This window comes from Somniosus microcephalus, chromosome 5 (assembly GCF_052327205.1).
Source record: "Somniosus microcephalus isolate GS21.2 chromosome 5, FLI_Smic_1.0, whole genome shotgun sequence".
Lineage (NCBI taxonomy): Eukaryota > Metazoa > Chordata > Chondrichthyes > Squaliformes > Somniosidae > Somniosus > Somniosus microcephalus.
In genome coordinates, this window is record NC_140991.1 from 89,931,861 (window position 1) to 90,145,964 (window position 214,104).

The window sequence follows — 214,104 nt, forward strand, 5'->3', positions numbered from 1 at the left end:
CCTGCGCCAGACTTCTGTGGCAGACCTTTTCCAGGCACCGCATCACCCAGGAGGTTGGCTTCTCGGGGACAAGGGATATCCTCTGTGCACCTGGCTGATGACACCACTCCATACGCCCAACACCCCTGCTGAGCTGCGATACAACGAGAGCCATCAAACTACCAGGAACATCGTTGAGCACACAATCGGCGTGCTCAAGCAATGGTTCCACTGTCTGGACCATTCTGGAGGAGCCCTTCAGTACTCGCCTGAGCGAGTCTCCCACTTCGTCGTTGTGTGCTGCATGCTGCATAACCTGGCAATCCTCAGGACCCAGCCAATGCCACCAGGCATTGGAGCACCAGCAGAGGAGGAGGAGGAAGATGAGGAGGATGATCATCAGCAGCACCAAGGTGGGAGGGAGGCACACAATGTACAAAGTGGAAGGACCGTCCGTTAAAGGCGCATAACAAGTCGCTTCTAGGCCCCTTCTGAGGAAATGGCTTCTGCCATTCAAACAACCTGAATGAAACCATCCCGCAACTCCTAAGCCAGTCAAGGCAACAATGATTGCAAAGACCAAACATGTACATTTTGAATACAGAAACTTCTTTATTTGACAAACTCTGTGCGTCTCATTTCTGCATGACAAACTAATAGAAAGAAACACAAAAAAAAAGTCATTAACATAACTAGCTCTCGCAACCTGGAGATAATGTCCAAAACAGTTACAAAAATTTGACCACGAACCTCGGCCTTTAATAAAACAATGAAAAACATTTTGTCACACCTCCTACTTTTTGCCCTTCGAGGGTGATCTCCTTCTCTTGCGAAATTCCCCCCTTCCCACCCTGCAGCTCCTCCATAATGGGACCCCAGTGGCTGGAGGAAGGCTGCTGATTGTCACAACCTGAGACTGCAGATGCCCTTGAAGGATGGCCTGGACCAGCTCTGGGCCTGGAGGGCCCGGCTGCAGACTGCGCCAATTCTGCATGGGCGGCAGCAGTCTGTCCTACAGGCGGTGGCAACTGCAGTGGAGAAGTGCCAGTGGTGGCAGCAGGAATGCTGTCATCTTGAGAGAGGACAGCACCTCCCTGCTCCACCGACACACTGGCATTCCCATGGGGCAGCACTTCAGCATCCGGAGCAATCTATTGCTGGCCTGCTGCGGCGCGGTGAGAGCCCCAGGGAAATGTGCCCGATCCAGCGAGGGTGGCAGCAGTCAGTGCTCGCGTGGCCTCAATCTGCGTCTGCATGAGACCAGCCAGTGACTGCATTGCAGCATTAAGCATTTGCGTGGCAGCCGTCTGTGCTACACCGAAGTGCTCCACACTCCTTGCCAGTGATTCAATAGGTTTGGGCACCCTTGCCACTGCAGCCATGAGCTCAGTGTGCCTGTGCACCACCTGGGCATTCATTTCAGCGAGGACCTGCTCCTCCTCTGCGTCCAGTGCAGCAGGACTTGATGGCATACTCTCCCTCCGGGGAGAAGGCCCCCGAGCTTCCCTACCCCCATCACGTTGCTGCAGCCCACTGGGTCCTGGAGCTTCACCCTCATCAGACCATTCCCCCCTACTCCCATCCAGGGAAGGCATGTTCCCAGTGTGGGCATGGGCTTCCTCAGGAGAGGGTGGCACTGATGCTCCGGCTTCCTCTTCCTCCTCGCCTTCAGCTTCACTCCCACTGGCAGCTTGAGGGCCCGTCTCCTCAGCTGGTGAATCATCATCTGAAAGCAGGGAGGTACAAGAGTGGCTTTAGCGTGAGGACAGGGTGGCAGCAAGGGAGGCATGAGTGCAGCGATTTAGTAATTTGGATTGAAAGTGTCAAAGGCTGGTGTTGTGAGGAACAAGTGGAAGGAGAGAGGACAAAAAGGTGATGACCTTACCATTGCTGTCCAGAACGGGGTCGGCGTCTCCAGTGGCGACGGGACCAATCACCCGGCTTGCCACAATCCTCTGGACGCGAACCTCAAGATCGCTGAGGGGTTGCAGCTGAGGCTGCCCTCCACCAGTCCATTGCTGCTGTCTCCTATTATGAGACAGCTTGGCCTGCAAGATAAAGGACGGCGTCTGAGTAACTATGCAGCCATGGTCTTGCCTGAAATGCCTGCCATAGTTGAATAGTCCTTACTGTATGCAGCCATGGTCTTGCCTGAAATGCCTCCCATAGTTAAATAGCCTTTACTGTATGCAGCCATGTTCTTGCCTGATGTGCCTCCCAAAGTTGAATAGCCCTTACTGTATGCAGCCATGGTCTTGCCTGAAATGCCTGCCATAGTTGAATAGCCCTTACTGTATGCAGCCATGGTCTTGCCTGAAATGCCTGCCATAGTTGAATAGCCCTTACTGTCTGCCAAGTGTGGAATGTGCGTGTGTGTTTGATGAAAGGGCCATAGGTGTTGGATGAATGTTGGGCATTGGGGCTTTTAAGACCCTCTGCCCATAAAGTGAGATTGAGATGGAGGGATGGCGAGGTTTTGAAAAAAAGGCTCTCACCCTGAGGACCCAAGTGAGGTCGTTGAACTTTTTCCTATATTGGAGATGGGTCCTAGGCACCATGCTGCTTGAGGAGACTCTCTGAGCCACCTCCCTCCACACTCTTCTGTACTTGCGTGGCAAAGGCCTCCTGCCACTCTCTGGGTACAGAATAGATCTTCTGCACTCCACCGCATCAACCAGAGCCTCCAAGGCCCGCTCGCTGAAGCACTGTGCTCGCTCCCTGGCCCTCTCCATAGTCCTTGGCTGCAAGATTTAGCCACAGGTCTGCCCAGGCCGAGATTCAAGCCAGGGTGTTGCTGCAGAGCAAGATCGACCCTCCCCTTTAAGAACTGACCAGCGCCAGTGTGTCTGTGTTCCATCGCTAACTGTCAGCACCTGCGCTGCGCCCACCCTCTGAGGTAGCGCCTCGCTCTTCAGCCTTAGCACCTTAAGAGAGGTGTGTAGCGCCTGATTTAGCGTTCCAATCACCTCCAGGGGCGATAAAAGCCAAGTTTACTGTCGGAGGCGATAATTAGCGCCAGGCGCTAAACTTTGCGCACCGCCAATAATGGCACCCCAAATGGGGCGATACCGAATTTTTCCCCCTTAATGCCAAATAGTTGCAGCTTTAAATAGACTTTGGCAACAAGCTCTTCCAGAAATTGAGAGTGTCTGAAAACTCTCTTATATTTGTGATGATGCATCTATTAAGAATAATTGCAATATGTTAATTAGAGACTGGCTCTCCTTATTGAATGTGGCCCCAGAGATGCTGCTGATTTTTTTAACTGTGGCTATATAATAATGAGTTTCTGTCAAACATTCTGATCGTTTATTTTATTCTTCAAGTGAAGATTAGTGTTTTGTTTAAAGGGCATTATAGCTTATACACCCAACAATTAAAGGCTAAAGGAATGAGACTCCACGCTTGTAAAAGTTAATTTTCAGTGCCAGAGAGGTTGTTCGGCAGTAATTAAGATTTACCATACTGTTAAAAGGGGACTTAGTCTGGCATGGACAAGCCCTAACTTTTTTTGGCAAGTTTGGTCCGTATCTATGAGGTAAATACAGCAACGTCACGCTGTTCAATGTATTCGATTGTGGAGCCAGATGGCAAGATGCCATTTTTGGGAAGTTTAAGGAGGAACGTCGCATCTCAGACAGCAACTTCTGGATCTTTGCGTTTAACTGTGCAAGTGCATTTGCTGGAAGTTGCGGTCCAATTTATGCATAAATAACGGTGAGCACGGTTAGCCTCACCGTTACCTTCACTGCAAAATCCAGCCCAATTATTATGTTTCACAACCTAGTGGAATTTTTAAATACCCCGCCTCTTGGAGGAGGAGGAGGAGGAGGAGGAGGAGGAGGAGGAGGAGGAGGAGGAGGAGGAGGAGGAGGAGGAGGAGGAGGAGGAGGAGGAGGAGGAGGAGGAGGAGGAGGAGGAGGAGGAGGAGGAGGAGGAGGAGGAGGAGGAGGAGGAGGAGGAGGAGGAGGAGGAGGAGCCACACACTGGAACCTTCCACACAACACATGCAGAGTGCCGTATATAGTGCAGGAGGAGTGCCCTATTTGCGCTCCCCAGGTTGTGTTGCGTTCCATTTTACAAACGCTCTGGACGCCAGCCGCACAATGGGGCGGTCCGACTGAAGTTTGGATTCGGGGCGGCCAAAGGGCGTTGCACGAGGATGTGACGTCATTTTCTGCGCGCGCATCCAGGCGGCCGCTAAACTTTGCGCCGGCGCTAACGGGCAACTTAATTTGGGGCGGGGCGCAAACTGCGCTGCGCCCAGGCGCTACACGCATAGCGCCCGAAAATCACTTCTCTTAAGGCGCTAACTGCTGGCGCAAGCAACTGAAAATCTAGCCCCACGTGTTTTAACATTGAATGTAAGTTTAATGTTCTTTTGTAACACTGGGTCTGAGGTGAAACAATAATGACTACAATAATAACTACAATAATGAAGAACAATTGGATTGACGCTCGGGACCCTGAGCAGAAATTACAATGTTTCTGAATGGTTCTTCAGTGTCCTGGGCTGGTAAAGAACCTACATTTCAACATTCACTGCTTCTGTAAAATGTTATGATTTCAGGTTACCACTTTGGAACGCAAGTAAGAAAGCAAAATAAAGCAGCACAGATGCTGGGTATAATTACACAATCACTTTCAGTAGATTTTTTTGGGGGGGCGGAATGATGGATAACGCAATATTGTTGATGTAGAAAAAAACAAGTCACTCATGTTGGATAGGACTTAAACGGGAACACCTCTGAAACTTTAGTGGGTAACTAAAAATGTGGCCTTAAAACAAGAAGGCCCTAGGCTTGAACTTTGGTCGGTGCTGAGTTAGAAAATCTCAGCCAGCATGACAGTGGGGGCACTACAATATCTTCAGTGCTCTTGGGCTAAGAATGAGAGAAAAATGTTAGGGCAAATTGTTCCTGATTGCTTTCCAGTGACATGTCGTATCAAACTCTAATGGCACATCACCACATGGACCAAGATTTAGCGCCATACTATAGTTACATTTATTAAAATATCATTATTTTAAAGAAAAATCTATTCAGGTAGGGTTACATTATGTATTGTTTTCTGGTATATTGTATTTGTTTACATATCTGCTTGCTTAACCCCTTACAGCATGTTTCAAAGACCTGTGGAGCCAAGATCTGAATTCCAAGGACTTGTTCAAATCCTTGTGTTCAAATCCCTCCATGACCTCTCCCCTCCCTATCTCTGTAACCGCCTCCAGACCTGTAACCCATTGAGAACTCTGCATTCCTCCAACTCTGGCCTTTTGTGCATCCCTCACTCCCTTCACCCTGCCATTGGCGGCGATGCCTTCAGCCGTCTAGGCCCTAAACTCTGGAATTTCCTTCCTAAACCTCTCCATTCTCCATCTCACTCCTCCTTTAAGATCCTTCTAAAAACTTTTCCTTGACAAAGCTGTTAGTCATCTGTCCTAATGATGACTCCTTTAGCTCTGTGTCAATTTTTGTCTGATTATGCTCCTGTGACGTGTCCTCAGATGTTTTTCTATGTTAAGGGTATTATAGAAGCAATCAAAAAGACAAATGGAATATTGTTTATTTTTAATCTTAAGAGGGTTGGAATACAAAAGTGAGGATGTCATGCTCCAGTTGCACAGAGCTTTGCCCAGATCCTAACTGGAACAGTTTTCAGCACCTCAGGAAATATGCATTGGCCTTGGAGGGGGTACAGCAAATGCAACAAAGGTGGGATTGAGAGATAAAGTTTGTCTTTGTTGGCAAATGAAAGCTTTTATTTTTTTTTTCAATATCTGAAGTTCATAAATATTTTAGCAGTATAAAATGGAAGTCAACAACAACTTGCATTTATATAGGAACAGGCGTAGGCCATTCAGCCCCTCAACCCTATTACACCATTCGGTTAGAATGGCTGATCTGTATCTCAACTCCATTTAACTGCTTTTTCTCCATATCCCTTGACATAACAAATATCTACCAATCTCAGTCTTGAAAATTTCAATTGACCCAGCATCCGCAGCCTAGGGTACTTAAGGAAGTGGCCCTAGAAATAGTAGATGCATTGCTGGTCATCTTCCAAAATTCTATAGACTCTGGAATAGTTCCCATGGATTGGAGGGTAGCGAATGTAACCCCACTATTTTAAAAAGGTGGTAGAGAAAAAGCGGGGAATTATAGACCGGTAAGCCTGACATTGGTAGTGGGGAAAATGCTAGAGTCCATTATAAAAGATGTAATAGCAGCGCACTTGGAAAACAGTGACAGGATCAGACAAAGTCAACATGGATTTACAAAGGTAAATCATGCTTGACTAATCTACTGGAATTTTTTGAGGATGTAACTGGTAGAATAGATAAGGGAGAATCAGTGGATGTGGTGTATTTGAACTTTCAGAAGGCTTTCGATAAGGTCCCGCATAAGAGACTAGCGTGCAAAGTTAAAGCACATGGGATTGGGGGTAAGGTACTGTCTTGGATAGAGAACTGGTTGGCAGACAGGAAGCAAAGAGTTGGAATAAACGAGTCTTTTTCCGAGTGGCAGGCAGTGATTAGTGGGGTACCGCAGGGATCGGTGCTAGGACCTCAGCTATTCACAATATATATTAATGATCTAGACGAGGGAACTAGATGTAATATCTCCAAGTTTGCAGATGACACAAAGCTGGGTGGGTGTGTGTGCTGTGAGGAGGATGCCGAGAAACTCCAGTACAATTTGGGCAGGTTGGGCGATTGGCAGATGCAGTATAATGTGGATAAATGCGAGGTTATCCACTTTGGTGGCAAAAACAGGAAGGCAGATTATTATCTGAACGGCAATAGATTGGGAAAAGGGGAAGTGCAACGAGACCTGGATGTCCTTGTGCACCAGTTGCTGAAGGTAAGCATGCAGGTGCAGCAGGCGGTTAAGAAGGCAAATGGTATGTTGGCCTTCATAGCGAGAGGATTTGAGTACAGGAGCAAGGATGTCTTGCTGCAGATGTACAGGGCCTTGGTGAGACCACACCTTGAATATTGTGTGCAGTTTTGGTCACCTTATCTGAGGAAGGATGATCTTGCCATGGAGGGAGTGCAGCGAAGGTTCACCAGACTAATAGCTGGGATGGCAGGAATGACGTATGAAGAGAGATTGGGTCGATTAGGCTTATATTCGCTAGAGTTTAGAAGAATCAGAGGGGATCTCATTGAAACTTATAAAATTCTAACAGGACTAGACAGACTAGATGCAGGAAAGCTGTTCCCGATGGCGGGGGAGTCCAGAACCAGGGGTCACAGTCTAAGGATAAGGGGTAAGCCATTTAGGACAGAGATGAGGAGGAATTTCTTCACCCAGAGATTGGTGAACCTGTGGAATTCTCTACCACAGAAGACAGTTGAGGCCAATTCATTAAATATATTCAAGAAGGAGTTAGATATATTTCTTAAGGCTAAGTGGATCAAGGGATATAGGGAGAAAGCAGGGACAGGGTGTTGTGTCCGTGTATAATAAGACACAGACTGCAGGAGAACGGTACAACAGGTGTTTACTCAACGTGGCTCACATTGGAACTGATCTGTACAGATTACTACTCAGTGCTATATACAGGTGTGGTCACTGCCGGTACTGCAGTATACATGAGCTGTAAAAGATAGTTCCCCCCTTAAAGGTATATACATTACAATTCCTCCCCTTTTAGATTAACAGTACCATAACACTCATTTAACAATTAAATATCAAACTAATTACAATTAACACTTTTAACATGCAACATTAGCTGAAAATAGTCTATTTATATATTCAGTCTTTGGGGAGGCTTCCTGATCCTTTCTGGATAGCGCCTTTCCCGAGTGTCTTGCTCTTGGTGCGGAGGCGATTCTGGCCCCCTGTCGTCGGTTGGTTCATCAGCTTCCGATGCTACTGTTTCTGGGGTAGATGCGACCTGTACGTCGGGTTCATCACCAGGTACGTATGGGCGAGACATGGGGTTGACTTGTTCCTGTAACTCTAGGACCTGGTCAGCATGGCATCTCACGATGCTCTCCCCAACATCCACTGTGTACATTAGTGGGCCCTGCCGTGTGCATATCGTTCCTGGCTGCCATTTTTCTGTTCGGTATTCGCGGGCCAAGACTGGTTGCCCTACATTGTGTGGAGCCGGAAGATGTAGGAGGGGTTCTAAATGAATTTTTTGCATCTGTTTTCACTATGGAGAAGGACGATGTAGACATAGAAATAGGGCGGGGGGACTGTGATATGCTCGAACATATTAACATCGAGAGGGAGGAGGTATTGGCGGTTTTAGCTGGCCTAAAAATGGATAAATCCCCAGGCCCGGATGAAATGTATCCCAGGCTGCTGTGTGAGGCAAAGGAGGAGATTGCGGGGGCTCTAACACATATATTCAGGACCTCTCTGGCCACAGGGGATGTGCCAGAGGACTGGAGAACCGCTAATGTAGTACCATTATTCAAGAAGGGAAGTAGGGAAAAACCGGGGAACTACAGGCCAGTGAGCCTAACATCAGTGGTAGGAAAATTATTGGAAAAAATCCTGAGGGACAAAATTTGTCTCCACTTGGAGAGGCAAGGATTAATCAGGGATAGTCAACATGGCTTTGTCAAGGGAAGATCATGTCTGACTAATTTGATTGAATTTTTTGAGGGGGTGACTAGGTGTGTGGATGAGGGTAACGCAGTGGATGTGGTATACATGGATTTCAGTAAGGCCTTCGATAAAGTCCCACACAGGAGACTGGTCAAGAAGGTAAGAGCCCATGGAATCCAGGGTGCCTTGGCACATTGGATACAAAACTGGCTTAGTGGCAGAAGGCAGAGGGTGATGGTCGAAGGTTGTTTTTGTGACTGGAAGCCTGTGGCCAGTGGGGTACCACAGGGATCGGTGCTGGGTCCCTTGCTGTTTGTGGTCTACATTAATGACTTGGATATGAATGTAAAGGGTATGATCAGTAAGTTCGCGGATGATACAAAAATTGGTAGGGTGGTAAATAGCGAGGAGGGTAGCCTCAGTCTGCAGGACGATATAGATGGGTTGGTCAGATGGGCGGAACAGTGGCAAATGGAATTTAACCCGGAAAAGTGCGAGGTGATGCACTTTGGGGGGACTAACAAGGCAAAGGAATACACAATGAATGGAAAGACCCTAGGCAAGACGGAGGGTCAGAGGGATCTGGGTGTGCAAGTACACAGATCCCTGAAGGCGGCGGAACAGGTGGATAAGGTGGTAAAAAAGGCATATGGGATACTTGCCTTCATTAGCCGAGGCATTGAATATAAGAGCAAGGAGGTTATGATGGAGCTGTATAAAACACTGGTTAGGCCACAGCTGGAATACTGTGTGCAGTTCTGGTCGCCACACTACAGGAAGGATGTGATCGCGTTAGAGAGGGTGCAGAGGAGGTTCACCAGGATGTTACCAGGGCTGGAGCGCTTCAGCTATGAAGAGAGACTGGGCAGATTGGGTTTGTTTTCCTTGGAGCTGAGGAGGCTGAGGGGGGACATGATTGAGGTGTACAAAATTATGAGGGGCATAGATAGGATGGATGCTGAGGAGCTTTTTCCCTTAGTAGAGGGGTCAATAACTAGGGGGCATAGATTCAAGGTAAAGGGCGGGAGGTTTAGAGGGGATTTGAGAAAGAACTTTTTCACCCAGAGGGTGGTTGGAGTCTGGAACTCACTGCCTGAAAGGGTTGTGGAGGCAGAAACCCTCACAACATTTAAGAAGCATTTGGATGTGCACTTGAAATGCCATAGCATACAAGGCTACGGGCCAAATGCTGGAATATGGGATTAGATTAGACAGGGCTTGATGGCCGGCGCGGACACGATGGGCCGAAGGGCCTCTATCCGTGCTGTATTACTCTATGACTCTATGACTCTATTGAAGCTCCTTGTTGGCTTCTCATGGATGTGCTGGAATTGTTTACTCTCAACATCTCTTCGTACGTTTGGTCTGAGCAAATCCAGGCGAGATCTTAAACTTCGGTTAAAGAACATCATGGCTGGGGCCTGGTTGGTGACTGCATGTGTCGCATTCCGGTAGGCGAACAGGAAATTGTCCACCTTGTGCTGCAGCGGAATGTTGTCATTGTACATAGCCTTTATTGCCTTCTTAAAGGTTTGTACGAACCTCTCAGCCAATCCATTTGTGGCTGGATGATACGGGACGGATGTGTAATGCCTTACCCCATTCTTTTTCAAGAACATCCGGAACTCTTCGGACACAAACTGTGGTCCGTTGTCGGAGCAAATCTGTTCTGGCAAGTCATTCCTGGCAAAAATGGTCCGTAGGACTGCAATAGTTTTCTCCGTGGTGGTGGAGGACATTTTGATGACCTCAGGCCATTTCGAGTGCGCATCCACGGCTATTAAAAACATTGAGTCCATGAATGGACCAGCAAAATCAATATGCACCCGTTGCCATGGAGATGAGGGCCACTCCCATGGGTGTAGAGGGGCCTGTGGTGGTGCATTTTGGACTTTCTGGCATCCTGAGCAGCTCTTGGTCAGGTCCTCGAATTGTTTATCGATTCCCAGCCACCACACATAAGCCCTGGCTAGGCTTTTCATTTTTACCCCTCCCAGATGACCCTCATGAAGCTCATTGAGCACTCTATCCCTTAACTTGGGTGGAATTACCACTCGGGATCCACACATCAAGGTCCCCTGGCACACTGACAGCTGTTCTCTCCTTGTCAAGAATGCTGGCAACAGTGAGTCGGCATGTGCTGGCCATCCCTTCACCGTCAAATCATATACCCGAGACAGTGTCGGGTCATTTCGGGTTTCCTTTTCGATGCAAGCGTTAGTTACCGGTAGGTATTCAATTATAGTCGAATGAAATATTTCGACAGGATCCACTGCTGGTGCTTCCTCCGCAGTAGGCAGTGGCAGGCGTGATAGCCCATCAGCATTCCCATGCTGTTTCATGCCCTTATATTCAATCTCATAGTGGTGCGCCCCTAGAAAAAGTGACCATCTTTGTAGTCGTTGCGCAGTCATCACCGGAACGCCCTTCTTCGGATTAAAAATGGAGACAAGAGGCTGGTGATCAGTCAGCAAGGTGAATTTCTGCCCGTGCAGATAGTGATTGAACTTTTTCACTCCCCACACTAGGCTGAGGGCCTCCCTGTCAATCTGGGCGTAGTTACGCTCGGCTGAGGTTACTGATCGTGACGCAAAGGCTATTGGCCTCTCTGAGCCGTCTGAGAATTTGTGCAACAGCACCGCTCCAATGCCGTAGGGTGACGCATCACATGCCAACCGAATTGGTAATGCTGGGTTGTAATGGGCCAATACCTCTTTTGATGTGATTAGTGTTTTGCTCTTCTGGAAAGCTCGTCTACATTCGTCACTCCACTTCCATGGCACCCCAGTTTGCAGTAGGGTGTTCAGTGGGTGTAGTATTGTAGACAAATTTGGCAAGAACTTATGGTAGTAGTTTACCAGCCCGAGGAACGACCTCAGTTGTGACACATTTTCCGGTGCTGGAGCCTTGACTACTGCCTCAATCTTCTCTGGGGACTTATGTAACCCCTCTTTATCGATAATGTGGCCACAATACGAGATCTGTGTTCTAAAAAACTCGCATTTGGGGCGGTTAGCTCAGAGCCCATATTCCTGCAATCTAGTGAGCACCTGCTCCAGGTTGGCAAGGTGATCACTGTCATTGTCGCCCGTGACCAGGATGTCGTCCAAATAACACTGGGTCCCTGGGATCCCTTGCAGGACTTGTTCCATTGCCCTCTGCCAAATAGCCGGAGCTGATGCTACCCCGAATACCAGCCGATTGTATTGGTAGAGACCTTTATGGGTGTTGATTGTGAGGTATGTTTTTGATGCTTCTTCTACCTCCATTTGCAGATACGCCTGGGCCAGATCAATCTTAGTGAAGCGTTTCCCTCCAGATAGTGAGGCGAAAATATCTTCAATCCGCGGAAGTGGATATTGTACGGTGTGAAGGATCGGGTTCACTGTTACCTTAAAGTCCCCACAAATGTGAACCTTCCTTGGTTCTCCAGGCGTGCTGCTCAACAACTTTTTCATCACAGGGACGATGGGTGTAGCCCACTCGCTCCAGTCTACCTTGGACGGTACACCTGAACGTTCCAGACTCTCCAGCTCTGCTTCGACGGCTGGGCGGATCGCATAAGGTACCAGTCTGGCCTTAAAAAATTTTGGGCTTGCATTTTCTTCAATTTTAATCATCGCCGTCATGCCTTTTAGTGTTCCGAGTCCTTGCTGGAACACTTCTTTCGCGTCAGTTAGGATTTTTGACAGTCGCCCAGGTGTGACGTCGTCATCCTTTTTGTCAGCCACAGTCAGTGCCTGTATGGAATGCCAATCCAGTTGTATTTTCCGGATCCATTCATGTCCCAGTAATGGTGGTCCTCCATCTTGCAATACATACAGGTCTAGTTTTGGTGTTTCCTTACCGTTATATATAACAGTCACCCTTATTTTTCCTTTGGGGCAGACTTTTTGCCCCATGTACGTCTTCAAAATAATTTTTGTGCCTCTCAAGGGTATGTGTGAGAATAACCGCTCATAGTCCCGTCGGTTTATGACTGTTAGGGCTGATCCTGTGTCCAATTCCATCTTTACCTGGACTCCTGCTATCTTGAGAGTGACCCAAATGGTTCGGTGATCCTCCATTGTGATCACATTATGTAGTTTCAGACAACTCAGTTCCCTGCTTTCAGAGCCGTTATCATTCTTTTGTTCGTCTGAACTATTCTCCGTCATCTTATGTACCTTCTTGTACTTTCCTTTGGTAGGTTTCTTATTGCTGGTTTTCTTTCCCGACCTGCAGACTCGTGCTATGTGTCCTACTTTTCCACACTGTCTGCACACTTTGTCTTTGAACCAGCAATCATTCTGGTCGTGTGTTGTTCTGCTGCAGCGATAGCACTTCTCTGTTCCATATGACATTTCGTTTGTGCCATATTCTTGCGGTCTCTGTTGTATCTCTGCAGCGCCCCGTGCTGCTGCTTCATATGATACCGCAATGCTGAAAGCCTTTTCCAGCGTAAGGTCCTTTTCAGATAAAAGCCGTTTCTGGGTTCCTTCACTTTGAAGCCCACAAACAAACTTGTCCCTTAAGGTATCTGCCAGTCCCGCTCCAAACTGGCAGTGTTTCGATAGTTTGCGCAGTTCTGTTAAATAATCAGCATTGCTTTCATCCTTATGCTGGTTCCGTTTGTGAAACTTGAATCTTTCTGCTATCAGCAGTGGTGTGGGGTTTAAATGTTCCTGTAGTATCGTTACTATGTCTTCAAAACTCTTTTCCATTGGCTTCGTTGGGGTTACTAGATTTCGTAATAAACCATATGTCTTTGCACCCATTAAATTTAACAATACCGACGCTTTCTTGTCATCTGACACCTCATTTGCCTTGCAGTATACCTCTATTCGTTCGACATATGTAGTCCAATCTTCGACTTCATTGTCAAATGCGGCGATACTGCCACTCTTCGGCATTTTTGGTGTGGTTTAAAATGGCGTCTCCCAATGGCTTAAAATTGCGTCTCCCGCGCTTTCCTTCCTCCCCCGCTGTTGCCAACGCCGCTCCCGGCGGTTCTCGTGGCAATGGCGGCGCCCTGTAGGTTTTGCGCGCTTTTCCTGCGCTGCTGCCAATGCCGCTCTCGGTGGTCCTCGTGGCAATGGCAGCGCCTCGCGGGTTTCTGTGCGTCTCTCTCTCCCTCTCTTCGACGCTGCTCGGCCCCTGAACACCGGCTGCGCCCTGTGCGCTCTGCCCTCTCTCTCTCTCCCCCGTCGATGCTGCTCAGCCCTTTGCTGTGCCGCTCGGTCGGGCTCTAGCCCGCCGCTGTCCGGGAATGATCTGCGCACTACCTGTTGCCAGCCCGTTTCGCTGGACCACCTCGACTGGAAAGCCAAGCCTGGCTCTCGACAGCCTCCCCCGCAATTCTCGAGCCTCTGCTGGATGACTGGGCGGTTGCCCGTGGTCGACGCCCGAGTCTCTGGCCTTGACCTCCAATCCACTGATCTCCAGGAACGAATCCCTGGGAGGTGATGCAGAGTTGCAGGTAGGTTCGAACTTGCCTTGTCGCCAATGTTGTGTCCGTGTATAATAAGACACAGACTGCAGGAGAACGGTACAACGGTACAACGTGGCTCACATTGGAACTGATCTGTACAGATTACTACTCAATGCTATATACAGGTGTGGTCACTGCCGGTACTGCAGTATACATGAGCTGTAAAACATAGTTCCCCCCTTAAAGGTATATACATTACACATGGTACTGAAGATGGATGATCAGCCATGATCGCATTGAATGGCGGAGCAGGCTCGAGAGGCCGAATGGCCTACTCCTGCTCCTATCTTCTATGTAACTCTTACTTGCCAGAGGCAACAGAGAGTGAGATGGACACAGAGGTGCATTACCAATGTTCTAATTTTTATTGGGTGCGTGGCCCCTTTAAGGGGTTGCATTCTCCATTCAGTTTCATGCGTGTGCAAAATTTAACATTGGGAAAGCTGGTCCCGGGCTATGCAGGACCAGCAGAAAGCTGTGTGGCTGTGCAGCTTAGAGGGCATGTTGTGCATTGCTAACACCACATTAATGTAACAATATTTATGATACAGGTAGACTACCCTTTATCCAAACTTCTGAAAACCGAAACCCTCTAAAAACCGAAGGTTTTTTCGTTCAGCGTAAGTCGTGCGCACGACATGACCAGAGTGGCGCACGACTTACGCTGAGCAGGGCAGAGGGTCACTGAGTTCCCTCCTGGGTAGGAGATTGCAGGCCGAGCCAACCCAACAATACAGCGGCCCGTCCGATAGCTGCAGCAGCCTGTCCGATATTCTTTTCTCGACCCCCGACCCCCCGCCGACCCCCACCCTTTCGGATAAGGGATAATGTATCCTTTATCCGCACTTCCGAAAACCGAAATCCTCTGAAAACCGAAAGTGTTTTCGTTCAGCGTAAGTCGTGCGCACGACCCCGACCCCCACCCCCCGCCGACCCCCCCGTCGACCCCCCCGCCGACCCCCACCCCCGACCCCCCGGCCGACCCCCCCGACCCCGACCCCCGCCGACCCCCCGCTGACCCCGACCCCCCCACCGACCCCGACCCTGACCCCCCGCCGACCCCCCGCGCCGACCCCCACCCCCCGCTGACCCCCACCCCTGACAAATTTCCCAGTCTTATAAAATACCTTCCGAAATTTTCCGAAAACCGAAACACGGCTGGTCCTCAGGTTTTCGGATAAAGGATAGTCTACCTGTAATACTATTAGTACCATCATTGGGTTAAGTATTGGTGATCACAGTAAAAGTAAATATACTTTCTATCAATCAACAGAATCTAAAATCATATGTGCAACAGTATATTAATTGTATCACAATATTTCAGACACAGCTGCGTTTTGTTTAGTAATTGTACAACAGTTAAGTTACATGTCCAAGAGTGCACCGTGTATATTTGCCAAATCACTGGTAGTCTTCCAGTGTTAATGCTGCTCCTTGGGTGACATGAGCATAAAATCATACAACCCATTTCCTTGGATAATAGGCTGGCTCTGCCATTAGCAATTCGACCTTCCACTGGGCTGATTTGACCTCACCGCTGGGGTTGTCTCCAGTGAATCATAGTCTGTGGTCATCACTTTTCTTTGCCTTCTAATTCCAGCTTTAGCTAAACTTGTACATAATACACTTTCACTCTTGGTTGCTATACTGTTCTTTCTCTCTGTATATTGAGCTTAGGCTATTAAATTAACTATTGCAATATACTTATAGTCTCTACTTCTATGTTGATGTAAAACAATTTATAACAACATATCATTTTTCTTAAACCTTCTTTTATATCATGCAAAAAAATTAAGGACAACATCTTGACTGTTATAGGCTGCAGATCTTCAAGGAACAGATGACAGACAAATACAATGGCCCTAATTAGCTGCCGACCCTTCAAACACGTTTTCTTGAACATGTTTGAGGTATTTCATACATTGGCAGTTTGCCCACTGAATGGAGCAGTTTTGAGTGCTGGTGGATAAAGGGTAATAATCTCTGGATTATTACCTGAGCCACGAGCGAATTTGGCTAGGACAAATAAAATTAGAGAGTTAAATGCGTGGCTCAAAGACTGGTGTGGGAGAAATGGGTTTTGCTTCCTGGGACACTGGCACCAGTACTGGGGCAGGAGGGAGCTGTTCCGTTGGGACGGGCTTCACTTGGCCAGTGCTGGGACTAGAGTCCTGGCGGATCATATAACTAAGGCTGTAGAGAGGGCTTTAAACTAACTAGTGGGGGGGGGAGGTTCCTAGAGAGCAAATAATAAAAATGACAACAGAGAAGGTCATAGACTTAGGTAGCAGTGGGGAAATTAAAAACCAGAGCGTGTCAGGAAGGGGCAGAAGGTATGGAGTAAAAGGTAAAGTAATAAAAAGGGCAAAAGCAGGAACTAAGCGTCACAAAACATCTTTGAAATGCACGTAGCATTCGTAACAAAATAGACGGGTTAATGGCACAAATAACTACATATGGGTATGATCTTGTGGCCATTACAGAAACATGGCTGCAGGGTGACAATGCCTGGGAATTAAACATACCAGGTTATTTAACAATCAGGAAGGCCAGGCAGGAAGGAAGAGGAGGTGGGGTGGCTATGTTAATAAAGGAAGGAATCACTGTAATACAGAGAAATGATATTGGGTCAAAAGATCAGGATAATGAAACAGTTTGGGTGGAGATAAGGAATAATAAGGGGAAAAAAACACTAGTGGGCGTAGTCTATAGGCCTCCGAACAGTTGCAACTCTGTTGGACGGAGTATAAATCAGGAACTAGTTGAGGCTTGTAATAAGGGAACATCTATAATTATGGGGGATTTTAATTATCATATTAATTGGACAAATCAAATTGGGCAGGGCTGCCTTGAGGATGAGTTCATTGAGTGTATTAGGGATGGGTTTCTTGAGCAGTATGTAACTGAACCGACCAGGGGGCAAGCAACCTTAGATCTGGTCCTGTGTAACGAGACAGGATTAATTAAAAATGTCCTAGTAAAGGATCCCTTTGGAATGAGTGACCATAACATGGTTGAATTCCATATTCAATTAGAGGGTGAGAAGGTTGGATCTCAAACAAGCATGCTAAGCTTGAATAAAGGAGACTATGAAGGTATGAGAGCAGAATTGAGTAGAGTGGATTGGGGAAAATAGATTAAAGGGTAAGACGATACATGATCAGTGGTGTACATTTAAGGAGTTATTTTACAACTTCCAAAAAAAATATATTCCACTGAGAAGAAAAGGGTGTAAAAGAAAAGACAGCCATCCATGGCTAAGTAAAGAAATTAAGGATAGTATTCGACTAAAAACAAGGGCATATAAGGTAGCCAAATCTAGTGGGAGGATAGAGGATTGGGAAAACTTTAAAAGAGAGCAAAAAATAACAAAAAGATTGATTAAGAAAGGGAAGATAGATTATGAAAGTAAATTAGCAAAAAATATAAAAACAGATAGTAAGAGTTTTTATAGTTATATAAAAAGAAAAAGGGTGGCTAAAGTAAATGTTGGTCCCTTAGAGGATGAGACCAGGAAATTAATGGTGGGAAATATGGAGATGGCAAAAACACTGAATGAATATTTTGTATCAGTTTTTACAGTAGAAGACACTAAGAATATCCCAACACTGGACAAACAGGGGGCTACAGGGGGGGAGGAGCTAAACACGATCAAAATCACTAAGGAAGTGGTACTCGGTAAAATAATGGGACTCAAGGCGGATAAATCACCTGGACCTGATGGCTTACATCCTAGGGTCTTGAGGGAAGTGACGGTAGGGATTGTGGATGCATTAGTAATAATTTTCCAAAACTCCCTGGACTCAGCAAAGGTCCCGGCAGACTGGAAAACTGCTAATGTGACACCCTTATTTAAAAAGGGCAGTAGACAGAAGGCTGGAAACTATAGACCGGTTAGCCTAACATCTGTGGTAGGTAAAATTTTGGAGTCCATTATTAAGGAGACAGTAACAGGACATTTGGATAATCATAATTTAATAGGACAAAGTCAGCATGGTTTTATGAAGGGGAAATCATGTTTGACAAATTTGCTGGAGTTCTTTGAGAAAGTAACATATAGGGTGGATAAAGGGGAACCAGTGGACGTAGTGTATTTAGACTTCCAAAAGGCATTTGACAAGGTGCCACACAAAAGATTATTGCTTAAGATAAAAAATCACGGGATTGGGGGTAATATTCTGGCATGGATAGAGGATTGGCTATCTAACAGAAGGCAGAGAGTTGGGATAAATGGTTCATTCTCAGACTGGCAATCAGTAACTAGTGGTGTTCCGCAGGGGTCAGTGCTGGGTCCCCAACTCTTTACAATCTATATTAACGATTTGGAGGAGGGGACCGAGTGTAACATATCAAAGTTTGCAGATGATACTAAGATGGGAGGGAAAGTAGTGAGTGAGGAGGACATAAAAAACCTGCAAGGGGACATAGACAGGCTAAGTAAGTGGGCAGAGATTTGGCAGATGGAATACAATACTGGAAAGTGTGAGGTTATGCACTTTGGCAGGAAAAATCGTAGAGCAAGTTATTATCTTAATGGCAAGAAACTGGAAAGTACTGAAGTAAAAAGGGATCTGGGGGCCCTGGTGCACGAAACTCAAAAGGTTAGTATGCAGGTGCAGCAAGTGATTAAGAAGGCCAATGGAATGTTGGCTTTCATTGCTAGGGGGATAGAATATAAAAATAGGGAGGTATTGCTTCAGTTGTACAAGGTATTGGTGAGACCGCACCTGGAATACTGCATACAGTTTTGGTGTCCATACTTAAGAAAAGACATACTTGCTCTCGAGTCAGTACAAAGAAGGTTCACTCGGTTAATCCCGGGGATGAGGGGATGGACATATGAGGAGAGGTTGAGTAGATTGGGACTCTACTCATTGGAGTTCAGAAGAATGAGAGGCGATCTTACTGAAACATATAAGATTTTGAAGGGGTTGGATCGGGTGGATGCGGGGAGGATGTTCCCGATGATGAGTGAAACTAGAACTAGGGGGCATAGTCTTAGAATAAGGGGCTGCTCTTTCAAAACTGAGATGAGGAGGAACTACTTCACTCAGAGGGTGGTAGGTCCATGGAATATGTTGCCCCAAAAAGCTGTAGAAGCTACATCATTACATAAATTTAAAACAGAAATAGACAGTTTCCTAGAAGTAAAGGGAATTAAGGGTTACGGGGAGCGGGCAGGAATTTGGACATGAGTCTAGGTTCGGATCGGACATGGCCCTGTGGGTAGCGGAGCGGGCCCAGGGGCCGTGTAGCCTGATCCTGCTCCTATTTCGTGTGTCTAATTCTGTTAGATTCAGGAGATGGTTCTGTGATAGTAGATTGGCGGTTAGAATCAGATCAGCCATGATCTTATTAAATGGCGGAGCAGGCTCGAGGGGCCGATTGGCCTACTCCTGCTCCTATTTCTTATGTTCTTAACGGTGGCTTTGGATTTCTCTAGCCAGCAGCTGCTGCTGCCTCTTGCCTTTCCCCTCCCCCTCCATATGGTTGATAGCACCATTACTCCTAAGTACTCAGTGAAATGTATGCTCGCTTTGTTCAGTTGGTAACATTCTTACCTCTAGGTCAGAAGGTTCCAAGTTAAGTGGATAATCTGTGTTCATACTTGAGTACAGTACTGAAAAAGTGCTACATTGTTGGATGTGCAATCCTTTGCATAAGATGTTAAGTTTCATCTGCTTGCTTTAGTGGTTTGGAAGAATTTTAAAGATCCTGTGGTACTAGAACATGGAGTCCTTCTAATGCCCTACCCAACAAGCCTCCTTAATCCAATACCATGAAAGTGGCCAATCATCCCATGGGTGTTTGAAGGTATTGATGGTGCTGCACTGGAATATCAACCTAGATTATTTGCTCAAATCCTGGAGTAATCCTGGAACCCATTGGCTTCTGACTTAAAAGCAAGTGTGCTGACACAAGTTGACACAATATTGGCCATTGCTATTGCTCTTGTGACAGGCCTTTACTCTACAGTGCAACAATTAACTTACAGGAAAAAAATTATTACAGGCCTTACTGGGAAAGAGCAGGTAAGTAGAATTAGATAGCTCCACTTGAAAAACTAGCATTGGAATATGTGTAATGGACTGACTGGCCTCCTTCTGTGCAGTTATTTCTACCAGAGAAACATGAGCTAATTATGGCCAGTCTGCAAAGATTTCTAAAAGGCTTCAACAATCTTCTATAGATTTTTTTGAGGATAGATAATGGAAATAAAGTGGATGTAGTTTATATGGATTTTCAAAAAGCATTTAATAAGGTATCACATAATGACAGGATTTTTACTAGTCCTAGCCCCTTTAGGGCTACCCCGGATCAGGCATATTTCTCAAACGTTCACTTTCAGCTAAAGTTTGAGGTAGCCAAATCCTAAAGATGCTTAATTGGGTCTAAAGGTCCGGGCTATCTCTCCCTAAAGGAAAGGAAGAACTCAAGAATGTCACCATCCTCCAGATAGCACTTTTAATAAGTTTAGCTAGACTGTAACATCCCGGATATTATGCGAGTTGGGAAAACTCCCCCAGAAATGTAACTCTCCACCAAAGAGTGTACAGAGATTGAGTTTGCGAGTTTTTGATACAGAAGACTTATGCGAGACAGTTCTAAAAATAGAGATTTATTAAAGAACCGACATGCAATTTACAGTTGGTGAATCAGTCAATCGCAACCTTAACAGTTCTAAAAAGAGAAAACATATGATCTTTTTAACAGAGAATCTTACTTTTAAATCTTAACTTCGCTACAGTTCTTAAAAGGTTTCTTACACAGGATATCCATCAATATCAAATACCTTTGATCCCCGAGGTACAAAGAGTGGTAGACTACAGAGCCGCCTCTGTAGCCGAGAATCGTTTTGCCTGATTAAAGCGAGTCTGATATTCCATTTGAGAGTTCAATATTTATACCCTTTTCCAGTGGTATTTCCTTTAAGGTTTTCTGCTGATGCAAGTTAATTATCTCTATTCATCTTTCTGCCGACCTCTGCAACTCTTACTGCCACATCAGCCAGAATCTTGTCTCAACTCCAGGTGTTCTGGGTTGACCATATAAAAACGGTGTGATGGCAGGTGTTCCATATTTTATATCATCTTTACGAGGGCAGATGTTCCTTATCTTATGTGCCATCTTTATGAAGTTAAAATTAGAACTCCTTATCCAGAGTGAACCATTGTTTTCTCAAAAGGTCAGCTTATCGGTGCCATGCACCTTCTGTTTCAATAAGGTTATTTATTCAGGGTCAACAACGGTCTTATCTCAATAGCCAGAATGCTTTCATAGCTATTTCATAGTTAGGTTTCTAAATTTCCAAACCCAGTTTGTCATGTTTTAATAAGGCCAGAACTCCTTCATAAGATGGTGTATTTTTCTGAATAGGTTATATGACTTATTACTTCACAATAAGAGACCCATTACAAAGTTAATGGGAAAAGGAATTCAAGGAAATGTAGCCAGATAGATAGAGAGATGTTAGGAGGGCAAAAAGTAAAAGGTAGGGGTAAAAGAAAGTGTCTCTTAAACTTGGCTTGTATTCCTTTGAGTTTGGAAGGTTTTGGGGCGATCTAATCGAGGTGCTAAAATGATAAAGGGATTTGATAGGGTAAGTACAGAGAAAGTATTTCCTCTGGTGGGGGAATGCAGAACAAGGGGGATCAATCTTAAAATTAGAGCTAGGCCATTGAGGAGTGAAATCAGGAAGCACTGGAGTTGAGGTACAGATCAGCCATGATCTAATTGAATGACGGAATAGGCTCAAGGGGCTGAATGGTCTACTCCTGTTCCTATGGAAAAGTATGTTAGATGGTGTCGGGCCATGAGGCAGGGGCTTGGGGCTACGCTTACTTACTATATATATATATAAATAAATGATCTGGACTTAGGAATTGAAGGAACACTGGCCTGAATTTTCCTGTAACGGAGAGATCTGTGATGTGCACCATAAATTTAGCTGTCAAATGTGCCATGATTGCCTACCGCCAGTCTCAACTCGGTATTGTAGGGCTAAAGAGTTTTGCTTTGATCCATTGGTTGCCTATAGTCTGCTGTGTTGGATGTTTATCATGCAGATAGTTTTGTGTTGTAGCTTCATGAGGTGGTTACCCCATTCTAAAATATGCCTGGTGCTGCTCCTGGTACAATATTCTACACTCCTCATAGAACGAGGGTTTATGTCCCAGCTTGATGGTGATTAATGAGTGAGGATTCTGTCGGGCCATGAGGTTACAGATTGCGCTGGTATACAATGTTGTTGTTTTTATTCATTCCTGGGACATGGGCATCGCTGGCAAGGCCAGCATTTATTGCCCATCCCTAATTGCCCTTGAGAAGGTGGTGGTGAGCCACCATCTTGAACGACTGCAGTCCGTGTGGTGAAGGTACTCCCACAGTGCTGTTAGGGAGGGAGTTACAGGATTTGATCCAGTGATGATGAAGGAACGGCGATATGTTTCCAAGTCAGGATGGTGTGTAACTTGGATGGGAACTTGCAGGTGATGTTGTTCCCATACGTCTGCTGCCCTTGTCCTTCTAGGTGGTAGAGGTTGCGGGTTTGGGAGGTGCTGCCGAAGAAGCCTTGGTGCATCTTGTACACACTGCATGTACCTGTGCACCGGTGGTGGAGTGAGTGAATGTTTAAGGTGGTGGATGGGGTGCCAATCAAGCGGTCTGCTTCGTCCTGGATGGTGTCGAACTTCTTGAGTGTTGTTGGAGCTGCACTCATCCAGGCAAGTGGAGAGTATTCCATCACACTCCTGACTTGTGCCTTGTAGATGGTGGAAAGGCTTTGGGGAGCCAAGAGTTGAAACACTCGCCACAGAATACCTAGCCTCTGACCTGCTCTTGTTGCCACAGTATTTATGTGGCTGGTCCAGTTAAGTTTCTGGTCAATGGTGACCCCCAGGATGTTGATGGTGGGGGATTCGGTGATGGTAATGCTGTTGAATGTCAAGGGGCAGTGGTTAGACTCTCGCTTGTTGGTGATAGTCATTGCCTGGCACTTGTGTGGCATGAATGTTACTTGCCAGTTAACAGCCCAAGCCTGAATGTTGTCAAGGTCTTGCTGCATGCAGGCATGGACTGCTTCATTAGCTGAGGAGTTGTGAATGGAACTGAACACTGTGCAATCATCAGCAAACATCCCCAGTTCTGACCTTATAATGGAGAGAAGTTCATTGATGAAGCAGCTGAAGATGGTTGGGCCTAGGACATTGCTCTGAGGAACTCCTGCAGCGATGTCCTGGGGCTGAGATGATTGACCTCCAACAACTGCAACCATCTTCCTTGTTGCTAGGTGTGACTCCAGTTAGTGAAGAGTTTTCCCCCCGATTCCCATTGACATCAATTTTACTAGGGCTCCTTGGTCAAATGCTGCCTTGATGTCAAGGACAGTCACTCTCACCTCACCTCTGGAATTCAGCGCTTTTGTTCATGTTTGGACCAAGGCTGTAATGAGGTCTGGCGGAACCCAAACTGAGCATTAGTGAGCAGGTTATTGGTGAGTAAGTGCCGCTTGATAACACTGTCAATGACACCTTCCATCACTTTGCTGATAATTGAAAGTAGACTGATGGGGCGGTAATTGGCCAGATTGGATTTGTCCTACTTTTTGTGGACAGGACATACCTGGGCAGTTTTCCACATTGTCGGGTAGATGCCAGTGTTGTAGCTGTACTGGAACACCTTGGCTAGAAGCGCAGCTAGTTCTGTGACACAAGTCTTCAGCATGACAGCCAGGATGTTGTCTGGCTTTGCTGTATCCAGTGCACACAGCCGTTTCTTGATATCATCTGGAGTGAATCGAATTGGCTGAATATTGGCTTCTGTGATGGTAGGGACCTCAGGAGGAGGCCGATATGGATCATCTACTCAGCACTTCTGGCTGAAGATGGTTGCAAATGTGTCACCATGTCTTTTGCACTCACATGCTGGGTTCTGCCATCATTGAGGATGTGGATACTCATGGAGCCTCCTCCTCCTGTTAGTTGTTTAATTGTCCACCACCATTCACGACTGGATGTGGTAGGACTGCAGAGCTTTGATCTAATCCGTTGATTGTGGCATAACTTAACTCTATCTATAGCATGCTGCTTCTGCTGTTTAACATGCATGTAGTCCTGTGTTGCAGCTTCCCCAGAATGGCACCTCATTTTTAGGTACGCCTAGTGCAGCTCCTAGCATGCTCTTCTACACTCCTCATTGAATCACGGTTGGTCCCCTGACTTGATGGTAATCGTAGAGTGAGGGATATGCTGGGCCATGAGGTTACAGATTGTGGTGGAATACAATTCTGCTGCTGCTGATGGCCCACAGCGCCTCATGGATGCCCAGTTTTGAGTTGCTAGATCTGTTCTGAATCTATCCCTTTTAGCACAGTGGTTCTGCCACACAACATGATGGAGGGTGTCCTCAGTGTGAAGACGGGACTTCATCTCCACAAGGACTGTGCAGTGGTCACTGCTACCAATGCTGTCATGGACAGATGCATCTGCAACAGGTAGATTGGTGAGGACGAGGTCAAGTAGGTTTTTCCCTCACATTGATACTCTCACCACAGCTATATCCTTCAGGGTTTGGCCAGCTCAGTCAGTAGTGGTGCTACCGAGCCACTCTTGGTGATGGTCATTGATGTCCCCCACCCAGAGTACATTCTGTACTGATTCAGCAGCTGAGGGAAGGCGGTAGGTGGTAATCAGCAGGAGGGTTCCTTGCCCATGATTGACCTGAAGCCATGAGACTTCATGGGGTCCGGAGTCAATGTTGAAGATTCCCAGGGCCACTCCCTCCTGACTGTATACCACTGTGCTGCCACCTCTGGTGGGTCTGCCCTGCCGGTGGGAGAGGACATACCCAGGGATGGTGATGGAGGTGTCTGGGACATTGGCGAAAGGTATGATTCTGTGAGTATGACTATATCAGGCTGTTGCTTAACTAGTCTGTGGAACAGCTCTCCCAATTTTGGCACAAGTCTCCAGATGTTAGTGAGGAGGACTTTGCAGGTTTGGCTGGGCTGGGTGTGCCATTGTTGTGTCCAAAGCTGGTGCCGAGGTCAATGCCGAGTGGTCTGTCCAGTTTTATTCTCATTATTGCTTTTTGTAGCAGTTAGTTAGAACTAAGTGGCTTGCTAGGCCATTTCAGAGGGCAGTTAAGAGTCAACCACATTGCTGGTGGTCTGGAGCCACATATAGGCCAGACCAGGGAAGGATGGCAGATTTCCTTCCTTAAAGCAGACATTAGTGAACTAGATTTATTTAATTAACTGAATTTAAATTTCTCAGCTGTCATGGTCACATCTCTGAATCTTTAGTCCAGGCCTCTGGATTACTAATCCAGTAACATAACCACTATGCTACCATTCCAGCTGATTGTGAGGGCAATGGGGCATCTGGGACCTTGGTGAACAATGGGACAAACAGTGTATCTCCTTAACCAATGATATTAAAGGATTGAGAAATAAAGAGAGGAAGGACTGAAAAAGAGGGTGAATCTGAGTGGGTGAATTCAATGTCAAACCAGTACAGAAAAGAGAAAGACTGGATTAAGAGAGAGAGAAAAGATATAGAAAGAAAAATAAAGAAAAAAATTAAAATTTTAAATGACATTTTTTAAATTTCCAACAACAACTCACAACCTGAAGGCATGAGACTCCACACTTATAATTGTCACTTTCTGGGCAAGAGAGGTTGATTGGCAGTCATTAACAATTATCATGTCATTCTCATGGTAAGTTTAATAACCAATTAATATGCAAATGCAGCAACTTCATAAAAATCACGGGAAGGTTAACAACCAGATGCTGTTTGACCGGTGGGCGCCGCGGGGACTGGAGTGCATAATCGGTCCAAATGACCAAATTTTAATTTGATTTCTGAATTGGTTTATTTAAAAAGTTACTAGATTTTTAGTTGCACTTGTTTGTTTTTGATTTAACACAAGAGAAACCAGATGCTGTTTGACCAGTGGGCGCCGCGGGGACTGGAGTGCATAATCGGTCCAAATGACCAAATTTTAATTTGATTTCTGAATTGGTTTATTTAAAAAGTTACTAGACTTTTAGTTGCACTTGTTTGTTTTTGATTTAACACAAGAGAAACCAGATGCTGTTTTCGTGAAGCTAACAGCAGAGGCGCAAATCGTCCAGCAACTGGTGGCGATTCAAAATTCACGGGGTATCTCTTCCTCGCCACAAGTTGTTAACCGATTTGTGTACACACGTTATTTTTTTTAAACCAAAATCTGGGCCATTTTATACCCTTCCTTACCTCAATGCTTCCTCCAAGTTGTATTCTATATGAAGTAGTGATTTGTCAGTTTGGGGGGTGTTTGGTATGTAGTAATCAGCAGTACGTTTTGGCTTTCTTGGCTTTGTTTGACCTGAAGCCATGAGACGGCTATGATTCTATGAGTTACTGCTGAGGACTCACAGCCCAATCCGACTGTCTACCTCGCACACTGTGTTGGCTGACAGCTGTGACTCTTGGGGTGTGACTATTTAAGGCTGAATAATGTGCACAGTGTAATTGAAAGATACAAAAAAGTCAGTTGGCGTTGCAGCTGGTGCGCTGAAACACACACACAGATACCGCGGAGGCGCTGCCAGAGGCAGTTACAGAAGATAATTTTACATGGAATGGAAAAATATGCGTACTTTTAAATAAGTTTTTTTTTTAGCCTATTGGCTGTGTGACGGCTCCGACAGATGTCGGGGGCTGCCCGTCACCAGCTTTGCCCGCCCTGGAGCCAATCGCCAGCTGGGTGGCTCGGTGCCCCCGGACAGCGAGCTGCCAATCAAGCCCCGGGCGCCTGCGCTCACTGCAGCGGGCGGGGACAGCGCGGCATCTGTGCAGCCAGCGGGCGCCTCTTACTGAACGAGCATGGCGGAGACGACAACTACCAGCACCATCACCAGGACCACGGGCAGCGGCTTCATCGACCGAAATTATGCGGGGTCCTTTTCTGGCATTTTGAAGCTTGCACAAGCGGTAGGATCCGGTCCGCCCCTGCGTGTTGCGTTCGCGCCCTCTTCCTAAATGTCCTTAATTTCAATAAAAACAGGCGACATTTCTGCTTAAAAAAGTTAGTTTGTGTGTGTGTGTGTGCTGCGCTGAGGCGGAATATTTCGGTGTTATTTATTCCTCTGTTATTTTAAAGTCTTGTCACAGAAACAAAACTTTTTACAAGTTTATCCTGTCATCAACGAGGAGTCAATAACATTGTTTTAGGTTGACAAAGTGTGTTTTAGAGACAGGGATTCTAGTAAAACGCTCTAATTTATACAAGTAGTATTTTTTCGATCGAAGTCAAACGTTATTTTGTCTTTAAAGGAAGCTTTGGTTTGTCGCAGTAACTGGTGGGTCTTGGACTCTCTCTCGACCGGTTGGTGTAATCTGGTCCTATTGAGTGATGTTTCCGGGGACAAGTCGAGATAAAACCACCCGCCACTTTTCATTATTCAAATGTATTTTAATTTAAAGATTTGAAATCCCCCCGTTTTGCTGTTTCATTTAACTTTGTTGTGAGTAACGGAGCTGGCGTGGTCATCGCCACACCTCCGTCTGCTTTTGTAAAACCACTTCGCGTTTTTCACGTGGAACTCGGGGAATGTTTTCCCTCATTTGAATCGTCGCCCTAGTTAACAACAACCCGGCGGGACTCGGATCTTGAGTGCGCTCTGTCTGATGGTGCGGGTGATGTGCAAACTTCACTCCGAGAGCAGGCTTCACAATCTCTGCTATCCGCACTGATCCCCGCCATCAAGTTTACTACCTCTGATTCCAATGAACTTTAAAATAAGTTTTAACTCTCAGCGCTAAATCTACACTCGGATATGACGTAAAAGGTTTGACAGTTTATATTTATATATAGTTGAGACAAGGTGTAAAGTCGGAAATCACTAGGTCTGATGATTCACTCAGGCGTGGTTTCCGTGATCCACTGCTTGTACCCCTCTGCATTTTGAAAGCTGACAATGAGATGAGCTTTTCTCCCAATCAGTCTAGAAGTAGTTCAACAACAACTTGTAGCGCCTTTAACATAGTAAAACGTCCCAAGGCGCTTCACAGGAGTACTCATGAGTGTTGTTGACTGCCAATGTGTGGTACTCCTGCCGTGAATGGTACTCTTAAAGTTAAACAATCTGGCCTCCATAGACACCAGAGCACAGAGAGAGGCAATTAACATCTCTCACCTGTGCTAGCTCATCAGCTGAAGCTATCTGCTACAACAACAACTTGTATTTATATAGCGCCTTTAACGCAGTAAAATGTCCCAAGGCGCTGCGCAGGAGTATTTTAAGACAAAAATTTTGACATGAGCCACATAAGGATAAATTAGGGCAGGTGCCCAAAAGCTTGGTCAAAGAGGTAGGTTTTAAGGAGCATCTTAAAGGAGGAAAGAGAGGTAGTGAGGCGGAGCGGTTTAGGCAGGGAATTCCAGAGCTTAGGGCCTAGGCAACAGAAGGCACGGTCACCAATGATTGAACGATTTTAATCAGGGATGCTCAAGAGGGCAGAATTAAAGGAGCACAGATCTCTGGTGGGGGGGTTGTTGGGCTGAAGGAGATTAGAGATAGGAAGGGGCGAGGCCATGGAGGGTTTTGAAAACAAGGATGAGAATTTTGAAATCGAAGCGCTGCTTAACTGGAAACCAATGATGGTCCGCGAGCACAGGCGAATGGGACTTGGTGCGAGTTAGGACATGGGCAGCCGAGTTTTGAATGACCTTATGTTTACATAGGGTAGAATGTGGGAGGCCAGCCAGGAGTGCATTGGAATAGTCAAGTCTAGAGGTAACAAAGGCATGGATAAGGGTTTCAGCAGCAGATGAGGTGAGGCAAGGGCGGAGACGGGCGATGTTACGGAGGTGGAAGTAGGCAGTCTTTGTTATGCGGGTATGTGGTCAGCAGCTCATTTCAGGGTCACATATGACACCAAGGTTGCGAACAGTGTGATTCAGCCTCAGACAGATGTTAGGGAGAGGGTTGGAGTCAGTGGCTAGGGAACGGAGTTTGTGGCGGGGACTGAAAACAATGGCTTCTGTCCTCCCAATATTTAATTGGAGAAAATTTTTGCTCATCCAGAACTGTATGTTGGACAAGCAATCTGACAATTTAGACACTGGAGGGGTCGAGAGAAGAGGTAGTGAGGTAGAGCTGGGTGTCGTCAGCGTACATGTGGAAACTGATGATGTGCTTTCGGATGATGTCGCCCCAACATGTAGATGAGAAATAGGGGGGCAAGGATAGATCCCTGGGGGACACCAGAGGTAACGATGCAGGAGTGGGAAGAGGAGCCGTTGCAGGTGATTCTCTGGTTACGATTAGACAGATAAGAATGGAACCAGGCGAGTGCAGTCTTACCCGGCTAGACGACAGTGGCGAGGTGTTGAAGGATAGTGGTCAACCATGTCAAAGGCTGCAGACAAGTCAAGGAGGACGAGGAGGGATAGTTTACCTTTGTCACAGTCACAAAGGATGTCATTTGTGACTTTGAGAGCTGTTTTGGTACTGTGACAGGTGGAAACCTGATTGGATCTACTCCCATTTTGCTGCTGTTCCTCCATAGCCTTTCATATATTCTGTATATAGTCCATTTTTAATAATATAGTCTCTGCCTTACTAGACATTTGCGGTAAAACACTGCATTTTTTAATAATCTATCATGGAAAAAAACTTTCTAACTTCCCCTTTTGTTCTTCTATTGATGAAACTTGGTCTATTTCCCCTTATTAACCATTCATCAACCATTATAAAAAAAACTTTTACTATTTACTGTTTCAGAACCTTTCATAATTTTGAAAGCCTATATTAGATTCCTTCTTTACCATCTGTTCCAGTGGAAAAGCTATTTTTTTATGCCTTTCTTCATAAATATAGCCTCTTATGCCTGGTATAATTTTAATGAATCTTTGCACCCTTTCCATGGCTATAATATCCTTATAATGGGGTGCCCAGAACTATACACCGTACTCAACTGGCTTAACCAATGTCTACTAAAATTTCAACATCACTTTTTTGCTTTTATATTCAATTCCCCAGAATATCTCTTCCTGCACTCCCACCTTTTAAAGATGATTCGATCTACACCCCTCAATCTCCTTGTTCATTCACTCTTACCATTTAAGGTATACTGACTTCTTATTATTTTCCTAGTATGTAGTGCTTCACATTTCTCTGCATTGACTTACATCTGACATCTATATGCCCATTCCACAAAGTCCATGTCAGCCTACAATCTCTTGAAATCTTCCTCACATTGCTGTGCCCTCTAATTTGATATCATGGACAAATTTCAATATCATTCCTGTGTTATATAACTCATTTACAAATCATTTATATAACTGGAATATGGGTATTAGCACAGATCTGTGTCCTGCCAATCCAAAAACATGAATTTGCCCCTACTCTTCACTTTCTCTCTCTCCAAGCCATTCTTCTATCCATGTGACTACATTCCTTTTAATACCATGTGCCTTAATTTTCATAAGTCTTTTGTGTGACACTTTATCAAATCCTTCAGAAAACCAATATACACAGCACCCACTGCATTCACTTTATCTATTGCTGATGATTTACACATCCAGGATATTTCAACAACATGCAATTATATTGTTCCTTTTTAATGCAGAAAACTGTCCTGAGGTGCTTCACACAGGCGCAAAGAAAAATGGACATTGAATCATAGATGGAGAGGTGACTAAAAGCTTGGTCATAAGTAGGCTTGAAGGAAGAGACTGAGCTGGAGGCTCAATAGTATAGGGAGGGAATTCCAGATTGGATTAGAAACTTGATGGAAATTGGTCAAAGTTGCAGATGATGCCAAACTGAAAGGGGCAGTGAAATCGGATGAGACGGCTCTGTTACAGAATCATTTGAACAAAATATGTTTTAAGGCAGAACAATGGCTGATAAAATTTAATGCAGACAAATGTGAAGTACTGTACATTGAAGGAATAAGGAAACCACAACACTTGCATTTATATAGTGCCTTTAACTTTGAACTGCCTTGGGGCATTTGTTTTTTTTTTAGAGGTGTAATCAGATTACAATGAAGCATGGTCAAAGAGCTGGGTTTTAAGGAGGACCATCCAAGCGGAGAGGTAGATGGGTTTAGGGAGGAAATTCCAGAGTGTAAGGACTAAATGGCGAGGTGAAGGAAGAGATGCACAAAAGGCCAGAATCAGGAAGAGTTCTGGGAGGGTTGTAACAGTGGAGGAGGTTACAGCGTAGGAAGGGGCTAGATCCTGAAGGGATTTAAACATGAGAATGAGAATTTTAATTTGGAAATGTTGGACCGGAAGCTAATTTTGTCAGTAAGGACAGGGTGGTAAGCCAATGGAATCTTCAGTTTGTGTTTAAATTCCTTCATGGCATTGATCCTCTCTATCTCCGTCACCTCTTCCAACCCTCCAGCTCTTGTGCATACTTTCCTCTTTTTGCCCCACTGTTGGTGGTCATCTCTTCAGCCATAATTATCAATTATTATAATGAATCAAACTAATCACCTATTAAAGACTGGTTGGGGAACAGAATCCAATTAGGTTAGGTTGCTCAAGCAGGATAGCGTTCAAAAAAATCATCTTGAGGAAATAACCCAATCAGTAGCTCATGAGTTATAAAGTCCTGCAGAGGGCCTCATCCAATGTAGCACAGCGACACAGACCTGGATGTCCCAGTTTTGATTCCTGGTCTGTGCTCAATTAGCTGATCAGGGCAGCAATTGGACATTACAGTTGGCCTCAGCAGCGGAAAATCAGCCAGGCTCCCACTCCTGATTGCTATCCAGTGCCTGCTGTTGAAAGATATGCATGTCTGGGCATCAGATGAAAATAGGACCAGGACCAGGTTCAGCTGTGATGCCCACCATGTTGGTATAGCAAGTTAATATTCTCCATCTAGGCTCACAGATAAAGAATGGACACTTGGGTGAGTTACTGGAGGGCTGCTGATGCTGGAGAAAGTTGGGTGGGACGAAAAAGGATGAAAGATCTAGGCTTTGTGTAGTACTGAGCCATAAGGCCAAGAATGACACTAGTCTATGCTAGGTAAGCTGATTTAAGGCACTGTCAATGTGGAATCACTGAAGCCCTCACCAATCAGGGATAAAATGGCCTATGTTTCCCAACAAAGGCCATTTGGCCCATTCAAATTTATCTCTTTAGGAGATTAATTCTGCCATCTATTGTATTTTTAACACCACCATTTTTGACCTTGCTCTCCAAAGATTAATCACTGTGTGAAGAAGTTATTCCTTGCTATTTGTTCTAAATGTATTTTTCTTACTAATTTTTATTAAAAGCCCTATTTCCTTAATTTACTTCGAAGTAATTATCCATATCCTATTTTAGATATTTTGAGCCGTAGCCCCTTTAATTGTCTTTTTTTACATTAAACTCAAGATTCTCTAATCTTTCTTCATAGTTCATTTCCTTTACACCTTCTGTCTTCTGAACACTAAATGTTGAAGAGTGTGTGCATGTGTGTGCCTTTAAGAAGTGCTTTATTTTTTTTAAAAATTGGCTTCTTTGTACACAACTTTTGTTGCCCTTATTTTTGCAGTTTACATAAAGCTGAATCTGTAGAAAAACTGTTCTGTTGATTTACTTTAACGTAATTGTTTAAGAACCTAAGCAGTTTGTGTGTTACGTGAACTACTGTACTGTATTTAGCTCTTTCTGTTTGGAATGCGTTGCCACATAGTTTGCTCTGTAGTGCTAATAAGCAGGGGCCTGGAAAACCGAGCAATCTGTCGTCTTGCACCCAGTTCAAGCAGCCTTCTGGAAACATTTTACTTACTGGCTTCTAAATGCAGTATTCTGTTTAGATATGGTTTTGGCTGCATTCATTGTGACAGATGGTTCCTGGGTAATTCTAGTTGGGAGTTATTTTTTAAGAGGCATTAAATTAATTATACCAAATGGATAATAGATTTATTTATTGGAGTAAAAAGTTAAGAGATGAAAAAGAGCAAAATGAAACTTGACGTTTCACTGCTTGTAAGTGGTGTCTTCAGTAGTAGCACAAACTACTGAGGTCAGTTTTGATAACCGCAAAAGCCAGGATTGCAACAGCAACAATAAATGTAAGATGTTGCCATTTTCAAAAAAGATTTGTTCTCTAGGTGTGGGTGATGTTAGCAAGGCCTTTCCCTGGTTATCTTTGAAGGTGATAGGCCTTCCCATTTGTTCTGGCTTGCTAGGCCAGAACAGGTAGGAGTGGCAGATTTGCTTCCCTGAAGGACGTTATTGGATTTTTACAACAAATCCAGCAGCTTTCATGGCAATTTTTTCGAATGCTAGTTCACAAATGACCAGATTTATTGGATTCAATTTCACAATTTGCAATGGTGGTGTTCCGAACTCATGGGGCAGGATTTTCATTGGGCCGTGGAGGCGGGATTGGAGGCGTGTGGGGGTTAAAATCGTGAAATCGGGGGGCACAAACCCATCCCGCCCCCAACCCACCTCCATGTCAATTTCAAAGGAGGCGGATACCCGACCTGTTCTGGGAGCCACCTCCATGAAGCGGGAAGGGGATTAGTGCCAATTAACTGCCTGTTAACAGGTAGTTAACGGGCAGTTTTTAGCCTAATCCCTATTTTTATCCCTGAAGTGTGGGATTCCCGACGGCTCCAAACCACGCCAAGTTAGCGAGGCGGACCGTCTGGCTGAAGGGCTTGGAGGGTTCGAGATGTCCGGTGTTCAGGTGAGTGATGGGTGCATGAGTGCAGAGGTAAGTGTGTTTGGTGTGTGTAAAGTGTTTAAAGAAGTTTTACTTGCCTTTACAGCCTTCCTTCCTTCAGGTCTCTGGAGTCCCTCATCTCACCGGCATAGAAAGCAGAATGGCTGCGAGCTGTCAAAATCTGCAGCATTCTGCTTTCTGTTCTGGAGAGATCTCTAAATCAGCCCGAGAGGAGGGAATGAACTTGGAGTACAGATTGTCAGTGTTTGACAGCTTCAAAGAGCTGTCAAATGCTGATATTTCATCTGTCAAAAGCTCTTGACAGATGAAATGTCAATCTGTGACGTCACCTGTTGCCGGGTGGCCCTTAATTGGCCTGCTGAGTCTGCTGGACGGGCTCAACAAGGTCAGTCAAGTGAAAATCGAGTGGGTTGGCCACAACTCGATGGAGGCAGGACTACAACTCCAAAAGTTGTCGTCCCGCCTCCTATACGCCTCCAGTATCAAAATCCAGCCCATGACCTCTGTTGCTCGTCAAGCACCATAACCACTGTACCTGTGTGCATGTTAAGAGCAACAAGATAATCCCAATGTCTATAACTGAAATAAGTGTAAATTACTTTATGATCACCACTATCATCTACAGTAAGTGAATTCTGATTATTAATTTACATTTAGTAACTATATTTTATGGATCAGCTATTATTCAATTCAGTTCTTTATAATTTCAGCAACAGAACAACAACAACTACTTGTATTTATATACTGTAGTGCCTTTAATGTAGTAAAACATCCCAAGGCGCTGCACAGGAGTATTTTAAGACAAAAAATTTGACACCGATCCACATAAGGATAAATTAGGGCAGGTCAAAGAGGTAGGTTTTAAGGAGCGTCTTAAAGGAGGAAAGAGAGGTAGCAAGGCAGACCGGTTTAGGCAGTGAATTCCAGATCTTGGGGTCTAGGCAATAGAAGGCACGGCCACCAAAGGTTGAGCGATTTATAATCAGGGATCCTCGAGGGCAGAATTAGAGGAGCGCAGATATCTCTGGGGTGGCTGAAGGCGATTACAGAGATAGGAAGGGGTGAGGCCATGGAGGGATTTGAAAACGAGGATGAGAATTTTGAAATCGAGGCGTTGCTTACCCGGGAGCCAATGTAGGTCAGTGAGCACGGGTGATGGGTGAACGGGATTTGGTGCGAGTTAGGACACAGGCAGCTGAGTTTTGGATGACCTCAAGTTTACGTAGGGTGGAATGTGGGAGGCCAGCCAGGAGTGTGTTGGAATAGTCAAGTCTAGAGGTAACAAAGTCATGGATGAGAGTTTCAGCAGCAGATGAGCTGAGGCAAGGGCGGAGGTGGAAGTTGGCGGTCTTTGTAATGCTGTGGATATGTGGTTGGAAGCTCATTTCAGGGTCAAATATGACACCAAGGTTGCGAACAGTGTAGTTCAGCCTCAGACAGATGTTAGGGAGAGGGATGGAGTCGGTGGCTAGGGAACGGAGTTTGTGGCGGGGACCGAAAACAATGACTTTGGTTTTCCCAATATTTAATTGGAGAACATTTTTGCACATCCAGAACTGTGTTCGGACAAGCAGTGTGACAATTTAGACACTGCCGAGGGGTCGAAAGAGGTAGTGAGGTAGAGCTGGGTGTCATCAGCGTACGTGTGGAAACTGACGCTGTTTTTCCGGATGATGCCGCCAAGGGACAACATGTAGATGAGAAATAGGAGGGGGCCAAGGATAGATCCTTGGGGGACACCAGAAGTAACGATGCGGGAGCGGGAAGAGAAGCCATTGCAGGTGATTCTTTGGCTACGATTAGATAAATAAGAATGGAACCAGGCGAGTGCAGTCCCACCCAGCTGGACGATGGTGGAGCGGTGTTGGAGAAGGATGGCGTGGTCAACCGTGACAAAGGCTGCAGACCAGTCAAGAAGGATGAGGAAGGATAGTTTACCTTTGTCACAGTCACAAAGGATGTCATTTGTCACTTTGAGAGCCGTTTCGGTACTGTGGCAAGGGCGGAAACCTGATTGGGGGTATTCAAACATGGAATTGCGGAATTTGGGAGGCAACAACACGTTCAAGGACTTTGGTGAGGAAAGGGAGGTTGAGGATGGGGTGGTTATCAAGGACTGAGGGATCAAGGTTTTTTTAAAAATCAAATCTAATTTTGTAATTGTTATATGGGAATGGGAGAGCATGTTCAATTATAGCCTAGTTGCCAGAACAGTGTTTGTCTTTTTTTAAGCATGGCATTTGCATGATGTCATGATACACTCTTACTCTGAACTGTGGTCTTCTCTTCTACCCCTCCCCTCCCTCTGCAGAGTCTTAATTCTAAATTTTCATTAGCAGTCTCTTCCTTTTATGATTTAGCTGTGACTGTCAATTTTCTTGGCCTGTCTTTTATCAAACTTTTGTCCTTTTATATGCTGTAATGACTGGTGTTGAACAGCTGATTGCTTTGCAGATTATTTCCATGATGTAGAAAATAGATAACATTGGGCAGTGTGAGAAATTGGCATCAGTTAGTGATTTCTTTTTTAAGAAATTGACATCTGAAAATTCCAGTTAGGAACATTGTAATAGAGCTAGCAGTGCCTCTTTATGGTTTAGATACTAGAACTTTTTTCTTGAATCTCTCTCACTATCTGAATATAACTTAAAATATCATCCAAATGTAACTTAAAATGTCAGACAATTACGGATATTTGTAAGCTAATTTTTTACTGAATAAATAAAACTTGTCATAGAATCATACAGCACAGAAGGAGGCCATTCGGCCCATCGAGTCTGCGCCAGCTCTTTCAAAGATCAATCCAGTTAGTCCCACTCTCCGGCTCTTTCCCCAAATCCCTGCAATTTTTTCTCCTTCAAATATTTCACCAATTCCCTTTTGAAAGCCTCTCTTGACTCTGTATCCACCGCCCTGTCAGGCAGTGCATTCCAAATCCTAGCCACTCGTTGCATTAAAAAAAAGTTTTTCCTCATGTCGCTTCTGGTTCTTTTGCTAGTCACTTTAAATCTGTGCCCTCTGGTTATCGATCTTTCAGCCATTGGAAGCAGTTTCTCTTTATTCACTCTACCTAAACCCTTCATGATATTAAACACCTCTATCAAATCTCCTCCTGGCCTTCTCTGCTCTAAGGAGAACAACCCCAGCTTCTCTAGTCTATCCACGTAACTGTAACCCCTCATCCCTGGAACTATTTTAGTAAATCTCTTCTGTACCCTCTCCAAAGCCTTCATTCACGTCCTTCCTAAAAGGTGGTCCAGAATTGGACACAATACTCCAGCTGGGGCTGAACCAGTGTTTTATATAGGTTTAGCACAACTTCCTGGCTTTTGTACTCTGTGCCTCTATTTATAAAGCCCAGGATCACATATGCTTTATTAGCTGCTTTGTTAACTTGTCCTGCCACCGTCAAAGATTTGTGCACAAACACCCCCAAGTATCTCTCCTCTTGCACCCAATTTAAAATTGTACCATTTAGCTTACATTGTCTCTCCTCATTCTTCCTACCAAAATGTATCACTTCACACTTTACTGTGTTCAATTTCATCTGCCCATGTTACATTTTCTATGTCCCCTTGATGTCTATTACTATCTTCATCTCTGTTTACTACACTTCCAAGTTTCACGTCATTTGCAGATTTCAAAATTGTGCCCTGTATCCCCAAGTCCAAGTCATTACTGTATATCAAAAACAGCAATGGTGCTAGTACTGAACCTTGGGGAACTCCACTGTATACCTCCCTCCAGTCAGGAGTAAAAGATCCTAGTGGGAGGGAGATTAAGGCTGCATTTTCCCCCCCCCCCCCATGGCGAGGTTCCTGTCAGGAATGCGTTGGGGCAGGGTTCCCACCAGTTGATTTGACCTCACTTTCTCCTGGGGTCAAGCTGATAATATATTCATGGCGGGCTCCTAGCAGTATTAACTTGCTGTCTTCCAAACTCACCTTGGGGATTTGACGGGAAGAGAGGAGAGGACAATAGCTGTATCTCCTGCCACCGTATAATGTAACTGGCAGTGTAGGCTGAAGGGAAAGAAAATTAAATCTCCTGCAGGCAATGAGAGAAGTAATGTGAAGAAATTGATTAGGAGAGCCAAGATGAAGAGCTAATCTTCAAAAGGGATGAGCTTGGATTGGCCAAATGGCTGTTGGTGGGAATATGGACATATGGGCTCTAGAGACTATCTGTGAAAGTTAGCTTCTCTATTTTATAAACATTTGAGATTCCTTGGCATGGGGGGAGGTCCTATGTCATGATATCAGAGTCATGCAACTGATTCAGGGGTGGAAACACCTGCTCCCATTGTTGCTGTAATCCTGCTAGTTCTGGATCACATTGTTACACTCTCTGCAACATTTTACTAGGGTAGATAACATAGCAGCACTTGCTTTCAATTGTGTCACAATTCATAAGATCTATCCAGAGGTAGTTGAGGACATCAGGAGAAAGACTTGCCTCCCTAACTGGACCAGTCCCAATGTTTCTGCTCAACAACAGAGATAGTGTCAACATGGAGGCCCGAGATCTATCCTTTATCTGGGCACAGAGCTTTCTATAGTAATTTATTCCGTTACCCCTGATCCCACAAGTAGATAGACTGTGTGAAATTTATACTCTTGATCCCTTATTGACTTCACAAACCACAGTTCTGTGACATAAGCAGGTTTAAGATCCCATTGCCTCACAGTTGGTTGGTTAAACATGGCCTCCAGACGTAGACACGTTCCAGTTAATGGCCCGGTTATTAAAAGACAATGATTAAATTTAAATTCTTGCATCTGTGATGGTAGTTTTATTAGTTCCAACAGGTTGTCATGACCTGCAAACCCTGAGGTGCAACCTGTTTACTAGTTAGCGCCTTTTAAGTCTGGTAAGAACAATGCCCTTTTTTTAAAAACAGTAGTCTGAAATATTGGCCCGGAATTTGCCGTCATTTCGCCTCTGAAACTGTCGGCAACTTCAACATTTAACGCATGCGCAGCCTAATGCGGAAATCCTGAAGTTGCAGTCCTTCATTCACTGTTCCTCCACAGGCTGTGCTGTGCCCCCCCCCCCCCTGCCAACAGAGCCGGCAATCAGTGTAATCTCTCAAATCCTGGAAACTGATAAACTTCAGCTCTTCCACAGTAATTACGCTGTTAAATACCGCATTAAAAGTTAGACCCAAAGAGATTAGGTGTAACTGGGGTTTTAACAGCGTAATGACTGTTAAACAAAGGTTATGGCCCTGAAAAACTAATTTTAATTTTGTGCAGTGTCAAATTTAAAAGAACCTTTAAAAATTAATTTTTATGTTAAAGTTTGTTCATATTTATTTCAGACTTGCCTTTCCCCCATGTGAGAACCCAAATCTTTGTTTTACTCTAACATTTTTTAAAAGTTAGAATTTTAGGAGCTTACCCACTTCATTGTTCGCTGTCTGAGAATTCTGTGTTTTGATTGGCTGCTTAGACAGCTTGTTGGCGTCACAGCAGCTCTTCGCTAGGAATCCCCATGAACTTGCATTGATTTTAACTACTCATCGGAAAACCCCAAATTCTCAACACAGATCGCGGGATCTTTGTGCAAAGCTTACTTCGGGACCTCAAATTCCGGGCCAGTGTGAACTTCAATAATTTAGTTTGGTACTAAATGTACTATGCATTTGTTATCAAGAGTGCTCAGAGTTTTAATGCATTGAACATTATCCCCTCTTTTTCAGATTGTGGTGTTTATAGCATTCCTGTGTATAAGGTGTTCGGACTGGACACACTACTCAACTTACCGCTACTTTGAAGTTGTCACCATCTGGTTTCTTGTTATGGTTTTGGTATTTTACATCATTTACCTCACAAGACTTCATCTGAAAATCACTTGCATGCACTGGCCATTAACAGTAAGTGTTTTAAGTTCAAATAATTTAAAAATCAATTTAGTATTTAGATTTTTTTGTGTTGTGTACATTTTCACATTCCTATTTTGAGTTTCCACGATCTACTTCATTAACATTGATCAGTTCCTCAGGAAACCTCGGCTTGAAAATGAGTCCGAGAAGCTATCCATAAAATCTATTGTATAAATTGCACCCAAGTTTTACAATTAAAATCCCACTCCTATGCTTGAAAGCAAAGAAATAATTTGCATTTATATAATGCCTTTCGGATAAACGTTAGCCAGGACTCCCCTGTCCTTTCTTTGAATAATGCCATAGGTTTTGTACGTCCACTTGAGAGGGCAGCCAGGGCCCCAGTTTAATGTCTCATGCAAAAGACAGCACCTCCTGACCGTGCAGCACTCCCTCAGTACTGCCCTTTAGGGACCATAATGTAACACGATGGGACTTGTATGTCAGATTTTACTGCAATAATTTTCTCCCTGTCTGTCAACCCTATTCTCCCTGATTTTGTGAAATACTCCTAAACTACTTCTCAATATTTGGCTATAAATCACTGGCATTAAAGTAAAATGGTTGTTTCCTTCTCCTGCAATAGTTTTTGAAAGTATGCTTTACTTATATCATTATATAATCCTGTGTGTATTTTACATTTCTGGCATTGGAGAGTTTGAGTCATTTCCTACTCCACAAGTGCGCTTGAGCCTTATGACTCAAATTGTTGAATTGTAACATTGTATCTGTTAAAGTATTAGCAGATTCTCTCTTTTTCATCCTAGAATAGGACATAAGGAGACCATTCGGCCCGTCAGGCCGAAACTTGTTCTCTGCAAGAGCACTTCAGCTAATCCCACTCCCCTGCCCTTTCCCTGTAGCCCTGCAAATTTTTTTCCTTCAGGTACTTATCCAATTCCCCTTTGAAAGCCACGATTGAGTTTGCCTCCACCAACCTTTCCACTTGCTGCATAAAGAAAGTTTTCCTCATGTTGCCTTTGGTTCTTCTGCCAATCACCTTAAATCTGTGTCTTCTGGTTCGCGACTCTTCCGCCAATGGGAACAGTTTCTCTCCATCTACTCTGTCTAGATCCATCCTGATTTTGAACACCTCTATCAAATCTGCTCTCAACCTTCTCTGCTTCAAGGAGTACAACCCCAGCACTCTAGTCTATTCACGTAACTGAAGACCCTCATCCCTGGAACCATTCTTGTAAATCTTTTCTGTACCCTCTCCAAGGTCTTCACATCCTTCCTAAAGTGCGGTGTTCAGAATTGGGACACCCTCCGGTTGAGGCCAAACCAGTATTTTATAAAGGTTCATCATCATAACTTCCTTGCTTTTGTACTCTATGCCTCTATTTATGAAGCCCAGGATCCTGTGTGGCTTTTTAACCGCTTTCTCAATCTGCCATGCCACCTTCAACAATTTGTGCACATATACCCTCGGGTGTCTCTGTTCATGCACCCGCTTTAGAATTGTACCCTTTAGTTTATATTGCCTCTCCTCATTCTTCCTACTAAAATGTATCACTTCATACTTTTCTGCATTAAAACCCATCTGCCACGTGTCTGCCCATTCCACCAGCCTGTTTGTGTTCTTGAAGTCTATTACTATCCTTCTCACTGTTCACTATACTTCCAAATTTTGTGTCATCTGCATATTTTGAAATTGTGCCCTGTACATCCAAGTCATTAATATATATCAAGAAAAGCAGTGGTCCTAGTACCGACCCCTGGGGAACACCACTGTGTACCTTCCTCCAGTCTGAAAAACAATCATTCATCACTATTCTGTTTCCTGTCACTTAGCCAATTTCGTATCCATGCTGCCATTGTCGCTTTTATTCCATGGGCTTCAACTTTGCTGCAAGCCTATTATGTGGCACTTTATCAAACGCCTTTTGGAAGTCCATGTACACCACATCAACCCTCTCTGTTACCTCATCCTCCCTTCCATTGAATTAGTATTTTTGTTTAATGGGCAATTATACTGCGCATTTTGCATTGGTGTAAAGTAGTTGACATGCCATAATAATGCAGGATCAGCAGTATAACTTCAACATTTTAGATCAGTGTTGTGTGCTTTTAATACAGGAGTTCCTTCACTATGTTGTCGCTACCATTCTGCTGTTGATTGCTTCAATTGTTGGAGCAACTAAGACTGCTGGCTATGCGGGATTGGCAGCCGGGGTGGTAAGAACTATTTTTGTTTTAAAAGACATGCAAATCAAATTTTGGAACATAATGCAAATGTCTTCTTTTGCAAGAAATTCGTGTACCCCCATGTAGTGTAAAGTTGGATACTGCTTTCCAAAACTAGGTGCTGGCCTACAACAATCAGCAACCCAAAAAAGGGAAAGCTTTTGATGTTTTTTAATGCAAACTAAACTTAGTTATGAGCCACTGTTGGAGATTACCCTGGTTGAGTTAGTTATTGGTTTATGAGGAGTTCTATCAAATGAAATGAAAGTTGAAGAGTTGTGCTATAAACTCTTTGCACTGAAACGTGATTTACCCACCCAATACTGCAGGAATAGAGTCACCAGAGTGAAGTTCAACATTTTATACAAATAGCATGCTAGGCTCGAATATCTGTAAAGCTTCTCGAGTTTCAAAATTGTTTTTTTTTAAAACTGCACTTGTGTTATTACATCCTCCTAACAATGGCATATATTTATCTCCACAGCAACCCCCTCTGGGTCTACTTTGTCCTCTTAAAGAGGAGTAATTTCCTAGCTGAGATATGATTCTGCTTGTGCTAGGCACTACCTTGCACAAGTAACCATTGCTCCTGTGTGAAACTTGACAGTGGGTATTTGATGACGGGGAATCATAGCTAAGCCTGATACTGTCCATACAGATTTCATTCTAGAAGTGTTGTTGGATAGTAATTGGGAGCAGGAACCTGCCAGTTTCTTTCTCCTCCTCCAAAACTCAAGACTGTTAAGACCAGTGGCTGTACCTCTACAGATATACCGTTTGAGTTCAGTTAGTCAGCACAGATTTAGTAACTGGGAGGAAGGAGGATAAGTGATTGATTAAGAATAATTGCCCTACTTTTGTTTCTGCAGAAAACTCCTAACCTCACTTCTGTTTTGTAGTTCTTTGGCTTTTTATCAACAATTCTGTATGGTATTGGTGCCTGGCTGTCCTACAAGATGTGGTGTGTCCCTCAACCAGCAAGTAAGGAACCTTTCAGATTTAGAAAACAGAAAGCTACTCTTTCCCTTTTTTCTCCCCTGACCCTCACTGCCCTTCTACTCAGTTCCCCCCCTCCCCCGGTGCTGACTTGCCCTATGATGTAGTACTTCACTCAAGTGGTCATTCACATGTGAGCCTGGACAGCAAGTATTGGCCAGTTGGTTCAACGTGAAGGCTATCACAGCCCCGCCTAATCCTATCCTGATCTCGCATTCACACAAGGTCTCTTCGCCGTAGGCACTGGATAGCATTCCATAGATGAAATCCTTGACTGAACTTCTGATGGGCCTTAGCCCAGTGGCACTGATACCATTTGTAGTGCCCTCAGAACTTCCCACATACCACGTATGGCATTTGAGACCTCTGGTATGTATAGCTCAGTACTACAATGGGGATTCTTAGAAAAATCGTTTTAAGTTCTATTGACAAAGTGCTCAAAATTGCATCTCATTAAAAAAAAAAATTAGTCATGGAGTCAATTGGGTGAATGAGATCGTGTGCCTGATTTTACAATCCTTGCTGGCTGCATACATGGCCCCGCCAGTAGTGCAGGGTCTCACAAATTGGTGCTTAAATGTTTTCTTTAAAATAGATTTCAATTTGATTAGTTTAAAACTGCAGTTTAAAAAAACTAATGAATGAATAATTTAGATTAAAAAAATTAGGTAAAGTGAGGTCTCTTTGCACTTCCCCTTCTCCCAATCTATTGCCATTCAAATAATAATCTGCCTTCCTTTTTTTGCCACCAAAGTGGATAACCTCACATTTATCCACATTATAGTGCATTTGCCATGTTTCTGCCCAATCACCCAACCTGTCCAAATCGTACTGGAGTTTCACGACATCCTCCTCACAGCTTACCCTCCCACCCAGCTTTGTGTCATCTGCAAATTTGGAGATATTACATCCAATTCCCTCGTCCAGATCATTAATATATATTGTGAACAGCTGGGGTCCTAGGACCGATCCTTGCGGTACCCCACTAGTCACTGCCTGCCACTCGGAAAACGACCCGTTTATTCCAACTCTTTGCTTTCTGTCCGCCAACCAGTTCTCTATCCAAGTCAATACCTTGCCCCCAATCCCATGTGCCTTAAATTTCCACGCTAATCTCTTATGTGGGACCTTAACGAAAGCCTTCTGAAAGTCCACTGGTTCTCCCTTATCAATTTTACCAGTTACATCCAAAAGATGCACCAGTTGCTGAAGGTAAGCATGCAGGTGCAGCAGGCGGTTAAGAAGGCAAATGGTATGTTGGCCTTCGTAGCAAGAGGGTTCGAGTACAGGAACAAGGATGTCTTGCTACAGTTGTACAGGGCCTTGGTGAGACCGCACCTTGAGTATTGTGTGCAGTTTTGGTCACCTTACCTGAGGAAGGACGTTCTTGCCATGGAAGGAGTGCAGCGAAGATTCACCAGGCTGATACCTGGGATGGCAGGAATGACGTATGAGGAGAGATTGTGTCGATTGGGCTTATACTCACTGGAGTTTAGAAGATTGAGAGGGGATCTCATCGAAACCTATAAAATTCTGTCAGGTCTGGACAGACTAGATGCAGGAAGGATGTTTATGATGGCCGGGGAGTCCAGAACCAGGGGTCATAGTCTAAGGATAAGGGGTAAGCCATTTAGGACTGAAATGAGGAGGAACTTCTTCACCCAGAGAGTGGTGAACCTGTGGAATTCTCTACCACAGAGGGCGGTGGAGGCCAGTTCAGTAAATATATTCAAGAAAGAGTTGGATATATTTCTTGAGGCTAAAGGGATCAAGGGATATGGGGAGAAGGCAGGGACAGGGTACTGAATTTGGATGATCAGCCATGATCTCATTGAATGGCGGAGCAGGCTCGAAGGGCCGAATGGCCTACTCCTCCTATCTTCTATGTTTCTATGAGGGATGTTAGTGCTGGAGAATGGAATACCTTTTCCACTTTGGTCATTAAATGTAGAGCAATTCAATTTTAGGCAATTGCAGGCCTGATCCAAAGCTCCCTTTACTGTGCCACAACACAATTTGCCTTAACTGAATTATTCCACTTCCCAAATTAGTCATCCTTTATGGTCTAAATTGAATTGTTAATTTGTGCCCACTCGGACTTGATTTTAGACAGGTCAAACTCCATTCATATGCAGCGAGTTGAGGAGGCTTGCAACAACCTGAATTTTAGATCCCAAAGGACAGTGTGGTTACCTTCTTTGAATATTTGTTTTTGAGGGGAGTGGGGGAGGGAGGAAGAGAGTGCTCAATTAAGAGTGGAGGAAGCAAAGTCACTAGGCCATGTCTGCACCTCAAAGCAGCCCGTTCAGGAGCAGCAGGTGGCAGTCTGAAAATAGGTTGCCTGCCTGTTATCTCGGCTGTATTGATTTACAAATACTCATAGAAACATAGAAGCAGGAGTAGGCCATTCGGCCCCTCGAGCCTGCTCCGCCATTCAATGAGATCATGGCTGATCATCCAAATTCAGTACCCTGTCCCTGCTTTCTCCCCATATCCCTTGATCCCCTTAGCCTTAAGAAATATATCTAACTCCTTCTTGAATATATTTAATGAATTGGCCTCAACTGTCTTCTGTGGTAGAGAATTCCACAGGTTCACCACTCTCTGGGTGAAGAAATTCCTCCTCATCTCAGTCCTAAATGGCTTACCCCTTATCCTTAGACTGTGACCCCTGGTTCTGGATTCCCCTGCCATCGGGACCAGTCTTCCTGCATCTAGTCTGTCTAGTCCTGTTAGAATTTTATAACTTTCAATGAGATCCCCTCATTCTTCTAAACTCTAGCAAATATAAGCCTAATCGACCCACTCTCTCTTCATACGTCATTCCTGCCATCCCAGGTATCAGTCTGGTGAATCTTCGCTGCACTCTCTCCATGGCAAGAACATCCTTCCTCTGATAAGGCGACCAAAACTGCACACAATACTCAAGGTGTGGTCTCACCAAGGCCCTATACAACTGCAGCAAGATATCCTTGCTCCTGTACTCGAATCCTCTCGCTATGAAGGCCAGCATACCATTTGCCTTCTTAACCGCCTGCTGCACCTGCATGCTTACCTTCAGCGACTGGTGCACAAGGACACCCAGGTCTCGTTGCACTTCCCCTTTTCCCAATCTATTGCCGTTCAGATAATGTGCCTTCCTGTTTTTGCCACCAAAGTAGATAACCTCATATTTATCTGCATCTGCCAAATCACCCAACCTGTCCAAATTGTACTGGAGTTTCTTGGCATCCTCCTCACAGCACACACGCCCACCCAGCTTTGTGTCATCTGCAAACTTGGAGATATTACATCTAGTTCCCTCGTCTAGATCATTAATATATATTGTGAATAACTGGGGTCCTAGCACCGATCCCTGCGGCACCCCACTAGTCACTACCTTCCACTCGGAAAAAGACCCGTTTATTCCAACTCTTTGCTTCCTGTCTGCCAACCAGTTCTCTATCCAAGTCAGTATCTTGCCCCCAATCCCATGTGCCTTAACTTTACACGCTAATCTCTTATGCGGGACCTTATCGAAAGCCTTCTGAAAGTCCAAATACACCACATCCACTGGTTCTCCCGTATCTATTTTACCAGTTACATCCTCAAAAAATTCCAGTAGATTAGTCGAGCATGATTTACCTTTTGTAAATCCATGTTGACTTTGTCCGATCCTGCCACTGTTTTCCAAGTGCTCTGCTATTACATCTTTTATAATGGACTCTAGCATTTTCCCCACTACCAATGTCTGGCTTGTACCGGTCTAGAATTCCCCGTTTTCTCTTTACCACCTTTTTTGAATAGTGGGGTAACATTAGCTACTCTCCAATCCATGGGAACTGTTCCAGAGTCTATAGAATTTTGGAAGATGACCAGCAATGCATCTACTATTTCTAGGGCCACTTCCTTGAGTACCCTAGGATGTAGATTATCAGGCCCTGGGGATTTATCGGCCTTCAATCCCGTCAATTTCCCTACAAATACTGATTTCTTTCAGTTCCTCCCTCTCATTAGACCCTATGTTCCCTGACATCTCTGGGAGGTTATTTGTGTCCTCCTTTGTGAAGACAGAACCAAAGTATGTATTTAATTGGTCTGCCATTTCTTTGTTCCCCATTATAAATTCCCCTGATTCTGACTGCAAGGGACCTACGCTTGACTTCACCAATCATTTTCTCTTCACATATCTATAGAAGCTTCTACAGTCAGTTTTTATGTTCCCTGCAAGCTTACTCTCGTATTCTATTTTCCCCCTCTTAATTAATCCCTTTGTCCTCCTTTGTTGAACCCTAAACTGCTCCTAATCCTCAAGTTTGCTGCTTTTTCTGGCCAATTTATATGTCCTCTCCTTGGATCTTATGCTATCCCTAATTTCCCTTGTTAGCCATGGTTGATTCACCTTTTTTGTTTTATTTTTATGCCAAATAGGGATGAACAAATTCTGTAGTTCATCCATGCGATCTTTAAATGTTTGCCATTGCCTATCCACCGTCAACCCTTTGAGTAACATTCCCCAATTAATCCTACCCAACTCGCACCTCATACCATCGTAGTCTCCTTTATTTAAATTCAGAACCCTAGTCTCTGAGTCAACTACTTCACTCTCCATCTTAATGAAGAATTCGATCATATTATGATCGCTACGCCCCAAGGGACCTCTCACAACAAGATTGTTAATTATTGGTTTCACATTACATAATACCCAGTCTAAGATGGCCTGATCTCTAGTTGGTTCCTCGACATATTGGTCCAGGAAACCATCCCGTATACACTCCAGGAATTCCTCCTCCACAGTATTGTTACTAATTTGGTTAGCCCAATCTATATGTAGATTAAAGTCACCCATGATAACTGCTGTGCCCTTATTGCACGCGTCTCTAATTGCCCGTTTAATGCCATCCCCAACCTCCGCATTACTGTTTGGGGGTCTGTATACAACTCCCACTAACGTTTTCTGTCCCTTGGTATTTCTCAGCTTTACCCATACAGATTCTACATCAGAGCTAATATCCTTCCTTACAATTGTGTTAATCTCCTCTTTAACCAGCAATGCTACCCCAATCCTTTTTCCCTTTCGTTCCTGAATATTGAATACCCCTGGATGTTGAGTTCCCAGCCCTGGTCAGCCTGGAGCCATGTTTCCGTAATCCCAATCATATCATATCTGTTTACATCTATTTGCGCAGCTAATTCATCCACCTTATTACGACTGCTCCTCGCATTAAGACACACAGCCTTCAGGCTTGTTTTTTTAACTCTTAGAGCTTTTAGAATTATTATTTACTATGGCCATGTTTGATTTAAACCCTTGATTACTCTGACTGCCACTTTTGCTTTTCTCCTTCCCGTCTTTTGCTTCTATCCTTGTTTCCCTTTCCTCTGTCTCCCTGCCCAGGTTCCCAACCCCCTGCCATTTTAGTTTAAAATCAGGGATAAGGGCTTTGTATATATTCCTTTACGAATAGTGCAACTTCTGGGCTATCTTAATGAAGACACATTTTAGAGCTACCATTATTCTGTAAATAGATTTAAATGAATTCCTTTTTGTTTCTTTACAGCAGTTGCTGTATAACTGATCAGAGTCTGAAGTTGAGACAACAAGCGATTTCATTGGATTCATACAATACCCAGAGTCTCATCTGCCTGACTTGTAGGATCTGGAGATTGTGTAATAATTTTATGCAAGGGCATACTTGATACTTTACATACTGTCTTTTGTCTAAGAATTTAAATATTTTTTATATATTGTATAAACTAGCTTTTATTGTACCAAAGATGTTGACAAATCAAGTGAATGAAATGTTTTGTATAAAAGCTTAGATGGGACATTCTTCCCTTTCAGATTACCACAGAGTATTCACATCACATGTTCCATAAAATATGTGGCACTCAACCAATCCTTATAGCCATTTACAGTGTTTACACTTTGGCACTTTTTTATTTCAATAAAATCCTAGTTTTGCCATGGTGATCCTAAGTTTTTGATATTTTGTGCTGAGCAAGAAACCTGCCTAAGTGACCCTAATAGTGTGTGTGTGTGTGTGCGCTTTTTGTGCAAGATTACATTTTGTATGAAAATACCAGTATTGGAGTGCCTTTTAATATATGTAACCGGTGCATATTGTTCTACACTTTCCCATCATTCCCGTCTGACCATTTGTTCATTTGATGCAGTGAATCAAGAGATGCTGAAATGTTTGATCTAAACAATGACCCAGGATAATATACCTACTATTCTGACACTGTTTTCACTGCTCATTATCATTCATCAGGATGACATGGATTTTTGTAATGGGTATTATATTCACAATTTGAATCTGTTGCTAATATTTATAAATGTGGACGGTGACCAAATCGAAATGCCTTGACCAAATGTATAAGTACTAAACTTTTCCTCTTTTTTTCTGCTGGCTAAAGAAAATCAGCTGCTATTGTTATAGTTGATTGGGAAAAATAAAGACTTTTTGAAAGACAATTTTGTTCAACAGTTTGTTGGTATTCAGTAGCCAAAGCAACTGCAAGAAGCCTTTTCTGAGGTCATAGAATCATACAGCACAGGAGGAGATCATTGGCCCATCGTACCTGTGCCAGCTTTTTTGGTAGAGCTCTTTCCCCATACTCCTGTAATTTTTTTCCCTTCAAGTATTTATCCAATTCTCTTTTGAATGTTACTATTGAATTTGCTTCCACCACCCTTTCAGGCAGTACATTCCAGATCACGACAGCTCGCTGTGTGTTTTTTAAAATAAAAGTTCTCATCGCCTCTGGTTCTCTTGCCAGTCACCTTAAATCTGTGTCCTCTGGTTGCTGACCCTTCTGCCACTGGAAGCAGTTTCTCCTTATTTACTCTGATCAAACCTTCTCTTAACCTTCCCCGCTCTAAGGAGAACACCACCAGCTTCTCTACATAACTGAAGTCCCTCATCCCTGGTACCACTCTAAAATCTCTTCTGCACCCTCTCCAAGGTCTTGACATCCTTTTATAAAGTGGTGCCTAGAATTGAAGACAATACTCCAGCTGAGGCCTAACCAATGTTTTATAGAGATTTAGCATAACCTCCTTGCTTTTTGCACTCTATTCCTCTTAATAAAGCCAAGGATCCCATGTTTTTTTAACCGCTTTATTAACTTGTCCCGCCACTTTGAAATATTTGTGTAGATACACCACCAGCTCTGTTACTGGACCACCTATAAAATTGTACCATTTTGTTCATATTGCCTCTCATTCTTCCTGCCAAAATGTATTTCTTCACACTTGTGTTAAATTAAATCTGCCATGTGTCTGCCCATTTTTACCAGTCTATGTCCTCCTGAAATCTGTTACTATCCTCATTGTTTTACATTTCAGAGTTTCATATCATCTGCAAACTTTGTATACCCATCAGGTTATTAATATGTCTGAAAGAGCAGTGGTCCCAATACTGACCCCTGGGGAATACCACTGTACACTTAGTCTGAAAAACAATGGTTCACCATTATGCTCTGTCTTTTAGCCAGTTTTGTATTACAGGAAACTTTGATATCCGGCACCGACGGGACCGAGCTGTTGCCGTCCCATCAAAACCGCCGGACAAACCAGCGCTAATGTTAAAACATACGGAAGCTTTTGAGCTCCGTATCTAGCAACAACTTCTAAACAAACAGTCAGCCGTAGCTTGCAAGCATCTCTGTAGCTAAGCAACAGCTTTAGCTAGACCTTGCAGAGCCTGACTGGTGGAAAAAAAAAAGCAACGAAAAGAAAAAAAACTTACCTGAACCGACTCCTGAATTTTGCCGGTGGCTCGAGCATTCCGGACAGTTAACCTCTGGATAAACCAAAGTTTCCTGTATGTTGCCACTGTCCCTGAATATATTTGAGATAGATTTCTAGATGCAAAAGACATCAGGGGATATGAGGAGGATCAGCCATGATCATATTGAAAGGCAGGCCGAATGGCCTACTCCTATTTTTCTATGTCCCTTTAATCCCATGGGCTTTAATTTTGCTAACAAGTCTATTGTGTTGGTTTCTTTGCATTGTGGTCTTATTTCTATTGCCCTCCACTTCCCAATGTTTAGGAACTGCAACTCAAGTTACTTACAGGTGACAGTTTCTCGCTCCTTAGCTGCTGCTGTACCTTAATGGCTCCTTCTGCCTATGTTTTGCCCATTTAGCTCTTGTACCACCACAAATCACCTGGAATCTCGGGTCTGTTGTGGTGCCGGTTCCTGATTTTGGGCTTCTGAGTGTCCTCGGCTCCACTGAGCCTTTACTGCTGTTGAAATTCCGATTGATGCTGGCTGCCAGCCGCTGACAATCGTTACTGTGGCTGCTCTGCCGACCTCCGGCTCCTGCGGATTGTCGTTTCTGCTCGGGGTGCTGCCCTGGCCTTGCTTGCTCCGCTGCCTTTAAACTGCACAGCAGTTGGCAACTGCGTGGCAGAAAACACAAGCCAAAACCTCCTCTGGAAGTAGTTTTCTGGGCAACACAGAAACAAATGGGTAACTCTTGCCATCTGTAATCCCTGGGCTAAATTGCACTGGTCTGCTGGCTTCTAGTCTTTTCTGTACTGAGCTAGAATCATAGAGCACAGAAGGAGGCCATTCAGCCCATCGTATCTGTGCTGGCTCTTTGTAAAAGCTATCTAATTAGTCCCACTCCCCTGCTCCTTCCCTGTAGCCCTACAAACAGCATACAGAGGCAGTGGTGATTTTAAGCAGTTTTATTAATTTGAATTCAGAAGTACAAAGATACGTGATGAAATAAAAATATTATACATATGTTGATATTTCAAACATACAATAAACTGGATTAGAGGTCGGAAGGTCCCAATAACCTTTTGCATCTCAGTCAATACATTTGAATGATGTTGCTTCATATGCCCCAACACCACTGTAGTTCAGTTCACTTTGCAGGTGTTTTGACTCCCAGTGGTGGCTGAAGTACATTTTTGAATGAATTAGGATGCCCATGGAATCAAAAGGTTTCACTATTGTAATTTTCTTCCTATATTGTTAGAATTAATCTGGAAAAGCCTATTATTCATACACATTTTTCTCATATCTGATACATGAGCTGCTGCTTTTAGTGAATATAAATTGGTTGAAATAGAAAATTTTAAAGAGCAAATTGTCTTTTAGCAATTGGTCATATAGCATCATTACTACCTCAATGGATGCTCTTCATTATTCAATCCAAAAATCCAATTATCTACACATCACAGGGTCAAATGTCCAGATGTGGAATTAAACACAAGTGGAATTAAACACAATTGCCATTTACCACTAAAGATTTCTAATGACATGGTTTCAATAACACACATTCATCTAATACTGCTTAAAGCAAATTCCAGTGTTTGTCTCTGTACTTTGAATTGGAGCAAACTTAAGCCTGTCAAAATGTCACATTTTATCAGCTTGCATTTCGATCATAAAATTGGGTGCAATTAAAAAAAAAAAAATGGAATTCAACAAGTTTTTCTCGAAGGAGAAACAGAAAAAACAACATTGAATCTGACTGTGAACAGACTGGAGAATGTCCTATTCCTTTCACAAACCCTTGCTGGTATTCTCTAGCAACTCAGTTCTGCTGAAGTGACAATAGTTTCACATCCACGCTGTCTGCTATTTTCAGTTAGGGAAAGGCACAGCTGAATTGCTGTTCTTCAGTGAAAACAGTTCTACACAGAATCAACGAAAGGCAATACCCCCTAGGAACACAAACTGCTGAAAGATGTTATGGTAGATGGCAATTTAGGGAACTTTTCTGGCAATTAAAATTCTGTAACAATACAGTACTCAGCACAAGGAACTTAATGGGAAAATGAGTGGAGTACAACTGTTTTAACTATCAAATGTCATTTCATGTTTGAGTCAAGGTAATAGGCAGGCCTAGCTTATGGATTTATTTGACTCTAGAAACAGCATTAATTGGGTCACCTACTTAGTATTTCTTACCTCTAGTACAGAGTGCATTCTCAATACAAACATGAAAATTCCACAAGTTTCAAAAGACAAATCTCATCACCCCTCAAATCTGAAAAGCACAAAAAGACTCAGAAGAAAATACCCAAAATCACAGAATTTGAGACATCTTTGAAGAATTTTCATCGAATCTAGTTTAAATATCAGTTCCTTAAAAAAAGTCATTATTTCAAATGTTGTCGATTATTGCCAAATGAATCAAGTCTCACATGGAATGTCTGATGAATCCAGAATAATGAATTCCCAACATGAGTTTGTATTATTGTTAAATAATAAATAGGTTACTGCCTTGTAAGTAAAATCTTCCACATCATGCCTCAGAATATCCATAGACTCTCAAGAGTTCACACAAATCGCATTATATCAGGACATAATTATACTGGACCTGGCTTCCAACCATTCTCCACTGACATCTAATTAATTATTCCTTGTTTCTGACAAATTCTGATTACATTCAAAATAATAGAACCCTTTTAAAACTTTCACACAGTGAGGGTGATTTAACCCTACGGGCAGGTGGGCAGTTTAAATGCCCCGGGGTGATTTATCTACCAATTTCCCACCTGCTTTGCGCCAATCCTGATTTTAATCTGCACTTTTGAGCAGGTGGCAAAGGCACACACCTGAAGCCGGCGGGGTTCTTTAAATATGCCGATCAGGGATTGATGATGACATCAGGCACTGACTGCTGCAGCGGAAAATTTAAAGCGTGAAGATCTCCCAGGCTGCTAACGGCAGTGCCCAGGAGAACCAGGCCCCATTCCGAGGGGCTCGCAGGCAATCTGGGAGGGTTGGCAACTCCACAGCCAACTGCTGTTTTCCACCTCTTTTGGGCGGGCAGCTGAAAAGCAGCATGCAACTAAGGCTTTGGAGTTAAAATCATTCATGTCGGGCACACAATCCCGCCCCCAGTTAAAATTCCTCCTAGTGCGACTGATCCTCTGAAGACATGCCGGAGCTGTACAGAGGTTTAGATTTTGGAGTCTGTTATTCTTCATTATTGTAAGGAAAAGTATTGTCATATCCCAAATGAGTATGATCTACAAGCTACATACATTACTTGTTACTCTTTATATTGCCAGAAATTCAGTTCAGTTTCCTTTCTCAGCTTGACCGGCATGATTTACAACATATCTTTGAGTGATCAGGGATGCTCACACACAATGTGGTTTGTTTGAAGAGGGCACTAGATATCATTCACAGAAACAACTTGCCCCTTCAGCATTTGTAAAGAGAATTTTTTATTTTCCTGCAGAAACAAAAATTAGCTTCTGCAAGATTGATGAAAATTAAAATATATAAAGTTGCTTTAACTGAACATGCAGTACGTAGTGTTGTTTTCAGACTAAGGTTCTTTCAAGGCATGTAACTATATATGAAGGATATATATATATATATGCATCAACAATATAATTATTTTTACAGAGCAAGGCTACTGCAGTACTCTGGAATCTCAGATTTGTAAAATTATTAAATCATTTAATTAAAAAAGCAGATTTTTATCCTTCCCCCAGATTAAAGATCCTTACTCAGTAACAACCAGACTTACAAGATGTCAAGGAGACATCTGCACTGCTTTTCTTTACACCCCACCCCACACCCCAGCTGACACAGGTAGGTAACCTCAATATAGAGGACAACATTTTTAAAAACATTATAAATTAAAAACAAAGAATGCAATTTTGACAGTGAAATAATTATTGATAATTCTGCTACAGTGAGTTGTATTACACTGCAAGTCTGTGATAATTACACACCAATAGATCTTATACTGTAGAGGTTGTGGTTTTCCAGACAGTACTGTGCATCATTCAGACATAAATCTGGTGAAAGATACTGAAAGGGACAGAACTTATTTTATAAAATATCAGAAATAGCAAGTTTTAAAAATGTCCCTTCAAGTACTTCGTCCAAATCAGGTTACTATACAGAAAAACATCCTATTCCCCCAACTCTTGGTAGATCCTATATAATTACAAATTAGAATCAGAGAAATCTACCGAATCACCAATATCTGAGAACGCAGGAATCTGTTTGGATTTATTCCCCAGTGCAAAACTACTATGGTGGTCCTCAAAGCGAGAAGTTGTTTGATTTAAGATTAAAAACAAAGCACTTGGTGACTATTTATTTCTTACGTCAGCCAGTCAGATTAAAAATAAATCGTTTTGTACATAATCCATGAATTGTGAAATCCTGAAGTCTATCTGCAAGTTAACACACACCACTAAAAGTGCTGCTCATTTCATTTCTGCTTTTGTACAGCAACATTTTCTAACCAATAGTCTGATACAGTACTGATCTGGTGAAGCACAGACTGATACACATAGACTTATTGCTCTTAAACATACTACAAAGCATATCCTTACAAATAATTTTTTTAATTTCTACTGAGATTGTATTAATTTTGCCAGTCACCTTACCCACATGGGCTGGTACGAAATTCTCTCTTCACCCACCACAAACACTCAATGACAAATGGGCAAACATTTTAGTTTTGAAAAGTAAAATATTAGCTATCGAGAACAAATGGGTGAAGAGCCACAGGTGACTAACACATCCAGGTTGGTTGTTCAATTAGAATTCCACGAGTATTGTGTCAGTCTATAGGAGGACATCATAGCAAAAAATATATTCATAATACAACTAAGACAACACATACACTTCAATGTATCTCATGGAGGTGGTTCTTTAGTAAATACAACTTAGTAATATTGTCCCAGTTTACTGGATAAAAATATACGTTCAACCACCACTGATCGGTCTCCCTCAGGTATTTTCATATACTTTCTTCTACAGGGAATGAGAGTGCACAGCAGATAGTGACAAGAGTAGTAATTACAGCCTGTAAATAGCTGAATTTAAACCTACACAAAAGTTAAACCAGACTGGACTAGCACGCTCAATAAAATTATGCTAACAAACCCAGTTCAGATACAGGGTCAGCATTAGGATAATACTGCACCCACTCTAGTTAGTCGATTGGAACAAAAGGTTTGACTATGTATTAGAATAGCCTTGCACTGTGGAAATTGAATAGGACCACAAAGTTCCTTCCATCAACAGTAATGTTGCAGGGGTGAAAATATATTGAAATATTAAAGTCACTTTTAAAACTTGGGTCAGGAAATGCATTGCGCTGACCTGAGTTCACCCTGGGATTAAATTCACCTTGAACACAACTGATCGATTTGGCTATTAACCAGGATAGCTGTATGCTTTAAGTACATAGGCTTCAGTTCAGCAAATCTCAGCAAAGCTGTAAGAATCTTATAAATTATCAGGAAGCTTTCGGGTCTCTTCTCAAGTTCATGCATACACCTCAGCCCAATTATAACTGTTCTGGGTTTATGATCAGGAAGGGGCTAAAAGTGAGGCTGTGTATGTTTAAATGCTATCTCTAAGCAAGTTAAATAAAGTGGGGAAGGAATAAAATGCAAATGAATGTACTTGTGCTGTCATTTTGCTTTAAAACTGTATAAAAGTAAAATGAACATCAACACCAAGTACAGTCATTTTTTTAAGTTACCAAATTAGAAAGTAAAAGTTTGATCCAAGCATCTAAAAAGGCACAATTATGAAATGCTTAGAGATGCAACTTAAAAGTTGCTTCAGCTTCCTAATAATTTTTAAATGCTCAGAAAAAGAGAAGAGCTAGGCTCCAAGAGACACCAAAACATCACATGTAGCTGCAACATTAGCACAGTTAACAGAAGGTAATCAAAGTTCATTCATTTTATCTGATTTACATACTGCACAGCTGATTAGAGGATTGCACTATGATAACCAGGTAAATGAGAGAAAGCACTTTGTATTGAGATATAGACTCCCAAAGCTCGAAAGAAACACCTTCTAGTCAGAACAATGAGTGTAAGAAAGCTTTGAACAGATTTTTGCTAACGCTGTCTGATCAACTCTGGGAACTCAAAATTCGATATGTGCAGAGAACAGGTATGTTGTAACAAACAGAGCAACCACCTCTGTGGCTCAGACAGGTATATTTCCTGGCTCATTCAGTGGTTCGGTCTCCCCTTTCACATTTTCCGAGCCTTTTTTGGATTCAGCAGGCTTAGCCTCCTTTTTGATAAAGGGCATTCCCTCTTCTTTCAAATACAGCCCAGCATCCACCACGAAGGCAAAAGAAGCCAGGAATCCAAATACCTAGAAAAAAGTGAGAACAAACAAAATGGGAACATGACCACAAACCTGTTCCTGTTAAGCAATACAGCAGACAGCAACTACTCCCTTGAAATATAATGCAGATTACAGGCAATGCAGGAAAATGGCACAAAACTGCAGTAGGGCTGACATTCCCGTGAGTTGCACCCAAAGAATGTTTATTCCCCAGGCAAAAAGCACGAGAAAAAGTGGTGGAGACTCATGATGCTGGGCTTCCCCTCCCTTTACACTGCTCCAATACTTCCAGGGATTTCCTGGAGGGGAGGGGTAGCACAGTGCCTGTGCCAGCAATATCACCAGTGGGGTGCACATACTAAGGGGTACCCAGAAGAAGTGCACCTTAAACTCTGTGCCCAGATCCTCTCTGACTGCAGGATCAGAGAACGGCAGGCAGCAAAGACCATAGAACCCAAGGTTATGTCCTTTTTGCTGCTACAGGGACATCAGCCAAGGGTCAGTGCTGGAAGCCTTTTAGAATTCAATTTGCCTTTTTCTCCCTGCACTCCCATCTTAAATGTCTATGTTTTTATTACGTTAAAGGTGCTATATAAATCAATTTGTTGTTGTATGTGTCTGCACCCCTAGATTGTCAGCCTTTTGAGAAACTTACAATTTAGGTAAACTTTTCATTATCGTTTTTCCAAAATCTAATACTTCATATTTCTGCACTGAACCTATCTGCCACTTTGCTAGCCTGTCTGTGACCTCCTGAAATCTTGCGCATTCTTTCTTAGTTTGCCATGCCCCAAATTTGGAATCAGCAAACTTCATTTTATATCATTTCTATTGAGCCAACATTCAAATCATTGATTATAAATGGAAAATAAGAGAGTTCCCCATTCTGGAAAACATCTACAGTATTTAGCCCTACTCATTTCTTTCCGTTCTTTAGTCACATCTCTATCCATGTGACTACATTTTCTTTAATACCATATGCCTTAATTTGTGTGTAACAATTCTCTTATGTGGCACCTTATCAAAAACCTTCTGATAAGCTATATGTAAAAAATAGCCCACCATTCCCTTTACTCAAACACTGCAATTTCTAAAAAGAATTCAATCAAATTTGTCAGCCATGACTTGCTACACACAAATCCATGCTGTCACTGATTAGTCCTCACCTTTCTAAATGATCACTAATTTCATCCCATATTAGCGACTCTAGTGGGTAGAAATTAGTATGCATTATGCCCATTTTCTGGGCGCAAAGCATACAAGTTTATCAGAGGGACGGCCTGCGCCCAGGCTGCACAGATCCCATTGGTAATTTCATGGGGCCCATTTTTTAAGGGTTTGTTGGCGATTAAGATTGAGAAATAATAAGAGAATCCTTTTATATTCTTATATTGTATTCCATTTTAGATTATTTCTGTAGTTAAAAATCCTAAAATTGAAAGACTACAAAATGGCCGACAATGCATCTGTACAAAAGCATTCTATAAGGCCAGCTGGTGCATGTATACATTTAGATTCGCTTTATCATCCCGACTGGAGACTCAGTTTTCTTTTGATGCTTTTCCAACCCAAACACCTGTGCTTTCTGTGCAACTTTGGGAACATAATATTTAGCAGGCCTTGATAGGGATTGGTACCGAAAGTGGGTGAAGGGTTATGAAATGCAGATGCCTATGGAGTAGTGCAGCTAGAAGCAGCATAAATGGGCTAAAATCGTAGCCATAGGTTGGGAAATGAAGAAGGGAGGCATCTGGAGGGTTGAACTCAACTGGCTGTAATGTGTGTATCTTCTGCGACCGCATTTATGTAATCTCGATGTTGGCCTCGAGTATATTGGTTCATTTAACTTTTAATAAACATTCAAGTGTTTGACTGTGTGCTGAATTCATTCTTGACATACGGTGCATGACTGCAGCCTTTGTCTAGATACTAAAACAAAAATACATTCCTAACAATTGGGCCCTCATCAGAAAATGGGTTCTTATGTATTGCAGGTTTATTAATACTCTCTGCGTTACAGTTTTGTTTTGTTTTATTTTGTTTTGAGATAGTGTAAAACGACTGGCCCAAAATGAAAACTCCTCACAGGACTTAGCGAAATTGTTCCTTCCCCCTCCCTATTAGGCGAGCTGCCTGTGGAGGTGCAATCAGTGTGCAATCAGCAGCTCACCCCAATTATCAGATGAGACCAGAGGACCAATTTAAATTGATCCTTAGGCCTCTTGGTTTGGGCGCGCTCTGCCTCTGCAGCATTTAAGAAAGGGAAAATGGAATATGAGCACAAACTAACGAAAAATATAAAAACGGATTGTAAAAGCTTCTATAGGTATGTGTAAAGGAAAAGACTGGCGAAGGTAAATGTAGGTCCTTTAGAGTCAGAGACTGGAGAATTTATAATGGGGAATGAGGAAATGGCAGAGAAATTAAATAAATACTTTGTTTCTGTCTTCACGGAGGAAGATACAAAAAACCTCCCAGAAATACAAGAAAACCAAGGGTGTGGCGAGAATGAGGAACTTAAAGAAATTACTATTAGTAAAAAAACAGTACAGGTAGACTACCCTTTATCTGAACTTCCGAAAACCAAAACCCTCTAAAAACCGAAGGTTTTTTCGTTCAGCGCAAGTCGTGCGCACGACTTACGCTGAACGAAAAAACCTTCGGTTTTTAGAGGGTTCCGGTTTCGGAAGTTCGGATAAAGGGTAAGTCGTGCGCACGACCCCCCGCGGACCCCCCACCGACCCCGACCCCTGCTGACCCCCCCGCGGACCCCTGCCGACCCCGGCCCCCACCGACTTACGCTGAGCGTCAGCGTAAGTCGTGCGCACGACCCCCTGCCGACCCCGACCCCCCCGCGGACCACCGCCGACTTACGTGCGCACGACCCCCCGCCGACCCCGCCGACCCCCCCGCGGACCCCCCCGGCCCCGACCCCCGCCGACCCCACCGCGGACACCCGCCGGCCCCACCTTCCGAAATCCGAAATTCTCCGAAAACCGAAACACGGCTGGTCCCGAGGTTTTCGGATAAAGGATAGTCTACCTGTACTAGCAAAATTAATGGGACTAAAAGTCGATAAATCCCAAGGATCGGATGACCTACATCCTAGGGTTTTGAAAGAGGTGGCCATTGGGATAGTGGACGCATTGGTTGTCATCTTCCAAAATTCTATAGATTCTGGAACGGTTCCTGCAGATTGGAGGATAGCAAATGTAACCCCGCTATTTAAGAAAGGAGGGAGCGAGAAAACGGGGAACTACAGACCTGTTAGCCTCACATCAGTAGTTGGGAAAATGCTGGAATCTATTATAAAGGATGCAATAACTGGGCACTTAGAAACTAATAGTAAGATTGGGCAGCGTCAACATGGATTTATGAAAGGGAAATCCTGTTTGACAAACCTATTGGAGTTCTTTGAGGATGTAACTAGTGGAGTAGACAAAGGGGAACTGGTAGATATGGTGTATTTGGATTTTCAGAAGGCCTTCGATAAGGTCCCACACAAGAGGTTGGTGAACAAAGTTAGGGCACATTGAATTGGGGGTAATATACTAGCATGGATTGAGAATTGGTTAACAGACAGAAAACAAAGAGTAGGGATAAACGGGTCTTTTTCAGGATGGCAGGCTGTGACTAGTGGGGTACCGCAAGGATCGGTGCTTGGGCCCCAGCTATTCACAATCTATATCAATGATTTGGATGAGGGGATTAAATGTAACATTTCCAAATTTGCTGATGATACAAAGCTAGGCGGCAGTGTCAGTTGCGAAGAGGATGTGAAGAGGCTTCAAGGGGATCTCAACAGGCTTAGTGAGTGAGCGAGAACATGGCAGATGGAATATAATGTGGATAAATGTGAAGTTATCCACTTTGGTAGGAAAAACAGAAAGGCAGAGTATTTCCTAAATGGTGAAAGATTGGGGAATGCAGATGCTCAAAGGGACCTGGGTGTCCTTGTACATGAGTCACTGAAAGTGAATGTGCAGGTGCAGCAAGCCATTAGGAAGGCAAATGGTATGCTGGCCTTCATTACAAGAGGATTTGAGCACAGGAGTACTGTATACAATTTTGGTCTCCTTACCTAAGGAAGGATATACTTGCCATAGAGGGAGTGCAACGAAGGTTCACAAGATTGATTCCTGGGATGGCGGGACTGTCGTATGAGAAGAGATTGAGTAAACTAGACCTGTATTCTCTTGAATTCAGAAGAATGAGAGGGGATCTTATTGAAGCATACAAAATTATTACATGGCTTGATAGGGTGGATGCTGGGAGAATGTTTCCCTTGGCTGAGGAGTCTAGAACCAGGGGCCACAACCTCAGGATAAAGGGTAGGCCATTCAGGACTGAGATGAGAAGAAATTTCTTCACATAGAGGGTGGTGAATCTTTAGAATTCTCTACCCCAGAGGGCGGTGGAGGCTCAGTCATTGGGTATATTCAAAACAGAAGTCGATAGATTTCTGACTAGTAAGGGCATCAAGGGATATGGCGATAGGGCTGGTGAATGGAGTTGAGGCAGAAGATCAGCCATGATCTCATTGAATGGCGGAGCAGGCTCGAAGGGCCGAATGGCCTACTCCTGCTCCTATTTCTTATGTTCTTGAAATCAGCTCAGCTGTAATAACCTGCAAAATCAAACAGCCTGCCAACACTCCTGTCTAGGCTGACACATGAAGAATAACCACTTGGAGGGCTACTAATGCTCATGGGATTGTGTCCCAAGCACAATTCAATGCCCTTCTGGAGAGCATGGGATAAGGGGGATTGAAAATAATGGTGATTTAAAAAAAACTTACCACAGAAGCTTTTTCCACAGGAGACCCATCATTCTTGGCTGCAAACACAATGGAGGCGATCAGGAAAAGGATCGCTATCGCAGCAGTATACCAAAAGTCCTGTAGAAAAATAATGAAAGAGTGAATTTCAATTTCCCAGTCAGCGCTTTATCATTGAGATGCTGCATAAAAACAACAGAAAAATCAGGAATGAGGAAAGGCCATTTGACCCATCAAAGCTTATGCATCGAGTAATTCTGCTCTCCCATCATAGCATCTCCCAACATTAGTTATATCCCTTTTTTTCACTTCTATTACATTGCTTGGTAGATTATTGCAAATATTTACAAGTAAGTAAAGAAGTTTTTCCTACTAACTCTTCTAGATTTACTCTTCACTAATGTCCACTTTTATCATCTGGTCCTACTCTCTATGTATTTTCAAGTAATATACTGGGTTTAACTTATCTATACCATTTTACATAACGTAAGTACATAAGAAATAGGAGCAGGAGTAGGCCATTCGGCCCTTTGAGCCTTCTCCGCCATTCAATAAGATCATGGCTGATCTTCCACCTCCCCGCACAGAAGTGGGGATGTTCGCTGATGATTACAGTGTTCAGTTCCATTCGCAACTCCTCAGATAATGAAGTAGTCCATGCCCGAATGCAGCAAGACCTGGATGACATTTCAGGCTTGGGCTGATAAGTGGCAACTAACGTTCATGCCACACAAGTGCCAGGTAATGACTATCTCCAACAAGCGAGAGTCTAACCATCGCCTCTTGACATTCAACGGCATTACCATCGCCGAATCCCCCACGATCACCATTGATCAGAAACTTAACTGTACCAGCCACATAAATACTGTGGCAACAATAGCAGGTCAGAGGCTGGGTATTCTGCAGTGAGTGTCTCCCCTCCCGACTCCCCAAAGCCTTTTCACCATCTACAAGGCACAAGTCAGGAGTGTGATGGAATACTCTCCATTTGCCTGGATGAGTGCAGCTCCAACAACACTCAAGAAGCTCGACACCATCCAAGACAAAGCAGCCCGCTTGATTGGCAACTGATCCACCACCTTAAACATTCTCTCCCTCCACCATCGGCGTACTGTGGTTGCAGTGTGTACCATCTACAAGATGCACTGCAGCAACTCGCCAGGGCTTCTTCGGCAGCACCTCCCAAACCCGTGACCTCGATCACCGAGAAGGACGAGGGCAGCAGGCACATGGGGATACCATCACCTGCAAGCTGCCCTCCAAGTTACACACCATCCTGACTTGGAAATACATCACCGTTCCCTCATTGTCACTGGGTCAAAATCCTGTAACTCCCTCCCTAACAGCACTGTGGGAGTACCTTCACCACACAGACTGCAGCGGTTTAAGGTGGTAGCTCACCACCACCTTCTCGAGGGCAATTATGGATGGGCAATAAATGCTGGTCTTGCTAGCGACGCCCACATCCCAGGAAAGAATTTTTTTTAAATCCCCATATCCCTTGGTTCCCTTAATATCCAAAAATCTATCGATCTCGGTCTTGAATATACTCAATGACTCCACAGCCCTCTGGGGTAGAGAATTCCAAAGATTCACCACCCTCTGAGTGAAGACATTTCTCCTCATCTCAGTCCTAAATGTCCGACCCCTTATTCTGAGACTGTGACTCCTGGTTCTAGACTCCCCAGCCAGGGGAAACATCCTCCCTGCATCTACCCTGTCAAGCCCCATAAGAATTTTATAGGTTTCAACGAGATAACCTCTCATTCTTCTAAACTCTCAAGAATATCTCAATCTCTCCTCATAGGACAATCCCCCCATCCCAGGAATAAAGCTAGTGAACCTTTGTTGCACTCCCTCTAAGGCAAGTATATCCTTCCTGAGCCAGGACACTGGAGAACTCGCCTGTTCTTCAAATAGTGTCATAGGGTAATTTTTCTACCTGAACGGAGCCTTAGTTTAATGTCTCAACAGAAAGATGGGATCTCCAACAATGCAACACTTTCTCAGTATTGCATTGAAGTGTTAGCCTAGATTATGCGCTCAAGTCCCGAAGTGGGGCTTGAGCCCACAACCTTCTGACTCAGAGATGAGTGCAACTACTGAGCTTAGCTGAGAGTTAAAGCCAGTATAGTATCATAGAATCTTACAATATATGAGGCCAATCAGTCCATTGTGCCTGTGCCAGCTCTCTGAAAGAGCTGCCCACTGAGTCTCATTCTCCTGCATATTCCTTGTACCCTTTTATTTTTTAAATATTTATCCACTCCCCTTTTAAAAGCTTCATGCATTCTTCTTCCACCAGTATTTCTGGTAAGGCATTCCACAGCCTAACAATCATCTGTGGAAAAAGAAATCCTAACTTCTCCCTTCACTTTTTTCACAATGATTTATGGCAACTAGCTACTAACCAATGGAAATATGTTTTCCCTGTTTGCCCTAAAAAAACTTTTGATTTTGAACACTTCCATCATATCTTCTTTTAACATGCGTTGTTCTAATGAAATGAGCCCTGGTTTCTCTGGTCTCCTCTCTCCTCATAACAAATATGGGAGAGAAAAAAAACACAGCTGCCAGTTTTCAGTGCACACAGGAGTCTTTATCATGAAATGGCAGACCGCACAAAGCTGCTCTGTTTAACCAGTTCAATATGTACATTAACCTAGGGAGCAGGGAAAAACAGGAGGTGGCAGCAATCGCTTTGCATCTCAGAACATGTTGGCGACTGAAAGAAAATCTTCCAAACTTGGCTTTCACAACTGCGAGCACCTCAAAACTTAGAAGAGATTGTCCAGCAGACCAAAGCATTGCAACATAATAGCAGCTACTTCCACAACTTACTGGGCTGATTTGACTCTGTGCTTTTCTATCAAAATCAATAGAGACAACCAAAAGGAGCTGGACTCCTGCAACATCAATATGTACAAAAGACAACAGGGAAATCAATACAAATCCAACACCCCAGATGCATTAAAAAGACTTGTGGGTGTCACATGTTGCAGTCAGTGTGAAACACAACTGTGCCAGTCATAACAGATGAATATATTGAAAGGTTCGGGACTGTCATATATTCCTGGTTTATAAGCAGCAGACTGCTATGCAACAAAGAGTAATGAGTTTCGAAATATCAAAAATGGTGGTGGAAATGCAAGTTCAATAAAATTGGTTACTGCTTATGTAATTCGTGGCATGCAGACGCTCAGAAAAAGAGGAAGGAAAACCCCGGTGGGGGTGGGAGAATAAAGATACAGGGCACACTCCCCCAGGAACTTTTTTTTTTAAATGACTATTTCAAAACACAGATCTTATCAGGGATATCAGACTGTGTGCACAGTTCCTCTTTACTCACGCTGCATGCAACACGAGGTCACTTGAACAGTTGCTCATTCTGACAGCTTATAAGACACAGAACCCATATCACAAACTACAGTCATACAAGTTTTAAACACTTCAGCTGTTCCTATTTCATGCAGGTCCCCTGCCAGTACCACAGATGGCAGTAACCCCAAAGTAAATAACCAATGTGCCAAGGCTACTGGGCGGGTTAACGAAAACGGCACAAACCAATACAACAACAATAAGAACTTGCATTTATATAGCACCTTTAACATAGTAAAACACTCCACTGCATTTCACAGGAGTGTTATCAAACAAAATTTGACACCAAGCCACAAAAGGAGATATTAGGACAGGTGACCAAAAGCTTGGTCAAAGAGGTAGGTTTTAAGGAGTATCTTAAAGGAGGAGAGAGAGGCAGAGATGTTTAGGGAGGGAATTCCATAGCTTAGGGCCTAGGCAGCTGAAGTTATGGCTGCCAATGGTGGAGCGATTAAAAGCAGGGATGCGCAAGAGGCCAGAATTGAAGGAGTGCAGGGAGCTTCGAGGGTTGGAGTGCTGGAGGAGGTTACAGAGACAGGGAGAGGCGAGGCCATGGAGGGATTTAAAAACAAGGTGAGAATTTTTAAATCGAGGCATTGCCAGACCGAGATCCAATGTAGGTCAGCAAGCACAAGGGTGATAGGTGAACGGATTTTGAGAGTTAGGATACAGGCAGCCGAGCTCTGGATGAGCTCAAGTTTAGGTAGGGTGGAAGATGGGAGGCCGGCCAGGAGAGTGTTGGAATAATCAAGTCTAGAGGTAACAGAGGCTTGGGTAAGAGTTTCAGCAGCAGATGAGCTGAGGTATGGATGGAGTCGGGTGATGTTACGGAGGTAGAAGTCGGCGGTCTAGGTGATGGAGCAGATGTGTGGTCGGAAGCTCATTTCGGAGTCAAATACGACACCAAGGTTGCGTACAATGTGGTTTAGCCTCAGACAGTTGCCAGGGAGAGGGATGGAGTCGGTGGCTAGGAAATGGAGTCGGTGGCGGAGACTGAAGACAATGGCTTCGGTCTTCCTAATATTTAGTTGGAGGAAATTTCTGCTCATCCACCACTGGATGCCGGATAAGCAGTGTGACAAATCAGAGATAATGGAGGTTTTGAGAGGGGGTGGGGAGGTAGAGCTGGGTGTCGCCATCAAAACATAGGCCTAGAATTTCGATTAAGCCCAATAACGGGCGGTGCCACTGCAGGCCAAGGTTAACGGCTGCCTGTAAAAAGAGCGCAGGCAGCACCCTTATTTTGGTGCTGCCTGCTGATTTAAATGAGCGCAGCACAGAACCTCCCATGCAATGCAATCATTCAGGCGGGAAGATCAGCAGGAAGCCGAAGGTCGGGTCTAATCTACCTGTGCAGCATTCTCAGGAAATCGCGATTAAGTGCAATGTTTCCGGTTATGTTTCTCATGTTTTGTAGGTTGACAGAGATGGTATGCAAGATAAATCAAATCCTAAAAATACACTAATGCAATATTTTAAAGAATGCAACCAATATTTCTGATTCTACTCCCTAGAATACAAATAAATGCAATCTATTCTTTTACCACACATACATAGTGAATAAGCTTTGTTATTGCAGAGGCTATTCATTAAGGGGAAATAATTCAGTTGTTTGCGCCTCCCATTAGTGCCTTAAGAGGGCGCCAATTGGGGCGCAAAGCAACTAGAGGCCGGGCGCGGTGATGTTTGTGCCGCTCGCGAAATTAACTAGACATTTTGCGGTGGCGCTAAACACTACCGCCACGATCTCCTGCGCCGGCAGATTCTGACGCCAGTTGAGTGCGCAACGCCCCGTTAGCGCCCCGGACCGGATATTGAGTGGCGCCCCCTGCCTTACTGCCTACCGCTAGCAACGACAGGTTGAGGGGAGCGTTATGCTGTCAGAAAGGGACTAGGGGAGTGCTATTTAAAGGCGACCGCTTCCTGCCTTTTTTTGTCGGTGACATTTTTGCACCACGCAGTCAGAGAGAGAGAGAGAGAGACTTCTGGAGAGATTCAACGCGGTGTGAAGGAGTTTTGAGTACTGAGCAGCACTTTGCAGGTTTATTTTGATTTGCCCTTCCTTGCCCTCCAATCACCTCCAGAGGCGATAAAAGCCAAGTTTGCTGTCGGAGGCGATAATTAGCGTCAGGCGCTGAACTTTGCGCCGCGCCCCCCCCCCACCCCCCCCCACCCCCAGTCTTTTTTGGACTATATCTCTCTAGAAAGTACCCAGATAAGCATTTTGAAAGGTGTACTGGAATTGGGAGATTTGTTTGCAATACTGGAAGTCAGAGCCAGCATAGGTGATCCATGATTCCTCCCTGAATAGACCAAGAGATGTGAAAATTTTACTGGATACATTGAACACCTGAATAGCGATATGAGTAAATGCAGATGTACAAATTTCTTCAGAAACAGGAAAAAGTCGTTAGGTCTCCTTTAATTGAAAATCTAATAAGCACACCTGTTACTTCAGAGGAGCAGGATGCATATTCAATACAGACGTTTGTAACAATAATAGTAAACATTTACCAAGCCCAAATATCATTTCATTTCCAGTTTACTGACACAACTGTAAGCGCTTATTAGTAAGATTTGAAAATCTGATGTACAAGTGTACATCTTGCGTTACACAACTGACTGACAGTAATGGATCAGACCTTTAGATGCAGTACAAGTCCCCCAGACTATTTGTAACCATATGCTGTTCTGTACACATTACGTGCCAGAACTTATTGACCTTCTCCAATTGAGTGCTGGCCTGGAACGTGTATAGAATAAGCATTCAATCTGCTGATGTGTTTCTGCAGCAATGACCATGAGCCATCTCACTGGATTGGACATACTCTGCATAGTTATTGAAGACTCCTCAAAGATCTATAGATCTCCACCGCTTTCTCCCGGGTCTACGGGATGACAATGGCTGCGCGCATGGGCGTGCTTTGGAGAGGGCGGTAAAAGGAGCGGCGACGTCCAAAATCGCTCAGTTGCACGCCGATTGATGTCACGCTCTTGATCATTAAAATATTTGAAGCGAACGCCGGCAACGGCAGCGCTGCCTACCTGCCCAATATGGCGGCCACCGCGTTCTGCACCAGAAGTGGGTAAAAGAGAGGCGCCCGTCATTTTTTCCTCAAAACCGGCTTTAACAGCCGGCATTAAAGGTTCCAAATTCTAGGCCATAATTACTTTTCTTAAAATGGTCACATTACTGATTTTTTTGGTATTAGCAGGCTCAGCTTCAGTAAGCGAGTGTCCGTCTATCCCTAGTTATAAGCTTTACTTCAGTAGAGAGCACAAGGATTAATCAGCGAAGTGCAACATGAAGTCAGTGTTTCTCGACTACATATTTATTTACTGGACTTCAATTCTGCAGCATTTCCCAAAAAACAATACTAATGAACTGACTTGCTTCACACCACACTCTTAATCCGACAGAACTGTTTTCGGTGAATTAAAATATTAACACAGGCACAACCTTTTTCTAATCAATTCAATTTTAACTAGGCGCCAACACGGGAGACCATTAAACAGCAGAAATACCACAGGATACAGTAAATTACAGTGCTACAACCCTCTGAGAGCATTGCACTTCTCCAATTCTGGCCTCTTGCGCGGTGCCGATTTTAATCGTTCCAACATTGGCGGCCATCCCTTCAGCTGCCTAGGACCTAAGATCTGGATTCCCTCCCTAAACCTCTCCGCCTCTCGCTCCTCCTTTAAGACACCCCTTAAAACCTACCTCTTTGGCTAAGCTTTTGGTCATCTGTCCTAATATCTGGAATGCGCTTGGGGGTTCAAAAGGGTACTTTTGTAAACAGAACTCTATCAGCAATATCAAGCATATCTCTGTTGTTCTGTACAGGAGGGATGAGAACAGCACTGCTTTGAATCGAATAGCTGCCAGTAATTCACAGCTGTAGGGACAGAAGGTAACAGCAAGGGCACCTTCCCTGATCACAATGAAGAGGAACAGATGGTCAGCACAAGTTAGTAGCAGTTGTCTGACTTAAAGCTGGAGATTCTTGAACAATCCTCTGTGATTGGAGGATGCCACCATCAATCCTCTTGCAAATTCCAGTTTCGGCTGTTCGATCTAGAATGCACAAGCTGGAATCTCCAGCCTAGATTTTCTGTTAAAAGGTGTGGCAGTGTAGTGGTTATGTTACTGGACTAGTAATCCAGAGGCCTGGACTAATAATTCGGAGGCGTGAGCTCAAATCCCACCACGGCAGTCTGTGAATTTGAATTTGGTGATTCAATTGGTGCTTTAATGTCTTCTGCTTTCTCTAATCAACAGAGCCTGACATGTATGAAATAAATATGCCAACTGGTGCTTCACTGCCTTTTGGACACAACTAGGTAACAGTTTGTGAAGCCTAGAAAAGACATCAAGTGGCTGTAATTCAGAAAGGATTACGGTAACAAATCGGCAATATTTCTCTGGACGTTGGTTAGTTGGTCAATCTCTGAGTTTGGCAGAAGAGAACATAACCATGTAGCACAAAGACAACAATTCCAAACTACAAGGGTTTCAGTCCAATTAAAAGGAGCTGACTTGGGATTGCTAGAAGGGAAAAGCACCAACCGGTCGGTCATGCTGCAAATCTATCTGGCTGAGTAATATTTAAAAAAAATTGTTCAAGTGCATCTATAGGTAGAACGTTAAATTCTCAACCAAGCAGGTCAGGGGTTCAAGTCCCAGAGTGGACTGACAGGAGGTTCTCCTGACCAGGCCCAACTGATAGATCACTGATCAGCCCAGCACACGGAAGTAGAGTTGCGTCCACTGCAGAGGAGAAAAGTCGATATGATCAGTCCCGCCAAAATGAGGCATGCCTCCTACCGACTAACCGAAGCGGAATGGAAGTAGCCGTGGAAAAGACCACAGGAAACTCATGCTACTGGCTAAAGGGAAAATCCTGGGAGTGGGATTATGGGGAAAATGATAAACAATTAAGAAGCCCCATGATATACCTATCAATTCATTCCATGAAAAGCGACGAGTTAAGATAGTAACTATAGGTTTTTATTGGCTAAATAACAAAGCCCACCCTCGTGGGTGATCGGTTCCAGCAAGGAAGAATACTGGCCAAGCAATCACCTTTATACCTGGGCAAGCAGGCGGAGCCATGGGCGGAGTCAGCTGAGGTATGCCTAGGTATAACAACGTGCGTGGCAAGAGGTAACCTTGTGTAGTGATAACAACAGTGTAAACAGTGATAACAACAGTGTAACAATAGTGAACGGTTGTGAACGATAACAGTGGTTTACCACATTCACCCCTTGTTTAAAATTGAGTCCGGCGGGGTGAAGTGTACTACTAGTTCGTGTATGTCAGTCTATCAGGAGGCCTCGTAAGCCTTTCTGATCGGCGCAGCAGCGGCGGCGGCGGCGCAGTATCCGATGTTAATGCTGGTGTCTGCGTGGCCGACGGAGGCTCCTGGGGTTCCGGCATGCCGCCTACAGGAGCTGGATTTGGGGGAGTGGTGGGGGGTAACGGTGGTATCTCCGGGGTGCCCGAGGGTGCGAGGTCTCGCAAGGAGACTGTGTCCTCCCGCCCGTCTTGGTATGCCACGTAGGCGTACTGGGGGTTGGCGTGCAGGAGGTTCACCCTCTCGACCAGGGGGTCCGTTTTATGGGTCCTTACATGCTTCCGCAGCAGGACGGGCCCCGGAGAAGTCAGCCATGTTGGTAGCGAGGTTCCCGTAGTCGACTTCCTGGGGAAAACGAACATTTGCTCAAGAGGGGTGGCGTTAATGGCAGTACAAAGCAGTGACCGGATGGAATGGAGCGCTGCCGGGAGGACTTCCTGCCAGCGAGAGGTTGGGAGGCCCTTAGACTTTAGGGCTAAGAGGACGGCCTTCCAAACTGTCGCGTTCTCTCTTTCCACCTGGCCGTTCCCCCAGGGGTTGTAGCTGGTGGTCCTGCTCGCCGCAATACCTCTCGCCAGCAGGAACTGGCGAAGTTCCTCACTCATGAAGGATGAGCCCCGGTCGCTATGTATATAGTTCGGGAACCCGAACAAGGCGAAGAGGTCGTTCAGGCATTTTGAGGAAGTACACATTACGGTCAGAGGACGGGAGGGGCCCCTTAAAATCGATGCTCAAGCGCTCAAAGGGGCGGGTGGCCTTGATCAGGCTTACTCTGTCCGGCCTATAGAAATGCGGTTTGCATTCGGCACAGACTTGGCAGTTCCTGGTCATGGTCCTGACCTCCTCGATGGAGTAGGGCAGGTTGCGGGCCTTAATGAAGTGGTAAAGTCTAGTGACCCCGGGGTGGCAGAGGTCGTTGTGGAGGGTCCGCAGTCTATCAACTTGCGCGTTGGCGCATGTACCTCGTGATAGAGCATCTGGGGGCTCGTTGAGTTTACCCGGCCGGTACAAGATATCGTACTCGTAGGTGGAGAGCTCGATTCTCCACCTCAAGATCTTGTCGTTCTTGATTTTGCCCCTCAGCTTGTTATTAAACATAAAAGCAACCGAACGCTGGTCGGTGAGGAGGGTAAATCGTTTGCCTGCCAGGTAATGCCTCCAGCGTCGTACCGCTTCCACAATCGCCTGGGCCTCCTTCTCGACAGAAGAGTGTCGGATCTCAGGGCCCTGGAGGGTCCTTGAGAAGAAGGCCACAGGTCTCCCCGCCTGGTTAAGGGTTGCAGCTAGGGCGAAGTCGGATGCATCGCTCTCCACTTGGAAAGGGATGGACTCATCCACTGCGAGCATTGTGGCCTTCGCAATGTCTCCTTTTATGAGGGAGACGGCTGCGCATGCTTCTTCTGTCAGGGGGAAGGAGGTGGACTTCATGAGGGGTCTGGCTTTGTCCGCATAACTGGGCACCCATTGGGCATAGTAAGCGAAGAGCCCCAGGGTTCTCTTCAGTGCCTTTGGACAGTGGGGGAGGGGAAGCTCCATGAGGGGGCGCATTCTTTCGGGGTCGGGGCCGATGACTCCGTTCTCTACTACGCAGCCGAGGATGGCAAGGCGCGAGGTGTTAAAATATACATTTCTCCTTATTGTAAGTGAGATTCAGCCGTTGGGCCATACGGAGGAATTTCTCCAGATTAACATCGTGGTCCTGCTGGTCGCGGCCGCAGATGGTGACGTTATTTAGATAAGGAAACGTGGCCTGCAGCGCGTTCTGGTCAACCATCCGGTCCATCTCCCTTTGGAAGACCGAAACCCCGTTGGTGACGCCGAAGGGAACCCTAAGGAAGTGGTAGAGGCGGCCATTCGCCTCGAAGGCGGTATACTGGCGGTCCTCAGGGCGGATAGGGAGTTGATGATAGGCCGACTTAAGGTCGATGGTGGAGAATACCCGGTAATGTGCAATCTGGTTTACCATATCAGATATGCGGGGAAGGGGGTATGCGTCCAGCTGGGTGTACCGGTTTATGGTTTGACTGTAGTCGATGACCAGGCGGTGTTTATTGGAAATCCAGCCCTAGTAGGACGGCAGCGCAGAGCTGGGACAGGACGAGAAGTTTAAAGTTTTTATATTCCGTGCCCCTAACCGACAGGGTCACCACACAGTAGCCGCTGACGTCAGTTGAATGTGACTTCGACGCCATCGAGATCCGATGGCGCGTTGGCCGGACAGTGAGGAAGTAGTAGCTCACCGTGTCTGGGTGAATAAAACTCTCCGTGCTTCCGCTGTCGAACAGGCAGGTCGTGGCGTGGCCGTTTACTCCTGTGTCCATCATGGACTTGGACAGATGATGCGGGAGGGCTTGGTCAAGCGTGACGGAGGCCAGTGTATGGTTGAGTGAGCTGCTGTAGTCTGCAGGTGAGGCGGTGGTTGGGTCTGGAGACAAAATGGCGGCCGAGTGCGGCGAACAAAATGGCGGCGCCCATGACGCGGATCCCCACGAAGTTGGACAAAATGGCGAAGAAGATGGCCGCCCCCACAACTCACATGAGGCACTGCTGGCGTCTGTGGCCTTGATCAAAGATGGCTGCCCCATGACTCACATGAGGCAATGCTGGCGTCTGTGGCCATGATCAAAGATGGCCGCCCCCACAACTCACATGAGGCACTGCTGGCGTCTGTGGCTTTCCCCCTGCAGGCGTTTGCGAAGTGGCCTTTCTTTTTGCAGCCGGAGCAGGTCGCGTTCCTTGCAGGGCAGCGCGCCCTTTGATGTCTCGCCTGGCCACAGAAAAAACAGCTGGCGGCCCGATCGCGGGGCTCCGCTGCCGCAGCAGGTCCCGGGGGTGGCGGTCCCGATCGATTCCGGGACACCGACGCCGTAGTAGGCCCCAGGGGCGGCGGTGCGAGGGGTATTGCGGCCGGGGTCGGGCCCGAGTCCCAGGGTCGCGCAGCACTGTACCTGGAGTACGCCTCGCGGTCCCGATGGGCCACTTCTTCAAATCGAGGTCCTTTGATTCTAGCAGTCTTTGCCGTGAGTAGTCGGACTGAAGGCCTTTCACGAAGGCATCGCGGATATTTCCTTCAGCATGTTGTGCAGCCGTTACAGCTTTAAAGTCACAGTCCCTGCCGAGCGTTTGTAGCGCCCGTAAAAATTCATCTACAGACTCTCCTGGCTGTTGCGAGCGGGATCTTAGGAGGTGTCTGGCATACATTGTATTTACTGGGCTCCGGTACTGCTCTTTTAGCAGGTCGAGGGCCTCCTCGTATGTAGCAAGGTCCCGGATGAGTGCAAATACTTTAGGGCTCACCTGGGCGGTCAGAACTCGTAGTTTAGATTCCGAAGGCACGCCGGAGGCTACCAGGTAGGATTCAAAACAGCTCAGCCAGTGATCGAAGTCGAGGGCTGAATTCGCTGCCTGTGGGTTTAGATCCAGGTACGGCGGTCAGAGGGCTCGCAGCCAGGTCGGTTGCTGGGGCTGTTGTAGCTGGCCGTTTGGCTGTGGCTGTTGTAGCTGGCCGTCTGGCTGGTCGTTTGGCTGGGGCTGTCCATCCATTTCAAAATTTAGCCAATAAAATTGATATACCTATCAATTCATTCCATGAAAAGCGACGAGTTAAGATAGTAACTATAGGTTTTTATTGGCTAAATAACAAAGCCCACCCTCGTGGGTGATCGGTTCCAGCAAGGAAGAATACTGGCCAAGCAATCACCTTTATACCTGGGCAAGCAGGCGGAGCCATGGGTGGAGTCAGCTGAGGTATGCCTAGGTATAACAACGTGCGTGGCAAGAGGTAACCTTGTGTAGTGATAACAACAGTGTAAACAGTGATAACAACAGTGTAACAATAGTGAACGGTTGTGAACGATAACAGTGGTTTACCACACCCCATAAGAAGTAAAATACAAGTCCATGATGCCCTATTCAAAATTCTAGTCAGGACTAGTTAAAACCGGTTGATCACCTGCACTTGTATTGGTGAAAATTTAAAGCAGGAGGAGTTAGATTTACTTTCAATTTCCTTTTTCAGCAGAACAGTCAGTAACTGGTGATTATCAGCAGATGTTTCTAAGAATTACAAGGAAAGTGCACAACTTCAAATGACTCCAGGCCGTAGACCTCAGACAGTGAATCCTCTGAGTAAATTGTGACGGTCTGAGCATTACATTTGTCACGAGGCTGGAACTTACATCAGGATTTGTAGGAATTTCAGACCACGAAGTAGAGAATGTCTAGATTTATAAACTTCCACAGAATAATCATAAAATGTATTGCCTTTTAAAGAAATGACCAAAGTAGCTACTTTGTATTGTTCAGGACTCTAATGAAGGTTGAAACTGCTTATTTTTTTACGTTTTTTAAAAATTACCACATCTGTCGACAGGCCCTTGTCTTAATGTGTGACACTTATTAGGCCTATAAATAAGGCGTGTTGCGAGAGCTGATCACAATTTACTTAAGATGGATACCAAGACCGGAATTAAATGTAAACTTGACTTGAGAATTGTAAGAAGTCACACAACACCAGGATATAGTCCAACAGCTTTATTTGAAATCACAAGCTTTCGGAGAGCAGCGCTCCGAAAGCTTGTGATTTCAAATAAAGCTGTTGGACTATAACCTGGTGTTGTGTGACATCTTACATTTGTCCACCCCAGTCCAACTCCGGCATCTCCACACCATGACTTGAGAATGTCAGAGGATAAATATTGCACAACGCAACTGAGAGTGGAAAGTCCAGAAAATATTTATTATTTTTGTATGTACAGGTAGACTATCCTTTATCTGAACTTCCGAAAACCTCTAAAAACCGAAAGTTTTTTCGTTCAGCGTAAGTCGTGCGCACGACATGACCAGAGTGGCGCACGACTTACGCTGAGCAGGGCAGAGGGTCACAGAGTTCCCTCCTGGGTAGGAGATTGCAGGCCGAGCCGGGCAGTGTGAAGGAGGTACCGGGAGAGTGAACCCGACAATACAGCGGCCCGTCCGATAGCTGCAGCGGCCCGTCCGATATTCTTTTCTCCCCCCCCCCGACCCGACCCCCGACCCGTCCGATATTCTTTTCTCCCCCCTGACCCGACCCGACCCCCGACCCGTCCGATATTCTTTTCTCCCCCCGACCCCCTGCCGACCCCCACCCGACCCCCCGGCGACCCCGACAACCCCCACCCCCGACCCCCACCCCCGACAAATTTCCCAATACCTTCTGGAATCCGAAAAATTCCGAAAACCGAAACTCAGCTGGTCCCAAGGTTTTCGGATAAAGGATAGTCTACCTGTAATTAATTTTGCCTTTTTAGAAAATGTGCAAATATATGTACTGTCCCGTTTATTTTGTCGACATAAGTGGGTACGACTAAACTTTCAAAGCAAACACCTAGCATGATAAATTTGAAAAAATGGTCTGATGCTTCCCACGAAAGTTGCATATTGGCAAGTAAATTCCACAGAAATATTTTCTGCTACACTATGCTCTGAGCTGCACTCCCATTATACTTTTGAATTTCTCTGTTTCAGTGATTCAGACAATTAATATTTTTCTAATTATTCACACTAATTCCAGTGAGACATGAGCTAACAGTAGGCCAAGAATTGAGGCCCAATAAACATTCAAAATGGCTCCTTGAGACAGCATCATTAAATCTTTAGTGAAACACGGTCACCAAGATGCCGTCTGGCATGGCCCGCATCAGAAGTGTGCGCGCGCTGCTCGAACACAATTTTGGACCCAATTCAGCACCTCTAGTGCCCAAACAACGGACGCTATGCAACCGAATTTTTAGCCCATAGGCTTTTAAAACACAGGTTTTTGATCACAGCAGGGGCAGTGTAAGGAAGGAGATTGCTCCAATATAAAAATGCAATGTGGCTATAGAGCATACATCAAAGGTTTTGTGCAACTAAGTTATGGCTTGGGAAAAGCAGTGATAGGAAGTAACAGTATGGTATGAAGAGATACCAGGCCCCTCATCCCTATCTGGCAATCTGTTCAAACAACTGGGGGTCATAAAACATCAAATAGTGCTGCATCCAGCAGGAAGTAGACCATAAAGAAAATGATATAAGAATGTTTTTACTCTGTAGGAAGAAATCTTTGCCGATCTTCAAGACCAGGTAGCATGAACAGGCTTGACGAAGCCATTTTCATGATTTGCAACCAAATTCTATGCACATGAGTTTTAGACGCAAGGCTGATATGTATTGCTCTGTATGATGTTTTGTAACAATAAGAAGTTAATTATCAGACAAATTACTGCCTCTAGTTTTTTGAATCTGTTAAAAGGATAAGGAAGGAATTATCCAACAATTTAGGATGATATATTTATATTAATTGATCTCCTGGGTGTTCAGGGGATTCATGACCAAGTGTAGTCTTCACGTGAAGTGGGGCTAGAGGGCGGGCAATAATAAGAACATAAGAAATAGGAGCAGGAGTAGGCCATACAGCCCCTCGAGCCTGCTCCGCCATACAGCCCCTCGAGCCTGCTCCACCATTCATTAAGATCATGGCTGATCATCGACCTTAACTCCAGTTTCCAGCCCGACCTCCATATCTCTTGATTCCCCTAGAGTCCAAAAATCTATCTATCTCAGCCTTGAATATACTCAAAGACTCAGCATTCACAGCCCTCTGGGGCAGAGAATTCCAAAGATTCACAACCCTGAGATGAGTGAAGAAATTCCTCCTCATCTCAGTTTTAAATGGCCTACACCTTATCCTGAGACTATGCCCCCTAGTTCTAGACACTCCAGCCAGGGGAAACAACCTCTCAGCATCTACCATGTCAATCCCCTTCAGAATCTTGTATGTTTCAATGAGATCTCCTCTCATTCTTCTAAACTGCAGAGAGTACAGGCCCATTCTACACAATCTCTCATCATAGGACAGCCCGCTCATCCAAGAATCAATCTAGTGAACCTTCATTGCACCGCCTCCAAGGCAAGTATGTCCCCAGTGTCCTGGCCAATATTTATCCCTCAACCAACATAACAAAAACAGATTATCTGGTCATTATCTCATTGCTGTTTGTGGGACCTTGCTGTGTGCAAATTGGCTGCCGCGTTTCCCACATTACAACAGTGACTTCACTTCAAAAGTACTTAATTGGCTGTAAAGCGCTTTGAGACGTCCGGTGGTCGTGAAAGGCGCTATATAAATGCAAGTCTTTCTTTTTTTCTTTTCCTTAGATAAGGAGACTAAAACTGTGCACAGTACTCCAGGTGTGGTCTCACCAAGGCCCTGTACAATTGTAGCAAGACTTCCTTACTCTTATACAGTCCCCATTTTAAAACCATGTATATTGTCCTTATTTTTATAAAGTATTTGGATTTGATATCATTATTTAGTTATATAGCAAAACTTGCAGCCACTTGGGAGGCAGGGAAGTAGAATTGGTTGGAGCAGAGGAGTTTCTCTACAGTACATGCTGAGGAGCGGAGAGACACAAAACTGGGATGTTACAGCAATCGATTAATATAAACATATCACAAACAGATTAGTAACAAGACCTAGGAGCAAAAGGGGTTGATGAAAGAGAAAACAGTGCAGTTACTGGAAAAGTCCTAAAGTGGCAGCAGTTCTGTCCAGGAGTTTGACACTGCTCCCATCTGGGTTCAGTTTGCAGGACTTATTTTACACTCTGCACTGCAAAATTAATTGGTGGTATTTTGAGGCAGGTGGGTGGAAGTACAGTGTGAACAGCTTGCACAGACAGTTCCCATTATAGCTGTGGATATAGGTATTTATAATGGGAAAAAGTTGATGCACGTGACAAAAATGTATACAGAGAGTAAGATTTTGTAGAGTCCACACAAACATAAAATTGCTTTCTAATTCATTTATGATAGCATTTTAACTTTTACATTTGTACACCAGTAGCATCTCATTCAGCAACAGAATTTCACAGGCACCTCACCCTGCTGACCATTCTTCATGGGTGAGCCTACACAGTGAGTACCAGCAGGCCATTCAGCTATGGAGCCAACTGTAGCCGAGCCAGATCCTATCATTACCTGACAGCGATGTGAGCCCACGCTCTCTATCAGGACTCACTGAATGGCGACCAGAAATGATAATCATCCGCTAATTATTTTTTCTCCTTATCTGATGGATACCGAGACCGACGGAGCATTTTAACTGAGATCAACTAACTTTGCACAGACAGTATAAAAGTTTTTAACCCATGTTTAAGGGAGCTTCCTCTTTTTTTTTTAAATGGTGAGTTTCTCGACCTGTTCACTCACAGTAGAGGTGTGAGGGAATCTTAAGACGACATTCTCACTTGTGTGCTAGTGGCTACAGTCTCTCCTCTCTACCAGCTGCTATGGTCCTATGTAAGCCTGCGTAGATTTTGTTAAACAGGAAATAAATACCTTCCTGTATATACAGGATGGTGCATATCCTGTTAAAACCCAACATTTTTTTAAAAACTGAAATTGTCCCTTTCTGTCACAGTTTCATGGCAAAACTGGGTGGTCACAGTTGTTTCTGAAGCATTAACTTGCTCACTTAGCGTTTAGTGCATAATAGGCTGAGGCAGGAGCTCAAAAATTCACAGAAAAGGTAAAGGAAAACACAAAAACTGCTTTGTTGTCAAACGGATTACTGTGGTGAATATCTATTTTTAACACACACATTACATAGGCTTACATAGGATATACAGCACAGAAACAGGCCATTCAGCCCAACCAGTCTATGCCAGTGTTTATGCTTCACTCGAGCCGCCTCCTGTCTTTCCTCATCTAATTCTACCAGCATAACCCTCTATCCCTTTCTCCCTCATATGCTTGTCTAGCCTCCCCTTAAATGCATCTATACTATTTGCCTCCACTGCTCCCTGTGGTAACGAGTTCCACATTCTCACCACTCTCTGGGTAAAGAATTCCAGATTTGATTTATTGGTGACTATCTTATATTGATGGCCTCTAGTTATGCTCTTCCACACAAGTGGAAACACTCTCTCTGTACCTATTCTATCAAAACTTTTCATAATTTTAAAGACTTCAATTAGGTCACCCCTCAGCCTTCTTTTTTCAAGTGAGAAGAGACCCAGCTTGTTCATCCTTGCATTTCTGGTATCATCCTTGTAAATCTTCACTGCACCTTCTCCAGTGCCTTTTTTATAATATGGCGACCAGAACTGTATGCCGTACTCCAAGTGTGGTCTAACCAAGGTTCGATACAAGTATAACTTCTCTGCTTTTCAATTCTATTCCTCTAGAAATAAATCCTAGTGCCTGGTTTGCTTTTTTTATGGTCTTGTTAACCTTTTAGCGATTTGTGTATTTGTACTCCGAGGTCCCTTTGCTCCTCTACCCCACCCAGACTCGTACCCTCAAAGTAATAAGTGACCTCCCTATTCTTCCTACCAAAATATAACACCTCACATTTATCTGTGTTGAATTTCATTTGCCAAATATATCCCCATTCTGTTTATTAATATCTTCCTGTAATTTGTTGCAGTCCTCCTCAGTATTGACTATCCCCCCCCAATTTGGTATCATCTGTAAATTTAGAAATTGTGCTTTTGATTCCAAAGTCTAAATCAAAATGGCAATAGATTGGGAGAAGGGAAAGTGCAACGAGACCTGGGTGTCCTTGTGCACCAGTCGCTGAAGTTAAGCATGCAGGTGCAGCAGGCGGTTAAGGCGGCAAATGGTATGTTGGCCTTCATAGCGAAAGGATTCCAGTACAGGAGAAAGAATGTCTTGCTGCAGTTGTACAGGGCCTTGGTGAGACCACACCGTGAGTACTGTGTGCAGTTTTGGTCGCCTTGTCTGAGGAAGGATGTTCTTACCATGGAGGGAGTGCAGCGAAGATTCACCAGACTGATACCTGGGATGGCAGGAATGACGTATGAAGAGAGATTGGGTTGATTGGGCTTATATTTGCTGGAGTTTAGAAGAATGAGAGGGGATCTCATTGAAACATATAAAATTCTAACAGGACTAGACAGACTAGATGCAGGAAGGATGTTCCCGATGGCGGGGAGTCCAGAACCAGGGGTCACAGTCTAAAGATAAGGGGTAAGCCATTTAGGACAGAGATGAGGAGGAATTTCTTCACCCAGAGAGTGGTGAACCTGTGGGATTCTCTACCACAAAAGGCAGTTAAGGCCAATTCATTAAATATATTCCAGAAGGAGTTAGATATATTTCCTAGGGCTAAAGGGATCAAGTGATATGGGGAGGAAGCAGGGAAAGGGTACTGAATTTGGATGATCAGCCATGATCTCATTAAATGGCGGAGCAGGCTCGAGGGGCCGAATGGCCTACCCCTGCTCCTATCTGCTATGTTTCTATCATTAATATAAATTGTGGACAAGTGGTCCCGTGGTCCCAGCACTGACGCTTGTGGAACACCACTACCCAACTTCTGCCACTGTGAATAGCTACCCTTTACCCCGCCCTGAAGCTAGCTAGCTATCCCTTCTGCTACTTTGTCCCCTGACTCCGCATTCTCTGACCTTATTTATTAGTCTATTATGTGGTACCTTATCGAAGGCTTTTTGAAAATCTAGATAAATTACATCTACTGCATTACCCGTGTCTATTTTCTCTGTTACCTCTTCAAAAGATTCAATGAGACTTGTCAAGCAAGACTTTCCTTTTTGAAATCCATGCTGACTATTCATTATTATAGTTCTGGTCGCCCTATTATAAAAAGGCACTAGAGAGGGTGCAGTGAAGATTTACAAGGATGATACCAGAAATGCAAGGGTATACATATCCGGAATGGATGAACAGGCTGGGTCTCTTCTCGCTTGAAAAAAGGCTGAGGGGTGACCTAACTGAAGACTTTAATTGAAGTCCAACACCGCCTTCAGTGTGCCAGTGCAGCCTTCAGTCGCCTGAGGAAGAGAGTGTTTGAAGACCAGGACCTCAAACCCGGCACTAAGCTCATGGTCTACAGAGCAGCAGTGATACCTGCCCTGCTGTATGCCTCAGAGACATAGGCCATGTACAGCAGGCACCTCAAAGCACTGGAGAGGTACCACCAATGCTGCCTCCGCAAGATCCTGCAAATTCATTGGCAGGATAGGCGCACCGACGTCAGTGTTCTTGCCAGGGTTGCAAAATTCTGTGAATTTTTAAAAGAGGAAACTTTCCATGGGAATTTTCGGGAATTTATAGTTTTTTTGCACACTGATGGTTTTTGTCTCTGACCCTTATATTATCTTTGTCGTCAAAATAGACATACTGTTCCATACAAATAAAAATAGGCTTTCAAAACTTTATTTAGGTTATAATTTTGAACTTTATTGAACCCCCACAAAAAAGACCCATCTAAAATAAAATAAAAAGAGCGTCAGCTTATTTAGCCTGTAATTTGTCCTTATTTTGTCCCTTTGAGTCTTCTACTCCTCATTGCTCCTCCTGATTCTCTGACTCTGGCTCTGACGTGTCCATTTCCTCCTCTGTGTCAGTGTCTAGCTGTGTGGTGGACACTTCTGTATCTGGCTCAATAAGTTGTAGGTTCGACGGATAGCCACCAGTTTCTCCACTCTCTTGTTAGTCAGCCTGTTGCGCACCTTTGTCTGCGTATTCCCAAAAAGTGACCAGTTTCGTTCAGAGGCCGCTGATGAAGGTGGGATTTGGAGTATCACCGATGCAATAGGTGACAGGGCCTCAGATGCACAAAGTCCCTTCCACCAGGTATGTGCACTGATACGCTTGCATGATTCCCATATCCCATCCCCATTCCAAAGACCTTGCTTGGTAGAGAACTTTGCCAGACTTCCCAGAACTTTGCCCACATCCAGATTGAGATGGTGTGAGAGGGTAGAAATCACACTGTAAGCGCTGTTGATCTGTTCTCCAGAAAGTATTGGTCTCCCAACATGCTTTGGGTCCAGCATGTATGCTGCAGCATGAATCGGCTTGACACAAAATTCTTGACGCGTCTGTATGAATTGAACAATTGCCTTCTCCTCTGCTTTGAGCAGCAGGGATGTGGGTAGGGCAATGCTGATTTGTTCTTTTAAATCAGTAAAAAGCCTGAGAACATCTGACAAGACAGCGTCATCTCCTTCAATCTGAGCAATTGCAGATGCTACTGGTGAGAGTAGTTTAAGGCTGCTAACCACTCTCTCCCAAAACACATCATCCAGCAGTATTTTCTTGATGGTGGTTTCCATATCCCCAGACTGGGATATTGCCATTTCTTGCAGCGACTCCTTACCCTCCAGAAGGCTGTTGTACATTATGACAACACCACCCCATCTAGTGTTGTTGGGCAGCTTCAGTGTGGTGTTCTTGTTCTTTGTCATTTGCTTGGAGTTGTAGGTTGCTGCAACTACCTGTTTTCCCCTGACATACTTAACAACTTGCTTGGCTCTCTTGTACAGTGCTTCCATGGTTCTCAAAACCATGATGTCCTTGAGGAGCAAGTTAAGCCCATGAGCTGCGCACCCAATAGACGTAATATGAGGGTAGGCCTCCTCCACTTGAGCCCAAGCAGCCTTCATATTCGCAGCATTGTCAGTAACTACTGCAAAGACCTTTTGTGATCCAAGATCGTTGGATAAATGCTGCTGCATCTTTGTGGCATTCTTTACATATGGCTTTCTACAGTGTTTGCACATGTACACAGTCTTTCCATCTTTAATGCCTGGGGTAAAATGCTTCCACACATCCGACGGTAAACGTGGCATTGTTCTATGCAGAGAAATAAAGGGCATTCATCTCTGTGTCGAACTGCGGTCGATCAGCACGATTGCAACAGGGTGAGTACATTTTTGCTGATGCTCCATGTGATGGAAGCATGACCTGTACACACACGACTCTACATCACCAATAGTGTATTATTTTGTATATTTTAAATTGAAGGACAACAGAGTTCAACAAGTAACTGGTTTATTTGGTATAAAGTCTGATTTACTTACTGCATCATCACAACATCAGCAGAAAACAAAATGACTTCTCTCAGGACTCCTAACCTGGATCTTAAAAAAACTATAGCAGTCTTACAGATGACTGCAGGCCAATCACAATTCGATATGCAAATATTACAAATAGAGGGAGCTAATTGCTCATCCACTCATCCAACCAATCAGGACACATTTATTCACAGTCACACACAAAACTTGTAATTATTAAAACAAGCCAAGTAAGAAGATAAACATATATTGATTAAGAAATTCCTTAATAATTAAGATTCCATCTCTGTTAGTAATTTTAAGAGAGGACCTGTGGAAAAAAAAGAAATACAAAAAAAACAATATTATGCTAGCATGTGCTTTTTTGGGCAAAATTCCCAAGCTAAACTTCCTGTGGAAAATTTCCGGAAATTTCCCGGAAACTTTCCACCCCTTTGCAACCCTAGTTCTCGCTCAGGCCAACATCCCCAGCATCGAAGCTTTGACCATGTTCGATCAGCTCCGATGGCCAGGTCACATTGTCCGCATGCCCGATACAAGACTCCCAAAACAAGCGCTCTACTCGGAGCTCCGGCATGGCAAGAGAGCCCCAGGTGGGCAGAGGAAACGCTTTAAGGACACCCTCAAAACCCCTTGAAAAAGTGTAACATCCCCACCGACACCTGGGAATCCCTGGCCCAAGACCGCACAAAGTGGAGGAGAAAGTGGGAAGGCGCCAAACACCTCGAGACTCTTCGCCGGGAGCAAGCGGAAGCCAAGCGCAGACAGTGCAAGGAGCGCACGTCAACCCAAGCACCCCACCCACCAGCCCCTTCAATCACCGTCTGCCCCACCTGTGACAGAGACTGTAGGTCCCGCATTGGACTCATCAGTCACCTGCAAACTCATTTTTAATGTGAAAGCAAGTCATCCTTGGTTCCGAGGGACTGCCTGGAAGAAGATGATATTTTTAGCTTCTAGATGTCCTTCTATGTTCTCCTTTAGTAGGGATTCCATTACTTTTCCTACCACCGATGTTAAGCTGACTGGTCTATAGTTCCCTGGATATGTTCTATCTCCCTTCTTAAGTATAGGTATTATGTTAGCTATCCGCCAGTCCTCTGGCACTACACCTTTTTCTAATGAATTATTAAATATGTGTAGTAATGCCTCTGCTATCTCTTGCCTAGATTCTTTTAAAATGCGCGGATGTAATCCATCTGGACCAGGGTTTTTTTCCTCTTTTGAGTTTGTTTAGTTTATTTAATATATCTCTTTTTATTTTAAATGCAGTTATTTCATTACTAATCTCATGATCCAATGTCATGTCCACCTGTTCTATCTCCCTGGTAAATACTAAGGCAAAATAATTATTTAATATTTCTGTCATCTCTCGATCACTGCCTGTGGTATTATCCTGTCCATCCCTTAATGGCCCTATTCCCATCCTGCCCTTCCTTTTTTTTTATTGATGTGCCTGTAAAATATTTTACTATTTTGTTTGATGTTCCTTGATAATTTAATTTCATAATTCCTCTTTGCCTTCCGAATTGTTTGTTGACTTCTCTCTTAATCTTTTCGTATTTTCCCTCATCATGCTCTCCCCTGCCATCCATGTGCTTTAGCGTATGCCACTTTCCTTACCCTCAATTTTTCCCTTATGGCTTTATTCATCCATGGTGTCTTATTAGTGTTTCGCTTGTTCTTGTTTTTTAGCAGATTATATTTTTCCTGGACTCTGCTGAAACACTGTTTTAAATGTTTCCCATTGCTGTTCTACGTCATTGCCAATATTGTTGTCCATTTTATTTTCCCAAGTTCTATTCTCAGCCCCTGAAAATCAACTTTTCTCCAATCTATTACCCTGGTCTTCGTCATACTTATGTCCTTCTCAATTATTATTTTAAAGCATATCATATTATGATCACCATTGCTTAGACGTTCCCCTACTTTTACTTCTCTTATCTGCTCTGGTTCATTCCCCATTACTAGATCCAATAGCGAATCCTCCCTTGTTGGGCTTTTTACACACTGGGTTAGAAAGGAGTCCCGTACACATTGTAGGAACTCAATTCCCTTATCCCCTTTACCTACCTCTTCTTCTTCTTCTACATCACAGGTAGGACAGATGACTAATGGCATCTTGAAATAAATATGTCTAATGGGGGAAGAGGTGCCTTACATGAAAGGATTTCTGAATAATGTTCCCCTTTAAGAGCCAACATTTTCCTGGATTCATTTCTATGAAATCTGGTAGTAGTTAATAATGACTGTTCCTTTTAACTATGCCATTTATTTTCAAGGCAAATAAATCCAAAGTCTAGATTACAGAGGACTTTGCTCTCGTTGTTCATAGCTCGAAGCAAATGTTGAAAAAAAAAGCAGAGAGCGAGAAGAGAAAGGTTGCTTTACGAATGCTGCTTTATGTAGATCTGTCAGCCATTTGGCCTAGTCTCAACAGCTGTTACATACTTATCACCGTCATTCCCAACACATTACTGTGAAATTCCATGGATCGTATTTAACGGTGCTTAATACTTCGCCTACTAACTGGCACTCTACTAACCTAAATCTGCAACAAGATACTTGTATAGCTTTTAATGCTGAATATAAACCACCAGAGAAATTAACTGCAGACCAGAACTGAACATTCATTTTTGAGTTACAATCATGTCTGAATAAATTGAAATGCTATTTCCCTACAGTTTTATTTTGGTTGCAAGTTCCTGCCATATTCCTTAAGGGACTGCTGAATGTTTTCTTTGCTTCATTGTTAGTGTGCAAGCTGAAATTATTTTTTGAGTAAGTAAACAAAATTGCTCCAAAGGCCTCCGCTGTATTTGGAGATGGCATTGTAACATAAACAAGATAGTGCAGAATTCTCCAGTGCACCAAGTCTCACTTCACCAAGTGGGTTTCTGAGATATCTCCAGAAGCAAACCTATATTGGTGCTTCCAGTGGTGCCGGATATTGCTGCCCACCATTTTTCCTGGCTGTGGTCTTAGCCCAACAGTACAAGTCAGCAGTGTGTGTTTTTTTGTATCACTGCTCTGTTCAGACATTCCTCCTTTACTGGGAAAGGTCTACTGCCAGACGTCACAAATCTAACTGGTTGCCGTCAGTGTTCTGACATTCTGAAAGTAAACGGAGAGAATTTCAAAACCAGCTGCCTCACTATATTACAGAACCGCTTCCAGTGGAAGCGGACCCACAACATAAAGGTGCTGTAAAATTAACAAACTTTGAATGAGAACAGAGATTAGAAGATTTCCCTTCCCGTTTCCCATCGACTTGTGGATATGTGGAAAGGACTTCCAGTTAAAGTAGTTAACGCCATGTTAATCCAAACACTGCTTAAAAAGGGTTGAATGAATAAAGAAAGACTTGCATTTATACAGTGCCTTTCACAACCACTGGACGTCCCAAAGCGTTTTACAGCCAATGAAGTACTTTTTATTTGAAGTGTAGTCACTGTTGTAATGTAGGAAACGCGGCAGCTAATTTGCGCTCAGCAAGCTCCCACAAACAGCAATGTGATAATGATCATCTGTTTTTCTTATGTTGACTGAGGGATATAACTCCTCTGCTCTTCTTCGAAATAGTGCCATGAGATCGTTTACGTCCACTGAAAGACGGCACCTCCGACAGTGCAGTGCTCCCTCAGCACTGCACTGGAGAGTCAGCCTAGATTTTTGTGGAGTGGGACTTGAACCCACAACCTTCTGACTCGAAGGCAAGGGTGCTACCCACTGAGCCACTAGCTGACTAGGTTGTTAAATGGAATTGAAGGCTACATGGATAAATACAAATAGAGATGATGCAATGGTCAGTGGATTGTTCCTGAGTTGATGGCACCATAGATATGTTACTGTAAGAAAGGCAACTGATCAAGAATTAACAATGTTTAAATGTAAGATTAGATAGATATCCTGCAGGTTTGCTTAATTTCCCTTTTGGGGGCAAGAAGAAACTTTGCAGAACATTTCCTCAGGAGAGTAAATGGATTCAGTCCATGACAGAGCAGACTAACCTTTTCTGCTTCAAACTTTACGTTCCTATGAATGTGGAACAGGCTTACCACTTTTTGACAAATCCAAACATAAACGGTGGGTGGGGGGTGGAACCAGTGACGTGCCTTCCAACAAATTTGTATTAAGATAAATTAATTTGACTATTCTGTGCCTTTGACAATCTACTAATCAGGGAGTACATTTATTTAAATACAGCCTCTCTCTCTATTTCAGGGTTTCTTGTTTCCATCAGATTCCCTCCTTACTGATAGCACTGAATTTCATTTCAGGGTTCTATTGATTTTGCAGCTACTGGAATAGCGTGAATTGCTCCAGTTTTGATATCTTACTGCAAATTGTGCACTACTAGGTGAAAACAAATCTGTCAAAAAATGAATAAAACCCAAACAAAAACTCAGAAAGTAAGCCTTTAGCTGCCAGATTACATTAAAAGCAAAAGAGATAGCCTGCTCAAAAGCAAACTGTCCAGTCAAAGACCAGAGCAATGACAGCACTTATCAGGGACAAAACTTGATGTCAGTGATTTCCTCAGAGCTATTCCCGCTCCACCAATGTAACTTTTTGTTTTATTCATTCATGGGATGTGGGCGTCACTGCCAAAACCAGCATTTATTGCCCATGCCAAATTGCCCTTGAGAAGGTGGTGGTGACCCTCCTTCTTGAACCGCTGCAGTCCGTGTGGTGAAGGTACTCCCACAGTGCTGTTAGGGAGGGAATTCCAGGATTTTGACCCATCAATGATGAAAGAATGGCGATATATTTCCAAGTCAGGATGGTGTGTGACTTGGAGGGGAACTTCGAGGTGATGGTGTTCCCAGGCTCCTGCTGCCCTTGTCCTTCTAGGTGGAAGAGGTCACGGGTTTGGGAGGTGCTGCCGAAGAAGGCTTGGAGAGTTTCTGTAGTGCATCTTGTAGATAGTACACACTGCAGCAAAGTTGTGCCGGTGGTGGAGGGAGTGAATGTTTAAGGTGGTGGATGGGGTGCCAATCAAGCGGGCTGCTTTGTCCTAGATGGCGTCAAGCTTCTTGAGTGTTGGAGCTGCACTCATCCTTCTCTTCTTAGGCAAGAAGAGAGTATTCCATCACACTCCTGACTTGTGCCTTGTAGATGGTGGAAAAAGTTCCCAGGCAAGTGGAGAGTATTCCATCACACTCCTGACTTGTAGATGGTGGAAAAGCTTTGGGGAATTAGGAAGTGAGACACTCACCACAGAATACCCAGTCTTTGACCTGCTCATTGCCACAGTATTTATGTGGCTGGTCCAGTTAAGTTTCTAGCCGTGACTATTCCAACACACTCCTGGCCAGCCTCCAACATTCTACCCTACGTAAACTTGAGGTCATCCAAAACTCGGCTGCCAGTATCCTAACTCACACCAAGTCCCATTCACCCATCACCCCTGTGCTCGCTGACCTACATTGTTCCCAATTAAGCAACAGAATACCCAGCCTCTGACCTGCTCTAGTAGCCACAGCATTTATCTGGCTGGTCCAGTTAAGATTCTGGTCAACGGTGATCCCCAGGATGTTGACAGTGGGGGATTCAGCGATGGCAATGCCATTTGAATGTCAAAGGGAGGAGGTTAGACTCTCTCTTGTTGGAGATAGTCAATGCCTGGCACTTATGCGACACAAATGCTACTTGCCACTTTTCAACCCAAGCCTGAATGTTGTCCAGGTCTTCCTGCATGTGGGCACAGACTGCTTCATTATCTGAGGAATTGCAAATGGAACTGAACATCAGCGAATATCTCCACTTCTGACCCTATGATGGAGGGAAGATCATTGATGAAGCAGCTGAAGATGGTTGGGCCTAGGACACTGCCCTGAGGAACTCCTGCAGCGATGCCCTGGGGCTGTGAAGATTGACCTCCGAGAACCACAACCAACTTCCTTTATGCCAAGTATGACTCCAGCCAGTGGACAGTTTTCCCACTGATCCCCATTGACTTCAGTTCTACTAGGGCTCCTTGATGCCACACTTGGTCAAATGTTGCCTTGATGTCAAGGGCAGTCACTCTCACCTCACCTCTGGAATTCAGCTCCTTTGTCTATGTTTGGACCAAGGCTGTAATGAGGTCTGGAGCTGAGTGAACCCGAGGGAACCCAAACTGGGCATCAGTTAGCAGGTTATTGGTGAGTAAATGCCGCTTGACAGCACTGTCGACGGCACCTTCCATCACTTTACTGATGATTGAGAGTAGGCTGATGGGGCGGTTTATTGACCAGATTGGATTTGTCCTGCCTTTTGTGGACAGGACACACCTGGACAGTTTTCCACATTGTCGGGTAGATGCCAGTGTTGTAGCTGTACTGGAACAGCTTGGCTAGAGGCGCGGCTAGTTCTGGAGCACAAGTCTTCAGCACTACAGCCAGAATGTTATCGAGGCCCATAGCCTGTGCCGTATCCAGTGTGTTCAGACGGTTCTTGATATCACGTGGAGAGAATCGAATTTGCTGGAAGTATGGACGAAACCCCATTTATGCAAGTATTGTGGTCAGCTTGAATTTGACCAACTCTGGGAAAGCACATTAAAACAGAATCAAAGATGGAAAGAGTAAAGGAATCGATACTCATCACCGTGGAGTGTAATGCTAAACATAAGCCAAAGCGTTATTAATAATTCAAATGATTGTACTCACCACTTGTGTCCAGCTGACCATGTCAAATTTATTTTTCATACAAGTAGCCAGTATGACCAGCAGGATCAAAGTCAGGAATAAGGCACTGCAGCTGACAAACTCGAAGAAGTAAAGTGCAAGACAGTTCATGCAGTTCTCCACGAGCTCCTCCAGAAGAAAGGCCATAAATGACAAGACCTGTTCAGGAGAAAAGGCAAAAGATAAATTCAGACAAACATACATCCTGCAAATTGAGCTGTAATGTAGATATAAAGACCAATCTAATTTAGTTGTTCTTGGCCATTGTTAACATTATACTCATCAGTTAAAGATAGTATAGGCCATATACAGCTTAAATCACCCTCTTCACTGCGCCAACAACGCACCTTAATCTCAGTCTCAGAAGAGTACCCTTTATTGTGAATTTTTCCATTTCCATACTAACCAGCCTTGATGCCTCAGTTTGATGCCAAATTATGGGAAGCTTTTTGATGTGAACTTGTGCCCATTAAGAACGAAGTTGAGACTGTCTGAAACTGATTTCATTTAGGGCCCTGGCAACCACAGGTGCGCAGGGCCACGCACTGATCTGTAATCTCCCGCACACTTAAATTCAAAGGCCACACCCAATACACCATGACCCGGGAGTCCTCACAGAGAGTCATTTGTGACCTCACAGCCTATCCGAATTGGAACGGCATTTGCTAAGATACGGAGCCCCGGAACCTGGAAAGCATTTTGCGAGATTCTGTCAGTACTTTTGTCCGTGGAGACGCGTGTAGTCTGTTCCCAGGGAGTTAGCAGTGGCCACACTTTGAAACAATAGAAGCTGTTGCGAGAGATGTTCTTTGTGGTGGCAACACAAAACCTAGAGATTCCTCTCCGTAAGAAATTACTGACTCGGGGGCGGGGGGGGTGAAGAGAGGGGTAGGCGGGTTACATGGCTTTTGTTTTGCTGGCTGTCTGAGGAGATTCATTAGATGGTACATCCCGACACCTGCAAGCAGTTGGGACTGTATCATCCGTCATCTGAAGTACATATCCTTCTCTCTTCCCCCCCCCCCCGCCCCCGTGCCAAACACCTCGCCAGAGCAGCCTTGCCTGCCAGGCATGGAAGCAGCGTGCTGTGAGGACGTGACCTCAGAAATTGCTCCGTAAAGCGCTGAGTCCAGACATCGTTCACTGATCCTGTCGTATCTTTTTTTTTTTAAAACAAGCGCAGAGTGATGGGAGAGCGGAGTAAGGATAGTGGCAACATAATCTAGCAATCCATCTGCGATCGTGTTTCAAAGAAAAATTTTGAATCTTTTCCAGGGAGTTTCACTTCATTTCAGTGGCGCGAGTTCACAGCTCTGTACCCGGCAGCTTAAAAGTAAAACCAACCGGACCCACTGGATTGATTTCTCTGATAGATCGATTTGAACAGAAGCTTAATCCTTCCTTAATAACAACAGAAAATGCTGGAAAAACTCAGCAGGCCAGGCAGCATCCATGGAGAGAAAATAGAGTCAACGTTTCAGGTCAAACCCTTTGTCTTGACAAAGGGTTTTGACTGGAAACGTTGACTCTATTTTCTCTCCACAGATGTTGCCTGGCCTGCTGAGTTTTTCCAGCATTTTCTGTTGTTATTTCTTAATCCTTCCTTTCTCCTTCTCTTCATTCCTTAATTTTCTCCCTCTTTGTTCCTTCATTTTCTTCTCTCCTCTTTCCTTCCTTTCTCCTCTCATCACTCCTTCCTTTCTCTCTCCCTCTTGCCTCGTTTTTTCCTTCCCCTGCTCCTGACCGTCGGGAGATGTCTCCTCATGGGCCATGTTCTGGGTCTGGCTGTGCTGTTAGAGTTTGGTTCAACACTTTTGTTTTGAAAAGAAGTGTTTGTGTTGAACGGCATTTCCCAGTAAAAGGGGATTTCAGGTTTGCAGCTGGCAGGTGAGGCACTAGTTACACATGCCTTTCGTTGACTGCCCGTTGTCTTCTGTGTACCTCAGCGCACTGGGGCCAGAGTCACTTGTACCCCCTGCTGCTTGATGTGTTATGCCAGCCACAGCATAGTTTCTGTGGCAGCCCCTTCATCTGGGGGTTATCTGGCTTCAGCTTAGCTCAAATGGGAGTTGGCAGCAGATGTTGCGAGTGGGACTAGCGTTTATTGTGCCTGCCGAGAGTCGATGAGCATTATGGTCTTTCCAGGGTCGAATAGGACACCGAGATTGTGAACAATCTGGTTCAGCCTGAGACAATGGCTGGGGTGAGGTACGGGTTTATGGTGGGGACCTATGTTTTTAACTGTAACAAACTGGATGTTGGAGAAGCAGTTTGACAACACAGAGGAGGGGCAGAGAGAGGTGGAGAGGGACAGCTGGGTGTTGTCAGCGTACATGTGGAAGCTGACTCCATGTCTGCAAATGATCTAAGTAAGAAAGAAGAGGGGGCCAAGGATAGATCCTTGGGAAATATCCGAGGTAACAATGTGGGGGTGGAAAGAGATGCTTTGGCTACGATCGGACAGGTAAAAGTGGGACCAAAGTGAGGGCAGTCCCACGGAGTTGGACAATGGAGGAAAGAAAGGCTTTGGAGGACGATGTGATTGACCATGTTAAAGACTGCAGAGAGGCCAAGGAGGATGAGGAAAGATAATGCACCACAATCACAGAGGATGTCATTTGTGACTTTGGTTAGTGCCGTTTCAGTGCTGTGGCAGGGCCGGAAACCTGACTGGAGAGATTGAAACATGGAGGAACCCAGCAAAAGCTGACCAACAGCCTCAAAAAAGCTGATAACTGCAAAACAACTTACAGATTGTAGGGACCTGCAAAAAAGGATCGTTCTCATATAGTACCCTATAATATAGAAAATGCTTGCAGCTTTGTACATGATGCAGTACTTAAAAAGCAATGATAGCACATAAAGGTATACAGCACCACCTAGTGCATATACACGGAATTGTCAGTTCATTGTGGCGAATTCTATTGGATATTATTTAAAACATCCTGTTCAGCTTTACGGTTTCCTGCAGTGGTGAACAAAAGGCATGCTTTTCTCTTTGGTACTTCCTGGAGTTTATGATTTACATCTTGATGTGAAGCTAGAAAGATTTAATTGGCTAGAACTACTGCAAAATGTGTTTCTTTTAACTTCAAAAGATGTCTCTGCATAATTAAGCGTAATCACACAATCACAAGGCTTTACATTGAAAGATTCGTGACCATTGCAGTTTATAAATCAAGAAATGTCTTGTGTGACACCATCCTGATAGCAGAAACTATGATAATGTATTTGTTTTATTCCTAAATTTCATTACTTATTATACTTTTAAAGGAACACTTTCCTTTACATTATCTCTGCCATATGACTGTTAAGACAGTGCTGGCTCTAAATGTTCCCTCATGGTAACCAGTAAGTGCAGTGCCAACTGGTATAGGTTAGCACAAGAATGATCTTTGTACTAATTTAATATCTTACATTTACTACAGTCAAGTCCTGATCAGGCTAATGACCTGGTCACATAAAAAGAGGTCTTTGTTATGGAATCAATCCACAGCTTGAGCTGTTGGATGTAAAATCTGTGGAAGAAATGGATTGCCTGATGTGCTGCTAGCCACAAAAGAGAAGACTAAAGCTGGTGATGGTTCTGGATTAAAAGCAGCAGCAGGTGATGATGGTGGTGGTTCTGGCATGTTGACCATTACCCCACTGTCAAAGATCAATCCATGTCTCAGGTCTTTGGCAAAGTACCTCAATTCATTGACACTTGTGGTTTTGTTCTTTGTACAGGTATATTGTACACATCCAAACCATCACAATGAAATGGATTAATGTCTTTGATGCCCTTGTTCGCCCAAATTAGTCACCAACTGCCACCCTGTGCCTCCCCCAGTACTGTCCCCATCATCAATCCCTCAAGTCAGAGGGGAACAAATGCAAGTACATCTGGTGCACAATTGGCTTAGTCATCAAATGCCAGTTCTGGCTTGACCTTGTCTGTGCTTTGCTCTCCTCAGCCAAAACTGCCTATTACTACCGGGTCATCCTGGAGGGCAAGGACAACCCCAAACTCCTCTTTTCAGGACCAACCATCTCCTTAAAACATTCTCTCCCCCCCCCCCCCCACCCCTCGCCTTGTCACATTCATCGCAAATGCAAGAATGTCATGGATTTCTTTGTCGCGCACATCGAGAACATCAGTATAGAGTATTTGCGTGTACAAATAGCAGGCAGAATAATTCAGTCACCCATGGTAAGAAAAGACCCAAGAATGTGTGCGGATTATTAGACTGCTATTATGTGGTGCTGAAATTGGATTTGGAATCAGTGGCATGTATTGTCAAAAAGTTGATGAGATCTTGACCAAGTCGAACAATAACAAGTCAAGAAGAGGATAAGGATGGGACTGGGCACAATAAAATGGTTTATTAAGTGAGCATGATATCATACCCATTCCTGTAACTGTTTATATCAGTTTTGTGAACTTTTTTTCTTTCGTGTTGTTTGACTGTCACACTTTGAACGGAAGGGCGTTAATTTTGAACAGCTTCAGAGTAGGTGAATCACATGGAGTCGATATAGAATTTATTTCAACTTTGGATTCTTTTTTAATTTTGAGGGTATGGACCCTTCTGGTAGGGCAAGCAATTTTCTTTTTCCTTCATCTTTTTCTTTTGCAGGTCCTACCAGGCCAAGTATCTAATCTCAGGCTGCCACAAATGTTACTCTTGGTTGGCCACCAGGAGGTTCAGTGGAGCCTCCTCATTTGACTTTCATTAGTTGCTCCCACTTTCAGCTTGGTAGCCAAGATTGGGAACTCAGTTCAGCCGTGTGTTTGTGCTCCGAGGTGCTGCATTTTACTCTCTGCCTCCTTGTGGTAAAATTCTAGTGCTGGATGTATCACTATCGGTCTACATAAGAAATAAGAGTAGGCCATATGGCCCTTCGAGCCTGCTCCGCCATTCAATAAGATCATGGCTGATCTTTGACCTCAGCTCCACCTTCCCGCATTATCCCCATATCCTTGATTCCCTTAGCGTCCAAAAATCTATAGATCTCAGCCTTGAATATACTCAGTGACTGAGCATTCACAGTCCTCTGGGGTAGAGAATTCCAAAGATTCACAGCCCTCTGAGTGAAGAAGTATCTCCTCATCTCAGTCCTAAATGGCCAACCCCTTATCCTGAGACGATGCCCCCTAGTTCTAGACTCTCCAGCCAGGGGAAACAGCCTCTCAGAATCTTATAAGTAGCAAAGTATTTTCAGGTAACACTCACATTCAGTCCACACATGCATAAAGTTTCAACATAAATGGAGTGGTGGAAAGTGCAAATGAGAGCACTCAGTTGTGCGAGTGTTTGCTTGCCCCACTTGGCCCTACTCTCTGGAACACCCACCCTAAACGCCTGCAATTTTCTACTTTCCGCTCCACTTTTAAAACCCCTTCAAAGCCATCTTTTTGGCAAAGCTTTGAGTCACCTCTCCCAACTCTCCCACCATGACTCGGCAGCTACGCCTTTACCTAGTTTATACCCTCCCAACACTGAAAAGAATCATGGGACTTGTTCTATATTAAGGGGCTATATAAATGCACATTGTTGCTGCGAGTACGAGCTATTAGTTCGTTATTAGAGCAGTATGCCTGTGAACTCAGAGCGACGTCATTGTTTCACATGCTGTGGAGAGACTGATCGTTGGGATCAGCTGTGGCAAGGAGTTTCGCTGGTGTGGATGTCTGAACAAACCAGAGACTGCTGGGTAATGAGTGCATTCAATGGCCTGTGTCATTACGGTGGTAGTATAAATTATAAACTGTTTCTCTGCAAAACAAACAATGAGGCTGCACCATTGCCACAGAACCTGCCTATAAAATAGGCTAAACGTGATTTATCAGCAATTTCTGCAACTCCACATTTGAAGATTTTGATCCACAGTGTAATGGAAGGACTAGTGCCTCTGTACAAAGCCTCCAAGTACAGAACAAGGCCAGTTATTTATTATAAACAGTGCCCCCGCTAGCAACCATTCTGAATGAATTAGCTTTGAGCTCCTATTACTCAGGTGACGTCAGAATATAAAAAGAATGAACGCTCCCTCCTCAAGGTCTTATTTTAAATTATGTAAATTCTTAAAAGTAAGGCCATGAGAAGCGAGTGTTCCTCCTTTATCCTCCCATTTCTCTTTTCCCCTCCTCGCCTGAAAGCACTGATTCTTTGTTTGGGTTCAGTTCCACAGGCACCCTCACTCAGGTGAACATTCTGCATGTGTGAGCCAAGGCGGCTCGTGTTGATAGGCTATTAAACTGTGGGTAACAGAAGGCCACTAAAGCCAACTGTACCACTGCCCCAGGGACCTTTCTGGTCTGTATGATCACTCCAGCGCCTCGCCCCAGGGGATTTTTCCCAATCTCCTTCAGCCCTATATTCCCCGCCCCAAACATCTCCTTCCTATGACTGACCTTTTGTGCATCTTCCCCTCGCTTCATCCCACCACTGGTGCCAGGGCCTTCAGCCACCTGGGTCCTACTCTCTGGAATTCCCTCCCGAATCAACATTGCTATTCTCTTCTCTCCTTTAAAAACCTTCTAAAAACCCGTATCTTTGGCCAATCCTTTGCTGCCACTCCCAATCTCTCTCCCTTGGCTCAGTGCCCGTTTTCCTTGCATCTATCTGTGAAGTGCTATGGGATGTCCTTTACATTAAAGGAGCTACATAAATGAAAGTTGTTTTTGTTGAATTTCCTAATACGGAGTGATATGGCATTTACGAGATGTACAAAAAGAGAAAGCAAATAGTTACAGCCCATCCAAAAGCTGGCATTATCTAGATTTCCACATGGTAATTTGTCGCTAATGGTAAATTAAGCAATTAGATGATATGAATGTTAGGTGAAATAATACTAATTTACTACCTTAACCAAAAATGAGTCATGACCTCTTTTAATGAGCGTGGCTTACAGTGAACAGATGGTAAATACCATGTATAACACCACTGTCACACCCAGGAAGCTCTTTCTACCAGAATAAAGTGATTACATTTTGGATCCACTCCAAAGACTTTGGGCTGAAAATTCAGTAGGGTTAGCGCCCCATTTGAGGCGCTAGAGGGCCTAGCGCCGGAGTTATGGCCGGTTTGTAAATTCAGTGGGGCCCTGCCATCGGCGTTAGACCGGTTGCGCTGCGCCGGCACCGATGACGTCATCGGTGTGCGCAGCGTCCCGGTTGCCGTGGTGACGGGCCCCAACGCCGAAATTGAGTTGCGGCCGCCTCGCCCGTGGCAGCCGCAACTAACGATGTTTCAGCAGAGTCCTACGCGAGTTAGCGCCGGCGCATTAAGGTCGCGCGGCGGCCGGCCGCTTTCCCGCCGGCCGCCTGCCCGCACCTCCCTCCCCGGACTCCTCCACCCCCCCCCCCCCCGCGGAACAGATGCGTCTGGCCTGCGAGCCCGGCACTTCTCCGAGGTGCCGGGCTCATTTTTTTCAAGATTTCAACGGCCAGCGGGCGGGTGCAGGCAGCTCCTCCTTAGCTGAAGGAGGAGGCCTGCACTTCCCCAGCCTGCCACACTGCATCGGGTGCCGCAGCGCCGGAATTGCGCCGCAATGCGGCAGTCAGCGCCCATTTCGAGGCGCTGACACCCTCCTGTAGCGCCGGCAGCCGTTTGGGCGCGGCGCTACTGAATTTTTGGCGCGCGCAGGGGGACTTAGCGCCGGCGCTAAATTTCCGGCGCTAAAGCCCTGGCACGGCGCCAACTGAATTTCTAGGCCTTTATCTTGTGCTTAACACACTGGTCTGCTTCCACAGGCAAGCCCACACTCCTGATAAACAGGAGTATAACCGTATGCATGAGGTAGTGTGGTATAGGGGCCTCAGGGTGGACAATGAACTCTTTTACTGATGAGATACACACTGGAAGTAATATGAATTAATTTTCCAATCGCTCTGACTGCCAGGCAAGTAACACCTTGGCACACTGAAAATTGTAGCTACAAACTCTAAATCAGATTTATCAAAGTGTAAAATTAAACTAGCAAGAGGACACTCAACAGATCTCACTAGATTACAAAACTTCACTTAACTCACAGCCGTTGCATCAAAAAAATAAAATGTCTCCATTCTCCAGATGCTTTGTGAAGTATTATATTTCTACTGTGGACCAATATCTGTATTTTACATAAGACTGAACTGTCATGGAATCTTTCATTAACCTTGTTCCATATAGTGATACAGTCAGCAGGGAAGTGGGGAAGGCTCCAGTATTTACTTCTAATACAAAAGCCAAAATACTGACGATACTGGAAATCTGAAATAAAAACAGAAAATGCTGGAAATACTCAGCAGGTCAGGCAGCATCTGTGGAGAGAGAAACAGAGTTGACCTTTCATTAGAACATCGACCTGAAACGTTAACTTTGTTTCTCTCTCCACAGATGCTGCCTGACCTGCTGAGTATTTCCAGCATTTTCTGTTTTTATTCCAGTATTTACTTGTCTGTCATGAGGGCTTGACGCATGGAGCTGTCAATCAACAATACCATCAGACATCCTGACTGAAATACTCGCTAACCCTTGATGGGTCAGCAATCCCAAACAATTAGCTACGTCTCCTTCTCACAGCATGAGCAGGTTTTAAAACAATTATATCTTTTTGGGCAGAGAGCATGTGCACAGATACTTGTTAGTCCTCTATCCTATAAATGATTAAATGTCAGGTCTAAACAACCAGGCTTTTCAATGCAGGTTGCCTTGTCTAAATAATGTGAGAAAGCTTCTATCTCCCATAGCTTGTCTGCAGCCAAGCATATCTTCCTCAAATGTAATTAAAATCAGTGAATGAAAGGAAGCTCAATGCACACTAAAGCCATAGATGATGGAGCCCTGAACCAGATATTTCATCTGAAGTGACTGGGCAAGTCATGCAGTAACAATCACAAGTGATCACAACAATGATCAGACACAAACTCCCATAAAGAAATAATAAAAATATAGGAACTGAGTTCTCCCGATCATCTGCCAAAGTTACAGCAGGTGATCAGGAGAATGTCTGTTGAAATTCAACCCCGTACGTCTTTAATGATTTGTAACAAAATAGATTACTGCTCCATCGCAGTAATCACCTCAAGTTTTTTTCTCTAAAAGGTGGCTCATCTGCTGAATGCTCTAGGAGTTGGGAGTTCAATGGCCGGAATTTCCTTGGAGCTGCTCCTGTGTAAATTCACCGGAAGTACAGCAGAAACCCCATTTACACACATAATCAAGATTTCCGCCACACTTTCGATGAACTTACAACATGGAGTGGGTGCTCAGAGAAAATTCCCAGCTGACTTGTTTTCCAACACCTTGGAATGCCAGGCATTTTTACAAGGAATCTAAGAAATGTTTCATATTTTACCCTTTAAATAACAATAATTAGAATATATAGCTCAGTTAGAGCTTTGGGTTCATAATATTGGTCATAACCTTCCCTGCTCCACACCTGCCAGTAGGATAAGGGGGCTAGTGTGTAATGAGGTCATGTTCCAAAAAATAAACAGAACAAGATGGCCCCATGATGCAACACACTAGAACAACACTCTGCTGCCAACAGTGTGGTAACCACCAGCAAGCACATAGGAAAGGTTGCAGTAAGCAGGGCCTCAGAACCTTCTCGCAACAAGGGAAAGAAAAAGTAAATATACTCGTGGGTCTTCTGGTGCTATTACATACGTGCCTACAAATGTGTCCGTGTAACAAATTCCTCCATGGCCTTGCGCCATCCTACCTATTCAACCGTCTCCCGCCTAAGACCCCACCCACATCTTCTACACGAGCCTCCTGTGTATCCCCCTCCCTCCACTCCACCTTTGGTGGCACAGCCATCTGCTGCATCAACCGTACTATTTGGAACTTCCTGCCCTAAACTCCTCCTACTCTCTATCAATGTTCCCTCTAATTTGTGGTCTAAGTGCACAGTCCCTTTAAATTTGCTGCGTGGCTGTGCAGCAGCTGGAGAGCGGCCTGCGCGGGATCCCGCGACTGGTGTGTGGCCGCACGCCTTAGGGGGAACATTGCTCTCTATGCCCCCTTAAAAGCCTCAAAACACATCTTTTTGACCAAGCTTTCAGTCATTTCTCCTAACCTGTAAAGGCTCATCACCCATTCCCTACCCCATGACAAGCAAGGGGAGGAAGCAGAGAGGAAGTAAAAAAAAGATTTTTTTTTTTTTTTAATGTTCTTCTAATTTTAGTCCTACCTCATTCCAGCCCTTAAATTCGGCCTGAAATTCCCCACAAAATAGTGGACACAATAAAGAATGGAAAGCAAAATTCAGTAAAAGCTTTAATCCAGATGAGTAGTCTGGCAGTTTGGGTGACAGTCTCATTGGAAGGTTTTGTCCTCCACATGTTTATTTCTTCTTCCACATGTTTTGCTTTCAAATGAAGAAGAACAGAGGATGATGAAATCCTGAAATTGTTTTTACAGGGGCATTCAAAGGCCCTGGATTTTTGACCCGTTCAGCTTGTGGGGCAATGTATATAAAGGAATTGGCTGGAACTTTTGGGTCAGAACTCTTTCTGAACCTTCATCCAGATTGTGGTTTGGGCATTTTAAGGATAGTCTGTAGTCTGTAAGTATATTCTGTCTATGGCCATTACCATATTTTTCTATGGCATGCTGCTAGATCCCAATAAATCCCATTCCTGAATCCACCTACACAGTTACTGCAGTGTAACAAGGTCCCAAGTCACACATAGGTAGATAACTCAACTGGGCCTCAGACTGGGTAAAACAGAATCAATAATTAATGCAATGGGACCTGGACACAACTCGTCATTTCCTTCACTGCAATACATTACCTCCTCCATTCGTTCTCCAGCTAGTTAGCTCTTAATGTTAAAAGACATGTGAATTCCCCCAAAACACAATTTCCTCCCAAGCAGGGTATAACATTCAATAATCATTGCCTGAGTGCTTTCAAGCCTGACTGAATTCATTGTACTTTTTGAAATTCTCATGTTCAATCAGTTTGTGTGGTAGTCAACTTACATTGGTTATATATCCGATTTCTGATCATTCAAATTGTTGTTTGCCCCCCACCCCAAATTTGAATAAAGCAATTGCATTAAAATGGAACAACAGCCCCTTTAAATGCAATTAAAATGATCCAGTAATTTGCATTAAGAAATTTTAAATTAACAGGAATAGACTACAGTCATCACTTGAGTAACAAGGTCATACTTTGAGATGGAGGAAAAACAGTGACACAAGAATCATAGGATTACATGGGGTATACGGCACTGAAACAGGCCATTCGGCCCAACCAGTCCATCTGGCATTTATGCTCCACTCGAGCCTCCTCCCGTCTTTCCTCATCTAACTCTATCAGCATAACCCGCTATTCCCTTCTCCTTTATATGCTTACTAACCGCCCCTTAAATGCATCTATTCACTTCAACCACTCCCTGTGGTAGCGAGTTCCACATTCTCACCACCCTCTGGGAAAAGAAGTTTCTTCTGAATTCCCGATTTGATTTCTTGGTGGCTATCTTATATTGATGGCCTCTAGTTATGCTCTTCCCCACAAGTCATAGAGTCGTAACGGCACAGAAGGAGGCCATTCGGCTCATCGCGTCCGTGCCAGCTCTGTAGAGCAATCCAGTCAGTCCCATTCCCCCGCTCTATCCCCGTAGCCCTGCAAGTTTATTTCCCTCAAGTGCCTATCCAGTCTCCCCTTGAAAACATTGAGTGTGTCCGCTTCCACCACTTCCGTTGGCAGCGAGTTCCAGGTCCTCACCACTCGCTGTGTAAAAAAGATTTTCCTCACATCCCCCTGTATCTCTTGCCCAAAACCTTAAATCTGTGTCCCCTAGTCTTTGTACCATCAACTAGTGGGAACAGCCTTTCCCCATCTAGCCTATCCAAACCCGTCATAATCTGTACACCTCCATCAAATCACCCCTCAACCTCCTTTGCTCTAATGAAAACAAATCAAGCTTCTCCAACCTGTCCTTGTAGCTAAGATCCCCCATCCCTGGAACCATTCTGGTAAATCTCCTCTGCATCCTCTCAAGGGCTTTCACATCCTTCCTAAAGTGTGGTGACCAGAACTGGACACAATACTCCAGTTGTGGCCTAACCAGCACTTTATAAAGGTTCAGCATAACTTCTCTACTTTTGTACTCAATACCTCTATTTATGAAGCCCAAGATCCCATATGCTTTGCTAACCACTCTCTCAATATGTCCTGCCACCTTCAGGGATCTATGCACATTAACTCCCACGTCCCTCTGTCCCTGCACACTCTTTAAAACGGTGCCATTAAGTGTATATTGCCTCTCCCTGTTCCTTCTGCCAAAATGCAACAGCTCACACTTCTCTGTATTAAATTCCATCTGCCACTTGTCTGCCCATTCTGCCAGCCATTCTATGTCCTGCTGCAGTCGATTGGTATCATCCTCACTGTTTGCCACACCCCCAAGTTTGGTGTCATCGGCAAATTTAGAAATTCTACTATGTATTCCAATATCCAGGTAATTTATATATATCAAAAAAAGCAGTGGCCCCAGCACTGACCCTTGGGGAACACCACTGTCTACCATCCTCCAGTCTGAAAAACAACCATTAACCACAACTCGCTGTTTTCTGTCCTTAAGCCAATTCCATATCCAAGCTGCCACTGACCCACCTATTCCATGAGCTTCAATTTTGTTAACCAGCCTTCTATTTGGTACTCTGGCAAACGCCTTCCGAAAATCCACGTAGGCAATATCTATTGCATTCCCTTCATCAATCCTCTCTGTTTCTTCATCAAAAAATTCAATTAAATTAGTCAAACATGATCTGCTTTTTACAAATCCGTGTTGGCTCTCCTTAATTAGCTTAAACCTCTCCAAGTGCCTCATAGAATCACAAAAAGTTACAGCATGGAAGGAGGCCATTTCAGCCCATTGTGTCCACACCAGCCAACAAAGAGCTATCCAGCCTAATCCCACTTCCCAGCTCTTGGTCCGTAGCCCTGCAGGCTAGAGCATCCCAAGTGCACATCCAAGTACTTTTTAAATGTGGTTAGGGTTCCTGCCTCTACCACCCTTTCAGGCAGTGAGTTCCAGACCCCCACAACCCTCTGGGTGAAGAAACTTCCCCTCTAAACCTTCCACCAATTACTTTAAATCTGTGCCTCCTGGTTTTTGACCCCTCTGCTAAGGGAAATAGGTCCTTTCTATCCACTTTATCTATGCCCCTCATAATTTTATACACCTCAATAAGGTCTCCCCTCAGCCTCTTCTGTTCCAAGGAAAACAGACCCAGCCTATCCAGTCCTTCCTCATAGCCAAGACTCTCTACTCCCGGCAACATCCTTGTAAATCTCCTCTGTACCCTCTCTAGTGCAATCACATCTTTCCTGTAATGTGCTGACCAGAACTGCACACAGTACTCTAGCTGAGGCCTAACTAGTGTTTTATACAGTTGAAACATAACCCCCCCTGCTCTTGTATTCTATGCCACGGCTAATAAAGGCAAGCATTCCGTATGCCTTCTTAACCACCTTATCTACCTGGCCTGCTACCTTCAGGGATCTGTGGACATGCACTCCAAGGTCCCTTTGTTCCTCTACACTACTCAGTGTCCTACCATTTAATGTGTATTCCCTTTCCTTGTTAGCCCTCCCCAAATGCATTATCTCACACTTCTCCGGATTGAATTCCATTTGCCACTGTTCTGCCCAATTTATTGATATCTTCCTGCAGTCTACATCTTCCTTCTTCAGTATCAACCACACAGCCGATTTTAGTATCATCTGGAAACTTCTTAATCATACCCCCTATATTCAAGTCTAGATCATTGATATATACCACAAAAAGCAAGGGACCTAGTACTGAGCCCTGCGGAACCCCACTGGAAACAGTCTTCCAGTCACAAAAACACCCATCAACCATTACCCTCTGCTTCCTGCCCCCGAGCCAGTTTTAAATCCAACTTGACACTTTGCCCTGGATCCCATGGGCTTTTAACTTCGTGACCAGTCTGCCATATGGAACCTTAAGAAAAGCCTTGCTAAACTACATCAAATGCACTACCCTCATCTACCCTCCATGTTACCTCCTCAAAAAATTCAATCAAGTTTGTCAGACACGACCTTCCCTTAACAAATCAGTGCTGACTATCCTAGATTAATCCGTGTCTTTCTAAATGAAGATTTATCCTGTCCTTCAGAATTCTTTCCAATAATTTTCCCACCACTGAGGTTAGGCTGACTGGCCTGTAATTACTCGGTCTATCCTTTTCTCCCTTTTTAAACGAGGGTACCACATTAGCAGTCCTCCGGCACCACACCTGAAGCCAGAGAGGATTGAAAAATGGTCAGGGCCTCTGCTATTTCCTCTTTTGCTTCGCTTAACAGCCTGGGATACATTTCATCCGGGCCAGGGGATTTATCCACTTTTAAAGCTGCTAACCCCCCTCAATACTTCCTCTCTCACTATGTTTATTTCATCTAATATTTCACACTCCTCCCCCCGACAGCAATGTCTGCTTCGCCCCTCTCCTTTGTGAAAACAGACGCAAAGTATTCATTAAGAACCCTACTGATGTCTCCCGCCTCCACATACAGATTACCCTCATGATCTCTAATAGGCCCTACCCTTTCTTTAGTTATCCTCTTACTCTTAATATATTTATAAAACATCATTGGGTTTTCTTTGATTTTACTTGCCAAGAATTTTTCATGCTCTCTCTTTGCTTTCCTAATATCCTTTTTAATTGCACCCTTGCACTTTCTGTACTCCTCTAAAGATGCCTGTTAATTTTTTCCTTGATTATTGTTTCTAAAACTTTACCCACCACTGATGTTAAACTGACCGGCTGTAGTTATTAGGATTGTCCTTACACCCTTTCTTGAACAATGGGGTCACATTTGCCACTTTCCAATCCTCAGGCACCTCCCCTGCATCTAGGGAAGATTGGAAAATTATGGCAAGCCCTTCGCTATCTCCTCCCCCAATTCCCTTAGCAACCTGGGATGCAAGCCATCTGGACCAGGGACTTGCCCACTCTAAGTATACCCAGCCTTTCTAGTACATCCTGTCTATTAATTTTCACCCCTTCCATTGCTACTACCTTTTCCACTTCTACTGATATTTTGTCAGCATCCACCTCCTTAGTAAGCACCAATACAAAGTACTCACTCATTGAGTATTCTAGCTTTGCCCTGCGCCTTTTAAGCATATATCACCTTCTTTGTCTCTAATAGGCCCCACCCTGCCTCTTACTCACTGCTTACTCTTTACATGCCGGTAGAATATTTTTAGGTTCCATTTTATGTTAACCGCCATTCTACTCTCATATTCTCTCTTTGTCAATCTTATTTTCATCTTCACATCCCCTCTCAACTTATGGTTCTCCCTTGAAGAATTCACCTGACATTCATCATCTTCTCTATCTCCCTCGTCATCCAAGGAGCCCTTACTTTGGTTCCCTTACCCTTCCCTCTTGTTGGAATGTACCTAGCCTGTACTTGGAACATCTCCTTAAAGATCACCCGTTGTTCCGTTACAGTTTTTCCTGTCAGTCTTTGGTTCCATTTTACCCTGGCTAGATCCTTTTTCATCCCATTGAAGTTAGCCCTATTCCAGTTTAGAAGTTCCACTCTAGATTGTTCCTTGCTCCTCTTCATTGCTAATCTAAATCTTATGATATGATGATCACTCATACCCAAGTGTTCTCCCACAGATACTTGGTCGAACTGACCCACCTCATTTCCCAGCACCAGATCCATCAATGCCTCCTTCCTAGTTGGGCGAAGAACATATTGGTCAAGGAAATTCTCCTGAACACATTTCAGAAATTCCTCCCCCTCCTTTCCCTTTACCCTAGCATTATCCCAATCGATATTTGGGTAATTAAAGTCCCCCAATATCACCACTCTATAGCTCTTGCATATCTCTGCGATTTCCCTGCAGATTTGCTCCTCTACCTCCCTCTCACTATTTGGAGGCCTATAGAATATCCCCAATAGCGTGATCATACCCTTTTTGCTCCTCAACTCTAACCAAATGGATTCTGTCCTTATCCCCTCAAGAACATCCTCCCTTTCCAACACTACAATGTCTTCCTTAATCAGCACTGCCACCCCACCTCCCTTTTTTCCTTCCCTATCTTTTCTGAACACCTTGTACCCTTGAATATTAAGTGCCCAGTCCTCACTGTTTTTAAGCCACAACATCAAATTGCCACACGGCTAATTGTGCTTGTAGCTCAGCAACCTTATTCATCACACTTTGTGTTTACGTACAAGCTTTTTTGAATTTTTTGTAGTCTTTCTTAGTCTGCTCCTATCTAATATGGTACTACTACCGCCACTAGTACTATCTTCTCTAGAACTATCTGATGCGCTATCAATTACTCATAAAAGACTGAGAGTTAAGAGAGTAACTAAAGGCTTTTATTAACAAAAGAATGAAGGTCTGCCTCGAGTGGTCGACCGGTCCAGAATACAAAGGGGCTGGGGAGCAGTCACCTTTATACTAGGACTTGTGGGAGGAGTCAGCCGAGGCATGTCCAGGCATGTACACAGTGGAATACAAACAGTGGTTTACCACACTATCCAACACACTCACTCTTTTATTCACCTTATTCCTCTTTTCTACTCTTATATGCTGGTGCTCATCCCCCTGCCAAGCTAGTTTAAACCCTCCCCTACAGCACTAACTGCGAGAATATTGGAATAGTGGAAACATTCTCTCTGTATCCACTCTATCAAAACCTTTCATAATTTTAAAAAGACCTCTATTAGGTCACCCCTCAGCCTTTGCTATTCAAGAGAAAAAAGGCCCAGCCTGTTCATCCTTTCCTGATATGTATACCCTCGCATTTCTGGTATCATCCTTGTAAATCTTCTCTGCACCCTCTCCAGTGCCTCTAAATCCTTTTTATAATATGGAGACCAGAACTGTACACAGTACTCCAAGTGTGGTCTAACCAAGATTCTATGCAAGTTTGGCATAACTTCACTACTTTTCATTTCTAACCTCTAGAAATAAACCCTAGTGCCTGGTTTGCTTTTTTATGGCCTTGTTAACATAAGAACATAAGAAATAGGAGCAGGAGTAGGCCAATCGGCCCCTCGAGCCTGCTCCGCCATTCAATAAGATCATGGCTGATCTGATCCTAACTGCCAATCCACTATCACAGAACCATCTCCTGCATCTAACAGAATTAGACACACGAAATAGGAGCAGGATCAGGCTACACGGCCCCTGGGCCCGCTCCGCTACCCACAGGGCCATGACCGATCCGAACCTAGACTCATGTCCAAATTCCTGCCCGCTCCCCATAACCCTTTATTCCCTTTATTTCTAGGAAACTGTCTATTTCTGTTTTAAATTTATGTAATGATGTAGCTTCTACAGTTTTTTGGGGCAGCATATTCCATGGACCTACCACCCTCTGAGTGAAGTAGTTCCTCCTCATCTCAGTTTTGAAAGAGCAGCCCCTTATTCTAAGACTATGCCTCCTAGTTCTAGTTTCACCCATCATCGGGAACATCCTCCCCGCATCCACCCGATCCAACCCCTTCACAATCTTATATGTTTCAATAAGATCGCCTCTCATTCTTCTGAACTCCAATGAGTAGAGTCCCAATCTACTCAACCTCTCCTCATATGTCCATCCCCTCATCCCCGGGATTAACCAAGTGAACCTTCTTTGTACTGACTCGAGAGCAAGTATGTCCTTTCTTAAGTATGGACACCAAAACTGTACGCAGTATTCCAGGTGCAGTCTCACCAATACCTTGTACAACTGAAGCAATACCTCCCTATTTTTATATTCTATCCCCCTAGCAATGAAAGCCAACATTCCATTGGCCTTCTTAATCACTTGCTGCACCTGCATACTAACCTTTTGAGTTTCGTGCACCAGGACCCCCAGATCCCTTTGTACTTCAGTACTTTCCAGTTTCTTGCCATTAAGATAATAACTTGCTCTACGATTTTTCCTGCCAAAGTGCATAACCTCACACTTTCCAGTATTGTATTCCATCTGCCAAATCTCTGCCCACTTACTTAGCCTGTCTATGTCCCCTTGAAGGTTTTTTATGTCCTCCTCACTCACTACTTTCCCCCCCCCATCTTAGTATCATCTGCAAACTTTGATATGTTACACTCAGTCCCCTCCTCCAAATCGTTAATATAGATTGTAAAGAGTTGGGGACCCAGCACTGACCCCTGCGGAACACCACTAGTTCTGATTGCCAGTCTGAGAATGAACCATTTATCCCAACTCTCTGCCTTCTGTTAGATAGCCAATCCTCTATCCATGCCAGAATATTACCCCCAATCCTGTGATTTTTATCTTAAGCAATAATCTTTTGTGTGGCACCTTGTCAAATGCCTTTTGGAAGTCTAAATACACTACGTCCACTGGTTCCCCTTTATCCACCCTATATGTTACTTCCTCAAAGAACTCCAGCAAATTTGTCAAACATGACTTCCCCTTCATAAAACCATGCTGACTTTGTCCTATTAAATTATGATTATCCAAATGTCCTGTTACTGTCTCCTTAATAATGGACTCCAAAATTTTACCTACCACAGATGTTAGGCTAACCGGTCTATAGTTTCCAGCCTTCTGTCTACTGCCCTTTTTAAATAAGGGTGTTACATTAGCAGTTTTCCAGTCTGCCGGGACCATTGCCGAGTCCAGGGAGTTTTGGAAAATTACCAATGCATCCACAATCCCTACCGCCACTTCCCTCAAGACCCTAGGATGTAAGCCATCAGGTCCAGGTGATTTATCCGCCTTGAGTCCCATTATTTTACCGAGTACCACTTCCTTAGTGATTTTGATCGTGTTTAGCTCCTCCCCCCCTTTAGCCCCCTGTTTGTCCAGTGTTGGGATATTCTTAGTGTCTTCTACTGTAAAGACTGATGTAAAATATTCAGTGTTTTTGCCATCTCCATATTTCCCACCATTAATTTCCCGGTCTCATCCTCTAAGGGACCAACATTTACTTTAGCCACCCTTTTGCTTTTTATATAACTATAAAAACTCTTACTATCTGTTTTTATATTTTTTGCTAATTTACTTTCATAATCTATCTTCCCTTTCTTAATCAATCTTTTTGTTATTTTTTGCTGTCTTTTAAAGTTTTCCCAATCCTCTATCCTCCCACTAGATTTGGCTACCTTATATGCCCTTGTTTTTAGTCGAATACTATCCTTAATTTCTTTACTTAGCCACGGATGGCTGTCTTTTCTTTTACACCCTTTTCTTCTCAGTGGAATATATATTTTTTGGAAGTTGTAAAATAACTCCTTCAATGTACACCACTGATCATGTATCGTCTTACCCTTTAATCTATTTTCCCAATCCACTCTACTCAATTCCGCTCTCATACCTTCATAGTCTCCTTTATTCAAGCTTAGCACGCTTGTTTGAGATCCAACCTTCTCACCCTCTAATTGAATATGGAATTCAACCATGTTATGGTCACTCATTCCAAGGGGATCCTTTACTAGGACATTTTTAATTAATCCTGTCTCGTTACGCAGGACCAGATCTAAGGTTGCTTGCCCCCTGGTCGGTTCAGTTACATACTGCTCAAGAAACCCATCCCTAATACACTCAATGAACTCATCCTCAAGGCAGCCCTGCCCAATTTGATTTGTCCAATTAATATGATAGGTAAAATCCCCCATAATTATAGATGTTCCCTTATTACAAGCCTCAACTATTTCCTGATTGATACTCCGTCCAACAGAGTTGCCACAGTTCGGAGGCCTATAGACTACGCCCACTAGTGTTTTTTTCCCCTTATTATTCCTTATCTCCACCCAAACTGTTTCATTGTCCTGATCTTTTGACCCAATATCATTTCTCTGTATTACAGTGATTCCTTCCTTTATTAACATAGCCACCCCACCTCCCCTTCCTTCCTGCCTGTCCTTCCTGATCGTTAAATAACCTGGTATGTTTAATTCCCAGGCATTGTCACCCTGCAGCCATGTTTCTGTAATGGCCACAAGATCATACCCATATGTAGTTATTTGTGCCATTAACTCATCTATTTTGTTACGAATGCTACGTGCATTCAGATAGAGAATGGGCATATAATTGGCAAATTAATTTCAACACAGATAAATGTGAGGTATTACATTTTGGTAGGAAGAATAGGGAGGTCACTACCTGTGTTGCTACTTTTAGCGATTTATGTATTTGTACTCCGAGATCCCTTTACTCCTCTACCCCACCCAGACTCGCACCCTCCAAGTAGTAAGTGACCTCCCTATTCTTCCTACCAAAATGTAATACCTCACATTTATCTGTGTTGAAATTAATTTGCCAATTATATGCCCATTCTGCAAGTTTATTAATGCCCTCCTGTAATTTGTTGCAGTCCTCCTCAGTATTGACTACCCCCACCAAACCCCCTCCCCCCCCCCCCAATTTGGTGTCATCTGCAAATTTTGAAATTGTGTTTTTGATTCCAAAGTCTAAATTGTTAATATAAATTTTGAACAACAGTGGTCCCAGCATTGATCCTTGTGGAACACCACTTCCTACCTTCTGCCGCTGTGACCAGCTACCCTTTACCCCAGATCCGACTAAGTTGGAATCACCTGACCTATAATACGGCATAAGATCTCTGACAAATAACAGTTTTACAGACCAGATTCTCAACAGTTACCTGGTTTTCAAATCTCCCCCAAAATAATCAAACTGGACCACTACATGAGTGAAAAGAAGGTACTCCTCGTTTGTAGGAAAAAGAATGAAAACTTTGAAAGAACAAGTCCATTCCAAATCACTCTCTTGCTAATATACATGAAGTGTGTTCATAAACAAAAAGATGATTCGATATATATAGCGGAGTAAAATCCAACATCTGAGCAACTGGCCAGCAAAAGCTTTGAGTAAATTCTCAATACAAAAATAAAAACAGCACACTAACATACTAAAAAACTCTCAACATCAATGAGTAACAGGGAGAAAATATAATTACAGTAAGTTACACAGTGGGTTTCATTTTGTGCTTTAATTAGCTCTCTGACAAGAACAGGGTAGGTTGCTCAGTACAGTCGCAGCAAAAGGTTTACAAAGTGAATACATTGGGCCTAATTAACAATCAAGCTGGACACACAATGGGCTGGGCTTGGAATTTCCTGTAATCATATTCTAGAATTCTGAAAAAAATTCCAGGAACACAGTGAAAAGATACAACACCATGTGTGAATGACACGCTGGACTATTTCTCAAAAAGGCATAAAAAAAAACCTAAAACTTTCCCCGAAACAGTTTGAGTCTGAGCTGTAACCGTTCTACTCCCCCTGCTGCACACATAATATAATAAACTACAGATGGTGTTAAAAGCTGGAATTGAACAATGGGTTTCTGCAGTGATTGAGCTTTGCTCTGGGGTGGTTATTAACTCTTTGATTAGGTTAACTCACTGCCAGGTCTCCATTGCTGTTAAACAACTGACTGAACTAAACGCTTTACTGCTACTCAAATCATACACTACTCAACTCAGTGTTGGACAACAGCAAGAGCTCCCCCTACGTATCAAATAAAACTCTACCAATTTAAACATTTAGCTAACATCAAATGAAGAACATCTGACCGAGGCCCGACCAGTTTGGGGGCGGCAGCAGAGAGGTGAGGCTTACCAACTCAGCAGCGGGGAGAGAGGTAAAAAGTAATCAGAGTGTGACGTCACCAGGGAGCAGGTAAGTGATTGGTTGGTGAGTATTTCTCTTTTTTAAACTTTAACTCTGTAGTTTATAGTTACTAGGGTCTTTTCTGGTGTAGCAGGGACTGTTGGTAGACTATACAAGCACCTTAGAGATATCTTTAATTGGTGATAGTGAATTAATTTAAATTAATTAAAGGGTAAGTCATGCCAGGAGAGCCCAGCCCCATGTTATGCTCCTCTTGCTCTATGTGGGAATTCAGGGACACTGCCGGTGCCCCTGATGACCACGTGTGCCGGAAATGCATCCAGCTGCAGCTACTAGCAGACCGCATTGAGGCGCTGGAGCTGCGGGTGGATGGGTTGTTGAGCATTCACGATGCTGAGAGGGTCGTGGATAGCACGTTTAGTGAGTTGGTCACACCGCAGGTAAGGGCTGCACAGGAAGAAAGGAAATGGGTGACCACCAGGTGGAGAAATAGAAGCAGGCAGGTAGTGCAGGAGACCCCTGTGACGATTCCCCTCTCAAACAGGTATACCGATTTGGATACTGTTGAGGGGGATGACTCACCAGGGGAAGGCAGCAGCAGCCAACTTCCTGGCACTGGGGGTGCTCCTGCTGCCCAGGAAGGGAGGAAAAAGAGTGGGAGAGCAATAGTGGTAGGGGATTCTATAGTAAGGGGAACAGATAGGCGTTTCTGTGGCCGTAGACGTGAATCCAGGATGGTTTGTTGCCTCCCTGGTGCCAGGGTCAAGGATGTCACTGAGCGGCTGCAGGGCATTCTGGAGGGGGAGGGTGAACAGCCAGAGGTCGTGGTCCACATTGGTACCAACGACATAGGTAAAAAGAGGGATGAGGTCCTGCAGCAAGAATTTAGGGAGCTAGGTGGAAGATTAAAGAGCAGGACCTCAAAGGTTGTAATCTCTGGATTACTCCCGGTGCCACGTGCTAGTGAGTATAAGAATAGGAAGATAGAACAGATGAATGCGTGGCTAAAGGGATGGTGCAGGAGGGAGGGCTTTAGTTTCCTGGATCACTGGGTCTGCTTCTGGGAAAGGTGGGACTTGTACAAGTCGGACGGTTTACACCTGAACCAGAGGGGGACCAATATCCTTGCGGGGAGGTTTGCTAGCACTGCTGGGGGCGGATTTAAACTAACTTGGCAGGGGGATGGGATACAGAGTGGAACTATAGTAGGGGGTGATTTGCAGCCAAATACGGAGGAAAAAACAAGTCAGCTGGGAAGGCAGAGCAAATTATGTGAAGGCAAAAGGGAATATGGCAAGGCTGGAAGGCATTTATTTTAATGCAAGGAGTCTTGCAAATAAGGTGGATGAACTGAAGTTGTTGTTGAACACATGGGAGTACGATATTGTTGCTATCACGGAGACATGGTTGAGGGAGGGTCAGGACTGGCAGCTCAATATTCCGGGGTATAGAATCTTCAGGCGAGACAGAGGGGGGTGTAAAAGGGGAGGGGGTGTTGCAATATTAATTAAGGAATCAATTACTGCTGTAAGGAGGGATGATATATTAGCAGGTTCCTCAAATGAGGCCATATGGGTAGAACTTAAAAACAAAAAGGGGGCAAGCACTTTGCTGGGAGTGTACTATAGGCCACCAAACAGTCAGGGGGAGATAGAGGAACAGATATGTAGGCAAATCGCAGAGAAGTGCGAAAATAATAGGGTAATAATAGTGGGGGATTTCAACTTCCCCAATATTAATTGGGATAGTCAGAGTGTGAAAGGCTTAGAAGGTGCAGAATTCTTAAAGTGCATCCAGGAGAGCTTTTTGAGCCAACATGTAGAAAGTCCTACAAGAGAGGGGGCGGTACTGGACCTAATTCTGGGGAATGTAGCCGGGCAAGTGGTGGAAGTGTCAGTAGGAGAGCATTTTGGAGACAGTGACCATAATTCGGTGAGATTTAAGGTGGTCATGGAAAAAGACAAAGACGGCCTGGAAATAAGGGTTCTAAATTGGGGGAAGGCCGATTTTAATATGATAAGGCAGGATCTGGCCAAAGTGGACTGGGAGCAGCTACTTATAGGAAAATCCACATCAAAGCAGTGGGAGACTTTCAGAAGGGAAATAGAGAGAGTACAACGCCAACATGTTCCTGTAAAGGTCAAGGGTGGGACCAACAAGCAAAGGGAACCTTGGATGACAAGGGATATACAAAAATGCATTAGGAAAAAAAGGGGGGCTTTTGGCAGTTACAAAAGACTAAAGACGGAGGAAGCCCTAGAGGAGTATAAAAAGTGCAGGGGCATACTTAAAGAAATTAGGAGGGCGAGGAGGGGCCATGAAATAACACTGGCGAGCAAAATAAAGGAAAATCCTAAGATGTTTTATAAGTATATTAAGGGCAAGAGGATAACCAGGGAAAGGGTAGGGCCCATTAGGGACCAAAGTGGCAATCTGTGTGTAGAGCCAGATGATGTAGGCGGGGTTCTGAATGAATTTTTTGCATCTGTGTTCACTATGGAGAAAGACGATGTAGACATAGAAATCGGGCAAGGGGACTGTGACATACTTGAACATATGCATCGAGAGGGAGGAGGTACTAGCGGTTTTAGCAGGCCAAAAAGTGGATAAATCCCCAGGCCCGGACGAGATGTATCCCAGGCTGTTGTGTGAGGCAAAGGAGGAGATTGCAGGGGCTCTGACACAAATTTTCAGAACCTCTCTGGTCACAGGGGATGTACCAGAGGACTGGAGAACAGCTAACGTAGTACAGGTAGACTACCCTTTATCCGAACTTCCGAAAACCGAAACCCTCTAAAGACCGAAGGTTTTTTCGTTCAGCTTAAGTCTAGCGTAAGTCGTGCGCACGACCCCCCGCCGGCCCCGACCCCCGCCGACCCCCCCCGCGGACCCCCGCCGGCCCCGACCCCCGCCGACCCCCCCCCCCGCCGACCGCCCCGTGTACCCCCGCCGACCCCGACCCCCGCCGACTTACGCTGAGCGTCAGCGTAAGTCGTGCGCACGACCCCCCACCGACCCTCCAGCTGGCCCCGACCCCCGCCGACCCCGACCGTAAGTCGGCGGGGGTCGGGGCCGGCGGGGGTCCGTGGGGGGGTCGGCGGGGGGTCGCGCGCACGACTTACGCTGCGCGTCAGCGTAAGTCGTGCACACGACCCCCCCGCCGACCCACCTTCCGAAATCCGAAATTCTCCGAAAACCGAAACACGGCTGGTCCCGAGGTTTTCGGATAAAGGATAGTCTACCTGTACCATTATTCAAGAAGGGTAGCAGGGATAAACCAGGGAATTACAGGCCAGTGAGCCTAACATCTGTGGTAGGGAAATTATTGGAAAAAATTCTGAGGGACAAAATTAGTCTCCACTTGGAGAGGCAAGGATTAATCGGGGATAGTCAGCATGGCTTTGTCAAGGGTAAATCATGTCTGACCAATCTGATTGAATTTTTCGAGGGGGTGACTAGGTGTGTGGATGAGGGAAATGCTGTGGATGTGGTTTACATGGATTTCAGTAAAGCTTTTGACAAAGTCCCGCATAGGAGGCTGGTCAAGAAGGTAAGAGTCCATGGGATCCAGGGTGCCTTGGCGCGTTGGATCCTAAACTGGCTGAGTGGCAGGAGGCAGAGGGTGATGGTCGAAGGTTGCTTTTGTGACTGGAAGCCTGTGTCCAGTGGGGTACCTCAGGGATCGGTGCTGGGTCCCTTGCTGTTTGCGATCTACATAAATGATTTGGATGAGAATGTAAAAAGGTATGATCAGTAAGTTCGCAGATGACACGAAAATTGGTGGGGTGGTAAATTGCGAGGAGGAAAGCCTCAGGCTACAGGACGATATAAACGGGTTGGTCAGATGGGCGGAAAAGTGGCAAATGGAATTTAACCCTGAAAAGTGCGAGGTGATGCATTTTGGACGGACAAATAAGGCAAGGGAATACACAATGAGTGGTAGGACCCTAGGAAGTACAGAGGGTCAGAGGGACCTTGGTGTACATGTACATAGATCCCTGAAAGCAGCGGAACAGGTAGACAAGGTGGTTAAAAAGGCATATGGGATACTTGCCTTCATTAGCCGAGGCATAGAATATAAGAGCAGGGAGGTTATGATGGAGCTGTACAAAACGCTGGTGAGGCCACAGCTGGAGTACTGTGTGCAGTTCTGGTCGCCTCACTATAGGAAGGATGTGATTGCTTTGGAGAGGGTGCAGAGAAGATTCACCAGGATGTTACCTGGGATGGAGCGCCTCAGCTGTGAAGAAAGACTAAACAGGCTGGGGTTGTTTTCCTTGGAGCAAAGAAGGCTGAGGGGGGACCTGATAGAGGTGTACAAAATGATGAGGGGCATAGATAGGGTAAAGAGGAACTATTCCCCTTAGTAAGGGGGTCAATAACAAGGGGGCATAGATTCAAGGTAAGGGGCAGGAGATTTAGAGGGGATTTGAGGAGGAACTTTTTCACCCAGAGGGTGGTTGGAATCTGGAACTCACTGCCTGAAAGGGTGGTAGAGGCAGGAACCCTCACAACATTCAAGAAGCATTTGGATGAGCACTTGAAATGCCATTGCATACAAGGCTATGGACCAAATGCTGGAAAATGGGATTAGACTGGACAGGGATTGATGGACGGCGCAGACACGATGGGCCGAAGGGCCTCTTTCTGTGCTGTATAACTCTATGACTCTATGTAACAGTAAGATATTTCACCACTTCCTCATGTGAGCTGCTTGGATTGTATTGCTGAAAACGGAATCAGAGATAAGCACTATGTGAAGTACTAACACTGCAAGACATAAACTATATGCCAACATTTTAAAAAGCACCGCATCTACATATTCAATAATGTTATCTAGCCATCTTAAACACTGATAAACTCCCAATCTCTCAAAACAGACATTTGGTGGAGTTTCCTCACAGAATCAGTTTGATCTCTTTAGCCAGTTATTTTAGGGAGTTATTTTTACTCGTTCTTTTCCTTTCTCAGGTTGGGGGATGGTTCAATGGGTGTCCACGGCCCTCTAATCCCTGCCTCATGGCATTTCTTCAAGTTTTAGCCTAGACAGTGATTGTTAGCAACAATAATTTGCATTATAGCGCCTTTAACCCCGACACCCCAAGGCACTTCACAGAGGCATCATCAGGCAAAAATAGGATCCTTTTAAACCACTGGGAGGGGAGAAGGGGGAGGGAAAACATACTGCTGAAATCCTGACCCTGTCTGCCCCCAAAGGGTGGACAGATTGTTTCCCTCCCTAGAAATGCTGGCCTCAAAATGTTAATAATTATTTGCACCAGTGTTGTGTCCCAGAGGAGGGACTTCCACCCATTGATTGCCAGGACCACTGACTCTGCCAAAAAACATGGGGTCAACTCATTTAAATACCCATCTGACATTTCATAGGAGTAATGCGCGGGGGGAGGGGTGAAAACTGCTGGTGCAGTCTTTCCATAAGAAGAATTGACTGAAGATTGTAGCACAATGCTAGGGAAGCCAGCAGGCAAATAGTGAACCTTAGGCAACATTTGAATGACTCATGTAAGGTTTTGTGGTACTTTTGAAGATCCTACTGGAGGAGTAGGCAGCGTCATCGAAAGAAAGGAGCAGGGAATTGGAAGGCGGCAGGAAAGAGCACAAGTTTTTAATGAGGCCGACCTTCAGGCACTCCTGGTTGAAATGCAGCAAAGGGAGAGAAAGACCTCGAAGCAGTGTCCCACGTGCCTTGCGGACGGAAGTGGCAGCGGCATCTCCAGAACTAGAGACCAGTGCCGGAGAAGGTTCAATGACCCGACAAGAATGGGCACGATTTTCTTCCTTGGACACCATGGGCATTAACACACTGTTCAGCCTATAAAATGACTGACTGCACAAGTCACCTGCCTCAGGGTTTCACTAACTCTCTCTTACAAGAGCCATTTACACCTCATCTAGACCCATCTTTTGTTTCTTAACTTGTCCCATTACCATCTCCTTGCACCATCATCCCTTTTGTCTTTTAATCTCTCCTGTCGTCCACCCTATCACAGACGTTCCCTTTTGTTCTTTCCTCCCCTCCTCCCTCTCCCTGCCCCTACACTTGCTTAAATATCTGTTACATCTCTAACTTTTTCCAGTTCTGACAAAGGGTCATCGACCTGAAACATTAACTCTGTTTCTCTCTCTACAGATGCTGCCTGACCTGCCGAGTATTTCCTGCATTTTCTGTTTTTATCTCTTACAAGAGCTGTTTGCCAACTGCCCGAACAGGAATTACTTCCATGCACAGACTTGAAATCCCTCCCTCCACTGTAACGTTACACTAGCACTTGGGAGATACCCCTCACATGCTAGCTTTCACCTAATGTCTTGCTGCAGGAGAAACTTGCACACAATTCATGTGAAAAGCAGGGGATTTTGATCAAATAGCCTGCTAATAGTAGCTAGGCCAATGGTTTTCAATTTATTTCTGAGATTGAGGGATCCCCTGCAAAAGGCAGTGTTACCCAAAGAAAAACAGTGCCACCACTGCATTTTATTAGTGTACAGCAACAGAAATAATGGGCTAATGTCAACAAATTCATTTTAAAAAGCATAAATCTGATGAGAGATGGACAGGAATCTGATGACTTCTTGGGATCCCCTCTCAACATTACAACAGTGACTCCACTTCAAAAGGTACTTCATTGACTGTACAGCGCTTTGAGACATCCGGTGGTCGTGAAAGGCGCTATATAAATGCAAGTCTTTCGTTCTTTCTCAAACCCTCTAGGGCCCAGGAACTTCAGTTTGAAAACCTATGATTGTCCATGAAGAATAGCAACTTGGGGGAGATACTAGAGTGATTAATGCACACGGAACTGTAACCCAGCAAGAAATCAACACCTAGTAGAGAGGAGATGGGAGAAAGTGGGCAAAAACCAAGACAAGAATGTGATGCAAATTGGGATAGTCAGAGAGATTTTGTTGACACTCTAAATATGGCTGGTTAACCTTACAAAGGTATATAGACCTGATGATGTTGCTAGAGTCTGTACAACGGTAACATGATTCCATGTACAAACCCATTCTAGTGACTCGCAGATCACATTCACACAGAATCACAGAAACCCCACAGTGCAGATAGAGGCCATTTCGGCCCATCGAGCCTGCACCGACACATATCCCACCCGATCCCCGTAACCTCATTCCATCCCAATGTGGTGGTATTACGTCCGTGAATGATTGAGACACGGACAGCAGGAGTTGAACAAAACAAGTCTTTACTGATGGAAGTCAATAGTGAAACTGAAAACAAGAGGCTCACTAGCGCCTTTTATACAGGGGTGGTCACTGCCGGTACTGCAGTCTGAGACCAGTTATTCTCTTAAAAAGGTACATACACAACAATTCCTCCCCTTTTAGATGAACAGTACATAACATTCATTTAACAACTAAATGATAACTAATTACAATCACAATTGCGGTTGCTAGGTACATTGGTTAAGTTTAAGCAATTATAAGTTCAGTCTTTGAGGAGGCTTCCTGATTCTGTCTGGATAACGCCTCTTTGGGGTATCAGGTTCTTCTGGCAATGTTGAGTCGGGATCAATGTCGTTGTTTGGTTCATCTGCTTCCAATATTACCGGTTCTGCGATAGCTGCAATTGGAACGTCGATTTCATTACCAGGTGTATCAGATCGTGGTGTGGAGTTGACGTTTTCCAGTGACTCTAGAATCTGGTCAGCATGGAGTCTTACAATGCACTCCCCAACGTCCACGGTATATATGAGAGGTCCTTGTCGTGTACAAATCGTTCCTGGCTGCCATTTCTCAGTGCGGTAGTCCCGGGCCAAAACTGGTTGACCTATCTTAAAACTCCTGGTCGGCCTTTCATTCATATTCTGAAACTGCCTGTTCTCCACATCTCTTCGGACGTTTGGCTTAACCAAATCCAAGCGGCATCGTAGTCTTCGATTGAAGAACATCATGGCTGGAGTTTGGTTGGTAACCGCATGTGTCGCATTCCGGTAGGCAAACAAGAAGTTGTCCACCTTGTGTTGTAGGGGTATATCTTCATTACACATTGCCTTGATAGCCTTCTTGAATGTTTGGACAAACCTCTCGGCCAATCCATTAGTGGCTGGATGATATGGGGCAGATGTGTAATGCTTAACACCATTGTTCTTTAAGAACCTCCGGAACTCTTCAGACACAAACTGTGGTCCATTGTCAGAGCAAATCTGTTCAGGCAGCCCATTCCTGGCGAATATGGTTCGTAAAACTGTGATAGTTTTTTCCGTGGTGGTTGAGGACATTTTTATTACCTCTGGCCACTTTGAATGTGCATCCACCGCAATTAAAAACATCGAGTCCATGAAGGGACCAGCAAAATCAATGTGCACCCTTTGCCATGGAGATGAGGGCCACTCCCATGGATGCAGAGGAGCTTGTGGTGGGGCGTTTTGGACCTTCTGGCATCCTGCACAGCTCTTGGTCATCTCTTCGATTTCTCTATCGATTCCCGGCCACCACACAAATGCTCTGGCTAAATTCTTCATTTTTACCCCACCCAGATGACCCTCATGAAGCTCATTGAGCACTCTATCCGTCAACTTAGGTGGAATTACTACTCTGGATCCACACATCAAGGTTCCTCTGCACACTGACAGCTGTTCTCTTCTCGGCGAGAATGCTGGCAGCAGTGGTTCGCCATGTGCTGGCCATCCCTTCACCGTTAAATCATAGACCCGTGATAGCGTTGGGTCATTCCGTGTTTCCTTTTCTGTGTTTGCATTCGTCACAGGGAGACATTCGACTATGGTCGAGTGGAATAACTCCATTGGATCCACTGCAAGGTCTTCTTCTTCCACCGTTGGCAACGGTAGGCGTGACACTCCATCAGCATTTCCATGCTGTTTAGTTCCTTTGTACTCGATGTCATATTGGTGTGCCCCTAGGAAAAGGGACCACCTCTGCAGCCTTTGTGCTGTCATTATCGGTACGCCCTTCTGAGGGTTGAAAATGGAGACAAGAGGTTGATGATCAGTTGGTAGAGTAAATTTTTGACCGTGCAGGTAGTGATTGAACTTCTTCACCCCCCACACTAGGCTGAGGGCCTCTCTGTCAATCTGGGCGTAGTTACGCTCGGCAGAAGTTAACGAGCGTGACGCAAAAAGCTATCGGCCTCTCTAAACCATCAAGGAATTTATGTGACAGTACCGCCCCAATGCCGTAGGGAGACGCATCACACGCCAGTCTGATCGGCAGTGCTGGGTTGTAGTGAGCCAATACTTCCCTTGACGTGATTAAGTCCTTACTCTTCTGAAAGGCCCGCTTACAATCATCGCTCCATTTCCATGCTACCCCCGTTTGTAGCAGGGCGTTCAGTGGGTGCAGAATTGTCGACAAATTCGGCAAAAACTTATGGTAGTAATTCACCAATCCGAGGAATGACCTTAGTTGCGACACATTTTCAGGCGCTGGGGCCTTAACAACCGCTTCAATTTTGTCAGGGGACTTATGTAACCCCTCTTCATCAATCACGTGGCCACAATACGATATCGGTTTTTTTTTAAATTCGCACTTGGGGCGGTTGGCTCGCAGCCCATGTTCCCGTAGTCTAGTGAGCACCTGTTCTAGGTTGTTAAGGTGTTCACTGTCATCTTCACCTGTCACAAGGATGTCGTCCAAGTAACACTGAGTCCCCGGAATCCCTTGCAGGACTTGTTCCATCGCTCTTTGCCATATCGCCGGAGCCGATGCTACTCCGAATACCAATCGATGATACTGGTAAAGACCTTTGTGAGTGTTTATCGTGAGATACTTCCTAGAGGACTCTTCAACCTCCATCTGCAAATATGCTTGTGCTAGGTCAATTTTTGTAAAACGCTTCCCTCCAGACAGTGAGGCGAAGATGTCTTCTATCCTTGGAAGAGGATATTGTACTGTGTGAAGGACTGGGTTCACCGTCACCTTGAAATCCCCACAGATGCGAATCTTCCTTGGCTCCCCGGACTTATTGCTTAACGTTTTCTTCATGACAGGAACGATGGGTGTCGCCCACTCGCTCCAGTCGACCTTAGACAACATGCCCGCCTTCTCCAGATCTGCCTCGACGGCTGGGCGAATTGCATATGGTACCGGTCTTGCTTTGAAAAACTTGGGAACTGCATTCTCTTCAATTTTTATCAAGGCAGTTACGCCTTTAAGCGTGCCCAGTTCTTGTTGAAATACCTCCTTGGCGTTAGCTAAGATTGTTGACAATCGTCCAGGAGTGACGTCTTCATCTTTTTTACCGTCCACCGTCATTGCATGAATGGAGTGCCAATCTAAGTTTATCTTCCTGATCCATTCCCGTCCCAATAACGGTGGTCCACCATTTGGCAGTGTGTAGAGATACAATTTCCGTATTTTCTTGCTGTTGTATTCGACAGGCACCCTTATTTTTCCTCTGGGGTATACTTTTTGCCCCGTATACGTCGTCAAGACGATGGATGTCTCTCTCAAGGGTATGTGTGAAAATAGCCGCTCATCGCCATGAATCGACGAGACTGTTAGCGCTGATCCTGTATCCAATTCCATTTTAACTTGGGACCCTGCTATCGTGAGGGTGACCCAAATGGTTCGGTGATCCTCTTTTGCGATTACATTGTGAAGTTTGAGACAGCTTAGTCTCTTGTTCCTGGATTCACTATCGCTCATCTGGTCTTTGGAACTACTGTCCGTCATCTTTTGTACTTTCTTGTACGGTTCCTTAGTAGCCTTTTTGTTGTCGCTGGTCTTCTTCCCAGACCTGCAAACTCGTGCAATGTGTCCCATCTTCCCGCATTGCCTGCATATTTTGTCTTTGGACCAGCAGTCCTTCTGGTCATGGTTAGTTCTGCCGCAGCGATAACATTTTGCAAATCCCCGTGTCATTTCGTGGGTGCCGTATTCCTGTGGTTTTTGTTGAATTTCTGCAGCTCCCCTGGCTGCTGCTTCATACGATACTGCCACGCTGAAAGCCTTATCTAGCGTCAGCTCTTTCTCGGAGAGTAACTTCTTCTGTGTCCCTTCACTCAGGAGTCCACAGACAAATTTGTCCCGTAGGGTATCTGCCAGTCCTGCTCCGAACTGGCAGTGCTTTGATAGCTTGCGTAGTTCCGTAAGGTACTCAGCATTGCTCTCATCTTTATGCTGAGTTCTCCTGTGGAATTTAAATCTTTCTGCTATCAACAGCGGTGCAGGGTTTAGGTGTTCCTGTAGGACAGCAACAATTTCATTAAAACTCTTCGCCTTCGGTTTGGCTGGAGTAATCAGGTCCCGCAATAGGCCGTACGTTCTAGCGCCCATTAAGTTTAGCAATATCGATGCCTTTTTCTCCTCCGCTATTTCGTTTGCCTCGAAATATACCTCGACTCTTTCCACATACGTGGTCCAGTCCTCTACTGTATTATCAAAAGCAGTGATACAGCCAGTCTTCGGCATCTTGCAAATCTAAAATGGCGCCTCCCGCGCTTTGCCTTCTTCCCCGCTGTTGCTAGCGCTGCTTTCCGCGGTTCCCGTTGCAACCTGCAGCTCCTCGCGGTTTCTTGCGCGTTTAATATTTCTTTTTTTATTATTTTCCTGTCGTGGAACAACCCTGTGGGACTCTTGCCTCCCTCTTCGCGGGTCTATACGCAGCCCGGCTTCGTAGCACCGGCCGCGCCCTGTGTGCTCCACCCTCTCTCTCTCTTCTTCCCGACAACGCTGCTCGGCCCCGTTGCAAACCACCCGCTCGAGTTCGCGACCGCCGCAGCCCAGGAAGGATCAGTGCACTACCTGCCACCAGCCCGATTAGCTGAAGCACCGTCGACAGGAACCAGGCCCCGCTTCCGACAGCTTCTCCAGCAATCTTCAACTCCGCAACACAGGGCGGATGCCCACGGTCGACGCCCGTTTCTACTGCCTCTTACTTTCTTTTCTTTCTGGCCTCGACCTCTGCTCACTTCGCTGTAGGAATGGATCCCAGGAGGTGGTGCAGACTGTAGGTAGGTTCGTATCTGCTCGTCGCCAGTATTACGTCCGTGAATGATTGAGACACGGACAGCAGGAGTTGAACAAAACACGTCTTTACTGATGGAAGTCAATAGTGAAACTGAAAACAACAGAGGCTCACTAGCGCCTTTTATACAGGAGTGGTCACTGCCGGTACTGCAGTCTGAGACCAGTTATTCTCTTAAAGGTACATACACAACAGGTGGTGCATGATATTTGTCATACTAAGGAGAGGGCAATAGACAGCATTAATGTGGGACGGTCACTTTTACTATCAATGTTCATTCTCCTACGCTATCATTCGAAACATACCAGTTTAATTTTGGATCATTTAAAAATTGTACAGTAATACTTTTAAAATGTTGCTCATCGTGAGTCGGAGGTTATGTTGTCACAAGAGGGATGCTGGGGTGCGTGAATGGGGTAAGGGTGCATAGGGCTGTTGAAATGTTTAGAGACAGGTGAAGTGTTTTTTGATTGGTTCTTGGAAAACGTGCTATTTTATTTGTGGAATGGACAGTTGCTAGACATTGCACTTTTTTAATATACTAGTGGATCTCCTGTTACGTTACTTGTGGTGAGTCAGATGATATACTGTAGGAGCGGCATATGATGCCTCCCCTGCACCTTTCCCCCTTCGCCCTGCTTCTGTGCTAGTGCCTCACTTCTATCTTTTTACACAAGTTATAATCTGGAGGGCCCTGCCTGAAAGGGTGGTTGAAGCAGATTGAATAGTAACTTTCTAAAGGGCATTGGATAAATGCTTAAATTGCAGGGCTCTGGGGAAAGAGCAGGGGAGCGGGGCTAATTGGATAGCTCTTTCAAAGAGCCGGCACAGGCACGATGGACCAAATGGCCTCCTTCAGTGCTGTATAATTCTATGACTATGGCCTCGAAATTCACTGGCGCCCCGTTTCGCCAGGGCGCCGAAAGTACCGCCCTGGAAGGAGTCGCGGCCGCCCGCCGCAAATTCACTTTCAGCGCCCCAGACGGAAGCACAGCGCTACTCGAGGCGCCCCGCATCCCTCTTGGGGCGCTGCGACTGAAAATCGCAGCGCAACGTGCCGCAGCGCGTGGCGCTGCGGCACGGCACGCTGCAGGCCTTCCTCCCCTTCTTAAAGGGGAGGGGCCTGCTGCAGCGCGCTCGAAGAGCGCGAGTGCCGGCACCGAGGAGAAGTGCCGGGCTCTTGGGACACAGCCGGCACTCCGCGGGGGGCGGGGGCTCAGGAGGCCGGGGACGGTGGCCCGGGGAGGTGCTGGCAGGCGGCCAGCAAAAAAAAATGGCCGCGCCGCACCTCAGCGCCTCTACCGCCGCAGGTAGGCCCCCCTGAACCGGTCGCAAACTGCGACCGGCGTTAAAGCAGGGGGCGCTACTAAATTTCGCGTTCGGGGTGGTAGCGGGGCGCTGCGCACACCGATGACGTCATCGGTAGCGGCGCAGAGCTAACGGCTAGCGCCGCCATTTGCATCCTGCTAAATTTAGCGGGAGGCGTGGCCAGTGGCGCAAAACCCACTAAGTGCCCTCTTAGGGCGCTAACGGGTGGCGCAGCCCACTGAATTTCTAGGCCTATGAGCCTTGTTGCCTCTTTCTGTTCGCAGCATGGTGTTGCTCGCAGTGCCTCTCGTTTGTGGTACTCCCTGACCCGTTACATTACGCACTGCACCTCACCTTTTCCCCAACACCCCATCATCCTGATGTGCCCTGCCATGTATGGTGTGGGATTTTCAATTCTTTGTAAAGAAATATGGCTGGTACTTCCCTTTTTTTTGACGGGGGAGGGAGTCAAATGAATGAATTTTTATACAATTAGATAGACCGATAGATAAACAAAAGGTGGAACAATCCAGATGGAAAACAAGCGTCAGGTCTGATGAACCTGGGGAGAATGCAATTTCTTTCCAACTTACTGATATTTAAATCAGGTATACTTCATAAAACATTTGTATGGTCAAAAATGTGACATCTGAGAAAACTGGAAGTATGCTGGAATACACAATTGGAATTATTTCCCCATCAGTTGTCACCATTGAGAAGTATTAGGAGTGACAGCTATGATCAATAACAGTGACACATACAGAGCACTGAATTACCCAAAAAGTAGTCACATTGTAAATCAACAGGAGTCATTTTCACTCCCAATGAGTGATACCTGACAGATCTGTTCCTTATTCATAGTCAGCTGAAATAAGGTCCTGATATTTACGCGAAGGCGAGGAAGGCCAAAAGCGGCTGAAGAACTGAACGGCTGGACCTCATTAACAATTTTTGGATCCATTTCCCACCCCGCAGTGGCCAAATTGACAGGCTGACCGGCTGCTAGGACAGAAAACCAGCAGCAGGAGGCCACAGTCAGGGACACTTGGCGACGTTCCCTGGCAATTGGTGGTTTGGGGGGGGGGGGGTGGGACGGTCGGACATCATGACAGGGCGCGGGGGTTGGTGGGTAAGATCAGACATCGGGGCTGGAGGGAGAGGCCATCTCACAACTGGAGGGGGAGGTTGATGATCGTGGTGGGGGTAGGGGGGAAGAGAGGCCACAATTGGCAGTAGGAGTGGTGGGGTGGGGTGGAGGGGGAAGGCTGAAGGCTTCCTTGAGGGACCAGGGGTAGCACTCCTGCTCCTGCTGGCCCACAGAGACTGCTGGAAAAGGCACTTCCCTTTCATTGCCAGGTTTCCCGACGCCTGGGAGACCCGCGCAGCTGCAGTGAATTTTAAATCAGCCTCTGAATTGCATTGTGGAGCCCAATTAAAATGTTAATGAAGTGCCCCGCCTCTCCATGGCGGGACACCCCGATATCCGTTAACGGCGCGCGTGCGGCAGGTATGGCTCATGTTTTGCACTTTTGACGGTTTAACCTCCCCCTCCCCCCCCCCCCCCCAACCCTCTCCTACCCATCGTAGGAAGGGTTCATAGAGGCCAAGCTATTCAATAAACCCCATTTTCCAGGCTTCAGGTATCGTTTTCAATTATTAACCAACAGCCAAAAAAAAATCAGAAGTTCAGAAAGGTCATTCACTAGGAAAGTCCAGAGGAGATAGCAGCTAGGCCTGAGCCGATCCTTCAACGTTAGGCTCTAATGAAATGGCCTGCAGTAGAAAGGGTTCATTCCACTGTCCAAATAATCTAACCTCGTGTTATTGACAATGCTTGATGTCCTTGTACAGATCATACAACTATCTGTTTAATAATTAATTCCTGCCAACATTTCTTTAATATAGTGCTACAAATTTAGCGCAAGCAGAAAGATAAAAAAAATGCCTTATTTTTGTTTCTTATCCACAGTATTAATACATCAGTTATACATGAGCATAGAAAATCAATATTAAAAAGTTAGCCAAACACAGTAATGTTCATGAATATTAAATAAACTTTATATCCAAAATCGTCGGGGACACGGTGGCGCAGTAAGTCACCTCATCGTCCTTTCACCTTTAAGACCCTGATTCAAATCCAGCCCATACTGATGGGTAAAAATCTCCTGTCAGCTAGCTGTAAGGGTCCTAAATAAGTCTGATGATCTCTACCCATTAGAAAGAAAGAGGTTTGTTGTGCCCCTAACAAAAAACTGTGATTGGAGTTGAACATTCTTCCACCTGAATTTTTTTTGACCCTGCCAATCATTCTCTTCTTCTGCCTGGTGCTGGGATCCTGTAAACCTCTCGATTTCAGCTCAAGGTGTAAGTGGTGGGACAAGGCTCCAGTCACAAAGTACAGCTCTTTCTTATGGCACAATAAAATCTCCTCTGTGATATTTAAGCGTTTAACATTAAGTAAAGGAAACAGGGCTGAATTTTAATGGTGAAGGTGGGTTGGGGGCTGGGATGGGGGGGGGGGGGAGGCGCTCCAAGGCAGTCGGGAAACTCGGGAGAACGGGTTTCCTGCAGGCCCTGCTGAATTTAACGGCAGTGCCTGATTTGAATGGAAAGCTTCTGTTTCCCATCCAGATTGAAAGGCTGGCTGGCTCCGGGTGGTTGGGCCTGCGGAATTGGAGGAGGCAGCGAGGGATCATGTGGGAGCTGGGATCGAGCCGAGGAGCATGGGGGGTGGGGGGGGGAAAAGACGGTGAAAGATTGGGGGCCGGGAGGAGCACGGGGTGGGGTCTCAACAAGATCGCAGGATGGCTGGAGGGAGGGGGAGGTCTCAAGATCGTGGGCCAGCTGAAGGAGCAGAGGTGGGGTGTCTCCAGAAGATCACGATCGCGGGCTGGTAGAGGAGCGGGGGGGTGTCTGAAGGGATTGGGTGCTGGGAGCAGCACGGGGAGGGCCAGAGGAGCAATGGAGGGGAGGTCTTGTGGGAGGATCGGAGGCCTGGGGTCAGGCCTGAGAGTGGGGTGGGGGGGGGAAGAAAATACCCGTAGGGGCCGTGTAAGTTCCAGGTTTTCGCACGTGAATCTTCTTGACAGATCATCTGCATCCCCGGGAAAAGGGCATCCGTGGGAGGAGAGTTCTGCCCGTTGAATACCCGTGAAATTCTTTACGCCTGGTAAAAGCAAGCGCAAGGCCTGTTTTTACCGCGCAAGAGTTTAAAAAAAACACATTAAAATACATTTTTTTCAATCATTTAAACATTAAGGGGGAAAAAATTTGGTTGCTTTGCGCCTCCTGTTAGCACCCGGGCGCAGCGATGTTTGCACCGCTCGCAAAATTGACCAGACATTTTGCGGCGGCACTAAACATTACCACCACAATCTCCTGCGTCTGCAGATCGTGACATCAGTCGAGTGTGCAACACCCCGGACCGGATATTGAGTGGCACCCCGTGCCTTACCACCTGCAGCTAGCAACGACAGGTTAAGGGGAACGTTTTGCAGTCGGAAAGGGACAGGGGGAGCGCTATTTTTTTTGTCGCCGACATTTTTGCACCACGCATTCTGAGAGAGAGACAGAGAGACACTTCTGGAGATATTCAACGCTGTGTGAAGAACTTTTGGGTACTGAGCTGCACTTTGCAGATTCATTTTGATTTGTCCTTCCTTGCATCGATTTAGAAGAGGCTATGGGGGCTGCACTCTGTGCTCTTTCCCTGGGCCTCTCCATTGTTCTTTCCAGCAGAATTGATGTATAGGTCTCTCCAGGCTGAGATTCAAGACTGCAATGAGCAGGGTGTGGATGGAGAGCAAGATTGACTCTCCCCTTTAAGAACTGGCCGGCGCCAGTGTGTCTGTGTTCCGTTGCTGACTGACATCACAAGAGCTTCGCCAGCGCTCTGAGGTAGCGCCTCGCTCCTCGGGCGTTTGTGCCTTAAGAGAGGTGTGTAGCGCCTGATTTAGAGCTCCAATCACCTCCAGGGGCGATAGAAGCCAAGTTTGCAGTCGGAGGCGATAATTAGCGCCAGGCGCTAAACTTTGCGCCCGGCCGATAATTGCGCCCCAAACGGGGCGATACCGAATTTCTCCCCCATAAAAAACCATGTACAATAAGGTATGGTTATTTTTAGCCCCTTTAAAACATTTTAATTTATTTTTCAATATTTAATTAAATGGCATTTTAATTCATTTTAAATATGTAATTATTTATTTATTTGATGTCTAGGTGTATTTTTTGGGGTATTTCCATTCATACTTATGGGGTTTCCGTACATATGGAATCCCCATAAGCATGAATGGGGATTCCCCTTCTTTCATTCGTTGTGCCGGCCCACATGATCCATGGGGTGCTTGCGAATCGCCTGCGCCCCTGGGCTACGTGGGCCTTTACCCACGGGTATCCGTACCTCACGGACCACCAGGTACGCAGGTATTTTATTTGGGGCTCGGAGGCAAATTCAGGGCCAATATTTAAATAGACGACCCGTCTCCTAGCAGCGGATTGTCTGCCCGCCCCGCCTCCGTTAAAACCGGAAGCGCGCGAGTTGGTAGCGGGTTCAGGTCGGAATTTTTAACACTTTAACTACCCCCACGCCCCCAACCCACCCATTTTTTAAGGTTAAAATCCACCCCCCACACAGTGATTGGAAAGTTTTTTTGTGGTCTGACAGCCTTTTGAATTGTGCAGAAACCCACCATGGCCACAGTCTACACAAGTAATACTGCAGTGTATTAATGTGCAGTAAATACTGTAAAAGAAAATACCTCACCAGTTATAGGCCAGAAAATGTAGGTATAAGTTGGCAAACTTACAACACTGTGGCAGTACAGTCACCACACAGACTGCAGCGGTTCAAGGCGGCAGCTCCTCGCCACCTTCTCAAGGGCAATTAGGGATGGGCAATAAATGCTGGCCTTGCCAGCGATGCCCACATCCCATGAATGAATAAAAAAAATACAATTTAAAAAAAGCAAAGCTTAGGTAACCCGCTCCCCTCCAGTGTGTGTTTGGGTACTGCTGAAACTTAACTAGCGAAAAACCACACAAACCTATCAGCAGAGAACACCTGGTACGCTTCCTTCTGATTGTCCATTAGGGCAGAGGTTCCCAAACTGAGATTGGGGCGCAGTGCGTTGAGGGTTCTGGGGAGCACGAGGACACACGGGTTTTCTCCCTCAAATACCAAGATTACTGGTGCATAGTAGCAAACCATCATTGACCAATATATTCATGCTACCTCAGCACCCCTAGTTCCTGCGCACTTTATCATTGTGAAAGAATGTATTGTTTTTTGAAGACAAAGTTGAGGATGTTGATCCTCGGGAAGAATGTGCAGCACTCCTTCAGTACTGCACTGAAGTGTCAGCCTAGATTTATGTGCTCAAGTCCTTGGAGTGAAAATTGAACCCATGACCTTCTGACTCAGAGACGAGAGTGCTATCACTGAGCCACTGCTGACACCATGTATAAGGAATATAAGTAGAGCTGGACAAGAGAAAATAGGAAATACAATCCTTCCTCCTTAAACTTGGGATTAACATTTACTGATTCGCGACCACAATGTGTTGTTTCCTAGAAAGAGCAGGGACGCACATGAATCTCTTGAGGGGGGGGGGGGGGGGGGGGGGGGCTCAGGAAAAAAAGTTTGGGAACCTCTGCATTAGGGTACTGCAGCCTCCAGCGATGCATCAACTTTTCCGGATCCCGTCAATTAGACAGGCTGGTTAGACGATTGTTAACAGTGCCCTGGAGTTCTGTAGGCCTGCCTGGTTCAGTCCACACAGACATAAAAAGCAGGTCACATTATGTGACACAATGCATTGTGGGAATAGTTACTGGAAATGTTGCTCCCCAGCCTCTGCTGGCAGAGTATCTCAAATTTCTTGTTAATCTGAAACTATATTTACCCAGTGCTTGATTGCATGCTCCCGGCTGATACGTTGGCTGCTCTAATTAGTTATTTGCTCAATGCATAGTCCAAAGGGTTAGATGAAGAGGGGTGGGAGGAGGCTCGTATGGAGCATAAAGGCCGCCATAGACCAGTTGGGCCGCATGACCGGTTTCTGTGCTGTAGACTCTAACTCTAAAGAGTGAAAAAATGCTTAATTTCTTCTTCTTGACTTTTCTTAGCAGCTGTTTTGAATTTAACGGTAGATTTAAGAAAACTGGTGATTTGTTAACTAGCTTTTGGGACTGTGCAGTCTTGCTTTTATCAACAGTAAAGAAGGGGTGTGAGATAAGTGGACATGTTAATAATACCCTACAGCGTGATTCACTGGCACGTAGTTACTGTGCAACAGAAACATTTATGGCCATTTATGATCTACTGGCAGCAGAGAGATATATACTGTGCGCTGAACAAACTGGTTCCTGTTCTACTGCCAACCACACCGACAGCAACAAGCACTAAACTGGCTAATCACCAATGCAGGAAATGAAAAGCACAGGCTAAAGCCAGGCACAAACCCAACACTGTGAAATTTTGACAAGGAAAATGTAATATCCCTTTTTGGTAGACGACAAGCTGTATTCGCGGCCATCTGAGAAATGACCAATAATTATAGAGTGTGACAGAGAGAAGGAGAGATGGCTGAACATGCATTACCAGACTAAGCTGGAACATACCCCACCGATTTGAATGACAACATAAATCGAAACAGCAAAGCTTGGGCAGTTTAATAGATGTGTTTTAAAATACACATTAATAAACTGATGTACCAATAACAGTACCCACACAATTGCTGTTTTCCCCTGTAGTGTACTCTAACTACCATTCAAGTTTCACCGTTAAAGTTTCAACTGCTTGTCGCAGCTGCATCCTGCCAAACTGTTGCAGCTGTCAAGCTTACTAACTCAGTACTCAGCTTGTGACAAAAAGAGGTGCATTTTGTAATCATCACACTGTCTTCTACTCTAACACATTCTTATCCAAGACCCAAAACGCTTTCAGTCTTTCCTTCCTCCCATAATTCTAGGCTTTTATAACCCAAGCTTAACCTCACCTAATCTTGACTTTCTGATTTACTTCATCTCTCTTACTCTTTTATTCTTCGTAATTGCCCGCACTGTGGACTTTGGCCCTTCACTTTGGTGTCTCAATATTATAAAAGAAAATCAAAGAATAACACTGTTTTACTCACTTATATACATCTGGCTTACAATAGAGGTTAAATATTGTCTCATTTTATCAATCAATTCCAATTGCTCAGGTGTTCTATTTTTCTACTGATGCCAAGGACCAAGATGAGAATTCAAAGCTATACTTGAAAGAAAACAAGCTTTAATAAAATGGAAGAAAAATGAGAGTTGGGGTGGGGTAAATTGATAATTATTTTTAAAAAATAGATAATTGGGAAACTTGAGTCTAGGTTCCATCAAACAATATATTATCCATACTGAGTTCAAGCTGTGTTAATCTATTCAATGTTATAGGTCCAGAAAGGGAGTTACTGTATTTCTAATGCACTTCCTTATTTGTTTAAGATTCCTACTTTCCAGGCATTTCCCCACAAATTGCCCTAGGAGTGATTCTATTTTTCTATCTCTCCATCAGGCAGTTGAGACTGGGATTTCCCTTTGGGGAATGACTGGTAAGTAATTGGGAAACATATTACACAGCACATTAACACACCATGCACAGTCACCGTCACTCCAACTCTTATGAAATCTGTAAGAGTGTGATGATATTTCTCCACACAAAGTACACATTTGGCTTTTGTTAGGCCCACACTCCACTGAAGAGAAAGCTGCTGCCAAAAGAATGCTTCTCAAAGTCTAGTGTCTTGCACGTGGCATACACGTGGTTGCTTGGCAACACCGGCAGGAATTCCAACAGCCAGAGGAGCCTCATCTCACCTAGTATCCAAAACAGACCAATAGCGGTCAATCCACCTGATCAGATTTCGGCTCACAGAGCAGACTTTTTCCACTTTAGCTTTGGTTATATTACACCAACAGCCCAAAACTCCACAGCTCAAAGTCGCTGCCTCAGGAATATCTCAGTGTCTGCACAATTTTGGAAATCACTAACCATGTGGATAAATAAGCAAAATAAATTAAAGAATAATTCTGACCTTTTCTTATCTGAAGACTATTTGTTGCTGATATCTTTGAGCATTTCTATTTAAATGGAAATATTAATGCAGTCACTAGGTGTTGGCTGCGGTGGTCAAGGTGACGCATTTAACATCTGATAAAGTTGTTAACCCTGGATGCTTCAGGAATTAAATTGCTTTTTATGTGCTCATTATTAAAGGATCAAAAATTATTTTTAAGTTAACGGATGTTGTGTCCCCTTTCACCTCTGGAACCTGGGATTATCCCCAGTCCAGACTGATGGGGAAAGTCTCATCTCGTCTCTGACTACAAATGGGCAGTTTTATGAATTCATGCTGGTGGCTTGGAGCTTCGCTCGCGCACCAGAACCGAACACCGTGGCACATTCGAATTCCTTGTGGGCAACAATCCATGCTGGGAGTGCAAATTTGTAAAAATTACCCCTCAGGAGAAATGAGTTCTGGCAGTTCCGAGTGCAGTGCAGGTCTCCAAGGCTGCCCATAATTAGTTACAAATCAGATTTCAACAGACCACAAGGGTGACAAAGTGTAAGAAACAGAAAGGGAACGCTGCACAGTAGGTGCAGCTAATCTGTGGTTGAGGTTAAGGCACATCATTAGGACAAAGTACAGGTATGTGGGAATTTCACTCCTATCCACCACCCACACTTTACCAGACCTTGATGCTGAAACATTTCCCAATATCCCTCACAATGGCGGCACAAACATCTACCAAAATATTTTCCTGCTTTCTTAGCAACTAATTTAGATACTGAAATATTGGGCTTTTTTAATGTTGCTGTTTTAAGGCATTTCCATTTTCTTTTTTTGTTTTTTAATTAATTTGTACATTTTTTTATTGAGGGGGGTTGTCCCCTTGCATTCCCAGCTTTGATTTTGTTTTCTATCTTTTGTACTTCTACTCATTAGTTGATCACAACCACAAATGAAATTTAAAACATTAATCTTTTCTTTTCCATTGTGAATTAGACTCTATGGGGGAGAAATTCGGTATCGCCCCGTTTGGGGCGTAAGTATCGGGCGGGTGCGAAATTTTGCACCCGGCACAAATTATCGCCACCTACTGGTAAATTGGCCTGCTTCGCCCCAGGAGGTGCTTGGAGCGCGGCCAGTTAGCGATTGCACACAGACACGCTGGCGCCGGTCAGCTCTTAAAGGGGAGGTTCGATCTTGGATTGCAGCCACACCCTGCGCATCGGAGCCCTGATTCTCGGCCTGGACAGACCTGCTACCACATTCTTAAGCCTAGGACCATGGAGGGGGCCAGGGAGCGAGCGCAGCGGTTCAGCGAGGGGGCCTTGCATGTTCTGGTTGGCGCGGTGGAATGCAGGCGATCTATCCTGTTCCCGGACAGTGGCAGGAGGCCGCTGCCCAACGACTATCGCAAAGCTTGGAGGGAGGTGGCTCACAGAGTGACCTCCAGCAGCATGGTGCCTAGGACCCCTGTGCAATGCAGGATGAAGTTCAACGACCTCACTCGGGTCGTCAGGGGGAGTGCCCTTTTCAGAATCCTCTTCATCCCTGCATGTCGACCTCACTTTATGGCCAAAGGGTCCTGAAAGCCCCAATGCCCAGCCCTCATCCAACACCTATGGCCCTTTCAGGAAACTCACATGCACAGTCAGCACTTTACACACTGTAAGGGCTAATCGACCATGGGAAGCAGTGCAGCCAAGATCAGGGCTTCACACTGTACTCAGAGCCCGTCCTTTCTCTTGCAAGGCAAGCTGGCGCATAACAGGAGGCAGCAGCAACGGACCGGGGGAGGCCAGCCTCACCTTCAAGCCCTCACCGATCTGGAGCAGCGAGTCCAGCGGATTATGGCAGGCCGGACGATTGACCCCGTCGCCACTGGAGATGCCGACCCCGTTATGGACAGCAATGGTAAGGTCATCACCTTTTTGACCTCTCTCCTTCCACTTGTGCCTCACACCAGCATCCTTTGCCACTATCGAACCAATACAGTACATTGCAGCACTCATGCCTCCCTCGCTGCCACCCTGTCCTCATGCTAAAGCCACTCTTGTACCTCCCTGCTTTCAGATGCTGATTCGCCAGGTGAGGAGGTGGGCCCTCAAGCTGCCACTGTGAGTGATTCTGAAGGCGACGACGAGGAGGAAGCCGGACCATCAGTGCCACCCTCAGCCGAGGCAGCTCATGGCCATAACGGGGACATGTCTTCCCTGGAGGGGAGCAGGGGGGCAGGGGGGAATGGTCGGAGGAGGGTGAAGCTCCGGGGCCCAGCAGGCTGCAGCAACGTGGGGGGGGGGGGGGGCGGGGGGGGGGGGAGGGGAAGCTCGGCGGCCTTCTCCCCGGAGGGAGAGTCTGGCCTCGAGTCCTGCTACAGTGAGCGCAGAAGAGGTGCGGCTCCTCGCTGAAATGAGCGCCCAAGCGGAGCACAGGCACACTGAGCTCATGGCTGCAGTGGCAAGGATGCCAGAATCCATTGAGTCACTGGCAAGGATTGTCCAGGACATCAGCGCAGCACAGGCAAGGAGTCTCCAGGACGTCGGCGCAGCACAGGCGACTGCCACACAAGTGCTTAGTGCTGCAACGCAGTCAGTGGCTGGTCTCATGCAGACGCAGATTGAGGCCACACGAGCACTGACTGCTGCCACCCTCGCTGGATCGGGCACGAATCGCCGGGGCCCTTGCTGCGCCACGCCGCAGCAGGCCAGCAGTCTGTGCTTCAGCAGATTGCTCCGCATGCTGCAGTGCTGCCCCGTGGGAGTGCCAGTGTGTCGTCCGAACAGGGAGTTGCTGTCCTCTCAGGATGACAGCTTTCCTGCTGCCAACACTGTCACTTCTCCACTGCAGCTGCCACCACCTGTAGGACAGACTGCTGCCGCTCATGCAGAGTTGGAGCAGTCAGCAGCCAGGCCTCCAGGCCCAGAGCTGGTCCAGGCCGTCCCTCAAGGGCATCTGCAGTCTCAGTTTCTGACACTCAGCAGCCTTCCCCCAGCCTTGCTGCAGCCGCTGGGGTCCCATTGCGGAGGAGCTGCAGGGTGGGAAGGGGTGAATCTCTCAAGCGAAGCAGATCACCCTCGAAGGGCAAAAAGTAGGAGATGTGGCAAAATGCTGTTAAATGTTTTATTGAAGGCCGAGGACCGTGGTCATTTTTTGGTTACTGTTCTGTTCATTGTCTCCAGGTTTTAAGAGCCAGTTATGTGACTGACTGCTTTTTTGGGGGTTTCTCTCTATTACTTTGTCACGCGGGAAGGGCACACAGTTTGTTAAATAAAGAAGTGTCTTTATTCAGAATGTGCATGTTTGCTCTTTGAACTATTTGTTGCCTTGACCGGCTTAGGGGTTGCGGCACGGTTCCATTCGTGTTCTTTGAATGGCAGAAGCCATTCCCTCAGAGGGGGCCTAGAACTGACTTGCTATAAGCCGCTGACAGCCCTTGCATTTTGTGCCTCCCTCCCGTCTTGGTGCTGCTGCTCCTCCTCCTCCTCTTCTGCTGGTGCTCCAATGTCTGGTGGCAGTGGCTGAGTTCTGAGGATTGCCAGGTTATGCAGCATGCAGCACACAACAACGAAGTGGGAGACTCACTCAGGCGAGTACTGAAGGGCTCCTCCGGAATGGTCCAGACAGCGGAACCGTTGCTGGAGCATGCCGATTGTGTGCTCAATGATGTTCCTGGTCGCTTGATGGCTCTCATTGTATTGTTCTTCAGCAGGGGTGCTGGGCGCACGGAGCAGGGCCATCAGCCAGGTTCACAGAGGATAGCCCTTGTCCCCGAGAAGCCAGCCTCCTGGGTGAGCTGGGGCCTCGAAAAGGTCTGCCACAGAAGTCTGGCGCAGGATGAAGGCATCGTGGCTGCTGCCTGGAAAGCGGGCATTGACAGCGACCATCAGCTGTCTGTGGTCACAGACCAACTGGACGTTCAACGAATGGAACCCCTTCCGGTTGCGGTAATCCTTGGCATTCTCTTGCGGCGCCCGCAAAGCCACATGCATGCAGTCAATGGCGCCCTGGACCATGGGGAAGCCCGCTATTCTTGCAAATCCCATTGCGCGCTCTTGCTGCTTGTCCGGGGTCATGGGGAAGGAGATGTACTGACGTCTCCTTTTAAAGAGGGCATTCGTGACTTGACAGATGCAGCAATGCACCGCGAACTGGAAGATATTGGCAATGTCCCCAGTAGCGGATTGAAAGGAGCCGGTGGCATAGAAGTTGAGAGCCACTGCCACCGACAGAGACGTCCTGCTCCTCAGTTGAGGCTGCAGATCTAGCTGAAGCAGGTGGCAGAGCTCAGTGATCACCTCCTTGCTGAATCGCAGCCTCCAAAAACACTGCTCCTCAGACATATTGAGGTATGAGAACTGTTGGTGGAAAACCCTGGGACGGTAATGTCTCGTGTGCCGACGCCTGTTGTCCCTCCTCCGTCTGGCCATGATTGGCACTCTCTCTCTGCGTCTCTGTGACCTCTCAATGTAATGGAGAAGCCCAACGTTCCCACCCATTGCAGCCCCCATAGTATGTGGCCACTCAAGGTTATGCCAGTGAAAAAGCAAACCAACTACAAAGTTCTGGTCAGAAGCCAAAAGTACCTCAGCGAGCGCTGACTCAATGCAGAAAGCTCTCTCCCTTTGTCTCTCTGCAAATCTCTCTCTCTCTCAGGAGGAGTGGTCCAAAAATGGCTACCACAAAGAAGCCAGGAAGAGCCCCCTTTAAATAGCGCCCCCCCCCCAGCCCCACAACGGCTGGGAACCGTTCCAGTCAACCAGTCGCTGGGAGCGACAGGCGGAAAGGAGGGGGGCGCCACTGAATTTCCGGTTCGGGGCGCCCCAAGGGCGTTGTACCATGAAATGATGTCAGGATCTGCGTGCGCAGCTGAGCGGGCGTTGCGGTTTAGCGCCGCCGCTAAATGTCCACTCAATTTCGAGAGAGGCGCAGGTCTCGCCGTGCCCGGGCGCTAGCTGGCTCGCGCCCCACTTATCGCCCTCTTAAGGCGCTAACGGGTGGCGCAACCAACTGAATTTCTCTCCCTATCTGTATTATCACTCACCAGCAAAAAAAACCTTCTGTTGGTTTGATCTAACACTAGCAGGCCCCAACCCTGGGATAAGAATAATTTTTGTGTTAGTTTATTGGGGTCCTTCACACTGTCGCTGCTCAATAAGTCATTGAATCCAGTAATGATGAGTGTATTTTTGGGTTGTCATACCAGGTTGCTGTAGTTGTGTGGCCACAACAGTTATAGTAGCTTGCTGCTCCTGGGTGGACCTTAGAGTAAAGCTGTGGTTAAGGGCTACGCCACTCCTTATTTTCTGATGTTAACAAAGGAGTGCTGTTAATGGAAGTTTTGAGTTGCCCTTAACATTGCTCTGACAATTTAATATTAAATAACCACACCCACTCCCAGTAAATAGCTGGAGTCTTGTCACGTATTATAAACCACTGGGTCATCGGATAGTCTACAATCAGGCACAAGATTGAACTTTTGCCCCCATATAAAGAGATACCCAGCCTATACTTACCTACCATGCTGGTTGCCCCTAACCCTACTTACTGGTAGTGAACAGATTTTCACATCTTACTGCCCAGACCCTGGCTTATTCAACAGGCAACAAAAGGCCTCACGTCTACCAATCTCTAGATAGTTTCACAATTTGTACAGAATTATTCAGAAGTGCTCACAGAACTTGACTGTGGAATTCCTGCTTATTCACCAGGGGACATCGCTTCCTCTCATTTTTATTACAATTAACAAATGTTACTCGCAAACATTAAACTGTATCTGGCTTTGATTTTCCCCTCTCCTGCTTATGATGCTAATACAATTGGTATTAATTATAGACCAGGGCGTGATCCCCCACAATGTACGAGGAAAGCAGTTGATCTTCTGCCAGTAGAAGCCTTTGCCTGATGTGAGGGAATACATCATAGGAATGTTGTCCAGTACTTCCTACAAAATGCTGTCGCTATTCACTCTAGCAGTGTCCTGATCTTAAATAAAAGGCAATTACAAAGGTATGAAGGCAGAGGTGGCTAAAGTGGACTGGGAAAATAGATTAAAAAGTGTAAGACGGTTGATAAGCAATGGCAGACATTTAAGGAGATATTTCATAACTCTCAACAAAAATATATTCCAGTGAGAAGGAAAGACTTTAAGAGAAGGGAGAACCATCCGTGGCTAACTAATGAAGTAAATGATGGTATTAAATTGAAAACAAAGGCATACAATGTTGCCAAGATTAGTGGAAGGCCAGAGGATTTGGAAATTTTTAAAAACCAGCAAAGGACGACTAAAAAAATAAAGAGAGAGAAGATGGATTATGAGAGTAAACTAGCAAGAAATATAAAAACAGATAGTAAGAGCTTCTACAGGTATATAAAAAGGAAGAGAGTAGCTAAGTAAACGTTGGTCCCTTAGAGGATGAGACTGGGGAATTAATAATGGGGAACAGGGAAATGGCAGAAATTTGAACAAATATTTTGTATCAGTCTTCACAGTAGAAGACACTAAAACCATCCCAATAATACATAATCAAGGGGCTGTAGGGAGGGGGGGGGGAACTTAAAACAATTACGATCACTAAAGAAAAAGTACTCGATAAAATAATGGGACTAAAGGTGGACAAGTCCCCTGGACCTGATGGCCTGCATCCTAGGGTCTTAAAAGAAGTGGCTGCAAAGATAGTGGATACATTGGTTGCAATCTACCAAAATTCCCTGGATTCTGGAGAGGTCCCAGCGGATTGGAAAACCACAAATGTAACACCCCTATTTAAGAAGGGAGGGAGAATGAAAGCAGGAAACTATAGACCAGTTAGCCTAACATCTGTCTTTGGGAAAATGCTGGAGTCCATTATTAAGGAAGCAGTAGCAGGACATTTAGAAAATCATGATAAAACCATGCTGACTCTGCTTGATTGTATGAAAGGGAAATCATGTTTGACAAATTTGCTGGAGTTCTTTGAGGATGTAACGAGCAGGGTGGATAAAGGGGACCCAGTGGATGTGGTGTATTTGGATTTCCAGAAGGCATTTGATAAGGTGCCACATAATAGATTACTGCACAAGATAAGAGCTCACGGGGTTGGGGGTAATATATTAGCATGGATAGAGGATTGGCTAACTAACAGGAAACAGAGAGTTGGGAAAAATGGGTAATTTTCCGGTTGGCAAACGGTAACCAGGGGTCAGTGCTGGGGCCTCAGCTGTTTACAATCCATATTAATGACTTGGATGAAGGGACCGTGTAGTGTAGCCAAATTTGCTGATGATACAAAGATAGGTGGGAAAGCAAGTTGTGAAGAGGACACAAAGAATCTGCAAAGGGATATAGACATACAAACAGTCTATCTATGGAACTCTGGGAAAGTGTCCAGCCCAGTGTTTAGCCCAGTGTTTTTATGGGTTTAATTGGCAGCAGCTAGAGAAATTACTTTCAATTCACACCAAATTTCAGATTACCCCAAAACATCAGCCGGAATTTTAATCCTGAGGTGGGTTGGAAGCATGGGGGCTAGAATGTGGTCCGGAAATCCGGGAGAACGGGTTTCCTGCCGGCCCTGCCGAATTTAATGGCAGGGCCCGATTAACATTTCAAAGCTGTTTCCTGTCCGCAGCCAGCCAGATGGAGAGGCTGGCTGGCGGCTAGGCCTGGGCATTAGGCCGCAGAAAGGAGGGAAGTGATTGGGGTGGGTGTGGTGGCAGGGTGGAGGGGGTGCACGGGAGCCAGAAAGGCATCAGGGGTAGGTGGTCGTGACTCTGGAGCCGTAGGAGCATCGGGGACCAGAGGAGCAGCAAAGGCACTTACCTCCTGGATACAACAGTCCTCGCCTTACTTTAGCTGGCGAGTTAAATTTGTAATGGTGGATCACCATGAGGCACGCCAGCCTCATTATATTTAAATGGTAAACCCGCCTCCTGGGAGCGGGTTGGCTGCCCGCCTCCTTTAAAACCAGAAGTGGGCGGGCTGGGGTCGGGATTCCGTTTTTTTAAGCACTTTAACCTCCCTCCTGACCCCAACCCACCCAGTTTTTGGGGTTAAAATTCCCTTTCACTAAAGTATCTACTTTTCTGTTCACATTATAACCCAAGGTGGCTGGATAGGGGCCAGCCTCATCAATGTCAAACATGATGGTGGTGAAGATTGTTCACAGTATACAATAAATATAATCGCAATAGACTTTAATATCAGTACATTAAAAGGAAGAGGTGTAAATAAGAATATTTAAAATGCCACGTTATTTTTTTCCTCTCCAACAAATTGTTTACACCTTGCTACACTGGACAGCATTGCTCATGCTATCTAGTTTTAACTTACTAAGCTGTGGCTAGACTGACCTCTTCATTGGTGCACCAAGCTGGAAGCTCTCATTGTACCTGGCTGCTGGGAGTCTTGAGATCAAAGATTGTGTTGATTTAACAGTTTATTTTTTGTTCAAAAATTATTTTCTGACCAATATTGTCCAACCCCCACAAAAGGCATGACTGAGGGTATAGTTCCACAGGAGCCCAGCGCTTTTCAGTATCTTGTCCAAGAGTGTGCTGTGACAACAAGTGGCAGTTTATTCAATCGTGAGGGTTTCACAGACAAGCCAACTTCCACATACATACAATTCCAACATGAGTCAGCAAATTCCACACAAATTCTAGCTTTCCTTAGATTCTGGTCTGGAAGTATTCCAGAGCTGGGTTTACTGCCCTTGGCTCCAATCAATTGATGATCCAGGTCGTCTGCTCTATCATCTACTTGCCCTGAACCTACTTCCACTGCAGATGGGAGCTCCACCTTACTAAATATGCATCTAGTACCACCATTGATTGAGGGGGCTGCGAAAGCTACCGTTGGGGTACTTCCCTGTGACACACTCTCCTCCTGTTACCCTCCTGTAAAGGTCAAGGACCAAGGTTATTGGTTGTGAAAAAAATGGCTCTGCAGGAGCACCACTGGTTGAACAGGTCAAGCTATAATGTATGCATAAAAATGTCAGGGGTTGGGAACTACAAAGATGCTGCCATCAGAACCAAAATTCGCAAAACAACTTTACCATGAATTCCACAACTCTCTCTGTAAAAGGGATATCAGATCCCCGAATACTGTAAACTATTGTGAATGCAGAAACCCCTTTCATTGGGTTATCTGGAACAAGATCTCGAAGATCATCCAGGAACAGATAATCACGGAGCTGAAGCATTCTGAGACGTAGGGGGCAATTTTAACACCCCAAAAAAACATGGGTGGGTTGGTGTCGTGTGGGAAGTTAAAGTGTTAAAAGTCTGAATCCCGACCAGAACCCACCTCCAACCTGCCCACTTCTGGTTTTAACGGAGGCGCGACGGGGGGGGGGGGGGGGGGGGGGTCACGAGTGGCCCGCTCCCAGGAAGCGGGTCTTCTATTTAAATATTACAATGAGGCAGCTATGCCTCAGATTTAACCATCATTTTAATATTTAACAGTGGCTGGTCGGGTTTTGCAGGCCTCGTGAAACCCGCCAGCTAAAGTAAGGCGAGGACTGCTGGATCCAGGAGGTAAATGCCTTTACACTTACTTCCTGTATCCAACGTCCATGCCTAACCACCTCCCCCACCCCACCCCCGTGATCGGCGACACCCCCACGAGGCCACTGATAACCCCGTGCTCCTCCGGCCCCCCTGATCCTGTACTGCTCCTGGCCCTCTGTCCGCCCCCCCCCCCTCCCCTGCCACGCGATCCCTCCCTCCCTCCGTGGCCTAGTGCAGCAGGCCTACCAGCCCGCAGCCAGCCAGCCTCTCAATCTAGCTGGCTGCAGGTGGGAAACAAAGGTTTCCCATTCAAATCAGGCCCTGTCGTTAAATCCCAACCCGCCTCCCGATTAAAATTCAGGCTGTGCCGTCTGTGACTACTGAAAAGTACTTTGTGAAAACGGTGGGTGTTGAGGAGAGATGAAAGGGCAATGCTCTGTACTGATCACTTTTCCCCTTGAAACAGAACTGGAAAAAAAGTTAGGTGGTGTTGCCGTTAAGCTATATGGAAGTATTCATCCTCTCGGTCTATCGCAGCTGACCGGTCCCATGGGCACACTCCCTAAACTACGAACTATCTGGAGTAGAAACCAGTTCTCTTCTGGTTTGGGTGAATGAGTTCTATTGAGGAATCTCAAGAGTGGTGCTTGTGAAATGGAGAAAGTAACCTATCCAATAAGTCTACAGTAATGCTTCCCATAAAAATATGGATTCCTGCAGGCAGCCCCTTACTCAGGTCCCAGGTGGGTGGGGAATATTCAGCAAGTCCTTTTGTGCAAGGCCTAAGGTGACCTGGATCCTTGGGAACATGCATAGTATGAGCCTCTAGCAGAAATCATTCAATGCTGAAGTGACATTCTAGGATATGACTCTTGGAATCCCAAGTGGAGCCAGGTTTTCACAAAACAACAAAAGCTTGCATTAACATAGCACCTTTAATGTAATATAAAATGTCCCAAGGCACTTCACAGGAGCGTTATCAAACAAAATTTGACACAGAGCCATGTAAGGAGGTATTCGGACAGATGACCAAAAGCTTGGTCAAAGAGGTAGGTTTTAAGGAGCGTATTAAAAGGAGGAAAGAAAGGTAGAGAGATGGAGAGGTTTTGGGAGGGTTAGGGCCCAGCCAGCTGAAGGCACGGCCGTCAATGGTGGTGCAATTAGAATCGGGGATGTGGAAGAGGCCAGAATTGAAGGAGCACAGAGATCTCGGAGGGTTTAGGGCTGGAGGAGGTTACAGATATAGGGAAGAGCGAGGCCATGGAGGGATTTGAAAAAACAAGGATGAGAATTTTTTTTAATCAAGGCCAATGTTTGTCAGCAAGCACAGGGGTGATGGGTGAATGGGACTTGGTGCAAGTTAGAATATGGGCAGCAGCGTTCTGGATGAGCTCAAGTTTAGGTAGGGTGGAAGATGGGAGGCCGGCCAGGAGAGTGTTGGAATAGTCAACTCTAGAGGTAACAAAGGCACAGCCTGTCAGGTTAAGCAAAGGGGGCTCATAAGAACAATCCTGTTCATCATGGCCATCCCTGTCTACTAACTTTTCTTAAAAGGTTCTTTTACTTGTTCCCCCAAAATACATTTCCCATCAAAGAGTAGTTGTATTAACTCCTGCAATTGCCATTAGGAGTGACACTAAATGCAACCATGTCAATCTGCGGACCAGCACACCAAAAGTAATGGATCTCACTTCCAAGTCCAGGGCATGAACTGCTGCTTTCTGCCGCAGTGTGGCAGTCTGCATTCAGTCTTTGGTTCAACTATCCTCGAGTGCGTATAGTCTAATGGTACCCAATGCCAGTCAGCACCAGGATTGCTTCAGTGGCACTGCCCCAACAACAGTTACTTCCTTGGAGGCATTGGCTGAATTATATATAATTCACTACTGATGACATTTCACTGTTGGTTGGTGCCAATAAACCAAATATCATAAACGGGATCTGAGTCAGGTCTTGCTGGTCTAATTCGATGCTAGTGGGTCCCTGCATTGACTGAAGCGTTAAGTCCTTGACACCAGTATTTCCTCAGCACCAATATATTGGGCAATGCATATGCCTAGTATGCAATACTGAACTTAGAAGTCTAGAACATCGAGGTATCTGACACCTCACAAGCAGTCCTGCATAGGCACTTTCACCATGCTGAAGGCAGGTGTTCATTGTACAGGAAACTCTCTTTTTACCAGCACCTAAATAACCGGAAATCTCTCTTAACCAGCAAAATTCAGGAGTAGGTTCAGGTAAGTTTTACTTCATATTAGTGGCCATGTAACCGGGGTTCCTGGATCTGTGGCCGTGTAACCAGGGTTCCTGCACCTGTTGCCATGCAACAGGGATGCCTGGATCTGTGGCCGTGTACGGGGCTCTCGTACTTTAGTAAGTATACCTCTCTGTAATCCGGACTTTGATCAACCGGCACCACGCTGGTGCCGGATAAAAAAGAGTTTCCTGTATAGTAGATGAGGAAATTTGAACTTGGGACAAAGGCTGTTGGAAGGCATCACCTGAAGGCCAGGTACGATGACATGAGCACATATTCACAAATTTCAATGCCTACCATGATTAGGCTGGCGTAAGGCAGAAAAGATATGAAAGCCAGAGAGAGCATACAGCATAGATTCACCAGGATGATGTTAGGGGTGGGAAACTATAGTTATAAGGAGAAACTTCAGATACTGGAACAATTTCCACTGGAGCATGGAGAGCTCAGAGGATAGTTAATAACGATTTTTAAAATTATGATGGGTTTTGATACAATGGATGATTATTTCTTCTGGTTGGGAGGCCTGTGACAATGAATCATCAATTTAAAATTGTCACTAAGATAGCGAGGAGAGAGGTTAAGAGATATTTCTTTATGCAGCAGGTTGTTGAAGCATAAAATGCTTTACTACAGGGATTGGTTGAGACAGAGACCACTGCATCTTTTAAGGGAAAATTTGATAAATATTTTACGCAGAGGAAGACAAAGGGCTATGGGGAGGGCACGGGACAACAGGATTCATTTTGGATTGCTATAGCAAAGAACTGGCACAGACACTAGCTATAGACCATGTGCAGTTCAGATACAATAAACAACTTTGAATTATAGTGACTGCTGTTATATGAGCTGCTACGTTTGCCTCCAAACAGCGAGATGAATTACCAGTTAATTTGTTTTTTGGTGGTGCTGCTTGAGGAAGGAAAGTTGGCAAGACACCAGGACATCTCCCTGCTCTTCTTCAAATAGTGGCATTGAATTTTTAGCGTCTAACTAAATCACTGGAAAAGGCAGATTGTTCCTCGTTTTATCATCTCATCCGAAAGACAGTGCAGTTTCCTTGGGTGGGGGGGGGGGGGGGGGGGGAGGAAGACAGTTCATCTCACAGTCTGTGGGGCGGTCGGTTCTAAGTTCCAGTCACACATTCAGTTACTGGAGCCTCCTGGTAACGGTTTCAGGGGATTACCAAGCTGGGGCCTGGGGCCCAGACTCGGTAACCAGCACCCAGCCCAATAAAGCCAGTTAGCTGCCCCGGGGCAGTCAGGCACCCTCGCAGCCAAGCCTGCACTGTGTGCCCCCACCCCCGTGAATCCAAACTGCATCTACCTGACGCCGTCCCACAGACTGCTGAGCTGCTCCCTCCCGATCCGACAGCAACCTCTCCTGCGATAGGTCCCTCAGCCCGGCCAAGGGTCTGTCCCCCGCTCCGGACTTCTCCAGATAGGCCCCGCCCCGAGAAAACAACCATTCTCTGGCTGACCCCTTGAAATCTTCTTACGGACCCCTGGTTGAGAAGCCCCAGCCTAGATTATGTACTCAAGTCCTGAAGTGAACCCACAACCTGCTGAATGGAGCCAATTCTATATTTAAAGCCTTTGGCAGATGTTAGTGTGGAGAGGCTGATCCTGCTATGGAGGCGTTTAGTTTGTTTTTGTTGCAGGCAATCAATTGCATGGGTCAGGGCTCAAGGGGACAGACACCATGCAACACTAATCCAGTCCAGGCACATTTTGTGCGGAGTGTAAAGTTCCCGCTGTATGATCATTTGTTTCACCTACTTTGTGTGTTAATTATATGGTTGTCTTGAGAGCACATTATTGGTCACTGGTGCCACCATACAACCTAAAAAGCATAGCTTTTCTCTTTTACATGCCTGTAGGATATTTTCTGGAGAATGGTTGCCTTAGTCTTAGAAAGTTGAAAACGAAATGCAAAATCCAATTAACAGGATATCCGATTCCTGGAGACACAGGCCTCGATATTAACCTCCCCCACCCCGCATCCCCACCCAACAACGGACGGGAGGTCGGGGGGCTGGGGGTTAAACACCGAAAAACATGAAACGCGACCCCAACCCAACGCATAAGCAGCGACCGTCATTTGTAAGGCGGTGGGTAACGTGCCATGCAAGTGTTCCATCTTGGAGAGGTGAGACACTTCATTAACACATTTAAATTGGGCTCCCACAGTGCAATTGCGGCCTCTCTCTAGCCCCAGCCGCAATTAGAGACAGAGGGGGAGAAATTGGGTATAACCCCGTTTGGGGCGTTAGAACTGGCGCTGCGCAAATTTTATCGCCAGGCGCAACTTATCACCACCTTGAGCGATATTGGGTTGCTGCGCCCTTAAAGGTGATTGCGGCGTTGATTCAGGCACTGCACGGGAGTCTTAAGGCGCTAACCCGGCGGCGCTACTCAATATGTCGGCAGCCGGGCGCAGCGCAGGTGCTGTCAATAATCGATTACCCCGAGACATGCTGGCGCCGGCCAGCTCTTAAAGGGGCGGGTCAATTAGGAGCAGCAGCCACACTCTGCGCCTTGTAGGCCTCAAAATCGGCGCTGTGCTTTGTGGCGTTCCAAACTTTGAAAATATGGAGAGGGTGAGGCAGAGAGCGGAGCGCTTTACCGATGGGGCATTGGATGCTTTGGTTGGCGAAGTGGAGCGCCGGCGAGCTGTTGTGTACCCAGACAATGGCAGGAGGCCTCATCAGAACGAGTAGCGCAGGGCTTGGAGGGAAGTTTGTCAAAGAGTCACCTCAACCAGCGTGGTGGCCAGGACTCCTGTGCAATGCAGGAAGAAGTTCAACGACCTCACTCGGGTCGTTAGGGTGAGTGCCTTTTTCGCCATCTTCTTCATCCCTGACATTATGGCCAGAGGGTGCGCGAAGCCCCAATGGCCATCTGTCAGCCAGCATCCATGGCCCTTTCTGGAAACACACACGCACATTCAGCTCAATGCATAATGGAAGGGCTATTCTACCATGGGGGGCATGTGATGTCAGCTCAATGCATAATGGAAGGGCTATTCTACCATGGGGTCATGTGATGTCAGCTCAGGCCAGCATGTTTCATCACTTCCCATCCTTTCTCCTGCAGGCCAAGCTGGCCAGGAACCGGAGGGAGCAGCTTCGCACCGGAGGAGGCCCTCCTCAGCTGCAGACACTGACGGACCTGGAGGAACGAGTCCACCAGATTGTTGGAGGCCGGATGACTGGTCCTGTCACCACTGGAGCTGCCGACCCCATTGTGCACAGCAATGGTAAGGTCATCGCCTTTTTGAACTCTCTCCTTCCACTTCTTCCCCCCACCAGCATGCTTTTTCACTCTGGACCCATGTCAAAGCATTGCAGCACTCATGCATCCCTTGCTGCCACCCTGTCCTTTCGCTAAAGCCACTCTTCAACCTCCCTGCTTTCAGATGCTGCATCACCAGCTCGGGAGCCGGGCCCTCAAGCTGCCACTGCCACTGACTCCGGAGGCGATAAGCAGGAGGAAGCTGGACCATCCCTGCCACCCTCAGGCGAGCCAGCCCCTCTGCAGACTGGGGAGACTACTTCCCTGGAGGGGAGCAGGGGGGGAATGCTCTGCGGAGGAAGCAGTTCCAGGAACCAGCGGGCTGCAGCAACGCAAGGGGGGGTAGGGAAGCTCGGGGGCCGTCTCCCCGGAGGGCGAGTCAGGCCGCGAGTACTGCTGCACAGAGCGCAGAAGAGGTGCATTCCCTCGCAGAAATGAGCGCCCAGGCTCGGCTCAGGCACACTGAGCTCATGGCTGCAGTGGCATGGATGCCTGAATCCATCGAGACACTGGCAAGGAGTGTCCAAGACTTCGGGGCAGCACAGGCAAGGAGTGCGCAGGACTTTGGGACAGCACTGGAAAGGACTGTCCACGGCTTCGGGGCAGCACATGGAAAGGACTGTCCAGGGCTTGACCGAAGCAGTGGAAAGGACTGTCCTGGCCTTCAGTGAAGCACTGGAAAGGACTGTCCAGGGCTTCACCGAAGCACTGGCACCTGCCACGCAAGTGCTGAGTGCTGCCACGCAGTCACTCGCTGGTCTCATGCAGACGCATATTGAGGCCACGCGACCAATGACTGCTGCCACCCTCGCTGGATCAGGTGGGATTACCCGGGGCCCTTGCAGCACCACAGCAGGGCATCAATCTGTGGACCAGCCGATTGGTGCGCATGCTGCGGTGCTGCCCCGTCAGAGTGCCAGTGTGTCGGTCGATCAGGGAGCTGCTGTCCGCTCTCAGGATGTCAGCATTCCTGATGCCACCGCTGGCACGTCTCCACTGCAGCTGCCACCACCTGCAGGACAGACTGCTTCCACCCATGCACAGTTGGAGCAGTCAGCAGCCGGGCCCTCCAGGCCCAGAGCTCGTCCAGGCCGTCCCTCAGGGGCATCTGCGCTTTCGGACAGCCAGCAGGCCTCCCCCAGCCTTGATGCAGCCACTGGGGTCCCATTACGGAGGAGCTGCAGGGAGGGAAGGGGCCGATCTCGCAAGAGAAGTAGATCACCATCAAGGGGGAAAGAGTAGAAGATGCAGCCGAGACATCTTATTTGTAGAAATCAAGGCCGTGGATGTTGGTCTGAATGTTAGTAATGTTTTGGATAGTCTCCCGGGTGTGCGAGTCACTTATGTGTTAGTTTTGCTTTCTGTTGCCATTGCTTTGTCATGTTGGAAGGAAGCACATTTAGCAAAATAAACAACTTTTTAAATTTACATTGGCCATGTCTGATATTTACATTCACTGCCCTTCATAGGCTTTGGGTTATCCGGACGGTTCCATTCCTCCTCATCGAATGGCACCAAGCATTCCATCAGAGGGGCCTAGAAGCGGCTTGTTATCAGCCTCTGACGGACAGCCCTTCCAGTTTGTACCTCCCTCCCGTCTTGGTCCTCTTGGTCCTCCTCCTCCTCCGCTGGTGCTTCAGTGGCTGGTGGCATTGGCTGGGTGCGTAGGATGGCGAGGTTATGCAACACGCAACAGACTACGACGAAGTGGGAGACTCGCTCTGGTGAGTACTGCAAGGCGCCTCTGGCATGGTCCAGACAGCGGAACCGCTGCTTCAGCACACCGATGTGTGCTCCACAATGTTCCTCGTCACCTGATGGCTCGCATTGAAGTGCTCTTCAGCAGGAGTGCTGGGCAAACGGAGCAGCGTCCTCAGCCATGGGCACAGAGGATAGCCCTGGTCACCGAGAAGCCAGCCTCCTGGGTGAGCCGGGGCCTCGAATAGGTCTGCAACTGAAGTCTGGAGCAGAATGAAGGCGTCGTGGCTGCTGCCAGGGAACTGCGCATTGACTGCGAGGATCAGCTGTTGGTGGTCACAGACCAACTGAACATTCAAGGAATGGAACCCCTTGCGGTTGCGCAACTCCTCCGGATTCAAAACAGGCGCTCGCAAAGCCACGTGCGTGCAGTCAATGGCGCCCTGCACCATGGGGAAGTCCGCTATTGCTGCGAAGCCCTCTGCGCGCTCCCGCTGCTTCTCCAGTGTCACAGGGAAGGAGATGTACTGCCGCCTCCTTTTAAATAGGGCATCTGTTACTTGACGGATGCCGCAATGCACCGCAAACTGCGATATGTTAGCAATGTTCCCAGTTGCGGCCTGGAAGGAGCCGCTCGCATAGAAATTCAGGACAACAGTCATCTTAGAAACATAGAAGATAGGAGCAGGAGTAGGCCATTCAGCCCTTCGAGCCTGCTCCGCCATTCAATGAGATCATGGCTGATCATCCAAATTCAGTACCCTGTCCCTGCCTTCTCCCCATATCCCTTGATCCCTTTAGCCTTAAGAAATATATCCAACTCTTTTTTGAATATATTTAATGAACTGGCCTCCACCGCCCTCTGTGGCAGAGAATTCCACAGGTTCACCACTCTCTGGGTGAAGAAATTCCTCCTCATTTCAGTCCTAAATGGCTTACCCCTTATCCTTAGACTATGACCCCTGGTTCTGGACTCCCCGGCCATCAGAAACATCCTTCCTGCATCTAGTCTGTCCAGGCCTGACAGAATTTTATAAGTTTCGATGAGATCCCCTCTCAATCTTCTAAACTCCAGTGAGTATAAGCCCAATCGACACAATCTCTCCTCATAAGTCATTCCTGCCATCCCAGGTATCAGCCTGGTGAATCTTCGCTGCACTCCTTCCATGGCAAGAACGTCCTTCCTCAGGTAAGGTGACCAAAACTGCACACAATACTCAAGGTGCGGTCTGACCAAGGCCCTGTACAACTGTAGCAAGACATCCTTGTTCCTGTACTCGAACCCTCTTGCTACGAAGGCCAACATACCATTTGCCTTCTTAACCGCCTGCTGCACCTGCATGCTTACCTTCAGCGACTGGTGCACAAGAACACCCAGGTCTCTTTGCACTTCCCCTTCTCCCAATCTTGACAGCCACCGACAGAGGTCCTGCACCTTATCTGAGGCTGCAGATCTGGCTGAAGCAGGTGGCACAGCTCAGTCACCACCTCCTTTCTGAAGCGCAGCCTTCTAAGACACTGCTCCTCTGACATGTTCAAGTAACAGAACTGCTGTCGGAAAACCCTGGCAGCGTAAGGTCTGGTGTGGCGAAACTGTTGGCCCTTCTCCGTCTGGCCATTCCTGCCCCTCTCTCCCTGCGTCTGTGCCCTTTCCAGATGGTTCAGCAGCAGGATGTTCCCCTCCAATGCAGCCCCCATAATAATAGCGCACAAGAAATTGTAAACATTGTAAATGCTCACCAGCTGGAAGGCGATGGTCAGAAGGCTGAAGTTACTCTGGCCAGCGATGGCTCACTGGTGCAATGGCTCTCAGAGTGCAGCTCAGCAACTCTGTGAAAGTCTCGAGGAAGTTGTGCTCCCAAAATGGCTGCCGCTTTTATACCAGTGCAGTCCCCTTTAAAGAGCGCCCCCCTAGCCCGAGAGCGACTGGGGAACGTTCCAGGTAAGCAGTCCTTATTAGCGCCAGGCGGAACGGAGGGGTGCAACACTGAATTTCCGCTCCGGGGCGCCCAAAAGGCGTTGCACACTGAAATGATGTCATGGTCTGCCTGCGCCTGCGAGGGGGCGCTAAGGTTTAGCGCTGGTGCAAAATGCCCACTCAATATGGGAGGAGGCACTGGGTTCACTGTGCCCGGCCAAAAATTGGCTAACGCCCCACTTCTCGGCCTCTTTAGGCGCTAATTGGAGGCGCTGCCAACCGAATTTCTCCCCCAGAGTATTCTGGGACTATTAGCTCGCTGGTTCACCTCCTGAGCGAGGAGACAATATATTGACAAAAGAGCAGTTTCTGACAGGAAGTAAAAGTAGTTAATCTCATCTGTTTTTGCAATCATAGCAGAGAGACTGAGGAAATGCCTGGCTGCTGGCCTCCTTTTGAATTGTGATCCCCAAACAGAATGGGTCTCCCTGCTCGTGCCCAGGTTGCAGCCTTTAGAAACATAGAAGATAGGAGCAGGAGTAGGCTATTCGGCCCCTCAAGCCTGCTCCGCCATTCAATGCGATCATGGCTGATCATCCAAATTCAGTACCCGATAGAAACATAGAAGATAGGAGCAGGAGTAGGCCTTTCTGATCACAGTCCCCACACTTCTACTTGGTGAATACAATGGATGGTACTCAAACTCACTCTGTGAGAGTGATGGTATAATCCCAGTCTCCTTTCTGTCCCAGACCCTGCAGCACATGTTTCCCACTCTTCCTTCTCTGGCTCTGAGCTGACTGATTTAATGTGATGCTGCCCTTGTTCACAAACACAATCAGTGATGTGAGACTAGAAACTGGAGCGAGAGGGTGGGAGACTTCAGCTGGGATAAGAGAAGCTACAGTGCGGTCAAATTCAAGAGAGAATTGCAGTCAGGCAGCTGTTTTTCTGTGGGATGGTGTGGAAAGGGGTTCTGGTGAATATATGTTGGGGAGAGTTAGCTAAATAACACTTGTACTTACTGCTGAAAGAGGTTTCTCATATACTTGTAAAGCAGGAAATTTAAATTTGTCTGAGTCTGGTACTGGTTAAATGTAGGGTTGACAATAAAAATGTTCTATATTGTATTTTCATAGTACAGTGTGAAGAAATACACAAGAGGTATGAAGTGAAATGAGACTTAACTGGAAACTGGTGCTGAGAAGCTGGCAGTTCTGAGGTGTTCCCGAGTTTATACAACTGGAAAATTGTGCACCTGGTTGCGAGAAAGGTGAAGAGGTGAATTGCTTTAGCTGCAAGTGTTTTTGACAGACGATGGAAATGACTATGGAGAAAGAGAGATGCGTCATGGGATGTGAAAAGGAACACGTATGAGGCTCGTGTCCAGTTGACACTTGGGTATGGTGCGGCGAGCTGGATGCTGATTAAGGTACAGAACCAGGGACTGGATGCGGTGAAAGATGAATGTGGGGTATTCGCTGGAAGGAAAGAGCGCGCTGAATCTTGAGAAGTGCAATGTGCAAGCATGCTACAACGAGCAGTATGCAATGGCAGGGCATCTGTTGCTGAAGACTGGTATCCTTGGACGATGATAGAATGGGTGCCAACTGGAAAAAGATTGTGTGGAGGACCAAACCAGAGATGATGGGACTGTGTTGTTCCGGCCAATTAAAACAGTGAGGAAACTAGTCATTAAACAAAATAATTATATATTTTTTGTCAACTACATTAAAATTAGCACTAAATTTCTCACCAAAAGTAAAATTACAATTTGAGATAAAGAGACAATATTAATACTAAAATCTAAATTTCTAAAGCGTTGGTCAGGCATCGACAACTTTGGGAACAAATGTTGAAAATTGAAACAGACAAATAAAGTTTTAGCCGTCAAACAGCATTTCCTGTGGCATTGCATAAGAAGGGAAACAACTGTAATTTTTTTTTAAAAACATAAATTAGATACTTTTTCTTTTAAATCCTGAAAAGACTAGAACAAAAATAAAGCAAAAAATAGTATTTTGACCAAAGATTTTTCATAATTAAAATTTGGGAACAAAAGACAACCAAAACTAGAGCTGAATACAAGACTAAAACTTCAGAAATTAAACTAAAACTAAATTATTTTCAGGACTAAAACAACATGAGAAGACATTGTATGGGAAGATTTTAGAGCTGACACATGGGAGAATGCAATGTAAAGGCCTTGTGGCATCTACAGCCAGTCTCATCAAGACAATTCACTCAGTAAACGTACACTCAATCCTCTTGATTTGCAGAAAGAGATATTTGTTGATAATTTGTATAGTGCACCCCTAACCTTCTATCCAGATCAACACAATCTGAAGACTAAACCTGAAATCTTCCTGATCTGTGTAGCTTAGTACCACATCAGCCAATGTACTTAACCAAGAGCATTTGGAGGAGCTTATCTTTTGAAACTTTTAGAGTAAGCTTACTGCAGTCATCTTAATTTTCTATGGTTCTAATGCTACAAGCTTGTCAGTCACTAAGATTTCACAAAAAAGTGTAACGGGTGAGATTATCCAGGATATGTCAATATTTGCGTTGTTTCCATTTACTTTTTACTGCTTTTTCCTTGCCTTTATTTCCCACCTTTATAGTTTGATACAGTTTTATACCAATGGATTTATTCATCGTGTGAAACTACTCTATTATCCGTAGTGATTAGACAGGAGCTGAACAGTACGGGTAGGCTCTGTCTCATCAGTACAAAACTAACATCCTTAACGTGAAACAATAAGAAAGAACTTGCATTTCTATAGAACATCCCATAGAACTTTACAACCAATTAATTACTTTTTGAATTGCAGTCACTGTTGTTATGTAAGCAAATATGGCAGCCAATTTCTGCACATCAAATTCCCACAGATAGGAAATTAATAAATGTCCAGATAATCTGCTTTTGGTGGTGTTGCTCGAGGGAGGAATGTTGAATAGGACACGAGGAGAACTCTTTGCTCTTCAAATAATGCCACAGGATCTTTTCAATGTCCTTTAGAGCAGGAAGCCAGGGCCTTGGTTTAAGGTCTCAAGCAAAAGACAGCACCTCCAACAAGGCAGCCCTCCACGGAAGCAATAGCCTAGATTATGTGCTAGAATCCACAGTGGGACTTGAACTCAGGCTTGCAACTCAGAGGGTACTACGCATTGAGCTAAATAGCCACTGTTAATGCATGCTGGATTACGTATGATGTTAACTATTGTATGCAAGGCCCAATAGACCAAAGAAGCAGAGTGACAACTATTCCACACATATCTAATAATTCTTTGGGATATTCTGGTTCCTTTAATTTAATAAACTCTCACATATAAAGAAAGACTTGCATTTATATAGCGCCTTTCACGACCACTGGATGTCTCAAAGCACTTTACAGCCAATGAAGTACTTCTGGAGTTGTACTGCGGGAAATGCAGCAGCCAATTTGCGCACAGCAAGCTCCCACAAACAGCAATGTGAAAATGACCAGATACCTGTAATCTGTTTTTGTTATGTTGATTGAGGGATAAATATTGGCCAGGACACCGGGGATAACTCCCCTGCTCTTCTTCGAAATAGTGCCATGGGACCTTTGACGTCCACCTGAGAGCGCAGACGGGGGTCTCAGTTTAACGTCTCATCCAAAAGACGGCATCTCCGACAGTGCAGCACCCCCTCAGTACTGCACTGGAGTGTCACCTTAGATTTTTGTGCTCAAGTCCCTGGAGTGGGACTTGAACCCACAACCTTCTGACTCAAAAGGTGAATGTGCTACGCACTGAGCCACAGCTGACACTAGCACTATCTGGTACAGCTTAGGTCAAATATTGCTGCCTCCATAGACCCTGACAAAAAGCCCCTGTCCCATGCATGCCAACTATTCACGTTTTATGGAGACAGTTAAAGTCTGAAGTCAAAAATCACAGAAACATAGGAACAGAAGTAGGTCATTCAGCTCCTTGAACGTGTTCCACCACTGTATTAGATCATGGATGGATAACCTGTACCTCACGGTGCGCTGGAAAACTGACAGGGAAAGTGTTGTTTCCCAGTCACATTTTTCCAGCACAACTATGTCATGTGGCTCTTGCACTCAGTGGAGCAGAATCTGAATGATGGAGAGGGAAAGGAATTGATGACTTGGCTGCAGCGTGAAGCTTCTGGCTGAATTTTCTTTCATTTAGTGGAAGGGGTGAGCTTGTTTTCTTATCTAATCCTAATTTTATCCTCCGAGAAGCTGGAGCTGGTTTTGTCATGTCTTGGAGGTTGCTCTTTTTGGCGCCAGTGTGGTCCGTTTGACGCAGGCCGCTGGCACGAGTGTAGTCGGTGGAACTGCAGCTCAAGGGAATGTTGAGAAATTTAAAATGGCATATAAAAAAATGCACACATGACAGCTGTAGTGTGCAGCAGTAGGAGCACACTGATCAGCCAAATCAGGGGAAACAGAGGAGCCTCTTATAAAGAGCATACCACTGTGAACTCTTTAGGATTTATAAACACAAATTCAGAGATCCTGAGGTAGCATTATAGAAACATTACACACCAGTTGACACACGTAAAACGCATTTGTTTTCACTTCACAATCCTGCACTAACAAGTCAAGTAAGCTACATTACTTTGGTGCCGAGATGGAAATGTTCATATTTATTTTGGTCTCAGGTTGAAGTGAACACTTTTGAGGTTTGGCTTCATGTCAGTGATAAAACAGCTCCACAGGGACTACAGACTTCCTTTCCCCGAGTTGCATTTGATGAAGTAATCAACAGGAATTTTTTTTTTGACCCGGAAAATCAGTCATCTGAACTGCAGCAAAATAACAAAGACCTCAGAATACACCAATGGCTTGTAGTGGTAATAGGAAAGTACAACTATGTGTCATACTACAATGGAAGCAAATACTTGTTTTGGGGATTTCCCCAAAAGAATTGTGTAAATATCATTTAATGAACTGCACTAATTTCAAAACAAATGAACCAAGGGAAACTTTACAATTTAAAAATTTAAAGTGATTTATGTCCCTTTGACAGTTCTCTCCCATCCCCCTCTCTGAGGAACTACTTCACTCAGAGGGTGGTAGGTCCATGGAATATGCTGCCCCAAAAAGCTGTCGAAGCTACATCATTACATAAATTTAAAACAGAAATAGACAGTTTCCTAGTAGAAAAGGGAATTAAGGGTTACGGGGAGCGGGCAGGAATTTGGACATGAGTCTAGGTTCGGATAGGTCATGGCCCTGTGGGTAGCGGAGCGGGCCCAGGGGCCGTGTAGCCTGATCCTGCTCCTGTTTTCGTGTGTCTAATGCTGTTAGATTCAGGAGATAGTCCTGTCATAGTGGATTGGCGGTTAGGATCAGATCAGCCATGATCTTATTGAATGGCGGAGCAGGCTCGAGGGGCCAATTGGCCTACTCCTGCTCCTATTTCTTATGTTCTTATGTTCTTTATGATCAGTTGTCACTTTACAGTAGTTTGTCCAAGTGACCATTATGCATATGCAAGTGTAGCATCATTGGTTGCATGGGCATCACTGCCAAGCTTAATCCCACCCTCACCTGAGATCCACGTGTGTATACTTCCAACAGGGATCACAGGATAGTGATCTAGAATGGCAATCCTAACCAGTTCCCCATCTCTAAGCTGAGGCCAATATTAGCACCACAACCATCTTCAGTTGAGATCAGACATTGACCTTCCTGCTCTGTATGACTCGTCTAAAAAAGGACTAAAATCAGGATCTTGAATGTCTGTACAGCCTGAACATTCCAAAACAACATGGTGCAGTATTGGCATGTGCCAGGAATCTTCTGATCCAATTAAAGAAAGAACTTGCATTTATATAGCGCCTTTCATGACCTCAGGATGTCCCAAAGGGCTATACAGCCAAGTAGGCTGTTTTTGAAGTGTAGTCACTGCTGTAATGTAAGAACCGTGGCAGCCAATTTGCACTCAAGTCTCTGACCAAGTCCACAACCTTCTGACTCAGAGGTAAGAGTGCTACCACTGAGCCGTGGCTGACACCTCCATTTGCTGCTCTAACTTCTTATGCCCTACATCAATAATGACAAAGCAATACTTTCAATAAATACTGAATAACATTAAACACAACAGTGTCTTACTCAACACACATCTGTTAATTCTATATATAGATATGTAAAATAAGAATGAGCTATTTATGGCAATTTCCCAATTTAATGCTAACATTATTCTTAAGCAATTGAATCCCATTAAACACACAGCTAGATTTGTCAAAGGAATTTATACTTGTATCAGAATTATACCTAGATCAGGATTTTCATTTTACTAAAGTTCTGATTAAAATAGCCAAATTGTAAAGCCTGATTTTCAAATATGAATAAGAACAGAAAATACTTAAGGAACATTCCAGGATGAGAATAAGTCCGTGTCTTATTCTCAGTTATTAATGTAAAAGATACAGCTCCAGATCTCCTGTTGCATTGCTAACAAAGAGTGGAAGCAGTGAGATATACTTGAGCAATATGGGTCAGCACAGTGAGCATACACATACCACAGAGGGATCAAAGTTTGCGTGGCCACAGAGACTGAAGAGCGCAGTGAAAGAACCATGAATTACTGTTCGTGGCTTCCCTCTCCTGCCACTTGCAAGTCTTGGTCCTAGCATGAGTTGCTCAGGCTAGTTCTCTCCTGCCACATACTTTGCCCTCTTTCGCGCTACCTTCTCCCGTTCTTTCCTGCTATCCAGACCATGCTTGGCTTCTCTCTCCCTTTGCCCACAAGGCTTGGTCCTGCAAGCTCTCTCCTAATTACTAATTAACTAGTTTAAAATTTTATTCGGTGGCACTTCCTTTTAAATTGCATCGGTTCCCACTCCTGAACGGAAAAGTCATCTGCTCCAGATGAACGTATCCAGAGGCACCAGATAGCCATTTTTGCTTCTTGGTCCCCAAGCCAACCTAATAATCTTTTCATTAATTTTCCATTAATTGAGCCTAGGCAACAGCAGTAGTTAAATTTTTTAGTGCTTATATTTATTGGTCCCGCTTCCCACTCTCAATCCATGGATAAGCCACTCCTGACACCATTTTAGTTCATTATGGAGAAGCCGGTAGCATTTTATTGGGACCTATTTCTTTTAAGCGTCACAATGACTTCCTGTAACACTTCCTCGAACACATTTTGTTGATAAGACTTGTATTGTTATCCTCTAACACACCATGAGCATAGTCATGGAAAATTATATATTAAAAGTCTTCCATATAGTGTGAATTTCATGTAAGTGTCACACTTACTTTATGTAACACTTTCCCCATCCCACTTTTCCACTATACCTTGAGCAACAATACCAGATATCCAATTGTCTGTTACATATTGATGTTATTTATGGGAGAACATAGTAGGGTGAATAAGGAAGCAATATGGTCAATGATAGCTTTTCCTACCCATCCATATATGAATCAGATGGTTATTTGAGCCAATCATAAAAGCATGACTTTTTTTGTGCTACAATGACATACACTTTTAAAAGACTCTTAATCATATACCTGTATTGATCCATTTTGAGTGAGAAAAGTAGAACAAACAGCTGGAGATAATATCAGCCAAGGGACTGTTGCTCCAGCAAGTTGCTTCAGCGTTAATGTCAGTGCGATCACCATCTTTACAGAATGATTGTACGTCGCCCTGAATGTGTTTTTCTTGGTCGCTGTTAAGTATTTGCTGTTTTCACAGATCCTCAGCAAAGGTGGAATAAGTGAAGCATACAGATAGTTCATAATCAGTCACTAAAACTGCCAGTGACATGAAGCAGACATTTTACTGGGATTCTATTCAACTATCATCATCCCAGCTCTATCTGTATCAGCTGTGGCTCAGTCAGTAGCTCTCTTGCCTCGAGTCAGAAGGTTCAAGTCCAACTCCAGAGACTTGAGCACAAAATTTAGGCTGACACTCGAGTCCAGTACTGAGGGAGAGCTGCACTGCCGGAGGTGCCGCCTTTCGGATGAGATATTAAACCAAGGCCTCGTCTGGCCTCTCAGGCGGACATAAAAGATTCCATGGCACTGTTTTGAAGAGCAGGGAAGTTCTCCCCAGTGTGCTGGCTAATATTTAACCGGGCTAATATTTATATCTCAATCAACATCACTAAAATACATTATCTGGTCATTATCGCATTGCTGTTTGTAGAACCTTGTAAAGTGCAAATTGGCTGCCATGCTTCCTACATTACAACAGTGACTACACCTAAAAAGTACTTCACTGGCTGTAAGGCGCTTTGGGGCGTCCTGAGGTTGTGAATGGCGCTATATAAATGCAAGTCTTTCTTTTGTTCTTTCTTTATCTATTCCACAAAACAGAATACTGGGTTAAACAACAAGCACTCCATAAATATGATTCATTCTGAAAAGGTTGATATTGAAAAAAAAACTGACAGATCGGTAATTATTGATTAAGCGTACCCATCCAGTTATAACCTCCTGCAATAAATGTACGTATCACAGAATCACAGAAACCCCACAGTGCAGATAGAGGCCGTTTCGGCCCATCGAGCCTGCACCGACACATATCCCACCCGATCCCCGTAACCCCTACACCAACACATATCCCACCCTATCCCCGTAACCCCACGTATTTAATCCCCCTAACACTAAGGGTCAATTTATCATAGCAAATCAACCTAACCCGCACATCTCCCTAGATATAAAAACATCAGCCCAGATTTTCACGTGGAGTTATGCTGAGGAGCCGGCATAACTCCAGTGGAAGGTGGAGAAAGGTGCAGCAGAAGCCAAGCTTCTGGCACCATGCCACTTGCGGGGATTTCCACTGGAAATGATGGGGATGGGCATTCAACGTCTGCCCATATGTAAATGACAGATGCACATTATTCAATATATTTTCCATCATTTTCATCATAGCAACGTTGGAAGGGATACCCATTCATCCCTGGTGTCCAGCAATGTGGGTGTTGCTGGAGAACCCGTTTAAAATGTAAAGGGCTAAGAAAAGACTACGCTGTAGAGCAATCGATTGCATTGGCCTATGTGCTGTTTTCAAAATCCACCCCCTGCCCCAATTCACCCAACAGATCAGCAATCACCAGCCATGCTGGTAAATTAGTCGAGGTTGGGGTGCATCTTCCGGCCATGCCACACTTTGACTTTCACCAGTGTAATGGTTAAATGGAAGAATCAGACTGTTGCATCTAGCATGCATTGCTGGTGAAAGGATTCTGGAATGGATTTTGAGAGAGATGCGTTCAGAGACAATTAAGTGTTTTTTTTATTGGTTTCTGGAAAATTAAGTGTTTACCTTACAGGTAGATAGCTAAATTTCTTCCCCTGATGCACAAGTTACATAAATAAATAAATCTGTGCACTTCCCCAACCCACCTCAAGCGTGTAGTCCTGCCCGTGATCTGTTCCCAACCGGTTTTTACAACTATGCACACTTTGGATTTGTGCGTATAGAAACCGTTTTTTTAAGCACAAGGCCCGAGAGCCTGGAAATGGATTAGCAATGGGGCTTATGGGCTACAAGTGGGCCCGAGAGGCAAATAATTCACCAGAGTCAAGTTGGGGCTGATCTGGGGACTTGGGGGGAGGGGTGGGGAAGGGAATGGGGTACAGTGGGCAAGAACATGGAGCAGGGCCAGATTTGGAAGGACTCAGGCAGGTGGGTGGAGGTGCAGCATCAGCAGGTAGGACTGATGGTAACAGAGCATTAAAAATAAAATATAGCAGATCTCTCGTGGCATTGCGCAGGACTGCACAGGGAACACAGATAGCTCTCGGAGCCGAACTTAACAACAACTGCTTGCGTATCTATAGCGCCTTTAACGTAGGATTACATCCGCAGATGACGAAAAGCTCTAGACCCAACAGAGTTTAGGCCTTGGGAGCAATACTTAGTAGATTCATTACAAGCTGGAATTGGGCAATTTTATGGGTAGGCTGAAACACTTCTTTGCAAAATTTTTTGAATACATGTTTATTGTATTAAATTGTATTTTTTACCAGTGTGTTAGCTAGCTGAGGAAAAAAGCATGGCACTTATTTAATATTTAGAGCGATGTGATTGGTTCGACTTCTTGCTAGCAGCCTGCATATAAGTGAATCAAAATTTTAAAATTTGCAGTCAATCAGCTGCAAAAAAAATGTGGTTCTGAGAAAGTTTGATGCCTGAAGTCTAATGGGCAAATAGGACATGTATACAATTCTACAGTTTTAGTTATGCTAACATTGAATCAGAGTGCTGCAGTAAAGAAACAAACCATTTGACCCACCAAGTCTGAGCCAGTACTTTTCTCCATAAGAATCACCTAGTCTAATCCCACTCTCCTGCCCGCTCCCCAAGCACTTTAATACTCTTAGCCAAGCAACTCTCCAATCCTTTTTTAAACGTTCTCATGGACTTTGCTTCAACAACAGGTTATAGCAGAGAATTCTACATTCTCTGACCTCTAATTCTTTTTATAATTATCTTAAATTTGCTCTGTCTTGTCCACCAGTGGAAACAATCTATCATTATTTACCGTCACACAATCCTTCATAATCTTCACTCTTCAACCTTCTCAGTTCAAGTGAAAACGCCAGAACTTCTCAACACTCACGATAACCGTTGCCCCTTATCCCTGGTAACATCCTCGTAAATCTACGCTGTGTCTTTTCCATTACTTATATTTCCTTCCTATAACAAGGTGTCCAAAACTGCACACAAAAATGTTATATATTACATAAGATATTTAGATAGGTGAGAAAAATCTTCATAACTTATGAATTATTTATTTTTGATCTATTAGATAATCTTCACAAGAGTGGAGCTGACTAGGCATTACACTGCGTACTGCTATTATACAACAGGTGCGGGGTTGAATTTGTTTAAACTGAAAATTCTCTATTTTTATTACAAGTACAGCATGTTAACACTCCCCAGTATAAGCTCTCACTCATCTCTCTGGAGAAATAAATTGCCTGTTTCGACAAATCCTCGCAGTGGTTGTGAAATCGCTCTACTCCTCCGATTTACTTTCTGTCTGGAAGATAGGGACTCATGCTGGGGTATCGAATCATGCGTGTCAGCAGCCCTGAATGACCTCATCCAAGCTACAATGTTTTGGCAGGCTGTTCACATGTGTAAGGGAAGGGGTGGGGAAATCATAACCGAGCGCTCACCTGACATTCACATGGGAACTGCAGGATGATTAGTCCCATCCTTAGCCTCTGTACACTGAAGCCAATTAGTTTCCACTGCTCCCCCAGATTAAATCAGTTAACTCTATAATGACCAGGGATCACACATGGAAGCTTCCCAACCTGCACAACTCAGTACCACAACACACAGTCACTTACAAAGAGCATTACATTCAGAAAGCCATTTCAATTTCTTGCAATGCTATTTTTATATATAAGTCATAGGAACGGGAGTAGGCCATTGAGCCCCTCGAGCCTATTCCATCATTCAATGAGACCATGGCTGATCTGCGACCTAACTCCATATACCCGCCTTCAGCCCATATCCCTTAATACCTTTGGTTAACAAAAAGCTATCAATCTTTGATTTAAAATCAACAATTGCTCTTAGTAACAATTGCCGTTTGCGGAAGAAAGTTCCAAACTTCTACCATCCTTTGTGTGTAGAAGTGTTTCCTAATTTCACTCCTGAAAGGTCTGGCTCTAATTTTTAAACTATGTCCCCATGTCCTAGGATCTCCAACCAGCAGAAATCGTTTCTCTCTAGCTACCTTATCTGTTCCCCTTAATATCTTGAAAACTTCGATCAGATCACCCCTTAACCTTTTAAATTCTAGGGAATACAACCCTAATGTGTGTAAATTAACCCTTGAAGTCCAGGTATCATTCTGGTAAACCTATGTTGCACTCCCTCCAAGGCCAATATATCCTTCCTAAAGTGTGGTGCCAGAACTGCTCACAGTACTCCAGGTGTGGTCTAACCAGGGCTTTGTATAGCTGCAGCATAATTTCTACCCCCTTGTATTCTAGTCCTCTAGATATAAAGGCCAGCATTCCATTAGCCTTTTTGATTATTTTCTGTACCTGTTCATGACATTTTAATGATCTATGTACCTGGACCCCCCCCCCCCCCCAAGTCTCTTTGGACCTCCATTGTTTTTAGCTTTTCACCATTTAGAAAGTACCCTGTTCTATCCTTTTTCAGTCCAAAGTGGATGACCTCACATTTGCTTACATTGAAATCCATTTGCCACAGTTTTGCCCATTCACTTAATCTGTTGATATACCTTTGTAATTTTATGCTTTCATCTACACTGCCTACAATGCCGCATATTTTTGTGTCATTGGCCAATTTAGATATATGACATTTTATGCCATCATCTAAGTCGTTAATAAATACTGTGAATAGTTGAGGCTCCAACAAAGATCCCTGTGCGACAGCACTAGTCACATCCTGCCAAGTTGAGTGCCTACCCATTATCCCTACTGCCTGTCTCCTGCCTCTCAGTCAATTTCCTAACCAGGTCAATAATTTGCCCTCAATTCTGTGGGCTTCTACCGTAGTCAACAATCTCTTATGTGAGACTTTATCAAATGCCTTCTGGAAGTCCATATAAATAACATCCATGGACATTCTCTTGTCCACTACTTTAGTCACCTCCTCAAAATATTAAAATCAGGTTTGTCAGGCATGACCTACCTTTCACAAAGTCTTGGTATTACTTTACATATTTAGTTTACTGACTCTATGCAAAGAGAAATATTTGAATACAATATTAAATTTGCCTTTAGGTAACTTACTAAGTAACTATCATGTTCATGGCGGTCTAGTTTTCACAGACTGCACTGTCTGTGCCATAGTTAATAGTTCATCTTCTGACTTTCTCTCCTCCCTCTTCCCCCCCCCCCTCAAATAGTGGGTCCCATGGGGTCCATTCTCTGTTCCATTCCAACATCAATAACTTCCCTACTCACCATCCAATCCTACCCACTTTGCTGTCAGGTTAGCTGTACTCTGTGCTGCCAAATGCAAGGAGCCAGTTCAGCTTGTCATTGTGCACTTGGAGGTTTCTGCACCACCTCCAATGGGCCAAAGGATGAAGAATATGTCAGGGAAAGCAGTGCAGGGTGGTCATTATATTGATACTCTTCGGAGACCAATACCAACAGTAAAAGAACTATAATTCATTTATTCTTTCACAGGGCCTTAAAGCTGTGGGCCTCCTCATCTTAACTTCACCAGTCTACAGCCCAATTTAGTGGTGTCCAGCTAGAGTTGCCAACCCTCCGGGATTGCCCTGGAGTCTCCAAGAATTTAAGTTTATTTTCGGGACATTGTTGTGAGCAATCCAGGAGAAAAATCATAGCAGCATTAAAAAAATGTTTTTTTCCATTTTCTTTGAACGCTTTCGTTTATTCGTCATAGAAAAATTGGAAATGGGGGAGGAGGGCTGTTTGACTATGTAGGGCCGTCGGATGCGAGAGGTCTTGAGATGAAGCCTCCAGGAATAGTTCCAAGCAGAGTTGGCAACCCTATGTCCAGCACTTACATGTCATCGCATACATGTTTCGCCAATTTTTAAAAAAAACCCAGTATTATTGTTCCACTTGGGTGAAATCTAAACCTGTGAATTCGCTCAAGGCCCCTGACGCGCGAATTTATTTTCAAACGTTGAATCTTGCCATTCTTGCGAAACAAGCCCAATCCACGTGGGACGGACAACCAAGCAAGCAGTCACTGCCCAATAGTGAAAACTCACCACTTCCACCACCTTCATGCTGCCTCTGTGAGAGCACAGGTACTGTCGACTGCAGAAGCTGTTGGTGGCCTGGATGGGTTCAGTGGTTGTCTGGTAAACCTCCTCCGAGTCCATGGCTCCGTTGCCGTGTCCCTCTGGATGTGGCATCGTATCGCTGACCATTTAATACTTTCTCTGCAAATAAAACCCCCCGCAAAACGATCACCTCACCGTCGGACTTTTTTTTTTAAAAGAAACTCGAAAGCGAAACTATACCGAGTCCCCGGGAATTGGTTCCTTTGTGAACTGATGGGGGTTTTTTTTTTCAAAAGGAAAAATATTTGTGGACGATCACACCCTCAAAAAATATTCCGTCAATAAACATCCATCCGAAGATTTTACGCCGCCGTTTCTTCTCAACTCCGGGGGCGCAAAGTTCCGCCGATCGCCTCTCGAGAGAAAACAAAAGAACAAATCTGCGAACAGAAAGAGGGATGTTGATCAGGAGAGGCGGTGAATCCGGATCCAACCCGCCCGCCCGCCGTGTAACCAGATCCCCGGCACAGCCCAAGCCCAGCAAACCCGCCACCTTTCCCCACAGCCCCAGCGTGCTGCCCCCGCCCCGCTTACCGGGTGGCCGCAGGCCTGGCCGGCTCGCTGCCGGAGCCCGATCTTTAGCGCTTTGTCCCCTTCCCCTGCAGCTGTCTCTCTCTCTCTCTCTCTCTCCCCGCCACTTCACTTCCTTGTTGCAGTTTCGTCTGACGAAAGAGACGGTTAGAGAAGCCCGGCCTCCTCTGGGACTTTCCACTCCCTGCCACTCCTTCATCATCTGACCTCGCAAACTCTTCTAGGCTTAGGTTGGTCCTCTTTTTGTTGAACCAAATTAACTGTAACTTAATAAAACTTTAACTAAAACTTAACAAATTAAACTAAAATTTGGTTTGCCGGGGTGGTGGGACTTAGGCTGGTGTGGCCGCAGCCAGACTCCGTGGCCAGGTCAATGATTTGTGTGGCATTCTCTCTAGTTTAGCAAGCTGGAGAATTTCAGGGAACAGCTCTGGCACTTTGTGATGATGCGAAAGTGGTATCATTGCTCTGGAGTTAGATTAATGATCTGACTAGCGGATTTTACAGTAAGAATTAAAATCCTGGGAGGAGGGTGGGATTTTAACCCTGCCTGCCCAGTGGAAACGAGGAAGGTGGGCAGTTAAAATACCCCGGATTACTGACGAAAGGTCATCGACCTGAAACGTTAACTCTATCTCTCTCTTCACAGATGCTGCCTGACCTGCTGAGCATCTCCAGCATTTTCTGTTTTTATTACCCCGGATTACTTACCGACCGGAAAGCCGCCTGCATCTCGCCGTGTCCGATTTTAACCTGCTTTTCTGAATAAATGTTCTAAAATAACGTCAATGAGACCCCGACGGCATTTTAACTCTGCTCTGGGCGGGGAAGCTGCTGTGGCTTTGCCGCCAGGCTGAAGCTGATCTGAATAGAGGTGAAGAGGCCGTGAAAGGTAAGTTTCTTCTTCCTTTGTGGAGCTAGGAGGAGCAGATGTGTTCCTCTGGGCCCCACAGGAAAGGTTTAGGCATCCCCTGTGCTGGATTCCCCCTCACCCCCTTCTCTCCTGCAAGATCCTCCCAGAACCCCTTTCCACACACCTACCTGCATGCCAGAGGGTGACCATGAGATGCCAAATTTTTACAAGACCGGCAGCCGAGTGGGAACTGGACTGGTATAAAATCGGTTACTTTGTGGCGACACGCCACCACTGGACATAATCCGCTCACGGCGGCACGGACAGTTTAAGCAGACGCCCCCAGCCGGGGGTCCTTTCCTCCAGCAACTTGTTTCCCGCAGGGACAGGCTGCCGGGAGCACTTCCTGTCTGGGGAGTATTTAAGTGGATGCGCGGGCTTTTCCAGTTCTCTTTGCCATGAAGTTGAATAAAGCAGTTGTGTTTTACTAGCTCTGGTCTCGACTCCCACGTTTTCCACGGTATCTCAACACTGGTGACCCCGACGCTCAGGACGAATCCTAAGCTAGCATGGCGGATACAAACGCAGTCACGGTTAAACTGCCGGACTTTTGGGAGAACCTGGCCAAAGCCTGGTTTGTTCAAGCTGAGACCAGATTCCGGCTGAAGCACATTACAGTCGACGCCACAAAGTACGACTACCTCGTCTCCTCTCTCACCTACGCCACAGTCCCCAAGGTTTGGGCAGCGCTGCAGGATCCACCAGTGGAAGGCAAGTACGAACATCTGAAGGCTGCGCTCCTTAAAAAATTTCAAACGTCCTCTTACCAGCGCAACTGCCAACTCCTTGACCTCCCCGGCCTTGGTGACGCTTCACCCTTGAATCTGCTTTCCCACATGCTGTCCCTCTCGGACGACAAAAACACCGGCGCCCTCTTTCGCATGCTTTTCATTCGGCAGCTCCCCGCCAGCATCCGCCCGCTCATTGTGGAGTCTGGCTCCACGGACCTGAATGACATAGCCGAAAAGGCCGACCGGCTGCTCTCTGCGCAGTCCGCTCGCGACGTCACGCCCAACCTCACGGCAACAACCACGCGGTCTTCCCAGCCCACTAGGCCCGACCGCCCTACCACTCCGGGTCACTGCTACTACCACACCCGTTTTGGCACTAGGGCCCAACGCTGCATGCCACCGTGCACTTTCAAACCCCCCCCCCCCCCCCCCGCACCGGCCCCCGCGATGGCCGCGGGGCAAAAGGGGCCTCTACTGTACGTCACCGACGACAGAACCAACCGCCGATTTCTGTGCGACACAGGGGCCCAGCACAGCATCACCCCCGCCTCCGCCCTCGAAATCCAACGCGGCACACGGGGTATCACGCTGGCTGCAGGCAATGGCTCTGACATCCGCACATATGGCACCCGCATGGTCACGCTCTACCTCGCAGGCCGCCGCTACCGCTGGGAGTTCCTCACAGCCAAGGTCCTCTGCCCACTCATCGGCGCCGACTTCCTACGCGCCCATGGCCTCCTTGTCGACATTCCGAGGCACCGCCTCGTCGACATCAACACTATGGCCCCCATCCCCGGCGCATTCACCCCGGCCCGTTCGGCCGGCCTGACGACCTACTGCCTCGCCAGAGCCACGGACGACTACTCGGCACTCCTAGCCGAGTTTCCCGCCCTCACTAGCCCGACCTTTTCGGCCAAAGCCACCAAACACGGTGTGGAGCACTATATCCCCACCACCGGCCCCCCAGTTTCTGCCCACGCCCGCAGACTCAACCCGGCCAAGCTGGAAATCACGCGGGCCGAGTTCACCAGCATGGAACAACTCGGCATCATCCGCCGCTCCAGCAGCCCTTGGGCCTCGCCCCTCCACATCGCCCCCAAGCCCGGCGGAGGCTGGCGCCCTTGCGGGGACTACCGCCGCCTCAACGACGCCACCACCCCCGACCGATACCCGGTGCCACACATCCAGGACTTCTCGGCCCGACTGGCCGGACGAACCGTCTTTTGCAAGGTCGACCTGGTGCACGGTTACTACCAAGTCCCCGTACACCCCGCGGACATCCCCAAAACGGCCGTCATCACCCCATTCGGCCTGTTCGAGTTCCTGAGGATGCCCTTCGGCCTCAAGAATGCAGCCCAGGCTTTCCAGCGCCTTATGGACTCAGTCCTCCAGGACCTGAACTTCCTATTCGTCTATCTAGACGACATTCTCGTGGCCAGCTCCTCCAAACAGGAACACCTCAAACACCTTTGCATCCTGTTCGGGCGCCTAGCCCAACACGGGCTCATCCTCAGCCCGGCGAAGTGCCAATTCGGCCTAACCGAGATCGATTTTCTCGGTCACCACATCACCCCTGCTGGGGCCGTCCCCCTGCCCAACAAGGTGCAGGCCGTCCAGCAATTCCCCCGCCCCAAAACCATCAAGGGCCTCCAGGAGTTCCTCGGGATGGTGAACTTCTACAACAGGTTCATCCCCAGAGCTGCAGCCCTCATGAAGCCCCTATACGACTCCCTCCGAGGTAAATCCGGCAAGATGGACGTAGCCTGGACCACTGACACGTCAGCCGCCTTCGGCGCCACCAAAAACGCGCTCGCCGACGCCACCCTGCTCGCGCACCCGAGGGCCGATGCCCGGGTCGCGCTCACCACCGATGCCTCCGACCACGTGGTCGGAGCCGTGTTCGAGCAGTGGGTCAATGGCGCGTGGCAGCCACTTGCCTTCTACAGCCGCCAACTGCGCCCCCCGGAGGTCAAACACTCCACTTTCGACCGCGAGCTTCTCGCGCTCCACCTGTCGGTCCGCCATTTCAGGTTCCTCCTGGAAGGCCGCCCCTTCACCGCATACGTGGACCACAAGCCGCTCACATACGCGATGGCCAAGCACACCGAACCCTGGTCCGCTAGGCAGCAACGCCAGCTCACAGCCGTGTCCGAGTTTACTACGGACATCCAGCACGTCTCCGGTAGAGACAACGTTGTCGCCGACTGCCTTTCCCGTCCCGCCATCTGCGCGAATCACCTCGCGGTCGACTACACGCAACTAGCAGCGGCCCAGCTCATGGACCCAGACCTCCTCTCGGCGGCTACCAGCCTGCCAGGGCTACGCCTAGCCAAGGTCGCGCACGGGCCCGAAGTCACGGCAGTCACTTGCGACGTCTCACTCGGCCAACCCAGGCCGGTCGTCCCTGCAACCTGGCGCCGCCGCATCTTCGACGCGCTACACGCGCTCTCCCATCCGGGTGCCCGCGCATCCGTCAAACTCCTCTCCCAGCGTTTCGTCTGGCGCGGCCTCAGCAAAGATGTTCGGACTTGGGCCACCTCCTGCCTCGCCTGCCAATGGGCTAAGGTACAGCTACACACTAAAGCACCCCTGGGAGACTTCGAGGTACCCAGCCACCGCTTCGACCACGTACACGTCGACATCGTCGGTCCTCTGCCGCCATCGCAAGGCCAAACTTATCTCCTCACGATGGTCGACCGCTACACACGCTGGCCTGAGGCAGTGCCGCTGCCCTCCACCACTACAGCCGACATCACCAGGGCGTTCGTTAACACCTGGGTCGCAAGGTTCGGCGTACCAGCCGACATAACCTCCGACAGAGGCGCCCAGTTCACCTCCGAACTCTGGACGGCCACAGCACGCAACCTCGGGGTGACGCTCCACCGAACCACAGCGTACCACCCGCAGGCCAATGGGCTGTGTGAACGCTTCCACAGGTCACTCAAGGCCTCACTCCGCACCGGCCTGCAGGACAGTACCTGGACTGACCGCCTACCATGGGTGCTACTAGGCCTACGCACCGCGGTCAAGGGAGACCTCCAGTCCTTGGCAGCGGAGTTAGTCTATGGACAACCGCTGCGCGTCCCAGGCGAATTCCTTCCGGAGGCTACCACGCCTTGGTCGGCCGAACAGCAGCGGCTCAACTCTTTCTCCTCCGCTCAGCAGTTCGCCCCATTTCCGGTCAACCGACACGGTGAACTCGCACCTCACGTCCCGCCAAATTTACAGCAGGCGCGCTTCGTCTTCGTGCGACATGACGCGCACCGTGGGCCCCTGCGACCCCTATACGACGGACCATACGAGGTACTACAAACCGGGGACAAGGTCTTCAAGCTGCGACTCGGCGACAGGGTCGACACAGTCTCCATCGACCGGCTCAACCCAGCACACACAGAACCAGGGGAACAGGTCCCCGTGGCCCGGCCTCCAACTAGAGGCCGTCCCACCAGCAAGCCAGCACAGCCGGCGGCGAACCGCCCGGCCCCACCAACTAGACCGGCGACCACTCAGAGCCGCTGCGGCAGAACCATTAGACCACCGTCACGACTCGTCCACTCCTCCTAAGCGGATTCTGGGGGGAGCTCTGTGGCGACACGCCACCACTGGACATAATCCGCTCACGGCGGCACGGACAGTTTAAGCAGACGCCCCCAGCCGGGGGCCCTTTCCTCCAGCAACTTGTTTCCCGCAGGGACAGGCTGCCGGGAGCACTTCCTGTCTGGGGAGTATTTAAGTGGATGCGCGGGCTTTTCCAGTTCTCTTTGCCATGAGGTTGAATAAAGCAGTTGTGTTTTACTAGCTCTGGTCTCGACTCCCACGTTTGCCGCGGTATCTCAACAACTTTGTCATTTATTAGTTTGGATTCTCTGACCCAAAGTTGCCAACTCCTGAGAATCAATTTTAACTCCACGCTCGGTGTTCAGTGGTGTAGCAGCGATTTTAGAAGTGGATATACTGTATATCACGCACAAGATTTATTTTTCTAGGAGGTCTGGGGAATGCAACACAGAACATTTAAATTTTGTATTTGATGTATTTATCAGTGTTTTATATATATATACATATATATCTGTAAAAACACACCAAATGATTAAAACACACAAACGTACTCCCCTTATAGCTCAGTGAGTTTACCCAGTGAATAGTTGAGCTATGCAGAATAGGAAGACCAGCCAATCCATCAGCCGCAGCCAACCACCACCGCCAGTAGCCAGCCAGCCATGAATGACGACCATAAGAGGCTACCTGCAGCCAGATGAAGGTCACCACCAACAATGAGCCACCAGAAGTCAGCTTGAAATCACTAGCAGCCAGCTACTATAATGCATCCTTCGGCAACCAGGAGCCAGTCGCTGGATGCCACCCACCCATAACAAGTAATTTGCTACTAAAAACCACCTTTAGCATCCCGTCCATAGCCTGCTGCTAGTTCTCAGTTAGCCAACAGCAACCAGTCATTAGAAACTAGCTTATAGCCAGCCACCAGCAGCTAACTGCTAATCTGTAGCCAGTAGTGAGTTGAGAGCTGCTAGAAGCAGTAGTGGGGAAGTGAGAGCTGCCTAAACTGGGAACGGAAGTGCAGCAGAGCTGGTACAGTCAGCTTTTATTAATGTTTGAGTTAACTGTCACAGATGTAGGAGAAAATGCACAATATTTCCATATTAACTCAGAAACTGTACCATGCTCTTGCCCCCACCATGCCCAATTGTGGCAGTACATGTTACATAGAATTTTACAGCACAGAAACAGGCCATTCTGCCCAACTGGTCTATGCGAGTGTTTATGCTCCACATGAGCCTCCTCCCACCCTACTTCATCTAACCCTGTCAGCATATCTTTCTATTACTTTCTCCCTCATATATTTATTTAGCTTCCCCTTAAATGCATCTATGCTATTTGTCTCAACTACTCCACGAGGTAGCAAGTTTCACATTCTAACCATTCTCTGGGTAAAGAAGTTTCTCTTGAATTCCTTATTGGATTTATTAGTGACAATCTTTTATTTGTGTTGCCAGTCTCATTGAAAACAGTGACTGGGGCAAGCATTTGTCGCTGTTCACAACAGCCTAAAAGTGAACATGTGCTTGCCTCCAAAATCTTTCTGTGTGTATATATTGTTACAGCTGTGTACACTGTAGACCACACCCTTGATGTGTTGAATTTGCTGTTATGTGCGCAAGTGTGCATGAATGGAAATGTATCATAATGCCAATACCAGAAATGTGTATGTGTTCAGGGTCTTTGAACTGGTTTTGCAATTGCAAGGAAAATCAAATTTGTGAGAGAGAGTCTATGCAACCTCCGTACACTCCAAGATGAACTGGTTTGACATTGTATTGAGCAGTTTAACTGCACCCTTAAGCATGGTGGTGGGTTTTCTCATATGTCAGACACTCACGTGATCAAAAAAGACCTAGCCTTGCTTATATTGATAACACAGCTATAAAAAGTCAGCAAATAAATGAACTGTAATTTATCAGACTGGACCATGCTATATGAGTGGTCTTGGAATATCAAGCATTGATTGGTAAGTTTAAAAACATTTAAAAAACGAATTTCAAAAATACAGTAATGTTGAATAAACTAAGGTTATTTCCCTCTCCCACACAGAATACTTAAGTTTGTTTCTTTTTGCTGTGTTTACTATAGGAAATACAAAGTTGTATATCCAAGCATTAAAAAGCCTAATTTATTTTAAAGTGAAATTTTGGATAGTCTTCAGTAAAGTTGCAGAAACAATCCCAAATCAGATTCAGCAAAGCCTGTAGTATCTGGAGAATATATTTCTGCAATATACATAGTGGCTAAACTCTGCAGTTGATGGACAAGTCTCTAGTAAGTCATAAAAACCTAATTGGGTATAACATAAGTACAACTCCATAGTCACCTTCATTATCTGATCTTACAATATTTCCCCCCAGGATTTAGAGCTGTAGTGTGGGTGTGAGGATGTTATCTCATGTATGAAACTCCTGCCAAATGTGGAAGAGTTGTATACCTGCCGTAGGTGGAATTAGATGGCCGTGGTATGAGAAATTACAGTGTAAGCCAGCAGCTTAGATAACCATGTGTGTCACAAAGAAAGCTACAGGATAATGACCAGTTTTTCTGGGGCTAGAGTGGTACACATTGAGAAGAGGTTAGAAGGTTTCTTGAAGGTGGCAGGAAGAGAGCCAGTTGTGATATTACATGTAGTGGCCCGTGACATAGGGAAAAGCCATAGCAGGTCTTTGAAAGATGCACATGTGAGGATCACCTCAAAACTCAAAAAAAGGAGATGCAAGGTAATATTCTTTGGTATATTTCCGTTTGTGAAGAGTCACACAAGCACCAGATAATAATCTCTTCAACTTATTCCAGACAAAGCTCCTAACACAGTTATGCATACAGAACAGAGTGTATTTCATAATAACTGGTAACAATGATACGTATCAGAAACAGCAATAGAACTTTGCCCTTTGCCCCTCTCACTCAATTCAATTCAATTCAATTCAATTCAAATGCTTTATTGGCATGAAAATTTACAGAGAACCATATTGCCAAAGCTTACATTGCAAAAAGGTACAGTTTTCTAACATTCTGTAGGTGTCAATCGATTTGACATTTGTTGGGTACATACAATATTACTTTTAAACAATATTAATTTTAAACAGTCTTTGTACTTCATTTGGTACGTTCAATATTAATTTTAAACAGTCTTAATTTTAAACAGTCCTCAGGTTGTGACATGTTGTTACATATTTGGCCCCAAGGTATGGTCTGTCTCCTTCTCCTAGGACTAATCTCAATTTTGACAGATCATCCAATTCCTTGAAATCTGGGGTTGTTTGGCTTAGCTTGTTGAATAATATGTTTCTTGATGTGTTGAATTTTTCGCATTTTAGGAGGAAATGCATTTCTGTTTCAACCTCGCCAGCCAGACATTGATCGCATATTCTATTCTCTCTAGGCTGCCAGGATTTCTTGTATCTGCCTTTTTCAATTTCCAGTTGGTGGTCGCTTAGTCTGTACCTGGTGAGGGTCTGTCTCTGTTTTGTGTCTCTGATGGTCGTGAGGTAGTCTGCCAGTTTATATTCTCTTTTTAGGGCCTGGTAACATTCTAATCTGCTTTGGCTTTCGGTTATTTTGTTCCAATGTTCCAGGTAGGTTTCTTTGCATTTTTTAATGATTTGGTTCACTCGGATTGGTGTTTGGACGGCTGTGTTGGTCTGGGGCTGGTCAGGGTCCGGCTGAGTACTTAGTTTCAGTAGCAGCTGACTCAGGGGACTCTTTTCTGGGTTTAGCTCTTGGGTCTGGAAGGCTTTGAAATGAAGGGTGTCTGGGGAGCTAGATTTGAGGTGATTTAGGAAGTTTAGTGCTCGTTTTTGGATGTTTATTATCAGTGGGTATCTGCCTAGTTCGGCTCTGCATGCATTTGTTGGCGTTTTTCTTTGGGTGCGAAGGATGCTTCGGCAGAATTCTGCATGTAGGGCTTCTATTGTGTGTTTTTCCCATTTAGTGTAGCTTTGGTGATTTAGCGGGCCCCATACTTCACTACCGTACAGTGCAATGGGCAGGATTATGCTGTCAAATATTTTGAGCCAGATTTTGATTGGGATTTGGATGTTGTAGAATTTTCTTTTTATTGCATATAGGGCTCTTCGGGCTTTTTCTTTTAGTGCATTCACTGCTATGCTGAAGCTCCCTGATGCTGTAATAGTTAGACCAAGGTAGGTGTAGCTCATAGTGTGTCCTATAGTGGTATCACTGAGGGTAAACTGGTATTTGTTTTCCTGACATCTGGGCCTTTTTTGAAAAATCATGATGTTGGTTTTCTTTAGATTTACTGTTAGAGCCCAATTTTGGCAGTATTTGTCGAGTAGGTCTAGTTGTTGCTGTAATCCCTGTTCTGTGGGAGACAGCAGAACCAGGTCGTCCGCATAGAACAGGGATTTCACTTCTCCATCCAGGAGACGGAGACCTGGTGACTCGCTTTGCTCCAGCATGTCTGCTAATTCATTTATGTATATGTTGAACAGGGTCGGGCTCAAATTGCAGCCCTGCCGGACGCCTCTTCTCTGGGTGAAGAAATCGGTGCGTTTGTCTCCAATTTTGACCCCGCATTTGTTTTTCAGATACATTGATTTAATAAGGTCATAGACTTTGCCCCCTATTCCACACTGAAGAAGTTTATAATAGAGCCCTTCGTGCCATATAGAGTCAAAGGCTTTCTTGAAGTCGATGAAACAGGCGAATATTTTCCCATTTTTTGTTTGGTGTATATGTTTTCCAATGAGGGTGTGAAGGGTATAGATATGGTCGGCTGTGCGGTGTTTTGGAAGAAAGCCTATTTGTTTTTTTCTGAGGATATTATGTTTGTTAAGAAAATCAAGTAATCTACTATTTAGAATACTGCAGAATAACTTCCCTAGACAACTGTTGACACAGATGCCGCGGTAGTTATTTGGGTCTGATTTGTTTCCACTTTTATATATGGGGGAGATTAGTCCTTGGCACCAGATATCGGGAAAACAGCCTGAGCGTAATATGATGTTGAATAGTTTGAGTATCGCACCCTGCATCTCCATATTGCTGAACTTGAGCATTTCATTTTTGATGTTGTCTGGGCCACAGGCTTTCTTTAGGTGGAGAGATTTTGTTTTTGTGGCCAGTTCTTTCCATGTGATTGGGGAGTCTAGAGGGTTTTGGTTGTCTTTAATTGTTGCTTCTAATGTGTGGAGTTTTTCTGTGACCTGATGTTGACTTGGGTTTGTTTCGTTTATTGGGATGTCTTTGTAGAGGTTTTCAAAATGTGTTCTCCAGATGTCGCCATCTTGGATTGGTAATGCTTGCAATTGTGTTGTACTCAGGTTATTCCACATTTCCCAGAATTGTTTTGGATTGGTGGAGTTTTCAATTTCTTCGAGTATTTTGTGGGTATAGTTTTGTGTTTTGTTCCTAATGGTGTGTTTATATCTTTTGAGGGTTTCATTGTATCTAGTACGTAGGTCCGGATTGTTTGGTTGGTGATGCTTTTGGTTTGATATTTTTCTCAGGTCTTTTCTGGTATTTTTGCATTCGTGGTCAAACCATTTCTTATTTTTATTTTGTCTTTTGTGACGCTTCCTCTTCTGTTTCACAAGGTCGGCTTTTACAGCTGCCTCATGGAAGATCATATTTATATCCTCTATGGCCATGTTTACACCATCTCTGGTGATCTCGTATGGGTTTTCTTTAAATTTTGATATTTTACTTGTGAGATCAGGTGACTTTAGTGCTGTGATGAATTTTTCTCCACTGTCTGGGGCCCATCTGTATGTCTGGTTTATTTTATGGAGCTTACTGGGTTCCTTTTTTGTGTCTGTAGTTTGGGCAGAAAGTTTAAGGTACATATTTATTTGGTTATGGTTATGGTCTGAGAGGGGGGATTGCTGCCTGACAAAACCTATCTTTCAACAACGTCTTCAGGTTGGCCTTGTAGGTGCCAACATACACTCCACGGGATGACCTATGATTTGCAACCAGGTCAAGAAAGGTTGTCAAATCCCCTGCATGAAGGATAAATGCTGGTTTATTACTTGTGCTGTTGTGAGGTGCAGTTCTAGTAGCAAAAGTCAGTGATGCCACATATTTGTTCCAATTGCTGTGGTTCTGGCTGATATTGGGTCTTGTGGCTGTCTTGATTGTTCAGTTCACTGTCTCAGTTTGGGTTGACTAAGGTGACTTCATCTTTATCAGAGTCTGGCTTGCAAATGCCTCCACCAGCTCTTCACACATGTGTTGTCACTCAACAAGACTGCTCCTTAGCCCAAATCTAATGCTTAAGTGGTTATTTCAAACTATAGAGCATAATCAAAAAGGCTTACTATAGATGTTGAATGCAGGTATTTTTTCAATACTCAAAAGGCTTTTGACACTCCATAGACACATGGAGCATCCCCTCAAGTCCATGCAATTAAGGGTTCTCAATAATTGCATAGTTTCTGCTAAGTTTTTTTATAGTATCCTGCTATTTTCAGAATTTTTCTGGCATTTGACACCATTTTTTTTTTTAAATCACTTTTGGGATGTGGGCATTGCTGGCAAGGCCAGCATTTATTGGCCACCCTTAGTTGTCCTGGAAAAAATGGTGGTGGGTCTCCTTCTTGAACTGCTGCAGTCCATGTAGTGTTACGTAGGGAGTTCCAGGATCTTGACCCAGCGACGATGAAGGAACAGCGATATATTTCCAAGTCAGAATGGTGTGTGACTTGGAGGGGAACTTGAAGGTGATGGTGTTCCCATGTACCTGCTGCGCTTGTCCTTCTAGGTGGTAGAAGTTGTGGGTTTGGGAGGTGCTGTTGAAGAGGTGCTTGGTCAGTTGCTGCAGTGCATCCTGTGGATGTGCACACTGCAGTCATGGGGCACTGGTGGTGGAGGGAATAGATGTTTAAGGTGGTGGATGGGCTACTGATTAAGCAGATTGCTTTGTCCTGGATGGTGTTGAGTTTCTTGAGTGTTGTTGCAGCTGAACCCATCCAGACAAGTGGAAAGTATTCCATCAAACCCCTGACTTGTGCCTTGTAGATGATGGAAAGGCTTTGGGGAGTCAGGAGGTGAGCCGCTTGCCACAGAATACCCAGCCTCTGACCTGCTCTTGTAGCCACAGTATTTATGTGGCTGGTCCAGTTGAGTTTCTGGTCAATGGTGACCCCCCAGGATTTTGATGGTGAGGAATTCCGTGATGGTAATGCCAATTGAATGTCAAGAGGTGGTGGTTAGACTTTCTCTTGCTGGAGATGGTCATTGCCTGACACTTGTGTGGCGCGAATGTTGCTTCCACTCATCAGCCCAAGCCTCGATGTTGTCCAGGTCTTGCTGCATGCGGGCCTGGACTACTTCATTATCTGAGGAGTTGCGAATGGAACTGAACACTGTGCAGTCATCAGCGAACATCCCCACTGCTGACCTTATGATGGAGGGAAGGTCATTGATGAAGCAGCTGAAGATAGTTGGGACTAGGATGCTGCCCTGAGGAACTCTTGTAGCGATGTCCTGGGGCTGAGATGATTGGCCCCCAACAACCACAGCCATCTTCCTTTGCGCTAGATATGACTCCAGCCAGTGGAGAGATTTGCTCCTGATCCCCATTGACTTGAGATTTACTGGGGCTCCTTTGTGCAATGCTCGGTCGAATGCTACATTGATATCTAGTCCAGTCACTCTCACCTCGCCTCTAAAATTCAGCAAAATTCCAGGTAGCTTTTAAGTTCACTAAGATCGCTCTGATTTTTGAAAATAAATTCTTGGAATATGGGCATTGCTGGCAAAGCCATAGGGGTTGGATAGGTTTTGAAAAAGCTTTTGAATGTGACCTTAGGAAGAGAATTCCAGAGTGCAGGTGTGATGATTGAAGGCTCTGCCATAAATGGTGGGACAGTGATTGGGAAGGGAAATGAACGCAAGGTCAGAGTCAATAGAGTAGAAGCTAAACTGGGATATAGGGCTTGAGGTTGCAGAAGTAGTTGAAGTGAGGTGATAGAGGGTTATTACAAACAAGGAGAAGGATTTTGACATCAATCCAATCAGCTCTTTGCTAACTTGAAAAAGTTTAGAAAAACCTTTTAAGGTTTGCTTTGAGCAGGTTGCTGGTATACTGTAATCAGAATGAATCTGAACTCCTCAAGGGCTTCCCATATTGGCTGTCAGACTGGCAAGTTATGCTAAAGCTTTTGCAGTTCGGACCAGGGACCAGTGAGGAGGAGCCCGGTATAAAAAACCGGCGCGAGCAGCGGAGGCCCGACCAGTTCGGACCAGGGACCAGCGAGGAGGAGCCTGGTATAAAAACCGGCGCGAGCAGCGAAGGCCCGACCAGTTCGGACCAGGGACCGGCGAGGAGGAGCCTGGTATAAAAACCGGCGAGAGCAGCGAAGGCCCGACCAGTTCAGACCAGGGACCAGCGAGGAGGAGCCCGGTATAAAAACCGGCGCGAGCAGCGAGGCCCGACCAGTTCGGACCAGGGACCAGTGAGGCTTGCCAACTCAGCAGCGGGGAGAGAGGTAAAAAGTAATCAGAGTGTGACATCACCAGGGAGCAGGTAAGTGATTGGTTGGTGAGTATTTCTATATTTTTTAAACTTTAACTCTGTGGTTTATAGTTGCTAAGATCTTTCTGGTGTAGCGGGGACTGTTGGTAAACCATACAAGCACCTTAGAGTTTATCTTTAATTGGTGGTAGTGAATTAATTTAAATTAATTAAAGGGTAAGTCATGTCAGGACTGCCCAGCCCTATGTTATGCTCCTCTTGCTCTATGTGGGAATTCAAGGACGCTGCCTGTGTCCCTGATGACCATGTGTGCCAGAAATGCATCCAGCTGCCGCTACTAGCAGACCGCATTGCGGCGCTAGAGCAGCGGATGGATGGGCTTTGGAGCATTCACAATGCTGAGAGGGTCGTGGATAACACGTTTAGTGAGTTGGTCACACTGCAGGTAAGGGCTACACAGGCAGAAGGGAAATGGGTGACCATCAGGCAGAGCAGTAGAGGCAGGCAGGTAGTGCAGGGGACCCCTGTGGCCATCCCCCTCTCAAACAGGTATACCGATTTGGATACTATTGAGGGGGGTGACTTACCAGAGGAAGGCAGCAGCAGCCAACTTCCTGGCACCAGGGGTGCTTCTGCTGCTCAGGAAGGGAGGAAAAAGGGTGGGAGAGCAATAGTGGTAGGGGATTCTATCGTAAGGGGAACAGATAGGCGTTTCTGTGGCCGTAGACGTGACTCCAGGATGGTTTGTTGCCTCCCTGGTGCCAGGGTCAAGGATATCACTGAACGGCTGCAGGGCATTCTGAAGGGGGAGGGTGAACAGTCAGAGGGCGTGGTTCACTTTGGGACCAATGACATGGGTAGGAAGAGGGATGAGGTCCTGCAGCAAGAATTTAGGGGGCTAGGTAGCAGATTAAAGAGCAGGACCTCAAAGGTTGTAATCTCTGGATTACTCCCGGTGCCACGTGCTAGTGAGTATATAGGAATAGGAGGATGGAGCTGTTGGTCGGAGTATAAATCAGGAAATAGTTGGGGCTTGTAATAAGGGAACAGCTATAATCATGGGGGATTTTAACTTTCATATTGACTGGACTAATCGAATTGGGCATGGCAGCATTGAGGAAGAGTTCATAGAGTGTATTAGGGACGGGTTGCTTGAGCAGTATGTAACTGAACCAACCAGGGGGCAGGCAATCTTAGATCTGGTCCTGTGTAATGAGACAGGATTAATAAAAAATGTCCTAGTAAAGGATCCCCTCGGAATGAGTGACCATAATATGGTTGAATTCCAAATTCAGTTTGAGGGCGAGAGAGTTGGATCTCAAACCAGCGTACTAAGCTTAAATAAAGGAGACTATGAAGGTATGAGAGTAGAATTGACTAAAGTGGACTGGGAAAACAGATTCAAGTGTAAGACGGTACAAGAGCAGTGGTCTACATTCAAGGAGATATTTCACATCTTTCAAGATAAATATATTCCACTGAGGAAAAAGGGGAGGAAAAGAAAAGACAGCCATCCGTGGCTTAGTAAAGTAATAAAGGATAGTATTCGACTGAAAACAAGGGCATATAAATTAGCCAAATCTAGTGGGAGGATAGAAGATTGGGAAGCATTTAAAAGCCAGCAAACAATAACTAAATGATTAATTAAGAAAGGGAAGATAGATTATGAAAGTAAACTAGCAAAAAATATAAAAACAGATAGCAAGAGTTTCTACAGCTATATAAAAAGAAAAAGGGTGGCTAAAGTGAACGTTGGTCCCTTAGAGGATGGGACCGGGAAACTAGTGGTGGGGAACATGGAGATGGCAAAGACGCTGAACAAATATTTTGTATCAGTCTTTACAGTAGAGGACACTAAAAATATCCCAACACTGGACAAACAGGGGGCAATGGGAGGGGGAGGAGCTAAACACGATTAAAATCACTAAGGAGATGGTACTCAGTAAAATAATGGGACTTAAGGCGGATAAATTCCCTGGACCTGATGGCCTACATCCTAGGGTCTTGAGATTGTGGATGCATTGGTGATCATTTTCCAGAACTCCCTGGACTCAGGAAAGGTCCCGGCAGATTGGAAAACTGCTAATGTAACACCCTTATTTAAGAAGGGAAGTAGACAAAAAGCGGGAAACTATAGACCAGTTAGCCTAACATCTGTGGTTGGCAAAATGTTGGTGTCCATTATTAAGGAAACAGTAACAGAGCATTTGGATAAACATAATTTAATAGGACAGAGTCAGCATGGTTTTACGAAGGGGAAGTCATGTTTGACAAATTTGCTCGAATTCTTTGAGGATGTAACATACAGGGTGGATAAATGGGAACCAGTGGATGTAGTGTATTTGGACTTCCAAAAGGCATTTGACAAGGTTCCACACAAAAGATTACTGATCAAGATAAAAAATCACGGGATTGGGGTTAATATACTGGCATGGGTGGAAGATTGGCTATCTAACAGAAAACAAAGAGTTGGGATAAATGGTTCGTTCTCGGGCTGGCAATCAGTAACTAGTGGTGTTCTGCAGGGGTCAGTGCTGGGACCCCAACTCTTTACAATCTATATTAACGATTTGGTGGAAGGGACCGAGTGCAACATATCCAAGTTTGCTGACGATACAAAGATGGGAGGGAAAGCAGTGAGTGAGGAGGACATAAAAAACCTGCAAAAGGACATAGACAGGCTAAGTGAGTGGGCAGAGATTTGGCAGATGCAATATAATGTTGGAAAGTGTGAGGTTATGCACTTTGGCAGAAAAAATCAAAGAGCAAGTTATTTTCTAAATGGAGAGAAACTGCAAAGTGCTGCAGTACAAAGGGATCTGAGGGTCCTGGTGCATGGAACACAAAAAGTTAGTATGCAGGTGCAGCAGGTGATCAGGAAGGCCAATGGAATCTTGGCTTTTATTGCAAGGGGGATGGAGTATAAAAACAGGGAAGTCTTGCTGCAGTTATACAGGGTATTGGTGAGGCCACACCTGGAATACTGCGTGCAGTTTTGGTATCCATATTTAAGAAAAGATATACTTGCTCTCGAGGCGGTTCAGAGAAGGTTCACTCGGTTGATTCCAGAGATGAGGGGGTTGACGTATGAGGAAAGGTTGAGTAGGTTGGGACTCTACTCATTGGAGTTCAGAAGGATGAGAGGCGATCTTATCGAAACATATAAGATTGTGAGGGGGCTTGATCGGGTGGATGCGGTGAGGATGTTTCCACTGATGGGTGAGACTAGAATTAGGGGGCATAATCTTAGAATAAGGGGCTGCCCTTTCAAAACTGAGATGAGGAGAAACTTCTTCACTCAGAGGGTAGTAAATCTATGGAATTTGCTACCCCAGAGAGCTGTGGAAGCTGCGACATTAAATAAATTTAAAATGGAGATAGACATTTTCCTAGCAGATAAGGGAATTAGGGGTTACGGGGAGAGGGCAGGGAAGTGGACGTGAGTCTAGATTCAGATCAGCCATGATCCTATTGAATGGCGGAGAAGGCCCGAGGGGCCGTATGGCCTACTCCTGCTCCTATTTCTTATGTTCTTATGAATGCGTGGCTAATGAGTTGGTGCAGGAGGGAGGGCTTTAGTTTCCTGGATCACTGGGCCTGCTTCTGGGGAAGGTGGGACTTGTAAAAGTCGGACGGGTTGCACCTGAACCAGAACAGGACAAACATCCTTGCGGGGAGGTTTGCTAGCACTGTTCGGGGGGGTTTAAACTAAAATGGCAGGGAGTTGGGAACCTGAGCAGGGAGACAGAGGAAAGGGAAACAGGGATAAAAGCAAAAGATAGGAAGTAGAAAAACAAAAGTGGCAGTCAGAGAAATCAACGGTTTAAATCAAATGTGGCCACAGTAAATAATAAATCTAATAGGTCTAAGAGCGTTAAAAAAAAAAAGCCTGAAGGCTTTGTGTCTTAATGCGAGGAGCATTTGTAATAAGGTGGACGAATTGGCTATGCAAATAGAGGTAAACGAATATGATTTGGTTGGGATTACGGATCAAGGATGGCCAAGACTGGGAACTCAACATGCAGGGGTATTCGATATTCAGGAAAGATAGGCAAAAAGGAAAGGGAGGTGGGGTAGCATTACTGGTTAAAGAAGGGATTAATACAATTGTAATGAAGGATATTAGCTCTGATGATGTGGAATCTGTATGGGTAGAATTGAGAAATACTAAGGGGAAAAAAACATTAGTGGGAGTGGTATATAGACCTCCCAACAGTAAGGCGGAGGTTGGGGATGGCATTAAAAGGGAAATTAAAGAAGCGTGCAATAAGGGCACAGCAGTCATCATGGGTGACTTTGTTAATCTACATATAGATTGGGCCAACCAAATTAGTAACAATACTGTGGAGGAGGAATTCCTGGAGTGTTTACAGGATGGTTTCCTGGACCAATATGTCGAGGAACCAACCAGAGATCAGGCCATCTTCGACTGGGTATTATGTAACGAGAAAGGATTAATTAGCAATCTTGTTGTACGAGGCCCCTTGGGTCGGAGCGATCATAATATGATCGAATTCTTCATTAAGATGGAGAATGAAGTAGTTGACTCAGAGACTAGGGTCCTCAATTTAAATAAAGGAAACTACGATGGTCTGAGGAGCGAGTTGGGTAGGATTGATTGGGGAATGTCACTCAAAGGGTTGACGGTGGATAGGCAATGGCAAACATTCAAAGACCGAATGGATGAGCTACAGAATTTGTTCATCCCAGTTTGGCATAAAAATAAAACAAAAAAGGTGACTCAACCATGGCTAACAAGGGAAATTAGGGATAGCATAAGATCCAAGGAGAGGACATATAGGCCTAGAAATTGGGTTGGGGCGCCAAAGTGGCGCAAAAGTCGCCTGAGCGCAGGATTTAGCGCAGCGATTGGAGTGATACCGATCGCCAGAAATTCAGTTTCAGTGCCCCTCAAGGGACACGGGGCGAGGCTCGAGGCGCTCTGCGTCCCTCTTAGGGCGCTGAAACTGATTATCGCAGAGCAATGTGCCACAGCGCCACATGCTGCGGCACAGCACGCTGCAGTACTGCAGGCCTTCCTCCCACTGTTAAGGGGGAGGTGCCTGCAACAGCGCGATCCCCGGTCGTGAATGCCGGCAAATGAGCCCGGCACCAAGGGGGGGTTAGGAGGCCGGGGACGGAGGTGTTGGCAGGCGGCCGCCGAAAAAGCGGCCGCCCCGCACCTCCACCTTAACTTGCGCCGCTGCCGGCACAGTAAGGCCCCGTGAACCGGGCGCGGGTAGCGAGCGGCGCAACTGTGCCGTTCGCTACCAAATATCGCGAATGGGGCACGAATGGGGCGCTGCGCACACCGATGACGTCATCGGTGGTGGCGCAGCGCAAATGCCTAACGCCACCATTAGCGCCCCTATTGAATATCGCGGGAGACGCAGCCAGTGGCGCTACAGCCACTGACTGCCTCTTTAGGCGCTAACAGGTGGCGCTACTCACCCAATTTCTCCCTCATAAATTGGCCAGAAAAAGCAATAATCCTGAGGATTGGGAGCAGTTTAGAATTCAACAAAGGAGGACAAAGGGATTAATTAAGAAAGGGAAAATAGAATATGAGAGTAAGCCTGCAGGGAACATAAAAACTGACTGTAAAATCTTTTATAGATATGTGAAGAGAAAAAGATTGGGGAAGTCAAGCGTAGGTCCCTTGCAGTCAGAATCAGGGGAATTTATAATGGGAAACAAAGAAATGGCAGACCAACTAAATACATACTTTGGTTCTGTCCTCGCAAAGGAGGACACAAATAACCTCCCAGAGATGCCGGGGAACATAGGGCCTGATGAAAGGGTGGAACTGAAATAAATCAGTATTTGTAGGGAAATGGTGTTAGGAAAATTGATGGGACTGAAGGCCGATAAATCCCCAGGGTCTGATAATCTACATCCCAGGATACCTAAGGAAGTGGCCCTAGAAATAGTAGATGCATTGCTGGTCATCTTCCAGAACTCGATAGACTCTGGAACAGTACCCATGGATTGGAGGGTAGCTAATGTTACCCCACTATTCAAAAAAGGTGGTAGAGAAAAAGCGGGGAATTATAGACCGGTAAGCCTGACATCGGTAGTGGGGAAAATGCTAGAGTCTATTATAAAAGATGTAATAGCAGAGCACTTGGAAAGCAGTGACAGGATCGGACAAAGTCAACATGGATTTACAAAAGGTAAATCATGCTTGACTAATCTACTGGAATCTTTTGAGGATGTAACTGGTAAAATAGATAACGGAGAACCAGTGGATGTGGTGTATTTGGACTTTCAGAAGGCTTTCGATAAGGTCCCACATAAGAGATTAGCATGCAAAATTAAGGCACATGGGATTGGGGGCAAGGTATTGACTTGGATAGAGAACTGGTTGGCAGACAGAAAGCAAAGAGTTGGAATAAACGGGTCATTTTCCGAGTGGCAGGCAGTGACTAGTGGGGTACCGCAAGGATCGATCCTAGGACCCCAGCTGTTCACAATATATATTAATGATCTGGACGAGGGAATTGGATGTAATATCTCCAAATTTGCAGATGACACAAAGCTGGGTGGGAGGGTAAGCTGTGAGGAGGATGTCGTGAAACTCCAGTATGATTTGGACAGGTTGGGTGATTGGGCAGAAACATGGCAAATGCACTATAATGTGGATAAATGTGAGGTTATCCACTTTGGTGGCAAAAACAGGAAGGCAGATTATTATTTGAATGGCAATAGATTGGGAGAAGGGGAAGTGCAAAGAGACCTGGGTGTTCTTGTGCACCAGTCGCTGAAGGTAAGCATGCAGGTGCAGCAGGCGGTTAAGAAGGCAAATGGTATGTTGGCCTTTGTAGCAAGAGGGTTCGAGTACAGGAACAAGGATGTCTTGCTACAGTTGTACAGGGCCTTGGTGAGACCGCACCTTGAGTATTGTGTGCAGTTTTGGTCACCTTACCCGAGGAAGGACGTTCTTGCCATGGAAGGAGTGCAGCGAAGATTCACCAGGCTGATACCTGGGATGGCAGGAATGACGTATGAGGAGAGATTGTGTCGATTGGGCTTATACTCACTGGAGTTTAGAAGATTGAGAGGGGATCTCATCGAAACCTATAAAATTCTGTCAGGCCTGGACAGACTAGATGCAGGAAGGATGTTTCTGATGGCCGGGGTGTCCAGAACCAGGGTTCATAGTCTAAGGATAAGGGGTAAGCCATTTAGGACTGAAATGAGGAGGAATTTCTTCACCCAGAGAGTGGTGAACCTGTGGAATTCTCTGCCACAGAGGGTGGTGGAGGCCAGTTCATTAAATATATTCAGGAAAGAGTTGGATATATTTCTTAAGGCTAAAGGGATCAAGGGATATGGGGAGAAGGCAGGGACAGGGTACTGAATTTGAATGATCAGCCATGATCTCATTGAATGGCGGAGCAGGCTCGAAGGGCCGAATGGCCTACTCCTGCTCCTATCTTCTATGTGATGTACTGCAAAACCTCATAGATTGATCAGAAAAATGGTATATAACTGAGCCATAAAATTGTTACAAAGCTTCATGTTTAGTTTTCCCTCCCTAATGCACCAATGCTTAGGCCAACTGTAGCACTCCCACTGAGATCAGAGGATTGAATCCCTGCAGTGTTCTCCCAATTGATTGCTATAACTATTTATACCATTTCTCCCAGGTTGCCACAGATTTTCTGCCAAAGTTACGGCAGATGATCAGGAGAACCCCCAAAATTCAATCCCCAACACCTTTCAGTGCTGACTGAAGTTTGAACTGGGACCTACCCACTCCAGTTACTCATTTCAAATAATGCTTTCCTTTAAGGATAGAGTCGACTCCTACTATTTCATATTCAGGCAGTTTTTTATGGGATAAATTTATGTCTCAGTAAGGACATTCAAATTTTCAATGGGGGAATCAAATGAATGTTAGAACTATGCTGAACCAAAATTATCATCTGTCTTCTATTAAGACAGGATGGATGAGGAACGTTTCTTTTTTTTTACAATTTTGATTGGAATAAACTGCCTTCTGCAATAAAATCATGCTCTAATGTTTCTTTCTTTACAAAATGCTATCCAGACTTCTCAAAAGGATACATTGTGCCTAACAACAACTTTTGTTTCAAAATAGGTATTAAATTATTCATTTGTTTTCCTATTTACGATACTGAACTGTACAATGTAAAGGCCTTCTCTCATAGCTGAGCTCCATTGTAAGCATGCTATTATTGGGTTTGTCAGGTTTGTTTTTCCACTGCTTAGAAATATTAACTGATCTTCAGTGGCATTGCTCATGGTTAGTCTGATCTGGAGCATTGTTGTGACGTTTTGTGCAATCCAAGCAAGGAAAGGAGTGGAGAGGCTCGGGAGTGGAGTACAAAATTTAAAAATTAAAACTGCTGTACCTGAGAAATAAAGGCCTTTTGTGATTTTCCTTTATGTAACAATTAACTTTAAAATATACTTTTAAAGAAGATAACTTATAAGAGCATTAAAATGTTATGGGTTACTCAGTGCAGTTACTCATCCAGTTTTGGACAATCTCATTCGAGTTATTAATGAGGATGCTCAAAATGACATCGCCCCAACTCCATGTTAGGAGCCATTGGTGCTAATCTCTTTTTTTCAAATGGCTAGGACCTCTGATAAAATAGTGGACAAAGAAATGCGAGATGATCACACAAAGTGCTTGTCTGCTAATCATACCGAAAATAATTTCTAGGCTTTGGTCTCAAAATGGATCACTGATAATAGAATAGGGCAACATAAAAATAGTTTTTCATTATAGTAACTGCCCAATTGTTACGTATGCAGTGTCCATCACACAAGAATCTTAATTGGCTCAAATTTTGCAGCAATTGACCAAAAACACTTGCCTCACCTGACTCTGAACACATCGCTCACAAATCCTTCCAAATCAGTGGTCATGTGCACTCCTTCTTTACCCTAAATGCCAGCAACCCCCATTACAACTGAGTCTCTTTATATCTCCTTGACCTCTCTGCAGTGTTTGATATGGTCACCGTTGTCATCCTCCTCCGTCACCTCTACTCTGTTGTCCAGCTCTATGGGTCTGCCCTTGCACAGTTCCAATCCGGACTTTTACAATGGAGGCCGTGCATCTTCTGCAATGGCGTCTCTTCCTGACCCTCTCCAGCCACCTCTGGAGTCCTCCAAGAATTTATCATTAGGTCCTCTCTTTACCTAGTTGCTGCCCAGATCCACCGCTCTACCCTTTCCCTTGATTCAATGACCACTTAAGAACATAAGAACTAGGAGCAGGAATAGGCCATATGGCCCCCGAGCCTGCTCCGCCAGTCAATAAGATCATGGCTGATCTTCTACCTCAACTCCACTTTCCTGTCCTGTCCCCATATCCCTTGATTGCCTTAGGGCTGGATTTTGTCACGGGGCGGGCTGGGGTCGTGTAATCCACTTTTTGTGTTAGCCACCCGATTCTAAATCGGTGTGGGAGAATGATGCGATTTTAACTTAAGTGGGCAATTGAGTTCCAGCATGTGGGAACCCATGGCCCAATTAGTTTTTTCAGTCTGAAACTTGCCTCCGATTACGTCATCATTGCTGCTGCATTTAAGGTCTGCAACAAGCCTTGCTTCTTCTGCAGACTGCCAACCTTTTGGCCTTTCATGTTAGAGGGAGCTGGAGGCAGAATGACCAGCCAGAGACCTAGGTCTGCTCCCAGGTTTGATGACGTTGCCCTGCAAGCTTTAGTGGAGGGAGCAAGAGCCAATAAAGAGATGCTCTTCCCTTCTTCAGGGAGGAAGAAGCCTCCCCAGCAGACCAAGACTGTGTGGATCCAGGTGGCCCAGGAGGTCAACTCTTTGTTGATAACACACAGAACCTGGTTTCATGAACTTCAGCGCACTGGAAAAGTGAATATAAATTTCCCATCACCCTCAATCTGCTCCCCATTGCCTTTCCTCACCAGCACTCAGCTTTAGCAATCTCTTCCTCCACATCCCACTTGACACTGACATCCATGCACCCTTACCCATTCCCTCTCTATGGTCACATTCACCTAACTATTCGACTATGCAGCCCTCACACTCCCTATCACTGTGATGCTATGAAAGCAACTTACAACACACAGGGAGGGCCCTTGGTCTTGCCACCTCACTCCATCTTTGTCTCCTTCTAAGCATCTATGCTATGGATTCTCTACACTCCTTCATTTTCACTCAAACGCCACTTGTCTCCCTCATTGCAGGAAAAGAGAGCTCACAATAAGAGGGAAAGAGCGAGGACAGGAGGAGGGCCACCCTCAGTAGCCCAGCTCACCACCTGGGAAGATGCAGTCCTGGAGATCGTGGGAGTGGAGGACAATGCGCAAGTTGGGGTTGGACAGACTGGTGCATCACAGCAAGCTGGTGACAGAATAGTTTTCCATCTCTCTCATTGACATTGCATGAGTTGCTAATAATGATTCTGAAGCTCTAACAGATGGACTTATGATCATCTGCAATATGCAATGTGCATGTAACCTTGGCATCACATCTCTGACTCTTTCCTTTACTCCCCCAAAGCACCTGTCCCCACTAGCAAGGAGGAAGAGCCTGAGCCTCCAGGCTCCTCAGAGGAAGCTGCAATCTCTGAGGGCGCAGCGTCAGCAGAATTCAACGCACCCAGCACCAGCGCAGACACTCACACCTCGGTGGTACCTTTGCGAGATAGTGCAGTGTTGTCACCTGGTGTATCACAGCTCACAAGTGAGCATCAGCAGATTGTGCTGACAGGGACAGCAGTGGAGAGGCCTAGTTGGTGGGCGCAGAACTCTCCAAGCTCGGCTCAGCTGCATGTCGACCGTCTGCCTCTGGGTCCATCCACAAGATCAGCAGTGCTGGAACTCCAGGAACAAATGCAGGAGTCTCTGGCAGGTATTGTCTCCAGGGTCACTGCGAGTGTGGAGAGAATGGGGGAGTCCATTGCGAACATCGGCAGAGCCTTTGTGGAGTCATTGGCGCCTGAACACATCACCATGGAAAGGATGGCAACCTCCATGGAGGTGATAAGTTGCCAGAGTGCAGAAAACATGGTGAGTGTTCTGAATAGAATGACATCTCTGGAGGAGTGATGATCATCTATTGAACAGAGAAACCAGACCTTCATGGAAGTCCTTCTGAGTAGACTGCCAGTGCAGATACGGGTCCCCATGGCCCCCCTGATGTGCAGTAAGGTGCACTCAAGGCACTTGCAAGCGCTGAGGGGGACCTGACCCATGAGAGGGAAGTTGGTGGCAAACATCAAGGAAGTGGGGGCTCCTCTCCAAGTGCTCACACTTCCATGCCACTACAGAATCCTAGGTCAGAGCCCCACCAGAGTCCCCACCCAACTGAGATCGGCATCTCAACCTTTGCACAGCCGCAGGAGCAGCAGACTGTTGGCGAGCCCTCACAGGTTTGCAACCCCAGAGGACGCCCGCCAAATGTGTCGAGACAGGAGCAGCAAGAAACTGAGCAAGGGGCCGCCACATCTGCTGAAGCCACAGGGGAACATAAGAACATAAGAAATAGGAGCAGGAGTAGGCCAATCGGCCCCTCGAGCCTGCTCCACCATTCAATAAGATCATGGCTGATCTGATCCTAACCGCCAATCTACTATCACAGAACCATCTCATGAATCTAACAGAATTAGACACACGAACTAGGAGCAGGAGCAGGCTACACGGCCCCTGGGCCCACTCCGCTACCCACGGGGCCATGACCGATCAGAACCTAGACTCGTCCAAATTCCTGCCCGCTCCCCGTAACCCTTAATTCCCTTTACTTCTAGGAAACTGTCTATTTCTGTTTTAAATTTATGTAATGATGTAGCTTCTACAGTTTTTTGGGGCAGCATATTCCATGGACCTACCACCCTCTGATTGAAGTAGTTCCTCCTCATCTCAGTTTTGAAAGAGCAGCCCCTTATTCTAAGACTATGCCCCCTAGTTCTAGTTTCACCCATCATCGGGAACATCCTCCCCGCATCCACCCGATCCAACCCCTTCACAATCTTATATGTTTCAATAAGATCGCCTCTCATTCTTCTGAACTCCAATGAGTAGAGTCCCAATCTACTCAACCTCTCCTCATACGTCCATCCCCTCATCCCCGGGATTAACCGAGTGAACCTTCTTTGTACTGACTCGAGAGCAAGTATGTCTTTTCTTAAGTATGGACACCAAAACTGTATGCAGTATTCCAGGTGCGGTCTCACCAATACCTTGTACAACTGAAGCAATACCTCCCTATTTTTATATTCTATCCCCCTAGCAATGAAAGCCAACATTCCATTGGCCTTCTTAATCACTTACTGCACCTGCATACTAACCTTTTGAGTTTCGTGCACCAGGACCCCCACATCCCTTTGTACTTCAGTACTTTCCAGTTTCTTGCCATTAAGATAATAACTTGCTCTACGATTTTTCCTGCCAAAGTGCATAACCTCACACTTTCCAGTATTGTATTCCATCTGCCAAATCTCTGCCCACTTACTTAGCCTGTCTATGTCCCCTTGCAGGTTTTTTATGTCCTCCTCACTCACTACTTTCTGTCCCATCTTAGTATCATCTGCAAACTTTGATATGTTACACTCGGTCCCCTCCTCCAAATCGTTAATATAGATTGTAAAGAGTTGGGGACCCAGCACTGACCCCTGCGGAACACCACTAGTTACTGATTGCCAGTCTGAGAATGAACCATTTATCCCAACTCTCTGCCTTCTGTTAGATAGCCAATCCTCTATCCATGCCAGAATATTACCCCCAATCCCGTGATTTTTTATCTTGAGCAATAATCTTTTGTGTGGCACCTTGTCAAATGCCTTTTGGAAGTCTAAATACACTACATCCACTGGTTCCCCTTTATCCACCCTATATGTTACTTCCTCAAAGAACTCCAGCAAATTTGTCAAACATGACTTCCCCTTCATAAAACCATGCTGACTTTGTCCTATTAAATTATGATTATCCAAATGTCCTGTTACTGTCTCCTTAATAATGGACTCCAAAATTTTACCTACCACAGATGTTAGGCTAACCGGTCTATAGTTTCCAGCCTTTTGTCTACTGCCCTTTTTAAATAAGGGTGTTACATTAGCAGTTTTCCAGTCTGCCGGGACCTTTGCCGAATCCAGGGAGTTTTGGAAAATTATTACCAATGCATCCACAATCCCTACTGCCACTTCCCTCAAGACGCTAGGATGTAAGCCATCCGGTCCAGGTGATTTATCCGCCTTGAGTCCCATTATTTTACCGAGTACCACTTCCTTAGTGATTTTTGATCATGTTTAGCTCCTCCCCCCTATAGCCGCCTGTTTGTCCAGTGTTGGGATATTCTTAGTGTCCTCTACTGTAAAGACTGATACAAAATATTCATTCAGTGTTTTTGCCATCCCCATATTTCCCACCATTAATTTCCCGGTCTCATCCTCTAAGGGACCAACATTTACTTTAGCCACCCTTTTTCTTTTTATATAACTATAAAAACTCTTACTATCTGCTTTTATATTTTTTGCTAATTTACTTTCATAATCTATCTTCCCTTTCTTAATCAATCTTTTTGTTATTTTTTGCTGTCTTTTAAAGTTTTCCCAATCCTCTATCCTCCCACTAGATTTGGGAAGGTGCCAGGCGAAGGGGAAGGGCTGTTTGGGGTGACAGAGGAGTGGACTAGGGTGTCTCAGAGGGAGCGGTCCCTGTGGAATGCTGAAAGGGGAGGGGAAGATACGTTTGGTGGTGGGATCACTTTGGAGGTAGCGGAAATGCCGGAGGATGATCCGTTGAATGTGGAGGCTGGTGGGGTGAAAGGTGAGGACAAGGGGAACCCTATCGTGGTTCCGGGAGGGAGGTGCAGGGGTGAGGGCACCTTCCTGTGCAAGCGGAGGAGATGTAACACCTGCCCCTATACCTCCCCCCTTCCCACTGTCCAGGGCCACAAACACCCCTTCCAGGTGAAACAGCGATTTACTTGTACTTCTCGGAATCTAGTATACTGTATTCGCTGCTCACGATGCGGTCTCCTCTACATTGGGGAGACCAAACGCAGATTGGGTGACCGCTTTGTGGAACACCTCCATTCAATCCGTAAGGGTGACCCGAGCTTCCGGTCGCCTGTCATTTTAATTCACCGCTCCATTCCCACTCGGACCTCACCGTCCTTGGCCTCTTGTATTGTTCCACGGAAGCTCAACGTAAACTCGAGGAACAGCACCTCATCTTCCGATTAGGCACTCTGCAGCCTTCCGGACTCAATATCGAGTTCAACAATTTCAGATCATAACCTCGGCCCCTATTTCATTTTTTCTTGTAATTTTTCCACTCCTTTCCCCCCCCCCACTTTCTCCTTTTGTTTCTCTCTCACACCTGGCAGCTATCTCTTGCCCTGCCAGTACACTTTGCACCTAATCTCAGCCTATTGCCATCTCGTCTAGCTTCTAATACCTTTTATTGTCTCTTTTACTTCTTTTGTTTTTTTAAATTCTTTTGTCCGATCGCAGCCCTGCCTCTGATCTATCTTCTTTTCTTTCCAGTTTTGAAGAAGGGTTCGACCCGAAACGTCAACTCAAATTTCTCTCCACGGATGTTGCCTGACCTGCTGAGTTTTTCCAGCATTTTCTGTTGTTATTTCCTGTGTCTGTGGACCCTGTTTGGGGGGTATCTCCTGCGACAACGGGCTTCCATGCGCTGGCCCCTTCTGGCCTGTGCAGCTTCAGGCGGGTGAGCAGCAGCTTGGCACTCCTGTTGTTGCTGCTGATGTTGGTGCTGCTGTTGTTCCTGGTTCTGCTGGTGCCGCGGCTGGTCTTCGTCCTCATCTGATGTCCAGAAGGGAAGGAAATAAATGGCTCCCATGCTTCTGGTATATGCCTCAGTTGAGGAAGCGCTCAGTTAAGGTGGCGAGAGGGGTTTCCCAGGAGGTCACACTGGAGGTGGGTGTCAGGCTCCAAACTTCCACAGCTGTGGTTATGCCTTCTAAAAGTTCCCCCAGACCTGAGACAACAAAGTCCTGTCACCTGCAAATGATGGCTGATCAAATATCCTATTTAATGGTGGAGCTGCAGCTAATTGTCAGCAATCCAATTGTGCTCCCACCAGGTTTCACCATCGTGTTTCAGAGCAGTGTAGCAGTCGACGCAGGCTTCATGGATTTTTGGATTTTTAACCCCTATTAAAAACTGGACCAGCTGTTTGGGGGGTGGGGGGGGAGCAGTGTTAAACCCACTCAAGCTGGAGATGACTCATTCGTATGGAAACTAACTGTCCTGCGAACAATGGCCCGGGAGGCCCACTCCCAAGTCTTGATTAACATGGTTGATGACTCATTAGTGTTTTACCTTCTCCGGTTATCATGCAGAAAGAAGTAAAACACTCCGAAACCGGTGGCAAGATTTGATTAAAGAATAGCCCAGAGTTGACTGCCTGTTTGTATATATACCTGTAACTGTGATGTGATTTGTTGCACAAAGTGTGAGATACAGGACCCTGGGGTATAATTTGATGTACGGTTTGGTTGGGATATACAGTGCGCCTTCCGCAGCGAAAGACGACAGAACTTTTGATGATATTTCTGTTTGGGAAAAGTTGAAATATCAAAGGGGGGCCTGTAGCAATCGACGCAGACTTCATGGACTTTTGGATTTCTAACCCCTATTAAAAACTGGACAGGCTGTTTGGGGCGGCGGGGGGGGAGCAGTGTTAAACCCACTCGAGCTGGAGATGACTCAGTCGTATGGAAACGAACTGTCCTGCGAACAATGGCCCGAGAGGCCCACTCCCAAGTCTTGATTAACAAGGCTGACGACTCATTGTTCTAGTCAATGAACTCGTTAAGTTAATCGGCAGGAAGATCGAAAAGAGATCAAAAACCATTTCAAACCATTCAAGAGATCGAAAACCCATTCCCCCAGGCCATGTGTCCATTAAAACCACAGACAACGGTTTGTGTAGTGGAGACTATAAAAAGAGCAGTTTGGATAGCTCTCTCTCTCTTTCTCCTGCCCTCCACACAACGTAACATCAAGAAGAGCTGAGCCTTGCTCTTCCAACTGAGACGAATGTCGACTAAAGCTGGGACTCGCATGCCGCATGGCCGGTACGGAACCAGGTAGCCGAGACGTACAGGAGGAAGCTGCAAGCAAGATAAAAGGGGCAATCTAGGTGAGCATTGCCAAGCCTACACACCCACAAGATCACTTAGCTGTGTGAGGGGGTGCCTGTATGTTCCTATCAAACCAGAGGGGGTTTAGTGTTGGAAGGGTCCTGTGATAGTTTAGTTCACGGGAGGGTGTTTTTTGGCCGTGGTAAGTCAGCATGGCAGGGGCTTGTTGGACGAGTCAGGGTTGTACTGTTTTAAACTGTACTGTTGTGTTCACACCGCTTGTACTGTATGCGAGTGGAGTGGTTTTTGTTAACCTTAATAAACACTGTACGGGTGAGCCCGAAAATGCTGTCCATGTTCAAATCTGTCCTCAGTAATCCCTATTGTGCAGAACTTGTAGTAAGGGGGTTTGCGTGCTCGCTACGGGTGGGGCGAAACCACTTACAATAATTGGCGATTGCGGCAGGGGCCATAGGAAATTGGCCACCGCAAAAACCGGTTACAGAATTGGTGACTGCTGGCAGGACGATAGGTTGTGGATTAGATATGGACAGTTTGGAGGGCAAGAGATCCGGAATGGAAGACAGAATTTCCTCCTACGTGTTTAAAAAGGTTAACGTATCCCAGCAATGGGTGCTGGAGATGTTGCGCTCTGAGAGTCCCCAGGATAGGGCCGCAGAGCGGACAGGGAGCAAGGAGCACAGGAAGTCCAAAGAGAAGGCGATCTGGCTCCTGTGCTTCCAAAAGCAAGTTCAACTGCTCCAGGAGCAGGTTGAAAAGCTCAAAAAGGACAAGTCAGACGCGAGGGGGATAGTCGGGAGTAGACTAGTGGAGGAGTTGCGCGAGGAAAGACAGGAAAGACGCGCACAGGAAGAGACCTCCCGTAATATGGGGGAATACCTGCGGTGCCAGGTTACGGAGGACAGGTTAAATGAGCAGGCCTTACGGGAGGAGAACGCAAGATTAACAATGAGAGCTGACGGTTTTGAGGGTCAGCTAAGGGACATTAAAATTGCTCATAAGGTAGCTAGAAGTAGGAGCTATGAAGACTCTGATCATGGTCCCTGCGAAGAAAGGATTAAAAAATTGACCCAAGCCTTGTCTGGGGCCAGAGGCATGGTCTGTTTAATGGCACCAGGGGAAACCCGGGTGGAGTGGGACGAGGAGGGTCAGGAAGCAGAGGATAAGGTTCAGGACAGGGAAGTCCCACCGGCGCCGGAACCGCCACCAAGACCAATGTATCCTCTGCGGCAGCAAAAGTACGGTCCACCCACACCAAACGGTGACCAGGGCCCGCTGCAGAGCGATTACATGGTTCCATTCACCACCCCGCAGTTGCAAGCCATGGTAGCAGAGTTGCCCAAACTAAAACAGGACGGGGACCCCTCAGTTCACTTTATGGAGGTCAAGCAGGTAGGGGGTTTCAACGGGTGTAGCGAGGGCAAGATCCACAGGCTGATGCTGCTCTCCCTTGATGGGAAACTGTACCAGAGCCTGTCCGCAGCCACAAAAACGGGGCGAGGCACCACAGAGGGGTTGACCGAGCCAAAGCTAGCAGCCAACATGATTTATGCAAGGACGGCCCACACGTGTATGGTAGAAGGGGTGTGGGATGTAGATGAAGGATTCCGGGCCGGGATACACCTGACGGGCTGGGACATCTATATAGACGGGTCCAGTTCAGTCGTGAAGGGGGAGCGTCTCAGCGGGTGCAGAATCTATGACCCTACGGCTAAAATAGCCAAGGCCATTAAACTCCCCAACACCCTGAGTGCTCAGCACGCCGAACTGGCGGCGGTGGCGTATGTGGTCACCCACCCCGATGAGTTCCCCACCCCCTACACCATTTGCTCGGACTCTATATTCACGTGGAACTCATGCACGGAATACTTGGCAATCTGGGCCAGGCGCGGATTCAAGTCCGCAGATGGGAAGCCCCTAGCAACAGCACCGCTGCTAGGTAAAAGTTTGGAGGCCACAGGCACCCGGGGAGATCGCTATATTCACAAAGTTAAAGCCCATTCAAAGACAGAGCCCAAGTGGGAGGGCAACCAAAAGGCAGACGAGCTGGCCAAACAGGGGGCCAGGGAAAGTGTATTCTGGGATCCGTACAAAGCAGGTCCGGTAGCCGCAATCCGGGACAAGGGAGGCACACAGGGGGTAGCTTTGGCCCCGGACTTAAAGCAGGTCCAAGCCCAGGATCCTGTCCTTAAGGCCGTCCTGGTAAAGAGAGAGAATGGGAAGTCCATAGAAGGTCCGTTCGGGGCAGCGGACATTAGTATCAAAGAGGGGATGCTTTTCAAAGGGGATCGGTGGGTAGTCCCAGCGCAGCACCAAGAGGAGTTCCTCCAGTTGGCCCATAGGGGCCCGCGAGCGGGACACCCAGGGCTGGAAACTACCTGGCAAAGGGTAGAGGAGGCAGAGAGGTGGCCCGAGCTCAGGGAGGATGTCCGAGTTTTCTGTGCGCACCGTTTGGTGTGCGCAGCCAATAACCCCAATCCGCAGCACAGGAAAGCCCCCATAGGACACACCAGGAGGGTAGAGGGGCCGTGGCAGTCCCTGCAGGTCGATTTCATCGGATCACTACCCACCACTAAAGCAGGCAACAAGTACTGTTTAGTCCTGGTGGACGTATTTTCCAAGTGGGTGGAAGCCTTCCCCTGCCGACCAGCCACGGCACTAACAACAGCTAGAATCTTGGTGAGGGAAGTGTTCTCCCGGTGGGGGTTGCCACAGGTCGTGGAGTCCGACCAAGGGAGACATTTCATGGGGCAGGTGATGCAGGCCACCTTAAAACTCTTGGGAATACAAGGGAAGTGGCATGTGGCTCACAACCCACAGTCATCAGGGATTGTGGAGCGCATGAACCGGACACTGAAAGACAGACTGAGAAAGGAGATAAGCCCGTTTCCACAGAGATGGGACGAGGTCTTGCCTCTAGTTTTAATGGGTGTCCGGACCAGCCCCTCCAGAAGCACAGGGTACTCCCCATACGAGCTGATGACGGGGAGGATTATGCGCACCCCAACCCATGTGTTGGTGCCGTCCTCACCGAAGCGCAGGTCAGGGAGGTAAAACAGGACAGGTTTGTCCAGAATCTGTACGAGACTTTAAAACAGATTCACTGGCAAGCAGCCAATAACATGGGGAGCCAGCACCAGAAAAATCGGCTGCTGTTAGAACCCCAGAGAATCCACGAGTGGGAGGTGGGAGACCAGGTAATGGTCCGTAATTACGCCCGAGTCCTCAGTAATCCCTATCGTCCAGAACTTGTAGTAAGGGGGTTTGCGTGCTCGCTACGGGCGGGGCGAAACCACTTACAATAATTGGCGATTGCGGCAGGGGCCATGGGAAATTGGCCACCGCAAAAACCGGTTACAGCAGGCATGCTTCACGTGGGAAAAGGGTTAAAATCACAAAGGCCTTTCAAAATGGGATAATAGAGGCAATTTAGTGCTTGTTAAGGGCCTTAAGGGCCTATCCCGCCTCTTGGGGGTGGGACGGAGACGGGAGCAGTAAACACGATTTTTTGAAAATTGCTTGGAGGCGGGATGGAGGCGGGGTTGGGCCCGCCCGCCACTTTTTGCAATTTTAACACCCCACACGCCTCCATTCCTGCCTCCACGGCCCTGGGAAATTCGAGCCCTTAGTGTCCAAAAATCTATCAATCTCTGTCTTGAATATACTCAATGACTGAGCATCCACAGCCCTCTGGGGTAGAGAATTCAACTGCCTGTCCGACATCGTCATAGATGAGTCAACACAGAAGGCTGTGGAGGCCAAGTCAATGAATATATTTAAGAAGGAGATAGATAGATTTCTCGACAGAAAAGGCATCAACGGGTATGGGGAGAGAGCAGGAATATGGTATTGAGATAGAGGATCAGCCACGGTCATATTGAATGGCGGAGCAGGCTCAAAAGGCCGAATGGCCTACTCCTGCTCCTATTTTTCTATGTTTCTATGTAACATTTCCAACTGCACATCAGGAAGACAGAAGGTATAATTTTCAGCCCTGCAATAAACCCCACCTCCTTGCCACTGACTCCATTCCCGTCTTTGGCCACTCACTCAAGTGAAGTCCTTATCATGGTTTGGCATTCTTTGGCCATTTTCCCACAGAAAAGAATTGGACATAAGTAATTTTAAAAGATGTTCTGAGTAAAAGCTGCCTGAATGTAGTTAGCTTTTTGGGACAGCCCTATGCTGAGTTGCGATCCTAGAGGAATATGCGGGATGGGAAGTGGGTTCTTTCAGAGACCAAACAATAAGCAATTCATTGGCAATGTCTGGTCATTCATGAAGATATCTATCACCTTGGTGTTGACAATCTATTTTGATCTTTGAGTCCTGCTACACGCAAGCAGATATATGGCAATGGGAGTCAACTTCCGTAAGAAGCAGGTGAGTTAGGATTGCCAACTCTGGTTTGATGTATTCCTGGAGATTTGATCGTGTGGCATTTGCCCATTGTTTGAAAATGTTACTGCATTTAAATTAGTTGAGTATCACCAAGCCCCGAATAAAATATATGACATTTTGTTTCATAGTGAGGTGAATTTATAAATTCAAATCAAATTCAAATCAAAGAAAGAACACAAAAGAATAGAAAGATTTAAGGATAAGTAATGTTTAAGTAAAAACTACTGTGCTGTTTCTACAGTATCAAAACACGAAGTAAATACCACTGATTCAACAAAAACATCATTGATATAAGTAACTACTAATTGAAATTTTCGTACAATTTTCTGATTTTTTACCACGCCAGCAAGTTACAAAAATAATAAATAAAACTGAACCTAATTCAATTCACTGACTCCCACACCCCACCACTGAAACCCAGCTTCAGTGAGGTAAGGCTTAGTCCTCAGGGAGCAGCACCAAAGCTGCCTGACTCCCGGAATACAACACATTATGTAGTGTATGTACCCGTCTACCTTTAAGGGAACTATTGAATGTAACCGTTCACCTTTAAGAGAACTACTTTAGGTGTGGCACTATTTGTTTGGCTTCGGTATACTGTAATACCGATAGTGACCACACCAGTATATAAGTGTTGTGGCAGGATTGCTGGGGCAGATTCGCCCGGACCTTCGAATAGTAAAGACCTGTTTGTTTGTTACTTCTGAAGTCTGTGTATTTATTAACTGCACAACCCACAGACTTTACAGTGGCGACGAGTCCGATCGTACCCTGCGGCAAGACTACCAAAGCAAGAAGAGCGTCGAAGAGAGGCAACCGCCCTCGTCGTGCTGCTGGAAGAAAACACGAGGCTGCAGCAGGAGAAAGGTGGAAGACTTAGCAACAAAAGCTTCCGTCTGCAACAGGCACTGACTACCCCTCTACCACGGTACAGAGTGAGCCGATCAGCAGGGAACAAGGCGGCCGAAGAGACTGTGAGTAGGGGAAGGTGTAGAGAATATCCGGAGGATAAGGGCAGAGCACTCGACCTCGGTCGAGGGGGAGCTGAGCCGGTCAGAAGTCGGGTCCAACGGCGTCGGGTGACAGCCGGACCGCGATCGGCGGGAAAAGCCGGGCAGCGCCGCAGCCACGAAGCGCTGAGACTGGGAGTAGGCGCGGGAAGAGAAACCCAGCCGCAGCCGGGGAGGAAAACACCGGTCTGCGAGAGGGCTGGGAGGCGAACAGGAACCGTGCGGGTGGGAGAGAGAGACAGAGCCGAGCAAGGGGAGAGAGACTGCGCGAGAGCCAGTCCAGCGGCTGAGCTGTCCTCCACCAACGGGGTACCCAGAGCCGGTAGAACCGAACGTGCGGGAGAGGGAGAGACAGAGCCGAGCAAGGGGAGAGAGACTGTGCGAGAGCCAGTCCAGCGGCTGAACTGTTCTCCACCAACGGGGTACCCAGGGCCGGTAGCACCGAACGTGCGGGAGAGAGAGCGACAGAGCCGGGTACGGAGAGAGAGACTGCGCGAGAGCCAGTCCAGCGGCTGAACTGTCCTCCGTTAACGGGGTGTACCCAGCGCCGGTAGAGCCGTGCGGGCGGGAGGAAAAGACAGAGCCGGGTAAGGGGAGCTGTGCGGAAGCCAGCCAGCGGCTGAACCTGTCCGCTGTGGGGGAAGCGTACCCCTTCCACCGGGAAGAAACGCGGGAAGCCGCCATTAGGCGGAGAAGACGCCAGAAGCGGGAAACCGCCATTTTCGCGGGAAAACCGCCATCTTAACTGACATACCGCCATTGAAGTGGGCGGGGAGAGAAGGAAAGAGCGGGAAACCGCCGATTTTGCGGGAAAACCGCCATCTTAGAAACAAACAAATAAATAAGAATACTTAAAGAAATACTGGTGCTGCTCCCAAGGGAAGAAAGATGCCTAAGCGAGGGAATATTAACGACTTTAATTCTGAAATAGAAGACTGGGCCACGTACGTGGAACGCATAGAGATCTATTGCGAAGCCAACAAAATAGAGGAAGACGACAAGGCGATAACATTGCTAAACTCGATGGGGGCAAAAACATACGGGCTCTTGAAGCACCTAATAGCACCAAATAAACCAGCGGATCAGACCTTCGAAGAGATTGTGGCTGTGCTGAAGGACCACTTGAACCCCACACCGTTGATGCTGGCTGAACGATTCAAATTCTACGCAAGAACGCAGAGGAAAGACGAAAGCAATGCGGAATACTTGGTCGAACTGTGTAGGCTAGCGAAATACTGCCAGTTCGGAGGGAATCTGACAGAAGCGCTGCGGGACAAGTTCGTATGCGGATTGTCCAAAGAAGGGACGCAGAAGCGACTACTGGAAGAGAACGACCTCACACTGGACAGGGCTGTCCTTATAGCTGCATCGCACAAAGCCGCAGCGAAAGGAACGGCGGAAATGCAACTAAAGGCGGCGGCACTCGGGGTGGACCAAATTACTTCAAGCACAACAAAATGCTACCGTTGTGGGAAGACAACACATGGCCAGAATCAATGCTGGTTTAAGAACCAAGAGTGTAGGAAATGTGGCAAACTGGGTCACATCGCGAAGGTATGCCGGTCCGGGAAAAAGACCAACAATCAAAGGAAGCCACCACAAGAAAAGTACAACAAGGTACACAAGGTGGCTGAGAAGAGTTCAGACGAACAGAATTCAGACTCAGACCCAAACAACCAGGAGCTGGGTAGTCTGAGAATCCACAATGTGGGTAAAGAAACGGATCTACAGACCATCTGGGTCATACTAAAAATAGCTGGAGTCCAAGTAAGAATGGAGCTGGACACTGGATCAGCTCTATCAGTCATCAACCAAAGGGACTACCACTGGCTATTCTCTCACATACCTTTAAGAAATACCAAGTTCGTATTACAGACATACACGGGGCATAACGTATACCCCGTGGGGAAAATAAGAGTCAAGGTGAGAGATAGGGGTAAAGAACACCCAAGAATGAACTTGTACGTATTACCTGAGGGAGGACCACCACTTCTAGGACGGGAGTGGATTAAGAAAATAGACATGGAATGGCATTACCTAAAAGCCATAATGAGGGAGGACTCGGTGCAAGCTATTAGCTCAGATTCTGAAATGGATGATGATAAGACCAAGTCGAATATGGAAGACAAGGCTAAAAGGGACTTGCCGACGATGGGGAAGAAAACGAAGACATGCAGAAGGACTTATGGTACCAAGAAGAATAAAGCTGCAGAGCAGAACTCCAGGTTGACAGAGAATTCTGAGCCTGTTCAAGCAAAGGATTCATCCACGACGGAAGAACACCGAGCTCGGACGCAAACTTATGTCAAGGTACGACAACAATTAGAACAGTTGAGTGACCGTCTCGTACAAGAGATGAAAAAGATGGAAAAGTTCTGGGACACCGAATGGGAGAACCTGGAAAGACAACAGAGACAGCTAGCTCAAGCAGTGAGCGACCATAGAGCCATCGTGGCCAAATACCAATCATATTCCCCTGATGCTGTTCAGGAACTAGAATATTTACAGAACGAACCAAAGGAAGAGGAATCTTCAGGAAGCCAGGATTTTATTCCAGTTCTTCTCTACGACTCCTTACAAGCAGAGTGTGAGAAGTTGAAAGAACAGTATGAACAGGCCCAGGCTACAATTCTGGAGGGGGTTAACTCGGCAGCCTCCGAAAAGCTAGTTTCAGTAGAAGCATATGAACAACTGAAGGTTGAACATGAGCAAGAAGTCCAAAGGCTGCAGGAAATTCTTGATGAGCTCAAGGCCAAGACAGACTCATCGGTAGAAGTTCCATCCATAGATGAGAAATTAGAGGTGAAAAACATAGCAGAGCATGAAAGACAGGATGTCCAAGAACTCATAAAAACATTGAAGGACACCCAAGACAAATATGAGGCGGCAATGACCGAGGTTCAACAACTTGAAGAACAGATTCAACTGGGAATCCTTTCAGTGGAAGAAAAGGAAGCTGTAAGAAACTCAGAGACTGTAAGAATGGTCCCTGAACATGAACTAGAGAGCATCAGGGCGCAACTTTTCCGAGCGCTGAAAGCCAGAGTTCAAGAGGAACGTAAGGTGGAAGTATTGGAGAAAGAGGTGGATGAAATGGAGAAGACTCTGATCCACCGTGTTCCCAGGGAAGAGTTAACGGTCAGCCAACTCCTTCATATGCTGAAGGACAAGACTCTGCAAGGGGAACAATCTGAACACGAGCTTCAATCTTCAGGGGGAACGAGTTCGGAGCTCTCAAAAGTCACGGAGATAGCTGAGGTGGCAACACAAATTTTACAAGGATGCCAAAAGTACGTTGAATCACGTCAAGGTGAACAGAAGAATGTGGAAACCGTTACTTCAGTAGAAGGTTTAAATAGCCTGATAACGCAATTCCCGATGGAAGGGAAGGTATTGAACTCACAAATGAGGTCCGTCGTGAAGGAATGGCAGATAACCCAGGAAGAGCGGGATGAATATGAATGCATGAAGAAGGCTTTTCAAGAAAGATGTCTAGGGAAGGAACCACCATCAGCTAACGTCCTGACGGGTGAGGAGGAAGAAGAAGGCTCTCTCGCTGGCCTAACTCAGGACGAACCCGAATATTACCATGACCTGTTGAGTGACACTGAATATTACGAGGATGTGGTCTGCCCAGCTTGTGATGAAAACTCCCAAAGTGCTGAAATCCGGATGAAGCACTTAAGGTCTAAGGAACATAGAGAGTTGGTGGCGCTGCAGCTGGCAGCCGAGAAAGGAGCTCCGAGAGTTTCAAAAAGGCAGAAAAGAAAAAGAAGAAGCAGAAGATAATAACTGTCTAAAATATTAGCACTTCTACCATTCCAGGCGGGACATTACGAAAGGAGCTAAATTAGTTGAAAAACTGGAAAATGTCAAGACAGCCAGTTGGTTGTAAAAGTCCACACTGCTGGTTCAACAGGACGAAAGTTCAAGCTGTTACGTCAAGAAAAAGGCTATGGAGGAGTCACGCTAGCCAGGTGAACCGGCTACACCAAAGAAATGTTGTTCGGAACGAGTCAAGATCAGAGACTGAATCTATGAACTGTTTCCGCAGAGACTGAATCTGTGAACTGTTCCCACCGAGATTATATCTGTAAATTGTTTTATATGACATTGACTCCACCGAGATTATATCTGTAATTTTTTTTATAGGAAGTTGAAGATATGTATGTTTAACGGGGACTCTGTAAGTAATAAGCTAAAAAGGGAGGATTGTAGTGTATGTACCCGTCTACCTTTAAGGGAACTATTGAATGTAACCGTTCACCTTTAAGAGAACTACTTTAGGTGTGGCACTATTTGTTTGGCTTCTGTATACTGTAATACCGATAGTGACCACACCAGTATATAAGTGTTGTGGCAGGATTGCTGGGGCAGATTCGCCCGGACCTTCGAATAGTAAAGACCTGTTTGTTTGTTACTTCTGAAGTCTGTGTATTTATTAACTGCACAACCCACAGACTTTACACATTACACAGCAGGGTACCTCACAGGCCGACATGAACTCTCCCTCTCCCAGTTTATGTTTCTCTCTCTCTCCCCCAGTTTGTGTTTCTCTCTCTCTCCCTCTCCCAGTTTGTGTTTCTCTCTCCCTCTCCCAGTTTGTGTTTTTTTCTCTCTCCCTCTCCCAGTTTGTGTTTCTCTCTCTCTCTCCCAGTTTGTGTTTTTTTCTCTCTCTCCCGGTTTGTGTTGCTCTCTCTTTCCCTCCCCCAGTTTGTGTTTCTCTCGGTCTCCCTCCCCCAGTTTGTGTTTCTCTCGGTCTCCCTCCCCCAGTTTGTGTTTCTCTCGGTCTCCCTCCCCCAGTTTGTGTTTCTCCCTCCCCCGGTTTGTGTTGCTCTCTCTCTCCCTCCCCCAGTTTGTGTTTCTCCCTCCCCCGGTTTGTGTTGCTCTCTCTCTCCCTCCCCTAGTTTGTGTTGCTCTCTCTCCCTCCCCCAGCTTGTGTTGCTCTCTCTCCCTCCCCCAGTTTGTGTTTCTCTCTCTCTCCCTCCCCCAGTTTGTGTTTCTCTCTCTCTCTCCCAGTTTGTGTTTCTCTCTCCCCTGGTTTGTGTTGCTCTCTCTCTCCCTCCCCCAGTTTGTGTTTCTCCCTCCCCCAGTTTGTGTTGCTCTCTCTCTCCCTCCCCCAGTTTGTGTTGCTCTCTCTCTCCCTCCCCCAGTTTGTGTTTCTCCCTCCCCTGGTTTGTGTTGCTCTCTCTCTCCCTCCCCCAGTTTGTGTTGCTCTCTCTCCCTCCCCCAGCTTGTGTTTCTCTCTCTCTCCCTCCCCCAGTTTGTGTTTCTCTCTCTCTCCCTCCCCCAGTTTGTGTTGCTCTCTCTCTCTCTCCCCAGTTTGTGTTTCTCCCTCCCCCAGTTTGTGTTGCTCTCTCTCTCCCTCCCCCAGTTTGTGTTTCTCTCTCTCCCTCCCCCAGTTTGTGTTGCTCTCTCTCTCCCTCCCCCAGTTTGTGTTGCTCTCTCTCCCTCCCCCAGCTTGTGTTTCTCTCTCTCTCCCTCCCCCAGTTTGTGTTTCTCTCTCGCTCCCTCCCCCAGTTTGTGTTTCTCTCTCTCTCCCTCCCCCAGTTTGTGTTTCTCCCTCCCCCGGTTTGTGTTGCTCTCTCTCTCTCTCCCCCAGTTTGTGTTGCTCTCTCTCTCCCTCCCCCAGCTTGTGTTGCTCTCTCTCCCTCTCCCAGTTTGTGTTGCTCTCTCTCTCTCTCCCCAGTTTGTGTTTCTCTCTCTCCCTCCCCCAGTTTGTGTTGCTCTCTCTCTCTCTCCCCAGTTTGTGTTTCTCTCTCTCCCTCCCCCAGTTTGTGTTGCTCTCTCTCCCTCCCCCAGTTTGTGTTGCTCTCTCTCTCTCCCCCAGTTTGTGTTGCTCTCTCTCTCCCTCCCCCAGCTTGTGTTGCTCTCTCTCCCTCCCCCAGTTTGTGTTTCTCTCTCTCCCTCCCCCAGTTTGTGTTGCTCTCTCTCTCTCCCCAGTTTGTGTTTCTCTCTCTCCCTCCCCCAGTTTGTGTTTCTCTCTCTCCCTCCCCCAGTTTGTGTTGCTCTCTCTCTCTCCCCCAGTTTGTGTTTTGATGTGCCTCAATAATTCCGAGACTCGATGTTAGCGAAACAAAACAAGGCTTTTATTAACTTAGAAAGTAACACGTAAGAGAGAGAGGTATCTTCCTTCTGGAGACTGAGGCCAGACTGAGCTAGCTTACAAAAGGGGCCAGGTACGGGCGGAGCCCTACACACCCAGCACATTCCAATAAACAATACAATGAGGACTGGGGGAAGGGAAATGACACTGAAACCGACCACAGTCACAGGCAGTGATGAATGGAATATTTCATCACATTCACCCCTTCTATAGATTTAGTCTGTTCGGGGGTTTGATAGTCCTCTGCGACCGACGTGGCTGTTGTGGTGCCGCGGGTGTCGGCTGGGTGTCCCCGGTAGTCTCCTGGGTCTCTGCCGGGGGTGCCGCCAGGGTTGTTGAAGGGGTAGTTGGTGGGGGTGCCGTTGGTCGATGTTCTTCCGGGGGTGATGAAAGAGTAGTGGGTGGGTAAGAGTTGCTGTGATCGTTGTTGCTGCTATTGCCGTGGTTGTTGTCGATGCCGGCTGGGGCGACGTTTTTTATGGACACGGTGTCCTCCCTTCCGTCGGCGTGCCGGACATATGCGTATTGGGGGTTGGCATGGAGTAGGTGTACTGGCTCCACGAGAGGGTCCGTCTTGTGGCCCCTCACATGCCTTCGCACGAGTACCGGACCTGGGGTGGAGAGCCATGACGGCATGGATACGCCTGAGGTGGATTTCCGGGGAAAGACAAACATTCATTCATGAGGCGTGGCATTAGTGGCCGTACACAATAGCGACCGTATCGAATGGAGCACATCCGAGAGGACTTCCTGCCAGCGGGAGATAGGGAGGCCCTTGGTCCTTAGAGCTAGAGTGACTGCTTTCCATACTGTCCCGTTCTCTCGCTCCACTTGGCCGTTACCCCAGGGGTTGTAGCTGGTGGTACGGCTCGTGGCGATCCCCTTGGACAGCATGTACTGGCGTAGCTCTTCGCTCATGAAGGACGCCCCCCTATCCGTATGGATGTAGCTCGGCATACCGAACAGGCAGAACAGGCTGTTGAGGCATTTAATGACCGTGGCGCTGGTCATGTCTGGGCAGGGGAAGGCGAATGGGAACCGGGAGTATTCGTCCACAATGTTCAGGAAGTAAACATTGCGGTCGACGGACGGGAGGGGGCCCTTGAAACCTAAGCTGAGCCGCTCAAAGGGCCATGTAGCTTTGATTAAGTGGGCTCTATCTGGGCGGTAGAACCGAGGCTTGCACTCAGCGCAAGTGCGGCAGTTCCTGGTCAGAGACCGAACTTCCTCAATCGAGTAGGGTAAGTTACGGGACTTTATGAAGTGGAACAGCCGCGTGACCCCTGGGTGGCAGAGGTCGTTGTGGAGGGTCTGTAGCCGATCCCCGGTGGCGCTGGCACACATCCCTCGTGAGAGGGCGTCAGGGGATTCGTTAAGGGCCCCTGGCCGGTAAATGATGTCGTACTCGAAGATGGAGAGCTCGATCCGCCACCTAAGAATCTTATCATTTTTAATCTTCCCCCTCTGTTTATTATTGAAAATAAACGCTACCGACCGCTGGTCGGTAAGTAGGGTGAAGCGTTTGCCGGCTAGGTAGTGGCGCCAGTGGCGCACTGCCTCCACGATGGCTTGGGCCTCCTTTTCCACAGAGGAGTGTCTGATCTCGGGCCCTTGGAGGGTCCTCGAGAAGAAAGCTACGGGCCGCCCCGCCTGGTTGAGGGTGGCCGCCAAGGCGAAGTCAGACGCATCACTTTCCACTTGAAATGGAGTGTTCTCGTCCACTGCCTGTAGCGTGGCCCGCTCAATATCCTGCTTAATGCTTTTGAAGGCGGCGTGGGCCTCAGCAGAGAGCGGAAAAGAGGATGCTTTCAAGAGGGGGCGGGCTTTGTCGGAGTAGTTGGGGACCCATTGGGAATAATAAGAAAATAACCCCAGGCACCTTTTCAGGGCTTTGGGAGTGTTGGGCAGGGGCAGCTCCCGTAGGGGGCGCAATCGGTCGGGGTCTGGTCCGATTTCCCCATTCTCCACCACGCTGCCTAGTATGCAGAGGCGCGTGGTGTTGAAAACGCACTTGTCCTCGTTGTAGGTGAGGTTGAGTTTTTGTGCGGTTTCCAGGAACCTCTCGAGGTTCGAGTCGTGATCCTGCTGATTGTGGCCGCAGATGGTGACGTTGTCGAGGTAGGGGAAGGTTGCCTGCAAGTGGTGGTCATCGACCATGCGGTCCATCTCCCTCTGAAAAACCGAGACCCCATTCGTCACCCCAAAGGGGACTCTGAGGAATTGGTAGAGGCGTCCGTTTGCCTCGAAGGCGGTGTACGGGCGGTCCTCTGGTCTGATAGGGAGCTGGTGGTACGCTGACTTGAGGTCGATGGTGGAGAACACCCGGTATTGGGCGATTTGGTTCACCATTTCTGATGTGCGGGGTAGCGGGTAGGCGTCTAGTTGGGTGTACCTGTTGATCGTTTGACTATAGTCGATCACCATCCGTTTCTTCTCGCTACCCCTTACCACTGCCACTTGGGCGCGCCACGGGCTGTTGCTGCGTTCAATAATGCGCTCTTTCAGGAGCCTGTCTACCTCGGTCGCGATAAACCGCCTGTCCTCCCAGCTGTACCTCCTGCTTTTGGTCGCTATTGGCCGGCAGTTAGGGGTAAGGTTCGCGAATAGCGAAGGCGGCTTTACCTTCAGGGTAGCCAGACCGCACACTGTGAGGGGTGGCTGGGACCCACCGTACTTGAGCGTGATGCTTTGGTGGTTGCACTGGAAATCCAGGCCCAAGATCACGCTCGCACATAGGTTCTTCATGATTAATACTTTAAAATGATCGTATACAGTTCCGTTAACGCCCAATTGTACCGTGCAGTAACCCAGAATGGTCGATGTCTGGGTTTTATCAGCCATAGAGATGGTACCCTGATCAGGGACCACCTTTAGGGAGAGTTGCTGTGCCAGTTCAGGGTGGATAAAACTCTCCGTGCTTCCACTGTCAATTAAACATTTAACCCGGCACCCGTTTACCTCGATGTCCACCATTGATTTGGATAGCGGGTGCGGCCTGGTCTGGTCCACTGTGACCGATGCCACTGTAGGGCCCTGATCGATACAAGATGGCGTCCACGCTGTCTGCTCATAAGATGGCGGACCCCACGAGGTCGGGCAAGATGGCGTCCAAGATGGCCGCTCCCACGGCGCACACGCGGCGGTGGCGGGTTTTCCAGCGGTTGGTTTTCCGGCGGGGTTCCCTCTGCACACCTTCCCGAAGTGCCCCTTCTTACCGCACTTAAAGCAGGTGGTGCCTTTCGCCGGGCACAGGTTTCTGGTGTGTTTTGGCTGCCCGCAGAAGTAGCAGTTGGGTCCCTGACGCGTCGCGGCTGTCGTAGGGCTTCTGGGGGGAGAGCGGGGCCCCGCCGGTGTCGGGCTACCGGGCGGGGAAGATGCCTTCCAAGATGGCGGCGCCCTCGGTGCACACGTGGCGGCGTGGACGGCGCGGGCTGAAGAGTAGGCGTCCGAGTTTCTCTGGGCCACATCCAGGGATCGCGCGGTGTCCGCAGCCTGTTTCAGGTCCAACCCCGTTTTTTCCAGCAGTCTTTGCCGGATGTAAGTGGAGCTGAGGCCTGTGATAAAGGCATCGCGAACAAGCTCGTCAGCGTACACTGCGGCTTTTACATCTCGGCACTTGCAGTCTTTGCCAAGCATTTTCAGGGTGCTTAGGAACTCCTCCACCGACTCCCCAGGTCGCTGTGCGCGAGTAGCGAGCAGATGCCTAGCATACACCTCATTCGTAGGCTGCTGGTAATGCGCCTTTAAGATGTCGCAGGCGGCCAGGTACGTATCGGCGTCTTGGATGAGGGGGTAAACCCGGTGGCTTACCCAATTCCGCAGAATTCCGAGTCTCATCCTCGCAGCGTCCGTAGCGTCTTTGACGGCTGCGGAATTGTCCAGGAAGAATTCCATACACTCAAACCAGTGTCCGAAGCGTGCTGATGCGTCCGGAGCATGTTGATCCAAATCCAAACGTTCGGGTTCCAGGAGTTGATCCATAGTGTTGAAAAATAAGTTAATAAAATTGATGTGCCTCAATAATTCCGAGACTCGATGTTAGCGAAACAAAACAAGGCTTTTATTAACTTAGAAAGTAACACGTAAGAGAGAGAGGTATCTTCCTTCTGGAGACTGAGGCCAGACTGAGCTAGCTTACAAAAGGGGCCAGGTATGGGCGGAGCCCTACACACACAGCACATTCCAATAAACAATACAATGAGGACTGGGGGAAGGGAAATGACACTGAAACCGACCACAGTCACAGGCAGTGATGAATGGAATATTTCATCACATGTTTCTCTCTCTCCCTCCCCCAGTTTGTGTTGCTCTCTCTCCCTCCCCCAGTTTGTGTTGCTCTCTCTCTCTCTCCCCAGTTTGTGTTGCTCTCTCCCTCGCCCAGTTTGTGTTGCTCTCTCTCCCTCCCCCAGTTTGTGTTGCTCTCTCTCTCTCTCCCCAGTTTGTGTTTCTCTCTCTCCCTCCCCCAGTTTGTGTTTCTCTCTCTCCCTCCCCCAGTTTGTGTTGCTCTCTCTCCCTCTCCCAGTTTGTGTTGCTCTCTCTCTCTCTCCCCCAGTTTGTGTTGCTCTCTCTCTCTCCCCCAGTTTGTGTTGCTCTCTCTCTCCCTCCCCCAGTTTGTGTTTCTCTCTCTCCCTCCCCCAGTTTGTGTTGCTCTCTCTCTCTCCCCCAGTTTGTGTTGCTCTCTCTCCCTCCCCCAGTTTGTGTTGCTCTCTCTCTCCCTCTCCCAGTTTGTGTTGCTCTCTCTCCCTCCCCCAGTTTGTGTTGCTCTCTCTCTCCCTCCCCCAGTTTGTGTTGCTCTCTCTCCCTCCCCCAGTTTGTGTTGCTCTCTCTCCCTCCCCCAGTTTGTGTTGCTCTCTCTCTCTCTCCCCAGTTTGTGTTTCTCTCTCTCCCTCCCCCAGTTTGTGTTGCTCTCTCTCTCTCCCCAGTTTGTGTTGCTCTCTCTCCCTCCCCCAGTTTGTGTTGCTCTCTCTCTCTCCCCCAGTTTGTGTTGCTCTCTCTCTCTCCCCCAGTTTGTGTTGCTCTCTCTCCCTCCCCCAGTTTGTGTTTCTCTCTCTCTCCCCCAGTTTGTGTTGCTCTCTCTCTCCCTCCCCCAGTTTGTGTTTCTCTCTCCCTCCCCCAGTTTGTGTTGCTCTCTCTCTCCCCAGTTTGTGTTTCTCTCTCTCCCTCTCCCAGTTTGTGTTGCTCTCTCTCTCCCTCCCCCAGTTTGTGTTTCTCTCTCCCTCCCCCAGTTTGTGTTGCTCTCTCTCTCCCTCCCCCAGTTTGTGTTGCTCTCTCTCTCTCCCCATTTGTGTTGCTCTCTCTCCCTCCCCCAGTTTGCGTTGCTCCCTCTCTCTCCCAGCTTGTGTTGTTCTCTCTCTCTCCCCCAGTTTGTGTTTCTCTCTCTCCCTCCCCAGTTTGTGTTTCTCTCTCTTGTAATGTATATACCTTTATTAAGGGGGGAACTATGTTTTACGGCTCATGTATACTGCAGTACCGGCAGTGACCACACCTGTATATAGCACTGAGTAGTAATCTGTACAGATCAGTTGCAGTGTGAGCCACATTGAGTAAACACCTGTTGTACCGTTCTCCGCAGTCTGTGTCTTATTATACACGGATGCAACATTGGCGACGAGGCAGGTTCGAACCTACCTGCAACTCTGCATCACCTCCCGGGGATTCGTTCCTGGAGATCAGTGGATTGGAGGTCAAGGCCAGAGACTCGGGCGTCGACCACAGGCAACCGCCCAGTCATCCAGCAGAGACTCGAGAATTGCGGGGGAGGCTGTCGAGAGCCAGGCTTGGCTTTCCAGTCAAGGTGGTCCAGCGAAACGGGCTGGCAACAGGTAGTGCGCAGACCCTTCCCGGACAGCGGTGGGCTAGAGCCCGACCGAGCGGCACAGCAAAGGGCCGAGCAGTGTCGACGGGGGAGAGAGAGGGCAGAGCGCACAGGGTGCAGCCGGTGTTCAGGGGCTGAGCAGCGTCGGAGAGAGGGAGAGAGACGTGCAGAATCCCGCGAGGCACCGCCATTGCCACGAGGACCGCCGAGAGCGGCGTTGGCAGCAGCGCAGGAGAAGCGCGCAAAACCTACAGGGCGCCACCATTGCCACGAGAACCGCCGGGAGCGGCATTGGCAGCAGCGGGGGAGGAAGGAAAGCGCGGGAGTCACCATTTTAAGCCATTGGGAGACGCCATTTTAAACCACACCCAAAATGCCGAAGAGTGGCAGTATCACCGCATTTGATAATGAAGTCGAAGATTGGACTACATATGTCGAACGAATAGAGGTGTACTGCAAGGCAAATGAGGTGTCAGATGACAAGAAAGCGTCGGTATTGTTAAATTTAATGGGTGCAAAGACGTATGGTTTATTACGAAATCTAGTAACCCCAACGAAGCCAATGGAAAAGAGTTTTGAAGACATAGTAACGATACTAAAGGAACATTTAAACCCAAAAGCAGAAAGATTCAAGTTTCACAAACGGAACCAGCATAAGGATGAAAGCAATGCTGATTATTTAACAGAACTGCGCAAACTATCGAAACACTGCCAGTTTGGAGTGGGACTGGCAGATACCTTAAGGGACAAGTTTGTGTGTGGGCTTCAAAGTGAAGGAACCCAGAAACGGCTTTTATCTGAAAAGGACCTTACGCTGGAAAAGGCTTTCAGCATTGCGGTATCATATGAAGCAGCAGCACGGGGCGCTGCAGAGATACAACAGAGACTGCAAGAATATGGCACAAATGAAATGTCATATGGAACAGAGAAGTGCTATCGCTGCGGCAGAACAACACATGACCAGAATGATTGCTGGTTCAAAGACAAAGTGTGCAGACAGTGTGGAAAAGTAGGACACATAGCACGAGTCTGCAGGTCGGGAAAGAAAACCAGCAATAAGAAACCTACCAAAGGAAAGTACAAGAAGGTACATAAGATGATGGAGAATAGTTCAGACGAACAAAAGAGTGATAATGACTCTGAAAGCAGGGAACTGAGTTGTCTGAAACTACATAATGTGATCACAATGGAGGATCACCGAACCATTTGGGTCACTCTCAAGTTAGCAGGAGTCCAGGTAAAGATGGAATTGGACAGCG

General features: G+C 46.1%; 2 protein-coding genes across 3 annotated transcripts; one reads left to right on the plus strand and one right to left on the minus strand.

Annotated features, from left to right (window-relative positions):
• The first annotated feature begins 26,530 nt into the window (after positions 1-26,530).
• On the plus strand, positions 26,531-48,458 carry cmtm7 (CKLF-like MARVEL transmembrane domain containing 7). Of its 2 annotated transcripts, XM_085987978.1 has the most exons (5): positions 26,536-26,993; positions 39,411-39,584; positions 41,673-41,771; positions 42,680-42,761; positions 48,317-48,458. In XM_085987978.1, exons 1-5 carry the CDS (start codon positions 26,886-26,888, stop codon positions 48,328-48,330), a joined length of 477 nt encoding a protein of 158 aa, XP_085844104.1. In that variant the 5' UTR covers positions 26,536-26,885; the 3' UTR covers positions 48,331-48,458. The 2 variants fall into 2 exon arrangements, with proteins under 2 accessions (XP_085844105.1, XP_085844104.1); XM_085987979.1 differs by lacking the exon at positions 41,673-41,771 and having other exon boundaries at positions 26,531-26,993.
• Positions 48,459-51,445: 2,987 nt separating this feature from the next.
• On the minus strand, positions 51,446-165,343 carry cmtm6 (CKLF-like MARVEL transmembrane domain containing 6). Its single transcript, XM_085987981.1, has 4 exons — positions 165,172-165,343; positions 89,887-90,063; positions 61,654-61,752; positions 51,446-56,882 (listed from the first exon to the last, which is right to left on the minus strand). Exons 1-4 carry the CDS (start codon positions 165,331-165,333, stop codon positions 56,709-56,711), a joined length of 612 nt encoding a protein of 203 aa, XP_085844107.1. The 5' UTR covers positions 165,334-165,343; the 3' UTR covers positions 51,446-56,708.
• Positions 165,344-214,104: the final 48,761 nt, after the last annotated feature.

What these genes read in the sequence shown, in the direction of transcription:
- cmtm7 (XM_085987978.1), top strand. Translation starts at nt 26,886, where the DNA reads ATGGCGGAGACGACAACTACCAGCACCATCACCAGGACCACGGGCAGC. An exon ending in GCATGCACTGGCCATTAACA is followed by an intron (nt 39,585 to 41,672) that starts GTAAGTGTTTTA and finishes CTTTTAATACAG; the next exon opens with GAGTTCCTTCACTATGTTGT. An exon ending in CGGGATTGGCAGCCGGGGTG is followed by an intron (nt 41,772 to 42,679) that starts GTAAGAACTATT and finishes TCTGTTTTGTAG; the next exon opens with TTCTTTGGCTTTTTATCAAC.
- cmtm6 (XM_085987981.1), bottom strand. Translation starts at nt 165,333, where the DNA reads ATGGTCAGCGATACGATGCCACATCCAGAGGGACACGGCAACGGAGCC. An exon ending in TGGTCAGCTGGACACAAGTG is followed by an intron (nt 61,753 to 89,886) that starts GTGAGTACAATC and finishes ATTTTTCTACAG; the next exon opens with GACTTTTGGTATACTGCTGC. An exon ending in CTGTGGAAAAAGCTTCTGTG is followed by an intron (nt 56,883 to 61,653) that starts GTAAGTTTTTTT and finishes ACTTTTTTCTAG; the next exon opens with GTATTTGGATTCCTGGCTTC.